Raw genomic sequence first — 288,358 nt, forward strand, 5'->3', positions numbered from 1 at the left:
CTAATGTCTGATGTATCCAGAGACTCAGTTGAGAAAATTGTTATAACACCACATTTCTTGCCTTTACTATGGTGACTATATTAATTTTCCCACAGGAGGGAATAGTGTTGACAAAAAGTCTCTTCATGGAGGGTCTCTTTCTACTTCTCTATGGCCCTGCTTCTGGCATACTGTGGACCTATTGAATAGAAGTATGGGTGTGTGTGTGTGTGTGTGTGTGTGTGTGTGTGTGTGTGTGAAGATTTAAAAGTATGAAGGTATTTGACATAGAATATTTTATGTTATAGGAGTGTATGTGATTCCATAATTATAAACCACCTAATATGAGACATGGCATTAGCTAAAATATTCTGAAATTGATATTTAAGTTTGTTTTTTCTTGGGTGGTGATAGTAGTGGGAAAATACTGTCCAGAGAGAATCACCTGTTATGGTAAGTAAAAGCCATGGTCAATACAGAGAGCAGAATACAGAAAATCTGAGGCAGTCCAGACTGACTCTCCAACCTATGTGGATGATCTTAAACCCCAAGTGTCCTACTAGAAATGTCCGCATCGTGGCTCTACCCAATAAGAGGTTCTGGGAAGCTGTTCCAACATGGTGCAACCCAGACACCTACCATCTGCCAACCACCAATACCCTGCCTTCCCCTCCAAATCTTCTCTCTTCAGCATTCCTCCCCTTCTCACCTTGTTTGAGGCAGTGGGAGTAGAAGGTAGGAAAAAGAGCAACAGAACCACTTATTAAAGAACCATGCCTGGGGCGCATGAGTGGGTCCTGGGACGGAGCCCCAGGTCAGACTCCTTGCTTGGCAGGGAAGTCTTCTCCCCTCCCCCTGCTCATGCTCTCTCTCTCTCTCACTCCCTCTCTTTCAAATAAATAAATAAAATCTTTTTAAGAAAATGAACCAAGGCACGAATCTTTGCCTCTGTTTGCCTTCTTGTTTTCTGATTCTGTGAAGGTAAAATCATCTGCTGTAAAAACAAATTTAGAGAAGCATTTACAAAGTCCCACCAAGAGTAAACAGAGAGAGCCACCTCCCCCCACCCCCGCCCCATCCTCCACTCACTAGGCTGTGACATAAGGTAAAATTTGTGCACAGCACCTCAACTCCCTCCACAGTATTTAGGTTCGTTTCCAATTGAGAAACAGTCATTTATCTTTTTCAATTTGCTTTGCCTTTACTGGTGAAGAGTTTGTCAGAAGCCAAACTCCAAAGGTTGTATTGTCGTGTTTCTTATTTTATACTTGGAGGGAAAGACCACCTGAGAAGAATCAAAGTTATTTTAAAACTTAAAATACCATTATACTATAGCCATCCGCTGATTTGCCAGATAAGCTATAGTCATATATTTAGGCTGTGTGCATTTTCTGAGTCTACCATAATGGCTTCTTCAAATTAAAGATCTAAGTTAGCCCTCATCAGAGAAACAACACCATTGCAAAGCTTCCCCAATTGGCCTTGTGAGGTGTTGGTAGTAGACTCTAGAGGGAACGGACAGTCCCTGAAGAATTAACAAAGTATTGAGTGGAGACTGGAAACCCAACCCAGTCAGCAGGTGCTCTGTGCTGATCTGACTTTAGCAAGAACAAGGACAAAAAGAACAACAGAAAGCATCCTGCTGGGTGCTTACTCTATTTTATATGTTTTATGGGTATTATCTCATTTTTTACTTCAAAATTTCATTTTGAGGGATACCCCTTAATACCTCTAGTGTGTACAGAGAAAAATTTCAAGTGTCAAATGAATAGCTCAGTTGGTAAGTGATAGAGCAGGGATTCAAACCCAGTCTTAATCCACGTCCTAATATTTTGTATTTGTTCCTCAGAACATCCAATATGGTGCTGGCTACCTAAGGAATAATTAAGAATATATTGAATGATTTTTGGATAAGTTAGCCATGTAGTACAGACAGAAAATAGAAAAATGACCCAAGGGGATCACCAGCCACCCTATCTCTGTTTTTCCCTTTAACCTGACCATTTTCCACATTATACCTTCATGCAACATTTACTGAGCATCTCGTATGTTCTGGGTACAGTGCTGGGTGGAGGAACCCAGAAGTAAATAAGACGCACATCCTGTAAGTGGTGCGTAGCTCAATAAGAGGCTTCCAAAGGCAAACAGATCATTTTTAAGCAATCAGACAACATGGCAAGTGGCGTGGGATTAGCAGACCACGGAGGAACTGGGCAGGACCCACTTCCAAGAAGAAGGGACTTCTGGGCAGAAAGGTGACAGATGAGCAGCAAGAGGAAGCCAGAGGACAGGGGAGACCTTATTAGATTGAAGGGATGATTTGAGCCCAGGTGGGATAAAGAGACGCTGGAGATTTCCGCAGTTCGTTATCTCTGAGTGAAACTTGTGATGTTGGCAGCACCTGTGCTGTTGGACAGGGAGGCAAGGGTGAAAGTGAAAGAGAAGCTCCAGAGGCAGAAGGCGGAGGGAGAGAGACGGAAGTCATAGTGCAGACGGGGTAGGGCAAAGAAGAGCCAGGAAGACTGTTCTATCACCGTTTGCCGACATAATCACAACTAAAAGTGCAGTTCATGTCTGTGAGTTCTCTTTGTTTCTCTCCGAATTTCTCCTGTTACCTGTTAAAACAAACGCAAACTAGCTGCTTAACAATTTTTGTATTTCATGACAGATGTTATGATACATCACAGCCAGCAGATGGCACTAAGTATATATAAAATGAATTTCTGCACACTTTTAGTGGGCTTATTAAAAAAAATTAATAATCCAGTTTTCATAATACAGTAAACCTTTTGATAAGTGTGGGGAACAAACAAGTCTGTATTTCAGATACTTTTGCTTTTCACAATATTGTAAAGAGAGTCTAACAAAGCCTAATTCATCATTTAAAATAACTGGACTAGGCTAGATTAATATCCTGACCAAATTTCAGCATTTAACTCTTCATCTGCACAGTGTGAATGTACTGTGCCTTAATGGCTTGAATGCCTGGCCTCTACCTTTCTCAAATGACTTTTCTCCATTTGGAGAACCCTGAGATCTGATGAGGGTCCGGAACTGTGAGAAAAGACAGGCATCGCATGGGCATAAGGTCCGGTCCCCTCTCTTGGCAATAGCTGCTGTGCAAAAAGGCTCCTAGGAATTACCCTGGGCACCCCAGTAGGGTTCTAAAAAGAGAGGCGTTTCCTCAGTGGCACCATCTCTGAATGGTCAGGAAAATTCATGGCCAAGTAGCATGAGCGAAAGTAGGCTTTCCGCAGTCAGTAAGGCTCTCTGTATTTGTAAACCCCACATACACAGGGAGGAACAGAATCTGTCAGACACCCCGCCAGACTGAAACAGAAGCCTGAACTTGCTCTGCCTAGGATGTGGGCTAGCAATCTGCCTAGATGAGCTCATGTCTGTAAGGGCCTATGTAGCCAGAACAATTCCATCTTGGATTAAACAGCCATTTTGTTGTTTATGCAGTAAAACTTAAACTGACCCTGCCTCCCCCCAGGGGACTCAGTTAAAAGCAAGTCCGGGAAACTAGTATAATATGGTCGACCAGTCCCAGGTAACAGAGCCCAAATACAAAGGTGGGTCAGGTCAGGTGGAGATAACAGAGCCCAGATGTAGGGATGAGTTGCAAGGAGTGTGAGCCCCACCTTTTGGGCACCAATTCTGACCAAGGTGATAGGCTAGTTCAAATAGCTACTATGGGGTGAATTGTAATTCAATTGGCCACCCGTGTGTGACCTAGCATGACTGTGCAGCTTTCTCTGTGTGTTATAATCTCATTGGCCACCTGTGTGCGGCCAGGCTCAACCACATGGCCTTTGCTCTGTAAAAGTTAGTCTGTGAGGCTTGGAGGGGTCTCCCTCTCTGTAAGAGGCACCCCCCTCCCACCGGTCAGTTTGATTCTCGATGCTTGGTGCAAAATAAAGCTTTGCTTGACCTTCACTTTGTATCAGTCTTGCTCCTTTGGTTAGGGAACTAACAATGTCCTCCAGGAAACAGAAGCTAAGATGGAGAAAGGAGGGCAAAGGGCTTGATGGCAGATATGGCCCTGAAAGGAAGTGAGTTGGGTGAGGAAGCCTGACAGCTTCGAGGCCCATCCCAGACCCTGGAGAGGAGGAGCAAGGGATACCTGAGCACATCTGGGCTGACATGAGGAGCTCCAAAGAAGAGGCTGCCTGTTTGGGGGAGTCCAGCCCCGGGCGGAAATGGCCAGACCCTCGCACCTGCCATGCTGTCACCCCTCAGGACTGCTCAGAAGAGTGGGACCTCTTTGAGGCCAGGTCAGAAGCTGCCGGGGCTCAGGTTGGGGACGGTCGGCGAACTCTACTCTGGCCTCTGGACAGTAAGTTCCTCCCTGGAGGACTGTCCCAATGGTAATGTGCCTTTGTGGCTGCCACACAACACTAATTTAAAAAGACTTATTCTTGTTAAGATCCCCTTTGTATCCGCTGGGCCTCTGCGATGACGCTGTGTGACCAAGCTTCCCCCCACCGCCTGCCTGCCCCCCCCCCCCCCCCCCCCCCCCCCCCCCCCCCCGCCCAGCAGAGGACCTATTTTTCCATAGACGCCAGTTCCTACATCCTTGGGGATACGATCAGTTCAGCGTCTTCCATGAAGGGCCTTTGCAACTTCATCTGAGTCATCTCAGTATCTATCCATGCATTAGCACAGCTGTTCCGAGGAATTTTAAAGATAAGGGCCACTGTCTATACGCCTTCAAAGGGTACAAATAAATTTTAATCTCAGCCAAGCCTAATAAGTGAGTTCTCTTTGTTTCTCTTTGTTTCTGTCTGAAAAAGCTCCTCTAACATGATTCAAAGCCGAATGAAAAGGATCTTGTGATTTGCCTTTTCGGATTACTAATACCTCTCAGAGCCGCCTCCTGTGCACGTCCAATTCAAAGTTGCCTCGACGTCTTCAGGAGTTAAGATGGACCGTAAGTATACTACTGGATGACCCACTCCCACATGGGGTTTCTTGCTGGATCCTCACGATTCGGGGAGGAAGGTATTTTAAAGTTTCCAGAGACATGGAGCCCTGGAGCTGCCAGACTGGAGAGTAAGGGCGTGGGCTCCGTCTTCCCACGGCGGAGGCAGATTTCCCTTAAACCCTGCCACTTGCATGAGCTGCATGTCTCTGTCCGGTTTACAGGAGGCACCTCAGCCTGCCCGTGCTTTCACGGAACGAAAGTGCACGTCCTGGACTGAGCCACGGGCCTCAGTGGTTTTGGGCTCTTGCACGGGCTGCTTCGCCTTCCTGGAAAGTGCCTTCCCGGAAAGTGCCTTCCCCTTCCCTCATCCCATTGAGTTACTTACTTCTTACCTTCCCTTTAAGATGCAGATCAAGCAGCATCCTTGGGAGGAAAGTCTTCTGTGAAGTGACAGGGTCTGCTCAAGTATCCCTTCAGTTGTGCCAGGGCGTCTGTCAGAGATGGTTATCACCAGTTAGCATCTACGCTCAAAACTGGATACTTGATTAGGCCTCATTTCAAAGAAAAACAATGTCTCCTGTTCAATATTACTGAAACCCAGGCTAGAAATTTTTTTCTTTTGGAAAAAAACATCTCTTTATGGATGTGTTATTAAGTAGGTTCATTTTGTATTTCTTTCTAATTTTGGTATTTAATCACCAGAAGAGGTAAAAAAAAAAGTAATTTAACATGATTCAAGAGAAACAGGGAGCCTAATTTGAAGTCCTAATCAATGTACTATCTTCAAGTTGGACAGTAAAAATCTTGACATTAAAAAAAAAATCCAATTTGTAATGTTTCTATATATTATACAGAACATGGATATCTAACAGACATAGGCTATCAAATCCACTGTGCTCCATTGCAAATACAGAGTTCTCATCCTATGGAGGCTATTTTAAGGCCACGACAAAGCCATTATATTGCTCATCTTGACAACAAAATGAATTATGAATTGTAATACAATTTCTATGAATGCTGTCTTTCTTCAAAGTCCAATGAGCCATGATGTGGTAATTTTTAAAAAGCTGTACTAGAAAATCATCTTTTTTCTTTTCACTACTATTCAGGATTTTTCCAACTTTTCCTTAGTGCACGTGAATTCCTTTCATAGAAAAAAATTTTTAAATAATAAAATTTCCATCAAAATTTCTATTACATTTTTGCTGTTCAATAAAGGCACTGTCACACCATCTGCTGTTTCAAGACACTAATAAAACACAGGAGTGGAAGCTCAATGAAATCTACAGTCTGACAATGCTCGGCCAGCTAGACCTCAGTCATCAGAACAACTCCTGATGCTTGTTTAAGCACACGAGGGCTACTGAAAGAGAATCTGATGTTTAAGAACCATTGATGTGATATCAGAGCCATACTTTGAAGGGTGTAAAATATATCAAACATTATAAAGCATATGTAGATCTTAAAGAACTATAAAATGAACACTTACCTACTTAACACCCAGTCAAGAACTTGAACAGGATGGTTGAAGCAGCCGAGGTCCCTCCTGGATTGCGTTCTCTGCCAGAAGTGATCACTAGCCTACGCTCTGCATTAATCGTGCCTGTGATTTTACTGTTTTGCCATCGATCTTTGCTTTTAGGCTATAGATAAGTGGCGTACATATTTACACACGTGTCCCATGCCTGATAACTTAGTTTTTTATTCTTAACACTGTATTTGAGACTCAGTCTTCCTGATACATGAGTAGATCATTTTCACTCCTGATGTGATATTCCATTTTATTTAGTCTATTAGTGGTCCTTTAGGCTGTTTTCAGCTTCTGTCCTCCCAAGATAAAAATAATGCTTCTATAAATATTCTTTTTAAAGATTTAAGAAGTTTACTTATTTATTTGTGAGAGCGGGAGAAGGAGAGAAGGAGCATGAACAGTTGGGGGGAGCAGAAGGAGAGGGACAAGCAGACTTTGTGCTGAGCGTGGAGCCCTAGGCAGAGCCTGATCCCATGACCCCAAGATCATGACTTGAGCCAAAATCAAGAGTTTGACACTTACCTGACTGAGCCACCCAGGCACCCAGTTTCCATAACTATTCCTGTAACTGTTTTCCCTTGCATATTTGCACAAGCATTTCTTTAGGGTAAAATTGTAGGTTGCAGGGACAGCATATTTTAAAAATTTGTTAGGTAATAACAAATTATTTTCCAAGAGAGCTGTATCAATTTGTCCTCCTACTACAGTTTCATGAGTTCCTGTTGCTCCCTGTTCTCACCAATTACTATCAGACTTGTATATTTTGTCATGTGGTTTTAAATTGCATTTCCCCATTTCCTTCTAAAAGTTAAGTTTTAGAAGTTCTAAGTTCTTGACCCATCTAAATTTTATTTTTATGCATTAAGTTATATAATCCCTATTCTTTTCAAATTTTCCTTTTGCTTCTCATGGTTAAAAAAGAATTTTCAAAAAGAGATTTTTCTTCCCCTTATCTCTAACCTTCCCTCTCTCGAGGAGACTCAATGGATTTATCAAAGAATATGAACAGAGCTACAGAGAATATACTTTCTAAAGATTAAGAATATAGGGAGTTTTTATTGGACATGAAACTCCACTAGTTCACATGAGGCCAAAACTGTTAAAAATTTGCTAATCCTGCTTTCTATGTGCTATAAAAAGCAACCCAGTTTAGAGCAATAATGGTTTCAGAAATTTCATACATAACTTACAAAGTTGTTGGCCGTGAATTATGGTCACTGAATCTATTTAAACAGGTGAGGTGGGACGCCTGGGTGGCTCAGTCATTAAGCGTCTGCCTTTGGCTCAGGTCATGATTCCAGGGTCCTGGGATCGAGCCCCCATCAGGCTCCCTGCTCAGCGGGAGGCCTGTTTCTCCCTCTCCCACTCCCCCTGCTGTGTTCCCTCTCTTGCAGTGTCTTTGTCAAATAAATAAATAAAATCTTAAAAAATAAATAAAATAAACGGGTAAGGCACTGAGACTTTGAGACTTGGTATTTAATATTAAATATGACATATTGAATATGGTACAAATTATAAACTACTTTAGACAGCTGAAGTATAATCTCCAGCCTACAGAGTAGTAAGAATGTCCTAACTTACATGGCAACTTCAACAACATTACTGAACAATGACAAGACAGACTCACTAAAAATCAGTGTCTGTAACACAGACAATCTCTGTGCTGGGCTAGACACATATAAATGCAGATGAATGCAAAGAGGCAATACACAAAAGGAAATGCAGCCATTTAACAGACATGAATAGGTACCCAACCTCAGAAGCCATGGAACAAATGTAAATTAATGAATAACTCTGAGTGTCACAAATTAGCAAGAAATAATTTTAATAAGCCTGACCAATGTTAATGAGGGTGTTGTGAAATGAGCATTGTCATACATGGACTTCAGGTGGTGTGTATAATCCTTTTGCAAAGGTAATTTGAGGTAAACTGCTTTAAGGGTATCCACATTTTTAAAATGAAATTTAACTTTATGGAAACAATCCTAAGGAAATAATCTGAAAATTTAAAAATCTTACTGCACTAAGATATCCATTGTAGTGCTGTTCTACATACACATACATGCAGTATGGGTATCACTCAGTAGGGTCCCCCCCGCCAGCACACACCTGATGGGATATTAGGTAGCCATTAAAATAGTCTCTGTAAAACTTTTTCACATCTGCTCTCTGTGTAAAGAACAAAACCTGAAGCGGTTTAAATCATGTTAAAAGAAAACAAGCAAAATATGCCTACTAGTTGGAAGAAAACAGAGAGTAATTGTGCTTGTTGAATATTTATCCTACTTTCAAATTGTTTTTGAAAACAAAAATTCCATGAGTTTGTATTTCTTGTATAATAGACACTTATCAAATAAAATATAGTTTTATTATTAAAATCGACATGAGAGGTGCCTGGGTGGCTCAGTCCATTAAATGTCTGCCTTCAGCTCAGGTCATGATCTCAGAGTCCTTGGATCAAGCCCCGTGTCAGGCTCTCTGCCTAGTCGGGAGTCTGCTTCTCCCTCTCCCTCCCCTCACTCCTGTTTGCTCTCTCTCTCTCTCTCTCAAATATAATTTTTTAAACAAAGTTAAAATTTACATGAAAAGTACTCAGTGTTTTTTGATGTGGTGTCTATTAGCAGCAAAAGAGTAGAAGACACATATTGTTCACTGAAGCTGTACCTCAGATTCTGACAAGCAGAAAATGGGGGGCAGTTGTTGTAGCTTGTGTGCAACTCACTTCTAGCCAGTTTCAAATAGGTGCACATAAATAGGAGCATAGGAAATGAAGGAAGACACTGCCCTGCACTGAGGAAAATCTACCATCACCCAACCCGCACAGTCTTCACATTTCAAAAAAATAAACAATATGTACAGGAAAGAAGCCAATTGCCTTATTCGTACAAAAGCAAGCTGTAGCCCAGTATTCCTATTTATTGACACAGAATAAAGGTAGAACTGTTTGAAATTCTGAGATGAAATAACCTAGTATATAACTTGATACTACTAAGCTGGTTATTTAGAATGCAGGGAGAATGATTGTATGGAACGAACATTTGTTGAGTGACTTAGCTACATGTGCCAAACACTTTAACACACTACCTTACTAATCCTCATCATGACACTGTCAAATAGGTAGTGTGAGTTCTAATTTCCAGGTGAAGAGACTGAAGCTCAGTCCTGTAACATGACCGAGCTGAATTAGCACAGTGCCTGGCATACAGTAAGTACTCAATAAATATTGTTCGAATGGATGGTAGGTAATACACCTGGTAAATAGAAGTGCCAGGATTTAAAATTAGACTCATCTAGTTACAAAGCTCACACTATTTCCATCACAGTACACTGCCTTCTGTGAGAGATGACGCAGAATTGTTTTTAAATGGCTAAGAAAGATCACTGCCTGTGTAAACACGGTTGATAAATTCAGGGACCTGTGATTTCTACCTTCATATCGGAATTATTTCAATGTCAAAATGTATGCTTGGTAAAGGATGAGAAAAGATAGAAAACACACAGGATCTTCAAGTGCTTTTTTAATTTTCAAATATACATAGTACATGAAAGTAACACAATCCATAGTAGTACATTTTATCTGTATGGAACATTTAACTAGTTAATACTATTCTTTCCTTTCTGTTGTTGAATTACAACTTTTAAAAAAAATAGTTTATGACAACACCATCAAAAATGTGTTAATTTATGAATATTAGGTTTTATATTTTTTTCCTTTGTTGCCCCACACACCAAAACAAATTATTTGAAAATGCTAAAATAAGTAAAATGTGGCATGCTTTCTTAGCTTGCTCTGCATCCTGTGTTTAAAATATTTTACGACTATAAAAGTTGAAAATAATTTTATTGGTTTTCCTATGTCAATCCACATAAGTATACTTTTGTATTTTATTAGCTAATACAGCTCTTCTTTTAAAAAAATTCTACCAACTTCTTTAAAATATTTCCTATGAAAATATCATCCAAAATGTATTTTATTTTTATGAATATTAGATGTTAAGTCTCCTTTCCTTCTTTGCCCTATACTTAGGCCCAAATAAGTTATTTGAAAATACTGATAAAATGGGGCATGCTTTCTTAGATGTTTTATATCCTGTATTAAAATATTTTACAATTACAAAAGTTGAAAAATAATTTTATCAGTTTTCTTAAATATAATCTCCTAACTCCCATACATGAACTAATCTATAGAACAAAGTAATTTTGTTAGTCCAAATGCAGAGGGCCAAGAACATAAGGGAATTACAAAAACTCCAAGGTGACTAATTTAAAGCAGATATGAAAATACTACAAATGTGGCATATTTACTGTCTCTCCAGCAGAGAACGAGTGTTTATCTTTGCATTCAGCAGTATCTTCCAGATAATTATTTCCCACTCTCAAAGCATTACTGTTGCACAGGTTTCATATTGGAGGAGGAGATATATAAAACATCAATTTCCTTATCCAAAACCAAAAATAAATGAGGATTTAGAAATATGTTATTACAAAGATGGTGATCAGAAAGACTATGTCCACTGAATTACAGGGCTGTGGAGATGAAAAATGCCTTTGCTTCATTCAGGATCTAGGACCTTAAAAATTATAAATTTAGCTGGATTTTCTTTTCTGCTTATGTTTTAACCCCCAAATTTGGTCTTGTACCATAGCAGTTTTTATTTTACTTGAATGTTAAAAGAAAATTCACTGGATTATAAAGACAGATTAATAACCTGTTGAACCTCAGCTGGGAACTAATCAATAGAAAATACTTATTTGGTTGGGTAAATACATTTCAAGACATTTAAAATGTTACTAAATAAGTTGTTTTTAAAAATAGTTAACTTGAAATAATAAAAAACTATTAAAAGCTAGTAAAAATCTTTCCCGAGGGTTAATAAAAGCAAAAACAACCTTAATAGACACGTGGTTACACACAAATTTCCTCACAGAGGTAAAGAAGTTGTGATTAGTATCAGGATTTTAAGGAAGTGTCATTTCAGGAACTGTATTAATCTATTGTAAGTGGTTTCAAGAGTCTGAGCTGGTGCACGCTGGTATTGGAGAAAATCTGAAGCATCTAGTTGGGTACGAAAGGACTGACATTTACCTTTAAATTATTAAATGTCATTGTTCTTTTTTTCTTTACAACTTCTAGGATGGACATTTGTTTATGCAGTATGAAATGATTTAATCATTTAAATAACAAGCTTAAAAAGGCTGACATTCAATGGAAACCAATGAAATAATTTACCTTTTGGTAATCAAAATAACCTGAGATCATTTTTAATATCTTCTTTTTAAGGACCCCTTATTAAAGCTTGTGATTTTAATTAATGCAAATAAGGCAAAGTCATTGTTTTCTACACACTTGTTTTCACCACAGTGTGATGGGTTTTGTTCTCAGTTAACCTTTAATACTCTGTACATACTATTCTGAAATACTGTGGTGAAGTAAGGCCTCCCATCCTTGAGCAAGACACTACATAAGGGTGGATTAGCTGTATTGGAAGGGTCTTCCACATCCCAAATTTCCAGCATACTGCAACCAGGCCTAAAAAAAAAAAGGCACATATATATCCATATTAAAAATGTAGTCATATGCAAGGAAAATATATAAATTATAAAGTAGCTCTAAGATTTTTGGAGATGCTTTTTTATTTATTTGAGAGAGAGACAGAGATATGGAGAGAGAGCATGAGTGGGGAGGAAAGGGAGAAGCTCAGGAGGGAGCTTGACACAGGGCTCCATCCCAGGACAGGGATCATGAACTGAGCCAAAGGCAGATGCTTAACTGACTGGGCCACCCAGGCGCCCTGAGACTAATTTATTTAATAAAGATTTTAAAGCATCATTTCAAAAAATGTAAGTTCAACTTTTAAGGATAAAAATGAAATTAAATATGTTGTATTTTCATGTTCCACTTAACCAAATAACAAGCATATTATTAAGCTTAACAGTAAAGGTCCAATATACATTCATATTTACATATTTAAAAATTTATTTTCAAAATGAAATATAAATAAATATATTTTCTAGGTCATATCACCATCCAAACATAAGGCTCATGAGTAGTAGGAGACAGATTAAAGGAAAGCTAATCTAATTCCTGATGAATTTCCCATTTTTGAGTTTCATCTGAGTTAGGTCAGCATGAAAACATATAGTCCAAGATAATGAAGGAAAGCTCTTGTTGCTCAGATTTGTTCTTCTCTACCCTTTCCTATTTTGGGTGGCTTTATATTGGACTGACTGGGATACTAGTTCTCACTAGGGAATAACCCTGCATGAGAAGCAGGCAGTAAAGGGAAGAAATCAGGCCAAACTGGCTATTATTTTTTAACAGCTATATTGAGGAAATATTTATGTACAATAAAATGCACCCATTTATGAGTAAAGTTTGATAAATAATGAAAACTGTGTATAGGTGTGTGAGCACTTCCATAATCATAATATAGAGAATTCCTAGCACTGAAACAATTTCCCTTGAACCCTTCTGCAGTGGGTCCCCTAGCTCCAGCTTAGCCAGGAAAACACTGATCTCCTTTCTGCAATATAGCTTTGCCTTCTCTAGAATATTCCAGATATTTATATTACTGCAGCTTTCATATGTTATTCACAAAACAATTCCATTCCTTTTCCTTGCATCGATACATGTATCTGTATTTAAAATGCATGTCTTCAAGGGGACACACAGTTGGGTTTTGCTTTTGTATTCAGTCTACTAAACTTTGTCTTTTAATTAGAGTGTTTTATCCCCATTCGTATTTGTGATTACTGATATTGTTTGATTTAGGCTTTTTTTCCTTGTTTTCTATTTGTTTCATCTTTTTTTTTTAATGTCTGTTTCTCTTTCTTTTATGTCAAGCAAAAAGTTTTACAATATCATCCATTTCATTCATTGGCTTATGCATTTTTTTGCCTCTGTGTGTGTGTGTGTGTGTGTGTGTGTGTGTGTGTGTGGTTGCTCTAGATATTGAAACAGGCATCTTCAATGTATCAGTTACTCAACATTAAACTTGGATTATTTCCAGAAAATCATACATTTTTGTTTACTCCCCTTGCTTGTGCTATTGCTGTCATATATAAATGACTTACATTATAAACTCAAAAATATAATGGTATTATCTTTGCTTTAACTAGTCATAAGGTTTTAAAAGATTTTCAAAGGATTATATATATATACATATAGTGATTAATATTTATCCACATTTTTAACATTTCCAGCACATTTTAGTATATCCTGTATTTCTGAATTTTGAATTATCATTTCAATGTCAGTTGACTTCTACTTATGACAAGAACCAGATGTTTATCGTATCATTCTTCTCTTGCTTCAAGATTTTCTCTTTTCTCCTTGTTTTTCACCAGTTTGACTATGATATTCCATGATGTAGATTTCCTTGGGTTCATCCTAGCTGCATTTGTTAACCTTAATTGCATCTTTAAGTTAATGGCTTTCAACAAACAAAAAATTTTTGGCCAAGATTTCTTCAGGTATTTCTTTTCCTCCCATTTTTCTTTTCTTTCATTCTTTCTGGTATTACCCACGTGTTGAACTATTTAATAACACACAGGTCTCTGTGGCTTTTGCTATTCTTCTTCAATCTTTTTGATTCCTGTTCTTTGGAGTGTACTTTTTCATTTTTTTTTTTTAAGATTTTATTTATTCATTTGACAGAGAAAGAGAGATCACAAGCAGGCAGAGAGAGAGAGGAGGAAACAGGCTCCCTGCTGAGCAGAGAGCCCGAATCGGGGCTCGATCCCAGGACCCTGAGATCATGACCTGAGCCAAAGGCAGAGGCTTAACCCACTGAGCCACCCAGGCGCCCCTGGATTGTACTTTTTCTTTACTTACCCTAAAGTCATTGATCTTTTTTCTGTTGTTACATCAAATCTCTTGAGAACTTTTAAAGAATTGTCATTCATTTATTATAATTTTCAATTCTAGAGTTTCCATTTTTCTGGGGAGGGTGTTCACTGTTGAAAATCATATCTTGTCCCTTACTGATATCATGTCTTCAATTCTTTGAACATGTTTTCCTTAATTCCTTGAATATAATCATAACAGCAGCTTTGCAGTGTTTTCCTGCTCAGTCCAACATCTCAACCTATTTGAATCAGATTCTACTAACTTTTTTCTGGAGTATTGAAAAATCTTTAAAAAAAAATGGATTTCCAAATATAAAAAAAAAATTTTTTTTTTCACAGGTCTGGTAATTTTGGGTTGGAAACTGAACACTAGAGAAAACAACTGGCAGTGAGTCTGGAATCTGTTTTGTTTTTCTGATGATGTTTTTGTTTCTGTTCTGGTAGGCAGTTAACTTGTCTGGATCTCCTATCTTGTGCAACAGCTATCTCCACTCAGTTTTTTTAGGTTCCCGCTACTTTTATTTATTTATTTTTTAATAAATTTCTTTTCAGCGTAACAGTATTCATTGTTTTTGCACCACACCCAGTGCTCCATACAATCCGTGCCCTCTCCAATACCCACCACCTGGTTCCCCCAACCTCCCACCCCCTGCCCCTTCAAAACACTCAGATTGTTTTTCAGAGTCCATAGTCTCTCATGGGTCACCTCCCCTTACAATTTCCCTCAACTCCCTTCTCCTCTCCATCTCCCCTTGTCCTCCATGCTATTTATTATGCTCCACAAATAAGTGAAACCATATGATAATTGACTCTCTCTGCTTGACTTATTTCACTCAGCATAATCTCTTCCAGTCCCGTCCATGCTGCTACAAAAGTTGGGTATTCATCCTTTCTGATGAAGGCATAATACTCCATAGTGTATATGGACCACATCTTCCTTATCCATTCATCCGTTGAAGGGCATCTTGGTTCTTTCCACAGTTTGGCGACCATGGCCATTGCTGCTATAAACATTGGGGTACAGATGGCCCTTCTTTTCACTACATCTGTATCTTTGGGGTAAACACCCAGTAGTGCCATTGCAGGGTCAATTAAAGCTCTATTTTTAATTTCTTGAGGAATCTCCACACTGTTCTCCAAAGTGGCTGCACCAACTTGCATTCCCACCAACAGTGTAAGAGGGTTCCCCTTTCTCCACATCCTCTCCAACACATGTTGTTTCCTGTCTTGCTAATTTTGGCCATTGTAACTGGTGTAAGGTGGTATCTCAATGTGGTTTTAATTTGAATCTCCCTGATGGCTAGTGATGATGAACATTTTTTCATGTGTCTGATAGCCATTTGTATGTCTTCATTGGAGAAGTGTCTGTTCATATCTTCTGCCCAATTTTTGATATGATTGTCTGTTTTGTGTGTGTTGAGTTTGAGGAGTTCTTTATAGATCCTGGATATCAACCTTTTGTCTGTACTGTCATTTGCAAATATCTTATTTAGTAGATTTCTAATTATTAATTTTTAATTTAATTCTCTATGATTTCAAATCTTTTAAACATACTGAAGCCATTTTTGTGGCCCAGCATATGTTTTCCCTTGGTGAAAACTCCATGTGCCCTTTAAAAGAATGTGTATTCTGCAGAATGTATTTTCCTATACTGTTCTATAAAAGTAATTAGGTCAGATTATTTGATACTGTTTGATGTTTCTATCTTTTAATCCTTACACTCTTTTTATCTAATTCTCTCAGTAATGAAAGGAAAGTTAACATTTCCAACTATCATTGAAAATTTGCTTATTTTTCTTTATATTCTATACATTTTAAATTTAATTTTAATTAAAATAGAGCTCTGAAGTTCTGTTTAGATATACACATTTTAGAAATTTTGATGAGTTAATCCTTTCTTCATTATAAAATGTCCATCTTTTTGTGGTAATATGCTTTGTTTTGAAGTCTATGTTGTCTTATTAAATTTTAAATTAATGTGATGTGCACATGCATCAACATTATGATGTTCCAGCTTCTTTTACACGATGTCATTTTTTCCTAGATATATTAGGTATTAAAATTAGCCACTAAAACTTATGAACTTCACTTTTCCAAAATGTTTTATAGTCTAATGCCCAATTATCCATATGAGAAATGAAAATTCTTAATGTTAGACTTAATACAACTAAGGACCTCGTAAGTCAAGGAATCTAAAAGAAAGGCCTCAAGATATCCGTTAACCATTTTAGAATTTTGTGATTTTTAGAAATTGAAAATTCAGAAGTTAAAAATTATACTTAGGAATGTTTTACTTACTATATCTTCTTGAGTTATCGAAAACTTTTCTTATAGGTCTTACAAATTCAATGTTATCCAGTTGTAGTAAAAGAATGCTAATGTCTCACACTACTGTAAACTCAAATATGTATTTCATAATTCTAATAAAAACTATCATAAAAATTTGAAAAACTATGAAGGAAAGCAACACTTAAGATGTTAAAATAAAAAAATCAGGAAGCTAAGATACTCTACAGTTTCTTGAAATTAGATTCTACTGAAATGATATTTATTTTCCTACATGAAGCAATTTTAAATAAAATACCAGGATAGTACTTTAATAGAATTAATTTAGAATAAAAATTCTTTTTTTCAGTATTTTTTAAATTAACATATAATGTATTATTTGTTTCAGGGGTACAGGTGTCTGTGAATCATCAGTCTTACACAATTCACAGCACTCAGCATGCATATAACCTCCCCATTGTTCATCAATCAGCCACCCCTCCAGCAACCCTCAGTTTGTTTCCTGAGATTAAGAGTCTTTTAGGTAAATTTGTCTCCCTCCCCATCCCATCTTAAAGAATCACAACTACTGTAATAAGGTAAAACGGTTGTTGCTTAAAGATATTCCATACCATACAATGTAGGGCTCATACTCACTTAGTTCTCACAACACACCATGCCTCTTCTAAAATGTAATAATTCACATGTAACTCCAACAATTTATCTCTCACTTCTTTTGCAGATTTTCGACTATATGTGGAATAAACTATTTTTGTCCGAGCCCTTTACATTCAAAACACAATTAAATATTTTTTAATAAGTTAGAATAGAATGGACTGAAACAATTTTGCTAGTAAATGAAAATCTCAACACTCACTGGGTGGAACACTCATATATATGACCTCAAGCAGCATGAACTGTTTGGGGAACAGCACAGATTATTTTTGGATAGCAGTTTCTACTTTCCTGCTTTTATTTTGCATATGCTAAAACTTACAGTGGTTTGAATTTTGTAGGTACTGCTTGTTAGTTTTTACCAGAACAAACATCAAGTGGCTTAGAGACTACAGAGTTCAGGATATAAATTTGCTTTGCATATGCATAAAGTAATTAATCTGCTCACAGAACACATTCGAATAGAGGTCAACAGAAAACAGATTTTGGTAGATAATTTCACCTACTGAAATTATCTGCAAAGCATATGAATTGAAGTTGAAATGTAGCAAATCATACATTTAGACAGAGGGCATCTAGTGTAGCAGTGAGGAAGCTTGACAAACAGGATCAGTCACCAAAATATGGTACAACAGATAATTTGTCCCCCAAATAGGAGTTTTTATGAAATCCTGAATAATTACCATTTATGCACTGGATATTTCTTTTTTAACTTACTGAAGTTCAATGAGTTAACATAGAGTGTATCATCAGTTTCAGATGTAGCTTTCAGTTATTCATCTGTTGCATATAACACCCAGTGCTCAGTACATCATGTGCCTTCCTTAATGTCCATCACCCAGTTACCAATCTGCCCACCCAGCATTGGACATTTCTCAAAATTTCAAGCATACAGGATGTACAATGTCCAAAACCAGACATCAAACTTTAAATGATTTAAAATGTTAACTCTAAAAATAGGCCAAAAATGCATTAACAGGAAAAGATTACGTTGACAATGACTAAAAGATTAAGATAATTGAGTTTCATAACTAGCTAACCAAAAACACCCTAAATTTTCATAAAAGCATGTAATATAGCAAATTTCATGTACTTTTCTATTAGAAAAGGTTAGTTGTAGGCCATTGGTAAAATAGAGAATGGTTTCTTAAATCAGGCAGAGGAGCTTGTGGGGTTCAGAGCAGGGGCTGGCAAACGATGGCCATGGGTTAGAACCATCCCATCTCCTAGTAGTAGTACTTAGCAGTTCTACTGGAACAAATAGAATAACATACAGGTTAGTCATAAATACATGATATTTTCATTTTGAGAAAAATTAGCATGTCTGGTTAAAACATTCAATCAGTTGCCAACCTCAAGTCTGCATCCTCGTAATGTGGGTGATTCACAATGGGGTGCAGGGTAGACAGCTTGACACTGGCCATTGTAGGCATGGCACCTGCAAAAACAGCATCTGAAAAACAAGGACATTTTCCCTAATGACATATTTTAAAGAACACCAAAGATCAGTACTTATCTATAATATTTGAACTCAAATTAAGAAAGATGAAATACATTTAAATAATAACTATTGGCATTATTCTTTTTCTTTGCTCAATATTGTCTGCTATTATAATAGCCGACTTTGTTATCTCTGTGCCAGGAACTGTGTTAAATAAGTTTACTAGGATTAAACAACTTAATTTGTAGAAATTTATGAAGTGGGTTCTATGTTATTCTTATTTTGTAAATTAGAAAACTGAGAACCAATGAAGATAGTTGACTTGTCAAGTCTATACACCTAGGTGGAACCAGAGCCCACACTCAGGCACTTTACTACAACTTCCTGCCATGTTTAAGCTCAATGTAAAAGACAATGCTACAAAAACACATAGGACCAGAAAGAATTACAAAACTTTATACTTGTTCCGATAATTTAAAATGCCAAGAACTGAGAGACTGTTACAAAAGGCAAGTCTCATGCTATATGTTTTAAGGTGAAACTGTGAACTGTAGTTTCGTGGAAGACAAAAATGTTTACTTACCTCCTGACAATTCTATATAATAAATTATTAAATAATTTTGAAGGTTAACATTTTTAATCAATATAATAAAATCACTAACAAGGCATGTTATTCAGATCTACTGTAAATAGCTGTTTACTTGCAAATCTAACTAAATATTCTAAATGTAACTTCGAGAGAGTATCTTTACGTATGACTTAAATTTGAAGATATATAAGTCAATCAATGTAGAAATGTATATTTATTATCACAAGAGTCAATAATTAATGATGGAAAGTTCTTAGGCTAGAGCAGTGGTTCTCAACCAGATGTGATTTTATTTTCTAGGGATATATATTTCTGGAGACATTTTTTTTTTTAAGATTTTTTATTTATTTGTCAGAGAGAGAGGGAGAGAGAGCGAGTGCAGGCAGACAGAATGGCAGGCAGAGGCAGAGGGAGAAGCAGGCTCCCTGCTGAGCAAGGAGCCCGATGCGAGACTCGATCCCAGGACCTGGGATCATGACCTGAGCCGAAGGCAGCTGCTTAACCAACTGAGCCACCCAGGCGTCCCTCTGGAGACATTTCTGATTGGCACACTGTGGGGAGAGAGGTATTGTGGGCAACTTGTGGGTTGAGGAAAGGTATGCTGCAAAATATTCTTCAATGCACAGGCCAGTCTCTAATGTCAATAGTGCCAAGGCTGAGAAAATGTGAGTTAGAGGATCCCAAAGCCCAGGGACACAGTTATCAGAAAAAAAGTAGGGGAGTCTGTCCAGCAACAGCTGAAATCACTGAAGAGAAACCACCTATGGCAGAGAGAGGGGCAGAAATACTCTGCAAAGTCTTAATTCTTGTTGGTGAGATAAATATGAAATAGTCTTGGACAAGATGATGGATTACTTATAGAAAATACTGTAGAATACACTTATTCTCTAGAAAGGTTTTTTAAAAATTGAAATATGTCTGCTTGAGGTGATATTGAGGTGATTTTTTCCTATAAAGATAGGAAAAAAAGTAAGCTAAAAATATTTTGGAGTCTTTTTGAAATTATTTAGTGAGGAAAATGGAGTATATGAGATTTTAACTCTTCTGTGCGCAAATGGTTTTACAGGGTTGGAAGAGAGAGTCAGCACTGACTGAAGTGATATAAAGGGCACTGTTGACCTCCCCACAGTCAAAAGTATCTTCTCCAATATCTGTTCACAGGGTGTGAAATTTTGTTATTGAAGATTTACTTGTCATTGTTAGGGTTAAAATATGATAATGATCTAAGCATTATAGTACATTTCTAAGAACAATCATTAATTCCTCATGTTAATTAAAATTCTTGGCAGTTATCTAGGAGGCATCTAAAGAGGGCACAAAATTGTTTTTCGAAAAGGTTTGACTGGTGGACACTACAATTTGCATGCTTAAAATCTGTGAGTGAATTAATGACTCTGTGTGTCTGTTTCTACATGTCTGTATACTAGCTTTACATAGAACTAAAGAGCTACATACCTGGTCTGGTATTATATTTGATCCATTGTATCAGTTCCTCCTGAGGCAAATTATTAAATTCTCCTATTATGCTCCATTGATTATGGAGGTTTGCACAACCTTGTATTGACATCACTGTTAGGATGCCAAAGATAACATTCTCAAAACGAACTCTGCAAAAAAGCCAGCCAAAGAGCTGAAATGAAAGAAACCATTTATTTTTAATTCTTATATGAAGTGTGCTATAGGGCCAATAATAAACTCTCACCTTGCTACTAAACCAAGGTGGGTTGTCGTTTGAGATTATCAATGCACTAATAATATACAGAACGACGGTCATCTATTGTTTAAAAATAGTATATATTTTGGAATTAGAGGGCCTAATAAATATGGAACTTTCTTTATCCTCAAAACAAGAAAGAAAGAAACACACCTCATCCTTCTAGTACTGATTTATTACCAAGGATTAAGATTAGGAAATCACAAAAATGTGAAACATCCTGGAACTAAATCTTGTAATACCTGGCTCTAACGGATATCTAAAATAACTATGGAAACCTCACCAGCAGTAACACATACAGTTACTATAGTGTAGTGGCACCAAAATGAGTATCTTACCCGTCGAGAACATATCAAGGAAGCCATAACACACATGTGAGGTGTTAAAAACAACTTCAGCCTCATGATTAAAATGGCAAGGACAGTGAAGGCTAACAGTTGCAATGTGTGAAAAATCAGCTGTAAAAACAAAACGAAATGATATTTCACTTTATATATTTTTAAATTAATACATATAATATATATTAAAACTATTATCATTCATTAGGACAAGGATCTTTGAATTTAATAGGAAGTCTGGTAATATTTATTCATTCATTCAACAAAGATTTAGCAAATGTGTACTAAATGCCACGTACTGTTCTGGAGGCTATGGATACAACCGTGAACAAAATAACAGTGAGCAAAGTCTGCCCTTGTGAGACTTACATTTTAGAACATTCACTAAGTAGAGATAGAAATAGTCATGGCAAGTAAATGAATCCATTATAGTCTCTTAGAAAGTGAAGAAAGTGGAACAGGAGAAGAAGGCTGGGAGTACACTGTGTGTGGTGTGAGGCCACGAGCTGGAGCAGTTGTAATTCCAAGGAGGACAATCAGGGAGGGCCTCACTAAAGAGGTGGCATTTGAACAGCACACATGCAAGGTGAGGAAGTGAGCCACAGAGACATACAAATATTGAATGCTTCACAAGTTTGCGTGTCACTCAGCCAGCAACAAAAATCAGAACAAAAGACAAGCTAGATCATTTTTAAAGTAATGGAATCATATATATACATATTTGTACTGATTAGGAGGACACTCATTTTATTAAGATGGGGTTCCACTGAGCAAAGATTTCAGACAAAATTCTTCTAACAGACATACTCATAAAATATCAGCCAGTTCTTCACTAGAAAAATAGACTATGCAACCCAGTCAAGTGTCAATAAATATTTATGTTCGAATTTGCTAATATTCAACAAATTAAACATTGAAGATAATAAGGTATTTTCACCTATAAAATGGACAACTATTAAATACTGAGTGTTAGAGAAGAGTCCTTGAAACATACACTGATGTAATTTGTACATTTAGCATTATATCAAGATGTTACAAAAGAGCCAACCCCTTTGGCTTAAATTTCCATTCTAACTTAAGGGAATAGTCAAGACCAAAAATACTGTACAAAGAGGATCACTTAAGTGAATTTTTAGTGGCAAAAATAGAAAAAAACCTATGTGACCATTATAGAGGAATAAGTAAATTACCACATTTCCCACATGTCTATAGCCATTAAAAGATTACGTGTTAGCAGATTATCTAATGGCATGGAAAATTTTCAATGTGTTTAATTATATACACAAAAGATTAATTTTGTGAAAATCATCTATCTGTATATATACATGCATGGCTGGGGTGGGAGGGATGGAGATGGCTACAAAAATATGTACCTAAAAATAGAGATTACTTCTGAATGGTGATTTTTCTGAATTTTACTTTTTAAACATGTTATTTTAGATTAGAAATATATAACTTATGTTTAAAACAAAATGCAAAGATGTGTTTTTTTCCTTTTTAAGTAAAGATGTTTAAAAATGGAATTTGTTAATTTTTTCATTATTTTTGAATCCAAAGTCAGAACGTGGAAGATTTATTTCAAAGTCAATCCTTCATTTTCCTCAAACTCCTCTTTGGACACAGTTGGGGCCATGTTGTGGAAGGAACAGAAGACATTAACACACTTCACACCCAAATAGGTCTTTTTGTTTAGGACCATTAAATCACAGATTGGTAGATTACATGGGTCATCTTCTTTAACCCTGTATCCGAAACAGAGATCTCTTCTGTCAATCTATGAACTGGCGCTTCACTAATTCTTGAAAAGGAATATGCATAGGAGAGCCTATTATAATTATGGATGGCTATAAATGTTAGAAAATATTTTCTGAAACTGAATCAATGTCTCCCTATAATTTCCACATCTCTGCAACTGCACAAAATTAGTCTAACCTATTTGCACATAGCAGTTCTCTATTATTCAAATACTGTACTCATGACTTTGCACTAATCCCACCTTTACCCTTAGAAAGCTTTCTATTTTTAAGTTAAATGTTCAGAAACTCGGAATCATTAGCTCTATGGTGTCATAATTCTGGTTGTCTTGCTCTGAACATGGTACAGATTGCCCATGTTCTGTTAAAATGTTAGACTACAATAGGTGTGGTCTAATTTATGCAAGTGTACATCTGACTTCTCCCAATATGCCTTCCTTTGGTTATTCTGAGTCACAGGATGAGACTGTCATTGTCTCTTCGAAATCCCATCACTTGTACTCTATTATTTTTCCCATCACTTCTACCTTAGCACCAACTTCTCATATGACCAGAATTAAATCTAAAGTAGTAACTCTTCTTGACTTTCCTTTATCACCTAAAAGCTGAAAGGACTCTGCATATGGAGACCTGAAAGATCTTCACCATCTCCTTATCTTCCCTGCACAATGTTTTTTTTGTGGGGGAATGACATAGAACAAGCACTCTAAATAGCACCACTCATATTTGTCTTCTATTGTTATCCACATGCTCTAAACTCTCTTCCACTCACAAGCTACAACTGACTTTCTAGGAGCTCTCTTGCCATAGTTAATTTATCTCCTATTCTATCACACAGTTTTCTTTTTAACCTACCAAGTAGAAGACAGAAGGCTACAGTTAAAAAGCACAGTCCAAAATTCTGTACTGTATGTAACCTACTGTCAATTTGTTAGTACCTCTCTCCACATAAAAATTACTAGGAAAATCCTCACAACATCTTTTAGAGGCCAGGAGCAAGGAAAGAAGAGCAGCTCAGGAAACTTTCCACTCCCCATCCCTGGAATAAGGGAGTGTGACTGGGTAGAGTGTGAGGTGGCAGCTCCCAAGCACAAAGAAAACAAAGTGTAGAAAGTCAGTCCAAATGGCAGACTGACCCTGTCAAACCTACCTCCCACAACAGTTGTGAAGATGCCTTGAGAACATGGTAGAAATACCCTTCACTGGCACAGTTAACAGAGGTCAGAGTATTAGTTGGAGCCCCTGAGGTCTCGGTCCAGAAAGCACACAAATTTAAAAGTGGGCCTTTACATAGGGCTTAACACTAGGCATCATTTTAAGTATCTTACATATAACTCTTTTAATCCTATAGCCACCATGTGGGATAAATATTGTTGTTACTGTTGTTGTTCTGGTTGTTCCCAAAAAGATGTAATGTAACTTGGCTATGATCACACAGCCAGTAAATGGAAGAAGAGGGATCTGGGGCCAGCCAACTCTCGAGTCTGGGTGTTTAACCATTACACTATGCTTCCTTTCCAGTAAACTATTCAACCACATAGTTCTATTAATCTGAGAACATGGAAGGGTATAGACCCCCAACATATATCACTCAATCTATTTTTCAAAAGAAGTAATTCTTCCCCCAAATTCTGATTACCTTTTAAAAAGCCATCCTTTTGACTGACAGCTGAACAAAAATATCTACAATTAGATCTGATTATACCATTTCTTATTTAACAACAAAGTCCAGGATAGAGTCTACCTTCTTTGCATATGAAGTCACCATAGTCTGAACACTTCTTTTCTATGCATCAGCAATCCGGATTTGCCTGTAATGCTTAACATACCATATTACCTTATGCCTCCTTTGTACATGTATATGCTCTGACCTTGGTAAACTCCTCTAACATCAATAATAAAAAAAGAAATCTGTCCCTCACTACCCCATCTTCTTCACACAGATGTAATCACTTTTTCTGCACTATTTTTCTACCTACTTCCTTTATCAAGGCACATGTCATTATCTGTTCACATTGCCTGTCTTCCTAAACTACACATTAAATTCTACAAAAGCAGGGACCTGGTGCCTAACAGACACATAAAAAAGATTAAACTGATTAGAACACAGAACAGAAGAAAAATTAAAATGGGCAAAATAAGGATAAATGGAGAAATAAAAGAAAATAAGAAAATAAAATTAATGTGAGAGAAGAGGGCAGAAAATTAAGGAACACTGTGTTTTTAAAAAGCAGTGGGTTTAAAAAAAATAAATAAAAGCAGTGGGTTTTGAATACCCACTGAATATAAAGTATGTATGTGCCCTGCTAAGTAAAACTGGGCAATGTGACACAACTGATTTGTGTAAACACAGTTCACGTTAGGCCGTAGCATGTGTTGAATGATTAACAGCACGGACTCTGTTGCTACATGCCCTAGGTTCAAAGGCCTTGGTGCCACAGAGCTAAGGTCCCTAGGTCCCTTCAGCTTTGCGACCCCAAGGTACTCAACTTCTCCATGCCATAGTTTTCTTTCACCTTTACAACACACAAAACAACTGTACTTACCTCAATGGGTTGTTGTGTGAATGAAATTATAACTATATGTAAATCCCTTCCACAAATGCCTTGCCTATAGGAGGCAGTAAGTATTGACTACTACTTTGAAGGCACTGGAAGTGGACTGCCAGTGTTGAAATGCAAGCTTTATTATGAATTAGAGGCAGACCTGAGGAAAACTATTTAATTTCTGTAGGTCTCTATTCTGTGGCCAGACTGCTTTGCTTTTCTTCTTAGACATGTAGCTAGTCTCCATTTCCCAGCTCCCTGCCGACAAGTGTGGCCATGTGCCTGAGGTCCATCTGAGGACAGGAAGTCCACATTTCCATTTCCAGGCCCAGACATCACAAAATTTCCAAAGCAGGATCTTCCCTGTTCTTTCTCCTTTGCTGCTTTCATGTAGACAACACATCAGCCCTCCAGGGCAGAGTCTTCCCTGTTCTTTCTCCTTTGCTGATGTGATGCAGACAAGCACACCGCAGATGGCCAAGCTATAACTGGAAGGCATCTGGGTTCCTCAATCACTGCTTGCTGGGGTGGGGGGTCACCCACTAACCAGGAACTCCTGGTTTCAACTTTATGTGAACAAAGAATCAAACTTCACTGAGTTAAGTCATTGAAATATTAGTGTTTGTCTCTGTTAACAGCTACTTTTGTCTAATTAAGAATTTTCTTATTTGCAGAATGGGAATTGGGAATAATATTATGAAAATTAAAACAGTACAGTACATGGCACATAGTAACTATTAAAAACATTTGTTATCATTATAGGCTGTTTTTATTAAGTCCAAATTCAGTTGTCCTGTCTTCTATATTTAGCCTTTCTTTTAAGACTCAAAGCGCTATTACTTAGGAAATCGTATTTCTATCCTTATGAGCTTTCTCTTCATATGCCACAAAATAATTTGGCATCATATAATGTGTTGTCTTATTTGTGTCATGTCTCTGTGGAAAAATTGTGCATATCTGAGGGCAGCAACACTCTATACCATCTTCTGTATCCCATAACACTCCAAGATTGTACTGCACATCAAGTCTGGGTGTGGCCAAAGGCCACCAGTCACAGGGCCACGGATGTCTGCCCTGATGGGCTGAAGCTGACTAGCTCAGTGGGTTAGGAGTTAATGCTTTTATTGTTGAATGAATAAAAGAGTGAATGAAAAAATAAAAGAAATTTAATTATGGTCCATGGTCATAAATAAGCCTTCCATTTTTCAGAAATCCTTACTACTATTCAAAAAAGCAAAAGAACACAGGGGAAGGATCAGCATTTATTACCAATGCTGAACCACTGCTGACAGTGCATTGGCAGCAAGGCGAAACCTTTGTGAGTTATGCTTGAACTAGAATTTAATACACAAATATAGCAAAGATTAAAATGAAAGCTTTACCTCACCATGTTCAAGGAGCTGTTTTCTGGAATAAAAAACATTCTCTATTTACTGAATGTCCATTATGATTACATAAATACAAACTTAATTTATTTGTTCTTAGGTTTAAGAAATTTGATTCTCTCTACTCAGTAAATAAAAATTAGACAATATAACTAAAAATAAAAATTTGAAAGGCATGATTTATAGTCATCCTATGTAAGGTATATAAAAAAAGTGATGCTTTGGTTAAGATAAAATAAATTTTACTGATTGCTGGAGACTATACCTCTAGAAAGATTTAAAGAAAAATAATTTCTATTAAATATTCAACCATGTACATAAAACTCTGAGCAACCTTGAGTGTTTCTTCAGAATAAACTTCCAGAAGAAAACTTACTGGGTAAAGCATATAAATATTTTTAGTTCTACAAAAATTTATTTCTAAAGAACCTATTGAGCTCTGGGCACTGTGAAGTGAACACAGTCTGAATGGTGTTGATGTTGTTCCCCTCTTAGCTTGTATGTTACACTCGTACCAGGGGTATGGACTGCCTGTTTAGTTGCTCCATTGAGAAAGTGGAAGACTCTGGTTTTACATGCAGAAGTTTTCTTCTATTATGGATTTTGGGGTTGGAGAGAAAAGTAATGCAGCTCAGGTAAGACACTAAGAGGTAAGGAAGTTCAAGGGCACACACAGATCCAGAGGGTGTTTGTTTGTTTGTTTTTAAAGGCTGGTCAGGGGGTGGCCTGTCAGGAGAGCTGTGCCATCACCAAATCACTCTGCCTCTGTTGCAGCTTGGCCCTGACTTGCCCGGTAGAGGGGGTGGGTAGGGGGCTTCCCACCTGTCCTGAAATCTACTGGTCACAACAGGATCCTGCAGTGAGCTGCAGTGTGCAAGGGAGGACAGGCCCTAACAATAATTGCTGATGCAAATAAATCTAGTAGCTAATCTAAAATATGAACGTACAATGAAATCTGCAAACATACAGATGATATAAATTGATAAAGAGCAATAATAGATGTTCGAAAAAGAGAGGCTAAAGCAAAAGATTAAAAGAGCTGACAATTCTCTGAGGTAAAGGACGTTGTGAATTTTCAGATTAAAATGTCCCATGAATAAACATGTAAAATATACACACTCATGTATACATATGTACATTCATATCTCAAACTCCATACATTTCCAGAGAGCAAAACTTTATATAAAATTTCTCATCGGTAATGCTCAATGCTAGAAAATAATTATCTATAGAATTTTAAAACATTTTATTTATTTATTAGAGAGAGAGAGAGATTGAGAGAATGAGTGGGAGGAGGGGTGGAGGGAGAAACAGATTCCCGCAGAGAAGGGAGCCAGACATGGGACTCGATCCCAGGACCCTGGGATAATGACCTGAGCTGAAGTCAGATGCTTAACTAACTGAACCACCCTGGCTCTCAATAATTATCTACAAAATGCTTTCAATAAAAAAATGAAACCAGAAATACTTATTCACCAAATCATCAACTTAATGTGAGGGCAAATTAAAGGTGTTTTTCAAATAAAAATGCACCCACCAACCCTCGGGTTGAGGACCCATGCAATCCTCATTGATGCTAAACTCAGTTGCACAGACACTACACTGCTGAGCCTTCCCCAGGAATGGAAACAGTACACCTTACCCAGCTGGCTCCTTACACCCACCTGCAAGTGAATGTCTTTCCTCTCCAAAACCAGTCCTTAAAGTCTGAAAGATGTGATTCCTCCATCAAATGTGAAGACATCAACGAAAGACTATAAGAAACATGAAAAAACAAGGAAGCCTGACACAACCAAAGGAACACAATCATTTTCCAGTAACTGACCCCACAGAAGTAGAGATCTGTGAATTGCCAAAAAATTTAAAATAATTGTTTTAAGAAAGATGAGTGAACTACAGAGAATGTAGACAACACAATAAAATCAGGAAAGCAACTCATGAACAAAACAAGTTTAACTGCAAACTAGAAGTTATAAAAAAAGAACTAAAAAAAATTCTAGGGACGCCTGGGTGGCTCAGTTGGTTAAGCGGCTGCCTTCGGCTCAGGTCATGATCCCAGCGTCCTGGGATCGAGTCCCACATCAGGCTCCTTGCTCAGCGGGGAGCCTGCTTCTCCCTCTCCCTCTGCCTCTGCCTACCACTCTGTCTGCCTGTGCTCATGCTCGCTCCCTCTCTCTCTCTTTCTAACAAATAAATAAAATCTTTAAAAAAAAATTCTAGAAGTAAAGAATGCAATGAATGAAAATGAAAAATGCAATTTACAACATCAACAGGAGACCTGATCAAGCAGAAGAATGAATCTGGGAACTTGAAGACTGATAATTTGAAATTATCCAGTGAGAAAAGGAAAAAAGAATGAAAAAGAGTGAAGAACGCTTATGTGAATTATGAAATGCCATCAGGAGAAACAATATTTACATTATGGCAGCCTAAGAGAGAAGAGAGTGAAAAAGGGCAGAAATCTTATTTAAAGATCAGTTGAAATTTTGCCAAATCTGGAGACAGATATGTATATCAAGTACATGAGGCTCATAGTCACCAATACAAATTTAATCTCCCAAATTCACTAGATACATTATAATGAAACTATAAAAACCAAAGACGATGAATTGTCAAAGCAGCAAATTATCTCATATAAGGGAACCCCCATAAGGCTGTTAGTGGATTTCTCAGCAGAATCCTTGCAGGTCAAGAGAGGATGGGATGATATATTCAAAACGCTGAAATTAAAGGATCTGCCAATTAAGAATACTTCAACCAGGAAAGCTGCCCCTCAAATGAAGTGAAAGAATAACTCTCAGACAAACAAAAGCTGAGGGACTTCATTACCACTAGACCTGCCTTACAAGAAATGCTAAAGGGAGTTATTCATGCTGAAATGAAAGAATGTTAAGAGTAACCTGAACACCTATGAAAGTATAAACTTTCACCATAAAGTTAATTATACAGTCAAATTATTAACACTGTAGTGCTGTAATAGTGCCATGTAAATCACTGAAATCTAGTATAAAAGTAAAAAAAAAGTATTTAAAAATAAATATAGCACAACAATTTGTTAATGTATATACCAATATAAACAGATATAAACTGTAACAGCAAAAGTATAAGTAAAAAGGCAGAATTTTTATATGTGATTGAAGTTAAGTTTTTGTCAGCTTGAAATAGACTGTTATAACTACAAGATGTATTATGTAAGCCTCATGATAACCACAAAGAAAAAAACTACAGTAGATTCACAGAAAATTAAGAGAAAGGAAACAAAGCGTTATTATTACAGAAAAAGAATACAGCATGAGAGGAAGATGGGAACTATGAAATGGAAAACAACCAGATGATAACAAGATAACAAGTCCTTATCTATCAATAACAATCTTAAATATAAATGGATTTAGGGGTGCCTGGGTGGCTCAGTGGGTTAAAGCCTCTGCCTTTGGCTCAGGTCAAGATCCCAGGGTCCTGGGATGGAGCACTGTGTCAGGCTCTCCACTCAGCAGGGAGCCTTCTTCCCCATCTCTCTCTCTCTGCCTGCCTCTCTGTCTACTTGTGATCTCTCTGTTGAATAAATAAATAAAATATTTAAAAAATATACATAAATGGATTTAATTCTCAAACCAAAAGACAGAAAGTGGCTAAATGAATTAAAAAACAAAAAAACAAGGGGCGCCTGGGTGGCTCCATGGGTTAAGCCTCTGCCTTAAGCTCGGGTCATGGTCTCAGGGTCCTGGGATGGAGCACTGCATCGGGCTCTCTGCTCAGCAGGGAGCCTGCTTCCCTCCCTCTATCTGCCTGCCTCTCTACCTACTTGTGCTCTCTCTCTTTAAAAAAAAAAAAAAGAAAGAAAGACAATTACATGCTGCCTACAAGAAGCTCATTTTAGCTTTATGGACACATTAAGATGAAAATGAAGGGATGAAAAAAGATACTCATTCAAATGGAAACAAAAAGAAAGCAGGGGTAACTCTACATATCATACACATACACACACACACCTATAGATGACACATATCTAAACCTAGATCTCAATCTATATTCTGGGTGAAATAGACTAAGTTGAAACTGTAACAAAAGACAAACAAAGTCACTGTATGATGATAAAGGTGCCAGTTCATCAAGAGGATATAGCAGTTGTAAATCTATATGTAACCCAACATTGGAACACCTAAATAAGTTAAGCAAATATTAATAGATCAGAGAGGAGAAATAGAAAACAGTGCTAAATAGAAGGGGACTTCAATATCCAATTCCAGCAATGGGTGGATCATCCAAACAGAAATCAATGAGAAAATACTGGACTTAAACTACAATTTAGACCAAATGGACCTAACAAATATGCACAGAACATTCCATCCAACAGCTGGAGAATACATATTCTCCTCAAATGCACACAGAACATTCTATGGATAGATCCTATATTAGGTCACAAAACAATCATTAACAAATTTAAGACTGAAATCATATCAAGTATCTTTTCTGACCACGACAGTATGACATTAGAAATCAATAAAGTAGGAAAGATAGAAAATTCACAAATACATGGAAATTGAACAATCTAATCCTGAACAATTGATGGGTCAAAGAAAAAATCAAAAGGAAATAAAAAATATCTTGAAACAAATAAAAATAACACAACATACCAAAACACACAGGATGCAGCAAAAGTTCTAAGAGAGGATTTTATGATAAGTGCTTACATTAAGAAAAGAAGATTTCAAATAAACAATTATACACTTCAAGGTACTAGAAAAAGAAAAACTAAGACCAAAGTTAGTAAAAGGAAAGAAGAAACAAAGAAACAAAGGTCGTAAGAGAAATAAATGAAACAGAGACAAGAAACAATAGAAAACATCAACAAAAATTAAGAGCTGATCTTTCGAAAAGATAAAATTTATAAGCCTTTAGTTAGACTAAGAAAAAAAGATTTAAATAAATAAAATTAAAAAATGAAAGAGGGAACATTAAAGTTGATACCACAAAAATACAAAGGGTCATAAGAGAATATTATGAACAATTATACACCAACAACTGGATACCCCGAAGAAAGAACATATTCCTAGAAATAACCTACCAGGACTGAATCATGAAGAAAAAGAAAATCTGAATAAAATTAAAACTAGTAAGGAGGGGCAGCAATGTGACTCAGGGGGTTAAGCGTCTGACTCTTGATTTCAACTCTGGTCATGATCTCAGGTCCCAGGAATTGAGCTCTACATCAGGTTCTGCACTCAGAGTGAAGTGTGCTTGTCCCTCTCCCTCTGCTCCTCCCCCCACACCTCCACTCTCTGTCTCTCAAAAATAAATACATAAAATCTTAAAAAAAAAAAAAACTAGTAAGGAGACTGAATCAGGAATCAAAAAAAATCTCTCTCAAAAAAAAAAAAAGAAGTGGAGGACCAGATGTCTTCACTAGAGAATTCTACCAAACATTTAAACAAGAATTAATGCAAATCTTTCTCGAATTTTTCCAACAGACTTAAGATAAAGGGACATGCTTAATCTCATTTTACAAGGCTAACATTACTCTCATACTGAAGTAAAATGAGGATAATAAAAGAAAAGAATTTTGTAGGCCAATATCCCTGATGAACATAGATGCAAAAAGCCTCAACAAATACTAGAAACCAAATTCAACATCATATTAAAAGGATCATGCAACATGAGCAGGTGGGATTTTATCTTTGGAATACAAGGATAGTTCAATACACACAAATCGATAAATGTGATATGCCACATTAAACGAATGAAGGATAAAAACCATATGATCATCTCATTAGACACAGAAAAAAGCATTTGACAAAATTCAAAACCCCTCCATAGTAAGAAGTCTTAACAAATTAGGTACAAAATGAACGTACCTCAACAGAATAATGGTGTATAATATATGACAAGCCCAAAGTTAACCTCATCCTCAATGTTGTAAAATCTCTAAGTTGTTCTTCTAAGATCAAGAACAAGATAAGGATGCCCACTCTATTTCTCTCCACCTTATACTAAAAGTCTTATACTAAAAGTCTAATCAATGCATTAGGCAAGAAAAAGAAATTTAAAAAAAAATAAAGGTAAAAGTAAAACTATCTATGTTTGCAGATGACATGATTTTATATACATAAAACCCTAAAGACTTCACAAAAAAAACTGTTAAAATTAATAAATAAATAAAGTTGTGGAATACAAAATCAACACACAAAAATCAGCTGCATTTCTACACAATCACAATGAACCATCTAAACAGAAAATTTAAAAAGCAATCTCATTTATAATAGCATCAAAAACAATAAAGCACTTAGGAATACATTTCACAAAGGAGAAGCTAGACCTCTATACTGAAAACTATGAGACACTGATAAAAGAAACTGAAGACAACACAAATAAATAGAAAGATATTCTATGCTTTTGGTTTGGAAGACATATGTTAAAATATCCATACTACCCAAAGCAATCTACAGATTTAATGCAATCCCTATCAAAATCCAATGACATTTTTCACAGATATAAAAAGAACAATTCTAAAATTTATATGGAACCAAAAAAGACCTTAAATTTCCAAGATAAACTTGGGAAAGCAGAACAAAGCTACAGGTATTACACTTCCTGATTTCAAACCATACCACAAAGTTATAGTAATCAAAACAGTACAGGTACAGGAATAAAAAGACACATAGATCAATGGAACAGAATAGAGAGCCCAACAATAAACCCATGCACATACGGTCAATTTATCTTTGATAAGGGCACAAACACACAATGGGGAAAAGATAGTGTTTTCAATAAATGATGGTTGGAAAACGATATTCACATGCAAAAACATGTAACTAAGCTCCTATCTTACACCACTCACAAAGATTAAGTTGACAGGAGTCTTAGCAATAAATTTTTGAATCTGGCAACCAAAATCACCAGCAACAAAAGGAAAAATAAACAAGTGTGACGACATCACCTAAAAAGTTTCTGCATAGCAAAGGAAAAAAATCAACAAAATGAAAAGGTAACCTATGGAATGGGAGAAAATATTTGCAAACTGTGTATCTGATATGGGGTGAATATCTGGAATACATAAGGAACTCATACAACTCAATGGCAAAAAAATATATGATAATAATCTGATTTTTAAATGGACAAATGACTTGAAAAGACATTTTGGAAAACAGTATGGCGGTTCCTCAAAAAATTAAAAATAGAACTGCCATATAATCCAGCCATCATACTCTTGGGAATATATCCAAAATAATCAAAATCCATACTTTGAAGTGATATCAGCACTTCCATGTTCATTGAAGAATTATTCATGATAGCCAAGATATAGAAATAATGTAAGTTGATGGACAAGCAGATAAAGAATATGTGGGGTGTGTGTGTGTGTGTGTGTGTATATATACACATACATACATACATGCAATGGAGTATTATTCAGTCATAAAAAAAGAAGGAAATCCTGCCAATTGTGATAACATGGATGCACCTGAAGGGCGTTATGCTATGTGAAATAGGCCAAAGGAAAAAAATACTTTATGGTATCATTTACATGTGGAATCTAAAAAAGAGAAAAAAGTCAAACTCAGAAACAGAATAGAATGGTGATTGCTGAGGCTGTGTAATGGGGGCTAACAGGGATGATGTTCATCAAAGGGTACAAACTTTTAGTTATAAGATGAAGAAGTTCTGAGAAACTGATATACAGCATAGTGACTGCAGTTAATAATACCATATTATATAAAGTTTGCTAAGAGTGTGGATCTTAAGCGTTCTCACACACAGAAAGGTAACTGTGAGGTGATGGATGTGTTAGATGTGTTATTAACTTAATTGTGGTAATCATTTCATAATGTACCTATAATCATATGTAAATACATCATATGTATTTGGCAAAAAATGAAAATTATGAAAGAAAATATTTGGAAATAATTTAATGATTTTGATGTGGGTATTTCTAAGTAATAAATTAACCCAGAAAATGTATAGGAGTGACTGTAAAGAAATTTTAAACGTCTATAAAGCAAAAACCATTAATAAATTATAAACTAATATCCTAGAAGAAATGTTATATACATGTAATAGGCAAAAGGTTACTGTCTATAATATAAAATATCCTATACATCAATTTTCAAGTGGTCAAGAAACATAAATATGCCACGCACATTTGAAAGATGTGAAACTTTACTAGGGAAGACTGGTAAAATTAGTTCCTTTTTTTTTAATCTGTCAGAAAGAAAGTCAAATGTTTGATAATACTGGTGTTTACGGAGCTGCAAGGAAATGGACACTTTCAGCATTAGTTTTCAGTATTTATCGAATTATAAATATTTATACATTATGATCTAGCAGTCTTATTTCAATATCCTAAATACTAAAATAAGTATGCAAAGAATACATACAGATATGTTCTTACTCTTAGCACTGGTTGTTATGACAAAAAGATAAATAGAATCTTAATGCCCACTGATGTGGGAGTGGTTAAGTACTTGGTAATCATTCATGATAACAAACAATAAAATGTGGAGACCACTAAAAAGTATGAAGAAGATATAGGCAGACACCCAAGATACACTATTAAGTAAAAATAAAAAGTTACATAATAATACTGATTCTATTTTTTTATAAAAACACTGTTTTTGGAAATGTTTTCTAGAATGATACATACAAAACCATTTACAATCAGCACCAGTGAGGAGTAGATCCAAGGGAGAGAAACACTCCCTCTTTCCTTGAAATATTTCATCTGTATGTCTTACTATATGCATGTATTATTTTGTAATTAAAAAACTCCTCTACATCCCTCCCCCACCACACACACAATCCTGTCACTTCCAGGAATGTAATCACCTTCTTATTTTGAGCTAAATATCTTCTCCCTTTGGTCCCCTTGAGTCTGTCTTCTTCTACACAGCACCCTCTCAAATATTTGAAGACAGCTGTCATGTAATTCTCAATCTTCTATTATTCAATTAAATATCCCAGATGCCATCATGCATTCCTTATGTGAATAGTTCTCAGAGCTCTAAAAACACTCTTTTTACAATGTTAAGGCATATTGCTCTGAGGTCCCTCAGACCAGAGCAAAGTAGAGTAGTCTATTAAACCCTTTGATTTGGATTTTGACAAATAAGATTAAACTATTTCAACCATAAAGTTCTATTAAGCCCTTCTGATAACCATATGAAACTGTTTACTGAAAATATAAGCATGGGGTACAGGACTGATAGAATCTCTCTGTATTATCTTCACAACTATTCCGTAAATCTGAAACTGTCCTAAAAAATAAATTTCATTAATACATCAAATTTAATCATATATCTGCAAGTATAAAATGTAATTTAAGATTTTCCTCATAAGGAGGTTTTCTTCACAATCTCACATGTCCTGTAGCAATGTGTGATTTGAGTTATATTTTTCTCACATAAATTTATGCCCACGAAGTTAGTGACTTCACTTAACCCACCAAAAAAAATGTGATACAGCAAATGGTTTTAATAATAAATGCAGAAAAACTACTTCATGAATATGCAGAGAAACAATTATGTTTTCTCTGAAAGTTAAAAAAACAAGGATTGCTAAAACAAAACTTTAGCTTACTTCTGTTTATGGACTTTATATACTAAAATTAAACTAAATTGATTAAAACTTTGAGTTAATTAAAATAGAAATATCTCCAAAACAAGTCCAAACACATAAAAGAGGTGTCTAAAAATAATATATATTTTTTAAAGAGAACATCTAAGATTAGTTCATGTCTCCTTTCTTAATCAAACTGCTGGTTTAATATACATTCATTTGATATTACAGTAGTTATTTAATAACTGAATACAGTATGATTTAAAAACAATTATGATATAATTACCTTAGATAAGTATTTGCAGATAAGACACACAAAACATCACGATAAGCCTGTGAATAGAATAAATTAAGCTTTTCTAAGGAATTATGTGACATTTAAAATGCTCTGATTTATAAACATAAACACCCTCACTAGAAAGAAGTGTTTTTATTGTTAAAGTGAGTCATCAGGAGCACTTTAATCCCACTTCTGCCTCAGGCAAATATTTTCGTGAAGTTCTAAATTCTTTTATAAAAGAAAAAAAAAGAAAGAAAGAAAAGGGCATTGGGGTAAATCTTTAAGGTCCATTTCAACTCTAAAATTCTAAGCTCTTACACATGGACAGCTCCTTATTAGAGTTTATATTTTACTGGGAGGGAAGTGGGCTGCAAGTGGGGAACTGGTTTCCACCAAGGAGGCACCTTCTTCCATGTACTTTGAGACTATTTTATCTTAACCTTCCAAGCAAAGCAGGACTCTCTCTCTCCTTCCCCCAACTCTCCCTTGCCCCACCCGCCCACCTCCTCCCACCCATGCAGTTTATATTCCTGCTTCAGTAAACTTCTGATTCTTATAAAATTAGCTGTGGCATATCTTCTTCCCTGAACTAGCTCCCCTGGAAATAACAACAGAAGGCCAAAGTGCGCTTACTACAATGTACCACTTGATTGTGAGGGAGGAAGGGAGGAGTGAAGGTGAATGTGTGGGCTTAACTGGGCCAAAGAGTTTTTAGCTGCATCCTAGGCAACTTAAAGGTATAGTAAAAAAAAATTATGGGGAACTTCAAGTTTTACACTGTGCATAATATGTGGATGAATGTTTCAAGTGACACAAGTGAGATTCTGGTCACTTAGGCAAGCAAAAAGCCTATTTAGGGGTTTAATAGAACATATGCACTCATAGGAGTTCAAAATTCAGTAGTTTCACAGAAAAATCATACGATATTTGCTTTCCTTCTTTCTTCCCAGAAGCGATTTCATACAACTGAAAAAGTAAATGAACATCAGAAGTATTCTTGAGGAAAAAAAAATAAGCCACAATAGGACAAATAAAAATGAACGGCTTATATGGAGACAGAAAAATGTTACACTTTAATGGGTACAGGGAAGGGGACATGTCTGTGCACACGTGTGTGTGCATATGCAGCAAATGCACAAAAATGCCTTTTAATGCATATGCATGGTTTGAGCTGTGGTGTGTTTGGGAGCTAGTACTATGTTTATGAGTCGTGGATCTTAATTTTATGAAGTTAGTAATAGTGGATCTAGCTGTCATCTTCTCCCATGTTAGCGATATCCCCACTGAGTAGTTAATTCCTGCATTAGCTCCTCTAAGTGGAGCCTTCAAAGAATAGCACCATTTGTCATGATGAAACAGAAACAGGCTAGTGGAGAGTTAGGTGGAGCCAAAGGGACACGGTGTGTAGTTACCCATTTCTTCTTACTACCCCAATCCTCTTTCCAAGTGGTCTCTAGGGAATTGGGTCAAGGGAGAAACCACAGAGATATAGAGGCAGATGCCTTTCTCACTCAAATTGTTCACATTTTATGTGAAAACACAGGAATGAGAAATGTGGGAGCTGGAACTATAGAGAGAGGAAAAGCAATTTGACTTTAAATAAAGAAAACCAGTTTTAACAGGACCACACCCGGTATAGTAGTAGAGAAATGATATTGCTATCTACTTGAAGGTATAAAATAAATACATACTGACTTAAGACAACCTCTAAACAATATAAAGATGGTTCAAAAATGCTAAAAACTAAGACCCAGTGTTTTTAGCTAGAATTTTAGATACACCACTCCCAGACCAAGAAAATCTGCCAGGGGTATTTTAGAACATTATTTCTTTTATCATAGTAATATTTCTTTTGTTGGTAAAATAAATAGAATACACAATGTTTTAAAGAATTTCTATACAAAATTCTCCTGTGCGTGTCTTAAAATGGATCAAGACTTGCTTGAATGTGCTTTATATTCAGAAGATACTGAACTGTTGTTTTCCTTCCACAGCTCCTTCAACAATTTTAATTCTTCAAACTGTGCGATTATTTGCTTGAAGCCCACCAAGACTGTAAGTTCCAAGACAGGAGAAGACCTGTTTTATTTGTCCCAGTGGACTAACACTGTGAATGTAGTTTATGGTACATAGTGGGTAACTGATTTCTTTTGAAAGAATAAGAATATCCTTTCTGATGAGGCTTTCTAAAAAACTCATATAATAATTTTTAAAAAACCATATAATACTAAATAAAGAGAAAGCTGAATAAGAAATTTTTTAAGGGAGGTATGGATTCCTCCTAAAAATAAAATGGAATTCCCAGTTATTAGCATTAATGCACTATAGTTCTTATCTTGAACCCAAAAGCAAGTGAAAAAATTTTTTAAAAATACCTTTTTAAAGATAAAATAAGTAATCGTCATAACAACTGGAAGCAATAATGTCTTTGTATATCTCAATGGAGTCTGAAATAAAGCAAATTATTCAAAATAGTCATTTATTAAATTTTACAGTAAATGAGTAAAAACCTGTCAAATTGAGTATCACAATGAAATTTTTTTTCTTTCTTTCTTTTTTTTAATATTTATTCATTTGACAGAGAGAGACACAGCATGAGGGGGAACCCAAGTCGGGGGAGTGAGAGAGGGAGAAGCAGGCTTCCCGCTGAACAGGGAGCCTGATGTGATGGGGGGCTTGATCCCAGGACCCTGGGATCATGACCTGAGCCGAAGGCAGCTGCTTAACCACTGAGCCACCCAGGTGCACCTCACAGTGAAATTCCTTAAAGGTAAAAATGTTTTTGTCATTAATGTTATATATATTTATCAACCTTCATCTTCTACTACAAGAATGAAAATTGTAAAAAATTATATAAATGTAGCAAAGATTTTAATAAAAAACATTAAACCAAAAATAAGCTATGTCTATTATTTTTTCCTTTCTTTTGGTTTTATCTTTCTTTTATTTACATAATATTAATTCTTAAATTTTATGCTTACTGATCCCCAGACCCTACATTATCATTTCCTGAGCTGCAAAGTTCCATTATTTTCATTGGTGAAACTAGAACAAACAAGGAAGAAAGCCAGTCTATGTAATAACTGTAAATATGCGTAAGCAATAAAATAACATCAGCAGCTAAATAATTCTCATGACCCATTATTGTGGTCTGAGAGATTTACCATGTCACTGAATTAAGTACTTCTTGAAGGCAGGAACCAAGACATTTTCCTCCTTGTAGTCAGCAAACTGCCCCACAGATAAATAAATAGTACTCATAATAGTTTTTGAGTGAATGTATGACTGGTTGGATAAAAAAGAGAATAATGTATGATTAGTAGTATACCTTTCATGGCAGCATCTTGTTAAAATTTTTTTATAATATTTGGAGTGTTAAGTGAAATAAAACTAAAGTTTCTAAAAATCAAAAGAGAATTTGGATTTGAGCAGGTGACCTAGATTATTAAAAGTAATTGAACTGTATGGGGCACCTGGATGGTTCAGTTAGTTAAACATCTGCCTTTGGCTCTAGTCACGATCCCAGGGTCCTGGGATCAAGCCCATCATGGGCTCTGTGCTCACTGGAAGTCTGGTTCTTCCTCTACCTCTGACCTGCCCCCTATTCAAGCTCTGGCTTTCTCTCGTCTCTCAAATAAATAAATTAAAAACAACCTTTTAAAAAAATACATGAAAAATATATTTATGTTAAATATATTTAAATATATTTATATTAAAGTATTCAAATATATTTAACATAAATATATTAAATAACATAAATATATATTTTATATATTATAGAACATGAAATATATAATATAGAATACAATGTATAGAATATAATATATAGTATAAATATAAATTATTTATATTGAAAATGTATTTAAAAAATGAAAGCAATTGAACTGTGGATCAGAGAGTATGTTCGGCACTCTTCCTGGATTATCTCATTTAATCATCATCAATAACTCTTTAAGATAGAAGTTACTATATGACTAATAAAAGTTATAATAAAAAAATAATAAAGTTGGATGTCTCTGGACAAAAATTGTGAGTTTCAGACTACAAGGAAAATTCAAGAGCAAAAAACTATCATACCTGTAGAAAAGGAAAAAAATTAAAAAAAAATTCATACCGCTTTTTCCATGAAGTCAAATTCAGGAGCACAGGTGTAAATTAAGGTATCAAAATCTGTATACCTTAGGATTCTGGCTGCTATAAGGTCACTCAAGCGAATCTGAGAAGAAAATAAAATAAAATAAAATAAAATAAAATTACCCTAGGAATTATGGTCAATAATAATTGATTTGTTTTATTAGTAAAGTCTACAAAGGAGATAATCCAAGGTCCACAGATGCCCCTCAAAGAAAATTTTTTAAAAAATCCATGAACTATACATTCCTATGCACTGAATTATGAAGAAAACTGAAAATAAAGGGAAATATCACAAGAAATGAAGAACAGAGGTCAGAAAAAATTAAACAGAGATGATAATATAAAGAGTGAGCTAAGACCAATACTCACTGGGCAGAAACCACCATGCAGTTAATCATGAGATTTTATAATCAGCAATTATTAAGAAGGAAACTATCTCACATAACCCTTTCACTACATATCGCAAATCATGATTAAATTTTCTATGTGTTGTATTTTCTCAAAGCCTCATACACTGGTTACAATTTTTGGTGCTTGTTGAATTTTCCAGACATACACTCAAGCCATTAAACATAAGAGCTATTCATCATAAGAACTTCAACTACAAACACTACTTTGATTTAGTTAGTTAATCTCCAAGGCCTTTGAAATAAACATCTCCAACCAAACTAAACGTAGAACTCCTATTTTCTACTGATTATTTATTACCTACTGTCAGTGAGACAATTATTTTTCTACTGCATTCTCAGAAGGCCAAAAAAAAAAAAAAGAAAAGAAAAGAAAGAAAATATCTGGAATGTAAACCTTAATTCAAATTATTCTGCAGGAACAAAAATTATTTTATATCAAATGTAACAATTGTCTGGGTTTTCATTTATTCATGCTTCCCTTAACTATCAGTAGCAAGGATAATTCAGACTTTTCCAATTTGAACTAGGCCTGATGATTGGTAATAATTTAACTAAACCACATTCATTTCAAGTCTCAAAACTGTCACGTACAGGAATTCACTTAAGAGTACCAAGAGTGTGGGTCAAGTGGGGAGGAGTCAAGATGGCGGAGGAGTAGCAGACTGAGATGACATCAGTTTGCAGGAGTTCAGCTAGATAGTTATCAAACCATTCCAAACACCTACAAACCCAACAGGAGATCGAAGAGAAGAAGAGCAGCAATTCTAGAAACAGAAAATTGACCACTTTCGGAAAGATAAAATGACAAGGTGGAAAAATTCACCACAAAAAAAAGAACAAGAGGCAGTACTGAAGGCTAGGGACCTAATCAATATGGACATTGGTAATGCATCAGATCTAGAGTTCAGAATGACGATTTCTCAAGGTGTTAGCTGGGGTCAAAAAAGGCATAGAAGGTATTAGAGAAATCCTGTCTGGAGAAGTAAAAGCCCTTTCTGGAGAAATAAAAGAACTAAAATCTAACCATGCTGAAATCAAAAAAGCTATTAATGAGATGCAATAAAAAATGGAGGCTCTTACTGCTAGGATAAATGAGGCAGAAGAGAGAATTAGTGATAGAGAAGACCAAATGACGGGCAATAAAGAAGCTCAGCAGAAGAGAAACAAACAACTACTGGACCATGAGGGAAGAATTCAAGAGATAAGTGATACCATTAAGATGGAACAATATTAGAATAATTGGGATTCCAGAAGAAGAAGAAAGAGAGAGGGGGGCAGAAGGTATATTGAAGCAAATAATTGTAGAGAATTTCCCTAATATGGCAAAGGGAACAAGCATCAAAATCCAGGACACACAGAGAACTCTCCCCAAAATCAATAAAAAATAGGTCCATACCCCATCATCTAATAGTAAAACTTATAAGTCTTAGTGACAAAGAGAAAATCCTGAAAGCAGTCTGGGACAAGAAGTCTGTAACATACAAGGTTAAAAATATTAGAGTGGCAGCAGACTTATCCACAGAGACCTGGCAGGCCAGAAAGAACTGGCATGATAAATTCAGAGTACTAAATGAGAAAAACATGCAGCCAAGAATACTATATCCAGCTAGGTTATCATTGGAAATAGAAGGAGAGATAAAAAGCTTCCAGGACAAACAAAAACTAAAAGAGTTTGTAAACCCCAAACCAGCTCTACAGGAAATATTGAAAGGGGTCCTCTAAGCAAAGAGAGAGCCTGAAAGTAGAAGACCAGAAAGGAACAGGGACAATATACAGTAACAGTCACCTTATAGGCAATACAATGGCACTAAATTCATATCTTTCAATAGTTACCCTGAATGTGAATGGGCTAAATGCCCCAATCAAAAGACACAGGGTATCAGAATGGATAAAAAAACAAAACCCATCAATATGCTGCCTACAAGAAACTCATTTTAGACCCAAAGACACCTCCAGATTTAAAGTGAGGGGGTGGAAAACAATTTACCATGCTAATGGCCATCCAAAGAAAGCTGGGGTGGCAATCCTTATATCAGCTAAATTAGATTTCTAAGCCAAAGACTATAATAAGAGATGAGGAAGGACACTATATCATACTCAAAGGATCCATCCAACAAGGAGATCTAATAATTTTAAATATCTATGCCCCTAACATGGGAGCAGCCAATTATATAAACCAATTAATAACAAAATCAAAGAAACACATTGAAAATAATACAATAATAGTAGGGGACTTTAACACCCCCCTCAACGAAATGGACAGATCATCCAAGCAAAAGATCAACAAGGAAATAAAGATCTTAAATGACACACTGGACCAGATGTACATCACAGATATATTCAGAACATTCCATCCCAAAGCAACAGAATACACATTCTTCTCTAGTGCACATGGAACGTTCTCCAGAATAGGTCACATCCTGGATCATAAATCAGGTCTCAACCAGTATCAAAAGATTGGGATCATTCCCTGCATATTGTCAGACCACAATGCTTTGAAGCTAGAACTCAGTAACAAGAGGAAACTTGGAATACATGGAGGCTAAAGAGCATCCTACTAAAGAATGAATGGGTCAACCAGGAAATTAAAGAACTGAAAAAATTCATGAAAGCAACTATTCAAAATCCATGTGACACAACAAAGGCAGTCCTGAGAGGAAAATATGTAACAATACAAGCCTTTCTCAAGAAACAAGAAAGGTCTCAAACACACAACCTAACCCAACACCTAACAGAGCTGGAGAGAGAACAGCAAAGAAAGACTAAACCCAGCAAGAGAAGAGAAATAATAAAGATCAGAGCAGAAATCAATGAAATGGAAACCAAAAACAAAACAAAACAAAACAGACAGTGGAACAAATCAATGAAACTAGGAGCTGGTTCTTTGAAAGAATTAATAAGATTGATAAGCCCCTGGCCAGATTTATTAAAAAGAAAAGAGAAAGGACCCAAATAAATAAAATCATGAATGAAAGAGGAGAGATCACAACCAACACCAAATAAAAACAATTATAAGAACATATTATGAGCTACGATATGCCAGCAAATTTGACAATCTGGAAGAAATGGATACAATCTTAGAGACTTATAAACTACCAAAACTGAACCAGGAAGAAATAGAAAACCTGAACAGACCCATAACCAGTAAGGAGATTGAAACAGTCATAAAATTCTCCAACAAACAAGAGCGCAGGGACAGATGGCTTCCCAGGGAATTCTACCAAACATTTAAAGAAGAATTAATACCTATTCTCTTGAAACTGTTCCAAAAAATAGAAATGAAAGGAAAACTTCCAAACTCATTTTATGAGGCCAGCATTACCTTGATCCCAAACCAAAGACCCCATCAAAAAAGAGAATTACAGACCAATATCCTTGATGAACAAAGATGTGAAAATTCTCACCAAAATACTAGCCAATAGGATCCAACAGTATATTAAAAGGATTATCCACCACGACCAACTGGGATTTATTCCTGGGCTGCAAGGTTGGTTCAACATCCACAAATCAATCAGTGTGATACAATACATTAATAAAAGAAAGGACAAGAACCATATGATACTCTCAATAGAAGCTGAAAAAGCATTTGACAAAGTACAGCACCCTTTCTTGATCAAAACTCTTCAAAGTATAAGGACAGAGGGTACTTTTCTCAATATCATCAAAGCCATCTATGAAAAACCCACAGCGAAAATCACTCTCAATGGAGAAAAACTGAGAGCTTTTCCACTCAGGTCAGGAACACAGCAGGGATGTCCACTATCACCACTGCTATTCAACATAGCGGTAGAAGTCCTAGCCTCCGCAATCAGACAAAAAGAAATTAAAGGCATCCAAATCGAGAAAGAAGTCAAACTATCACTCTTTGTAGATGATATAATACTTTATGTGGAAAACCCAAAAGACTCCACTCCAAATCTGTTAGAACTTGTACAGGAATTCAGTATAGTGTCAGGATATAAAATCAATGCACAGAAATCAGTTGCATTTCTATACACTGACAAGACAGAAGAAAGAGAAATTAAGGAGTCGATCCCATTTACAATTGCACCCAAAACTATAAGATACCTAGGAATAAACCTAACCAAAGAGGCAAAGAATCTGTACGAGAAAACTGTAAAGTACTCATGGAAGAAATTGAGAAAGACACAAAGAAATGGAAAAATGTTCCATGCTCCTGGATTGGAAGAACAAATATTGTGAAAATGTCTATGCTACCTAAAGCAATCTACACATTTAATGCAATCCCTATCAAAGTACCATCCACTTTTTTCAAAGAAATGGAACAAATAATCCTAAAATTTATATGGAACCAGAAAAGTCCTCGAATAGCCAGAGGAATGTTGAAAAAGAAAGCCAAAGTTGGTGGCAGCACAATTCCAGACTTCAAGTTCTATTACAAAGCTGTCGTCATCCAAACAGTATTGGACTGGCACAAAAACAGACACATAGATCAATGAAACAGAATAGAGAGCCCAGAAACAGACCCTCAACTTTATGGTTAACTAATCTTTGACAAAGCAGGAAAGAGTATATAGTGGAAAAAAGACAGTCTCTTCAACAAATGGTGTTGGGAAAATTGGACAGCCACATGCAGAAAAATGAAACTGGATCATTTCCTTACACCACACACAAAAATACACTCAAAATGGATGAAGGACCTCAATGTGAGAAGGGAATCCACCAAAATCCTTGAGGAGATCACAGGCAGCAACCTCTTTGACCTCAGCCACAGCAAATTCTTCCTAGAAACATTGCCAAAGGCAAAGGAAGCAAGGGGAAAAATGAACTATTGGGACTTCATCAAGATCAAAAGCTTTTGCACAGCAAAGGAGACAGTCAACAAAACCAAAAGACAACTGACAGAATGGGAGAAGATATTTGCAAATTATATACCAAATAAAGTGCTAGTATCCAAAATCTATAAAGAGCTTTTCAAACTCAACACCCAAAGAACAAATAATCCAATCAGAAATGGGCAGAGAGCATGAACAGACATCTCTGCAAAGAAGACATCCAGATGGCCAATAGACACATGAAAAAGTGATCTACATCACTTGGCATCAGGGAAATACAAATCAAAACCACAATGAGATACCACCTCACACCAGTCAGAATGGCTAAAATTAACAAGTCAGGCAGTGACAGATGCTGGAGAGGATACGGAGAAAGGGGAACCCTCCTACACTGTTGGTGGGAATGCAAGCTGGTACAACCACTCTGGAAAACAGCATGGAGGCTCCTCAAAAAGTTGAAAATAGAGTTACCCTATGACCCAGCAATTGCACTACTGGGTAGTTACCCTAAAGATACAAAAGTAGTGATCCGAAGGGGCACGTGCACCCGAATGTTTATAGCAGCACTGTCCACAATAGCCAAACTATGGAAATAACTTAGATGTCCATCAACAGATGAATGGATAAAGAAGATGTGGTATGTATGTATGTGTGTGTGTGTGTATATATATATATATATATACATATATATAATGGAATACTACACAGTCATCAAAAGAAATGAAATCTTGCCATTTGCAATGATGCGGATGGACCTATAGGGTATTATGCTGAGCAAAATAAGTCAGTCAGAGAAAGACAATTATCAGATGATCTCCTTGATATGAGGAATTTGAGAGGCAAAGTTGGGGGGGGTTGGCGGATAGGGAGGGAAAAATGAGACAAGATGGGATCGGGAGGGAGACAAACCATAAGAGACTCCTAATCTCACAAAACAAGCCGAGGGTTGCTGGTGGGGAGGGGAGTATGGAAAGGGTGGTTGGGTTATGGACACTGGGGAGGCTATGTGCTATGGTGAGTGTTGTGAAGTGTGTAAGCATGATGATTCATAGACCTGTACCCCTGGGGCTAATACATTATATGTTAATTTAAAAAAAAATCTATAGAAAAAAAAAAAGAGAAAGAGTACCAAGAATGTGTGTGTATGTGTGTGGGGGTGTGAGTGTGTGTGTAAGATTTGTAATCAGTTGGGTGACAATGTGGAGCAAGGCAGAAAAGAAAACCAGAGACCAAATCAACATAAATAAATAACTTAGGAGGCTTTAGTAAAGTTTACCATAAAATGTACAGCCCCTACAGTTTAAAAAGTTAGGAACAGAAAGGGAAAGAAAAAAGGAAAATGTGTCAGGCCTACCAGAGAACAGCAGCAACAAAAAAAAAAACCTAATGAATCATCATGCAGAGATAGCAATAAATGATGAATAAATCCTTACATTTTGAAATTTTATTTACCCCAACATGCAAGTAAGCTCAGTTCTCTTGGAGAGTGATAGCACTTTACCATTCAGTGAGTAAGTAACATAATCTCTGGTTAAAGGTGAAGAAACTTCAGCATTACACAGGTTCCTAACTGGATAGTACTGGATGAAGTGCATTCCAGAGTAGGTTACTGTATGATACACTCATGTACACTCATATCCAAACAGTAAGTGTCAAGAATAAAAAGTAAATTCCTGCACTGTTTTCTGTTCACCTGAACCAATTAGCTAAGTAGGGGCTTTGGTTTGACAAAGGCTATTCTGTAAGACACTGGCTTTAAAACACACACCACACATCAAGGATGAGTCCATATATTTTCCAGAAGCTGAAAAGATAAAGAATTTTTAACATTTCCCATTTTCCTTTTATATTACTAGAAAACTTTTAAAATATCAAGTCACATCTTAATTTTAGTCTGTAATTATACACCTATAAAACGACATTGAGATTATGAGAGTTTTATATTTCAAAGTGGAGTACAGACTTCTCATATGTTAACATTTCCAATAAATGTACAATTTATTATTTTAAACAAATGATTTTTTAAAAAAGATTTTAAAGTAATTTACACACCCAACATGGGCCTTGAACCCACCTTCCCAACAAGAGTTGTGCACTCTACTGAGTGAGCGAGCCAGATGCCCCATTTGTATTTTAACTGAAATACAAACACATAACTACTTAAGATATTATTAATATTTTTCCTGGATAGCTAAGTCAGCATTTACTGATAGTTTTTTCTTAGTGGGTTGAAAAGATCATTGAACTGCACGGTTTTATTACTGACTCAGCCAATAAATACCCCTAGGTCTTTGAGGAAGGCACTTAATCTCTATAAAATAAATAGGTAAAAATAGATGGTTTCAAAGTTTTCATCTATCTACATATTTGCAGGAATTTTTAAGCTTTAACTAGAAAGTACTTACATGATCTGAAACACCTAAGATTTTAGATGTCAGAAATTTCAAAATAATTGTTCCACACAACCAAGCACAACCTTGAATCAGCTAGAAAATAAAATTATAAAAAAAATTAAAAATGACCCAGTTAAAAAATTTAATTATATCAACAAATGTTACAGGAAAATTTTAATCATGTAAAGAATATTAATGATGAGGTCTAAAAAAAGATAGAAAATTCTGTTTACAAAGGCAAAGAACTAGAAGAGATGACACTGTTATAAAATATGTAACAACCCTAGGGTTCTACAAATTCTAAAGGAATATTTTTAAAGTTGTTTCTTTTCAATTTCTGTGAAAAAAGGAGCTATATGCATGTTTCCAAATATTATTTCCTAACTGAAAGTTCTTTTTTCAAAAAATAGGATTAAATTATAAAAAATTCTTCTATCAGTCTTTTAGAAATATATCCCTCTTCAAGAAAGGAAAATTTGAAAACTTAAGCTTTTATTTTAAAGAGAGAAATAGAAACAAACCTACGTGGGGTTCTGTTAATTTTTTATTTGTTTTTTTGGTTATCCTTGATTAGAAAAGAGCACAAGTATGGACTTCTAGATAACCTGAGGAAAATTATAGTGGCCTAAATCCTAATCTTTCCACACTTATCCAACAAGTAGAACAATGCAACCACAAATATTAAAAACAGGTAACAGTACAACTTCATATTACCTGTAAATAGAAAGAAACACCATATATAGCAAAGTTGAAACTCAAGTCCTGATCTAAGCCTTTGTAGAGAATGAGGGCTCTCAAAACCATATGTAAGAGGAAAGAGGGAAATGAGGGGGTCCCAAACTGAGCTGAAATAACTTTAGAAAAAAAAAGTCCACTTTATGTGTAAGAAGACTGGAGAATGGGCTATAGAGCAGGGACTTCAAGTGTTCAGTATAAAAATACTGATCCCAGAAAGGCATTACTTCTGGAGAGAGAGGAAGGGGAAAGAAAAAGAGAGAAACCCTCCAGGATAGTGTGTGGAAAAGGAAATAAGCAAGAAGGGAGAATTAATTATCCAGAAAAATAAATGAGGATCAAACAAAAGACAATCACTACTGTCACTAAAAGATGAATGAAGTTATTGTTAATTGATAAAAAACACATTTTGTTACATTAACAAAAAAGGCTGCACCTAGATTAGAAAACATCTGCTCTAACCACAAAATAATAAGGTGAAAGAGGTCTACAATAGCTATAATATAACTTCTATAAGAAGTTAAAAAAAAATGAGTCAAGCATATCAGTTTATGATCTTTGCTCCAATAAATTAAAATCTCACAAAGCAGAAAAAAATCTACAATGCAGAATTAAATGTTGAGTTACCTAAGCTCAAATAAGCATTCAGAGAGGTTTAAAAAAAAAAAAAAAAAAAAAACAAGAACAAAAAATTTGAAAACTAAGGACAGAAATGGACACCCCCCCCAAAATTGAGAATACTTAACTAAATATAGAAAATAAATGGAAGAAGAGGAGAAAACGGGGCACCTGTGTGGCTCAGTGGGTTAAAGCCTCTGCTTTCAGCTCAGGTCATGATCCCAGGGTCCGGGGATTGAGCCCCGCATGGGGCTCTCTGCTCAGCAGGGAGCCTGCTTCCTCCTCTCTCTCTGCCTGCCTCTCTGCCTAGTTGTGATCTCTGTCTGTCATATAAATAAATAAAATCTTTAAAAAATAAAAGAAGAGGAGAAAACCATGGAAAAATGAAGACAATCTCAAGGTAATAAAGGAGAAGAGATTCAAATAAAAATTCAAAAAGAGCACTGAGGACAGAAACCCCAGGGAATAAAAATGAGATTAAAGAAGGTAGTAAAAGAATCAGAGACAGTGGCAGAAACAGAGGACAGGCAATGTATTTACAATAAGAGTACCTGAAAAAGAAAAGCTACAATCCAAGAAAACTTCTTAGACATAAAAGACCTGAATTTACATTTAGAAAGGACCCACCATGTACTGACGAAATTGATCAGTATGGTAAACTACCTCAAGGTATTGCCTAGTAAAATTTAAAAATGAAAATTCCTTAACACTTCTAGTCACAAAGTCCACATAACTTAGAAGGGCAAGAGAATTTGGTCTGCATCATATATGATTAAAAAAACATAAAAGCACATCAACGGTGTAGAAGCGTTTTCAAGACACTCGAGAAAGTAGAAACCAGGAACTTTATATCTAACACAACAATCATTCACGTATAAAGATTATAGAAAACTAGTTTCAAGCATGCAATAACTGAGGAAATAACCTTCCTGATTATATAAAGAAAGTTAAAAATTAAAGAATACCATGGAATGAAATATGGAGAGAAATAGTAAATACAATAAAAATATACATAACATTTATGACATTAATAAAAATCTTTAAATTCTCACAAAGCAAGACCCTCCCTGTGCCTTACAAAGAGGTACAGAAACAGATTCAAAGAGGTGACAAAGACAAGAGCGACCAAAGCAAATAAGGAATCATAGTTTATAATCCTGTCATCACTAAATTCACACCAATAAGCATTAGATATAAAACATATCTTGACATTAAAAGACACTTCATGAAGAGAATGTGTACGAACATTTATCCACTGAAAAACAGTCTTTATAAAGCAGAAGTTACTAGACATACAAGGAGAAATAGAAACACACTAATACCTAAAGATTTAAATTTACTTTTTCAATACAAGATAGGTCATGGGCAAATAATACATAAAGCTGTAACAGAACAAATTTTCTTAGTTTTCTTTCATCTGAGAATGTCTTCTATTTCCCCTACACTCTTAAAAGACACTTTCACTGGATGTGTAATTTGTGGATCACAATTCTTTCAGCATTTGACAAACATTATGCCATCTCCTTCTGGCTCCATAGTTTCAGATGAGGTTACCGTAATCCAAATCTGTTTTGCCTGATAGGTAACACATTGTTTCTCTCTGCCTAAATTTAAGATTCGTCTTTAATTTTCATAAATTTAATTATGATGTGCCTTTGCGTGGATTTTGTTGGGTTTATCCTACTTGGGATTCAAGTTTCTTGACTCTGTAGATTTAGGTCTTTTATCAAATTTGGAATTCAAGTTTCTTGACTCTGTAGATTTAGGTCTTTTATCAAATTTGGAAAGTCTTCAGCCTTTACTTATTCAAGATCTTTTCAGTCCCACTCTCTTTTACCTCTCCTTGTGGAATTTCAATGATATGAATATTTAGATGTATGTGTGTATATGCATCTGTCTATCTATCAGCAAGGACAGAGCGGTAGCAATGAGGATACTCAGCACTCAGATCTTTGGTTTCTAAATACCATACAGAGTAAGATACACAGTATAATTTTTATTCCACAGGCATGAAAGAATTACTTGGGACTAACAAAGATTTGGGGGAGGAGGTTGCAAAAAAAAGTGTCAGTTCACAAAACTTCTTTGCTTTACCTTTCTGTCTTTTATGAAAAAAAAAAAGGCATAAAAATCCACAATATCCTTTGTATTGTCTAGATGACTGACGTGATTTGTTTCTTTTTTTTTAAGATTTTATTTATTTATTTGACAGAGAGAAGGATCACAAGTAGGCAGAGAGGCAGGCAGAGAGAGCGAGGGGGAAGCAGGCTCCCCTCTGAGCAGAGAGCCCCGATGCAGGGCTCGATCCCAGGACCCTCGGACCATGACCCAAGCCGAAGGCGGAGGCTTAACCCACTTAGCCACTTAGGTGCCCCTTGTTTCTTCCTTTTGCAAAAGACTGACAATATCAATTATGTTGACTTCAAAATATAAAGGTAAGCTGAACATTAATTATATCTCAACTTTTTTCTCCTTAGATTTGTTCCTATGAAATTCTTGAGTTGAAAGCATAAGTTTTTTACTCTTTCCAGTCTAAACTGTAAATACTTAAGACAATAAATTTTCTTCTTAGTACAGCTTTGACACAATTCCCTAAATGTCTTTGTACACTGTTCTATTTGTTGTCATTTTTCAATAGTTTGCAATGGAAATTTTTACTTTCTTTTGAGTTCAGTTATTAAATGAGATCTTTGAATGTTCCATTGATTTCCTGGTTTAATCTTTTAAAATCATTAATTTTTCTGAAGTAAAAATCATCTAATAATTCAACTGCACAAATATCCCCACATTTTCATCATTAGGGATGGGAGAAAGCCTCCAGCAGTAACTGGCAACTGTCCATTTTGTTCTTTTGCATTCTGATTAGGAATCTACCTGATCTTACCATAACTTCTCCAGTTTTACCTTATTAATATATCATATGTAATCACATAAATCTTTAATATAGGTTTTATTTTTTAATACATATACATCTACATTAAAGACCAAGAGTAAAAAAGGAATGTCATCTGTCCAATATTACAAGAATTAGTAATTGCAATGCCTACCTGATAATATACTTATTTTATTTGGGAACAAGACACACAAATATAGAGGTAACATGGGCCATCCATTTGCATATTTAGGAAGAAGTCAAAGAGATTAGGTAGTAGCTGAGTTGAGATAAGAAGGGGCTGGGAAACTGTAGGGAAAATAGTATAAGGACAAAAATAATAGTCTAAAGTATGAAGCAGAAGAATAGACAGATGACAGATGCAGAGGAAAAAGAAAAGGGAAAGTAGGTTCAGGACTACAGACTGAGTTATTTTGAAGAGAAGGTTAGTAAATCTAAAGAGAGAAACTCAAAATTTAGAAAGCAAGGCAGTAAGGGTATAGCAAGATGAAAGTAAAGAGAGGTGTGAGCATAGTGCTGAAATAAATGAACTCATTTCTTGATAATGACTTGTAGATGTTGCTATGAGCTATTTCTCTCCCTATGTGAGAAGGTATTGACCATAAGTCATTCAATTTTTAAGTTATATTGTCTATATTCAGTCTATAGAAATAGAGTTTGAAGAAATGGTTGAAACTATTGACTCTTACCCAAAAGTTGAGTTCAGACACTCCCAATCTTTGAATTTTATTTCTCTTTAGAATTATCACCTAAAATGCACATGATATAAAATGAAACAATTAAATAAAATTGACATTTTATATGAATGATACATTTCAAAAAGTATACAGTGACCCACTTCCATCTTGGCTATCACCACCCATTTACCTTCTTAATTGTTGATTTTTCAAAATTTGGACCTGGAAAATTTCCTTGTAGTGACAGCTAAATGCTTTGTGTGCCAAAAAGTTGCTTTTAGGGTCAAGTTAATTCCTCACTGAGTTACCTGAGATGTCTTGTGCAAGCCAATCCTCTCAGGGTATAGATGGTATGTGGGAGGTGTTTCCATGCAAAATTAGTGGTCTAAGTTAACATAAAAACCTTTCCTCTCTGAATTCCTAAATAAAATATTTTAAAATGCTTAAAATATGCCTAAGTGAACGTGTCAGAAAGAAAACGAATTTTCCAGGTGCCAGAGAAAAGCAGATGACTTTAAAAAACTGAAACAATTAGGAGAGAATATAGGGTAGTCTTAAAGGAGGACAGCAGAATAAAGTTTTCACTATGGACTTGCACCAAAAGTAGAAAAGGGCTTGGGACTATGGAAGGTAAGAATGTGGACTTAAGACAGGCATTAGCTGGGGCCCTCAAAAACTATACTCTCAGTCCATCTGAGGTGCTATCAACTAAATGTTTATGTTCTACACCAAACATATGTGTTGAAACTCTAATCCTCAATGTGACATATGGGAAGGGGAAACCTTTGGGAGGTAATTAGACCATGTGGGTGGAGCCCTCATGAAGGGGACTAGTGCTATTATAAGAAGAAATATGGGAGAGATGTCTCTCCACTATGTAAGGATATGGTGAAGGTATCTGTCTGCAAATCAAGAAAAGGGCCCTCACCAAGAACCAAATTGACTGGCACCCTGATCATGGACTTCCATGAAAAATATGAAAAATAAATTTCTGTGTAAGTTATCCAGTCTGTAATATTTTTACTACAGCAGCCCAAACTGACAGACACTCAATTAGTAGGAGTACTCCTCCTACCATTGCTACAAGGTGATACAGTAGTTGTTTATTCTCAAGTTTGGGAAGGAAAAAAAAAAAAAACTTCCTATAAGAAACTGAAATCTTAGGCCTGTGTATTATATAGATTTTGAGTGGAATTTTGCATCATCTAGTTAGTTCAAGGTGAGCCAGGATTCCTGAACTTCCAACAACAGGAAAATATAAATGTACCAGATTATACACTGTAACACTGTAAATACAAAATGTAGGCACAACCTATATGCCCAAACATCGAAGAGTAGTTGAATTATCTATGGAACATCCACAGTGCAGTACTATGAAACTATAAAAGGAATGAAGAAGAGCTCTGTGAAATTATATAGAATGATATCCAGGATAGATTGTTACATATCCACAACAGGCTGATAAACCAAAGTGCAGAATATAGTATGCTACTTTTCATGTAAATAAGAGGAGATATAATTTTTAAAATATGTAATATTTATTAGTGCAAAAAAAGAAAAAAAAACAACTAAATGGGCAAACCAGAAAACCAATGAGATATCTTACAAGAAAGGTACAACCAAGGTGAAAAGAGAGGTGGAGAAAATGGGGTAAGAAGAAATGGGAGGGAGTGACATTTTCTGAATATAGCTTTTTGTATATTTCTTATTCTTATAAATGTAATATTTTACCCTCAAAATAAATTATTAAAATCAATCAGGATGGAATTTCTGCTTCTGATCAAGTTGATATAACAAGAATTACACATACTCTCCCATCTGAAATAACTAAACCCAAACAAAATAGATTATAAAAGAGTACTAGATGCTAACAAATTGGATTACATAGAAGAGATACATTCCTAGAAGTATACAATCTACCAAGACAGAATCATAAAGAAACAGAAACTCTGAGCACCTATAACTAGTAAGGTGATTGAATAAAAACAAAAACAAAACAAAAAACTCCCAACAAAGAGAAGACCAAGACCAGACGGCTTCGCTTGTGAACTCTACCAGACATTTAAGGAAAATTAGTGTCAACCCTTCTTGAACTGTTCCAAAAAACTTAGTAGGAGAGAACATTTCCAAACATGTTTCATGAGGCCAGCATGACCCTGATACCAAAGCCAGACAAGGACACTACAAAAAAAATTAACCTACAGACTAATATCCCTGGTGAACATAAATCCAAAAATTCTTAACAAAATACAAGCAAACCAGATTTAACAGCACACATTAAAAGGATCATATACCATGATTAAGTGAGATTTATCTTGCAAGTAGGACGGTTCAACATATGCAAATCAATTAACCTAACATGCTACAATACCAGAATGAGGAATTTTTTTTTTAAAGATTTTGTATATTTATTTGACAGACAGAGATCACAAGTAGCCAGAGAGGCAGGCAGAGAGAGAGAGGAAGAGAAGCAGGCTCCCTGCTGAGCAGAGAGCCCGATGTGGGGCTCGATCCCAGGTCCCTGAGCCAAAGGCAGAGGCTTTAACCCACTGAGCCACCCAGGTGCCCCCAAAATGAGAGATTAAAATCACAAGATCATCTCAATAGATGCAGGAAAACATTTGATGAAATTCAACATCCTATCACGATAAAAACTCTCAACAAACTAGGAATAGAAGGAAATTACCTTAACATAACAAGAGTCATATTTGAAAATCCCACAGCTAACATCATACTACATGGTGAAAAACTATAAGCTTTTACTCTGAAGAAAAAGGCAAGGATGCCAACTTTAATGATTTTTATTCAGTATAGTACTGGAAGTCCTAGCTACAGCAATAAAGCAAGAAAAAGAAATAAAAGGCATTAAAAGTGTAAAGGAAGATGTAAAATTATCTCTCTCTGCAGATGATGTGATCTTCTATGAAGAAAACACTAAATATACACACACACTGTTAGAAATAACTTTTAAAAAGTAGCAGGATACAAAATCAACATACAAAAATATGTTGCATTTCTACACACTAACAACACTCTGAAAAGGAAATTAAAAAACACTCCCACTTACAATAGCTTGAAAAAGAATAAAATATTAAGAATAAACTTAGCTAAAGGTGTGAAAGACTTAATACACTAAACTACAAAACATCGCTGAAAGAAACTAAAGACACAAATGGAAAGACAGTATTTGTCTTTCTCTCTTATTTCATACAGCTTGGTGGCACGTTTGTCAAATAACAGTTGATTTATCAGTAGTTATTAGTAATAGTACTAAGTATACAAATCTTTTGTTTCATGTAGTTTCCTAGATGTGTGCTACATTTCAAAATAAAGTGTTTTCATAAAAAGAGGTAGATGATTCCAAGTTCTCTACTTTGTAAGGATAACAAAGCTTGATAAAATGTTGAAAATGTTTTTGAGGAAAAAGAAAAAGGAGGGATTACTTGGTATGAGGCCAAAGAAAAAAAAGGCTTGGGGAGCAAATTGTTAAAATATAGGGATGATCTCAAGAGTCAGTCAATGCACCATATTTGAAAAAGTGCCGTATTTTGGTATCACTGTGGTTCTTATAATTTCTGATCATTGTGGAAAGAGAATATGTCAGAAACATTCTAGTGGAGGAAAACACTCCATGTTCTGTTTCATGAATATTAGAAGTGTGACTATAAAGCAATGAAACAATTTTACTGAACCACCATTCCAAATACATATTCAAATGAGTGTTATCCCATGGAAGTAAGCCACATGAGTTACTTTATAAACTATATATAAAGTATTGTTAGACTATATATATATATATATATATATATATATATAATTCTAATCACGTTGCCATTGCTCAAAACAGTTTGAAACTCCTTTTTCCAAACTGCCTTCAGAGATAATTTAGTTATGGTCAAGAAAATCAGTCTAGTTACTGTCACACCATATTCTGATCAAGATCTAGATTACCCAAGATCTAATCACCTACCTTGTTCACAAGGTTTTGGTCATTTCCAAAATTAAATCCACCCTTGAAAGATGAAGATTTGCCGCCAATGAAGATATTCAAAAGGATGTGCCATAGTCTGTGAAAGCATTTCAGAGGAGTTCCAAAAATGTTTTGGGAAATGGTAAACGTCATTGCAGTAACTATATAGTGTACTGAAGTGATGTAGAAGGAAATAACTAATTTTTATTATAAATTATGGCATAGTTTTAAAGTAAGTCTTTTTACCTTAAGATTTAAAAAAAAATACTTACCTAGACATTACTTTAAAGAGATAAACTTAATATTGTATTCATTTTTCAAGAATGAGAGAGAGAAAAAGCATTATTTGGGAAAAAGTTTTTCATGTGAGTAAATAATAATCAAGGAAAGGTACTATTTATTCTCCTAAACTTACATTACATGAGTAAACCTACTATATGACGGTTAAAAAAAAAATCTTCATGAGCTTAGCAAACACTTACCAATGTCATTAACAAAGATGAAGAATAATAAGAAGATAAATACATTGGATTTCCAAACATCAATACAAAACAAAGGAGAACTGAAACCTGCCAATTGAAGAAAGGAAATATCTGTTTTATTGTTATCAGATATACATAATGCATACTTTGTCTACAGGCATAGTCATTTCTAATACAAACTTCATATGCATAAATAAGATTAACAAAGTCCAGCCAAATGATAATAGAATTTCAATACATGGGTAGGTTCTAAGTTTTTCAATACCATAAATTATATACAGAATTTAATCTTATTTCTCTGATACTTGATATAAAGAAAACAGAAAAAAAGCACTAGTGCTTCTATTGATTCAATAATGGAGTGATATAATAAGAAAGACTTAGTCATAAGTATTAATTTTCTGATATTATTTTTGTTGGACTACTTGAGGATTTCCATCACTAACAAAGCTTTGTTTTATTTTCTTATCTAAAATATATGTATGTGTTTAGAAACTGAGATTTTAAAAAGTGCAAAAACAAAATTTACAGTGTCATGTTAATGCAAAGTGCCAAAAGTCTCAGGTCTTGGGGAGAAAAAGCAATTTCTAATGTAGTGACAATAATAAATAAAACATTAACATTTTAAAAAGTTTCACCAGAACATAAAACATCTGAATGTTATAGATCTGAATATGATAGGTATAGATATATAATAATGTAATCTATCCTTCTGGATAATATCAATACCATGTATATTAATTAAATACTACTTGCAAAGAGGTACCCCATAAAATAGTAATGTTTCATAAATCCTGAAATCTTATTTTAATATTTGACATTTGAATATTAAAAATGTTACCATGTTCATATAAATGATCTTCTGAAATTTGTTTGGCTCAATGTATCCCACAACATACATGGGAAATAATGAAGCTATCTGAAATAAAAATATTAAAAAAGCAAACATGAAAAAAAGTAAAAAACAAACACTTCACTGTTCATAAGTAAATATAAGAGTTGCATTTATTTCCAATAATGATAGTCAAAATAATTTGAACCAACCTTATCATTAAGAACTAGAAAAGCTAGGGAAAAAAATATTCCAAAACCTGTATGAAATCCACAGATTACTAACAAAGCAAAAAAGAATTAGGAAGTTAAAACCAGAGAAGAGATGAAAATATACAGTGATGAGCATGATATTTTAAGTTGCTTTTATCCCAGAAGTATCTGCCAATTCCCACAGAAGCAGTCTAATAGAGGCAGTTGAGAGATTTCAATGGACTCAGTACTCAGGACACACCAAGAATGTGATCTCAGCTAAGTCCCAAGCTTTGGTTTGGGCTGTTGTATGAGCCAGGGAGAACGAGAAATTAAACAGCCTTCAGACAGACTAAAGCCCTCCTTTGAATTAGCTCATTCTCTCACTGCATGTGATGATTCAAGATTGCTAGTGCCTTTATTTGCCTACCAGAAGCAACTTTCAATTTTCTCTGGAAGAAATTAATATCAACATAGTCCCAAATTAACTCTGTAATTATTCATGTACAATATCCAATACCACATCAAAACTAACCAGATAGAGGAGATAAGACATCATCACTATGACAACAGAAACAGATCCATAAAGAATCTACTTCATGGGTCCGTAGATATTTTATGTAAAAAGTCAGATAGTAAATGTGTTATACTCTGTGGGCCATATACAGTCTCTGTTGTATATTCTTCTTCTATTTTTTTAAACAACACTTTAAAAATGCAAAAACAGCTCTTTTCTTGAAAACTACTCAGAAACATGTTTGGCATCATCAGACATAGACTATCCCTTTGATATGTGCAAAGAAAATAACAGATAATACTGAAAATTCCCGGAGAATATTGGAAGCCATAATAGAAAGTGAAATGTGTAACTAAATATTACAATAATCACTATTAAGAAGTCAGAGATGGATTTAAAAAACAAATTGAACAGAATCAAACAAAGAAGTGATAAATTGGAAGGTAGAAGAAAACATTTAGAAAAAAGTATAAAATGACAGAAATGAAAAATATATGAAAGAACATAATAGATACAGAACATATAGTGTAAAGATCTAATATATTTTACTGTATATCTCAGGATGGGATGAAGGAATGAAATAAAAGCTATATTTAAAGAGATTGTATCTGAGAAGTTCCCAACATTTGTAGAAGAAATCAAACACTAATTAATAAAATATTACAAATCCCCAAGAAGGGATAAATTAAAAAACAAACAAAAACTTGACCACACTTAGGCATATCATGGTAAAAACTGCTCAAAATCAAAGACAAAAAGAAAACTCTAAAAAAGCTGGATACTAGCTGACTTTAAGACTTCCCCAAAACTGCAGTAATCAAGACAACACAGTATTAGAAAAATAATAGACAAATTAAACAATGCACTAAAACAGAAAGCCCAGGAACAGATCCACACAATTACAGGCAACTAAATTTTTGACAAAGGAGCAAAGGGAATTAAATGGAGAAATGACAGTCTTTCCAAGAAATGGGCTGGAAGACTTGGACATCCATCCACAAAAGATGAACCTAGACCTAGACTTTACACCTTTCCAAAAAAAAATTAACTCAAAATGGATCTTAGACCTAAATTTAAAACACCAACTACAAAACTTCTAAAAGATAACATAAGGAGAAAACCTTATTTGATAATGAGTTTTTAGATATAAAATCAGAAGCATGACCCATGAAAAAAAATTAGTAAATTGGACATTCTTAAAATTAAAAACCTCAGTTCTGTAAAAGACGCTATTAAGAAAATTAAAGGACAAGGAAGAAACTGTGAGAAAATCTTTGCAAAGCTCATATCTGATAAAGGTCTGGTATGCAAAATATACCAAGAATCCTTAAAACTCAGAAATCAGAAAATAGCCCAATTTAAAAATGGGCAAAAGGGGGAGCCTGGGTGGTTCAGTGGGTTGAGGCCTCTGCTTTTGGCTCAGGTCGTTGTCCCAGGGTCCTGGGATCGAGCCCCATATCAGGCTCCCTGCTTGGCGGGGAGCCTGCTTCCCTTCCTCTCTCTCTGCCTGCCTCTCTGCCTACTTGTGGTCTCTGTCTGTCAAATAAATAAATAAATAAAAATCTTTTTAAAAAAATAAAATAGAAAAATTTTTAAAAATGGGCAAAAGATCTGAACAAATACCTTACCCAAAGAATATATACAGACAGCAAATAACCACATGTAAAGCTGGTAAATGTAATATTCCATTAGGCAACTGTATATTAAAGCAACAAGGACAATCTTCTACATACCTACTACAATGGTTGAAATCCAAAACCTGATAAAATTGGCAATTTTTTTTTTAAAGATTTTATTTATTTGTCAGAGAGAGAGGGAGAGAGAGCGAGCACAGGCAGACAGAATGGCAGGCAGAGGGAGAACCAGGCTCTCCACCGAGCAAGGGGCCCGATGTGGGACTCGATCGCGGGACGCTGGGATCATGACCTGAGCTGAAGGCAGCTGCTTAACCAAATGAGCCACCCAGGCGTCCCTAAAATTGGCAATTTTTTATAAAATTAAACGTAGCCTTACAATACAATCCATCAATCACACTCCTGGGTATTTACCCACTTGAGTTAAAATCTTACATGCATACAAAACCTGCAAACCGAATCACCGAAGACTAGAAGCAACCATGATGTCCTTCAAGAGGTGAATGGGTAAACAAACTGTGGTATTTCCGTACAATGAAATATTATTCAGCAGTATTAGTGCTCGCTTCGGCAGCACATATACTAAAATTGAAATATTATTCAGCAGTATTAAAAAATGAGCTATCCAAAGTCGTGAAAAGACATGCATATTGCTAAATGAAAGAAGCCAGGGTGGAAAGGCAATATGCTCTATGATTCCAAGTACCCAAGATTTTATTTGGGTTACATTTTATTAAATTGAAGGTTGCAAAGCTCTACTGCTAATTACAGTATTACCATTTCTTTTATTTTAGAAGACTGCATTCACAGTCATTATTATGACTGGGCCCAGGAATTCTTTTGTTTGGGCCTTTGGAGAGAAAAGTCCCATGCAATTTAACATTCAGTAGTAATGAAGTTAGGGGTTCACTGTACAGTTCAAAAAAATTTTTAAGGGGCGCCTGGGTGGCTCAGTGGGTTAAGCCGCTGCCTTCGGCTCAGGTCATGATCTCAGGGTACTGGGATCGAGTCCTGCATCGGGCTCTCTGCTCAGCAGGGAGCCTGCTTCCCTCTCTCTCTCTCTCCCTCTCTCTCTTTGCCTGCCTCTCTGTCTACTTGTGATCTCTCTCTGTCAAATAAATAAATAAAATCTTTAAAAAAAAATTTTTTTAAGTACAGAAACAATGAGTAATTCACCCAAGAATCCCAAGGAGATGTTTGTTTTAAACAGCTGAAGATGGTAATACTTTGAAGTAATAATCAATTTACCTGAATATAGTTTTCCAGGGCTTTGCTTATACCTTAGTTGCTTGGAGTTTAAAACAGTTTTTTTCTTAAAAACAATGCTATAAATTCAAATTTCTTCAATGGATACTAGAGTACCAATGGTATCTCCACCCTAAGGGAACTGACTTGCTCGTGGTAGGGAAAAATAGGCAAGGACAAACCGCTCAGCAAACCTCTCTTCAACACATTATCAAGTGCCTCATAAAACAAGCTCAGCACAGCAAGAAGCTACCATCAAATCTCAGAGTCAGAGGATGCATAAATTGTTACAAGATCAATAGATCAGCTACCCAGAATTTGGAAGTTTAGGGCTAAAATCTTACTCTCAAACCTTTTGTCATTTCTTGTTCTCTCAGCCTAAATATCCCACTACCCACTTCCTCTCCCCAAAATAGACAAGGTAGGTTTAAGTGGCTCCAGGTAATATTCTAGGTAATGGAACCCTTTTTATTATGAATTTATTATGAATAAATAATTATTTACTAGAATCTCTACCAAGGACTCTCCTATTACTCCCCCCCTGGATTTATTAAGATATAATTGACTTCTAACAACATATAAGTTGAAGGAGTACACATATTGATTGGATACACTTATCTATTACAATGTGATTACCACTGCAGTGTTAGCTGAAACCATTATGTCACAAAACTCTCATTTCATTTTAGCAATAAGAACATTTAAGATCTACTCTCCTAGCAACTTTCAAGTACATAAAAAAATAGTAAACTATAATCACTTCACTGTGCATTAGATCCCTAAAACTCATCTTCTTTTTTCTTTTCTTTCTTTTTTAAGCTCCACACCCAGCATGGAACCCAAAGCAGGGCTTGAACTCACAACCCTGAGATCAAGACCTGACCTGAGATAAAGACACTTAACCAAATGAGCAACACAGGTGCCCCCATTCATCTAATCGAAAAAGCATACTCTTTGGCCAGTAGCTTCCTATTTCCCAACCTCCACCCCCACACACTGGTAACCATCATTCAAGTCTGTTTCTGCTAGTTTGGCTTTTTTAGTTTCCACATATAAGTGATATGATACAGTATTTATCTTTTTCTGCCTGACTTATTTCACTTAGAACAAAGGCCTCAACGTCCATCTACATTGTCAAAGCTGGCAGGATTTCCTTCTCTCGTATAGCAGAATATTCCATTGTGTTTATGTGTATGTGAGATATATATGTCCCATTTTCTTTATGCATTTATTTGTTGACACTTACTTGTTTCCACACCTTGGCTAGTGTGAGCAATGCTGCAATAAACATGGAAGTGCAAATATCTCTTTGATATTCTGTTTTCATTTCTTTTGGATATATACACTTAAGAATGGAATTGCTAGATCATATGATAGTTCTATCTTTAATTTTATAAGGAACTTCCCATAGTCTTTTCCATAGTGGCTGGCCAATTTAAATTCACACCAACAAAGCAGAAGGGTTCACTCGCTTCCTATTACATCCTCTCCAACACTCATTATCTCTTATCTTCTTAATGATATTAATCCCTTATAAGATACACAGATAAATAAGATTGGATCCAATTTAAAAGCTTCTGGACAGCAAAGGACACAATCAACAGAGTAAAAATGCAATGTACAGAATGGGAGAAAATATTTGCAAAACATATATCTGATAAGAGCTTAATATCCAAAATATATCAAAGAACTCATAATACTCTAGGGAAAGACAACTTTATTAAAAAATGGGCAAAGGACTTGAACAGGTATTTATCCACCAAAGATATGCAAATAGCTAACAGATATTCTCAATGTCATTAATTATCAGTGAAATACAAATCAAAACCACAATGATAACAATGTTTATTCTTCCAACCCATGTGCATGGAATGTTTTTCCATCTTTTTGTGTCTTCTTCTATTTCTCTCATGAGTGTTCTGTAGTTCCTCTAGTATAGATCCTTTACCTCTTTGGTTAGGTTTATTCCAAGGTATCTTACGGTTTTTGGTGCTATAGTAAATAAAATCGATTCTCTAATTTCCCTTTCTATAGTTTCATTGTTAGTGTATAAGAAAGCAACTGATTTTTGTGCATTGATTTTGTATCCTGCCACATTACTGAATTGCTCTATGAGTTCTAGTAATTTGGAGGTGGAGTCTTTTGGGTTTTCTATATAAAGCATCATGTCATCTGCAAAGAGAGTTTGACTTCTTCTTTGCCAATTTGAATACCTTTATTTCTCTTTGTTGTCTGACTGCTGTGCTAGAAGTGCTAGGACTCCTAGTTGAACAATGGTGGCAAGAGTGGGCATCCTTGTCGTGTTCCTGATCTCAATGGGAAGACTCTCAGCTTTTCCCCATTAAGAATGATATTCACAGGGCGCCTGGGTGGCTCAGTGGATTAAAGCCTCTGCCTTCGGCTCAGGTCATGATCCCAGGGTCCTGCGATCTATCCTGCATCAGGCTCTCTGCTCAGCAGGGAGCCTGCTTCCCCCCCTCTCTCTCTGCCTGACTCTATGCTTACTTGTGATCTCTGCCAAATAAAATAAAAATCTTAAAAAAAAAAAGAATGATATTCACTGTGGGTTTTTCATAGATGGATTCTGTGAGGTTGAGGAACATTCCCTCTATCCCTATAATCTGAAGAGTTTTAATCAGGAAAGGATGCTGTATCTTGTCAAATACTTTTTCTGAAAGGATCATGTGGTTCTTCTCTCTTCTCTTATTGATTTGTTCTATCACATTGTTAAAATGTCTATACTGCCCAGAGCAATCTATACTTTCAATGCCATCCTGATCCAAATACCACAAGCATTTCTCAAAGAGCTGGAACAAATAATCCTAAAATTTGTATGGAACCAGAAAAGACCCTGAATCACTAAGGAAATGTTGAAAAAGAAAAACAAAGTTGGGGGCGTCACGTTGCCTGATTTCAAGCTTTATTACAAAGCTGTGATCACCAAGGCAGCATGGTACTGGCATAAAAATAGACACACAGACTAGTGGAACAGAGTAGAGAACCCAGATATGGACCCTCAAAACTCTATGGTCAAATAATCTTTGACAAAGCAGGAAAAAATACCAGTGGAAAAAAGACTGTCTCTTCAATAAAAGGTGCTGGGAAAATTGGACAACTATGTATAGAAGATAGAAACTCGACCATTCCTTTACACCATACACAAAAGATAAACTCAAAATGGATGAAAGACTTCAACGTGAGACAGGAATTCATCAAAATCCTAGAGGAGAACATAGGCAGCAACTTCTTCAACATCGGCCACAACAACTTCTTTCAAGACATGTCTCCAAAGGCAAAGGAAACAAATGCGAAAATGAACTTCTTGGACTTCATCAAGATAAAAAGTTTCTGCACAGCAAAGGAAACATTCAACAAAACAAAGAGGCAGCCCACGGAATGGGAGAAGATATTCGCAAATGACACTACAGACAAAGGGCTGATACCCAAGATCTGTAAAGAATTCCTCAAACTCAACACCCAAAAAAACAGATAATCATGTAAAAAAATGGGCAGAAGGCATGAACAGACACTTCTCCAATGAATACACACAAATGGCTAGCAGACACATGAAAAAATGTTCATCATTATTAGCCATCAGGGGAATTCAAATCAAAACCACATTGAGATACCACCTTACACCAGTTAGAATGGCCAAAATTAACATGACAGGAAGCAACAAATTTTGGAGGGGATGTGGAGAAAGATGAACCTTCTTACACTGTTGGTGGGAATGCAATTTGGTACAGTCACTCTGGAAAACAGTGTGGAGATTCCTCAAAAAATTAACAGTAGAGCTACCCTATGACCCTGCAATTGCACTACTGAGTATTTACCCCAAAGATACAGATGTAGTGAAAAGAAGGGCCATATGTACCCCAGTGTTCATAGCAGCAATAGCCACAATTGCCAACTGCAGAAAAAGCCAAGATGTCCTTCAAAAGACGAATGGATAAAGAAGACATGGTCCATATATACAATGGAATATTATGCCTCACCAGAAAGTATGAATACCCAACTTTTGTATCAACATGGATGGGACTGGAGGAGATTATCCTGAGTGAAGTAAGTCAAGCAAGGAAAGTCAATTATCATATGGTTTCACTTACTTGTGGAACATAAGGAATAACATGAAGGACATTAGAAGAAGGAATGGAAAAGTGAACTGGGGGAAATTGGAGGGAGAGATGAACCATGAGACACTGTGGACGTTGAGAAACAAACTGAGGGTTTTAGAGGGGAGGGAGTGGGGAGGACGGGTGAGCCTGGTGGTGGGTATTATGGGGGCACGTACTGCATGAAGCACTAGGTGTGATACATAAACAATGAATCTTGGAACACTGAAAAAATAAAACTAAAAAAAAAAAATACAACACAATGCTGTGTTATCTCATACTCATTAGGATGGCTATTATCACAAAAACAAGCAACAATTAATAATGAAGGTGTGGAAGAAAGGGAATTCTTTCACACAGCTGTTGCATATGCAAAACTGTGCAGCCACTATGGAAAACAGTATTAAGGTTCCTCAAAAAATTCAAAACAGGGCACCTGGGTGGTTCAGTTGGTTAAGCGTCTGCTTTGGCTCAGGTCATGATCCCAAGGTCCTGGGATCAAGTCCCACATCAAGATCCCTGTTCAGTGGGGAGTCTGCTTCTCCCTCTACCCTTCCCGCTCTGCTGTGATCTCTTTCTTTCTCTCTCACTCAAATAAATAAATAAATAATTTTTTAAAAAATTTCTGTAAGAAAAATTAAATAGAACTATCCTATAATCCAGGAATCTCATTTCCTAGGTATTTAATTCATTCCTACGTATTTAATTTTAAGAAATGAAAATAGAATCTTGAAGAGATTAGCATTCTTATGTTTACTGTAGCACTATTCGTGTATCCAAGGTGCGGAAATAACCTAAGTCACACTCAGTGAATAAATGGATTAAAAATGTGTCATACACATACAATGGCCTATCATTAGCCTTAAAAAAGAGCTAAATCCTGTAATATGGAACTATATGAATGAGGCATTATGTTAAGTGAAATAAACTAGTTATAGGACAAATACTGCATGATTCCACTTTATGAGGTATCTAGAATAACCAAACTCACAGAAGCACAGAATAGAATAGCGATAGCCAGGGCTGGGTGGAGAGGAAAAAATGGGAAGTTGCTGCTAATCAATGCATATACAATTTCAGTTATGCAGTATCAGTAAACTCTAGAGGTAAGTTGCACAACACTGTGCTTGTAGATAATAATACTGTACTCTACCAGCACTGACAAGTCTGTGAGGAGCAGATGTCTCAAGTTAAGTGTTCTTACTACACACACAAAGATGCACTTAAAAAATTTTAAGACACATTACATAAAAATAAAAAGAATGTTTAACAGTTGTGGACATCATAATATTGATCAAAATATTTAAAGTAATAATTTGCAGAACTAAAAGTAGACATCAACAGATCATTGGTAAAGTTGAAAATTTTAAGACACTCCTCCTCTAGTAGGTGAAATAAACAAAAATAGTAGATATATAAAAAATTTAATAGCAAAATTAACATATTTTGCCTAATTAACACATGTAGGACTATATACCTAAAAAGACAAAATACTCAATCTTTTAAAATGCAACAAAAATAGAAAATTGAATGTACTCTGTTTTCTAATTGCTTTCTATATATGGAAACAAATCTAATGAAACATCTGTAAGATTTCTAAAAATCTATGTAACATTATTGAAAGAAATTAAGCAAGAACTAAATAAATAGATATATATCATTTTAATGGCCAGAAGACACACAATTTTAAAGATCTAAAAAAAACTCAAAAAGATATTTTTTTCCTGAAATGATGCTTTTCTTCAAAAGGAAAAGGAAAAGAATATGTATAGAGCCTCCTGAGATTTCATCTAAATTTGGGGGGTGAAGGAGAAACAAGTCTAGAACACAGGTTTTAAGAGGCATCAGGAGAAAAAAAATGCAATTGCTTACTGCTTGTCTCCTATTGAATACAGCTCGTTCAATAGAATAGGTGCAGTTTGTTGAAAGGAAGTTCGTAAATTCACCTTGAGAAGAAAATTAATCTTGACGCTAATCATGAAAAATGTGTCATATAGGTACTTAGAAAGCAATTAGATAACACAGTGTACTCAGTTAATTATAGTTTTATAGTTTCACAAAAAAGTACAGAAATATTCTTCAAATGCATATTTATTTTATTAATGCTGCATGAAAGCTGAAGGCATTTTAGCAAGGAAGTAAGGTAATTTAGTCAAGTGTATAACTTTCAATAGAGAAGAGTTCAAAGGCCTTAGAGCTGCAACAAAAAATAAATTGGAAAATGCTGGAGCTTTGCAATTGGACAGAACTTGATTTTAATTTAATCTTTGAGTCTTTGTGTCTTTATCTGTAATATCCATCTGAATGGACTCCTTGAGGATTAAATGAAATAAACTCTAATACTGAAGTATAGCATATGTTAGTTTCCTTTTCTTTCCTCTCATAGACCAATATTGTTACGATATCTAAGTCTAGACCACTGCCCTTAAGAATCACAAATAAGGGGCGCCTGGGTGGCTCAGTGAGTTAAGCCGCTGCCTTCGGCTCAGGTCATGATCTCAGGGTCCTGGGATCGAGCCCCGCATCGGGCTCTCTGCTCAGCAGGGAGCCTGCTTCCTCCTCTCTCTCTTCCTGCCTCTCTGCCTGCTTGTGCTCTCTCTCTGTCAAATAAATAAATAAAAAAAAAAATCTTAAAAAAAAAAAAAAAAGAATCACAAATAAGCTCTGGTTAAGAGAAACATTCATGGGTGAAAATTCTGCTCAGTTGCTGAAATGTTACTTGAATTGCTGGTTGAAAAGAGAGCCCTCTCATTTAGATACAAGTAACAGAGTCAAATTCTGCTGTGAAACTGTAGAAAATGGACTTTTCTTCTTCCCTCCAGATGAAGGTTTCAACATGCTCTTGCAAATATTAGCCTCAAGGTGAGTAGGTCTGAGGGTGGGTGAATTTTTTTTCCCCAGAAAACAGAAAAGAGTTTTCAATCAGTTCAGGTCTTGGACCAATTTGGTTCCTGAAATCAGAGATGATGGCATTGTGCATTGAAAACATAAAATTGAAACTGAACATAAAACTCTTCTGTATGCTAATTTTTGTTTCCCTGTTACTTATACATAGAATTTAACAGAGATGGACCATGAAGACATTATGCTAAGTGAGGTAAGTCAGACAGAGAAAGACAAATACTATGGTATCACTTACATGTGGAATCTTAAAAAGCCTAACTTGTAGAAACGAAGAGTAGAATTGTGGCTATGAGGGGCTGAGGGGTGAGGGAATACAACAGACATTGGACAGAGGGTCCAATTTGCAACTAGAAGATGGATAAGTTCTAGATATCTAACACAGAGCACAGTGATTATATTCAATGCTGTATTATACACTTCAAAGTTATTTAGAGACTAATTTTAAATGCTCTCACCACAAAAAAGATATGAGTTATGTGGCCTAATAGATATATTTAACACTAAGGTGGTAATCATATTGAAATATAATAATGTATCAAATCAACATATTGCATACCTTAAACGTACAAAATATTGTTTGTCAATTACATCTCAATAATTAAAGAAAAAAAAAACAAAAAAGAAAACTAAAAGCCTAGCACATCTTTTGAATGGAGAGAAAATCATTAAAGCAAAATAAAAATTATCCAAACAGCTACTTAAACTGTCTCATTAGAACCAGTGGATTAATAAATGTGCTTGCAAGGAAGTGACGCACATTAGAAATCTATGTTGGCATGAGCAAATAATGGAAACCACAGACTTTCCGTGTTACAACCTGGAAGGGCCAACTATAAGGAAGTAAAGCAGAGAGAATACTTTAAACATGCACACCAATTAAGTTGAGTTCATAGTTTAATTTTTGTAACTAACCAGCAGCACAAGCCTTCCTGGCACAATTTCTCACTGCCAATAGAGAACATTATTATTATCAGTGTTGGTTAGTTAAGTGGAAAGGAGTTCTAACATAAAATTGGATATCATGAAATTTCATCAAAATTTTACTACTTTCCTAGCTCAGTTTCTTGCCATTAGCTACTTAGTTGTTTGGGGGAAACAGGATATGGCCTCAAATTCACCCAAGTAATGTCATGATTGAAGCTCTGAGAAATGGTGTCCATAAAGACCCTATTCTTCAGACAAAAGAACCAACAGTTAGCTAGATTAGAAGCAGATACCCTTTACCATGAAGAGCAGGCTTTGCCCTTACCATGTTGTGTAACTTGACATCCAAAATGATTCCTAAGATAAAAGGAAGATCTACAGGCAAATATATAGAGATCATCTCAAATACACACAAGAAAAACTTTGAATTAAAGTAACAGGAAAAAGTCTTTTGCAGGTTGATCATTAAGATCTGCCTAGATGGGGCGCCTGGGTGGCTCAGTGGGTTAAGCCGCTGCCTTCGGCTCAGGTCATAATCCCAGGTCCTGGGTTCAAGCCCCACATCGGGCTTTCTGCTCAGCAGGGAGCCTGCTTCCTCCTCTCTCTCTGCCTGCCTCTCTGCCTACTTGTGATTTCTCTCTGTCAAATAAATAAATAAAATCTTTAAAAAAAAAAAAAAAAGATCTGCCTAGATAAACCAATACATTAATAGAATGTAGACTTATATAATTTTTTAAAAAATCATACACATATACAAACTTTATAATTATTCCACATTTTGAAAATCTATTAGGGCAGAAACATAATAACATTATAAAACTTCTAAAAGAACAACTAAGTACATCTTTCATTCAACTTAAATTAGCTTAAAATCATCTTACCTGTGTAAAAAGTATAAACTGAGCAAACTGCCAGGGAAGCATAAAAGCAACATTGGAAAAACAGAGTGCAATAAAATGCCTTCTATTATTGTTCGAGGTCCTTAATAGAGAGAATTGATACCGGTAAGTTTTACCATAAAAGTAGTCTATCACTAAACAGAAAAACTAACTGGAAAATGATGAAATCTAATGACCACTTACCTTTGATGTAAGATAACAAAATACAGTTGAATCTAAAGCCCATTAAGAAGAACTGAATATAACTGGGTTACAAAAAACTTAGCATAAAACAATCTTACTTAGAGCTTTAAATATTGTAACTAGTTTATCAGTAAATAAGATACCTTAAACATTAAAGTTTCTTCTCCTTTCACTAATGCATGATATTACAAATTTAATACTCCAGCAATGTGGTCAGAAAACAGTGTGAACTGACCCTGCGTATCTCAAAATATGTAGCCTATACAAGCAGCAACAGTTTTACATACCACTGCTTTTAGATTTCAAAAAGCAATGAAGAAAATTCTAAGTGTTGGTGCCATATTAAGTTAACAACTATGAGAACGTTTTAAAGGAAAAAATTAAAATAATGACTGAAAAAGAATTCTAGAATGCAGTTACAAACTACTGCATATTGAAGTTTAAACTGTCCAGTCTGGGGTGCCTGGGTGGCTCAGTGGGTTAAAGCCTCTGCCTTTGGCTCAGGTCATGATCCCAGGGTCCTGGGATCGAGCCCCGCATCAGGCTCTCTGCTCAGCAAGAGAGCCTATTTCCTTCCTCTTCCTCTGCCTGCTTCTCTGCCTACTTGTGATCTCTGTCTGTCAAATAAACAAATAAAATCTAAAAAAAATAAAGAATAAAAAAATAAACTGTCCAGTCTGCAATGGAAAGATGTATCAATTAACCAACACCTTTTACCACAGATAGTTTTAGTGTCTTTTAGAATATGAAAAAAGAAATGTAAACATTTTGTGTAAATAATAAAACTGTAGCTGTTCTTTTTTATAAAAGGTGTATTTGATTTTTGATAAATCCTTATAATATGATATATAAATTTTCAAATGAAAAAACTTAAATGTTCATATTGTTTAGGGATATTATCACAAAATATATTAAGTTCTCAGTTATCTTTTATTTACCAAACAAAGTGACTTTTGGTTAATCTACAGAGTATATAGCTTATGTACTCAAGGCTACAATCCTAAATGTTGTAGTTAACACATTTCATTCCATGAAACCCAACTGGTCAGACTAAAATCACTTCCTAAAATTAGAAAATAAACCATCTTTCCAGGAATTTAGATCACCTAAAACGTGTAGTCTAGACTCAGTGGAAAGAAATTTTTTACATAGTAAATTTAGATTATTTTCTCAACTGGATACTCTATTTTAAAGTAACTAAAAGGGAAAACTAAATTTAATAATTATAACTTAATAGGTTGAAGTATATTTTAAGAAACTTAACTTATAATTTATTTAGATTTATTTTATAAATAAAATTACCTGAGAATCAAAGTTAAAATGCACATCTGAAGTACAAGAAATGGATATGAAAAACTTTCCCGGAGAGGTGGTGTCCACATTACGCGAGTAGCCTGAAATCAATAAAATATTTACTTCATTTTATGTTCCATTGCAATAAATATTAATCTAAAAGTCATTAGTAGGCTGTTCAAATAATTTTAAAACTAGGCTCATTAATTTCTGAATGCCTGGGATAGCTTCTCCGTTTCTGGAGCTCTCTTAATGGGCATATAGGCATTAGGTAGAGAGCCATTAACTAGCAAGACCAGATACAAGAACGCCAGACGTAAGAAAACCTAAAGGACAAAAAAAGGTGGTAGTTACAGGAGTGGTGAGGATTTTGGAAATGAAAAACCAGATGCACATTTCAGCTCTGCAGTGAGGACACTCGCATCCCAGGGCTTTGGCATGTATGTATGCCCAGAAAAAAATCTAACCAGGTATCACTTAGGGCATTCGAAAACACCAAGAGAGTTTATACATAACAAGTTTAATGAGTATAGACACACACTACAAGTAATTAAGATTGTCTCTGAATTTGTGAAATATGCCTTTAAAAGAGTTAACTGTAAATTTCTAAAAACAACTGAAAGTATTTTGAAATCACTAATGTGATACATAAATGAAAGTACTGACACTTTGTATAGACTTTATTTCTAAAATGTAAGTGAGAATACTATAAAAGTTTTGTATCAATAATTCTAAAATTCTAGAAAGAGTTAAAACTCTTATAAATTCTTATTACTCCTCTTCCAAGAAACCAAAACTAAATTTTAAGAGATGAATTATGGTATGTATAAGAAAGTTAATTCATCTGGCATACTCAAAGAAAAGATTTTGTCTTTACATGAACATATTGGTAAGTGACAATGCATTTGTTTAAGTTTATATATTTATGTATGTGTAATTTCTTTGATTCCTTTGCCTAACTGATTTTCTAAAATTCACCAATTATTTACCTTTCCTAGAAGTAATGGATAAAAACTTCAATCCTATGTAACCTGTTCCACAACATATTACATATTTTGTTTTCAAAAGCTAGTAGTCATACTCTCTCACTTTTCACTGCCACATCTCATCCCCGAACAGGATCTGGCACAGGTTACATATTCAGTATATTGCTGAATGAATCTAACATATTCTAGATAAGTTTCTATGTGTTCTTTGCAGGTGAACTATATCCCATTTGACTGGATTAGTAAATTTCTATTTTGAGTTCATCATGTTGTGTAATTGTAATTGAAAAGGCAGCATGATGTAATAGAAGGAAGCAAGGTTTTAGAGCCAGACAGATGGAGAACTAAAGCTCAGTTTCACTAGATTTTGAATTTGGAATCTTGTATGAGTAACATAACAACTATAAATTTCAATTTCATATCTTCTACTCGTAAGGATAATAACCACCTTCCATAAAAGTGTGGTAGGAGTAAATGAGATAATGTTTATATAAAGTGCCTGAATTCAACAGGTACAGTATTTCCTTTTCAGCAAAATACAGTATTTGGTTTTTCTACAAAATATAGGTACACTAAAAATCAGGCAAGATATTTCATATCATAAATTCTATTATGTAAAAATGTGGACAAACATGATTAAAATATGGCTATTAACATAAAATATTGCTAAGTCCTAAATAACATTCAATTATATATTGTATTGATGAATATACTTCCTTGTTCTTATACAGCCCCTTCTATCTTAAAAATTGTTTTCTAGAAAACAAACCTCTCCATGGTTGAAAAAGTAGCACAAAACTGTAATTAGACCTCCAAGTTGAGTCCCACTGTTAAAAAAAGAGTATACATTAATAATTAATAAAATATAGTGTTTTACAAAATTACCTTAGAATTTAAAGTCATATTTAAATGCTATAGTACTAAACCATGTAAAATAATGCCAAAATTTCAGAAGTACACATGTAATATTTTAATCTTGAATGTGTAAGTATACAAAGTATACATATAAAATAATCTGAATTTTATAATTTGTTGTATTTAAGGGGAACCCTCTTACACTGTTGGTGGGAATGCAAGTTGGTGCAGCCACTTTGGAAAACAGTGTGGAAATTCCTTAAGAAATTAAAAATAGAGCTACCCTATGACATTCCAACTGCACTACTGGGTATTTACCCCAAAAATACAGATGTAGTGAAAAGAAGGGCCATCTGTACCCCAATGTTCATAGCAGCAATGGCCACAGTCGCCAAATGGTGGAAAGAACCAAGATGCCCTTCCACGGACAAATGGATAAAGAAGATATGGTCCATATATACTATGGAGTATTATGTATCCATCAGAAATGATGAATACCCAACTTTTGTGTCAACACGCATGGGACTAGAGGAGATTAAGCAGAGGGAAATAAGTCAGGCAGAGAAAGTCAATTATCATATGGTTTCACTTACTTGTGGAGCATAAGGAGTAACATGGAGGACATGAGGAGAAGGAGAGGAGAAGTGAGTTAGAGGAAATTGGAGGGGGAGATGAACCATGAGAGACTGTGGACTCTGAGAAACAAACTGAGGGTTATGGAGGGGAGGGGGTGGGGGGATGGGTAAGCCTGGTGGTGGGTATTATGGGGGGCACGTATTGCATGGAGCACTGAGTGTGGTGTATAAACAATGAATCTTGGAACACTGAAAAAAGAAAAGAAATGAAAATGATTTCTTAAAGTTGCCTTTTCTTCAGATATTGTCATCACTGTATCCACAGCTTTACACTTGGAAGATAATAAATACCCCATGAATGATGGAAGAACAGAATGAATGAGCTCAAAACAAGCAAAGCTAATGGGAAGTGATTTACCATTAATAGATTTTCACTAAAGGAAATTCAAAGGATACCTTTGAAACGGAAGAAATTGCGAGGAGGAAGGTGTTAGAAGCAAAACAACTGACTGCAGCCTATGGAATGTAGGATCATGTGGATATAAATCTAAGCAAGATTTGACGATATAAACAGCAATAATAGTGCCTGCTGTGGAAGGGTAATAGAAGCACTTAACTATGATAATTTTAAGATGTGAGGGGCTATTTTGAAGCAAATTGTCCTAAAATTCTTTGTACTGATTAGAAAATCAGTACAAATCAATCAATTTTGGACTTGATCGATAAAGTCAGATATGCATGTTACCATTTTATCATTAACCACCAAAAGAATAGAAATGGGAAATTTTTATTCTTCTTTCCAGGTTAGCTCCAACAGGAGAGAGTGGCCAGGGTAAGAAATAAAAATTTACCCCCAATTCCTATTTCTTTTGTTTCTCATATGCCATCACTTTCAATCTCTTCACAGTTTTGGCAACACTTTTATAACCAACATTTGTTATATCTACATATCCTTCTCAAAGACTGGAGCTCAATAATGTATTGATATTACAGAACTGTGTAGCCAATTTAGAGAAGACCCATCACCTCCTGAGGAGCTCTCCCAATGAAAAATATTAGTTAAAAAAAAATTTAGTCTGTGTAACATTTTTGTATTTAAAAAAAGCATAATATGAAATAATTTCAAAAATAGAACATTTTATTTTTTTTTAAGATTTTATTTATTTATTTGTCAGAGAGAGAGAGAGAGCAAGCACAGGCAAACAGAATGGCAGGCAGAGGCAGAGGGAGAAGCAGGCTCCCTGATGAGCAAGGAGCCCGATGTGGGACTCGATCCCAGGACACTCGATCCCAGGACACTTCGGCACTGAGCCGAAGGCAGCTGCTTAACCAACTGAGCCACCCAGGCGTCCCTCAAAAATAGAACATTTTAAAACCTGCCAACATAATCTAAAAGTAATTCTTTTCCCTCAAAATGCTGATGAGTTTATATTTTCCTATAAGGCATACATAAGAAAGTACATAAAATTTTCTAGTTCCTAGAACAATTATGGGGTGAACATACTTGTAACTAAAAGCATAATTACCATTGGAATTGAAAATTGATCACATCCTGAGTCCCCATGTGACACCCCTTCAGAGAGCCACTATCCTGATTTTTGTGATTATTAACATAACCACATCTATACACATATAGATACTATGATTTAATCATTCTTAAACTTTATACAAATGGAAGACGCATCTTTTAAGTTTGTGCTTACCTTCATCATTCAACACTATATTGTTAAGATTTGTCCATGTTGATGTGTGTAGCTATAGCTCACTCATTCTCAATATTCTATAGTATTCCACTGTATTAACGAACTGTAATGTGTACATTTCTCTGTTGTTAGACATTTGAGTTGTTTCCAGTTTGCAGCTGTTACAAACTATGCTGTTATATTCTTGTACATACTTCCTGGTGTATATGTACAAAGTTTCTTAGGCATATGTATACTTACATATCTATATGTATTAGTATAATTGATACATTAGTTTCAGGTATGCATCATAACGATTCAACATCTCTATACTTATGCTGTGTTCCCAAGTGTAGGTACTACCTGTCACCACATAATGCTATTACAATGCTATGGAAGATATTCCCTATGCTGTACCTTTCCTCCCTGTGAATTATTCATTCCATAAGTGGACGCCTGTATCTCTCACTCCCCCTTCCCTATTTTGCTCATCCCCACTCCCTTCCCCAGTCGCAATCACCAAGTTTGTTTCCTTTATTTATAAGTCTATAAACTTTAAATAGGAATTGCAGAGTTAGAAGATATCTACACCTTCAACTCTACTAAATTATGCACAGTTTTCCCAAAATAATTGTACTAATTTATATGTCCATCTGCCATGGATAAAGGTTCTTTTTGCCAATCTAGTACATATAAAATAGTATGTTGTGGTTTAAATTTGTATTTTTCTGATAATTAGTGATGGTGGTCAACTTTACAAATGTTTATTGGCAATTTGGAATTCTTCTGGTATATATCTGATCACGAATATTTTGTCTACTTTTCCTTCGGGTTGTCTGTCTTCTTAGTCTTTGTCTACCCTCTAGAATATATATATTCCATGAGGACAGAGACTGTTTGTATTCCTGGCACCTAGTGTAGTGATTCTGGTCACAGTAAGCATTAAATAAATTAATTAAATCATTGAATTAATGACTGTAATGTCTGGATACCATGTTGGGTATATACTTTGCAATGTTTTCCCAGTCTGTGGCGTATCTTTTCATTGTATAGTATATCTTGAGGAACTTAAATTCTTCCTACCAAATTTATAAGTTTTTTCTTCATGGCAAAACTTTTCTTAAGTTCAAAAGAATCTTTTCTTACCTCAAGTTGCTGGTATTCTTCCATATAACATTCTAAGCATTTTATAATTTTGTCTTTGTATTTTTTAATCTAACTAGAATTTAATTTTCATATAGTTCTAACTTCTCTTTGTTTCTTATGATCTTCCAATTATTCCAGCAGCATTTATTGAGAAAATGGTCTTTACCTACTGATGTGCAATATTCACCCTATCATATACCAAGTGTTTTTAAATGGAACAAGTGTTTCTGAGATCTGCTTTATTCCACTGATCTACTTGTCTAATCCCTATGCCACAATCACATTGCCTTATTTACATCAGTTTTATAATACAGAAATGATTACTAAAGCTAGTCCTCCTATCTTGTTCAGAATGTCTCCATTATTTTAAGCCCTTTGCATTTCTGAACAATTTTAAAATCAGTATTTACCAAGGCAAACAAAATTGGCAATGTATTGAATCTACAAATTAATTCAAATAACTCTCAACTTTTTTTTTTTTTTTTTTTTAATTTTTTTATTTTTTCAGCATAACAGTATTCATTATTTTTGCACCACACCCAGTGCTCCATGCAATCTGTGCCCTCCACAATACCCACCACCTGGTGCCCCAACCTCCCACCCCCCACCCCTTCAAAATTCCCAGATCGTTTTTCAGAGTCCATAGTCTCTCATGGTTCACCTCCCCTTCCAATTTCCCTCAACTCCCCTCTCCATCTCCCCTTGTCCTCCATGCTATTTGTTATGCTCCACAAATAAGTGAAACCATATGATAATTGACTCTCTCTGCTTGACTTATTTCACTCAGCATAATCTCTTCCAGTCCCGTCCATGTTGCTACAAAACTTGGGTATTCATCCTTTCTTTCTTTCTTTCTTTCTTTCTTTCTTTCTTTTTTTTTTTTTTTTTTTTTTTTTTTTTTTTTTTACAGCTTTATAAACATATATTTTTATCCCCAGGGGTACAGGCATGCGAATCGCCAGGTTTACACACCCCACAACCACAGCACATACCCTCCCCAATATCCACAACCCCACGCCCTCTCCCAACCCCCTCCCCCCATCAACCCTCAGTTTGTTTTGTGAGATTAAGAGTCACTTATGGTTTGTCTCCCTCCCAATCCCATCTTGTTTCATTTACTCTTCTCCTACCCCCTCGACCCCCCATGTTGCATCTCCTCTCCCTCATATCAGGGAGATCATATGATAGTTGTCTTTCTCCGATTGACTTATTTCGCTAAGCATGATACCCTCTAGTTCCATCCACGTCGTCGCAAATGGCAAGATTTCATTTCTTTTGATGGCTGCATAGTATTCCATTGTGTATATATACCACATCTTCTTTATCCATTCGTCTGTAGATGGACATCTAGGTTCTTTCCATAGTTTGGCTATTGTAGACATTGCTGCTATAAACATTCGGGTGCATGTGCCCCTTCGGATCACTATGTTTGTATCTTTAGGGTAAATACCCAGCAGTGCAATTGCAGGGTCATAGGGTAGTTCTATTTTCAACATTTTGAGGAACCTCCATGCTGTTTTCCAGAGTGGTTGCACCAGCTTGCATTCCCACCAACAGTGTAGGAGGGTTCCCCTTTCTCCGCATCCTCGCCAGCATCTGTCATTTCCTGACTTGTTAATTTTAGCCATTCTGACTGGTGTGAGGTGATATCTCATAGTGGTTTTGATTTGTATTTCCCTGATGCCGAGTGATATGGAGCACTTTTTCATGTGTCTGTTGGCCATCTGGATGTCTTCTTTGCAGAAATGTCTGTTCATGTCCTCTGCCCATTTCTTGATTGGATTATTTGTTCTTTGGGTGTTGAGTTTGCTAAGTTCTTTATAGATTTTGGACACTAGCCCTTTATCTGATATGTCATTTGCAAATATCTTCTCCCATTCTGTCAGTTGTCTTTTGGTTTTGTTCACTGTTTCCTTTGCTGTGCAAAAGCTTTTGATCTTGATAAAATCCCAATAGTTCATTTTTGCCCTTGCTTCCCTTGCCTTTGGTGATGTTCCTAGGAAGATGTTGCTGCGGCTGACGTCGAAGAGGTTGCTGCCTGTGTTCTCCTCGAGGATTTTGATGGATTCCTTTCTCACATTGAGATCCTTCATCCATTTTGAGTCTATTTTCGTGTGTGGTGTAAGGAAATGATCCAATTTCATTTTTCTGCATGTGGCTGTCCAATTTTCCCAACACCATTTATTGAAGAGGCTGTCTTTGTTCCATTGGACATTCTTTCCAGCTTTGTCGAAGATGAGTTGACCATAGAGTTGAGGGTCCATTTCTGGGCTCTCTATTCTGTTCCATTGATCTATGTGTCTGTTTTTGTGCCAGTACCATGCTGTCTTGATGATGACAGCTTTGTAATAGAGCTTGAAGTCCGGAATTGTGATGCCACCAACTTTGGCTTTCTTTTTCAATATTCCTTTGGCTATTCGAGGTCTTTTCTGGTTCCATATAAATTTGAGGATTATTTGTTCCATTTCTTTGAAAAAAATGGATGGTACTTTGATAGGAATTGCATTAAATGTGTAGATTGCTTTAGGTAGCATAGACATTTTCACAATATTTATTCTTCCAATCCAGGAGCATGGAACATTTTTCCATTTCTTTGTGTCTTCCTCAATTTCTTTCATGAGTACTTTATAGTTTTCTGAGTATAGATTCTTAGTCTCTTTGGTTAGGTTTATTCCTAGGTATCTTATAGTTTTGGGTGCAATTGTAAATGGGATGGACTCCTTAATTTCTCTTTCTTCTGTCTTGTTGTTGGTGTAGAGAAATGCAACTGATTTCTGTGCATTGATTTTATATCCTGACACTTTACTGAATTCCTGAACAAGTTCTAGCAGTTTTGGAGTGGAGTCTTTTGGGTTTTCCACATAGAGTATCATATCATCTGCGAAGAGTGATAGTTTGACTTCTTCTTTGCCGATTTGGATGCCTTTAATTTCCTTTTGTTGTCTGATTGCTGAGGCTAGGACTTCTAGTACTATGTTGAATAGCAGTGGTGATAACGGACATCCCTGCCGTGTTCCTGACCTTAGCGGAAAAGCTTTCAGTTTTTCTCCATTGAGAATGATATTTGCGGTGGGTTTTTCATAGATGGCTTTGATAATATTGAGGTATGTGCCGTCTATCCCTACACTTTGAAGAGTTTTGATCAGGAAGGGATGCTGTACTTTGTCAAATGCTTTTTCAGCATCTATGGAGAGTATCATATGGTTCTTGTTCTTTCTTTTATTAATGTGTTGTATCACATTGATTGATTTGCGGATGTTGAACCAGCCTTGCAGCCCTGGAATAAATCCCACTTGGTCGTGGTGAATAATCCTTTTAATGTACTGTTGAATCCTATTGGCTAGTATTTTGGCGAGAATTTTTGCATCTGTGTTCATCAAGGATATTGGTCTGTAGTTCTCTTTTTTGTTGGGATCCTTGTCTGGTTTTGGGATCAAGGTGATGCTGGCCTCATAAAATGAGTTTGGAAGTTTTCCTTCTATTGCTATTTTTTGGAACAGTTTCAGGAGAATAGGAATTAGTTCTTCTTTAAATGTTTGGTAGAATTCCCCCGGGAAGCCGTCTGGCCCTGGGCTTTTGTTTGTTTGGAGATTTTTGATGACTGTTTCAATCTCCTTACTGCTTATGGGTCTGTTCAGGCTTTCTATTTCTTCCTGGTTCAGTTGTGGTAGTTTATATTTCTCTAGGAATGCATCCATTTCTTCCAGATTGTCAAATTTGTTGGCGTAGAGTTGCTCATAGTATGTTCTTATTATTGTCTGTATTTCTTTGGTGTTCGTTGTGATCTCTCCTCTTTCATTCATGATTTTATTTATTTGGGTCCTTTCTCTTTTCTTTTTGATAAGTCTGGCCAGGGGTTTATCAATCTTATTAATTCTTTCAAAGAACCAGCTCCTAGTTTCGTTGATTTGTTCTATTGTTTTTTTGGTTTCTATTTCATTGATTTCTGCTCTGATCTTTATGATTTCTCTTCTCCTGCTGGGTTTAGGGTTTCTTTCTTGTTCTTTCTCCAACTCCTTTAGGTGTAGGGTTAGGTTGTGTACCTGAGATCTTTCTTGTTTCTTGAGAAAGGCTTGTACCGCTATATATTTTCCTCTCAGGACTGCCTTTGTTGTGTCCCACAGATTTTGAACCGTTGTGTTTTCATTATCATTTGTTTCCATAAATTTTTTCAATTCTTCTTTAATTTCCTGGTTGACCCATTCATTCTTTAGGAGGATGCTGTTTAGTCTCCATGTATTTGGGTTCTTTCCAAATTTCCTCTTGTGATTGAGTTCTAGCTTTAGAGCATTGTGGTCTGAAAATATGCAGGGAATGATCCCAATCTTTTGATACCGGTTGAGACTTGATTTAGGACCAAGAATGTGATCTATTCTGGAGAATGTTCCATGTGCACTAGAGAAGAATGTGTATTCTGTTGCTTTGGGATGAAATGTTCTGAATATATCTGTGATGTCCATCTGGTCCAGTGTGTCATTTAAGGCCTTGATTTCCTTGTTGATCTTTTGCTTGGATGATCTGTCCATTTCAGTGAGGGGAGTGTTAAAATCCCCTACTATTATTGTATTCTTGTCGATGTGTTTCTTTGATTTTGTTATTAATTGGTTTATATAGTTGGCTGCTCCCACGTTAGGGGCATAGATATTTAAAATTGTTAGATCTTCTTGTTGGACAGTTCCTTTGAGTATGATATAGTGTCCTTCCTCATCTCTTATTATAGTCTTTGGCTTAAAATCTAATTGATCTGCTATAAGGATTGCCACTCCTGCTTTCTTCTGATGTCCATTAGCATGGTAAATTCTTTTCCACCCCCTCACTTTAAACCTGGAGGTGTCTTCGGGTTTAAGATGAGTTTCTTGTAGGCAACATATAGATGGTTTTTGTTTTTTTATCCATTCTGATACCCTGTGTCTTTTGATTGGGGCATTTAGCCCATTAACATTCAGGGTAAGTATTGAGAGATATGAATTTAGTGCCATTGTATTGCCTGTAAGGTGACTGTTATTGTATATTGTCTCTGTTTCTTTCTGATCTACTACTTTGAGGGTCTCTCTTTGCTTAGAGGACCCCTTTCAATATTTCCTGTAGAGCTGGTTTGGTATTTGCAAATTCTTTCAGTTTTTGTTTGTCCTGGAAGCTTTTAATCTCTCCTTCTATTTTCAATGATAGCCTAGCTGGATATAGTATTCTTGGCTGCATGTTTTTCTCATTTAGTACTCTGAATATATCATGCCAGCTCTTTCTGGCCTGCCAGGTCTCTGTAGATAAGTCTGCTGCCAATCTAATATTTTTACCATTGTACGTTACAGACTTCTTTTCCCGGGCTGCTTTCAGGATCTTTTCTTTGTCACTAAGACTTGTCAATTTTACTATTAGGTGACGGGGTGTGGACCTATTCGTATTGATTTTGAGGGGGGTTCTCTGAACCTCCTGAATTTTGATGCTTGTTCCCTTTGCCATATTGGGGAAATTCTCTCTAATAATTCTCTCCAATATACCTTCTGCTCCCCTCTCTGTTTCCTCTTCTTCTGGAATCCCAATTATTCTAATGTTGTTTCGTCTTATGGTGTCACTTATCTCTCGAATTCTCCCCTCGTGGTCCAGTAGCTGTTTGTCCCTCTTTTGCTCAGCTTCTTTATTCTCTGTCATTTGGTCTTCTATATCGCTAATTCTTTCTTCTGCCTCATTTATCCTAGCAGTGAGAGCCTCCATTTTTGATTGCACCTCATTAATAGCTTTTTTGATTTCAACTTGGTTAGATTTTAGTTCTTTTATTTCTCCAGAAAGGGCTTTTATCTCTCCCGAGAGGGTTGCTTTAATATCTTCCATGCCTTTTTCAAGCCCGGCTAGAACCTTGAGAATCGTCATTCTGAACTCTATATCTGACATATTACCAATGTCTGTATTGATTAGGTCCCTAGCCTTTGGTACTGCCTCTTGTTCTTTTTTTTGTTGTGAATTTTTCCGCCTTGTCATTTTGTCCAGATAAGAGTTTATGAAGGAGCAAGTAAAATACTAAAAGGGTGGCAACAACCCCAGGAAAATATGCTTTAGCGAAATCAGAAGAGATCCCGAATTGTGAGGGGGGAGAAAGGGGAAAAAAGGGGTTCAGAAAGAAAGAAAGAAAAAAAAAAAGAAACTATTAAAAAAAAGAAAGCCGATAAAGAAAAAATATAAAATAGGAAAAAAATATATATATTAGATAAATTATTTAAAAAACGTTAAAAAAAGAAAACGGTAAAAGTTAAAAAAAATTCAGCAGAAGAAGAGAAAAAGAAAAAAAAATTGAAAAAGAAAAAAAAATTAAATTAACTGCAAGGCTAAAAAATCATGGGGAGAAAGCCATGAGTTCCGTGCTTTGCTTTCTTCTCCTCTGGAATTCCGCCGCTCTCCTTGGTAGGTGAACTTGGTCCTGGCTGGGTTTCCCGTTGATCTTCTGGGGGAGGGGCCCGTTGTAGTGATTCTCAAGCGTCTTTGCCCCAGGCGGAGTTGCACCGCCCTTACCCGGGGCCGCGCTGAGTCATCCGCTCGGGTTCGCTTTCGGGAGCTTTTGTTCCGTGAGCGCTTTCCGTAGAGTCCGGAGGACGGGAATAAAGATGGCGGCCTCCCGGTCTCCGGCCCGGAGGAGCCGAGAGCCCGGGGCCCCACTCCTCAGTGCGCCCTCAGAGAACAGCGCCCAAAGACTCCCGCCACCCTGGCCTCCGGCCACGCTCCGAGCTGACCGAGCCTGAGACCGGTTCAAGGCAACCCCGAGCTGAGAGTCACTCCTCGGCTCTGTCTCTGCAGCCGGCTTCCCCGTTCTAATACCGGTAAGCTCTGCGACACTCAGACACCCCCGATCCTTCTGCGACCCTGCGGGACCTGAGGCCGCGCTGACCCTGCCTGGGCTTCCAGTTAAGCCTCTGGAGCGATGTCCCTCAGCGGAACAGACTTTTAAAAGTCCTGATTTTGCTCCGTTGCTCCGCCGCTCGCCGGGAGCCGGCCCCTCCCCCCGCGGTCTATCTTCCCGTCGCTTTGGATTCACTTCTCCGCCAGTCCTACCTTGCAGAAAGTGGTTGATTTTCTGTTTCTGGAATTGCTGTTCTTCTTCTCTTCAATTTCCCGTTGGATTTGTAGGTGTTTACAATCTTTAGATAAGCTATTTAGCTGATCTCCCGCTACCCGAAGTAGTCTCAGCCTGCTACTTCTCCGCCATCTTGACTCCTCCCCCTCAACTCTCAACTTTTAAATAATGTCTTCTAATCCATGAATTATTTATAGTTAGTTATATCTCCATTTATTTAGATCTTCCCAAAGTCTCTCAATAAAGTTCTACAATTTTCCCAAAGAGGAAAAAGAGGTCATATATATTTCTTGTCAGATATTTATCAAAAACTTTATGCTTTCAATACTTTTCTAAATGACATCCTTTTAAAATTTCACTTAAAAAACAAAGTATAGATTTATAATGTCTGCATACTAATTTTTGTATTCAGTAAAATTATAAATTCCTATTATTTTAATACTTTATAGTTTCTTTTGAATTTTCTACATAAAATCATGTGATCTGCTTTTAAGGAAAGACACTTGTTTTTTTCAAGTTTTCCAGTCTTTATACTTACTACTACTTTTTCTTGACTTACTGTGCTGGATAGGATACCTGGTACAATGTTGCAATGTCATAATTTTTTATTGGTACTACGCTAGTATTTTTATGCTGAAAACTTCCTAAAACAAGAAGTGTATATCTACATTAATGTCTATATAGACATAAAGCCTACAAAAACCCAATATGAAAACTCAATACTTACTGAAAGATTAGATCTAGATTTTTAACTTTAAATGTTGTGCAGTTCAAGAATAACATTATAAAGAAAGCTGATGACCAGTTAGGAATATATTCTGCTGCAAGAAACAAAACCTAACAAAAGTGGCTTAAATAACATGGATGTTTATTATATCATTCAACAAGAAAATGAAAGGTAAGTGTCTGTTGGCACTGGTTCAGCAGCACAAGGACATTAGGGCAGACTTATGTTATGTTTATGGCCTTTCCCTCATGGTCACAAGATGACTGCAGCAGCTCCAGGTATAACACACTTAAGTTCAAAAGCAGGAGACAGAGAAGGGGCAACGGAAATCTGTCCTTTTGTGAGACAGACAAATGCTTTCCTAGGTGTAAACAAGACCGATTTCACCATATTTTTCACTGGAAAAACTAGCTCATATGCCTATCTCAAGAAGCAATGGAGAGTGGGAAGCAAAATATGATTGTCATAATTAACTTCAGCCTATCATCTGAGACTGGACACATTGCTACCCCAAACCAAATTGTGGTACTATTAACAACAAAGACAGGCTATCAAATATAAGTGTCTGCTACAGTGATACACATTTTCCTCTACTGCTTTCTTAATTTCACATGTACAGACATTAAAATTAGAAATAACCTGCCACTAATGCCAACCAAAGATTCCCCTAACATTATAATAATTTTACATATTGTCTAGAAGTATTCTCATTAAAAACTTTGTTAAGGAATCTTAATTCGTTTAAAAAAAATCCCCACAAGGGTTAAGAGAGAGGCCTTTAAGATATTTTAGTGACAGCTCTAGTTTCTGATTGCATGACATTAGCTAAGTTTCTGAAAAAATAAATTTATAAAATTTCCTATTAATCAATTAATCTCATAATTATCATCATTTAATCAGAAAATGTCAGCCAGTCCTTATAAGCCCACTGAAATATCTCTTAATACAGTAATCTTACCTCAGGTATGCACCATATAAGAAGAACAATCCCATCATTATTCCATTTAAAATAAAAATCACAGCAACATAAAAGCAAGCAGGGTCTCCCAATCCTTTAAAAAGACACAGATTATTCAGTATTTAATGAATAAAAGACTATAAAGCAATCAGGCATAATTATCTCAGTGCTTTGTAATCAAGGGTTCATGAACTTGCTGAAAACATTTGCTGTTCAGAGTGCTGAGCAGCACTCTATTTAATAGTTACATTAGTACTTTCCCCTTACCTAAGGTATTATTATACTGTAATGATTAGTTGGTGCTTCACTTTGTTTAGGTGATGCTATTGTTCAGTGTCTAGAACTCTCTGTGGAGTCACTGCATGCATTACAGGAGAAAACCCACTGCATTATTTTTATCCTTTGCTAAGTTTTAGGATGAATTAAGATATGGCCCCTGACGTCAAGGAGCACATTAAGTCTACATGAGATGACCTAATTATTTGATCCATTACTATGTATGGACAAACCTTAATTCTTAATATATCCCATGTATAAACCTGTGTGTGTGTGTGTGTGTGTGTGTGTGTGTGTGTGTGTGTGTGTGTGTTAGTAAGAAAATACTCTTACTACTGACTGAGATAACAGAACACAGAAAACTTAAATAGCTTGCCAAAAATTATTCAGGTGTAACTGATGGAGCCAAGATCTGAAGGCTGGCTTTTGTGATTCCTTCTACTGTAATAACTTCATGACACACCACCCCTCTTCCCTGTTAGATCACCTTAAGTTCTGTCATAGGCCCTCTTCTTTTCTTGGTCTGCATATTCTCCTTAAAAAATTCTTTAAAAATATTTTTACTTATTTTATTTAAATTCAATCAGTTAACACATAGTGTATCATTATTTCAGTTGTAGAGTTCAGTAATTTATCAGTTGCATATTAACACCCAATGCTTATTACATCACGTGCCCTCATTAATGTCCATTACCCAGGTAACCCATCTCTTCCACCTACCGTCCAGCAACCCTCAGTTAGTTTCCTACAGTCAAGTCTCTTAAGAGGGTTTGTCTCCCTCTCTGATTTTGTCTTATTTTATTTTTCTCTCTCTTCCCCTTCTGATACTGTTTTGTTTCTAAAATTCTACAAATGAGTGAAATCATATGATAACAGTCTTCCTCTGATTGACTTATTTTGCTCAGCATAATATCCTCCAGTTCCATTCATGTTGATGGAAATGGTAAGATCATCCTTTTTGATAGCTGAGTAATATTTCATTGTGTGTGTGTATATATATATACACACTATATCTTCTTTATCCATTCATCTGTCAGCGGACATCTGGGCTCTTTCCATAGTTTGGCTATCGTGGACATTACTGCTATAAATATTGGGGTGCAGGTGCCCCTTTGGATCACAACATTTGTGCTTTTTGGGTAAATACCTAGTAGTGCAATTGCTGGGTCATAGGGTCATAGGTCATAGACTATTTTCAACGTCTTGAGGAACACCCATACTGTCTTTCAGAGTGGCTGCACCAGCTTGCATTCTTACCAGCAGCGTAACAAGGTTCCCCTTTCTCCACATCCTTGCCAACATTTGTTTCCTGACTTGTTAGTTTTAGCCACTCTCCACAATGCAGGAATAGAGGAAACATACCTCAATATCATAAAAGCCATATATGAAATGCTTTCCACAGAGAATATCATTCTCAGTGAGGAAAAACTGAGAGCTTTTCCCCTGAGGTCAGGAACACAATAGGGATGTCGACTCTCACCACTGCTGTTCAATATAGTACTAGAAGTCCTAGCCTCAGCAATCAGACAACAGAAGAAATAAAGGGCATCTGAATTGGCAAAGAAGTAAAACTCACTCTCTTCACAGATAACATACTTTACGTAGAAAACCCAAAAGACTCCATCCAAAAATTGCCAGGTCTCATACGAAAAATCTTAAGGAAATTCTTACACTTCCAAGGCTCCAATGATCATCTGTACACAGATGACTCCAGGTTTAGAGTCAGACCAGAACTTTCTTCTTTCTATATGTGTTCAGGCAGGTGGTCTCTTGACATCTCCACTTTGAGGTCTCCCAGGTACTTCAAACTACTGTAGCAATTCAAACCTGCTACTTTTTTTTTTTTTAAAGATTTTATTTATTTATTTGACAGAGAGAAATCACAAGTAAGCAGAGAGGCAGGCAGAGAGAGAGGAGGAAGCAGGCTCCCAGCTGAGCAGAAAGCCCGATGCGGGGCTCGAACCCAGGACCTGGGATCATGACCTGAGCCGAAGGCAGCGGCTTAAACCACTGAGCCACCCAGGCGCCCCAAACCTGCTACTTTTAAAATGTTTTTACCATTTGAAGAAACTCAATTACTTAAGCCAGAAACCAGTGTTACATGACTGCACCCTCCTTCCCCTCTCTCAACAATCAATTACCAAATCTTGTCAATTCTGCTTCTAAAATCTCCCAAATATCTGCATTTCCCAGTTATTTGTCCTGCAGTCAACTGCTGAGAGCATAACAGTCTCCCTTCTGTTATCACTGAACCCACTTTTGTCTTTTACTAATATCTTTTCCATATAACTGGCAAAATAATGTTTTTTAAATACTAGCTTATGAAAATCCCTCAATGAATGAGAAAACCCTTAGCCTATAAGTGGCCTTTCTTTTCTGACCCTCGCTTACATGCCCAGCATCGTTTCACAACATTTTTCCCTTTCTCTGCACCCAAAAGTTTAGCCTTTTTTCAGTTTTCTCTCATCTTGGGACTTCTGAATATTCTTGTTCCTATTCTTTAGACACTTCTCCCTTACTGCTAACCTTAACAACCTCATTTTCTTACTTGTAATATCCATCACAAGTATTACTACCAATCCTCTTCTTATGTGTAAACTCTATGAGGGTGAGGTCCGTGTCTACCTGGGTCAACCTGATTCCAACAGCAAATACTAACCTATCACTTTGTAACAACTTAATAAATATCATATATGTACATATATACAATTAATGACAAAAAAGCAACATTTTAGAAAGAAACATGCCTTCACAGCTTTGAACTTCATTTAAAGGTTCTACCCTGGTGACATTCCAGCAGGTCTTAGCTTCTAGCCCAAATAAATTCATTATTCCCACAAATATGCGATACCAGAAGGCTATAATCACCTACAAAGACAAAAACAAAAAGAGATGATAGAAGAAAAGATCCTATCTTCATAATAATTTTTCCAAAATACTATTTTATAATGTTTTCCTTTGACATTATAAATTTTGACAAATTTATTTAAATCATTTCACTTGGAAAACCATCATTTAAAAATTATATATATATATATATATATATATATATATATACATATACACACACACACACTAAACTAAAGTTGTATATTACTAATTAGTGAATTAGTGCACATCTACGAAAATTTGTTATGATCACCATCTCTGCAATATATTCTTGTCATCAATTCTATAACATAAATAACAGTAGCTATAAAATAGGTAAATAGCATATAATTAAAACATGATGGTGATTAACAGGAAAATACAATGATTTACAGGAATATTTCATAACATTTCATTTATTGAATTTATTTGCGACACGGACTAAAAAATATAAAACCAATTGCATATGGAATAATAGCTCCTGTGCCCATTAAAACTTTTTTTTTTTCAGCATAACAGTATTCATTGTTTTTGTACCACACCCAGTGCTCCATGCAGTCCCTGCCCTCTCTAATACCCACCACCTGGTTCCCCCAACCTCCCACCCCCCTACCTCTTCAAACCCTTCAGATTGTTTTTCAGAGTCCATAGTCTCTCATTGTTCACCTCCCCTTCCAATTTCCCCCAACTGCCTTCTCCTAACTCCCCATGTCCTCCATGCTATTTGTTATGCTCCACAAATAAGTGAAACCATATGATAATTGACTCCCTCTGCTTGACTTATTTCACTCAGCAAAATCTCTTCCAGTCCCATTAAAACTTTGACCAAACAGGTTTAATTAACCAATTCTTCCCATTCTGCAAACCACTTTGTGAAGTTTAAAGAAAAAGGGAAAAGAACAACCATAGAAAACTACAAACAAAATGCTCATGCCTAGGAGATTTGGGAAAAATTTATAGATTTGGGAAAAATAATGCAAGATCATTGGGAAAAGAATAAAAAATAAAATAAAAATAGAGTTCAAAGTGAAAGCAAATACCACCCAGCACTAACTATTTTTAATATGTTGGTCATCACCCCTCCATTCTTCCCCTTGGTATGTAAAAAACACATAGCTAGATCTAGTTTTCAATAATATTATATAAGATGTTAATGTAATACACAACACCAAACATCATAAACATCTATCCATGAACAAAAAGTATAAATTCATTATTTTATCACTTTTACAAACTTGACCTTATATAAAAAATTGTAATATATATTCTTACGTATTTATCACCCATGTATAAAAACTTACCATATTAAATGTATGTTCTAAATCTAGAATTATATTCCTTTCTGGAAATTAGTGTGATATAATAAGAAAGCACTGCTTTAAAGTCAGAATTGAGTCGAATTCTGACTCTGTTATCCTCTGACTCTTTTGATATCCTCAAGAAAATCCTTCAACCTTTGAACCTTGGCCACCTCATTTCTAAAATTATGTTAACAATAACCATCTTGCAGGAGTGCTGGGGGATTAGAGCTTACGTGCCAGCATGTAGTTAAGTCTTAAATGCTTTGCCTTTTCAAAATATATTATTCCAGGGCGCCTGGGTGGCTCAGTGGGTTAAGCCGCTGCCTTCGGCTCAGGTCATGATCTCAGGGTCCTGGGATCGAGGCCCGCATTGGGCTCTCTGCTCAGCGGGGAGCCTGCTTCCCTCTCTCTCTCTCTCTCTCTCTCTCTGCCTGCCTCTCCGTCTACTTGTGATCTCTCTCTGTCAAATAAATAAATAAAATCTTAAAAAAAAAAAAATATATATATATATATATATATAATTCCAAATTTAACTCTTTATCTTTGGGAAAAATTAATCTCCTTATGAACATAAAAAGTATGGACATTCATTTCAACATTGAAGTACCATATCAGGTTGCAAGCATAACTAGATCTTCTCCATACTGTATCTATGCAATGTGAAATAAGACTGAATGATTCCTTCTTGCCTCATCCTTTATGATACTATCTATTTATGATATCATGATTACTTTTCCATAACATCAAGGAGATTGAAAACTGCTAATTATTCAGTATCTTTGAATAAGTAAAAAGAAAAAAAATTAGCTCATGTCTTGGAGAACATACTGTTAGAAATTAATGGGACAAGAAATAAGCATTTTATTAAAGTTCTAAAAATAGCCCTAAAACTAGTGTAATAAGCTAAATCTTCATCTTACATACACAGAATAAGTCAACATTAACTAAAATTGAAGATTCGAGAAATAAGTTGTCTTTTAACTTTTGCACTTTTACACCAGGGTCCTACAGATAGTCATCACAGGAAACAAGAACAGAAGAGTGTCTCTGAAGTGTAAGCTGGGATATAAAGAAAGCTGGTGCAGAAAACAGCTTCCTTCATCTTAGATCTTAGGTGTATACTAGACAGTCGTTACTACTGAAAATTACCTTGAAAAATACTTACAGAATTAAAAAAGGGGAAGACACCTGGGTGGCTCAGTCCTTTAAGCATCTGACTCTTGATTTTAGCTCAGGTCAGGATCTCAGGGTCATGAGATCGAGTCCCACTGTCATGTTCCACACTGGGCACGGAGCCTGCTTAAGATTGTCTCTCTCCCTCTCCCTCTACCCCTCCCCTGTCTTTTTTCCCTTTCTAAAAAACAGAAATAAAAGAAATTTAAATAAAGAAATCTGGGAAACACCCAACTACTTGGAAATTAAGCAACATAATACCAAATATCCAATAGATCAAAGAGAAAAATCACGTGGGAAATTAGAAAATAACTTGAACAGAACAGAAATAAAAAGCAATATATAAATAGTTAAATAATATGAATTTCTGCTTTGGGGGAGATGGAGTAGATATACTTTTTGTTGTTTCTCCTGGAAATTACATAAATCAAATATAAGAAGACCCTGAAAGGTAGAGAGAAGGCAAACCACCTAGGGATCTTAGGACCCAAAGAACAACATGGTGATGTGTTTTCTGAATTTTACTTGTACTTCATTTTGAGATTTGGAGTTAAAGAGCCTGAAAACCAGAAATACCAGACCAACCAGACACAAAAAAAGACTGACAAAAGCCTATTCTCTCTACCTAAAGGACCAGGAAAGTGGCAGCCTGGGAATACATAAAAATGTTATAAACAATTTTCTCTCTCTTCACCCAAATAGCACAGAAAACAACAAAAACCTATAAGGTCCCACCCCCACCAACAAAGGTTAAATTGGGAACCTAGACTTCAACCTTCTCTAAGCTTTTAACAAGTCATCTTAATTCACCCACTAAGATGTTGCAACAGAAAGCCAAGAAGGAAGCTCTCTATCTCCATGGTGTCAGTATAGACTATGTGAGGAGCTTGGACTTCTACCCCAACCAGCAATAAGCCATTCTTTCCCCCTCCCAGTGTGGTAATGTCAGAGGAGGCCTAGTGGAGTCAGGGCTTTCATAACCACTCTGGGGTAACCAGGCTATCCACACAGTGGTATCTGTAGAGATCAGAGTTGGTCAGAGCTCTGATCTCACTCAAAGGTAATAAGGAATAAATACTTCTACCTTGGGATCAGCAGAGGCTGGGAGAGAAACCTGAACTTCGATACCCATCTGGCAATAACTGGATAGCAGACATCCTCATTTCTTTGCTGGAGTGATGCCAAAGAAAGCCACTTAAAACTAAGGTTTAAATAAAACCAGTTTCATAAAATAATGTACAAATATCCATCAGCTGATGGACATTGATGTCCAATATGATGAAACTCACTCATCATATCAAGAACTATAAAGATTTCAAACTGAATGAAAAAAAAAAGAGATTCCAACAATGAGATGACAAAAAATTAGAATAATTGCTCCAATTAGAAATTATGAATGTGCTGGAACAAAAACTCAAAAAGTCTCAGGAAAGAAATAGAAGATATGAAAGAAACAAACAAATATTTCAGAACTGAAAAATACAATAACCAAAACTAAAACACAGTGGATGGGCTTAACTGATGAATGAAAGGATAGAGGAAAATAATCCATTAACTCGCAGACAAAGCAATAGAATTTGCCCAATCTGGGAAACAGAGAAAAAACAGATTTGATAAATAAATAAATAAGGTTCCCTAGGAACCTCTGGGACTATAAGAAAAGATCTAACATTTGTTCTCACTAAAGTCTTGAAAAGAGAAAAGAAGAAACCAAAGCTGAGCAAAACAAAAATAGGATAAAAAACAAAGAAATCCACACCAAGACAAATCACGTTTTTTAAAATGTTTAAACATCACATTTGTGAACACTTCTGAAAACTAAAAAAATAAATAAATCAGTAGGTAGATATATAAAATAGCAACAAGGAAGAAAAAAAAATCTTACCTAAAGGAGAAAAACAATTCAACTGACAATAGATTTCACATCAGAAGCTGTGAAAGACCAGAGTGAAATAGCACATTTAACAAATGCTGAAAGAAAAAAACTGTCAACCTAGAATCCCATATTCAGCAAATAAATAAATAAATAAACAACCTTCAAGAACTAAAGGGAGTTTGACATAAAAGATGAAACAAAACTAGTAAAGTATGTTTCTAGCAGACTTAGCCTAAAAGAATGGCTAAAGAAAATTCTCTAAACAGAAATGAAATGATAAAAGACGGCATCTTAGAACATAAGGAAGAAATTTTAAAAATGGATAAGATAAACTTCTCGAGTTTTTTTTCCCAAAGATTGTATTTATTTGACAGAGAGAGAGAGATCACAAGTAGACATAGAGGCAGGCAGAGAGAGAGGGGGAAGCAAGCTCCCCATTGAGCAGAGAGCCCAATGTGGGGCTCAATCCCAGGACCCTGAGATCATGACCTGAGCCAAAGGTAGAGGCTTAACCCACTGAGCCACCCAGGTCTCCCAACTTCTTGAGTTTTTTAAAAATAAGTTTGAAGACTAAAAGAAATATCATAGTACTGTCTGATATGGTATTAAATGGATGTAGAGGAAATATTTAAGATGATTATATTATAAAAGGAGAAGGGTAAAGAGAGGTATACTTGATATTAGCCAAAAGGTGGAGAAGCAATGAGGGTAAAGTGATGTAAAGACAGGTAAGTTTTCTGTACCTTATTTGAGCTAGTAAAATGATAACAGCAGTAGACTGTAGTAGTTATGTAAAGTTATGTATAGGTAATATATCTAATACATAGCTATAACAACTAAAAATGCTACATAAAGAGACACATTCAAAAAGGATAGATAAAATAGAATTTTAAAATCTTCAAATAACCCACAGGAAAGCAGAGAAAAGAAGAAACAAATGAAAAATGAAAGACAAACAGAAAAAATAAAAGACTGAAGCTGAAACAGACTAATAATTACATTATGTGTAAGTCATAAAACACAACAAATAAAAATATAATATAGACAGATTAAAAAACATGACTCAACTATAAGAAACAGACTTCAAATATAAGGATAAAGGCAGGTTGAAAATAGAAGGATGAAAAAACATATCATGTACATATTAATCAAATGAAAAAAGTTTGTTACTATCAAAAAAATAGACTTCAAGGCAAACAAAATTATAAGCAAATGGGGTAGGGTTATTATATATTGATAAAAATCTAACAAGAGGATGTAGCAATACTAAATGCAATGTGTACTAAACACACTGTTATAAAATATATGAAGAATAACTGACAGACCTAAAAGGAGAAATAGATGGATCCAGAACTATAGTTGGAGACTTTAGTATCCCTCTCCCAACAATGGATGGATTATCTAGACAGAAAATCAAAAGGATTGAGAAAATATCACCACCACTATCATTGCACAGGATCTAGTCAACATTTATAAAATACTTTACTCAATAATGACATAAAATGGAGCTTTTTCAAGTGCTCACAGAATATGTCAAGATGAACCATATTCTGGGCCATAAAACCTCAATAAATTTAAAAGAATCAAAATGATACAAAGTATATTTTCTAAACACAATTTTTTAAAAATATTTTATTTATTTATTTATTTGAGAGACAGTGAGAGAGAGCATGAGAGGGGAGAATGTCAGAGGGAGAAGCAGAGTCCTTGCTGAGCAGGAAGCCCGAGGCAGGACTCAATCCCGGGACTCCGGGATTATGACCTGAGCCGAAGGCAGTTGCTTAACCAACTGAGCCACCTAGGCACCCTACACACAATGAATTTAAGCCACAAATTAGTAACACAAAAATAAACAGGAAATCTCCCAATACTTGGAAACTAAAAAAAACCCACTTTTAAAAATCCATGAAGCCAGGGGCACCTAGCTGGTTCAGTTGATAGAGCATGGGACTCTTGATCTTGGGGTTGTGAGTTCAAGCCCTGCACTGAGTGTAGAGATTACTTAAAATTTTTTAAAAAAAGTTTTTTTAAAAATCCATGAATCAAATAGAAAATCTCAAGGGAAATAAAAATATACACTAAATTGATTATTAGTGAAATACAAAGTTTTCAAGTCCAGCATCTTAGAAGCTTATTAGTTGCAACTCCATCCTAACAAGTAAAAAGCTGAACAAACTGAAAAATGAGCAACTCTTCTTAGATTCCTTCCTTTGACTTTATGTAAGCAGATTCTGGCATCTTTAAAATTTAAGAGGAATTTTTGATACTCTGCCCAACTATAAGGACACATACAATCAATAAGCCTTAAAGGTTCCCTCCTTTTTATAACATCACTGTTTTCACTATTTTTATGATAAAAAAGGATCATTCTACAAATATTTTTCCCCAAACAGTACTCACCTCTGGATAAAGATGGAAGCGTTTCACTGTATTAATTACAAGGGGATATTCAGTAAGCCTGTCATTCATTATCATCCAGAGTCCTTCCAAAAACGATGGTGCTTCAATAATGGTCTTGAAGTAGGAATAATAAAGTCCCTTAAAAATGCACAAATTGTTGATGTAATTAAATATGAAAATATTTGAACAATTTCTTCTGAATAAAAGGAAAAATCAATAATAAGACTTCCTATTTCTCCTTGCTACTGCATTGTTGGGCTCAAAAAAAGGCATGCCTTTTCAGGTTACCACTGTGCTATTCTTTCATATTTTCTGCATGTTTGAAAAAGAGTGGGAGGGATAGTTAAATGTTTTAAGGGGTTTTTCTGACCATGGCTTAAAACATAACTACAATATATTTTTAATTCCAGCACACCTGATTTTGCCCCATTATGAGATGTCTAGAGGTTGAGATCTGATGAATTCTGGCATAAACAGAGATGCTTTCATGTCCTTGTGCAACTCTGCATATAGATACTTTTTTTCTACCTCTTAAGAAATAGCATGCAATGATCATAAGCAAAAATGAGACAGAACTTAATGTTTGCAACTTACTTACTTCCTAGCTCCATCTAACAGCTCTGCACATGTCAAATGTTATATCAAAATAAATGTCAATTGACTACTGTTGTTCAAGACATAATGCAGTCCTGAGAAAGGGATTAACTTAGTATATTATTCCAGCACAGGAAATAATGACTTTATTAGGCCAGCCAAAGCGCTGTTCAGTTAAAACTCAGAGATTAACGAAAGCATGTTGTTTCATATTACTTTCTTCATCAATTTCTTGCTTTTCTTCCTAAAATCGAAAAGCAAATAAAGGGCCACACTGTTTGTAATACACGCTCCCAAAAACATTAAAATAATCTTTAACTCTACACTCATGCATGTCTATACAACTACTTCGTTATCAACAGATGAAGCAATGCCAGGCTACTAATTGAAGTTCTGTTTTAGCTGATGTCTGAAAGAGCATTCCTTGGAGTTTTGATTGGTAAAATATGAGTTCACATAAAAATTGTTCCTTTTGGCTTAGAAGGACAAGACAATACTACAACTAAAGGATATTTAATATGCATAAGCCACTATTTAGAGAAATAAGAAATACACAGATATGTTTTTATTAATAACATCTATTGTTTTTGTGCCAAGTACTGTGTTAATGTGCTTCATTCATTATCTCCCTTCATAGTCAATAAAATCCTGTAAAGCTGGCATTATTTCTAGACAACAGATGAGATTACTGAGGATCAGAGGTTAACTGCCTAGCCATCACATAAGGAAGCAGAGACCTGCTATCTGAATCCAATTATCTGTCATCAATGCCCAGACTCTGCCACAACTACACAATTTATTTAAGAATATCTTATATCCTCTTTTGGGAAATAATACCTACAAAACACTAAAAATTTAAATACCATGCAAATGCTCATGTATTCATTTTTTCAAAGAATTAAGTGGGAGGATATTAGGGTAAGATCTAAAAAGCCGTGGTTAAGGTACCTTCATTAGACAAATCTGCAGAGACAGAAAGCAGAACAGAGGTTACAGGGGGCTGGGGAGAGAGTTAGTTTTAATGGGTATAGTTTCTGTTTGGGGTCATAAAGTTCTGGAGATGAATGGTGGTGAGGACAAGCAATTTCTGATAACATTCAGTATCCCTATATCACTTCTTAAATGTTGTCTTTTCTCTCCTTCTTCCCCAGCTATTCTAATTGATCTTTTTTATATTAAAAGAGTCGCATTAGAAAAGTAGGGTAATGAGGTAAGTAAAAGAATCCCAAAACATTTTCTATTTACGTAATAAACCTAGGCTATAGTTTGAGAAACAGTGCAACAAAAATCCATTTCAGTTCCTATAAATGTCTACCTTATAATCTTACTATTGTTAAACTACAAATTAATTTATTATAAGAAACTAACCATTTCAGTTCGAAAAGTCATCTCCCGTTCTAAAGATGATAGGTGGGAAAAATGACGATCATTTTCAAAAAGTGTTACTAAATGTATCCTAGAAAAAAAATGAAGCACCATATTCTAAGAATAAGAACATTTCAAAACCAGTACTAAAATAGTTAACTAAGTATTAAAGTACAAAAACCACAAAAGGAAAAAGAATAAATTTTATAATAAATGAGATAATTTTATAATTTTCTTAGTAATTTGTGTATCTTTAGGCATTTATAATTTAGTGTAGCACATAGCTGAAATTCCTTACTTCTTGGTTCTTAATTATAATTGTTTATCTAAACTCCTGTGGTTTCTCTGTCCCCTTCCACTCTATGCCTCTAAGTCAGAACAGAGGCAAGTTTTTAAGTTTCACAAGTGATTCTATTTTAACAGTTTTGAGAAATGTCTCTGTCACTGATGAAAAACATTTGGAACACTGCTTTAAATAAAATTACTTTACATTAAAGCAGTTTAAAAATAAAGAGAATACCATGTAAGGGATCAACTTGCAAGTGCCAAAGGACAAAGAACTATACTTTAAGATATTTGATTAGTCCAACTCAAGAAAAAGCAGTAGGCAGTAAAAATGGGAGCATATGCGAAAGTAAAGTCAGTCAGCAATTATGCTACCCTAAATTTAAATAGTAGATCTTTCCAAATAAATAGAAAACAAAATTCCAAATATCAATCCTGTCTTCCACTCACCTTGATTGACATGTGAGATGTATGTCAGGGTATCAACAGCTTTAGGAAATATTTCTTCCCAGTACAGTCTTAGTTCTAAAATCAAAATCTCCCTGCAGACTAAATGGCCAGAACAGCACTGTCCCAGAAGGATATGAACACACACTTTCCAAAAGTAAAAATTCCTGAGCTCAGGTAGAAATGAAAATACATCAGAGGAAAAATATTATTTTACTTATAATTTTTACAAATAGATGACTTGTGTAAAGTAAGGTACATTATACACACACTGAAAGTCTCATTTAATCTGTATTACTACAGCCCAGTCTTTATTTTCATTTCTACTTGATTTCTAATTGACAGGTGTTACCTCTAAGCTTATGTCACAAGAACACATAATTACTGTAAAATAAGAGTTTAAGATGAAATAAACATGCAAAGTACACTAGGAAAAGCTAGAGGTTAAAGAAATGAAGTAGTGAATTCTTCAGTAACAGAAAAAATATTTTAATTCCTAAGTGCTATTCCTCTAACACATCCGTTTTGTAAATTTTGCTACACATACTTTTTCAAAAAAATTACGTGTAAACTGGTGCACAAACATATTCTACACACATAGCAAGTGGCTATTGTTTTATTGTACGCAAACAGCAATGTCAATTTTAATCCAAATGTTTTTATTTGTTTAAAACTGAAACAAATCTTACCAGTGCAAAACTCCCACAAAGGCAGCTGGAAAAACAAAAAAAGGCATTAAAAGCTGCTTTATTATAATATACCTTTAAAACAACTATTTCAAATGCATTCCATTATATTCCTGAAGAGCAGACACAGGAAGATGGCTAGCTAATTCTATCTATATAAAATAGGAAAAATTTACAAACTGACATAAAACAAATTATGAGTAGTGCCTTCCCTCTGCGGGGGGAGGAAGAGTTCAAGGAGCAAAGGGAAGTTTGGAAGACAATGTTGCATTTACATAACTTGCCAAAAAAGTGGTGAAATCATTAATGATTTTGACCTTTGGAGGGGATTTTCAGTTTATTCTCTCTTCTCCCTCTTATTCTCTCTTTATGTAAATTTTTTAAAACAAGCACATATATATACACGGTGCTCAGCTCAGTCCTTTCAGAAGTGACTCTAGCTTACAGGAGCCATTCTAAACCATCTTCCCCAGGGCTCTTCAGATATTGTTTTTTTTTTTTTTTTAAAGATTTTATTTATTTATTTGTCAGAGAGAGAGAGAGAGGGAGAGAGAGCAAGCACAGGCAGACAGAATGGCAGGCAGAGGCAGAGGGAGAAGCAGGCTCCCTGATGAGCAAGGAACCCGATGTGGGACTCGATCCCAGAACGCTGGGATCATGACCTGAGCCGAAGGCAGCTGCTTAACCAACTGAGCCACCCAGGCGACCCTCTTCAGATATTGTTAAATGCAGGGAATCACTTCCTCAGCAGCACACCTGAAAGTCCCTATTTATGGAGTTTTGATTGCTCCCAGCCTAGTGGTCTCAGAGATTCATCTAGAGTCGCCCAGCCTGCACCCTATGCATGAGGCTTTATCAGAGGGTGTGGAGATGGGTCAAACAGGATCACTATTTTGGGTATGGGTTTCTGAGGAGCTCCTAATACTGTCTGTCCCATTTGCTGGCTGGGATGCTGCTTGTTTTCAAGGATACCATAAAACTGGGAGGGGGCATAGGATAAGGCCAGATTAAAATGCCACTAAACCCTGCTGTTCTTATACAATTGCAGTAGTGTTTTTAAATACATGCTCTTTGAGTAAACCTTTGGTTAACTTATAAAGTTTTGAAAAGTTGATTTTGACAATTTTCCAAATATTTTGGTCACTATCGTGGAGGAATAAATTTACTCAGCTATTCCTAAAGTACTGCCTCCCCTCTAAGATTCTATAATAGTACTTCTTACAAATGTCCCAAATATACTTGGCAAGTCATTTTAACAAACCACCAACTTTAGCCTCTCAAAAATTCAAGAAATTATCTTGACTAACAAAATAAATGTGAATCGATAAAGAAATTAATAACAAACTATAACTTCAAAAAAAAATTCCCAATCATGCTTCTCCAGAGCTTATTCTCCATATTCCTAACCATCCTGGGCTCATTCCTACCACTGTTCAATACTTCTCAGAAGACCATGATCAGCAAACTACAGCCCATGGTCTGTTTCTGTACTGTCCACAAGCTAAAAATGCTTGTCACAATTTTAAAGGGTTGTACAAATATGGAAGAAGAAGAATAAGCAATGGAGACCATATGTGGCCTGTGAAGCCTAAACTATTTACTACCTGGATCTTTATAGAAAAAATACATACTCACTACTTATGTTAGCTCTTTCTAATATGTAATATACCTTGAACCACTTTGAAATTTGACCTATACCTTCTTTCTAAAATTAAACAGATGCCTTTTTGATAAGGCTTCATTAGCTTTAAGATACATATGCCATCCTATTTCAGCCATGTTTCTTTTCTCATTCTTACTCTCTAGACAATCACATGTATTGGCAAAAACTCTTAAAAATGATGTTAAAGGAAAGGGAAAAGATCAAATACCCTACTAAATCCATCTAGCCTTCCATATATCTTCAAAATTCTCTTGTGTCTTTCAATCCCTCCCAACTCCACATTCCACACCTGAAAAAATGATAAAGTGTAATGATTCCAATATTCTAAATGCACGAAGTTTTATATTGCCTCTTCCAAAGATGTGATAAAAAGCATGTCTCCTGATGCCTGTATCCTGTCAATCTCACCTCTGAAAGGGACCTAGCCTTATAGTTCATTGAAACAGAGATCATTTGATGTTAAGTTCTCCCAACTTCCCTTATATCCACTTTTAAAATTTCTCTACATACTAATCCTTGTTTTTCTATTCTCTACCATCTCAGCCAAGGAAGTATCTCTTCTCTTTTCTAGTTAGCTTCTCAAATTTGTGTCTCTAATTCCATCCTTCTCAAATATTCCAAGACTTGGCTCCATCAACTATTTCCTCTCTTGGAACCTAATCTCACCCTCTCCCCGAGATCTTTTTCTACAGCCTTCAATTCTCCTAAGCCTTAAAACATTTCCATTGATCTAAAAGCCCTTCAAACTATGACATATTCTGTCCCCCCCATTTGCTGATGAGATTCTTAGCCAGCTACTTTCTTCTAAGTTCCTATAACTTAAAAAAAAAAAAGACCAATGACATTTTAGTTAGCAACATCAATGGCCTCTTTAAAGTCTTATGTCTTTCAAACCTCTCTGTAGGATCTTGAATTTCTTCATCTTTTATTACACCAACTCTTCTAGTTCTTCCATGCTTCTGACCACTCTATTTTAAATGCTTTTCTGCCTCTTCCTTTTCCTCTCATCTCTTAAAACTAAGTATGAGGGGTTTTCCCAAATATCTCTGTTTTGCCCACTTTTCTTTCATTGGGAGTATCAATCTTCAAGTTTCAATCCACTTCTACATGGATAATTCCCAAATCTACAGTCCTCGCTGCTAAACTTTCTCTCTTTCCTTCCACCTCACCACCTACCCAGTCCTCACAAGATGCTTCCATTGCTCCCACCTCTGTCCTCTCTTCTCCATTCCTGTTGTTAACTATCTCATTAAAACCACTATTGCCTGGATTCCAGTATTCAATTATTTCTTTCTGCTTCTTTTTTCCATCCATCTCCAGTCTATTTTACAAACCACTGTTAGGTTAATGATGTTACTCTATTTAAAAATTATTCAATGTTAACATTATGAATATACTAAATGCCACAGAATTATTCAGTTTAAAATGGTTAATTCTATATGATGTGCATTTCATCTCCTTAAAAATTTTTTTCTTAAAAAATCAATCAGTGCCTTCTACAGAATTAATTTCAAATTCCTTAAATGAAGTTTTGAATTAGACTTTTCACAGCTGGTCCCCGCCAACCTTTTGAACTGCCTTTCCACTTCCTCCTCCTTTTGTATCTTTCCTTTTCACCTTACTTTATCTTCAGGTTTTCTGACTACTTTGACTTCAATTATGCCATTCTGCTGGCTTCTAATACTTGTTCTCTGCCTCACAGATCCAAATGTTAGCCTTAATGTCACAATTCTAATCCCACCTTTTCCTAAAAGTCTTCTCTGATCTCAATTCCCATCTCCCATCCTAAAGTATTAGTTTGCTCTTCTGAACTCTCTTAGCACTTAATATACTGGGTCATTATTTCACACAGCACTCACTGAGCACTGCCTTCGGTGTGCCAGACATGGGTGCTCAGGAGCTTGTGTTTGGGATGGCAAAACGGCCTGGTATCAAGAGCATTCTGGGGGCACCTGGGTAGCTCAGTGGGTTAAAGCCTCTGCCTTCGGCTCAGGTCACGATCTCGGGGGCCTGGGATCCAGCCCCACTTCCGGCTCTCTGCTCAGTGGGGAGCCTGCTTCCCCCTCTCTCTCTGCCTGCCTCTCTACTTGTGAGCTCTCTCTGTCAAATAAATAAATAAAATCTTGGGGCGCCTGGGTGGCTCAGTGGGTTAAAGCCTCTGCCTTCGGCTCAGGTCATGATTCCAGGGTCCTGGGATCGAGCCCCGCATCGGGCTCTCTGCTCAGCGGGGAGCCTGCTTCCTCCTCTCTCTCTGCCTGCCTCTCTGCCTACTTGTGATCTCTGTCTGTCAAATAAATAAATAAAATCTTTAAAAAAAAAATAAATTAAAAAAAAAAAAGAGCATTCTGATTCTGGATGTGGGATGTTATCTATTGCTTTAGTTAGACACCTGATAAAATGTAAGTGTGAATTCCCATCTATTATTCCTCTGGTACTTGTAACATCCCAAATGTGGAGACACCTCCTTCTTTAACATCAGCAGTCAACTTATGATGAAAAGAAATCACAACAACTTACATTAGTAGACATTTCTCTATGTTTCAATGTCTATCAGTAGCCAGTCTGATCAAGGACTAGGCTCAAATTTGATTCTAATGAAACAGCAACAACATTTAATTTAACTCAAAGCAACAGAAAAGGAAGAATGTAAATGAAGAAAATCTTTCAAGAGCTTAAACTAGAAGAAAAGTCCCCAAGTCTAGGCAGTGAGGTTCCACAGCAATATGAAAGTAAGTGAATACTGACATGAGACAATATATTGTCTGACATGAGAAAATATATTGTCTGATTTGACCTTATTTCCACTATTAAAGATTCTCAACTAATTAAGCAATGCTTTACTTAAGATACAAAGAGAGCATATGTGCCCACCATTCTTAAACCTGCGATAAATGGTTGCCCTGACTAAAATGACATTTTGTTGGTGACAAAGGGGTGATCACTACACCCCAAAACCCTGGAAAATGTTTTAAAACAAGAGCAAAAGGAGCTGGAACTCTTGTCCGAGATTTTCTCGAGCTTGGACATTGTCATTAGGACGGCTAAGCTTGTTTGTTAAACTGATCTTTAAGACTCACCCAAACCACCTGACACCCCAGGCTCAGAGGGCACCCTCCGGCCTTGCCACGGCCTCTCCCGGCCCGTTGTGCTCACCTATGCCCAGAGAGGTCCTGCTGTTGACCTGCCGTCTCCGCAACTGCTGCACCTTGTCGCGGAGCTGCTCCAGCAAACAGTTGAGGAACTGGAAGCGGCCGAGAAGGAGGGTCTTTGCGACCACCTCCATTTGCATGCAATTCTGCGCGTTCGGATTTCGGGTCCTCCGCGGCGAGTAGCCTCGGGCGCCCCCCGGCAGGATCCCCCCGCCTACCGGCAACGGAGGCTGCGGCTTTTCCACCTGCGCCTGCGGCTCCTCCATCTCCGGCTCCCCGGCTCCGGTGGCCAGGCGCCGCCGCCTGGACGGCATGGCGCGGGAGGAATGCGCCGGCTCTGAAGCCGCTTCTTTGAACTTACTCCTCGTCTGCCCGACCATTTTCTCATAGTCCCTGTTCGGATGGAGCTGGGTCTCTCTGGCGCGGGCCCCGCCCGGTTGGGCGAGGTCCCTAGGGCCCTAGTTCGGCTCACAGCTTCAACGACTTGCCCCGGCCGCCGTTGCGGGCCGCCCGGTCGTCATGACGACCGGGAAAGCTTAAGGGCGGGGCCTGAGATCCCGGCGGCCCTGCGCTGCTCGTGCGTCCTCCACGCGCCCCGCGCACTTCTCGGCGCGCAGGCCACGCGCACGGCCTTAGGGCTCTGCGTCACGTGCATCCCCCCAGGCGCACCGTCCGCCGCGCGGCGCCGACGCACTGGCCCACGCAAATCCCGCGCGCATCCTCGCGCGCCCAAAGCCTTGTGCCTGGCTGGGCTGCAGGGCCGACCCGCTGGTGGGGAGTCGGAGGAACTCTCTTCGATTTCTTTCTTTTTTTCCAGTACAGGCTTAGCCTTTTTATTTTTACCAAAAGGTCATTTCTACCGAAACGTCTGGAAGTAATTAAAAGGTAAGAGATCTTAGTTGAAAGAGCCATAGAAAGAGCGAGAGAAGAAAGGGGTGCGCCTCCCACTTTGGGAACAGATTTCTCCCTGCCCTGAACACCTTGCATTGGACATTGAGTTTCTCCTACATAGTGGGATTGGCCCAAGGCCATAGGCAACATGTGGCAGAACAGGTCGAGCCAGCTGAGTCTAACCTCAAGGCCCCGGGTTGGCCCAACAGCTGGCTGATACCGGCTTTCCCCTTGGAGGACGGCGTTTATAAATCCATTCTTGAAGTATGTGGGCCTTGAAATTGAAAGTGATTTTATCAGAAAAAAAAAAATGTGTTTATTAAGGAATAGCAGAGAAATGCAATTCAGGACATATGGGCAAAATGATAGGCAAGTACAACAAAGGAGAGAAACTTTGGAGAAGGAGCCAGTTGGGAGGGGTTATTTTGAACAAAAATCCACTGGACAACATTAAGAGTGCACGGTGAAGAGGACTTATCATTGGAGGAGTTGCCGGCTTAGCGAAGTTCTTGCGGGAGATAAAATTTACACCTTTTCCTGCTAGGGCTTTTAAGGGATGATTCTTTGTAGTTGTTGAGTCTTCCGTTCGGGGTCTGTAGTTCACCTCCACTGGCACAGTGAGGGAGCTCCCCCTTCTGACCTATAGACTCCATTTGAAATGAGGTTTCCTTTTATTAATTTTCACAAGTGAAATTATGTGTCCCAAGAATGTTGCCAAGACAGAACTCCTTGAGCATAGAATCATTGTGCTCAGTGCTCTCACCTTCCTAAACCAGACCCTACCAAGCCCCACAGTCACTACATAGCCATACATGATGCCATAGCAGCTGGCAAAGCTTTATGGACGGGGTTCATTGATATTTTCCATGTCCTCTGACACCACTGGAGTCCACACTGTTTTACTTTCCATTTGTTTTGAACTCCCTAATCCCCACCTCCCCCCATCTAATAATCTATGGCTCATTATGGTCAGATTAATTTTCCTGATACAACATCTCTCAGAAATGTTCATGGTTCTCATAGTCCACAAATGAAATGTAGTGCCTTCAATAATGTGCCCCAATCTGCCTTTTCAACTTTAATTTTCCACTAATGTGGACACAGATCTTCCATTAATTTTGAGTGAGTTTAGAAGGAGTTTGAGTTATGCTCTCTGGAGATCGTGAGACTTCATAACTATCCCTTTACTCATACCAGAAAACTACCATATGCATTTCTCCCTGTGCATCTGAGTTCTTTCACCTTCCAAGCCCCAGTTTACATTAATTCCCCCTTCTATAAAGGTCTAAAGCAACTATCAACAAGTATTCATCTTGTTACTTATTTAAACTCAGTAAGTTCTGTTACAGATTTGTTTTGTAAGCTTTATTCAGGGAGCATTTCTACATTCCTGGCATTATGGGTTTTTTCTTCTTCTTCTTTTTTTTTTTTTTTTTTTTTTTGGTGCTTAAAATATTGTCTCATTTAATTCACATAGTAACTTTGTACAAGTTAGAAAACTGAGGATCAGGGCTATAGTAATTTGCCCAAGTTTTAACAGTTAATAAATTGTCCAATAGTGAGTTTAAAATGAAAGGTATTTATAGGGTGGCTGATAAAAATATATTATTGAATAAATACACAAACTCAAAATACCTTATTTTTTTTAAAAGATTTTATTTATTTATTTGACAGACAGAGATCACAAGTAGGCAGAGAGGCAGGCAGAGAGAGAGAGGAGGAAGCAGGCTCCCTGCCAAGCAGAGAGCCCGATGCGGGGCTCGATCCCAGGACCCCGGGATCATTACCTGAGCCGAAGGCAGAGGCTTTAACCCACTGAGACACCCAGGTGCCCCCCCAAATACCTTATTTTTATGTTTTAATATTTTTGAGAACAGTAAGTGGAATGTTATATTATTTTTATTAGAGTTATATTAGATTCATAAAACGAACTGGGTAGATTTGGACCTTTTTGTATTAGAACATCTGGTTTGGGAACCTTTTTTATCCTTTAATCTTTCAGTTTCCTTCATGGTTATTGGTCCATCTACATTGTCTGCCTCTTCTGGGGACAATTTGAGAAATTTGTATTTTCCCTTAGACATTTCAAGTTGGCTGAATTCTGCATCCTACTCTACCTGAGGTTAATATGATTATATGTGTTTAAAAAAAAAAGTGATTGCCCGATAAATCTGTTTATCCATAAACTCTCTGTGATTTTAATAGATGTGTTTCTTTTAAGCTGTATGTTATTGAATATTTTTAAGATAATCTGAGGGTCCTTGTTTATATAGATTATTCATTTAAGTGATTTTATATACTTTGTTTTTTTCATGAGGGGTGGGCATTTTTGTGGGAAGGAAGGAGTGGCTGCTACTGGGAAGTTGACCAGATGTCATTTTCAGTGCCATTTTCCTATATAGTTCTGTACTGAACGTTCTGATTTTGGTTTCCTACCCTTCCGTTTATGTTCCATTTCTTATGTTACACTTTTTGGTCAATTTGTTTGCTTCCTGGAATTTCCAGTTGCCTCTTGGATCACTGATTGTATTAACAGAATAAAGCATATTCTTATATCCTTGGTTTAGCCCTTGAAAGTATTAATATGGTCACTTTTTCTATTTAAAAAATAATTTTTATAAGAATGTTCATTGTATTATTATTTCTACTGGTGAAAATTAGAAACAATCTCAACATCAAATAATGAATTATAGAACACTCATGCAGTGAAGTGTGCCCACATTGACATATTCATTCATTTGAATATTGAATAATATTGAAAATACTCATGATATAGTGTTTAAGGTGTAAGAAGCAGAATGTATATGATTTAGGCATATAGTAAATACATGATTAAGTATATAGCAAGTTCCATTTTAAATCTTTTACATAGTGGATTCAAACGTGGAAGATTCCTGTGGTGTGACCTTAAGCTAGTAACTTAGCCACCCTAATAGTAATCTTCTGAAAAATGCTGAAGCACCTAAAACAAATACATGCTTAATTTTTTAAAAAGTTCCTATATCTTGTCTAGATGATCATATTAAAATTATATAGGTCAGTATTACTTAATATTTTGTTAACCTGAATTCTTTTTCATTAAATTATATTTCTATGCAGTTCTATTACTAGACAGTAGTATGAGTTCTAGGTTCATTAGTTAACTTTAAAAAAACTGAGAGACCGTTGCGTAAATATGCGTTTTCTTACTAAGAAGAGGAATAGATTTGTGTATGTGAGGGAAAACATGGCTGAATAGAATCATGGCACATTTTCATCTTTCTATAACTTCCAACAGCAGTCACTTATTTTACTTAGTTATTTTGAACAGTTATTTGAGTTGTATATTAGCCACATTCTTATTAATGACAATATCTTAAACCAATATGCCTGATACTTATCTATGATGAACTGATAATTAAAATAAAACATTATAATTTGAGGGGCACCTGGGTGGCTCAGTGGGTTAAGCCATTGCCTTTGGCTCAGGTCATGATCTCAGAGTCCTGGGATCGAGCCCCACACCAGGCTCTCTGCTCAGAGGGGAGCCTTCTTCCCCCTCTCTCTCTCTGCCTGCCTCTCTGCCTACTTGTGATCTCTCTCTCTCTCTCTCTGTCAAATAAATAAAATCTTTTAAAAAAAATAATTTGGTATAACACAATATATTCTTGAATATTGTATCCTATTTAAAGTGAATATGCCTCATGATTTAGCAAGTCATTTCTCTTACCTAGAGATTTCTAATTCAGTCTGTTATATAAAACTCATTTGTTTTCTCTTTGTCTCTCTTAGTAAAGCCATTGGTAATTTTACCCAAAAAATGCAGTGAAACAAAATAACCAGCAGATGGCAATAATGACTTATAAATCAGAATTTTAAAAATTCTGGTAGTTTTAAAATTTGTTCTTAAAAAAAGAAAAAAATCACTATTCTTGTAATAAATTAGTTTACTAAATATGACATGTAGGGAAACTCCAAATTTAATCCCACATAAAAATAATTCTGTTGCATATTTTATATATCAAATGATTAAGATACTCATGACCAACATTTGGTTTTTGAAATAATAATGACTGCTTAAATTTATTCAATTAATTTTTTATCAAGTTTAAATGTTTGAACTTCACATAAATATAAATTGAAGTGGATAGCTAAGTTATATCTATATCTAGCTTGATTATATGGATCAGGAAAGAGAGGTAATTCAGTGAACATCATTTTGAAAAGGTTAAATTTTCCACTATAATTTAATAACTTACCAAACCAATTTCACTTTAATTAATACTCTTCTGCATAAAAGATGGGTTTTTATCTGTGTTGTTTCACACTTTCTTATACATTAAGGTACTTTTTTCCTCTTCAGCAATACAAGGAGTTGGAATTGGCGTCAAAGTGTGTACCTCTAGCCTGTCACCATTAGATACTTCCAAAGATGGTAGCAGAGTTTTTAGGATCTCATAATTATGTCAACTGTAATTGAACTGCATATCCAAGATTCTTTTAGAGCCATTTTATTTAGTCATTTCTTCCTTTCAGTTAAGAAGTTTTAAAAGGGTGAACCAAATGAAACTCTTCTATTTTTGTAGGACTTCCTATAAAATTGCAAAGACAAAGAAATTTTTAATTTAATCATGTATCTCTTTTTTTTTGTCTCCAAAAAATAGGATATCTATAGGTATGTGCTTCTTGGTGACTGTGGGTTTTCTAATTGGTCTGTCTCTATATGTTAAAAGATCTTTCAAATTCTTCTTCGGCAAGTTGCCTCCACTAAAAGAAATGTTTTTGCACATGTGTATTTTATAAAACAACTACTTCAGTCTAAAACCATTACACATCTTGGATTGATTCATTTTTTAAATAGTATGTTTGATGCTGTTGATTTACTTTATAGATCCTCCTTTAATTCTAGTTGGATGCAGATGCTGCTTCATAGGAGAAAATGGAAAGTCACCAGGTTGTGGCTAAGCATACAGCTTGAACGTAAACACGTCTGTATGTAGTGCTTTGCATGAGGCTGCCTTTTCATCCACATGAGAAAGGTACCAGTGATAAGCTGGAATTTCTAGGAGTTCTACTCTATTTTCTGTGTCCACGAGGGGCTTATTCTCTTTCTAAAACGAGCTCCTTCTGCCATCCATACTCTGCTCAGTTGTTACCAAGCCTATATTAGATGAAATGAGATCTCTTTGCCCTTGACAGCTTTATATAGGCAGAGTTCATTCAAAGTCTTTGATTCTGATTAGTATTTGTACAAATACCTAAGTAGCAAGAAAAATATGCGTCTTGAGTCATAGTGCCCTGTATCCAACTCTCTTCTTACCACTGCTTCCCTTCTCTCCTCATTTGTGTCCCCCTGCGTTCAGATTCCACCCCGAGGGTCTTCCTCTCTGCAGTCTACCCCACAGTTTATCCTCATCCTGTACTCCAGTTGTTCCACTTCACTGTCAGTCCAGATGAGCTAAGCCTATCTCCCTCTAACCTGTTCGGCCCAGCCCCAACCTGGCCTCCCCTCCATCCCTGGTCTCTGTTCTGGGTCCTCCCTGCTGTCCAGCCTTGTGGTATCATGGACTGCATTACTTCTATGCTATAGCAGAACTAAGTTGGAACCAGACTATAAGGGAGAAGGAAAAACATCCCTAAGTGAGTGATAAGTGTTTACATTAAAACCACCAGACTCTTGCTTTGGGCAGCAGAGTCCTGCTTTCACATAGATACTGACCCATCCCCAAAAGATATATTTCCTATTTTTTGCCATAACCTAAAACTCTTCTTGAGATGCTTACCAGTGACAGTACTATAATCTACCTAAGAGAGGATTTGTTGGGTTATGCAGGTTTTATGTTTCTTGATTAAGGTTGTTTATATGGGTTCAGTAAAGGTAATGTAGACTTTCAAAAAAATTTCTTTTTTTTAGTATATGTGTTGCCGAAGCGAGCACTCAAAAAAATTTCTTAACATTTAGAAATATTTGGGGCACCTGGGTGGCTAAGTGGGTTAAAGCCTCTGCCTTCGGCTCAGGTCATGGTCCCAGGGTCCTGGGATCGAGCCCCGCATTGGGCTCTCTGCTTAGCAGGGAGCCTGCTTCCACCTCTCTCTCTCTCTCTACCTGCCTCTCTGCCTAATTGTGATCTCTGTCTGTCAAATAAATAAATAAATCTTTTAAAAAAAATTTTAGAAATATTTGAGGGGGTAGCATGGTATCTCAGTTATGAGTACAGACAGGATTTGAATCCTGGCTATCTTGCCTATCTACATTCTGAGCACTAGTTTTCTCTACACCATAGCTTTTTCATACCTCAAATGGAAATAATACTAGCTCCTACCTCAGAGAACTGTTGCATAGATTAAATAATGTATATAAAGTGCATAGATATAGCAAATGTTCTATAAAAGATAGAAGTTAATGCCATATCAAGGCTCAGGGAAGAGAGGGAATTATTTATATCATATTTTTCCTGCCCTAGGGAGTCCAAAATTTAGTTACGATTCTTTCTAGGAAAAAAACCTGGAGGGGATAAAAAATAAATTAATATAAATGGAGGGTCTAAGGCCATACAGTGCTATCAAATAGGCAGTATTATCTTCCTTTTACAAGTTAAAAAAAAATGAGGTAGGGAGAGGATTCTAGAATGCCCACTCTTAACTCACAAGTATGTAAGATTTATTCCTCTTGAAGTCCTCAAAGTTGACAAGTTGGGCACTAAAAATGGAAATAAAATACTTGCTGCATAGCTTTTTCTATTATGTTTTAAAGTAACAGTGAGCTATAATTCACATACCATAGAAGACATTCTTTTAAAGTGTAGAATTCAGTGATTTGAGTATATTCACAAAGTTGTGCAACCATCACTACTAGTTCCATGTTTTCACTACCCCCAAAAAAGGCCCCCATGTCTGTTGGCAGTAATTCTCATTCCTCCTTCCTCCCAGCCCCGGGTAACTACTAATCTGCCTTCTATCTCTATGACTATACCTATACTAGGTATTTTGTATAAATGGAATCAAACAATATGTGGTTTTCTGTGTCTGGCTCCTTTTACAGGTTTTCAAGGTTCATCCACATTGTACTATTTATCAGTATTTCATTGCTTTCTATACCTAAATATTCCATTGTATAGGTATGCCAGATTTTACCCATTCACCAGTTGATGAACGTTTGGGCTTTTTCTACATTTGTCTATTATGAAAAATGCTGCTGTGATATTCATGTACAAGTTTTTATGTGGACATGTGTTTTCATTTCTCCTAGGTATTTCCCTAGGAGTGGAAGTCCTGGGCCGTATGCAACTCTGTTTAACCTGTTGATGAATTGCCAGGCTGTTTTCCAAAGCAGTGCACCATTTTCCCAAAACCGAGGTACAAGATTTATTTTCTTGAGCCTCTATTGTTTATCTATTTGTCTATTATTCACCAATACCATACTGTCTTTATTACTTTAATTTCATAGTAAGTTCTGAGGACAGGTGTGGCCAGCCTCCAACTTTGTTCTTCTTCAGTATTTTTTTGGCTCTTCTGGGTCTCTTGCCATTCCATATAGAGTGAGTTTGTTGGTAGCCACAAAAGTTGTTGGGATTTTGATTGGGATTATGTTCAATCTGTAGATCAAGGGGAAAAAAACTGACATTTTGAGAATATTGAGTCTTCTTATCCAGAAACATGGAATATCTCTCCATTTATTTAGATCTTTGATTTCTTTCATCAGAGTTTTATAAAGTTTTCCTCATATAGCTCTTGTACATGTTATATTTATATATATATATATAATATGTATATTATATATATATAAATACTTCAGTATTTTCTTTTGCCTTTTTGGGTGCTGATAATAAATAGTGTTATGTTTTTAATTTCAAATTTCAGTTGTCCATTGCTGATATACGAGAAAGCAATTTACTTATTTATGTTAATCTTGCATTCTACAACCTTGATGCAACTTCTTACAAGTTCTATGAGTTTTTCGTTGGAAGCATGTTAATGTTCTGTTTTTTAAAAAATCGATAAGAATGAAAAGGAAAAAAATCTTTAAAATTGTAAGCAACTGGCTGGCTTGGTTGGTAAAGCATGTGACTCTTGAACTTGGGGTCATGAATTCAAGCCCCATGTTGGGTATAGAGCTTACTTATTAAATAAATAAATAAATGTTTATTATTAAGAAAAAAACCTATTAGAAACTGGAAAGTGAACCCAGTTGTATTGTGAATGAGTGACATAACCATACAGGAGGATAAAAAAGAAACTGATCTAAGTAACTGCTAGATGTGTGACCTGACTGTATTCCCTTAGTTGGGGGTGGGGTGGCAGGGAGCAACTGCAAACAAAAATCTGAACTCTTCTTAGGTTTGTTTGTTGAAGTTTTATGAATGAAGCAGTATGAAATTATTTGGGGTATATGGTAGAATTGAGTAAGTATGTTGATGTTGGGAGCCAGAGAGTTCTCCCTGTGGAAGAAGACACATACAGATATAGAATAGGTCAAAATCAAGGGGAAAAGGCCCCTATGGGAGTGCACTGGAATTGGAAATAGCAGCATAACCCCATGATGTCTTACACACCCCATACACACACGTGTGTGTGTATACTTATATACATATATATCCCCAATTCTGTTGGCTGAGATGGCGTAGACACAAACATACCCTAGTGATCACATCTGGCATCCAGATTTTGGTTTCTTTCTTTTTTTTTTTTTTTAAACATTTTATTTATTTATTTGAGAGAAGAGAGAGACAGTGAGAGAGAGCATGAGCGAGGAGAAGGTCAGAGGGAGAAGCAGACTCCCCGTGGAGCTGGGAGCCTGATGTGGGACTCGATCCCGGGACTCCAGGATCATGACCTGAGCTGAAGGCAGTCGCTTAACCAATGAGCCACCCAGGCGCCCCAGATTTTGGTTTCTAATATAGTTCCTCAACTAAAAGGAATCTGATTCCTTGGAGAAATAGCTGGTTCCAGAAAGCGTACAAGATGAGCCTCGAACAATGTTATGCCAGAAACTGAAGTGCAAAAACACACACACTAAAGAACCAATTAGGGCATGTCAAAAGGACACAGGAGCCAACTTGAGGGGCTCCAGATGACCAAATCTGGGGTGATTTGAGCATTAAGATAATTAAGAATGGTGATCATAAAATATTGAAAAACAGGAGTTCTTTTGCCATGAAAGAGACAGGCCAAAGAACTGTACTAGCTTAAAGGACTGAAGAAGCATGTTAACTACAAGCAAGATGCACTCCTGCACTGGATCTGTGCTGAAGGAAGAAATATTCCACAAAGGACATCACTGGGTCATTTGACAAAATTCGAATACAGATGGTAGAACACGGCATTTTACCACTGTTAATTTTCCCAAATCGGTAACTCTCCTGTGGCTATTTAATGGAATCTTCTTGGTTTTAGAAAGTGCACTTTGAATTACTTAGGGATAGTGAAGCATGATATGTGAAGCTTACTCTCAAATGGAGGAAAACAATTTGTATATATTACATTTGGGGGGGGCTACATACACTACCTCAGTGTGAATGCAAATGACCAACCAAATAGGGGGAGGTTCACGATGGGTGAATCTGGGTAAAGAGTATTTCTTTATACTCTTTATACTATCCTTGCAGCTTTTCTGTCAGCTTGGATTTATTCCAAATAAAAGATTTTTTAAAGGTTGGTGTTTGGCCTGCACAAAAAATTAGGAATAATAGAGCAGGCTTCTGAAAGCAGAAGGTATGATAACGTCAGATATTCTGAAGCACTGCCATGTGGAAGGATTAAGACTTTGAATTTAGCTAATCTTATTTTATATCAGCCTGCTTTGTGTAATACCATTACAGCATATTCAAGGGTTCAGGGCTGGAATGAGAGGTAGTTCTTTAAGCTTTATGGAGTCTTCAGTATTATTCCGTACAGAGAGGCACAAAGTCCCATGATCCTAAGTGTTCATCAGGAGGAGTGAATGAGTGAAAGGGATTAGGTGTAGAACAGGAACCAGTGGGAACTTGTGAGCAGTGTCTTCTCTATAGGCTTCCAGATACAATTAAAGACAAAAAACAAACTCTGTATAGCAATCTTGTTGGCTGTGTCTGGCCTGGGAGTGGCCAGCTATGACCCCTAATCTTACCTAATCCATTTTTTTTTTCCAGGTGAGCAAACGGGTACCAAAAGTCATGAAGCAAGTGTATAAGATAAAGAAAGGTGTAAATGTGTGCATATATATCAAAACACACCATTTTTAATGAAAGAAATTAATATCCGCACATGTGTACTTCTGTACAATTTTGGGTAATATATAATTTTAAGCTGTTTACAAATAACATGTAATACTTCAAATATTACATAATGTTGATAATACATTTCTAGCAGAAATAAATATATTGCACTTAAAAAGAACTTCATTAGATGTTACTTCATAGTATTAGGCTTATAACTTCTTTTTTCATAAAACATTTCCCCTGCCCTTCCCCCCACCCCCAACACACACACTTCATTACAGTGACTGTTCTCACGCAATTCATTAAGCAAATGAACACAGCAAACGACAGAACTGTGATAGAGTCTACTAAAGAGGCTATATCCAATTTTATACTTCAGGAAATAAAAGACATTCTTTCATGTTTCTGAAAATAAGAAAAAAATGAATACACATTTTAATGTATCAGAAGTAAAATACAACAAATTGTATTTTTTGTCCAGATGTATTGTTTTACCAATGTTTTTATTTTCTTATTATCAGGGGAAGGGATTAGAATTGAGGGAGGGACAGAGAAAGAAGGGCCAGAAAATACTTAAGGACTATTTGCCTATTAAATACTTATAAATGAACCTTTGCGTATTTAAGCATGCTGAAGAAAGATAAGTATTAGAATATTTTATAACTGGCATGGAATATTAGGGAAGAAATTATTTTATGGTTTTCTTAAGTTTTAAGAATCCGTAACCTTCCCTTTGCTTGCATACAGGAAATCCTTGCATTCTGAAATAATATAAAAACATGTAAAATCCATTCTTCCACCCAAGCTGTCTAAAGGAGTCAGCTGAAAATCTTTTCTATGTCCACTGCTTTCTTTCTTTCTAGTCTAGACTAGGGTATAATAGCTTTGTTTTTAATGATTATCAATTCCATACATGTTTATTAATGTAAAGTTTCCTTACTTAGTGGAAGACTGAATAAAAATATTGTTTTTCTTCCAATATGTGACCCTGCACATTACATAACTGAGTTTTTGGAACTTTAGTTGCTGAGTCATGGCTAAGTTTGACTGCATATTTAATGGGGTGATAAAGTCATCCTGTCCATTTTATTTGAAGCTTATTTTTCTCAATAGAATTCAGCTTAAATATTAGTAAGACAGGCTGAAAAGCTAACATGAAATTTAGAAATGGGTTAAATACCCTAACCTCTCTCTGAAAAATCCATAGGCAGTATGGGAATAGGGATCCTTTTCTTCCAAAGCTATTTTTTCTTGGGCATTTTGGAGGGTGTCTTTTTTCTTTTTTTGCATGAGGGGCTGGAGATGTTGTGGCTGGAGAAGTGTAGTAACAGATGGGGATGAGAGTGGGGGAGGGGAGATCTTGGAATACCCCAGAAGTTCATGTAACTTCTATAGTATGACTCTACACAGGGTTTTTCTTAGTATCTTTTTAATACCTCCCATTCAGTGCCATCTACTAGGAATAACAACAAACCTTTGTTAGAAACTCAAAAGGACTCGCAGTGCAACCTAAATTCATTAATATAGAACTTGTAACCTAATAATTTATTATATATTAGACACCAGATGGATATATTTAACAACCTATATACTGCTAAGAGTGGACAGAGGAGGGGGAAGACTTGAAAAAGTAGTAAAAGAAATAACTGAACTTACTCAGCATTATTGATACATGTTTTAAAAATAAATCAGGTCTGCAGAACCTACTAAGATATGAATTAATCCCTTCAGGTTAGATAAAGCAGTTCTGGAAGGGCCTCATTTTAGCAGCACTGCACATTAGCCATGCATTTTGATACTGTAATAAACCTTGGGGGAAACCCTGGATTTATTCCAAATATACTATAACTCATGCTCTGAATTCTTCAATTGGCTTTCCCACTATCTAGTTCTTGCAATTACTTTTGGTAGGATAGATTTTAGACTTTAAAATCTTAAATACCCAAAGAGTTAAAGAATCACTAGAATAGCTCAGAAAGACCCCGGTTGGAATAAATTTCTACCCTTGCTTCTCATGGCTAGGATGACTTTGATCAGTTTAAGCTCCATTGTACCTTGTGCTTTTTATTCCTGGTTCAAATAATGCCAGATACTTCAAGAATACATCCAATTTAGAATTTCAGGTGTTATTTCCAAAGAGCATGCTTTGGTATCCTAGTTTTTGCTTTTCTCTAAGCGCTCTACTTATTTTTAGCCTTATATTGCTTAATTACAATATCAAGTTATGAAGTCAGGAAATACTGGCGTAAAACCATATTTAGCAAAAACATACAATCCTACTTTAAGATATGTCAATTGGGAAAAATGTCTCAGTGGTATTGAACTGATCCTGCCATTCTCATCAGAAGGATTCACTTTAGTAGACCAGTAATTTACCAGAGTATCGAGTAGCATCATGTTAAATAGCATCTAGTTTTGTTATTCCTGCCATAAGCAGCAGTACTGTGTATTGAAAGGAGCACTTGGCAATAGGCCAACTATTAAGTGTCAAATCCCTATCCTAATCTGTATGGTTATTTAAACATTACTCAGAGCTGCTTTTTTAAAGAAATGCATTATCTGTGTTGTGTCTGAAAACAAACTACCTGTGGATACTGTAGCATAAAATGCAAGAAGTTAGAAATTAGCCTATGATGTCTGCATAGGACCTGGAGATGCTTGGCTGGCACAGCCCACGCTTCTCCATAAGTAAACTGTGGGACATAGTAGAGAAAAATAATTGACAAGTCCAGCAACAATGGCATCACATAGACAGGCTATGCCATTATGCCTTGTCTCATAGACTATAAATGCCCCAGAAAAGCATTTGGTATGGAAAAGCATAACAGAACAACGAAATAAAATTCCATGCAGTCTGATGTGATAAGTATATTGCGTTTACTCCCGCCTCTACTCTCAGCAGTGTTATTTCCCATCTCTTTTAACAGGTTCAGTACTTTTACAGTCAGAACAAAGTAGATACAAAATTTAAATTAGGTTAAGATAGAGTTTTGGGGAATACTATAAAGAAGATAGGTTATATCTCATAGCTAGAATGTATTATATCTAAAGTTGAAGGACTATAAACTTCACTAAATTTCTGTTGTTAAGGAAATGGACTGTTAAAAAATTCCATATACACTTCCCTGACTGTAAATGCTTAGATACATGTTGCCACCCAATACAGAGATTATATATCGCTAAAATATCCTCAATTACTAAACACTAGAGGAAGGCTTAAGAAGACATTAAGAATGCAAAATAGAGGGTAAATGCTTTACATTGATTTACAAGCACTGCCAGTGTTTTAGTCAGGGGGTCACTGAGTTGACCTATGATTTCATATAATAGACTAGAAAAATGGTAGAGTCACTGAATGAACGGTAAGAAAGAAGGACAAACTAGATATAGGTGCACATAAGTCCTTGTAAGCATAGGTTAAATGGTGGCTATACGGGCATTCAGAATGGTCATTCACAAATCCTTGTCAATCAGTGGTAACAGCTAATCTAATAACAAAGCAGATTTACCAAAAATGAGAATTTGGCCCAGGACATTTTACCACGCAAAAGGTCTCCCAAAGCTAAACTAAAAATGAAGAGACCTTTGGTACCCATGGCAGAGAAATTCCCTTCAGAACAGGGCAACCGTCTTGTTATTGCAGACTGAAAGTCTCACGTGTCATCTCCTAGAGGCTTTAGAAATGTTCCTCAGTGAGTAAGTCAGTAGTGCACTTAGAATGCAGCCCAGAAAAATAAAACCTCAGTTTTACGATGTAACACATAGAGCCTCTTGCTTCAAAATTGTGTATAGGTTGGGGTGCCTCGGTGGCTCAGTGGGTTGAAGCCTCTGCCTTCGGCCCAGGTCATAATCCCAGGGTTCTGGGATTGAGCCCCACGTCGGGCTGTCTGCTCCGCAGGGAGCCTGCTTCATCTTCTCTCTCTCTCTCTCTGCCTGCCTCTCTGCCTACTTGTGATCTCTGTCTGTCAAATAAATAAATAAAATCTTTAAAAAAAAATTGTGTATAGGTTTTTCCTACACAAACGACAAGTAATTGCAAGAAAGAGAATTAGGAAGAAAGAAGACAAGATTGGGAAAAAGAGCTTATCAGGTACTGGCCCCTCAGTATTACAAAAAGAACTTTGTAAAGTCATTACTACCTATTCACCCACAAAATAGGATGCTTCAGCATTGTCTCAGCCCCTTCTCCAGCAAACTAATACAAAGGGAAACTAAACATGCTTAAGCTACAACACTACAAATGTTTCTCTATTGGCTCCCATTTTTCTACAGGGAGAAATGGACTTAAGTTAGTCACTATGCATTACAGTCAGTATGTTATATATATTGCCTCTTTGAAGATTCTTTTAACCTGTGGAACGCAGAAAGAAAACCATATCTACACATTGATTTTATACATTACTGCATTGACACAGCATTTTTAACTGCTAGGTATAATACACCTTAAGATTCATCTGCCTTGTGTTATTAAATTTCCTGGATAAGTTAGTATACTATTGGCTGCTGGACTTGGGCTGGCTAAGTCTACATTGATTCTCTCTCGAACCCAAGAGCTGTCCCCAAACTACACATGACTCCTGGTCTGTGGTGCACTCCCTCAGCAGTAGGTTTGTGAGTCCAGCTCTCCTCTTTAATAGGTCCCATGTCTCCTGGAGAGCTCCTGCTCTAACACCCGACATCCCACCCACCCAACCCTGCCCCGTATTTCCATACCCATTTGCACATTCTAGATCTGGATTCTCCTAGGTTTAGAAGAGTCATACAAATGGTGTCATCACAGCAGAGGAATGGCGCAGTCCTTGGATAGCAGCGTAGGGCCCCTGCTGAAAGTAGTGATGGTACCGGGGCATGTGGAATGAGGGGAATGTCGGGCCACTCCCCTGCATGGAGCTGGCAATAGCTGATGGTGTCAGAGGCATCCCAAGTCGGCCATAGGGTGGCAACGAGCCCTGTATAGGGTGAGGAATGGGGGTTGCTATGGATGCTGTGCTGGTGCCCAGTGCAGTCAGGGGCTGGGGGTGCTGAAACCCAGGGAAACTGGATGAAGAGGACACCCAGGAGCTGAGAGACAAGTTCTCGGATGTTGTAAAGGCTGACCCTGGAAGGAAAAGAACTCATTAGACTAGGAACTCTATTTTAGTGCGCAAATCAAGAATTACATTATCTATGAGGACTGATTTATTTTTTAAAATATATAATAGATCTGCAATTTAAAAAGACAAGCTTGTCAACCATGAGTCACAGCTACCTTTCCAGGTAAGATATCATTTATACCATATATGGAAGAGAAAATTTACTAAATAGAAAAAGACTTAACTCATTAGATGGTCTACATACTCCCAGAGAATGGCCAAAACACTAGAACCTTGCCTGGAAGTGATAACTGGATTCCCTTTAAAGGAGCCCAGATGGCTGCTATCTGTCCTGACCTCAACAACATGCTTGGAAGGTAGGCTGCACATACGAGCCTCAACAAACTCACTGGTTTCTAAAGGCATTGTGAAAACTCCCAAAAATGAAAAAAAAAAAAAAAAAAAAGGGCACCTGGGTGGCTCAGTGGGTTAAGCTGCTGCCTTCGGCTCGGGTCATGATCTCAGGGTCCTGGGATCGAGTCCCACATCGGGCTCTCTGCTCAGCGGGGAGCCTGCTTCCCTCTCTCTCTCTGCCTGCCTCTCTGTCTACTTGTGATCTCTGTCAAATAAATAAATAAAATCTTTAAAAAAAAAAAAAAAGAAAACTCCCAAAAATGGTTTTCTTTTTATAGCTTCCATAATTCTTTATTAAATATTTGACAAATTGAGGGGCACCTAGGTGGCTCAGTTAGTTAAGCCACTGCCTTCGGCTCAGGTCATGATCTCAGGGTCCTGGGATCAAGCCCCACATCAGGCTCTCTGCTCAAGCAGGGAGCCTGCTTCCCCCTCTTTCTCTGCCTGCCTCTCTGCCTAATTGTGATCTCTCTCTCTCTCTGTCAAATAAATATATAAAATCTTTAAAAAATATACTTGACAAGTTGCAAGAGTAAGATTTTCTTATATCACAGCATCCACAAGTTTAAACAAAAGTTGACACTGAATTTTCTAACTGTATAATTAATTACTAGTAGTCCATTTGGATTTAATTTCAAGAGATGTCCTGTATTTTGACAGATTACACTAATCCATATAAAGGACATAAAAATATGACAGAGGGCTCTGTCCCCACATGAACATCCCTGTGTTGAGGGTTAGGCACCTTCTGGACTCCCAGCTGCAAAGTGCTCCTCTGTGAGCCTTTGGGACAGAGAAACTTCTCAGTATTCCCCCACTGTCACCACTGGGGCCACTGCCTGTACATAATGCCCTTCACTAGGAAAATCTTCTTCTAAAAAGTGTTTTCTGGGGTACCTGGGTGGCTCAGTGAGTTAAGCATCTGCCTTTGGCTCAGGTCATGATCCCAGGGTCCTGGACTGAGCCCCACACTGGGCTCCCTGCTTAATTGGGAGTTTGCTTCTCCTTCTCCCTCTGTCCCTCCCCACCCCTGCTCATGCACGTGTGAGCTCTCAAATTAATAAGAACTTTTAAAAAGTAAAGCAAAATAAAATAACTAAAAGTGTTTTTCATTTTAGTCATCGATCCTAATAAGATAGTTCTGGAATATCTTGTAAGAGAAACAGATACAGTCCTTGATTTCAGATTATAAAATTGGGGTTCCGAAAGACTAAAGGACTGCTCCCAGAGTCCAACAGCTCTTTGGTAGTAGATCACAGACAAGTAACTCCTGAGCCCTGACTGAGAGGCTTGATGTCCTTTCACTAGAAAATCACAGGAAACCATCAGGTAGAAAAATTACTTAAGACTCTGAAGCAAAATAATGAATTGTATGAAAATCAGCCTCAGGAGCTGTCCTTCCTCAAGAGACTCCTGAAATACTTTTGGGGCAGAATGCTCCCTGAGAACTACAAGTTTCATCACCTACTTTTCTTTCTCATTCAGGGTGCTCTTGCTCCCAGCAGTTACTCTGCCTGGTAGCTGTCTTACCTCGATTCTGTGTTGTCTGAACCTCATCCCCCAGCACATCCTCTTCTCCTCCATAGGTACGGATGGGTGAGCGGGCATAGGAATGCTTCTGGATCAGGCTCTCCACACTTTCCCTAAGTTAGAGAAGGACACATCCTGAATAAACTACAAAGTCCTTGGAGATGAAGATGGGTCTGAAAGATTATTTACTAGTCAGTAAAACTGTCTTCTCAGCCAAAAGATGCCCACTTCAGGGAAAGGTGACATTCAAAATATGTACATTTATGCCACTATAGACTCCTCAGAAACATGACCTCAGACATGCAAATATAAGCAAAAGTAACTGGATAGGATAGGGACAATCCCCGGAAATCCTACAACATGGAAGACAAAGAGGTGAACAAGGAGCTGGAATGTAGAGTTTAGGAACATGCAAATGTAGAGTTTAATGATTTGAAAATTGAGGGAATGAAAATCCTGAGGAGCTGCTACGACTCTTCTAACTTCATCAGCTAATGAATATAAAACAAAGACTTGACTGATACGAACTGCACTTACTCAGCATCTGATGAAATGCTGGCCAGAAGTTCAGAATGTCATTAGTCATAAAAAGACAACCTTCACTGGTAAACCCAGTAAGCACACAAAGTATGTGACAATATGGGTAGTTGGGATAATGTACACTTTGAGATTCCTATTGCTTTAAGACTGAAAATAACAGAAAATCTCTAAAGGACACATAAAATGGCCATTAGGAAATTGAAACCCCCCAAATAAATTGGTCCATTGACTTTGAAAGTGGTCTTCCTGTTGAAACATGGTCTAACAAAGAATGCAGTTAACTTTAAAAATGAGAATTATATTGGTATTGGCCCATTTGACCAGCTGTTGTTTTGGGGGGGAAAAAAAGCCAGCAAGAGTTTAGCCAAAGAATTCTTTGCCAAAAATGCAAGTTGATAGCAGATTACAGGCTTACATAGTATACATCTCTAAAATAGCTGTGGCCTAAAGATCAACATACCAAAGGACAGAAAAAAGAATTAAACAATTGAAAAAATTGTGTGTTGAATTTCACATTGAGGGGACAAGGAAAGCAAGTAAAATGTCACAACAGCTTTTCAAAATGTAACATCTGTCAACATTTCATATAGATATATAAACTTTACTGGTGAAAAAATACTAACAGTGAATCTGGCCTTCTAGAAAACTTGTATACTCAGAAATGAAAGCATTTTGTAATATTATATAGCTTGCAAGTGAGAACATAAGGGTAAGCTTAAAAAAAAAGTTAATTGCAGCAACTATTCAAGTTACATCTCCATTCCCAAGGAGTTTTAAAATAAGCATACAGTACCAACATGCAGTCAAAATGATTGGGATCCATATCCAATAAATTAACATACAGCTAGCTTAAAAAGTAAAAATATTTCCATATTTATTGATATGGAAAGAACCCTAATATATAGTAAGTGAAAAAAATACAGAAGATATATAGGTATAAAGTATGTTACCATTTGTGAATTTAAAACAAGGAATATATATGTTTGTATATGCGTAATACTTCTGGAATGTTCCAGTTTCAGAACAGGAAACTACCTAGAATAGGTCATCTCCGTATGGTGGAACCAGGGATTTGAGGGACTGGAGCAATGTTTCCCAACCTTGTCTTGACTCTCAAATTTGTCCCAGTTCCACTTGAGTCCCCTGGGGCTCTTAACAAGGAAAAACTAAATTGAGGTGTAATTAATATACAACAAATGGTATATATTTAAAGTGTCCAATTTCACCAATTTGGGGCGTATGTGACCAGTGACACCACCACCATAAGTAAGATAACAAACACACCTAACACTGACAAAAGCTTCCTCATGCTTCCTGGTCCCCACCCCAACAAGTCTGACTGAGGAAACCACTAATAAGATTTCTGTTCCTACAGATTAGTTTGCATTTTCTAAAACTGTATGAAAATGGAATCCTATCTTATGTTTTCTTTTTTTTCATGTTTTCTTTATTAATCTGGCTTCTTTCCACTCAGCATAAATATTTTGAGATCCATCATGTTGGAGCGTATTATCAATAATTGAATCTTATTCTGAGTAGCGCTGTGGTCCAAGCTATAGTATGGACTATAGTTTACCTACTCACCTGTTGAGCAACATTTACCATTTCTGTTACACAGGAAGCTGTTACCCATACTCACGTAAACTTTTTTAAGTGGACATATGCTTTCACATCTTATTTTCTAAAAAGGTTTTTAGTTACCAAAAAGGTTTTTAATTACAAATTTCAAAACTATCAGTCTGAAACCATAAGAGACTCAATCTCACAAAACAAACTGAGGGTTGCTGGGGGGAGGGGAGTATGGAGAGGGTGGTGGGGTTATGGACATTGGGGAAGGTATGTGTTATGGTGAGTGCTGTGAAGTGTGTAAACCTCGTGATTCACAGACCTGTACCCTTGGGGCTAATAATAAATTATATGTTAATAAAAAAAACTATCAGTTTCTTCTTGAATTAATTTTAGTAGTTTGTGTCTTTAAGGAATTTGTCCATTTCATCTAAATTGTTGAAATTATAAGCTAAGTATTCATAATATTGCTTTATTATCCTTCCTTTCAGTATCTGCAGAATCTGTAGTGAAGTTACTCCTCTTTTTCCTGGCTATGGTAGCTTGTGTCTTCTCCCCAAAATCAGTTTGGGTAGAGTACTGCCAATCTTAATATATCTACTTTGGTTTTGGTCCCACTGATTTTCTCTATTGTTTTCCTATTTTTTTATTCCACTTATTTCCATACTGATGTTTATTATTTCCTTTCTTCCACTTACTTTGGGTTCTTGTTTGTTTGTTCTTCTTTCCTAGTTTCTTGACATGAAGCTGCAGTCATGGATTTGAGATTTCTGTTCACTTCTACAGCAGGAATGTAGGGGTGACTCAGTCAGATAAGCGTCTGACTCTTGGTTTCAGATAAGGTTATGATCTTGGTGTTGTGAGATCAAGTTTGCATTGGGTTCCACACTCAGTGCAGAGTCTGCTTAAGATTCTCTCTCCCTCTGCCCCTCCCCCTGCTTGCTCTAGTTCTCTCTCAAATAAATAAATCTTAAAAAAAAATAATAATAATGTGGGAATGTAGCCTATAAATTTCCTCTTTGTTTTAGCAGCATCCTCCAAGTTTTTATGGGCTATATTTTCATTTTCATTCAATTCAAGATATTTTCTAATTTCCTTGTTGATATCTCCCATGACCCTTGGGTTATTTAGACATATGTTATTTAGTTTCCAAATGTTTGGGAATTTTCCAGTTATCTTCCTGTTACTACTGCTTTCTAATATAATTCCATTGTGGTCAGAGAACATACTTTGTATGACTCGAATGCCTTTAAATTTATTGGGACCTGTTTTTTGGCACAGGGTATTGTCTATCTTAGTAAATGTTCTGTGTGCACTTGAAAAGAAAGCATATTCTGCTGATGTAGGACAGAGAATTTTATAAGTGTCAGTTGGGTGAAGTTGGTTAACAGAGTTGCTTAAATCTTCTATATTTTTACTCATGTTCTACTTGCTCTACAAGTTTTTGAGAGAGGAATAGTGAGGTCTCCAACTATAATTGTTTATTTTTCTATTTCTCCTTACAGTTCTGTCAGTTTTGCTTTATGTACTGTACTCTGAAGGTCTGTTAGGCGCATAAATATGTAGGACTGTATGGTCTCCTGATGAATTGAACCCTTTATAGGCATACCTCAGAGAGACTGTGGATTCAGTTCCAGACCACCCCAATAACATAAATATGGCAATAGAGCAAGTCAAATGAATTTTTTGGTTTCCTGGTACATATAAAAGTTATGTTTAACTACACTGGAGTCTATTAAGTGTACTATAATGTTATGTCTAATGAAAACAATGTATATACCTCAATTAAAAAATACTTCATTGTTAAAAAATGCTAACCCCATCTGAGCCTTCAGGAAGTAGTAATCTTTTTGCTGGTAGAGGGTCTTGCCTCATTGCTGATGGTGCTGACTGATCAGGGTGGCAGTGTTGAAGGCTGCGATGACTGTGACAATTTCTTCAAGTAAGACAATGAAGTTTGCCATATAGATTGACTCTTCCTTTCACAAATGATTCCTCTGTGGCATGTGATACCATTTGATAGCATTTTACCCACAGAAGAAATTATTTCAAAGTTGGAATCAATACTCTCAAACCATTACTGCTGCTTTATCCACCAAGTGTTATGTCATATTCTAAATCCTTTGTTGTCATTTCACCAATCTTCACAGCCTCCTCACCAGGAGTAGATTCCATCTCAAGAAACCACTTTCTTTGATCATCCCTAAGAAGCACCTCCTCACCCATTAAAGTTTTATCATGAGCTCATGGCAATTCAATCATATCTTCAGGCTCCAATTCTAACATTAGTTCTCTTGCAATTTCTGCCCCATCTGCAGTTACTTCCTCCACTGAAGTCTTGAATCTTCAATCTGTAAAAAATGCAGCCTCTACAATTCACAACAAAGCAATGTGCAATGTAATGCAGTATGCCTGCTTCAGTATGAAACAATCTACTATATCCATGGTAAGTGCTTTGCTCTGAAATCTATGATATCAGTAGAGTTATTCCAGTCTTTCTTTGGACTAGTGTAAACATGGTATATTTTTTCTATTGCTTTCTTTGAACTGGTTGCCTTTATATAAAAAGTGCATTTCTTAAAAGGCAGCATATATTGGGATTGTGCTTTTTAATCCAAACGGACAATCTCTCCCCTTTAATTGGGGTATTTAGTGCATATATATTTAATGTGATTATTAATATGGCTAGGTTGCAGTCTGTCATCGTTCTATTTGCTTCTTACCTTCTCATCTGCTATTTACCCTTTTCTTTTTTTGTCTTCTTTTAGGTTGCTTTATTCTTTCATTTCATCTCCTTTGTTCATTTATTAGCCATAACTTTTGTTATTTTACTAGTTGATTTAGTATCATAGTAAGTATTTTTAACTTACTACAATTTACTAGGCAAATGATATGATACCACTTCAAGTATACTCAAGACTTATAATAATATATTTCCATTTCTCCCTTCCATCCTTTGTGCTATTGTCAAACATTTTACTTTTACATGAATCCAGCATTACATTGTTGCTGTTTTGATTAAATAATTATTTTTTAAAAGATGTAAATAATATGAAATGTGATCTACTTATCCTTGTAGTTACCATTCCCACTGCTCTTCATTCCTTTGTGTAGATCCAGATTGACATCTAATCTTCTTTCTACCTGAAGGACTCCCTTTAACATATTTGTAGTATATTTTGCTGATGGTGAATTCTTTTAGCTTTCATATATCTGAAAAATGTCTTCATTTTACTTTTATTTTTTTGAAGATATTTTTGCTGAGTATAGGATTCTAGGTTGACAGACACATTTTCTTTCTGTACTTCAAAAATGGTGCTCTACTATCTCCTCACCTACTTTTTTTTTTCTATTTACTTTGTTTTTGTAAAGAAATCTGCTGCCATCCTTATTTTCGTTCCTTTTATGTGATATCTTTACTTCCCTCGTTGCTTTCAGTACTTTCGCTTCATCATACATTTGAGCAATGTTAGTATGATGGGCCCTGGTGTTATTTCTTCAAGCTTCTTGAGCCTCTTTGGATTATGTGTTTTAAGTTGTCATTATATTAGAAAAAAAATTTGGATATTACTACTTAAATATAATTCTTCTCCCACCAACCCCCAACTTCCCATCTATCTTTAAGGGTCTCCAATTACACATGTATTAGACTGCTTAAAGTTTTCTCATAATTTACCAATATGCTTCACCTTTAAAAATTTCTCTTTGTTCTCTGTGTTTCACTTTGGATAGTTTCCATTGTGTGTCTTCAGTAGAGTTTTGATTTGAATATTTTGGACATCTTCCATCTCTCTAATTTTTTGAAATAGATATGTTTTAATGTCCTTGTCCTGTAATTGTAATATTTGTGCCAATTTTATTTTTAGTTCATAAGTTTATCACAATATTGGTCATATTTTCTACCTCTTTATACTTCTGTTAATTTTTTATTAGATGCAAGACTGTGAATTTTATCTTCTTGGGTGCTGGATGTTTTTGTATTCCTATAAATATTCTTGAGCTTTGTTCTGGGATATAATTAAGTTATCCTGGAAATAATCTGATCCTTTTGGGTCTTACTTTCAAGATATCTGAGGGAAGATTGGAACACTGTTTTAGTATTTCCTCACCATTGAAGCAAAAACCTTCTGAGAATTCTATCAAATGCCCAGCAAATCAGAAGGTTTTCCAGTCCATCTGTTAGATGTCAGAACAGGCACTATTCCCACTCCTATATAAATACTAGACCCTGTTTCCTCTAAATTTTTCAGGGGTGTCCTCCCCCTCCCCCAGCCTGTGGTAGTTTCCTTGGATGCATGTGCTAATCAGATCTCTGCTGAACAGTCAAGAGGGATCCCCTAAAGATCTTTGGAGTTCTCTTATCCTAAAGTCTGTCCTGTGGATTCTGTTTTGGTCTCAGCAGACTCTTAGCTCTAACTGTTAAACTCAGGAAATTTGCCAAGCTCTGCCTGTATTCTCTGCCCTTGTGCTACAGCCTGGATATACTCTCAAACCATATGCTAGTGCCATCGTAGGGCTCACCTCATTTGATTCCCAACCCTTGGGGATTACTCTTTTTTTGCCTAATGTCCAATATAATTAAAAAAAAAAATGTTTTGTATATTCTTCATTATTTAAGGCAATAGAGTATATTTGGTCCTTGCTACTTTTTTTTTTTTTAAGATTTTATTTATTTATTTGACAGACAGAAATCACAAGTAGGCAGAGAGGCAGGCAGAGAGAGAGGGGGAAGCAGGCTCCCTGCTGAGCAGAGAGCCTGATGCGGGGCTCGATCCCAGGACCCTGAGATCATGACCTGAGCTGAAGGCAGAGGCTTTAACCCACTGAGCCACCCAGGTGCCCCGGTCCTTGCTACTTTACCTTTACTTGAAGCAACGTCCCTCTTGGAGATCTTCTAAAAATTTGAAAACCCAGGCCACACCAACAGAATAAGTAAACCACGATCTCTGGGGGTGAGACACAGGCTTTGGTAATTGTTAAAGTTCCCCAAGTGACTCCAATGTGAATGCAAATTTAAGAACAGAGGAAAGGTATGTGATGGATGTTTTTCACCAGATACTCCCCTGTACCCTCTCAACTTTGAACATATGTATTGTTTATTCAAAATTAATTTGAAATCATAAAAATGTCAGGAAAGTAATACCCTACCAATTAACAACAACAAAAAAAACCAAACTGAACTAAACACCAATACTTAGTAAATTTCTTATAATGAACTGATAAAACTTATTATCATCATGCTGATTTTTATATAATATTGAAGTATATATTTTATATAGTATAGCATTGAAGGTAGAGTGGTATATTGGAAATATCATGGGCTTTAAAGTCATTTATCAAATGGATGAATGTTTAGATGAGTAGGTGGGCCACCCAGAATCATTTTCACATGCTAGTTCTGTTACTACCTTAATCTCTCTTCATCTCTAAATTGAGGAACATAATACCAGCCTCACGTGGCCATTAATTCATCCAAAAATATTTACTAAATACTTATAATGAACAAAGGACTATTTTAAGAATTGTGGATATAGCAATAAACAAAACATAAAAATCCCTAACAGGACAGTAGTCTAGAGGGAAAAGAGAGAGGGAGACATTAAGAAAAATATGAAGCACATTAGGTGATGATAATAGTGCTATGGAAGGATAAAAATAAAACAGGGACTATTGATAAGAACTGTAACTGTGAGGATTAACTATGATAAGGCATTTGAATTGGCCAAAACAGTCTGGCACATACGAGTACTTAGTAACCCATAAAAGTATCTAAAGCAGGTAAAAATATTTTATTCTCTTAGATTATATTGGTCTCCAATTTATTCTACCCATCTAAATAATCCTAATTCAGAATAATGAGATCCAAACAGGAGGTTTTTTTCTTGGTGACAGAATACTAAAGTCAGCAGAGAACTTGACTACAGTGTTATCTGCAGTTCTACTATAAAATTGTATCTATCATGGAGATAAAATGTTAAACTTAAGCAAATCCGTATCACCTGTTTAAAAGTGAAACCTATTTTAAAAAATCTCTTGAACAGACTTGTTGAATCCTTTGACTTAGACATATTGAGATGAAAATAGTTCATCATTTACTAAGATGCATAATAAATACACTAAATGCAAAAATTAATGGAAAGGATAATCTGGCATGACATGGATGCTAATTAATCAATTTGCCAACCGCCCTATATTTTAACCTTTATATGCCCACACTCTGATTAATGTCGGACCCCCCACAGCCTTAACAGCAGATGTCACTTCCCCAAGGACTTAATTCACTACAATATTAGAGAGTGACTATCTTTGTGGGTAACTCAGGTCATTAAGAAAAAAGGCAAGTTAGCTTGGCAACCCTTACTAAAATGAAACTGTAACATACCAAGCTGATGTCCTTTTAGTCACACCAGCGTGTGTCATACTGTTAATATTTAAATTTAATATTTAACATTTAATTATTTAAAATGAACTTATGTGGTTATCTTCACATGAGAGAGGAACTTGCTTCAAATAGCCTAGGAAACATTTTCTCACTGTATAGTTACAAAGGAATGGCCATCGATGAGCCCATTTGGGGTGATCTATTTCTGAGGTATATTCCTCTTCCCATCCTATGCACATAAACTGCTCAATCCAAGCATTTAAATTCAAAACCAAAATGTAGTATTTGCTTCTCTAAAAGTACCCTTATATAAAATAACTTAAACATCTTTCACATACACACCCAGATAAATCGCTTCCCAAACATAATGAATCACTGCCTTCTGAAATATCTTGCTTTTCTTTAAGAAGTACATTATATTCATTTTGTCCTTGGTAGATCACTGGTATCATTACTTATTCTCATCTCTAAGAGGGAGGAAAAAAAGGATTTTATCAAAGTGATTTACTTGTGTCAGGCCTGGAAGTGAACTGAAAGCAATGGCAGTTCTTATATAAAGGATGGCATAATTGAATTATTGCCTTTTAAGTGATTAAAAACAGTGGTGCAATATCAGGGCCCATCTCTTTGAAGATGTCGCAAAGAGTAGACAGCCTGCTTTGTTTACTTTGGGTCTAATCCCTGTTTCTAGCAGGATGAAAATTGCAAAGAATCTGTTAGCCTAGAAACCCTATTGCAAGGACTTCTAAAATACTGTACCCTGAAAAATTCTCAAAAAATAAGGGATGACTCACCTAATGGGTTAAGTGACTTAGGTATCACAAGCTATGACAGTGTCTTATAATGCTCAAATCTCTAAAATCCCAAAGCAAGAGACCGTAGCTTTAGTAGGCTTCCTTTGGATTTAATAAATAAATAAAATAGGGTACCATTACTAAAGTACCATTATCGGCTGTTCTAAATATCTAACACTATATTATTTTTCTAGGCAGAAAAAGTACATTATTACCTTACATATCTTTAAAAGATCTCTTTTGACTACCATGTAACCATCAATTCCAAGAATACTATATGTGTGAGAGATGCTATCATAGTCAGAAGGTGGGCAAGATAAAGGGTAGCTACAATGATTATGTTGATCCTGCCAAAACCTTCAGACCTGTTTGAAGTCCCTGTTTGTTCAAACTAGATAAGCAAAACCAACACCCCCTATCAGTATTGGAACTGATCACCCATCCTTGTCTCTGAAACTGGACTGCAAATTTCTCAGCGTTCAAAAAGCAAAACCTTCCTTTTCTCCTCACTTCTTTCTTTGCACCATCACGATACCTAATAAATTCCTCTTCTACCGTACTTACTAGATTGATCACAGTCATGTGTTGGCATGACTGTCTGTACTACTGTGCTGTTGGCCTTCAAACAAGGAGAGAACAATACTTAATCTAAGCAGTAATTCTCAAACTTCAGTGTGTGCTGTGGACTAAATATCTGTGTCTCCCACAAAATTCCCATGTTGACATCTTAATTCGCAGTGTGATGGAAGTGGGAGGCAGGGCCTTTGGTAGACAATTGGGTCTTGAAAGTGGAGCCCTAATAAATGGGATTAGTGCCCTTGTAAAAGGAGAAAGTAAATCTTCCTTTGGTTTTCTCTTTTCTGCTTTTCAGCCATGTGAGGACACACTGAGAAGATGGCTATGAACCAGGAAGCAGGCCCTTATCAAACACTGAATCAGCCAGCTTCTAGAACCATGAGAAATAAAGATCTAGTGTTGAAGCCACTCAGCCTGTGGCATTATTGTTAGAGCAGTCCAAACTAAGACAGTGCATCAGAATTAACTGGCGGACTTGTCAAAACACAGGCTGTTGAGCCCCACCCTTGAGTTTCTGATTCTGTAGGTCTGAGGTATGGCCTGAGAACGTGATTTTCTGTGTGTTTCTAGGGGATGCTGATGCTGCTGACACAAAGACCACTCTTGGAGAACCACTGCCCGTAGTGTCAAGGTTAGTGTCAAGGTTACAAGTATGTTCACTGGCACTTTCTTAGCTTGAATCCTAGCTCTGCCACTTGTGAGTTGTGTGCCTGTGGGCAAATTGCTTCACTTCTCCATGCCTCAGTTTCTTCATCTGTAAAATGAGAATATTAATATGGTCTAACTCTTAAGGTTATTATTAAGATTCAATGAATTAACACACATAGAGAGCTGGGATATAATACCTGGGATATAATAAGCATTAATAAATGTTTATAGATAAAATTAAATTCTTGCTGTTATCATTGAGTAGCAAGATCAGGTGTTCCTAAAGCTGGTTACAGAATCATGACCATTTTAGATAACATTAGGACTTACAGATACTATAACTTGCCATGTTTCATTTAAGCCATCCTGTACTATACAGGTCAGGGAGAAAATTAAATAGAATTTCAATTTGCATTCTAACTTTCTCTCCTAAATACAGGCCTGGGAAAAAACTGTTTAGGGAGAAAATGTCAAATCCATTAAAATCAATTCTAAATGACAAGAAACAAAATATTTAAAGTTGTTCTTGCTCATCAATTTGTTCAAGTTTACATCGTCTTCCTGGGCCTCTGTAAATAACTCCTTGTCACAATATTTCCCCAAAGATATATGCAGATAATGTTATAAATTACTGGAAGACAATATATCAGTATGTGTAGCTTCCACAAAGTACTTAATAAATGAAAACTTTAGATAATATAATTTGAGATGCATTATAAATCATTAATTTTGAGAACTGAAATATATAATACAATTCATCTTAGAAAAGCAAAGTAACTCTAATTTTTTAAAAAGCTTTTAGACTTCACTTTATTATTTATTTCACTTAATCCTACTAGTTTTTCTTTCCAGTAGTAATATATATTTCTGGTTTTCTATTATCACTAGCAACTTAAATAAGTAAACTGAACCAATTGTGGGTAGAGGGGAGAAGCTATTATGTTTAGTTTCTAAGTCTTACAGCTGTGACAACTAGAAGAAAGCTCAAAGAAAGCAAAGTACAGATCACTCAGCCTCTAAATAAACTTTAGTAAATTGTGAGGTAGGGAACAAATGTCCTTCATACACAGACAGAAAGACACAAGCAAGAAAAAAAAAAGAGGACAACTTACAAGTATAAGCCAATTGTGAATAACTCTGCTACTCTAATTACCTGACTTACTGGTTTGTTTAACACTACTTTGTAAAATAAATGCTTCCTCTTATAAGCTCTGGATAAATGAATTAACATTTTCAGTGCAGAAACACAGCTTGCTAGTTAAAGGAATATTTCAGTGACTGTAAATTGAAAAAAAAAATTAATTCTGTTGAAAGCCATCCCTTCCTTGAGATTGTTGTCAACAGATTATTTTACCTTATTCAACTAATAGATTTTATTTAGTAGCAGACTTTAATCCAGTTACTAAACAAAACTGCTTTTCTTTTATGCATGTAGGCTCTTAGACTATCTCTCCTTTGGAAATGATTTAAAAAAATGTTTCTTTCCTAAGAAGGTGTGTGACTGGATTCCTTATTTGGATCTGGGTTTTGATTTCTTCTATAAAAAGAGGGCGTGATAGGCAGCTGGTGGGCTGGATTAGATGATCTCTAAGATTCATATGGTGCTAATGATTTATGAATCCTTAAATATATAAAAAGGAAATATTAAAAATAGCTATTCTGAAAAAGTCCAGTGCTAGCTGTAAAGAACCCTGGACTCTAAACCCCTCATCTACTAAGTGTACCCTGAGCAAATCCCTTGCAGTCTATGGGCCCTCATTGCTTCACTGGTATAATGATACATAAATTGTTGGATGGCTCCCCAAGTCTTTCCAGCCTCAAAATACATACTTCCTAAGAAGCTTGGCTTAGTGTTTTTTTGGAAGTTTAACCGCAAGCTATTAAGGCACACTTAAGTATGAACAATATAATTTAAAATATTTTTCTTATGTTGTAATCTGTACTTAAGAAAGAGAGAACAATATGCCAATAATTAAAAATAGAGTCATTTTCATTTATACAAGATTGGAGTATCAAATACTGCTCAATCATCTCAGAGATAAAATTCAGTTTTTAAATCTTTGATTTCTGTCTCTTCATTCCGAGCAACATCACATTTCTGGAGTATGTCCCTCCAAGCAGAGGTGACACAGAAGTCTTCTGTCCTCCCCTATTGCAGAAAGCCCTGGCCTGCTCTGTGGCTCCTGTTACAGCAAGTGGGTCCCAGGGGAAAACTGTGGATCACTGGGAGCAGGGGCAGATCCAAAGGGCAGGGTTTTAGCAGACTTTACTGAAATTATATTTCAGTTTTACATCATTACAGACACTGCCTAATCTACTTTGTAAGAATCTCCATAATGCTCAAGTATCATTGTATTTATGAAAGATTAAGGGAATTAGCAAGTTTTATGAGCATAACTCTTTCTCTATTCACTCAGTTGAAGCTTAATCTACATATTTTTTCAGCTAATTTTTTCAGCTAATCTACAAATTTTTTCAGTCCCCTCCTCCTAATATACATTACTTCTCTCCTTTGCCTAAATCTATTCTGCTGGTTTTTCTCCAAAGACAGGATGTAAAAGTGATATGAGAATTTATGTTGTTGGCTATCTGGGCAACAACTATGAGGCTGGACTAACCACTTCACAAAATGCATGACTTTGGGATTCCTGAATATCAGAATTCTCTTTTTTCAAAAGCTAGCCAAAATGCTTAGAAGAAAGTCCAATATCAGCAGATATCCTGAGAAGAGGTAAGTGCAAATGGAAAGGAAAGATGATCTAAGAGCACAAAGAAGTCTCACTCGACCAAATCTCAAGAAAAAGGTAACTGTTACGTCCAATGAGAGGTCCTTCAGCAGATGAATGGATAAAGCAGATGTGGTTCATATATTCTATGGACTATTACTCAGCCATCAGGAGGGATGAATATCTACCATTTGCATTGACATGGATGGAGCTGGGGGGGGGGGATTATGCTAAGTGAAATCAGTCAATCAGAGAAAGGCAATTATCATATTGTTTACTCATATGTGGAACACAGGAATAGCACAGAGGACCACAGGGGAAGGGAGGGAAAACTGAATGGGAGAAAATCAGAGAGGGAGACAAACCATGAGAGACTATGGACTCCAGGAAACAAACTGAGGGTTACAGAAGGGGGGGGTAGGGGGATGGAGAAACTGGGTGATGGGCAGTAAGGAGGGCATGTGTCATGATGAGCACTGGGTGTTATATGCAACTAATGAATCATTGAACACTACCTCAAAACCTAATGATGTACTAGATGTTGGCTAATTGAACATAATAATTAAAAAAAAGAGAGTTTTAAAGAAATAACTGTACTATCAGACAACTGGAGAGAGTATTGAGCATGCTATCCATTCCACTCTACCAAACAGTCCATCAAAATGGTGCAAGTGCCAGTGTCTGGAGGGGACCCATGTTGTAGAAAAGGGAAATCCAGATAATCCTCCCATTTCACTTCACCCATGAATTCCCACCTCTCTGCCTCTCAAGGTATCAGCAGAGCTTTTTTTTTTTTTTAACTTTTTTTTAAGATTTTATTTATTTATTTATTTATTTTTTTTTTAAAGATTTTATTTATTTATTTGACAGAAATCACAAGTAGGCAGAGAGGCAGGCAGAGAGAGAGGAGGAAGCAGGCTCCCTGCTGAGCAGAAAGCCCGATGTGGAGCTCGAACCCAGGACCCTGAGATCATGACCTTAGCCGAAGGCAGCGGCTTAACCCACTGAGCCACCCAGGTGCCCTCAGCAGAGCTTTTGACAATTCAAAAATTACTCCACTGGGAAGCTTATTAGAATACAGTGAAGGGAGAGTCTTAGATTATACTCCAGTGACTACTCATTATAAGGAAGCACAAGGTACAAAGGGAGTAAATGAGTAACATTTCAGAGGACGGATGGTACCTTCTTAACATCCCTTAATGACACCTATGAGTGAAGAAAACAGGGACACAGCAAGTCCAGGTAATCCTCTTCCGGGAACTAGGGATCCTCCTCTGTCTTTTGATCAAGGACAATAACAAGGAAAAACAAGGAATCTTTTGGTCATTCCAGAGAAGAGACTCTATCACTTAAATGGGAAAGAATATTAGATTGCCATCAGAGAGCGACAGCTACACTTTACATCAGGAGACAATAACACCATAGTTAAGATATGGTAGGAAAGAAAATGTGAGGCAAGGACTATCTATCAAGTCAAACTGACTTTTGCAAATAAAAATCACAAACTCATGTTCATGCAAAAGGCAAGGAGCACTGGCCCCATGAGCTTTTCTTGAGGCATCTAGCAGAAAAGGAGCTTCAGAAAACCAAAATGGGGAGACAATGACATAAGATGCACCTGTGGTCATTATATCTATATTTACTTGAAGAACTAAGATTAAACCATGGTGATAAGAAAGTACATGTGGGGGTGCCAGGGTGCCTCAGTTGGTTAATTGTCTGCCTTTGACTCAGCTCATGATCTTACGGTCCTGGGATCAAGCCCTGCATCAGGCTCCCTGCTCAGTGGGGAGTCTGCTTCTCCCCCTTCCCCTGCTCTCTCTTTCTCTCTCAAATAGGCAAATAAAATCTTTAAAACAAAGAAAGAAAGAGTACCTGTGTGATGAGTCTATACTCTGACAAGGTAAATCAAGTACAATTCTCAAGAATGGGAGGAGGATGGGGAGGGAAGATGGTAAGTAGAATAAGGTTGTCAGTCATCTGTATTTATTAACGGATTAAAGGGTAATGATTTCAAATGCTTAAAAACAGGGAAAGTGGGGGAAAGAGAAAAGTTACTAGTTAATTTCAATTCTGTTCATAGGAGGGGACCTACAGAAAATTAGAAACAGGGGACTAGGAGTTTTTAGAAGGCATTAGTGTAAAGGAAAACAGAGTAAGAGTACAAGCCTCACTAGATACCAAAAAACAATAGTACAAAAAAAGGTTCCTAATAAGACAGACCACATAGCAAGAGATTATTTACATAAGACTTGTTTATCTATTTAAATATAACAAAACAACTGAACTAAATTCAAACATATTAATATGTACATTACATATATACTTTATATATGTTTTATACTTATGTAGTGTGTATGTACAACCCATAATATTAATGTACATTGCCATGTGGAAAAAAAAAGGTAGAAAATGTATAGAGCATGTTAACATTTAAGAAAAAGAGGAAAAAATATATAAATGTATACCTGCTTATATTAAAAAACACGCTGAAAGGATAAATAGTCCGTTTTTTGTTTTTTTTTAAATGGTTACTTATAGGAGAAGGAAGAAATAGGGTGGAGGGGATTGGGAGAGAATCTTGAGATCTTTGAATAAGCCATATTCTATAGATCTGTCTTAAAGCCATGTAAATCATTTACTAAATAATCATGTAAGAAAATTACATTTTTAATTCAAAAAAACCCAGAGAATACAGTAAAACAAATGAACCTCAATGTATGTCACTGGGTAATAAGAAAAACTGCATAGGGAAATGCTCCCAAATGACTTTAGAACGCTCTAGTAGTGAAAGAAGAAAAAGAAACTAAACGAACCAAAAACACCCTGGCAGAATCTACACTAAGGATGAAAAGAACCACCACAAAAAGATTTTCAGCTATTTTTAGTTGCCACATTGTTGCAGGTATGTGATTCACGTATCCTGAGACTGCTGTGTATCTGCGCACTCCAAGATAAAGCAAATGAGTAATGATAAAATCATTCCCTGTATTAGCGAAAGCTGGATTCACAGCATGAGAGAAGAGATACAGACAGAAGGCGGAAGAGGTTGTGTAAAAGCCCAATCGCCCTGAATTTAAATGAAAAGTGTTAGTTTGAACTCATGTTGGATTTTATCTTTAAAGTTCATGGTCATGTGCCCACCCTCTTCAAACTGAAAGCTTAGGTGGAGAGGTGGTGGCTCACATTTTACTTATTTGAAGTTTTGAGTACCCGGTTCTTATACATTTCAAGGATGTTACTTTGCCATTTTAAAACGCAAATCTGAAAAATATTAGAAAAAGCATTCGCTAATTCCCTCACAATAAACCGGATGATGTTTTAGGAGTCTTTCTCACATCTGCTTTCCCAAAAGCCTTTCATACTGTTCTCTGAAGACCCTGAAAGATTTTAGTGTTCAGAGGGAAAAAAAAAAAGTTACAGCCTATTTTCCAATTATTCACCACAGTTCAGGTTCAAGATTAGAAAATGAATAAAAATAACATAGATAATTAAAATCTACAGTCCGGGTTGTATGCATGCCTGGGTTGTCACTTTGTTGCCCTACACTCGGTCACCTTTCTTTGGCTTGAACTATAGGCACTAAAATGACCCTGTGAGCATGCCTAACTACCACTGTATATCGGAAGGACAAGGCACTGGCAGAGATCACATCTCGCCAGCTCTGTCAACAGGCTCAAAATGAAATTCTGAGTTTCTTCATTTTAACCCAGAAAGAGGAAAAAATCATCCTATGGACATAAAATTGCTGGGTAGGAGTTTTCCTTGCTGTTAGTATTTCCATGGCCCCTTAAAGCTCGAAGCCAGGAATCAGCAAACTTTTTCTAAAAAGGCCAGACAGTAAATGTTTAAAGCCTCACATGTTTTATGGTCTCTGTGAGATCCACTCCACTCTGTCTCTGTAGCAGAAAAGCAGCCACATGCAATACGTGAACTGAAAAAAACGTGACTGTGGTCCAATAAAATTTAATTTATACACAATAAAATTTAATTTCATATTATTTTTGCATGTCACAAAGCATTCTTTTTTTTTTCAACCATTTAAAAATGCAAAGACCATTCTTACCATATGGACTCTACCAAACAGGCGGCCAGTAGTTTGCCAACCCCTGCTCTAAGCTACTTACCTGATTAGAGGTGAGCCCACTGACCCTGCACTGCTCCTCACGAATACCTTACTGCCTCAGAAGCTCCACAGGGAAGCTAAGAGCGCTGTCAGAACCAAACACTACTTCCTTTTAGCACACTAAGTCATTATGGAAGATCTAGAAATTACCCATAAACTGTGAACCTCTTCAGCAAAGTGGCCAAAACATTTGTTGTTCCATGGTTTGATGCAGGTAAAACTTCTATCCATTCCCAGAATATTAGATTTGCAACATTTCTGAAGTTTCCTTCCTCATCTAAATTAATAGAGTGGCTTTGAGCTCTGAGCAAAAAGACCTGATTCCTACTGGGCTTGTGTCCAAATTTCATGTGTTTGAAAGTCTTATTCAATGCCAGGGGATTTTAAACTTATTTTATTGAGACTTTCAGTACAAATCCTGAATGAATAAGGTGAGATAAGCCTATGTATTTAATTCTCTGTGCCAGCGACATGACTGAGAAAACAAAAGAAACTCAGGAAATCAGGTACAATGCCAACTACACACTTAGATATTTTAGCCACAAACAGGAGAGGGTGAGGGAAGCATCAAGCTGTGTGCCCAGTCATCACTGTACAAAGGAGAAGGCAAGCTGGGGAGGGAACAAATGAAAAGGCCTCTGCCAGAGCTTTACCTACACCCCACCTTGGAGCAGCAGAGATTAATAATACAGGCAGGTCTTTGAGCAGCTGACTGGGAGCAGATTCTCAATGCTGCTGGAGGCTAGGAGTAAGGAATCCCGCCACAGTACTCTCAGCTAGCACAGGGTGGTTACGGGATACTGGAGACGGTGGGTCTGTGACTATGGCTGGCTCTGGAGCAGGGCCGCGCGGCTGCTCTGCCGGGTGGGTGGGAAGTGTGGTGTAGATGATTTCTAGCTGCTGAGGCAGACTGAGAGAGGAGGATGGTCCCTGCACGGTGAGAACTCCCTTTCCAAGGCTATGTTCACCTACCTGCCATAACTCCCTACGTCAAACAGAGTAATTATACTTCCACAGTGGCAAATTATAATAAATTTAAATTATCATCCCATTCTTGGCTCTGCACCTAAAAGATTTAACAAAGATCCACGTGCTTTTATTCAAAATTAATCTCAACTTCAAACACTAAGCAAACAGACATCCTGTTCTATAGATGACCTAGGGCAAAGTAATTGGACATTTACAAAATATTCAGCAATTCCAGAGATGAAAATGAATTTTAAAAAGCAGAACAAGTGCTCTCTTTTGAAACTGACTTGTTTCAAGACAAGGAGAGATATTTTAATTCTCGAATTTATATTTTCAAATTTGCAGCAAGATTTAATACCCTCTCTTAACAAAGCAGGCACTAATGGGCATGAAAAGGAAACCATATGGATGGGAAAGTATACTCAGAAATGACAAAGTAATAATCACCACATCCTAAAAGAACTCAATGCCCAAAACACTGGATGCCACAGAAAACAAAATCAACAAGTTAGAAGTCTTATATAAGAAATTTTCCCAAAACCGGAGTAAAAAGTTAAGGAGATGAAAATTATTAAACAGAGAATAGAAACAGGGAATAGATTCAGGAGATCTAACATACATAATAATAGGAGTTTTAGAAGGTCTGACTAGAGCAGACCACTTAGAAGCAAAACAAGGAGGAGATAAAGAAGAATGAGAAGCTGAAACACCAAACTGAGTTTTGAATTTAAAGAATTTAATTATAGAGTAAATACTAATTTCTACAAATCTACAACTGAACCAATACTGATACGATTTCTCAATTTCAAAGAAAATATTCTAAAAGCATTTTTTCCAGAGAGAAAAAAGGTAAGCTTCCAACAAAGGGAAGACAGTGGCTTTTATTCCTCAGTATTTAAAAGCCGGATGGCAAAGGACAGCTGAAAGAGTTCTGAGGGAAAAAACTATGACCACAATGGCAGCAGATCCTCTCGGATAAGCAAAAACTCATAAAGAAAAAGGAGCCATATATCCTTCCCTGGCCAATTACTTAACACTTACCAACAACTGAGAGTAAAGTCAGGACACAATTCCAAACATTAGAGAGATTATAGAAATGAGCAATTAACAATGAAATGACTAGAATTCAATTTTTTTTTAAAGATTTTATTTATTTTTTTGACAGAGATCACAAGTAGGCAGAGAGAGAGGAGGAAGCAGGCTCCCTGCCGAGCAGAGAGCCCGATGCAGGGCTCGATCCCAGGACCCTGGGATCATGACCTGAGCCCAAGGCAGAGGCTTTAACCCACTGAGCCACCCAGGCGCCCCTAGAATTCAATTTAAATGATTGTAGTTGAGGTACTAAGAGCCTTACAAAAAAATTCTGAGAAAGAAAAAGATACACTAAATCTGGATTTGAAATCCCAGATTATTTAAACTGAAATTATGGGTTGAAGGAGGGGTAGTAGAAAGAAGAATCAAACACTAAGTATCTCCTATTTTACAAGAAAAGAAAGTGTATAGTTTCTGACAGTAACAGAGGTACCAACTTTATAATTATGTCTTTTAGAATTTGAAAGCATAATTATTTAAAAAATAAAATGAACATTAGAGAAAGGACTTTGGTTTCAGACAAACTAAAGTGAGTGTGAGGCTCAGCTCACACACAAATTGTGTGAATAAATAAACCAGTCCCTCTAAATTTTGCTATGTCATCTGCCAAATAGGAACAAAATGGTTCTTTATTATTGGATTATAGGATTATTTTGGATTATATAGGATTATTTTGACGAGTGACAAAAATCAAGTGTGTAAAGCATATAGTCCATTTCTGACAAAAACTTGATAAATATAACAAAAGGCAAGAAGAAAAAATAAAAATATAGGGACGCCTGGGTGGCTCAGTGGTTGGACGGCTGCCTTCAGCTCAGGTCATGATCCCAGAGTTTCCGGATCGAGTCCCGCATCGGGCTCCCAGCTCCACGGGGAGTCTGCTTCTCCCTCTGACCTTCTCCCCGCTCATGCTCTCTCTCATTGTCTCTTTCTCAAATAAATAAAATCTTTGAAAAATATATATAAAGTAAATAGCTGAATTAAACATAGAGCAGAAATATCAGACATATCAGTTATTACAATATTAGGAGATGGATTACATTTCTTTATTAAAACACAAAGACCATCAGACAAAATTTTTAAAATACAGATATTCTGTAGTTACAGAGTACCTTTAAATCTATAGATTCTCTGGGGGACCTGGGTGGCTCCGTTGGTTAAGCGACTGCCTTTGGCTTAGGTCATGATCCCAACGTCCTGGGACTGAGCCCACATGGGATTCCCTGCTCAGTGTGGAGCCTGCTTCTCCCTCTCCCCTTGCTCATACTGTCTCTCACTCTCTTCCAAATAAATAAATAAATAAAATCTTTAAAACTATAGATATTCTGTAGATATACATCATTATTTACTCGACAAGTATGTTGAGTGTGTACTATGTACCAGCCACTATTCTAGGATCTAGGGATATAGTAGGAAACAAAAGACAAAGTCTCAGGGCCCCTGGGTGGCTCAGTTGGTTAAGCGGCTGCCTTTGGCTCAGGTCATGGTCCCCCAGGGTCCTGGGATGGAGGCTCACATCTGCTTCCCTGTTCAGCGGGGAGTCCGTTTCTCCCTTTCCCTTTACCCCTCCTCAACTTGTATGCTTTCTCGCTCTCTCAAATAAAATCTTTAAAAAAAAAAAAAAAAAGAAAAGGGCACCTGGGTGGTTCAGTGGATTGAGCCTCTGCCTTTGGCACAGGTCATGATCTCAGGGTCCTGGGATCAAGTCCCACATCGGACTCTCTGCTCAGCAGGGAGCCTGCTTCCTCCTCTCTCTCTCTTTGCCAGCCCCTCTCTGCCTACTTGTGATCTCTCTCTCTCTTTGTCAAATAAATAAATAAAAAATCTTAAAAAAAAAAAAAAAAAAAGACAAAGCCTCAGACCTATTCAGATTTGAGGGCAGCATATTTCTTGCAGAGGATTAAAGTGAGTATAGAGCCCCTATGGCAAACCTTGTCCTGGGTATGCTAAGAAAAGTGAGCAAGAGAAAGAAAGGTACAAGAGTTCAGAGACAGACCTGAGAAGGCTGGGGTCAGATTCCACAGGGCCTTTCAAGCCATGTCTGAACTGGGATTTTACCATCACTGAGTAGGTGAGTCATTAGAGAGCTCTGAGCAAGAATGAGGCGGTCCAACTTGCTTTCTTCAATAAGATCCTTCTGACTGTTGTACTAGAAATGGATTTAAGGGCAGTAAGAGTAGAGGTAGAAAGACTAATGAGGAGATTAGTGTAACAATCTAGGGAAGAGATGACGGTATCACAGATAAAGGTGATAGCGGTGGAGATGATAAGTAGTAACTAGATTCCTCTGAACAATTTGAAGGATTAACTGACTGTCTGGATGTGGGAAATGAAAGAAAAAGAGGAGCCAAGGATGACCGTCAGCCTTCTGGCCAGAGCAATGTGCTGCATTGTGTCTGCAGCACAGATGGGAAGAGTAAGGAAAGAACAGGCGTGGAAGAGTATGACTGGGCACTCCTGTTGCAGATATGTGAAATTCGAGGTATCCTAGTGGGAGAAGGAAGAGTAAATGAAATAGCGAGTCAGATCTTTGACTCTGAGAGGCCAGAGGCAGAGATGTAAATTGGATAGTGATCAGCATATAATGGCACAAACCTGGGTCAGATTAACCAGGAAGTAGGTGCAGACTGAGTAAAACAGGTCCCAGGACCCAGGCCCAGAACACATCACTGTCTAAAGACAGAGGACAAGAGGAAGAACCAAGGTGGGTGGGGGGAGGAAAGAATGGCCAGTAGAGGAGAATAAAAACCAGAAGAGTGAGAGGTCTTAAAAGCCAGGAAGACAACAGGAGAGAATAAACAGCACTGTCAAACCCGAGGGACAGGCCAAAGCAGACGAGGACTGAGAGTGACCATTGGATTTAGCCATGCAGAGGTCACCGGTGACCCGGACAAGGGTGGGATGGTGGAGAAGAGGGGGAAAGTCTGAAAGGGTAGGAAAGACAAAGGGAAGAGAATACACATAACTCTTTAAGCAGCTTTACTATGAGATGGAGCAGAAAACTGAAGAGTCGGTAATTGAAGAGACAAGTGGAATCAAGAGAAGGTTTGTTCCTTCATGGAAGAAATGTCAGGATATTTGATGATGCAAGAGAGGGGGGTATCCTGCTGTAGTAACAAGAGATTTTTAAAAATTAAAAGGCAAATAAAGCAAAAATTTTAAAAGCATAATAATATAATACTAGGCAAAGTAGAATCCAAGACAAAGAGCATTAAATGGGATATATTTACTGATAAACTATGGAACTTAAGTAGTTTAATAAGTCTTCCCCATGAGTACTGCACCCAAGGGCACCCGGGTGTCTCAGTTGGTTAAGCATCTGCCTTCTGCTCAGGTCATGATGCCAGGGTCCTGGGATCAAGCCCCACATCTGCTCTTTCCTCACCTCCCATTCATGCTCTCTCGCTCTCTCTCTCTTAAAATAAATGGATAAAATCTTTACAGGAAAAGAAAAAAAAGTACTGCACCCAGATGAATTTATAGGCAAGACTGTAAAATCACTTCCTTGCTATTTAAACTGATCCAGACAACAAAGAGAAGGAACATATTTCAACTCATTTGAACAAACTAGCAGAAACCTGATATCAAAAACTGACAGAAAGGAAAGAAAAAAGTCAAATCTGTTTCAAAGATTGATTTAAAAAAAAAAAAAACTTAAGTACAATACAAGTAAATTAAATCCACCATGTATTATAAGAAAGCCAGATAAAATCAAGATAGGATTTATTCTAGGAATAAATGGAAAATTCAACATAGACACTATGAGTATAATTGATACTATTATTATTTTAAAGTAGAAAAATAAAACTGTCTAAAATGTTAAAAGAGCATTAAATGTAATTTCAACTAATATTCAGAATAACAAAAAATTCTTTAGGCATAGAAGGGTATTGCCTCAATATGATAAAGAATATCCTCCTGAAACCCATAGCCAATGAAAATCATATATAATGACCAAACATTAGAGGCATTGTTAAACAAGTCAAGAACAAGAGAAAAATGCCAACAATCATCATTACTTTTCAGTAGGGTCCTGGAAAATTTAAGTCAGTTCAATACAAGGAAAAGACATTTTTAAAAGCATAGCTATTAGAAAGAAATACATAAAATTATCATTTTTTACAAATTATATAGCAATCTAACTGGAAAATTCAAGAGACTAAAAGGAAAAATTATTAAAACTATTTTTTTGAAGTTCAGTAAAATGGCAGTATGCCAAAGACATAGGAATCAATAGCTTTTTACAGACTAAACTAGGTAGATTTCTGATTAAAAATTCTACTTCCAAAAGCAAGCTCTTTCCTCCCAAAAAACTCTACTACAGTACTATTCAATACAGAGGTAGTGTGAGCCATATATGCAATTTTAAATAGTCTAGATATCACATTTTTTAAAAATTTTTAAATTTTTTTAAAATTTTTAAAGGTGAAATTAATTTTAATATATTTTATTTAACCCAACATATGTCCAAAATATTATTTTAACACCTAACAATATTTTAAAACTGTTCTTGAGATATTTTCCTTTTTTGTTCAAGGAGCCTTCAAAATAATGGGGTTTGGTTTTTGTACTTACAGCACATCTCAATGTAGAAAAGCCACATTTCAAGCCCTCACTAGCCATCTGTGGGCAGTAGCTATTAATTAAATTGGACAGTGTAACTCTAGTAGACCTAGTTATAATCCTAAGAAAATACAGGCAGGACTTACAAACTTGAAAATATCAAAACTTCTGGGGCACCTGGGTGGCTCAGCAGGTTAAGCCTCTGCCTTTGGCTCAGGTCATGATCTCAGGGTCCTGGGGATCCAGCCCCACCATCAAGCCCCACCATGGAGCCCCTGCCTCTGGCTCTCTGCTCAGCAGGGAGCCTGCTTCACCCCCACCCCACTACCGCCCCCGTCTCCACCCTCCCCACCTCTCTGCCTACTTGTGATTTGTCTGTCAAATAAATAAAAAAAAAAGAAAAAAAAAAGAAAATATAAAAACTTCTAAAGAACTTAAGAAGACATTTCAGTAAAAGGACAAATATATGACATATTCCTAGAAGGAAGTTCCAAAACTGTAAAGATACCAATTTTCTCTCCCAAATCACTGCATAAATTGAACATAAGCCCAGTCAAAATTCCAAAGACTTTTTTGGGAAGACCTGACAAAATGGTTCCAAAGACTGGAAGTGTAAATATCAAAGAATATAAAGAAAATTTGAAAATAACAAGTAAAAAGGTTTGGAGTTTGCCATATCAGGTATCTAATATCATCAAATATTTATGCATTTTATCAATTTACAAAAATAAAACAATATTGGAAGATCAATAAAGAGACTACAAAAACTAGTACAGGCAAAAATTTAGTATATGATAGAGGGAATTATAAATAAGTAGGAAAGGAATATGTTAGTTAATACATGGTATTGGAACCACTTATAAAAAACAAACATGTCCCTGTATATTTTTAATAATATTTTCGTGATAAAATATTCTGTTTATCCCAAAAACATACATAGAAAGCTAATTTCAAACTGATAAAATGGTTCCAATATATAAGCAATAAAAATACTCATGTAAGTAGTTTACATAGATTAATAAAAGATAAACAATCCAAAAGAAAAAAAAAAAAGCTAATGACATAAACAGGCCAATTTACAAAAGAAAGCACAAATTTCCTATCAAATTGGCAAAGATGAAAAATTATGTTTGACAAGGGTACAAGAAATGGGCACTCTTGACAATGCCATGGATAATCATTCTTGAAGGAAACCTGGCATTTTGCATGAAAAGCCTTAAAAGCGTGTATTATCTTTCCCATTATATAAAGTATCTAAACTAGGCAAAATCATAAAGAAAGTATGGGGCGCCTGGGTGGCTCAGTGGGTTAAGCCGCTGCCTTCGGCTCAGGTCATGATCTCGGAGTCCTGGGATCGAGTCCCGCATCGGGCTCTCTGCTCAGCAGGGAGCCTGCTTCCTCCTGTCTCTCTGCCTGCCTCTCTGCCTGCTTGTGATCTCTCTCTGTCAAATAAATAAATAAAATCTTAAAAAAAAAAAAAAATCATAAAGAAAGTAGAACAGATACTACCAGGAGCTGGGGGAGGAGGAATGGAGAGTCACTCTTTAAAATAATGAGTACAGATTTTCTATTTAGGATGATGGAAACACTGTAAATGTAAATGTAAAATGTAATATGGGGATGGTTGCACAACATTTGAATATACTTAATGCCACTGAATTGTTTACTTAAAAATGATTAAAATGTGGGTGTCTGGGTGGCTCAGTGGGTTAAGCCTCTGCCTTCAGCTCAGGTCATGATCTCAGGGTCCTGGGGTGTAGCCCCCATTGGGCTCTCTGCTCAACAGGGAGCCTGCTTCCCCCCCACCCCGCCCCGCCTGCCTCTCTGCTTACTTGTGATCTCTGTCAAATAAATAAATAAAATCTTTTTTAAAAAATGATTAAAAGGGTAAACTTTATGTTGCATATGTTACCATGATTTTTTAAAATTCCACTGCTTGGCCGTACACATTTATTAAACCATTTTTCTATTAGTGAATATTTAGGTCTTTCTCAAAGTTTTAACAAATAAAAAGATTATGATTTAAAAAAGTATATCCCTGGGGTGCCTGGGTGGCTCAATGGGTTAAAGCCTCTGCCTTCGGCTCAGGTCATGATCTCAGGGTCCTAGGATTGAGCCCTGCATCATCAGGCTCTCTGCTCAGCAGGGAGCCTCCTGCTTCCTCCTCTCTCTCTCTGCCTGCCTCTCTGCCTACTTGTGATGTCTGTCAAGTAAATAAATAAATCTTTAAAAAAAAAAAGAAAGTATATCCCTTTCTGCCCATGGGTCCTGTCCTCATGCTCTAATAAAACCGTCATTTGGCACACACACAAAAAAATAAATAAAAATAAAAAATAAAAATAAAAAAAAGTATATACCTAGACCCAGCATTTTTATTTGTTAGTATTTATCCTATGGTAATAATAAAGAATATAGGAAAGGTATATATTTTCCTCCTAGCTCTGTCTGTAATAATGAAAAGTGGGAAACCTAAATAACTCAGATACAGGATTGGTCAAATAAATGATCATATACAGTAGAAAATTAGGCAGCCATTAAAAAGTATACTACAGACATATCTACTGATATTAAGCAGAAATGATTAAAAATAGTATGTATGCAGGGCGCCTGGTAGCTCAGTCAGTTAAAGCCTCTGCCTTCGCCTCTGGTCGTGATCCGAGGGTCCTGGGATGGAGCCCGCATCGGGCTCTCTGCTCAGCAGGGAGCCTGCTTCCCCGCCCCCATCTCTCTGCCTGCCTCTCTGCCTACTTGTGATCTCTCTCTCTGTCAAATAAATAAAATCTTAAAAAATAAAAATAGTATGTATGTAAACTTTAAAGGAAGTGAATATTCATACATGGCATAGGAAAAAGTACCTAGAAGAATATCTTTGCCGGTGGTTATCTCTGAGTGAATGGGATTTGTTACTTATTTAAGCTCTTCTTATTTGTTAGCATTTTTCTACAATGAGCATGAACTCTCTTTGGAGAAAAAAAAAAAAGACTAACAAAAGAAAATTTTGAAGAAATCACTGAAAAATGCTCCTAGTTATTTTTCCTCAAAAGTAACACCATGCTTTCCCTTACTATATAAAGCACTCCCCCCAAAAAAGAAAACACTAAGTGACAGTCTGTTTATTATTCTCTGACATACCAGCAGATAATTCTTTTCCTGAACAAAATAACTATAAATTCGGTTATATTAAGAAATGCCTTTGGGCTTTTGGTTTGCTTCTAAGCTGTCCATTATAGGTATATGTGCAAAGCATCTAATGAATGAAGGAGATGCTGTCACTGGAGAGTAAGGCTACACATGGAGCATTCGAGACATTCAAGTATCTGCACAGGACCTAGTAAAATGAGAGCAGGGAAACTGTAATGCCTTATACAGTATCCCAAACACTTGTGCAATTGTAGAGGAAATAATACAATGAGTTTGGAGGTATAAGGCAAACAGATCCAGTCCCAACAACATTTTTCTTTGGGTGTCCCACACATAAGTTGTAAATCTGGAACAGGAAACTTGAAATCATTAAGGTCACATATTTATAACATCATATTCAATTAGGTTAGAAAAGTGCAATTTCTGTCATCATGTCATAAAAAGATGTGTTTTTGTCTCAGATCTCTTATAGGAAAAGTCCCCTATATTGTTACAGATAGGGCTGTTTTCAATCAGTTACAAGGAGCAATTCAATTACTAGATGGTTTAGTGCAGTAACTGACTCCAGACTAATTTAATTTCTTTAGGTCTCTAAAGATCAATTGATCTGATTTGACCCATCCCCAAAGGCTGTTTAGGGAAAATTCAGACTTAAATACCTGGAAATGAAATCCAAAACCTTGGCCAATTTCACACTAGTTAGGTCATCCTGCAAACCTTCAGCTGGTCACAGAAGATGCCCTCTTCGCCCTCAGACCATTGAAAGCTACTCAGCTTCATAGACATGTGAGTGCTCCCCACAGCAGGATGTTTATTCGATCAGTGGAAAATGTGCCTGCATGCATTATCAAATCTACTGTTCTAAAGGGCAGTCTGGGGACTCGTATCTCATGAGCACACCTGCAAATAAGGGGCTATTTTTGCTCCGGGAGTAGTTTATTAAGACTATTAGACTTACACTTAAATGGGGCAAAAAATTATAATTATTTCACATTTTTAGATTTATAAAGTGTTTCATAAATGCCACCTTACTTGATTCTCATAATAAACTTTTGAATGAGCGGGGTTATTTTTCCCATCCTCTAGGTGAGGAGACAAAGGCTAGGAGACTTCTCCAGGATCACTCAGCCAGTAGAAGGCAGAGCTGGGACTCTAACCCATGAGTTTGTCTCCCAGTAGATCATGCTCACCCCTTGATCTGAGACAGAAGGTAAAAACACACCACTACTGTCGCACTGAGCCACTGTCTTCATTCTCACCTGCTACCTGACTGAAATGGAGAGGTTCATTGCTTCTGGTTCTCCAGAAATAAGAGATGAAAAAGGTCATGCCTGAATGACAGCAGCCTTTATCAATGGACTTATTTGTCACCCACAGTGCTAATGCCACATTCTCTGTGACTTGGGTCTCAAGGCCAATCCGCTTGCCTATGTCCCACCTCACTGGGGAGCTATCCATTTGGTGGCTCAGTGCAGTCTGCAATCGACTTTCAACCACAAGCACAAGTTTCCTTCCCCGATCTCAGCACCCTCAACCATTTGTCAAGTTCTCCAATGACTTAATTTCTCCCTTCTACTTAAATCCCACAGCACCTGCTCCACTCTCAGCCTCTCCTGCTGGCTTCTCTGCCTCCCTACTGAGCCTCTATATCTTTTCCTCCAAATCAAAACCACCCCGTGATACCTGCTACTTGGGAGGGCAGAGGGAAGGATCAGACAGCTATTGCTAAAATGTGCAATGACCCCTTCATTTGCATTTCTAGGACAAGTTGGAGAGAAGTGGCAAAATCAGGAGATGTGACCATGTGTCAGGTAACAAAGAGTGTGAAAGACATGTGTAGCAGCTGGTGGGGAGGAAATCACACAAAGATTTGGAGGTAAAATACACCAGAGGCCTGGTGGCTAGGGTATGCTACCTGTCAAATGTAGACTCCGGGCCACACAAAAGACGTAGAGAAGATGAATACGATCTAAAGATCTAATGTATAACATAGTGACTAGAGTTGGTAACACTGTATTGTATAATTGAAGGCTGCCAAGAGAGTAGAACTTAAATATTCTCACACAAAAAAGAAGTACAGAAAGTTCCATAGTACGGGTAAGGGATACAAATAATCAGTAAGGGATACAAATAATCAGTTAGGTTGAAAAATCTTCTCCCTAAAAAAAATGCATTATTTTTTGGCATTCCTATGGGCAAGCTGCGGATCTCAACATAGACATTACTCACCACATAGAGGATCTCACACTGCATAAACCATTTTAACTAAGTTAAAAGTTGAGTAAGTTACAGGCACATGATTCTCGTTTGTCTTCTTAAAGGTTCTGAGACCTGATGTCTCTCCTATTAAATATAAGCAGTCTATGCCACATTTAAAATATGGGCCTTGAATTAAATGACATCTCCTTGCTTCAAAGTTCCAAACAACTCATATTCTTCATGCTAGCAAATATGTCCACTTCAGAAAGCAAAGGCTATCAAGATTCCATGTCCTTGCAGATTACCACCTAAGAGAGGAAGCTTAGCATCATCAAAAGGACTGAGTCTTTGATAAGGAAGAAATCCTATTTTTTACAGTTGAGTCAATGTCCTGACCAAAGAAACCACCTCCTCACAAACACAGATGCAGGTGCGGCAGCTGTCCCAGTTTAAGCAACCACATGTCTACAGGGCTTCTAGGTGGAAGCGAAGGTGGGGTGTGGGATCGGAGACTATCTACAGTAAGGTTATGGCACTTTGGCGTTGAAAGGACTGTGTTCTTACAAACCCACTCTTCTCTTTATCTTATCTGGACAGAAAAGTAGATAGAAAATTCTCATTACCTCTCAATGTCAGTGAGCCTGGAGGAGTCCCGGAAGCCTTTGGCAAAAGGGTTGCTATCTATTTTCAGCTTGGTTATCTGCAAAGGAATGAATGGGTAACAGAACAATATCATTTCCGAGGTCAAGGAAGTGAAATCAGAAATAAAGAGTTTGTTCATTTCCCAGGCCACCCCAAGAATACTTGATGTTTCTTAGGATCTTGAGAAGGGTGGAAAGTGATAGAGAAATTCACGGGAGGGATGACTCACAGCCAGGTGGGACAACTGGTCAGGGAGGGCCTCAGAGATGAGGGATTTGAGGACTGGCTGGTCTCCTAGAAAATAGCCTGAAGGTCAATGGATAGAGAGAGTTAGGGAGGGGGCCTTTCCTGAATAGCCCAGTGAAGAATTTAAGAGAACCCTGAAAGGTTAGGGCTTGCCTGGGGAATGGGAGAGCCCTAGAAGGCCAGCATTGGTGGGTAATGGGAAACACAAACAAAAATGTTGCCTCCTGGGGCCCCTGGGTGGCTCAGTGGGTTAAAGCCTCTGCTTTCGGCTCAGGTCATGATCCCAGGGTCCTGGAATCAAGCCCCGCATTGGGCTCTCTGCTCAGCAGGGAGCCTGCTTTCCTTCCTCTCTCTCTCTGCCTGCCTCTCTGCCTAGCTGTGATCTCTGTCAAATAAATTTAAAAAAAAAAAAAAAAAATGGTGCCTCCTGCTGACTTGGCAGCATCATTTGTGAATCCTATGGGTACATATAGATAACATAATGGAGAAAAAGATCAAATGGCCAATAATAGTTTCATGTTCAATACTCTATTGAAATACATGACATAAATACATGATATAAACCTTTCAGAATATAAATTTATCCCTGTTCTCCTTTCCATCTGACTAAATTAGAATCAACTAGTCTTTTGTTTTCCTCCCATACAATGCTATTTATAGAGTCTGTGCTTGTATAAAAGAAAATATTCCCTAATAAGAATCATAGTCTGAAGTATTAAGTATCTAAGAGGAGCTAGTCATAATTCCCACAGCATTAATATTAATGTAAAAAGATCCACTAAATCATATGCACGGTGCCTCCAAAGAAACAGACATTAGGTTGTGAAGCAAAAAAAAAAAAAAAAGCACTGATTAAAAGATACTTGACTTATAAAATTCCTGATTAGACCCAAAAAGAACCCACGAGGACCAAGACACAGCTTGTCCCTATCTAAACTGGAACTTCAGACACTCTTAAAGACAGTCCTAGCTCACTGGCATCAGAACAAGAACCCACGCTAACCTTTAGAGAGAGATACACAAAATAATCTTAACCTGGAGAAAAGGTTATAGGTTGAGGCATGTCCTCCTCACAAACACTAAACACAATCAAAATAGATAGCTTGAAATACTCTCTCACCAAAACGCAACTTCTTCCCTGATCAGAGTGTATGAGCTATGCATTTTAAATCATTAACACCTAAAGAACTGCCTTTTTCATTACAAAAGAAAGGCATTATTTCCCTTTTCGAATTTTCTTTTTTTTTTTTTTAAGATTTTATTTATTTATTTGACAGAGAGAGATCACAAGTAGACGGAGAGGCAGGCAGAGAGAGAGAGAGAGGGAAGCAGGCCTCTCGCCGAGCAGAGAGCCCGATGTGGGACTCGATCCCAGGACCCTGAGATCATGACCTGAGCCGAAGGCAGTGGCTTAACCCACTGAGCCACCCAGGCGCCCCCTTTTCGAATTTTCTGAACATGAGCTAAACAATGCACATGCTGCAAAGAAGCTATTTACCTCACTTCTTTCTTTTTTTTTTTTTAAAGATTTTATTTATTTATTTGACAGAGATCACAAGCAGGCAGAGAGGCAGGCAGAGAGACAGGAGGAAGCAGGCTCCCTGCTGAGCAGAGAGCCCGATGCGGGACTCGATCCCAGGACTCCGAGATCATGACCTGAGCCGAAGGCAGCGGCTTAACCCACTGAGCCACCCAGGCGCCCCTATTTACCTCACTTAAAATAGAACTTCCCACACTCTCCTATCCAGAGACCCTCCTTTTTCTGTTATGAACATTGACCAGTTATAAGATTGATTATTTGATAGTATTAATTTTTAAGAGGGCTTGCCAGTATTTCACAAGTGCTCATTGTTCGCCTGTTCACTCTAGTGCAGCCAAAAAAAAAAAAAAAAAAAAAAATTACTGATTTCCTTTTCAGCTTAGTTAATGGACATGGTAAAGAAGGAAGGAAGGAGGAAAACTTCTTCGTGAATAACAACAGGTATTTTAAATTTGCATATAAAGAAAGACATTGGAACGTCTGAGGTTCTAACTCTAAGGTGTGGCCATGCAGAGTGGCTGCCACCACTGTCATAGCCATGGATTTTCTCAGGGCTGGAGTCTGTTTCAGTCATCCTTCAGACTATGATTTAGTTTTGCAGGTCCACTTTCAGGATGCAGGAGAAAATTTTATTTGTTTCAAATAAACTGGAAGCATCTTCAGAAAGCACAAGCAATTCGTATGCTCTTAAGATTATAAAACACCAACAAGATTTTTAAATCCTCAGGCGCTGCGTCTCTTTCTACCGAATAATTACAAGTTAAAAATGCCTTCTATTTCTCAAATGCTTTCTAGTTCATGAAAATGCTTTCAAAGTAATTCATCGACAAATATTTAATGCGGACGGATGACTTATCGTGCACTATGCTAAGTGTTGGACGGGCGGAGATAAAGAGCATGCGCGCCCTGCCCTAATGGTGCTTCAACGTGCCAGGCACAAGCGGAGGGATACATAGCTAATCAGAACTGAAGCCCATTCACCAGCCGCCACGGCCCGATTCACATCCGCCGCGGGGTTAGTGACTTAAGGGTCAACCAAACCCAGATGAAAATTTCCAGCTGCAACTGTGGGGAAGAACAATGAAGTCAAGCCTTCTTTCAAGCCCAATCCCTATAAGCTAATTAATAAAATTTAAAAGGGAATAGATAAAATTTCATGGAGACAGTGGCAGATATCTGATGGAAAAAGTCCTTGGACAGCCGTTCCTCTAAGATGCGGACCATATCTCGCTTTGAGTCTTTCCAAACTAAAAGAATAGTAAGTACGACCTATCTGTTGTGATGATTAAAAGGCTTTTGATCTGCTTGGTCCCTGTGAAGGATTTTGAAAATTGTATTTGCTTTTCTCCATTATTTCCAAAAGGGAAAGGCTGTTGGCTCGGAATGGGATGACTGTCATAGAGAATCAATACTCTCAGCATGAGTGTGTCGTTCAAGCAGGACATCACTTTATCTAGTATTACTGCCATAACCCTGAAGAAGTCAATTACATTCAACAGTTTTCAGATTTCCTTGGAATTTTCTTTCACTATTAGAATGTTCTATTTCCAATATCTTACTAGTCTCCCTTTCATAATGCCCAGGCAGATCACTGGTAACTTTTTTCTTTTTTCCCCCACATTTTGTTATAAGTTCAAACTATAGGAAAGTTTCGAGAACAGAATTAGCTACTCTCATACACCTAGATTCACCAATTAGTTACAGCAAAATGATGTGACTTAAGTGTGTTAATTAGAAATGGAGCTTAAAGGGTGCATGGGTGGCTCAGTGGGTTAAGCCTCTGCCTTCAGCTCAGGTCATAATCTCAGGGTCCTGGGATTGAGCCCCGCATCGGGCTTTCTGCTCAGTGGGGAGCCTTCTCTCTCTCTCTCTCTCTCTCTGATTTCTTGTAATCTCTGTCAAATAAATAAATAAATAAATCTTAAAAAAAAAAAAAAAAGAAATGGAACTTAAGCCTTTCTCTATAGACCATTTTATCTAATTCCAGGTTAAAGTATTGCTTTTGGAAGTTAAAGGAAAAAAAGCTGAATGGATGTCTAATTAATAAAATTGTAGGGGGGGCCCCAAGTAACACTACAATTTCAAACAGGTTTTATGGAGTACTGATCAGCAGTACAAAGACTGTGAGTTAAACTTCTTATTGTACTCACCGTGCTCACTGTGCTATCACTAGTCTCTGAGTTTACTGGGGTGTCAACAGTAAGCAGCCCAGAAATGTTTGTTGAAGTTTGCTCCAAGGACAAGCAATCAGAAATAGGATTTCACCTTTTTACCAGTTATGGACTAGCAAAACTCTTCTTGAGTTTACAGAAATAGCACTTCATTTTGTTTCTAATTTTTAAGTAAAATAATTTTTAAATAGGATTTCAACATTCTAGGTAATCATGCATTTTTAAGAGGTCAGGCATAGATTTTATTCTACAGATATGTCAATAAAAACAGCAGTATCATAGAAAGAAATTTATTTCTGAAGATACAGTTTTATATCCCTTTATGCCATTTGGGATAACTGAAAAGGTTATACATCTGCGAACTGATGAGAAGGCACCCAAGTTACATACAGTGATCTGAGCCGGACATCATTCCATCTGGTCCCCAATACAGAATCCCTGTCACTATGTGTGATGCTGCTGAACAACGTGATCCATGTCAATGGTGATACTGTGTAAGGATCCCTAAAAGGCCAACTAACCAAATATAATATGTTAAAAAAAAAAAAAACCCATATGAAACTACAGGTACAGTGTGTAACTCAAAAGCCAAATTTAAAAGCAGCATTGTTTTTCATTTGGTGAGGAAAAGCTGTTACAGGGCAGCTTTGCGTGCTTATGAAATCCTACAGTTCTGTGTGTGCTGCAGACAGGCAAATCACAGACTAATTCAGGCTAAAACACGCCGCTATTTTTTCATCTGTTATCTCAATAATATAGGACATAATGCATTTCTTTGCCAGAAAATTCACTCCCAACATCTCCTTTATCGATAGATAATAACCATATGCCAAACTAGAGAACAAATTTTTGACACTGCCAGCTGCAAGAGGAGAAGGGGACATTTCCCAGGGGTGATTATTCCATGCCATGTGGGATCACTGGGCTCTGAATCCAGCCACAAGGTGGAATTGGCCCTCAGAGACCATTTCTCCAATTATCAGGAAAAGATCTGTCCAAAGGCATTTAAAAATGAAACCTGACCTACACTTCAACTGCACAGCAATGGTCGGCCTACTCAAAAACAAGGTATGACCTTTAAATCTGAAATTATAAAATAGTTTGTTGAAAGTGTAATGTATTTAGGTTTTATCTAATAATGTAAAGAAATGCAATCATTTCCCCCCCCAAAAAAACCAGCAAAATATGCCCCATTTTCATTTCTTATAAATAAAACTACCAGCCACAATACATGAGAAGCTTTTTCACAAATTCTGTTGGAAACTGATTTTACTTTTAATAGATATAAAAATAACAGTCCTGTCCAAAGTTTAAGAGATATGAAGGTGACGGGGGCCTGGGTGGCTCAGTGGGTTAAAGCCCCTGCTTTCGGCTCAGGTCATGATCCCAGGGTCCTGGGATCGAGCCCCACATCAGGCTCTCTGCTTGGCAGGGAGCCTGCTTCCCCCCCCATCTCTCTGCCTGCCTCTCTGCCTACTTGTGATCTCTGTCAAATAAATAAATAAAATCTTAAAAAAAAAAAAAAAAGATATGAAGGTGATCCTAAAGGTGAATTTTTCAATCTTCCTCTCTTTTCTTTCTGTTCTTCATGCATGGAAAAATAATAATAATACTTAACACTAAGTACATGTTTATTTCCTATATATAGTTATTTTATTATATATCTGCTATGGGAAAATAGTACACAAGCATGGATATAGCCATGGAAAAGTGGTAGATGTGGGGAGGCTTGAAAAAGAATCAAGGATAAGTTTAGAAAATTGCTGAAGATTAATGAAAATACTAATCCCAAAACTGATTTATTTATCCCACATATGTTTATTGAACATGAATTTTGACTGGTCTTATAACTTTTTAAACCATTTGCAAAACTGGTTTATTAGTATACCAAATGAAATCTTTGACTATTACATGAATTTCGGATATACACATGGCATGGAAATTATGGGTTAGAGATGGATGTAAAGAAAGAAACCCAGACACAGCAGGATCTATTGAGAAAAATTAGTTCTGAATCTAATCACTTCTATTGTAGGTTATTTAGCAATGAAATGATACACTCACTGTATTAATCTTTATACTTAATGATGCAGTGAATGAGAGCTAGGAACTGGTAACTAGATTTTGAGCCCATTTATAATCTCAATTAGAAATAAACATTTGCAGGGGCACCTAGGTGGCTCAGTCGTTGAGCGACTGCCTTCAGCTCAGGTCATGATCCCAGGGTCCTGAGATCAAGCCCCACATCGGGCTCCCTGCCCTACGGGAAGCCTGCTTCTCCCTCCCCCACTCTCCCTGCTTGTGTTCTCTCTCTCACTGTGTGTCTCTCTGTCAAATAAATAACTAAATAAAATCTTAAGAAAAAAATAAACATTTGCAAGAAGAGCAACTGAGGTTAGGATGTGTGTTTATTAGTATATGACTCTTAATTTAGCAACATTTTCAAATTCACTTTCCAAACCTTGAAACTGTCAGTGGTCACTTCCTTTGACCTGCAGTCTAGTTAGCATGAGGCCACCAAAGGAGGCTTTAAGACCCAGAAGATAGGGCTTCTGTCACTTACCAGATTCGTTACCTTGGGTAAATGTGGTAACCACCCTGAACCTGCTTTTTCATCTACAAAATGGGGCTCCCGGGGCCTTCTTCAGGAGACTAGTATCAGAATTAAATGAGATATTGAGAAAAAAATGTAGAGAGGTTTTTTTCTAAATTAAAAGTCATAAACCTAGGCCATGAATGTTAGTTGGATCCTAGTTCAAAGGGGGTAAATGAAAGGTCATAAAAAACATTTGTTGGTCCTCCTGGAAATTTTAGTATGAATTGAATTTTAGAAGATATTAAGGAATAATTCTTATTAATTTTCTTAGCTGTGAAAAAGACATAGTGCTTATAAAAACAATATTCTTATTGTCAGTATATACTTGTAGAAGTACTGACAGGTAAAGTATCATGATGTATGCTATTTAGTTTCAAATGATTCAGGGAAGGAGAAAAGTACAGAGAAATAGGGCAGGCGAGGTCCAGCAAGGTGACCTTGGATGGGAAATTTAACCCCACGCCTCAATTTTCCCAGCTATAAATGCAACATACAAAGACTATTTGTTCCTATTTTATAAATCCTTGTGAAGATTAAAGACAATGTGCTTTAAATGGTCCCTAGCACCTAGTAAGTACCCAAATATTAGCTATGATTACAATTATGTAGATAAAACCTCTGATTCCAATGTACCATGAGCTGAGAGGTCCTGCCAACATTTATTCAGGATTGCTCCTTCACCTATTAAACTAAATCTAAGGTGTTATTATTAGAAACTTTTTTTCAATTTTCTTCAGTTGGTAATTTTCACTTAAAAAAAACAATTTATTCTTGCTTTGGTTTTCTTTACAGAGAATTCTTATAAAAGCAATGAAATTTTTACATGACAAGTTTCTGTTTTAGTCTCAAACATCAACAGACTTCTTGTAGAAGTACAAATCTACCGTCTTATAGTATAAAAGCTATAAAAGTCTTATAGCATAAAAGCTATAAATTCAAATTCGTGTAAAATGAATGTTTCAGGAATGTTCTCTGAATCTATATATGTGTTACATGTGTCCTCAGATAAAAACTGGGTTAATGTTTCAGATTCCCAGTGAAACAGTATTAGGGTTTTACACCCTGGTAGGCTTCAATCTACAGCCAGCTTTCTAGCTTGGGCATTCTCTGGAAGTTTCTACTCCTGCGTTGTTGCCTTAGAGATAACCGAAAAGTTTTAATACTTTGCTTTTACTTTAAGATGATTAGTATGATAACATTTGTACCTTCATCTACCTCATTAAAAAAATGTGCCACTAACAGTTTAAAATCAGAAAAAGTGACAGAGCCTCTTTGAACATACTAGAGACAATCCGATAGTTGCCATATGCCTTATTTTTAGGGTTCCTGACAGTTTCCAAAGGCATGTTTACACACAGCACCACATTTGATCCTCACAGGAATTCCCCAGATGTTCTAGGCAGTTCTTAGCTCCATTTAACAGGTAAGGAAAATGGCAGCCACAGTGGTGAACTAAAATCTACTCCAAGTCAGACAGAAATGATAGGTGCTTATGCTTTACAGATACACATCCACTCCTGCCTTTTGCTCATTTCCCTCCCCTGGGCTCCCATTTCCTCATTTGTGTAGGGTTACCTGGGCTCTTAGCTTCACCTTCTTACTTTTGTTGAGAGACACATCATATCTTCTCTGGCTGACCTATCCCACCCTGGCCTCTGAGCCATCTATCAGGCATCACCTTATAATTACTGGCTCAGAACCTAAAATATAACAATGTCGAAACAAGAGGAGAGCCACAGCCCTGGCTACCTTAAAACTAACCAAATAAAAGCAAGCTGCAAAGACCTAGAGAGGCCACAACCAACCAAGTTTGTCAAGTAAAGTGAATGAGTTCCTTTTACTGAAGTATATCAGAGGAATTCTATTTCTGGTCCTTCCTGGCCATGAAAAGTTACTATCCTCTCTTAGCTTCAGCTTCTTCACTACAGAATATTCCTGTTACCCCCGCCTTCATGGTTATGCTGACTGGGAAAGAAAATATATGGGGATCTCTCTACCAGCACCCAGCCCTCAGTAAGACTTTGACAGTTATTTATTCAGTTGGACGAAACCTTATGGATGAAGAAATGCATAAACTTGAAATGTGATATGTATCAAAGAGTACAAACTATAAAACTCAATATTATAAATTAGATATCTTGAAGTTAATTAAATATACACTGCTTACATGCTACAGTTTGTTATCTAAAGAGACACTTAAAATCCTTGCATTAGAATTACCTTAAATTACAGCTGAATAAGCTTCACAAAATTTCTGAAGTATCAGTAGTCTGGGTAGTTGCCTGGAATACGTGTGTTAATTTAGCAGAAAAACTGAACCTCTACATTTTGTGAAGCAATGAGTATATGGTTATATACATCATGGGCCTCTACCAGAACAAAAAAAAGGAAACAGGTGATTTTCCCAAGAAGAAAATTTGAGAAGTCAGATGGAGCAGGTCTGGGTGGGAGAATGGGCAACGAACAACTGACCGAGAGTATAAAGATTCTAGAAAAGACGCTATAATACAGACCTTAGTAACCTTGAGTCATGGTCACTCAGTGCGCTTAGAGGTTCTGGGGCTAATATCCAATAGCACTCACCAAAGTGAACTTCGATTTTGAGTACCGGGAGAGCCCTTCTCTCCAAGAAAATGAAAGAAGCTCCTAAATTTTTCCCTTACGTAGGAAATGAATGGTGAATGCTGAACTCACCAGCTGATTCTGGTAGGCAGTAACTGCTGTGAAAACGGTCTCTGGGAAGATGAATGTTCTGAATTCTTCAGACTTTAGATTGAGCAGCGAGGCTGTGTGGTCTTTCTTCTTAATGATGTGCACCCGTGGCTGGTACTTGTGCATTGAGTTCAAAATTATCTATGATGAAGAGATGGGAAGTACTGAATTTTAAGGTCAAAGGCCAAAGTGCAATGAGGCAAAGAAAGAAGCATAAGATCTCAGCTTCAAATTCAAGTTTTAAGATTAGGATATACCCTTTCCATTCACAAGGCAAACGCTTTCCATCGTTGCTGTGGAGTCACAGTGGTGAAATCACATTTTATCAAAAAAACTGTACACAATACAGGTTGTTTCAAGGGTCCTTTCTAAAATGATGAGGGGAAGGGCACCTGGGATGAGCGCCACATCTTCAGGTTCCCTGCTCAGCGGGAGAGTCCACTTCTCCCTCGCCCTCTGCCCCTCCCCCTGCTTGTGCATGCAGGGGCACATGCCCTTGCTCTCTTTCTGTCCCTGTCAAATTAAAAAACAAAAACACCTTTTTTTAAAAAAATGATGGGAAAAGTCATCTGAAAGATGTTGATTTTTTTTTTTAATCAAGTCTTTAAAATGTTTTTTGTTAGTCTGGTTAGACCAAAAGCTGTATGATCTAAATTTTCTAAAATAAGAACTTGTACATTCTAGGAGGACAGATGCTATTTATGATTGGTGGGGGATACGAAGAATTAAGAAAGGCTGTGTGGTATTAGACAGACCTCTGTTAGAGTGCTAAATCTGTTACTCTCTAGCTCCTTCATCTTCTTTTTTTTTTTTTTTTTTTTTTTTTTTTTTTTAAAGATTTTATTTATTTATTTGACAGAGAGAAATCACAAGTAGGCAGAGAGGCAGGCAGAGAGAGAGAGGAGGAAGCAGGCTTCCCGCTGAGCAGAAAGCCCGATGTGGGGCTCGAACCCAGGACCTGGGATCATGACCTGAGCCGAAGGCAGCGGCTTAACCCACTGAGCCACCCAGGCGCCCCTAGCTCCTTCATCTTGAGCCAGCTGATCTCACCTCTTCAACCTTGTTTTCTCCAATGCAAAAACATAACCTCACCGAGTTGTAGGATTAGATGATGTAGCCCTTATAAATTACATAGCAAATAGGAAGTGCTCACCAAACATGAACATTATTGTTATTCTTATTCTTATTTTTTTAATATTTTATTTATTTATTTGACAGAGAGAGAGAGATCACAAGTAGGCAGAGAGGCAGGCAGAGAGAGAGAGAGAGGAGGAAGCAGGCTCTCTGCCAAGCAGAGAGCCCGATGTGGGGCTCGATCCCAGGACCCTGAGATCATGACCTGAGCCAAAGGCAGAGGCTTAACCCACTGAGCCACCCAGGCGCCCCTTATTCTTATTTCTGACAGCTTCATTGATTCCTGGTTCCCAGTTATAAACCAAACAGGAATGACAGTGATGACTAGTGAAAGTTGCCCAATACTTAGAAATCATGATCCTACTTTTGTTAACAAGGCAGTATTTTCCTGTATCTTTTAAATAAAATACAATGATTTGCCATTATGAAATCTGAGCTATAAAATTCACTTTCAGATATAGAAGTTTTTCCCATATCTTCCCTCCTGCCACACAGACAGCTACCTACATCTGCAAAACTGGGTTCCATCTTCCTGGGATAATAGCGCTCACACTGTAGGCCCTTCACCCCCAAGGGCCTAGCAGAGAGCCTGGCTCTCAGGGGAGGCATGTGATACACACTGTGGCAGGAGCAGGGTCAATGGCATGCAGTGTTGTTAAAACTAATGGCTCCCATGTTTTCTTGGCTAACAAGGGTGTGGTAGATGAGCGTTTTTGCTAGCTGACTTTAACAAAGTTAAATACTAGTCACTGTGGGATGATTAATATAGAATCAGTCTCTCCCTGTGCTGAGATATAAGCCAACTTAAAGTTACAAAGCATTAACTGGCATTGAATTTTGCACATGCCATCCCAAACCTGACTAGGAATAACTAAAACAAATGAGAACTTCAAATGAGTTGAAAGAGACTTTAAAAAAAAAAAAAAAAAAGTCATCTCGTTATATAATGTGTTTATTTCAGGGAGTTCAAGATATTTATGCTTACTCATAAAACTGGAATAAACTTAAAGTGATATAAGTAAAGTTCTAACACTGATACAAGAAAAAACCTGGGTATTCATTATATGTTGTACTAATAAATTAGAAAGAATTTTCACACACACACAGAGTCTCAATGGAAAAAGCCCTAAGCTTTAAATAATATCCCCTCTCCCGTATTTACACCCTCCCAAGGTCAATTTCCTTTGGGAAAGAGTGCCAGAGAGACTCAAACCTCAGGCTGAATCTCAGCCCCCAAGGTTCCTTGACTCTCTGCTCAAGACCTCATGGGGCTAAGGAACACTAATAGAAACATCAACTTTGCTTCACTGAAGATATAAATTCCCTGAAGTAGAAAATTTTCCTGTTATGAAATGAAAAGTGCATCTATAAGAAGGGGTTCTTCAGAACTAATTTAAAGAACTTGGCTGAATGACACAGGATCTAAAAATCTTTTCTTGTACTTTTCAGAACACATTATTTATGGTGACAAAAGGTTATATTAAATAATAAAATTTTAAAGCTAATATGGACATTAACAACCATCTAAGACTAAATAATCTGTCAAGGTCTAATCTTGACATAATCAGATGAGAACTCAGGGGTCCTAAAATACAGCTTGGTGGTATTTCTACCCAGGAAGTTGATATTAAAAGGAAAACATATAAATTCTGATCTCAAAATTAATTCTCAAATCTTTCTGGAAAGACCCAAATAGTGCTTCTAAAAGCTTCACACAAGGGCACCTGGGTGGTTCAGTCCATTAAGCATCTGCCTTCGGCTCAGGTCATGATCTCAGGGTCCTGGGTTCGAGCCTCATGTCTGGTTCCCTGCCAGCGGGGAGCCTGCTTCTCCCTCTCCCTCTGCTGCTCCTCTGCTTATGCTCTTTGCTCTCTCTCTCGCAAAGAAATAAATAAAATCTTAAAAAAACAACCAAACAAAAAAACCCACAAAACTATTCCAGGACTTTCCCAATGTTTTAAAAAATAATAAAATTAAAAATAAATAAATAAAAGCTTCACATATGTAAAATATCACAACTGTAAAAAATTTCATTTCTCCCTGCAAAGATTTCAGTGGAGTCAAGAAATTTTAATATGAATGACATTAAGAATGATCTGGCCTGCAGAAAATGTCTCCCTGATACTTCATCATTTTTAACCTGAAAAAAAAATCCATCAATGAAAACGTCTCTTTAAAAAAGCAGAAAAAGACAATTATCCCAACATTCTTGAACATAAAAGTCAATTATCTTTTCCAATATATAAAATAACAAAAACCTATTAACCTATTTGCAACATTGCAACAGTGCCACCAGCAGAGTCATGAGTTAACCTGGTTACTCTGATTTGGTCACAAAAAACGAGGTCTCTTGTGGGCAAATTGGTGGTAGCAATGCCTAAATGGATTTATTTGGTTCCAATTTCAGTCAAACCATTTGAAACCATTGGCTAGAACTAATTTATATCTACTTATAACCATCCTTTCTGAGAAAAGTTCTGAAACTTCTAAATCGCAAAGATCCGATAAAAACAAAAACTTTAGGTAACAAGAGTCGTAATAAAGGGGTAGAGAGAGAATAATGATATGCAAAATATCTAAGCCAAGGGAAGCAACCAGTGAAATGCCAATGTGTTTTCTGGCAAATCAAGGCAAAAAAATAAAGAAAGAGTCCTCTCCTTATCAAAGAGAAGTGTGTAGGGGCAGCTGGGTGGCTCAGAGGGTTAAGCTTCTGCCTTTGGCTCAGGTCATGATCCCTGGGATCGAGCCCCACATCAGGCTCTCTGCTCAGCAGGGAGCCTGCTTCCTCTCCTCTCTCTCTCTCTCTCTGCCTGCTGCTCTGCCTACTTGTGATCTCTTCTGTCAAATAAATAAATAAAATCTTAAAAAAAAAAAAAAGTGTGTAGGGCGCCTGGGTGGCTCAGTGGGTTAAGCCTCTGCCTTCGCCTCCGGTCATGATCTCAGGGTCCTGGGATCGAGCCCTATTTCGGGCTCTCTGCTCAGCAGGGAGCCTGCTTCCTCCTCTCTCTCTCTCTGCCTGCCTCTCTGCCTACTTGTGATCTCTCTCTGTCAAATGAATAAATAAATAAAATCTTTAAAAAAAAAAGTGTGTAAGTCCACAGTTTTCTTAGCATAAAAATCAAACAATTTTTATGTAAATCTTTCTTTTATAACACAGGATAACATCATCATTCCTTACAAAGCAATAAACGTGTAAAGGCCTGTGTCAATGGCTATTTGTGCTATTAATTAATGAAATGGGCTCAGAATTCCAATTTCTCTTTTCCCTTGTTTTGATGAACATTTTTGACACAAAATGAAATTGTTTTGTTTTTAAGACTTCTCTATGCTTTAATATTCATAAAACTCTACAATAAGCGTAGATAGTGAGTCAATAGCACATCCCCAAATTTATCTGGACATGAAACCCTTTTGTTCTATTGTGTCTCACATGAACAGGCTCTACAAAACACACTCTGGGAAATCCCCAGAGGAGGTGTCAGCCCCATTTCCTTTATGCCATGTTATCTAACATACCACTGACAGAAATCAGATGTATAACCCAAGAACTATCATAGCCACCAGAATGCATATTCCCTTTGTGTAGCTGCTGCAGGTAGTGAAGTAGCTGCAGTCTTGGGAAAATCACAGTGCCGAACGTCCCAGACCTTCTTGCACAGCATCCCTGTAAGTGGCCTCTTAAGAAGAGTAGTCAGGATTCCCTGAACAGCACAGGAATGTTCTCACAGAATGACTGAGAGATGGAAGATGGGATGGGGAGAGGGAAGGGAAGAAGACAAGACAGAGAACTTCTCCATTCCATCCCAAGGAATCCACATAATCCAAGGCGTGGCACTTACATGGCCATGCTGGTCCAGTTCATTGTTGGTGAGTTTCACCTTTTCAAAAGACACCATCTGCTTGAGTAGCTGCTCACCAGTAAAAGGAGAGTCTGGGTGTACATAAAGCCTAAGAAAATTGTAAGAGAATATTATTGAGTCATCTTTTAAAAATCTGTTCTTTGTGGGTTATAAAACAGTTTGATTCTAAAGGAATACAAAAACCTCATATAAATGGTGAATTTGACTTGCCCCAGATAACCTCAAATTTAATAATCGAACAGTGTCAAAATAACTTTAAAACATCTAAATATGTTTCTTCATGTACTGGCCATCTAAAAGAGGTAAGACCTATTGTCGGCTCAGCAAGCCATTTTTAAAAAGGTGCATATTTTTCCATCTATCTAATCAACTATTGGTCTGCTTCAGTAAAATATGAAATTTTATTACCGTTGTAGGTATTTTCAAACAAAAGACTAGTTTATACTAATTGTATAATGGGTGCATAACATAAGTACTGCTAAAGAAATAAGTCAATACGAGAAAGACTACTATCACATGATCTCCCTAATATGAGGAAGTAGAGATGCAACATGGGGGCATGGGGGGCAGGAAAAGAATAAATGAAACAAGATGGGATCAGAAGGGAGACAAACCCCTAAGAGACTCTGAATGTCACAAAACAAACTGAGGGTGGCAGTGGGGAGGGAGAGGGTGGTGGGGTTATGGACACTGGGGAGAGTATGTGATATGGTGAGTGCTCTGAATTGTGTAAGCCTGATGATTCACAGACCCATAGCCCTGGGGCTAATAATACATTATATGTTTATAAAAAAATTTAAAAAAAATTTTTTTAAAGTACTGCTAAAAAGCAATGAAGGCATAAAGAACTAAAGAGGAAACAATTCTAGAGAATCCATTCATTTATACTTGAAGATGACTCAGTTTGAAGTTTATCAAAACATGACAAGTAATTTAAATACAGCAGCCTGGCTAACTTTTAATAGTCCACAGATCACGGTCCATTGCTCCTTTACTACCTTAAATACTACCACTTTCATCTAGTTAAGTGTTCACTAAACGACACTGAAAATAAGCTGGGTAAACCTCAAATTATTCAGTACATTTATTCATAAAGAGCTTATGCAGGGGACACTTTAATGGGAAAAAATGTATTTATCAAGTATTTATCATTTATTGATCAGCTACAAAATGCAAGGCAATCTTTTCCTCATTCACAGTTACATGCAGGCCATCTGTTCTACCAGCAAGGATAACACAAAGTACAACTCTTTGTAAATTCTAATCTTGGTATCCACTCGACATAAGCTTTTCTGAAGTCAGGGAAGATTACAGAATTTGTGAAAGAGAAAGGATAGGACAAATCCTTTTATCCATTTAACAGGTTATTTATATCTCAACTTTTATAGGATCCTTATAATTTTAATTAAACATAAATATTATGGTTTGGGGGAAAGTCAGGGGGAAAAGTCACAAAACTTTTCCCTGCAGTACTTATGGAAAAAAAAACAAGAAGGCTGTGCCATGCTTTGTCACACAGAGGACTAAGAATTAGGTGTCCATGCTGACACGCTAAAGCCATCAGAAGCAGAGCACCAAAAAGGCACTAGAAATTCCTACCAAACCCATGGAAGAACTTTAAAGGCTTTAGGAGTGGGTTTGTCTGCCTGTTTGTTTTGGAGGTCAAAAGTGTCTTTCAATTTAAGTATTCCTTGATGACACACTCATAATATCTTTTCAAGTACACCCCTCCAAGACTAGAACTTTACACATGCAATGGTTTTACCGACCAGCACATCCTACCTACTCCATCAAAAAAGTTTCAAAAATATTTAAACTCCTAGGAGCACATGAAATGTTCCCTCTTCATCAATTCCACATGTGTAATCACGTTAATAAAGTCTAACTCATTTAAATATCAGTTACTTTAAAGACAACGAAATGTTGTATATGAAAACACAACATTATTTTAGATAATGTTTTGCCTGTTGTTGAGATCAAAATGATATCGTCAAATATTATTTGTTTTGATTAGGAACAACTGACGGTAAACTTCTGTCTGAAATAAGCAAAAAGAACCACAAGGAATTTCCACCATCAATACAAAAATGATCAACTTCGCTATCCCAAACCTTTCCCTTATGGAGCTATGAAATACAGCATTATTTTTAAATAGTAATAAAAAACATTTGTTTAAATTATCTAGCATAACCTATAACACACTAAACATTTTTATCTAATATCAATATAAATAAACTTTAGTAGGATGAATGAAAAAACATACAGGAAGCCCCTCCTCTCTCAAGTCCCCCAGGACTTAAAATTCCAGCAATAGCTTAAACATGCTTCAGTTAAGATAGTGTATTGGTACGTGCTTTCCTTCTCCAACCAGAGCAGATTAGTAACATAAACAAGGCATGTCATATTTCCAAAGTCATGCTGGCCTGCACCAGTTCCCCAAACCTTCTGATAGGAAGAAAACATATGCTAAGTAAGAGTGATTAACTTCTTAAAGGAGAGACTTTGGGGGAGGAGGAGGAAGGATTTGCTTGTAAAAATAGTTAGGAATCTGCTGAAATACCCCTTCTCTCTCTCTTTCTCGTTTAAAAAGATTTTGGAGAGTTTGGAAGGAAGCCTGAGAGAAATGTGAATCAGCTACTAAATAATAAAGAGTAAAAAATACAAATTATAAACTGCTAGAAACTGGTGAATCTTGATCAATTTAAAAAAAGGGGGTATAACATTTTTTAAAAAGTTCTTAGTCTGCTTATTTGTTATTTAATATACTGATTTGGAAGGGGTTGGGAAGATGTCCTTCCTAGTCTCTTGTGGGAATGGAAAACTCTGAGAAGCTTCTTTTAACAAAATCTCTTCTCCAGTGTATTTAGCATACTGTAAGTTCAGTAAGATGATTAAATCAGACTAAGTAAGCTTAATATTGCATCTGAACTAGTATGTACAAATTGTCTGTGTTGGTTCTGTGCCTTGACTAAAACTCCAGATTAGATACACAGAACCAGCCATAACTTCAAAATTCTTAATCTGTATATGTAAATAAATTCTTTGTTCTGATATGAATTTCCAACCAATTACAAAAATTAGATAATCAGAAAACAACTTAAAAACAGTAAGGTTTGGTTTTAGAACCCTAAATGTAAAGTCTGCTAATATCCTCTGTTTGTATTAAAGTATGCAGTTAGGTTCCTATAACTTAAGCTACTACTTTTTGCATAAGCTCATACATGCTCTTTTTTTCCCCTAGAAGGCTAATTTGGGTAAAGCAGCAACAATAAAAAACAGCATGTGATTTTTTTAAACAGGGTTCTCCTTTCTGAAAAATATTATTACCAATGAATAGCACAAAAATAAACATATATGATCCCTAACATACCTAGTAATGTTTCACGTAAAAGAATAGTAACCTGACGTTGAATTACATGCATCTACTGAAGTTACTATGGAGAAGGGGAAAAAAAGGAGTTAGGTTTTCTTACTTAAAATGTCTGAGTCCTTTATTGGTCAAAAACAACTGCATTTCCCCAAAATGACCTTTATTGTGTGCAGATATAACCATATTACTTAAAAATATTTACTATAAGCAACCCAAATGCACTCTCCTAAAACAGACTTTTAGGGCAACCACTTCCTCATTAGGTGTATTGAGTCTGGTATTAAGTAGCCACCTAGAAATGATGGGTGCCAAAAGAAATGGGTCCGGATTTCTAATGAATACTCCAGCTGAAATTAGGAAAGCACGGAAAGGAATTATGAGAAAGATAAAATTAAAGACAACACTGTCTCTGCAAACTCTGCCTTTCTATTTTGATATTCTGTGAAGTCAGTCCTGGAGCATCCGTGCTAGGAATGTTTTCTACCAGAGCTCACCACAGCGAAACCAGTTCTGTTTGAAATGCAACCAACCAGAGACTGTCTGCTCTCAGAGTTAAAACGCATTTTGCTCTGCCCGAAAATCTGGAGGCACAAACCTGGCAGGCAGCGGTGGGTCTGCCTTGCCAGCCACCAGCCAGGAGGACCGGTGGTAGGCATAGCGGTACCTCTTGTTGTCCACAGGGACGATGTCCATCAGGACTATGTACTTGGCCTCAGGATCCACGCCCGAAAATGACACTCGGATGGTAGGAAACATCCTCCTGACACAGGGAAACAAAGAGAATCGGCCAGAGCTCACACTGCCCAAGGAGCCCACCAAATTAAAGAGGAGGTCATACTCCCCTCCCTGGCCCCCAAACCCTTTTTTTGTTTCCACAGAGAAGGGAATTCAGAGACCTTCTTTCTCCCAAGCATAGATAATTTTAGGTGTCACCTTTACAGGAGTCCTCATCACTAGGTGAAAAGTTTTGTTTTGTTTTCTAATACCCATAGGTCTGCATTAGGGGAAATGCTATGTTATATTATCAAGCCTGTTAGGCTCCCAGACCAAAATCTGGAACTGACTGAGTTGCCCAGTCCCCTAGGGCTACAGGGAGAAAACTTGCTCCAGCAGCAGAAATCTAGGGTGGGGTTTGGTTTCCGGAGACCCTGGGCTATTTCCCAGAATCCAGAGAGCTGGAGTGACCAGGGCTTGCAATGGGCCACGGACCTTTAGAGTCTTTGCCCCAGGCCTGGGAAGCCGCCTCTGCCGCGCGGCTTCTGCCCGCCTCCCACCACCCCCGGCCCAGCTACAGCATCCGGGGGCCCACCTCACCAGCACTCCATCCTACACAGAGTGTGGTCGTTTCAAATTTCATTCTTCTGCACAGGTTTTAATTTTAGTTTTTAATGGGAACTGGCGGCTTTTGCAAATTGAGGCCAATAAAATGGAAGCTACTGCCTCACTCCAAGCACCCAGCAGCCTGCCCTGCACTCCCAGTATGAGTTCCCTCTTCCACTCCAGATGCCATCCCCCGAAGCCCCAAGCCCTCTCAGACGGAAGCTCCCAAGATCCCCACGCCCCTCTCATCAAGGCCGAGGTGGGGTTTTCCATGGCCAGATCCCGAGAAAGCACGTGCTTGGACATCTGTCTCAGCAGTTCTTTCGAAAAGCAAGTCAGGGGAAAGAAGCCCTCATTAAGCGAAGCTTCCTCTAGGTGCTCTGGATTAGTGGGGTTTCACCCAGTTCCTGGGAACACCCTAGGCCACCCAGGGCACCATTCTCACCACCCCACTCCTCACACACCGAGCCCCCCCCACCCCCTCCCCCACCCTGCTACCTGCCAGACTTGGTGATGATCATCTCTGTTCCCAGCTCATGGAATTTGTCCCAGAGCTCCTTGGTCTCCAGGCTGCAGGCAATTTTGGCCATTTCCTCACTGGGGATGATGGGGGTGGTGGGGATCAGTGGCTCAGTACACAGAGAGGAGGAGGATGGGCTGCTGCTGCCCCCACCACCAAACTCCCCGTGAGCATCCAGGCTGGTCAGTTCACCCAGGGGTTGGGCACAGGATGACTTCTCAACAAATTGTTCTGCAGGAAAAGAGAATGGAGGACGACAGCTAACGTTATCAAGCAAAGATACAGGAAGGAGAACAACACAACCAAAATAGGTTCTGGACTTAACTTGGGAAAAGTTAAGTTCGGAAACTCCAGGAAGGCAGTGATAACTCATCTATAAATATGTATCTCTATATATATCTAGATATATATGTGTATATGTGCGTGTGTATGTGTGTGTGTGTGTGTATATATATATATCTCCCTAGAGTGACATACCCAGTGCTTGCTTACTGAACCAAATGAGTTCTAGAACTTATAGGTTATTACTACCATTATGAAAGCCACTTTGGGAACTAAAAATGTAAGGAGTAGATAAAGGGAAAGGAGGTGATCACGGAAGATGAAAAGCAAGTATTTCTGTTGTTATCCCTCCCACATTCTAGACTTTGCTTGTGGGATCTGGTGCCAGTCCTGCCTCTCTGACAACCAGGAGAGACTTTTCTCCAGGGAGACCAAGGGAATGAAGAGATCAGCACTTGGACATAAACTTTCCCTTCTGTCCTGAGCCTTCTCTCCATAAGAAAAAAAAAAAAAAAATGAAAAGGAGGAGGTGAAGTGGAGAAAAGTGGGGATGTGGTTAAAACAAAAACAAACAAACAAAAAAAATTAAGTAACTTCACATCTCTGCCTGGCTCTCCATTTTCTAGGCTTTGATATGAGTGCATTTTTACAATATCCCTCCCAGCGTGAGAGCTTATGAAAGACTCAAACATATCACAGAAGTGAGCTCCCCAGGCCATTTTGGGAACCACTGTGAAACAACTGCTTGAGCAAGTGTGTGTATTTTTCTCTCAAAAAGGTCCTGGAAGTAAGGAAAACAACCCCGACCCCAGGCTAGCAGAGTATTAAAGTAGGAAGAACACCATCCGCCATCAGGCTGGAATACCACGGCCTATGAACCAAACATTCTCCTCCACAGCTGATAAGGGCCTAGGACTACACCAGTCACTTTGATGGAATACAGGGGGACTTTTGTAATTGTCCCAATTATCTTGCATCCCTTAAAAAAGAAACTACTTGAATCTGCAATGTGAAACTGATCTCTAAACAACGCTGTTCTGGGTACCCTCAAGGAACTGAAACAAGTTCTAAACGTAGGTATACACATATACATGCCATATATCACAGAAAGCATTTTATTTCCCCTTGACTTGGGGCAGACAAGCAGGAAACAGGGAATTTTTTTTTTTTTTTACCTTTTCTTCTCTTACAATAATAATCCAACTCATTGTAACATTTTAAATTAAGGATAACTACATTAATTATTTTAGTCCTATATTCCCAAATTCAAAGAAAGAAAAGTATGCCAGGGCACAGTCTTACTTGCAATGAATATCTTCAAAAACACATTCACATAATGTCTTCATAGGGAATCAACAAGTAGCCTCAGAAATTTTCTTATTTTCTGACAACTGAAAAAGCCAAGTCCCTAAGCTCCAGACTAACGACTGTGGGGGTTGGAAAGTGGAGGAGGAAAATGATACAGAATTGCTTTAACACAATATGATGTGTCAGTTGTATTTCAATAAAAAAACATTTAAGAAATGTTGTAGTGGTCTAAAGCAGTTCTTCTAAATAGATTTAGTGTGTTTAAATGGGCAAACGTGGGACGCTTTCCAGTCCCCACCCCACAGCTGCTTCAACATCTCTGGTGTTCCAAAGCACGGCATTCTCTCTTAACAGAACCTCTAGGTGTTTCTCTCGCAGGAGTCCTCGGCTTGTTGTGCTCTGGAGAACTGGCCTGTGCAATGGACTAGAATGCCTGCTGGTCCTTTCAGATCCTGTCTCAAAAGCCCAGGGGAAGGATGGTCATTTTACAGACTATGTGTGTTTGTGGTGGGGGAGAGGTTATGGCTTTATAGCTTAGAGTTTAGATTAAAAGTGAGTATTCTCGGGGCGCCTGGGTGGCTCAGTGGGTTAAGCCGCTGCCTTCGGCTCAGGTCATGATCTCAGGGTCCTGGGATCGAGCCCCACATCGGGCTCTCTGCTCAGCGGGGAGCCTGCTTCCTCCTCTCTCTCTCTGCCTTCCTCTCCGTCTACTTGTGATCTCTCTCTGTCAAATAAATAAATAAAATCTTTAAAAAAAAAAAAGTGAGTATTCTCAGGAAAAGAAACAGAAAAAGAAAGCAATACAGAAATGAGCTGGAAATGGCAAGTTTCCCAGTCTGCTGTCTATAATTCTGACAGGAATTTTAACCCCAAGTGCTCTTTTCCTGCTAGCTACCAAACTGCAGTGAGGGTGTTTATAAATAATTCAAGAATTTATAAAGAATTCAAACTCCTTCTAAATAGGAGTGGATAATGTTGGGCAGTCTCAGGAATATAACTTTGAAACTGTTGGTTAATATTTCTGTAAACAGTTGGGGGTTTTGTTTCTTTGGTTGTTTCCATATTTTTTCCACAGGCTTGGATTTCGACAGGAGGGCATGTGGGAAGAACCAGGGGAAGGGAGTGAAAAACCTTGGAGGGCAGAATTTTTGACAATATATTTTCTGGAGCTCTTCCGGTTTCCTTTTCCTTGGTTCTAAGCTGCTCTGGGGATTTTAGCTCTTTCTTTTCTCTCAGCCGGACTCTCTTATTTTTCATCTCTAACACTCTATCTTTCATACTAGGATTGTTGTTTCAGATGTGAGATGTTAAAGTATTGGAAAGGACAGAGAAAAAGAAAGAAAACATTGGGGAGAGTTAAAAAAGAAATATTACCCTAAGTTTGCTATTTGATGTTTCTCATCATCTTAGGGCTATCAGATGATCAGGATATAGAATGATTATTTCCCGGGGACCCAAGAAGTGATGATAACACTCCTAAACGGACTCTGAAACATTCAAGCCCAGCAGTTTCTTTCCCACACAGTTCACTTGCGCTCAGGGAACATAATCCTTATTTTCCCTTTACTCTGATCCTAGTGTCTTCTATAAATGGTAAAGGTTGTTAAATAAACAGTATAGCTAAAAGTTGAGGAATTTGGAAAATGGTTACTGGCTAATGTTTTTGCCAACCTCCACTGAAAACGATGTCTCACTGATAAGTCTGGAGCTTCTGTGAAGAAAATTGCTCATGTGGGGAGAAATGGCTTATTCTACAGCACTTGACAATGGTTTTAAGGAGCTGGTTCTGTTTAATCGATTGAAATAAGAGGAAAAACAAAATTCCACTAGTTTCTCCCGAAGTCGCTAAGAGTCTCCTTGGTATCAAACTGCACACGCAGGTGTACACGCATGGTAAATCCTGTTGAATCTTCAAAAGGGTTAATTATTGTTTATCCCTGTTTGTCCCAACAAAGTTAAACACATTCTCATACAGACGACTTGACAAGGGGATTCTAGACGAATGGGTAGGGAATGGGGCTAGCGCAGAGACAAGACGCGAAACCGGCTGTCCGGGAAGACCCCAAAGAAAATTTGGGCGGAAAAGGAAAGACTCTCCCACCCCTAGCGTCGGGCCCCTGACCCGAGGATCAGAAGCTGCCTCGAGCACGGAAAGGCAGCCACCCTCGAGAGCCTCCCGCAGGCAGGGGACAGAGGGTCAGACGGATGCGCACGGCGCCCCTGCCCACAGCGGACATTCAGGCAGCCAGACTTACCCAGAGGTTTGATGGTGTTTTCGGTGCCCTCCTTCTCCTTGGAGCCGCCGCTCGACATGAGCGCGGCGATGGAGAAGGCGTTGGCCCGGGAGGAGAGCTGTGGCTTGGGCGACGCTGTGAACTCCATGGCCCCCAGCGTACGGTCCTCGCCACGGACCGGGCCTGCCGAACTGCCTTCCAGCCTCCCCCAGGGGAGACAAAACCCGACACACAGCGCAAAGTTTCCAAGTGCAATCTCAGCGGAGTTGGGAACTCCAGATGAGTCAGCCCCAACCTCCCAAGAGCTCCACACTGGCCTCTGTCCCTCACCGCAAAGCCCTCCAGCCCCAAAGACTTCGAACTAGCCGGAGAGGACACGGGAGGACCAGCAGCGGGCTCAACCGGGCGCGCGAACACTGGGGCGCTCCGCGAAACCACCGGCTGCGCCGCCGGAGGTGGAGACGAGCATCGGACGCGCAAAGCCCAGGGGTCTTGCCGCACCTCCACGGCGTCCTTCCTCCCTCCGCGCGCCGGAAACAGCCGGAGCGGCCCAACCTGCAAGAAGGTGGCGACCGGTAGAGCGCCGGTGCGAGGGGGCGAACGCCAACGAGCGCGAGCGAAGGCGTGCGCAGCACGGCGCGGCGGGGAGGACACTGCGCCCGGGCGCTCGCAGCCCGGCGCCTTAATTTGCTGGCGGTAGCTATCCCGGCGGCCCGCAGCCAGTCAGCTCCTTCTCACGTCACCGCTTCCTGATTCCGCCGCCGGGGGCGGGGCCGCGGGCCGGGCTGGGAGGGCGCGCCCCGGGCGCGGTGCCCGCACCGCCTCGCGCCGCTACCCGCCGCAAACCTGGCGCCCGTTCGGAAAAAAGTGTCACCGCCTAGCTACCGCGGATGCCGCTAGCCTCGTCTCCAAGTCCCAGGGCGGAAGGGACGAGCGCGCGGTCGGGAGCGGGTATTTCTGAAGCGGCTAGGACGCGGGATTCTGGGAGTGGCCCAGTGCGGGAACCTAGATCAGAGGTAGCCTGGGGGAGTTCCTGCTTCTTCCATTCTTTTTCTTCCCGTTGCTCAAAGTTCCAAAAGAAAGTGGGGAAGCTCTAAGTAGAGCCGGAACCGGTGCCACAGAGCCAGCACCTACTGACCAGATCCTATTCGCGAGTCAGCTCCCAGGGCTGGTCCCCCGCACTCGTTGGGCTCCAAAATAAATCTGTCTGCTTGACAGGGGGACTGGAGAGACACAGCCCAGTAAAGGACATGCTAAGGGAGGGCTTCGAGCGTTTGGCAAAGGATGCTGCTCTCAGAACCACGGCTTCTGCTACGCACCAGAGCGTCACTTACGCGGGGTTCCTGTTCCCGAAAGGGACTCGGGAAAGTGGGGCCTCCACGAAGGGAAGGCGCGGGGCGGGAGCGGTGCCGGGGGCGCAGCACCCTGCGGGACCACGCGACGCGAGGTGGGAGACTGCGAGATTTACAGCGCATTAGCTTGGTAGACAAGGGCTCTTCTGCCTTCGCAAACTGAGCTGCGACCAGGACTTCCCACGGCCTTATGGGGGTCGTCCTGTTGGCCCTGTTCAGCTTGAATAACTCAAATTCTCCGAATTCGCAGGGTAATCCGCTTCACTCGGAGCCGTGTAAACTCAGGCTGACACACACACTCAAGTTGTACATGTAAATATTTGCGCTCCTTACCAGCCAGTCGGTCTGGCGATTAGGAGCCTCTTGGTGGGTCTTAACATTTAAAAGAAAGAGAAAACAGCTTCCATTTCCCACCAGCACTTTTCTCCCTTCCCTGCACCCCCGAGGGCCCAGCCTCCTGGAATAAACTTCCGGGGAAAAGCTAAAAAGTCAGAAGCTGAGAACTTTTATGAAAGTGAAATGATGACATATGGGAAAGTCGTAATTTAAGCCACTCTTGCTGATGCGTATCAATAGTTTCTAACAAGGTGCTGCATACTGGTGACTAAAGGTATTCCGCTATCGGTCTCCAGGTACAAAGTGTGTACATGCAAATATTTGGGGGAAATTCGTAAAATCATAGGTTTTATTACTGGAAGGGGTTTACACTGTCCAGTAGCCTATCTCCATTTGCTTTTGAGAAGGAAACACCAGGGAGGGCTTGGCAGGGGCACATCTCCTCTCCAGTTCCCCCAGCCAGCTAGAGGCAAACCCCAGCGCCAGACTGGCACTCCAGGCCACCCTCTTGGTCACACGATGGCCCTGCAGTTGTGCCTGCGCTGTTCGCGAGAGATCAAGAGCAGAGCTAATGCCGGCTGAGAGCAGAGGCTCTCAGATTAAACGTTAGGAAGAGCAGAGACTAAGCCAACCGGGTGTACCTAACCACCAGCCTCCATTCTTGAGCCTTTGGTCTTTTTGCTGTTTTGGAACAACTCAGACCCTCCGCTGTTGTTGAAAATCACTTCACCCCTCCAGCGCAAACCCCATCTCAATGCAACAGTGACATTTCCCTCTTGAATGTAAGGTGCATACTGGTTCCTTTCCAGTCTCCCAGTCTCAGAAAGGGAGATTTCTGACAAAAGCGTTTTTTGTTTGTTTTTTAACTTTTTATCGGAGTGAGGGTGATGTCATGGTTGGTCCAGAGCTTGATATATGCTTCAAAAGGGGTGGCAAAAATCTTTTTGCTGGTTTTAGTTTTCAAGAACTACGGAATTATACCTCAATTTTTAAAACTTGCCATTACACTTCTATGCAGAGAAAACATCGTTTCTTTTCGTAATTATCCTAATGGTTTAGAATGGAATTTGAATAATTTCATGACATGGATATTTTGGGGAAAATTGGCCCGCCGAGGGGAAAGCTGACTTGCTCCCAATCAGCTTCCACTTCCTTTTCCAATTGCGACGGGCCATAGCCCAATTCTGAGTCTCTTGTGGGCAGAACTCCTACTATTCATCCTATTAAAAGGTAAAATAGAAAGCACAAAAAGCTAAATGAGCGCAGAAGCAGGAGGCAAACCAGAGGAATTGAAAAGGCCACTTTAAACAAATCCGGGCGCGAGAGGTGAGCCGTTTGGGGATCCCTAACAAGCTATGCATCTTGCTGGTGTTGAAACCGTGGCAGTAAAATGTGCACTACAACATAATTATCGGGGGGTGGGGGGCACCTCGTTCCTTAGATTTATTGCCTTTGCGAATCAATATGGTGCTATAAAAACGGGGAACCAGTGCTTGGTTGAGAGGTGCTGTCAAAGGGTGATTCGAAGCGGTCCCGAAGCGGAGAGCGCTGAGGTTCTGAGGTCCCTTCAAAACCTCAGTGTTAGCGCGGATTAACAGGTAAAGCCACCACAGGGGTTGGAAACAAAGCAATCACATTAACACTTCCCTCCAGGCCTTGCTCCGGCTGACGACAGGCCGGCGGGGGCGCTTTGGGATACGGGAACTCGCAATCCGACTTGGAGAAGGCTTTGAATCTTGACTTTAGAGCGCTTTAGCCCTAAGACTTTGTATAGGTTATCTAAACATCTCAAAGCCTCAGTTTCACTATCTACATTTAAATAGGGCCAATAATTTATTCCTACCTGGAAGAAGGCTCTGTGGATTCATGAGATAACTTGTCCAATACAAGCCCCTAAGCCATAGCAAACCTTAACACCGCTGTATGTAAAACATAAGCACAGAATTTTATTAAATTTCGAACTGCGGCTTCGCGATTGTAGACCTGTATCTCTCGCACACGCTTGTCGAGTTAACTGTAGGGACAGTTTTGGAAGGTGCTCCGAGGAGTGGAGTCACATGGTGATAAGGGGCCTTTCCTTAAACCCCTTTAAATTTTGGAGCCTAAGAATTAAACCTTTTGGTTATACGTCTGAGTTTGGGTATACCGAGTTTGGAGGACTGGAAGATGTCTCCCTATACATTACACACTTTCAAATTCTCGTTTGTAGTCTCCGTAACTCGAAAGTTAGTGGTCTCAGAGACCAGCCCAGGAAGTAATTGGTTTCCCGCTTTTGGCCAATGATTCCTCGCTTAACGAATGCTAACGCAGAACCCTCCGCCGACAGCGGCTGGGACCGGTCGCCGGCTGGTCTCGCTCACCCGCGGGCAACACCAGGAGCCAGAGCGCGCCAGGGCTGCGGGACGGGTTGCCAGACCCAGAGCGCCGCCGTGCCCCCGAGGGTGACAGCGGGAGAGAAGGTGAGAAGAGAGACCTGTTTCTGGGCACCCGGGCAGCTACTCGAGAACTTGGCCCGAGATCCCGTCCCCATCCTCCCTTTCTCTTTCTGGTAAATACTTTAAAAACGACAATAATGGTGCTTTGGGATTCCTAAATTCGGTTTACGGAATAGAAAAGTCCCGAAGCAGCGTGGGGAGGGCGGCCGCAGCCCCTCGGAGGCGGCCGCAGCACGTTCCCGGAGAGAGCAGCGCGCGTCCGCGCGCGGGGAAACGGAGCGCGCGGCGAGGCCTCGGATTTCGATCGCTTGACTGGAGGGCTGCGAGTCCCAGCCTTTCCTGGGAGAAGTGCGGGCCTTGGCTCAGACGTACACCCTGGCGGGGTTGCGTTTTCTTGAACTCAGATGGTCCCCTCAAGCGCCCAGCCAGCCCAGGCCCCAAGAACAGGCCTGCAGCATCCCGGCCTTCCGGCCCACCCCGGACGACCCTGGGCCTTGGCGCTCCCGGCGCCCTCGCCTAGTTCCGGCTTTAAGCGCAAGGCAAAGATCCTCTCCTCCAGGGGTGCGGCTGGAGCTTGTCATCTCTTTGGTCCCACATGGTGTGCATATGCGTGTGCGCGCTTTTGGTTCTGGACTTCAAACTCGCGCCCGTCGGTGGGACCCAGGAAAGAAATGTCTTGTGTCCCTAGGGAAGGACGCGTCCATCTCCAGGGCCCGTGTCCTCAGGTGGTGAAGGGAAAGGTCCTTTGTGGCCCGTGGTTCTGCGACGTTACCCCACCGGACCTGGCTAGCGAAGTCCTGCCACTGGGGTGCCCTTCTCTCTCACACACCCCAGACCTTCCCTAACCCCGGTTTTCACCAAGAGGCTCCCCCACCCCATCCCCAACCTGGGGCCAGAGATCAGTCATGGGGCCTCAGAGACTCCTCAAAGGATGCTCGCTCAGGGCCTCCACCCTACTCGTCCCGCAAGAGCTCCCAGCTTGAGGGATGGGCCCTCAGCGCCCCTCAGATCTCCCCTTGACCAGAGAAGAACCCATGCACTGGAGTGGCGTGCAAAACTCGCAGCGTGATCCTAAGACCAGCACAGAAGGATTTCTCCTGACACCGTGTGGGGCGCGGAATCCAGACCCATTCTCCCCCGCCCCCCACCCTCCTTTCTCCTCCTGGGTGAGTGGTCCCGCCTTCCTCCGCCAATGCTCCTCCTGGGAGGTCGCGGTCTTCCGAACCCAACAGCCCGGCTGCTGACAGACCCTGTCTTTATGTAAAGCTAAGATATTTTGCACATAATGAACTTTGCATGAATTTTGATTTCTTAAATTGCTGCGTTAAAATATGAATTATCGGTTACTGAGGTTTCTGTTGACCCTTGAATTTGGGGCTTTCACTCCCAGCCCTGTCAAGAAGGTGAAGAATCTGCTTCAAATTACACTGATTTAAGCGGTAGAAGGGGGATTCCAAGGCAAATCCCTAGCTTGGAAAGCATGGCTCCTGCCATTATGGTGCACTCTGGACTGATTTAGTGGGATCTCCCGCTAGGAGGAGGAAAGCAGGATAGAGGACAGCCCCTGCTTCAGAATGAAGGTCCTGTTGGCCCGGTGGCAGGTGTCCCAGTGAGCTTCCTGAGTTTCAGTTTCTTAGGTGTTTGAAGACGAACTCAAAACTAAATGAGACAAGTTTAGCAGAAGAGCGACCGCTGTTTGCCAGCGCCCTTCCTCTCACGAAGTAGCATCAGTTTTGAAGATGTCACCTAATTAAACTTAAAGCATTTGCCACATTTCAGATGATCCAGCCTTCCAACAAACAACTGCTCCTTGAACCCTCTGGTGATTCCCAGGACACGTCCTGCCTTCCCTCTACAGGAACCAGAACTTGCTGTTCGGTGACTATCTGTGTGTTTGTCAGGAGGTTTGGGAGACCAGCGTGAGGGAAGACATGGGCAGGAAATAGTCTTCCAAGGTCTCTGCCGCCAGCTCCCACAGCAAGTCACCCCAGAAACCATCGACTGAAACTTCTTATTCCTTGTGAAGGGCAAAATACACCCAGTAAGATCTGGGCTCCTATTTCCATGTGAACATGCACCAGAAGACTTGAAACATATATTTGCAAGCGAGCAAAGATGTATGCATCTAACACAAGATGAGGAATGCAGAATATTTGTTCAGTCATCCAATATTACCTGGTACTTTCTCTCAGCTGCGATGACCAGTAATCAGAACCCTAATATTCCTGACTCATGCAACTCACAGTCTGGTGGGAGACACCAATAATAAGCCTATTAAAACCACAATAGAAATAGAAATTGTGATAAAGACTGGAGGAAACAAGGAGCAAAGATAGCTAATCCAATCTGTTTGTGAGCATTCATTCTTTCTGGACCAGGCACTGGCTTGGTGGGGTGAGATTAGCATTGGACAATTTGCATACCATCCCTGCCCCTCCAGGCTTCAAAGCCCAGCTAGAGATGTATAAAAAAGCACCAACATGAAGAGTATATATTACATTCTCCTCAACATGGAACTCTTAGAATGAAGAGGCATAATGGCTTAACATTAATAAAATAAAGCAGAATAAACAACTTTAATAAAAATCCTGGCAGAAGAAAAGTGTTGAGGTCTGGCATCAGAAACACTGGTTTGGAGCAAGCTGTGCGGACTCCTTTTCCACCTCTGTGAAGTGTGGTTACTGATGGAAACATCTATATCCAGAGTTTGTTGTGAAGAATAAATGGTGTAACACTGGTGTGAGGGCAAGGGACTTCATAAGCATTACTACTGACCATCTCTGGAACTTGGAAAAAGCCTTCATTTCAATTTAGGGTTGATACAGATTAAATCTGATCAAGAAGTGTGTTCAAGAGCCCTGATTTCCACCCTGCACTCAAAAAAATGTAAGAAACAGCTTTATCTATGGGGGCTGTAGAGGTTCTGGGTCTCAGTTCTATGGTGGAAAAGCCAGGAGGAAAGCTTCCCTGCAGATGCTCAGACACACAGTCTCCGTGCTGTGAAAGTCTGTGCTAGAAAGCCTGGAGGCCCACAGTAGGCCTCTCCGTTGCATTTTTTCCCCATTAACTCACCTAGTTTGAAGGCATTTTGCATACATTTCAAGTCCTGGAAGCTAGTTTTTCAGTGCGTTATAAAGAGCTTCTATTGTGTACTTAGTACGTGCCAGGCACTGCGCTAGGCTTCCCAAGAAACACATAAGGTTGATAATAGCAGTCGGGTAGTATTATTTTGTGCATTTTGAAGTTGCAGAAAATGAGTCTGGGAAGACTAGTTCACTCGTTCAAGGACACACGGATAATTTCATGGTGGCACAGGAGGTGACCCCGGACTGTGTGACCCGATTGCTCCTCAAACTTCACCTCCACCCCATATCGAATTCTGTCACTAACTTGGTTGGTTTCCTGTTCTGGAACCTGAGGCAGTTCGGAGGGGAGGGCTCAATTTTCTTGGCCTGTTTGTAAATAGCAGCCGCAGGCCCCGGAAACACGTGCATGTCTTTGTTCACCGCCCTGCGACCGGCAACTTTGTGCCCCAAAATGCGGGCTGATGTGACTGGCATGCCCACCGTCCACCCTCAAAGTGCGTGAAACGGAAGGCAGGCCAAGTAAAGGTCTTTCGGTGTCGCACGTGGACGGCGGGACCAGGCGACCTTTGTAATTTTCTTTTTCTGGGGGTAATTACCGAGCAATCTGTAGGTTGTGCAGACTGCAGAGTTGGCGGCGAGGTGGCGGGGAGCGGGTGGCTGGGGTAGAGACGGAGGCGGGGCAGGCGGGGAGATCACGCACTGCTTGGCAGGAGTCTGTACAGGTTTACCGCCTGCATACTCCCAACTTTTGGAGGCAGACTGCCAAGTTTTGGAGGTTCGAAGCCAGTTTTGTCATTTGCCTGCGATGTGATCTGGGCTATCTGGATTGCTCTGAGACTTAGTTTCCCTATCTGCGAAGAAGGAGGTTCGCCCAGTGCCAGGCGCTGGCTGAGCGCACCGGGCGCAGCGATCCCAGGTAGGGTGATGCGATGGCAGGAAGCGGGTACTTTCCGCAACCGAGCAGCGCCGAGGCGCATCTAGCGAAGGGGCTAGCGAGGCTCACTCTGGCTTCTCGAGTGTGGGAGCTGCTGGTTTTCTTCCTCCAGCCCACCCCAGCCTTCGCTGCGGTCTCAGTCCCAGACCTCCCACCCAGGAGAGGCCAAGGCAGATCAAGGCAGACCAAGGCAGACCAGACGACTGGGGACAACGGCGCAGTGCGCCCCGTTCTGCTTAGTTTCACCGCTTGGGGACTCTAGACGTGGACTCTAGCTCCTCAAGACTCCTCCCCGGGCGACGCTGTCGGGTCCCTAAGAATAGGGGACCAGGTCCCGCTTCTCCGCTCCCGGCGCCCGGGCCATCCTCCCACACACGCGGTTCCTAGCCAGGACTTGAGGCCAGAGACGGCGCCCTCGGCTCCGGCCGCCGCCGTTCCCGGGGCTGGGACACAGACGGCCAAGTTAGAGCCCCCGCCGCTGCCGGTCCCCGCTTAGTCGGCGCGGTGACGGTGGCGCTGGCGGCGGCGGGGGCCTTCCCTTGGCTGCCCCGCCATTTAATCAGGGCTATTATCAGACTCGGCTTGCAGGATGGCGCCGGCGGAGCTTTACCCCCATTAGCGCAGGGCGGGGTGGGGGCTGGGCCCCCAGATCGCTGCCTGTCCGGCCAGCAGCTGCAGGGCTTCTGGGGCGCTTAGAGTAAGGCCGAGGCGCGGGGTCTGGCAGCGGCTTGGCCAGTCTCAACCCAGCCCTTGTCAGGCTGACAGTTTTTATTTCCCAGTTCCCAGCTGGACCCACCCGTGCTGGCTCTGTGACGTTGGCGCGAATCACCGCACTTCCCTCAACCTAGGTCTCTCACCTGTAAAATGAGTCCGGAAAGATACTTAACTCAAGGTTGTCGTGAAGATTAACTAATTGTCTCAAGATTAACTAAGATGATACATCTTAAGTGTTATGTGCATGACTACTTGTGCCTGCCTTTTTAAAAAGCTCCTCCCCCCCCCCCATTTGCTTGTTTCATTAAAAAGGAGGGGGGAAAATTTAAAAATTTAAAAAAAAAAAAAAAAGGAGGGGTAAAGAGAGACCAAGTTTGAATGTTCCAAAGAAGTCCAAAATTGCTTACAGACTTGCTGGTCTTATTCACGACTGGCTGGGTTCGTTTCACCTTTGTCACTGGCTAACCGATAGGCCTTTGGACGTTCGGTTTTATCTCTCCGTGCCTCATTTGCCTTAGCCGTAAAATGGAAGAAGTACTAGCACCTGCACTGCTGCAGTGTTGTGCACATAAATGAGATGATGCCTGTAGAATGCTGACCATGGAGTAGGCTCTTCAAGCACACGTTATTTGTTATTAGCAAAATTTTTTTTACAAACCATAGACTTCCTTCCGCCTTTCCTTCCTTCCTCTAAATCTTCCTACAAACAGGCAACGGTCTTCTGATCCTGAGGTGTATTTATGGGAGGGATGGTGGTGGGAGGTGGCAGACTCAGGTTCCAGAGCTGAATATCAGGCTGGAAACGCCAGGGAAAGGGACTGTGAATCACTGGACAGTGTCTTTCAGCCTCCAGAGTTTCCTCGTTGCATTCCCACCACAATGCCCTACTGACACTGTCCATTTAAGATAAAAAGAAAACAGCAAAATCAGTCACTATTATTTTTGGTTGGCTGCTAAAAAATTAGCACTTGCAGCAACCCTAGTGTTGTCAGTGGTAGTTTCTAATCAGTAAAATGTAATTAGCAAAGCAAGACTAATTATTAAAGTGACCTTCTAAGTAGTGAATGTTTGTAAATGGTTCTTAAGTGGGATGTGCTTGGGCACAGAGCCCAGTCCTTAAGGACTGTGCTTAGCTTCAGCCAGTGCTGGCCCAGCTCTCTTGCTTCCCCCAAAGATTCATCGGCTTTTGAATTGACTTTCTTCCTCTGGCATATAAATAAATGGCTCCTGATAGTGATTAACTTATTTCAAGTGCCTGTATGTGCCTGGCAATATCCTAAGTACCTTATCTGTAGTATCTCATTTGATCCTCCCCATTTTACAGATGAGGAATATTAAGGCACAGAGAAGTTCTGTAACTTACTATCAATCACACTACTTGCAGGCGGTGATAGGTTGGAATTCTTGTCCACCTTTTACCAAGGCTCCTATGTCCTTGTTTCCTAGCACTTTTAGTCTCTACTCTTCTACAAATACAAAAACCCTTCAAAGAGGATGAAAGCTCAGTGAGTCTAGAGGAAAACCAACCAACCAACCAACCTCAGGATGTCCTCTGCTTCTAGGGAAGTACCCAGCAGTAGAAGATACAATACCTAGTAGGGATCTGAAGGCCTTACTGGTCAGAATGACTTCTTGCCAGTCCCTCCTCCTTTGAGCCACCATTACTTTTTTATTAAATGATCCCATGCTTCTTACATTATGTAACAGTTACATTATATAACTAACATTTGGTGAGATCTAACAATGTATCAAAGCCTGTGGTAGAGGCTTTTAGGTACATCATTTCATTGTAAAATAAGTTTCATAATTTTTTTATAATAAATACTATTTCACAGGGCTTTTGTGATGATCCAACGAGCCAAATTATTTAAAAGTATTTCAAAATAAGAGCTTATTAGAACTATTGTTGATTTTAAACATTTTGAAAAAAATACATCCTTTCTAATATGTGGTTCAAAGTCTACCTGAATCCAAAGCACTTAATACTTTTGTGTATCTTGGCTCCACCCAGAGTGACGGGACTCAGGGCCCCTGAAGCCCATCAGGGTGAGGCGGAGGGGATGAAAATCCTTCTGAACCAAGCACCCCAAGAAGCTTCTGAACAACTAGTCCCCTTCATGGCACTCCAGTCTTCCTATTGGCCACATCCAGCTTTAGATTTGACCAGAGCAAAGGAGGAACAAGAACTTCTCACCTCCTCTGAGAAGTCATCTGTGAATAATCAAAAAAGTCCCACATTGAAACCTATAACTTTTGTAATAATTTCCCAACACACTCTTAAACAGAAAAGTGGCTTCTGGTTCTGATATGTCTGTTGTTTCTTTCAAAGGTGAATACTGGAATACTGGAATGACTGACTCTGTGCAACTTGGGAAAAGAAAAGCCACCAGCAAGTTCCATCCCTGCCACAGGCAAACACGTTACAGAGAGGGCAGAGTTGGAGGTGAGGTCTTTAGTTTGGATTACTACAGCAGGGACCAAGATGTTTCAGAATGTTTGAAAAGACAAGCAAGGTCACTAAAATCCCCCTCTTCCCTATTTGTGGTTGAGGAAATTGAAAACCGAAGCTTGAGTCAGGAAGTGACATGCCCAAAGTCATACCATTGGCCATATCTTTGAACCCAGGTTGCTGACTTTGAATGAATGCTGACTTGTTTGACAGGAGCTCTCCTTAGGAGTAGAAAGCCTTCTCATCATCTATCATTGGCTTCCTGACACCTGCAACTACACTCTCTGAGTCGTGGCCCACACATCTTGGGCTGCTGAGGGATGATCATGAAGACTACACAACTTGTCTAAGAGCTGAAACTGAATTCTACAGCATGACTTCATTTGGTGATGAGAAGGGAAGAAACCTTGGGAGTCTTGCCCTTGGCATCCAGGATTTGACTTCCAGAGGAGTTCCTTGTTATCTGGGTTACATAACAGTCGTCTTTGGATTTTAAGGTTGACTGACCTATAGGACTGATTTGCTCATTTTTGAGGGGTTGGGGGCGGAGTTACATATGACTAGATAGAATGCAAGCATTTGAAACAAAATTTTAAGGAGAGGGGTTTGAAATAATGTGTGCATCAATTAAGAGTCTATGTTTGCAACAATGGAAAATCCTTATCAATCTGGCTTAAACAATAAGAGGGAATTTTTACCCTACCCACTTAAATAGTTTAGGTATAATTACTGGTGAAGTGCCATTCAAGGCTCAAAGGAAATTTCTTCTCATCTGGGTCTGTTAGTGCTATTTTTAGGCAGGCTTTCTCCTGGGGTCACAAGATGGCTATCAGCAGGTCTCATGGCTACATTTTGACTTGTTTGCACCCATTAGGGGTTCTCTCCTTCAGTAGCACCTACAGAGAAATGAGTCCAGGCAATGTCTTTACACTTATTAGAACTGGTTTAGGATCACTGTCTTGAACTCAAAATCATGATCAAAGGATTGGCTCAACCAAGTCAGGGGTCCACCCCTGGAGTTTGGAGTGAGTGGAAGTCCTCTCAAGCCATGTAACTGAGACCAGCAAAGAGGTGACTTCATCAAGGAGAAATGGAATTCCCATTGCATACTGGAGCTTCTGAAACTTTGCTGGAGAAGGTTTTGTTCTTTGCAGGAAACCTGTATTGTGTTTCCCACATGAAGCTTTGCAGAACACAGGTGGTTTCAGATGTTGCCTGTTTTTGCACATTCCACGAACTGAGGATGGCTTTCACATTTTCGAATGGTTGGGAAGAGAAATCAAAAGAAGGACAGTATTTTTGGACACCTGAAAACTATATAAATTCAAATTTCAGTGTCCACAAATAAAGTTTTATTGCTGGAGGTGGCAAACATTTCTTCTGTAAAGGGCCAGATAGTAAACATTTAGGCTTGCTGGCCATATGGTCTCTGTCACAATTATTCAACTCTGTCATTGTAACATAATAGCAGCATAGGCAATATATAAACATACGAAAGTGGCTGTGTTCTGATTAAAATTTTATAGACACTGTATTTTGAATTTCGTGTAATTTTTACATGTCAAAAAATATTATTCTTCCTTTGATTTTTTTTTTTTTCCCCAACCACTTAAAAATGTAAAGACCATTCTTGGCTAGCAGGCTGTGCAAAAACAGGTAACTGGCTAGATTTGGCTCCTGGGCCGTCATTTGCAGCCCCCTGTTTTATTGGCTGCTTCTCCAGCGCAGTGGCAGACCTGAGTAGTTGTGACAGAGACCACATGGCCTACAAAGCCTAAAATATTTACTAGTTGGTCCTTTACAGGAAAAAAAAAAATCTGCTGACCCTTACTCTGGAGTGGTACTTCTCAAGCTTTAATTTGCATACAAAGCACCCAGGGATCTTAGGAAAATGCAGATTCTTTTTTTTTTTTTTTTAATTTCTTAACAGAATTCATTGTTTTTGCACCACACCCAGTGCTCCATGCAATATGTGCCCTCCTTAATACCCACCACCTGGCTTCCTCAACACCCCCTCCCCCCCGCCCCTTCAAAAGCCTCAGATTGTTTTTCAGAGTCAATAGTCTCTCATGAGAACAGAGTTGAGGGAAATTGGAAGGGGAGGGAAATTGGAAGGGGAGGAAATTGGAAGGGAGAGACTATGGGCTCTGAAAATGCAGATTCTGATCCTTTAAGTCTGGGTCAGTCCAGAGATTCTGCATTTCAACAAGTTCCCAGGTAGACTCTATTGGGAGGATTTTTCTGTCATTCTTCTATGAATATCCCTTATCAGAAACCCGAGAAGAGCTCCTCTCTCACCCACCCCCACCTGTTGAATTCGAAGCTTCTTTGCAGGGCGATGGGAATCTGCATATTATATAAGCAGACATAAATCTGTGATTCTTTTTGAGAACCATTGATGCAGATGATGTAACAGATTCAATTACAAATTCATTGAGGGCCTGGTATTAGCCAATTAAACTCAGAGCTCAGGTGGGATTTTGGTGGGTTTTTGTTCAACAAAGGATTAATACTATATTTTAAAAACATCATTAATTATCTAATTACTTTGGCATAAGGATTATTTGTTAGTTAATTTCCAGAGAGCAAATGCTGCTTAGCGCATCTCTTTTTTTTTTTTAAGATTTTATTTATTTATTTGATAGACAGAGATCACAAGCAGGCAGAGAGGCAGGCAGAGAAAGAGAGGGAAGCAGGCTCCCTGCTGAGCAGAGAGCCCGATGTGGGGCTCCATCCGAGGACCCTGGAATCATGACCTGAGCCAAAGGCAGAGGCTTTAACCCACTGAGCCACCCAGGTGCCCCCTGCTTAGCTCATCTTGATTTCACATGAAGGAAGTGATTTAGGCATATAGAGTGTTAGCACACACCTTCCATTTTCTCATTTCAGTTATGCATTTATGACCTGCCAGATCTCTTAATGTTCAGATAGGTTTAAAGAGCGAGGATTGGATTTTTCTCTATTCTTCATGTAGTAGTAACGCAAATTTTCTATAAAATCCTATTGAGCCCTTTCCTTAAACCTCTTCCCTTCTTCCCTCCATTCTTTCCTTTCCTCAGTGTCCATCCAACATGAATTTTTAGTTTTATTTCCAACTTTACTAACTTCTGAAGAGTTAAATTTCCCAAACCATGCCACTATTATATTAGAGTGAAAGAAGAAAAGAGGAATGGAGAACTTTACTAGTCATGGGATTTGGGGTTTATAGAATGTGACTCAAACTCTGGTCCTAGACAGCAAGGAGCAGCCAGACTGGAGGCCCTGAAGGATGGAGACTGAGCAGTTGTGGAAATAGAACACTCTGGCCCCAAACTGAGTGGGGAACCTGCGTTGTGATATGCAATGTGTCAAACACACTGTTCAAACAGCATTTGTGACACTGTGGGTCACATGAATGGAAAAGCACTACTTGTTTTCTTCTGTTTTATACTTGCTAATGACTCAAAGCCAGCTTTATAATTCAATCTGTGCATGTGGCCTGTCAGTACTGTCTGCTTCTTCCTGGGGGGAGAGATGGGACAATGGGAAATGAGGAGGTGGGTAGAAGCAAACCCAGCATTTAAAGGGTGCAGAGAAGCCCAGGGCATCTTGAGGACCTATTAACCTATTATTAATTTACATTTTGGTTGCTTCACATTGGATCCCGATGGGAGGTTTTATTTTTATTTAAATTAGCAGAATTTCCTAGGAAAAGAGAATATCAAGTACATGAAAGTTAATAATGATGATTTTCAGAATGGCTATCTTGAATGTTTTTAAATAGTTAAGTTCTTATTTAATAAGCCAAATAAGTATAATAACAATAACCCCCAAATCCATACAAGTAACCTGTCAGGGTTGGGGCCTGTGGGTACAGAGAGCCTTCCATTCTTGACTTGATGTTCACCGTAATGCAGAATGATTAGGCTTCTAGCTTAAAAGGCTACAGAGTAAAAGAAACCTGAAAATGAAAATCCCCTCAGACCTCTTAGAATAAATTATGTGGATTTGCTAAGTACACAGACTGACCCTTTTAAAAGGGAGATAACCACTTTAACTATTGCTTTGGAAAGAGAATCCATGAGGCCCGGTTATGAGTCTAATTTTACATTAGTGATTTTACATCAGTAAAAATAACCACCTTGGGTCCTTCACAAGGTGTTGTTTTAGAACAAAAACCAAATGAATTTGGAATCTGTTTACATTTCAAAGATAAAGCAGCAAAGAGTAATAAAGAGTCTGCCAGACTAGCAGTCAGAAAACTAAATTCTCCCGACTCCTTCTGAGTAACCTCAGCAGGCCTGTGAGACTCAGACTTTTTCATCTATGAAATGTAGAGAGAAATGTCATCCCCACATTCTTCATGGTGCTTTTCTTTCTTTTAGTTAATTGTGGTAAAGTTCATGGCACCTTTGTGAGCACAAATGGAACAAAGACTATAAAATTTCCCTTTGAAAATTATAAATATTAACAAAAGATATTTTGGAAGGTTGAGATAGGTTTGTTGACACTGTAACATTCCATTTTTCTTCTTTCCCTGCTAGTTTCAACTTTCTTGAAATAAAAATTAAAAATATCCGAAAGAGAAGGACGTGGAACTTTAAAAAAGTATATATTTTATTTATTTATTTACCAGTGAGAAAGAGAGGGTGTGTGTTCTAGAGAGGAAACACAAGCAGGGGAGTGGGTAAGGGAGACGGAGAAGCAGGCCTCCCACAAAGCTGCGCACCTGATACAGGGCTCAATCCCAGGACCCTGGGATCATGATCTGAGCCTAAGGCAGATATTTAACTGACTGAGCCATCCAGGTGCCCCAAGGATGCTGAACTTTCTTAATGACTGATCATATGTTCTGTGGTAGCCAGCCTCCAATATGGCCCTCAATGAACCCACCTTGTGATATCATATCCTTGTGATATATTAGACCAGGATTGGCCTCTGTGACCAATAGTATATATTACTTCTAAAATTAGGTAATGAAATAATGAAGCTTTCCTCTCTCATTCTCTCTTTCTCTGTCTGTCTTTTTCTCTCTCTGGGTTAGGTAAGCTGACATGTTATGAGTAGCCCCATACAGAAGCCCACCATAGATCTAGGACTTAAAGTCTCCCACCAACAACTAAACTTGGAAGCAGAAACTCCACCTCAAGTCAGGCTTCTAAATGATTTTATCTTATTTTTTCCCAACAGCTTGATTGCAACCCAACGAATGATCCTGAGTCAGAACCACCCAGGTAAGTGGTTGTCACATTCTCTATTTATGGGCACAGTGTGAAATAATAAATGTTCATTATTTTAAGATGCTAGGTTTTGGGGTAATTTGTTAAGCAGCAATAGACAATTTATACAGGTTTTAATAGGAAGAAGAAGAGGTAGAGATGCTGATGAGGAATTCATTTAACTTCAGAGAAGTTGACCAAGAAAGCCTATTGGACACACATTTCCTTACTCCTCAGTTCAGCTTTGATAAGGATGTGAAAGGCAAAATGACCATATATAGTAATTTAATCTAATGAAGGGTGGTTTAGTCTTCATGTTGCCCTTGACAAATCATAGCACACAGCTGAGGCAACTGGGCAGTGTGAGAAGAAGAGGAAATGCTGAGAAGAAACAGGGTTTAGTCAGGCTCTCTTCAGGAAAACAGCCCATGCTGGATAGCTCAGTAGAGGCAATTTAAGATGGGGATCCAGTCACAGAGACTGGGGGAGCTAAAAAACCAAACAGGAAATGCAAGGGGCAGGGGCAGGCAACTCAGATTAGCAATATTGAGAAGCTACTAGTGCCCCTGTGACTGGAGAAATCAGGGTCATGTGCCAGGTACTAGAAGAACAATGAAAGCAACATGGCTGAAGAAGCAGCAGCTATTTCCGGAGTTGCTACCTTCAGTGGAGAGAAACTGGGAGAAATGCTGTGGCTCTGCTCCCACCACTGGCCTTCATTGTCCACCAGTTGCACCATGAGCTAGCCTAACCAGAATCATTTTAGAAACAGAACCCTGGAAGTATAGTTTTCTAGAGTCATCCCTTGGGAATCAGACCAGGGGAAGGATGGGGAATGGATCTGAGAACAGTCAAGCAGCTGGCTCAGTCACCCTTTTTTGCTACTCAAAATCTATTCTCACATTCCTACCCATACTTATTTCCCAAACAATATCAACTTTATGTGTCTATTATACATACAGATAAAGACTCTCACCCTCCTATGACGAGGAGACACAAAGTTACAATAGTCATAGCAAAGTCCATATCTGCCCATTTCAAGGTCTGGAATTGCCAGGTGATACAGTTATCCTCTTTAGGATCAGATGTGGCTCCTTATAGTCTGGTAATTTATAAATAAAGCATCCCCAAATTCCCTACTCAAATAATAGAGGAATGCGGGGGAAGGAAAAGAAATCATGTGTGTGTGCATGTGTGTGTGTGTGTGTGTGTGTGTGTGTGTGTACAACTATATTATGGTGTATTATATTATAATGTTGTGAATATATAGAGTAACAAAATATGATTACTACAGTCCTCATTTCTGTAACTGGAAGCCATGTTAAAATTTATCACTTTCTTCTTCTACCACCATTTCAAGTTCTCTTTGTCCTTAGCTTGTATCTCAGCTAGTCAAAGATTTTTATTTGGTGGAAAGATCCAAAGTTTCACTCTTAAAGTTTCTTAAGTCTTCGTGCTATAGCTTTTATTGAATTTCTGTAGTCTTCCATTACACATATATAGAATAAATAAGAGGTGTCCCAGTGAATTTCAGTTCTAAAGAGTTCTCCATAACCCTATTATGTAGCAGCAACCCAACTTCACCTTGGTAATTAGGATCTGACTCTTCAACCAGCATCATACCTCCTTCTTTTCCTGTTGTTTCAATGCCACGAGGAGCACAGAATCACAAGCAGATTCTGTACAAACACTGTGTCTCCTAATGGAATCTTCATCCCCTGGGAACCCAAAGTCTCTAAATAATCATAGCCGAAGGTCTTGGGATTGGGAAGTGAATATTCTTCAAGGAGGTCATTAAGTGTAAAGGGACCACTCCTACTTCCATTTCTCTATATGTGGACCTTTGAGAAACAGCACTGTATATTGGTTGTGGCTCAGAGTATGTATTACATCCTGCACAATAGCATCTGTGGTAGGTAGAATAATGCCACCTCTCCACCCAAAGGAGAGGTCTTAATCTATAAATATGTTAGTCTACATAGCAAAGGAGAGTTAATATTACAGATGGAATTACAGTTCTAATAAGCTCCTCCTCAATTAGGAAGAGTATCCTGAATTATCCAGATGGGTCCACTGTAACCCAAAGAATCCTTAAAAGGAGAAGAGAGTGTGGAAGAGAATCAGAGGAGCAGATGCGATAATAAAGGCAAGGTCAGAGTAATGATATGTGAGAAGGACTCTTAATAGCTTTGAATAAGGAGGAAGGGAGCACTGAGCCAAGCAATGCAGGCAGCCTCTAAAACCTGCAAAAAGGCAAGGGGATAGATCTGACCCAGAGCCTGCAGAAAGAAAGGCCATCCTACCAAAGACGTAATACCAGTGAGACCTGTGTCAGACTTCTGACTTCTAGAACTCTGAGATGATCAGTTTGCATTGTTGAAACCATTATGTTTGTGGTGATCTTTTACAATGGCAACAACAAAAAACTAATACTTAAGTCTTGCAAGGTGTTTATCTCCCAGCTAGTGTTGTAGCTGAATCTGCAGTGAGCCATCTTACCATTTTATCAGGCCAGAAGTTTCTGAGTGCTGGTTATATGGTAAGATCAGTAAGTTCTGTGAGGATGATTCCTTTACTAGATTTTTCTGGCTATAAAGTGAGTTCATGGGTTAGAAATGTAATAGTGAACAAAGCATTTCCTAATTCCATAGCTGGTGGTTTTGGCAGAAGCATTGTGGGCAGAGAAGGGGAATCCATGGAGTATCCCTAATTTAATTCTAGTTAGTTAACATAGAGAGCAGTATTGGTTTCAGATTTCAGTGATTCATCACTTACATACAACACCCAGGGCTCAACCTCGCAAGTGTCCTCCTTAATACCCATGATCCATCTAGCCTGTCCTCCATCCAGCTCCCTCCATCAACCCTCAGTTCGGTCTCTGTGATTAAGAGTCTCTTATGGTTTGTTTCCCTCTCTCTCTCTCTTTTTTCCCTTTCCCATATGTTCATCTGTTTTGTTTCCTAAATTCCACATCTGAGTAAAATCATATGATATTTGTCTTTCTCTGACTGATTTATGTTGCTTAGTATAATATACTCGAGCTGCATCCATGTCATTGAAAATGGTAAGATTTCATTGTTTTTGATGGCTGAGTAATATTCTAATATATATATATATATACATACACACACACACACACACACATTTATCCATTCATCAGTTGATGGACACTTGGGCTGTTTTTTTTTTTTTTTAAGATTTTATTTATTTATTTGACAGACAGAGATCACAAGTAGGCAGAGAGGCAGGCAGAGAGAGAGAGAGAGAGAGGAGAGGAAGCAGGCTCCCCGCAGAGCAGAAAGCCCGATGTGGGGCTCGATCCCAGGACCTTGGGATCATGACCTGAGCCGAAGGCAGAGGCTTTAACCCACTGAGCCACCCAGGCGCCCCGATTTGGGCTGTTTTTATAGTTTGGCTATTATTGATAATGCTGTTATAAACATCAGGGCACACGTATATCTTCAAATCTCTATTTTATATCCTTTGGGTAAATACCTAGTAGTGCAAATTGCAATTGCATTACGGTATTTACCCAAAGGATACAAAAGAGAACTACATTGTCTTTCATTTTCACCAAATGGTTCCACTTGTCTTTAACTGAGCAGCAGGCTCATGAATTTTTAGGGGATTTATCTTCTACCTGCTAAAATGCACATGTCTTACCAAGGCATCTAAGATACCCGCTCTTGCTACTTACCAAGTCCAGTCAACATGATGTTATCAATGTGGTGTGTCACCATGATGTTCTCTGGAATGTCCAAATGATCAGGGACATGGTGGACAATACTTGACAAAGAGCAAGAGAGGTAACGTAACCCTGAGGCAAGGTGTACTGCTGTTCCTGCTAGCTACTGCTTCTGATTAAATTGGCTAATTGATGAAGAAGATAAAATAATTGGCTAATTGATAAAGAAGAAAAAGCATTTGTCAAATTGTTAGCTGCATAATAAGTGCTAGGACTCTGTTATATTTTTCCAGTAAATATATCCACATCTAAAACATCAATTGCAGTTAATACAGCACTTCATTAACTTAATAATAATTCCCGCCATTCTGTAAATGGAGTCATTCTCTACCTGACCAAAAAAAGGTAGGTTAAAATAGAAAAGATAGGAATCACCACCCCTGCATTATTCAAGTCTTAGATGCTAGCATTAGTCTTTGCAATTCCTGTAGATATGTGACATTACTTTTGGTTTACTATTTTGGTAGACAGTGATAGTTTCGAGGTCTTCAACATGGCCCTTCCTCCCATACAAGCCCTTACATTGAGTCAGGGAGCCAGTGAAGATACTTTCCTAGTTCTGTACTGTTAATGTCTTTCCAAGTATGCAACACCTGGGAAATAACCACACAGAAGGGGGAGCAGGCTCTCTAGGCCTATTCTGAGACTGACTAGGACCCAAGCTCTCTTTGCCACATTAGGCATACATCAACCTCCTATTGTGACCAGTGGACCACAGTGAAATGTAAACTCAAAGCCAGTGTCTAATAACTTCTGAAAAGTTTTGGTATTATTGGCTTTTTTCTCTTCTTGGTGTATTGCCACTTAATTAAATGGTCATAGGTCCCTTTTGGGTAAGTATGGAGAGGATTTACAGTACATACTTATGGCAATGGGACCTGCTTTTCCCTCAAATCAGAGGCTCTGGGTCTGTCAAGTGGCTTAGGTTTGTGAACTGGGTGAATGATCCTTCTTGATGTCTTGTGGCAATACAAGTTAGAATTATGCTCCTAAGCCTACAATTTTTCTGATACTATAAGTCAAGTACTATTTTGTTAGGCAGTCTATTTCATTCCTAGAGGCACCATGATCAGTTAACCCCCACCGTAGAGCCTTATGTGTCTAAACGCTCTGATTGCCGCTCAACCAACCCCGCTACCCATTATGGCAGTTGCATCCATCATGCTGTCACTTGGCTACTGTTTCTCTGAAATCCCACCATTTCCACTGAAACAGCACACCTATTTTAGCAGCAGTATCTTCAGCCTATAGAGGACAGCCACCACAAGCTTTCCAAGGATGCTTGCTCTGCCCTCTCCAATGCATTTTTAAATTCCATGATGGACTCTGTCCTGACACCTTCCAGGATACAGAGGGGTAGGTTGCCTGTAATAAATTCACTGTAATATTTTCATCTCCTTAAGCTTTTTGCTTCCTTCTTTCACATCATACCAGAGAAGTTCTGGCATCTTGATCTCATTGGATATAGATCATCAAACTACAGTTTCATCTATCTAAACGAGCAAAATATTAGATCCATTTTCAGCCAAGTAAGCTAGCATATTACATTCAGAAAGTTGGGTAACATTAAAATACTACTGTGGCTTATTTCACTTAACTATAGAACACAACTCTCTTTCCAAGTCATTAATTTTTTCCAACACCCCTTTTAATGGTTTTACAATATTCCATTTTAAGACTGTATTATTATTTTGATGACTGCATTTTATTGGATATACAAGTTATTTCCAATGTCTTAGAATTCTGTAATAAACACTTCTTGTTATGTGTTAAAAAAAAAGTTGGGTAAATATATCCTTAGCCTATGTGATATAAGCTCTAATAATTATTCATTCCCATACATGCTCCCCAGGTTCTTACCAGTATAAGTTACCAGTAATTTAAACATGTATTGGTATATAAGCTATAACTTTCCAGAATAGACTTTACAGTTCTCTTCCTGAGGTATGCTGGGATCTGACTTTAGATCTGGAGGCAATGAGGGAATTGGGGACAAAGAAGAGCCATCTCCTTGCAAAACAACCCCAACAGGGAAAATATGATTAACCTTAATATAAGAGATTTTCCGATACTGTATATTCAACTTTCAGTAACCCAGCACAGGTTCAAATCTGATCATTAGCTATGTCTGCCCTGTGGCTATAAGAAATTACATTTTTAAAGATTGCTATAGAATCTCTCTGATTATTGGAACATGCCTTCTGTTGGAAGTTAAAACACCATGTTTATAATTTTATTTTTGTTACTTCTGTAACAGAACAGAAGTATTTCTGTTACTTCTCCAGGGCTATTAGCCCTCTAGCCTGTTCCAGTCTTTGCGATATTTATTAATACCATATGGCTCAATGCAGTGGCCATTTGATCTCTTAAAGACTTGCCTTCAACTGGCAGTCATCGTAAGCAACCACACATAATAACTAAAGTAATCTGAATGTCATCACATGTCACATATGATCAGTATTCCATTTCCTAGTGGCTATGGGATCTTCCTGAACAATGCAAAAACTTCATAACTATCTCATTCTATTTGTCCCCTTCCAACGTTTTATGCCATTCTTTTCATATTTTACTTTACATATTTCATGGACTCCATAAGACATTATTGCTATTGTTTTAAACAATTGATATTTTAAAAATTTACATATATGTTTACATTTTCCAGTGCTTTTCATTATTCTCTGAAATTCTCTGCTTTCATCTGAGATTATTTTCCTTTAGTTTGAAGAACTTGCTTTGGCATTTTTTGTAGCTTGGGTCTACTGACAATAAATTTTCTTAGCTTTTAGCTGTATGAATTGTCTTTATTACTTCTTTATTTATTGCTCCTAACTTTATTTTCCGAACTGTTTTTAGTCTTACAGAAATATCACACGGATAGGATAGAGTTCCCCAATACATCCCACAAAGTTTCCCGTACTGTGAACATCTAATAGTAGTATAGTACATTTGTTACAAATAATTCATGAACATTGATACATCATCACCGTGATTATTCATACATTATGAACTGAAATCTTATCCAGATCTCCATAGTTTTTACTTGATGTCCTTTTTCTGTTCAGGACCCCATCCAGGATCCCACATTCCTTGTAGTCACGGTGCACCTTAGTCTCAGTGTGGCTCTGACAGTGTCGTTCAGGGATTTTTTTGAATGTTATTTTCACTAGTTTTTTCATTTTTCACTTTCAAGAGGTCATTTCCTTATCTTTTGGCATCTGTAGTTTTTGATGAAAAGTTAGGCAAAAGCCTCCCCTTGTTCTTGTGGTAATAGTCGTCTGTCTAGGAGTCCTTGGGTGGCAGAGGGGGGTATACTGACAAGAAATGATTCTGAAGTACTAGAAATGTTCTGTGTATTGAGTTGGGTAATAATTACATGGAAATACAATCATGTAGAGTTAGTTGAGTCATTAATATATATGATTTATGCACTATATGTAAAAGCATTAAAAATATCATTCCAAGACAAGTCTTGCTGGTATAGTGAGCTTACCAACTTAGTTCCAGACCTCTCTTTATAAGCAACAATAAGTATGAATAAATTGAAAAAAGATATAATTATTTAAATTTGTTATTTCTATATGATTTATAAACTATTATTTTTGTATGACCTAAGACAGATTCATAGGTTTTAGTTAATATCATAGTCATGGTAAATAAACAACATACTCATGGTCATGGTAAATAAATAAATCAACTCTTGTGGTCAAGAAATTATTCTGTAAAACAAGCTTGTGTTGAGTGCTAATGTGATTTGCTGCATGAATCAACCTTATTAATCAATAGGGCAATAAATGCTCCAGCTAGACTACTCTCACATTCAATATATTTTCATACTATATTGAAAAAATACAATCATTAGCAATGATAAACAACACATTCAAAAGGATATGATGTCAGACACAATGGAGTTTGGACCTGGTTCCATTTCTTGCTAGTTGTGAAACCTTTGTGACTAAGTTACTTAACTTCTCTGAACTTCAGTTGTCTTACCTATAGAATGAGAATAATAAAACACCTCTCGGGGTGCCTGGGTGGCTCAGTGGGTTAAGCCTCTGCCTTCAGCTCAGGTCATGATCTCAGGGTCCTGGGATTGAGCCCCACATCAGGCTCTTTGCTCAGCGGGGAGTCTGCTTCCCCACCCCCTCTCTCTCTACCTGCTTCTTGCCTACTTGTGATCCCTGTCAAATAAATAAATTAAAAAAAAAAATAAAACACCTCTCTTGGAGTTGTGGTGATGAATAAAATTATATAATACCTATAAAGCACCTGACATCCAATGGATGCCCAATGTGTGGTAACTATTAATAATGACAATTATAATATCTTTCATAAGATAATTTTGGATTATGCTATTTATTGCATGTATAATATTTCCCACTATCTAAAATAGTTTGTTACTGTCCATTTTGGTTTTATAGATACTCTCGATAGCATCTATCCTGAAGCAGCCTAGCTGTGCTTCAGAACGAATTTCTGACATCACAATTTTTCCCTTCCCTTTATTTAACATTCCCTAGGATAAAGCTCACTTAGCATAGTCAGTGTAATACCACAAATGCTACTAATTAGTGCTAAGGAAATTCTCTTGCAAATGCTTCTCTTGAGTTTGTGGTGACAGGTTGGCCACAGGACACCCATCACAATGAGATGGCTCCATCCCATCCCTCTGTCAGATGAATAGCAGTGACTTATAAATAAGAGAGGAAAATGATAGCAGCCTTAGTGTTTGGAAATTGTTACTCTTTAAGACATGCCCTCCAGATAATTCAGAATTGTGCAGTGCCAGTTTTTGAAGAATTATGTGAATATGAATATGAATCATATGAACCTGGAATAATATGAATTATATAAAACCAAATCTCAAGTCCCAGCATGTTTTCTGGGTAAATAATTGATAAATTATGAATGTATTGGGCACCTGAGGATGCAAAGAAGGGTAAGACTTGGCTCCTGCCCTTGGGTGATGTATGATTGAACGTCCAGCAGTATCAGAGTAGAATGTGATTAAATTGCAGAAGTTCAGAGGAGGAAGTTGGGAAGTCCTAAGTGGGATCCAGTCGGAAATGATGGATGAATAGGATTTATATGTGTGAAGATAAATTCCAAGGGAGAAGAATCACATAAGTACTACAAGGCTAAAGAGTCAAGTTGAGGACAAATTGAGGAGGGAGGGTCTTTTTTTTTTTTTAAAGATTTTATTTATTTATTTGACAGAGAGAGACACAGCAAGAGAAGGAACACAAGCAGGGGGAGTGGGAGAGGAAGAACCAGGCTCCCCGCCAAGCAGGGAGCCTGTTGCGGGGCTCAATCCCAGGACCCTGGGATCATGACCTGAGCCCAAGGCAGACGCCTAACGACTGAGCCACCCAGTCGCCCCAGGAGGGTCCTTTGTACAGAGATTTATTCTGTAGGAAAGGAGAGTTGAGAACCTTACAGGCTTTATGACAACCCAGTGGTGGTAAAAGGAGGGAGGGAGAAGCAGAGCAGACACAGTGCATGGGACACAGAGTAGTGTTTGGTGGTCTAGATGCAAGGTCCTAGGTCCACATAAAAGGCAGAGGAGAGAGAGGTTTGTAAAGAAGGGCCAACAGACCTTGATAACCATTGGTTACAAAGATGTCTTTGTGGAGAGTGGGTGAGATTTTGATGGAAGAGGGAAGGTAAAAAGGTAGAAGTCCCAGAAAATTCTCAGTGTTTGTATCTCCTTGGATAGAAGAATGACTTTACTATATAGAGAGACATGAAAGTCAGCATAGATGGTGAGTTTGGTTTCAGAGTTTGTGAGTGTGTGATGATCAGAGCATCTGCGTGCAGGTGACCCGCAGCCAGAGCTGGAATGGAGCAAACTGATGTAGATAGGAGTAGTGATAACAGTGGGTAGTGTTTTGGAGTAACCTCTAGGCATTTTCCCCTCCCCACAACCTTCTACATGCAAGTGAGACCTCAGACAGACTCATGAACATTTATATCAAACACGAATGCAACCTGTTCCTGCAAGCTTGGAGAAACTCTGCTCTGTCTGACTCTAGGCCTTCTGACAAGCACTCAGCCTGAAATAGTCTTCATGTGATGGATGTGAGGATATTTTGATGCCAGGAGCAAACAATCTTTTCATCATACCAGGAAACAGCCACCTGTTAAGTGGGGTGTGTGTGTGTGTGTGTGTGTGTGTGTGTGTGTCGAGGGAATGGACCCAGGGTGAGCCCTGCAGTAAACTGAGGGTAAGCCAGAGAGCTTCCTGTCCCTCTTTCCGTAAGGGCAGATCTCCTAAAATCTCCCTAGCCAACCACATATCATGCATGCCACCTTTTCACTGATTTAAAATGATTTTTAACAGCATTTGTGCAAAATAACACTCTCTCTATTGCAGATTTAAATAACAGTGTTAAAAGTGCTTGTCACAAGGCTCACAGAGGGGCGTGGATTACTGATTACGGTTCTTCACCTGCTAGCTAACCAGTGCCAACGTGTACAATAAGCTTGACTCACACACACACACACACACACACACATCATACACAAGAGGATTTTAGAGAAAGTGACTGCACAGAAGGCAGTCCCAGAGAGAGAAAAGCTGAAACCACAGAGCAGCTCCCCCTGAGGCAGGGGGCTATTGGAAGGACACATTCATGAGATGAGGATATTTTAAGACAATAAAGAAGGTCGGGTAGCAGCAAATGCCTTAAAGAAAAGAGTTACTGGATTTGCTGATCAGATTGGTGATTGCGACCTTTGGGAGAGTTGTTTGTGCAAGTTGCTGGGGCTGACGCCAAAACACAGGGGTGAGTATGAGGCTGGGTAGCCAGCAAACGGGACCAATAGGTATGAACAACCTCTTTGAGCCATTCCTTTCCAAGACGGAGCATTCTTCTGGGACCACTGAAACATCATGATTAGAATGTAGAAAGCCATGTCAATGCCTGGGACCTTCATTTTATTTTATTTTATTTTATTTATAAAGATTTTATTTATTTACTTGACAGAGATCACAAGTAGGCAGAGAAGCAGGCAGAGAGAAAGGAGGGGAAGCAGGCTCCCTGCTGAGCAGAGAGCCTGATGTGGGGCTCAATCCCAGGACTCTGAGATCATGACCTGAGCTGAAGGCAGAGGCTTAACCCACTGAGCCACCCAGGCGCCCCATGGGACCTCCATTTTCATGCTATTCTGAGGGGTCTCGGCAGCCAGGCTACTTTCTTAGGAGAGATTTTCAGACATGGGTAACTCACCTTCTTTGGGCAGGTCCATACAGCTCTCCTTTTACCAAGTATTGGGCAGTGTCATGGAAAAGCTTCAGGGTATTTGACTTCCATTCTGCTGAAGCAATAATTAAGCCTCATTTATGTGTAGCGGTTTCCCTCTCTTCCTTCTTTGGGCAAAGGTAGAGTGAAGCTCTGGGTGTCTGGGCTGAATAGCTGACTCAGCTGAGGTTCTATCTTCTAGGACACAGGTGAGTCAGGCAGGAAAGGGCATGGTCACGGCAAGGTCATCCGTAGCAGAGGCATGGGGTAAGTGTTGTGGGAGCGTTGCCTGGGAAGTCTTCCTTGAGAAGATCTTGAAGGGTGCCTAGGAGTTTACAACCCAGCTAAGTAACAAAGCCCACTAGAACTGATAAAACAAGAGTTTTGTTCTCAGATGGGAAAGGCAACAGAGTTCATGTTCCACCTCTCATTCTCCATACATTAGACTTTCCATGTGCATCTCTGTCTAAAGAGAAAATAAAACCATGCTTGTATGCCCATAGCTCCAGTAGAGAGAATAGTTTTTATACATATGGGCAAGATCTCCAAACAGAAAACAAGTGACTCAGATCACATCAACAGTCATGTGGTCGCAATGTGCTTGGGCCGGGAGCTGCATGCAGAGAAGAGAAGGGACTTGTCCCAAAAGCTAACACTTGAATAAAATGCAGACAGGCAGCAGAAAGCCAGGCCAACCCACTGTGCGAATGCAGGCAGTGACAAGATCTCATACCCTGGCAGACCTTGTCCCCCTCAAGGTCTGGGTCTGGCCAAACCCTCAAAAGGAGGAAAGTCGTTTCTGCAATGCCTGGATCAAGGTGCAACGCAGATGTCTTCTCTAATCTTTTCTGATGACAGGCCTGGTGACCTTCAGTGGCACACAAACTTTTTAAGGGGCAAGAAAGTATAAAGTACAGAAGTCTAAACAATGCAGTTCCCAGGATTAGCAGACCATGTCCAGCCTTCACCTTGAATTCTTCATCTTGCTCAGTTTCCCATTAACACGAGACGAGGTATTAAAAATGTCGGGGTTTTGAACCAGAGACCGTGTGCTTGGTTTTCTTTATAGGTCTATCTTCGAGGCATAATTAAAAGCCTCACTTCACAAATTAGTTTGCAGCTCACGAGGCCAAAAAGACATCTAAAAGTAATTTTCAGAAGAACGTTTTGTGGCCTGGGGAGGGGCACTCATGGTTCTCATGTGAAGCTACCTGTACCCGGTCCCCTTTCAATAGCATGTCAGGGAGCACAGCCTCCCTGATGAGATCTGACAAGCGTATGTTCTAGAGGAAGCGGAGGGGAAGCTCTCCGTTCATATGACTAATTAGACGGACTTCATGCTGGGTTGCTCTTTTTTGATGCAGGTCCTGGTCTTAATTGTCAGTTTGCTCCTCAGGAAAGTAAGGTTGAGTTCAAATGCTTACGTGCCCTGTTTTCTTTTAGCATTCCTGACCTAAAACTGATGCGGGGTGACAGGGAACAGACGGGAAAGGCCCCTTGTTGTACTCAGAGTAAATCTTTTCAAGATCCCCCCTAGGAAGACTGGACCACTAGAAGCAGCTTCCCGAGTTGTGTTTATAATTCACAGGGCTCCCTCTAGCTGGGAATTCTGCCCAGGACAGTGCCAGCCTCTGCAATGGGCAGCTAAGCCCAAGTGAGGAGACCAGGGATACTTACTGGCCAGGTCTGATCAGATAGTTCTCCAAAGGCCAAGGCAGTTATTGGCACAGACATGGCGGTGTGTTTGGGGATCGTGCTGGTAAATGGGGTTTGCAAGAATGGCTGCAATGTTTTAACCCCCATTTTGGCCGTGCCCTTAGAATGTTCCTTCTAACAAGAGGTGGCGGTGCTTTTGCTCCACCCTTCAGTCTGGACTGGCCTTTTGACTTGTGTTGACCAATTTAATGCAGTGGAAATAAGTCGATGTTAGTTCCATCCCTGGATCTTAAAAGGCCTGAGCACTTACACTCTTCTCTTGAGAAAATGCCATGTGCACAAGTGCAACGATGAGAGGTCACATGAAACAAGGCTAAAGCATCCCATCTGAGGCCATTCTAGATCATTCCATGCCCAGCTGACTCACCGCCTGACTGTGATGCATGAGCAAGCGCAGCTGAGGCCAACCTAGCATGACTCAGGCCAGAAATACCACCCAACCAACCTGTGAACTTATGAGCAAAAAGAAATGCTTATCGTTTTAAGTGATGAAACTTTGGGATATGTGTTAGTCCATGTACTCTGAGAAGCAGATGCCAAGTTAGATGTCCAGATTTACTGGATGAAATGCTATTGAGGGATAAAGAGGAGAGAGACAAGGAAAGGTAGGGAGATCCTTCAGAATTGAGCCACAGGTCTGGCCTCTGTATAAGAAAGAGGGAAGGAAGGAGTAAGTAGGTAGAGTCCCAGGCTGCAGCACAGGGCTAAGGAGGTTCTGGCCAGCCTGGTGGGGAGTCCTTGAGTCCACTATGAAAGGAGTGCTTCTGCATTAATGCCCCTACTGAGCTTCCCATTGGGAGTGTGGTCTCATTGCCTTTCAGGTGGATCCAGAAGGGCAACAGCTGGGGCTCTTACTACTCGGTTACACTCCCCAACAGCAGGAGGTCTGAGCAACATGGACAGTTTGTTATGCGGTGAAACTGAGACAACAGCTTACTCATTCATGGGGCAAACAGGTTTCCATGCCTCTGGAGATTTTTGTTAGGGCCTGAGCTTGACCTGTCTTTACTCAAAAATGTCTCTTTGACTCAAACTAGAGCAGACTCTTCCTTAAACAACATCAAAGTTTTAAAATGCTCTTGGCCAACTGTAGCACCTTGACCTAGAATGTCCTAGAGCACACCTGACATTCCACCCCCAGAGGGCATTTTTTTTGTTCATTACTTTGCCCAAGAAGACCTGCCAGAAAGAGACAGAGTCCTTGGCTGAAAGGTCTTAATTACCAAGATTTGAAATTGGCTTCGACCTGTGAGACAAAATTTATGGAATATTGTTGTCGATGGCAAATCCTTTATTTGTTTATACGGCCCAGATTGGCATGCTTCATTATTATTGTTTTTATAAAGCAATTTAATTACTAAGCATCAGCAATCACTGTTATTAATTAGTTTTTTATAGAGATCTGGGAAGAAGATACAACCTCAGATTCAATTAACATTTATGGGGCTCCTTCCATATGCTGGGCACTTTGCCAGGGACATATTTTATTGAATTTTCACCAAAACCATGGGAGGCTCTTATTATCACCATTTGTCTCAGCAGTTGTCCTGCTGGTAAGTGGTAGAGCACAAGCGTGGAGTCAGGTCCTCTGACTGTAATTCACGTACTCAACAACAAACATTCACTAAGCATCTAGAGTATGCCAGGAGCTGTAACATTTGACAGTTATACTAGCACAGTCCCTGTCTCAAATTGTCCACAGACGAGTAGGGGAGACACGTAGCATATTTGTCTATACTCAGTGAGATGCTGCTATGACTGAGAAGCACAGGGTACTATAGACCCTGAGAAATGGCACCTGTGATGGCTGAATTGTGTCCTCCCCAAGGTCATATGTTGAAGTCCTAACTCAGTACTCAGATGTGACTGCATTTGGAGATAGGGCCTTTAAAGAGGTAATTAAGGTAAAAGAAGGTCATAGAGTTGGGTCCTAATTCAATATGACTGGTGTCTGTAGGAAGAGATTGGCCACAGACATGTGCACTTATGTCAAGTGGCTTAGGTTTGTGAACTGGGTGAAAGCAGAAACAAGGAGAGAGGCCTCAGAAGAGACCAAACCTGTTGACACCTTGATCTCAGGCTTTCAGCCTCGGAACTGTGAGAAGACAAATCTCTGTTGTTTAAGTCACCCAGCCTGTGGTATTTTGTTATAGTACCCCTAGCAAACTAGTATAGCACTTAACCATATGGGGCAGGCTGTGGAGAGAAAGCAGTTACAGGAGCATCTCAGAGAGGCAGGACTTAGAGAAATGAGGGAGGAAACATGGTTTTTAGTCCCTGCCTGCCTATGGAGTCCCTGAATAAACTTCAACAAGTCGTTTCCTCTTCTGGGCATCAGATTTCTCATCTGTGAAATGAGGGGATCATCCTAGAAGACTGTTTCTCAAAATGTGTTTCATGAAACCCTGATCCCCTGAGATGTTTTTCAGGAAAAGGGCAAGGAGGGTCTCCATGGTCAGGTACTTTGGAGAACACCATATGTCAAATGCCTTTCGGATATTCATCACACAAAGCTGCACATGGTAGTTCTGGGGAGTCCTGTAGGGGAAAGTTTTCTATTTTATGTAGAATTCGCCTACCTTATTTAGCCACAATACTCCATTTCCACATCACACTCTTTAATGCTAGTACTCCAAAGGATCCACACTGGATGACTCAGGCCCAAGTACCTCATTGCTTTATTTCCCAACTCCAGTACTTAGTAACTTAAAAAAACAAAATGTTAAAACCCCTAGCATAAAATCTTCAGAGATGAGGGGTTAGACCTATGACTTAAATAAACCACTGATCCAGGAACACCAGAGACAAATGGAAAGGAGATAGCATTAACTGGGTTGATGTTCTCCTGCTTGATATTTTCTCTTCATTTCTTATATTTAAACTTCATTCTTTTTTTTTCTTGCCCTATCTCTTTAGCAAAAAGTTACTGTACAGTGTTGAATAATAGTTGTGATAGTGGGACTCCTTGGCTTGCTTTTGACTTAAATGCAAGCATTGTAGTGTTTCACCATTAACTTGATATTGGCTATTGATCCTTACTATGTCAAGGAAATATCTTCTTTTTATTTATAGTTTTTAAAGAATATTTAACAGAAAGTGCTATTGACTCTTAAGATCCTTTTTTACTTCTATGAGGATAATCATATGATCTTTTAGTCTTTGGTTATTAATAAATGCTATTCATTGGTAAAATTATCCCTACATTCTTAGGATAATGGTAACTTGGTCATGATTTAGTGTAATGCATTGACTGATTTAAGAATTTGAGCTGAATATAATTACTGACTTTTGGCTGACTATAATTAGATACATATATTACAAAAACACTTGAAACAAAATAGATTTGTGCTACTGAAAATTTTACCAAATTAAAAAGAAAAAAGAAAATTTTACCAAATTATACCAGGGTGCGTTAGTTCCCTTACATAACCAAATTGCCCAACTCTGGTTCAATGTGATATCAGACAGCTGTTAATCTATTAGACTATTCAGTAATGCATGCAAAGAATTTGATGAAACATGGCCAATCTGCAGGGAGGGTCTTCTAAAGGAAATTCCATTATGTAAATCTCACTTTATATGTATTAGGTGTAGCAAAAACAAATATTATAGAAAGAGTTGTTTATTTAAGGTCAAGTTATAAAATAAGACAATAAAAATAGTATTTTAAAAAGATAATTAGCAATTATTTTTGCAAGTTCTCCTTTAATAGCCCCACTTAATAAAATATTGATATATAAAATTCTTTCTCTTATACTCAGTTACAGTTCTAGCTATGAAAACACCACATCTGATCTCTATTAACAAATACTCTTACCTGTTTCTGGTCACAAGATCCTAGCTGAAAAATGTTCTATTTTGTCTAAACCTTTCCTCAAGTTGACTTTTAGAATATTTAAACAACAAAGCTGGACTACTTGTTATGTATGATAAAGTGGAAAACATCATCAGGACTGATATTCTCTATTTCATCTTGATAATGTAAAACTAAACAAAGAAAATAAAACCAAAGGAAACAACACCAGGCTGATTTATTTGGTAGTTAACCAGTTTGTTTCAAATTTATTATTGATTTAAATGCTTATTCAAATCTTGACAGCAATAGTCAGATATATATCAATGACAGATTATTCATTTATGCTCATGTCAGCAATGTTTCCCAACCATGGAGCAAATCAGACTTTGGAGATCTTCAGAAAAACACACATATATTAAGTCCACTAATATCATTAGCCTCTTAATCTCTCTTATGACCATAGTACTAACCATGGAGCTCAGCCTGTATAAAAGAACTGCTACTGAAGCCATATGATTGTTTTGGTCCCAGGGATTCTTAGACAACTTTTTTGCTAAATGAGGAGTACAACACAAGGGATTATGGAACCTTAGGGCTAGAAGGGCCCCTGATTTATGCACTCCCTTGCTCTTTTGGGACATTTTTAAAAGTGCTAAAGACAAATGTTGTGTCCATAAATGGAAAGAAAGTCTCAGATAATAGCAGAATGGTAAAACACCTTCTCCTATGTGCAGACCACATCTGTGAACCCAAACTAGAGATACTCTCCTATTTGAGAATCACAGAATGCAAGAACTGGGTATGAACTTAGAGATTCTATTGTTCTACTACCTCATTTTATGTATCATTCTAAAGTGAGTGCCAGAATATTTGAATGATGTGCTTCCTCACTAGGGCACACTGCCTAGGTGCTCATCTATCTCATTATTTACACTGCATTATCTAAACCTGTGGTTAGTAAGAGTTATGTTACTACCCATGAGACGTGGGCACAAGTGATGTGTGCTATTCTGAGCCAGGCACAGTCCTCTTCTTTCACTCATACATAAATGCAGAGTATTTTCTCTAGTGGGGACTCAGGAAATCCTAGAAAATGGAAGCACAACAAGATGAAAAGAACTGGCATCCCTAAACTATTACATCGAAGGCTGGACACCTGATTGGACCACGACATGGGTGAAACTGTAGCATTAGACTACTACTGTCTTAGGAGTTGTTTGTTATAGAAGCTAGTGAAGTTATCCTGACTAATATACTGCTGGTGTCATTTTGTGGCGACAAAGTTGAGCACAGAATTTCCACTGTGCTGTTTGGGCTCTCAGTTACATACCCTCCTTTAGGCAGAAATGATCTCCAGACCATGAGGAATGCTTTTCTTGTTGAATAAAAGAAGAGAAGTTTAACTTTTGCTAAGCTGAACTGACAGGTGTGGTTGTGGCCCCACTTAAGAGTTCTCAGTTTTGGGGCACCTGGGTGGCTCAGTGGGTTAAATCCTCTGCCTTTGGCTCAGGTCATGATCCTAGGGTCCTGGGATTGAGCCCCGCATTGGGCTCTCTGCTCCCTCTCTCTCTCTGCCTGCTTCTCTGCCTGCTTGTAATCTCTGTCTGTCAAATTAAAAAAAAAGTTCTCAGGTTCTCTCACAGTAGTATATATTTTTATTCTTTTAGATACAGATGATGGATGGCTGGACAATTGTCCGAAGTGCAATGAGCTATGTTTTTGGTTGTGGAGGAACTTAGCAATGTTTAGGCATCTCTGGAAACTTCTTAGGAGTCAAGGGATATGACTCAGTCTGCTTGGGGAAAATGGTCTCATCTGTTTTTAGTGATGCCTCTTATTCTTATCATTAGCTTAGAAAATGACTAAGAAGGCCATAGGTGGGGAATTTTCCACTTGATTCTCTGGCCTGTTGATTGAAAGTTGAAGTCCTATTAAGCTGTGGAGGATCTGTCTCTGTAAATTTACAAATGAGCCCCAGAATCATCTTATTTTCATGCTTATCAGGAGGTGGAGTGAATGTGGTGGTTCCTTCTAGCCACTGTGGTAGACTCATGGATATACCCTGCTGTGCCAGAAAGGGTGAATTCTGTTTTCTATTTCCTATTTGGGAATATTCAACTTATTTTTTCTTTTTTTAAAGATTTATTTACTTTGAAAGAGAGAGAAAGATAGAGAGAGAGAGAGGGAGTGCCCATGAGTAGGGAAGCAGAGAGAGAAGTTAAAGCAGACTCCTGGTGGAGCATGGAGCCTGACTCCAGGCTTGATCCCAGGACCCTGAGATCATGACCTGAGCTGAAACCAAGAGAATCAGGTGCTTAACCGACTGAACTACCCATGGAATCCACCCTGTAATATTCAACCATTTAGTGATATTTCCCGTGGGGTTTATTTCGTCCCTGTTATTTCTTTCTGATGGACTTAAAATTTTTTCAGACTATGATGAAGGTACTTTACTTTTAGTCTTTTCCTAGCACCTATTTTTAATTTTCTTAGAAAAATAGAAATTTTTGGAAAGAATAACATTCTTGATGAACACTTTTAACATGAGTTGACCAATTGACATGTTGTCTGGTTCTCAGACTGGCATCCTTTGGAGACTACAGTATAATTTTCATGGGGGACTGGAAACAATTTGACTTAAACATCTATTTGAACAACTCAGAAAAAGAACAGCAAAATAAACTCAAATAAAGTAGAAGGAAAAGAAATAAACTGGAGAACAGAAATAATAAAATAGAAAACACAGATTCAGTAGAGCAGATCAACAAAACCAAAAGTTTGGGGTTTTGTTGTTGTTGTTGTTGTTGTTTGAAAAGACCATTAAAATCAATCAAGGAATCAGGGACACCTGGCTGGCTTAATCAGTAGAGCATGTGACTCTTGATCTCTGGTTCATGACTTCAAGCCCTGTGTTGGGTGTAGAAATTACTTAAATAAACAATTTTTTTAAAAAAAAGAAATAATTTGGCAGAACTGATCAAGAAAAACAAAAAAGGCCTCTTGTTTTCTAATATAGTCATTTTAAGGCTATAATTTCCTCCTTAAAAACTCTTTTGGCTGTGGCCTATACTTTTTTAAATGTAGATTTTCTTTCTGTTGCTTTATATTCAAACTTAATGTCTCATTGCAGTATGAGTTCTTCTTGGACCCACGGATTACTGAGGGGTGCATTTTCTGATTTCCAAACATATAGGTATTTTCTAATTTTTAGGTTTATTTCATTGTGATCAGAGGTCATTCTCCACATGATTTCAGTCACTTGAAATCTGATAGGACTTTCTTTACGACCTAGTATGTTGTCTCCCCCGCTTCTTTTTACACTTCGCCTGTGCTCGAAAGATGTGCATTTGGCCGTGTTCTATATATGTCAGCTGGTGAGAGTACTTAATCATACTGTTCACGTCTTCTCTTCCACGTTCTTCCTGATCTTTGTCTGACACTAGGGACACAGAAGATTCTTGTAGATTTGTCTTTTTCTCCTTTTAGCTCTGTTAAAATTTCTCTTTAGATTTTTTGAGGTCCTATTTTTAGGTGTATACATGTTGGTGAACCAAACCTTTATCATTATACAGTATACATATATTTTTAATATATGGTGACTTTTTTTTTTAGATTTTATTTATTAATTTGTCAGACAGAGAGCACAAGTAGGCAGAGAGGCAGGCAGAGAGAGGGGGAAACGGGCTCCCCGATGAGCAGAGAGTCCGATGCAGGGCTCGATCCCAGGACCCTGGGATCATGACCTGAGCTGAAGGCAGAGGCTTTAACCCACTAAGCCACCCAGATGCCCCTATCGTGACTCTTCTGACCTGAAATCTACCTAGTTAATATTAATATAGCCAGCTTTCATGTGGTTGTTGTTTTCATAGACTATATAAAAATATAATTTATGTTATACATACATTTTTTACTTTCTACCTTTCTTGGCCCTTATATCTTAAGTGTTCATTTTACAAGCCATATATCATTGTTGTTGTTGTTTTCTTAAACTCAGTCTGGGTTTTTTTTCTTAAATCCAAATCTTTGTCTATTAATTGGAGTACTTCATCCATTTGTGTGGTGAGAGGTATTATAATAGAATAATATGGGTAAATTTGTTTTAAAAAATTTAGACCCAAGTTAGCAGCTTGGCTTTGGGGTTGTAGACAGTAAGATTTGTTTGTGGCCACTGGCTGGGAAACTCTTCTCTGTGTCTCTGGACGGTACCCAAACAAGTCATAAGAAACGGTCCTCTGAGGCATTCCTTTTTGTTTCTCAGAGTCCTGTTATCTAAGGGAGCACATGGGGTGGGAGGCAGGGGCAATGTGCCTGGCCTGCCAGCTCAGCCCCAGCCACCTTGGCTCTCACACACAACAAATGCCAGGGCTGATTGCCCTGATATCCAGGATGCCCTGAGGGGTGTTCCGTTCCTTCTCTGATCCCTGGTGACTGGGAGCAAAGTGGCCATGTGCAGGTTCTCAGCCTTCTGTGCACAGCTGGAGCTGTGACATGGGAGAGGAATATTTCTACTTTTGGTATTTATCTAAAGAGATTTTCCTTCTGAAGGATGACAACATTTTTCCCCCTGTATCCCAGATTGGAAAATCCGATGGTATGATTCCAGTGCTACCAAACTGTGAGTCTCTAGATCAGTTTTGTTTTGTTTTTTACCTATATAAGTCTTAGTTTCCTTAGTTGAAAATGTAAAGGATTAGAAGTTCTATAAGACCTCTTTCAGCTCTTATGTCCCCCAAATCTATAATTTCTATGTAAAAGAAATACGAATGGTTTCCCTGGATTCTAAAAAAGAGACTAAGTGTACCCCCAAATCACAGAAAAGAGCTAAGTCTGAAATGATTTTTCCCAAAGAAATGAAACATAGGCAGTGAATTGCAGGAATTATGGCTCATTTCTATTTGGGGCGGTGGGGAATAGGAAGGAGATTAAATAAAAAGAGAGAGTAAAAAGTTTCATGATTTCAAGTGAATTTGCTGAGAAATAATTTATAATGTCATTGCTTGCCTGTTTGTTTCATTTTTAACTTCCTCCCCTCTACCATCTTAGTTCTTCTCCAAGGGCCAGGCTTTTATCACTGGGATCATTTGATAAAAGTCCTACTTTGTTGTGTGACATTGCAAAAAGGATCTGTATACCCAGGAACATTCTCACCATTTCCAAAGTATCCAATTTTTGTCTCACTTGCTCTGTAGAAATGTTTCCCCCTGGGGTGTTCTTACTCACTTGAGTGCTTTAAGTCTACATTAATACACTTATTTAACTAGACCTTTAATCAATATTTCATGGGATGTTTTGAGAAGACCCACTTAATCTCTTTTAGTCTCTGCAGGTGTAGGAGTGAGAGAAAGCACTGGCCCAAGAAGACGGGTGTCATTTACACACAAATGATGATGTTCCTATCGATCATAGGCTTGTTGGGTAATACTTGTGATGAATCATTTATAGGAAGGGGACAAGGCATTTTATGTTTTACAGAATGGGACTTTTGGGTCTTTAAATATCTATCAGAGTCCCACCTCTGAAGAAGTCAAGGATAACCATGGGATTGACTTCTCAGCAAGGAAAAAAACTAATATAAAGAAAATGACTTGAATAAGGAGACCAGTTGGGTCCACAAAAGATTCCTTTTTATTATTATTATTATGTTATGTTAGTCACCATACAGTACATCGTTAGTTTTTGATGTAGTGTTCCATGATTCATTGCTTGTGTATAACACCCAGTGCTCCATGCAATCCATGCCACAAAAGATTCTAATATTTATAAATTGGGATACTCTGAAGAGATCTCAGAGTGTTGTCATCCATAGACAAGTAAGATTTGAGTGGGAAGTTTTGAGTGGCCTGTGGTAAGGTATTTCTTTTTGGTTATGTTTACAGTATGGTGGGTAAATCACCTGGGACTTGGAGTCAGTGGGACGTGGCTCAAATTCTTGCTCCAACACTTATTATCTGTATGGGTGTGGGCATTTTATTTTGCTTAAATGTCACTTCCTGAGATGTAAAATGTTTGAGTAATAATTCATTATGTTAAGTACTTACTATGTGCAAGATACTGCCCTAAATTCTTAACATTATCTTTTATCTCAAAATAACCTTTTGAGGTTTTGAGATTTTTCTCAAAATATTATCTCAAAATAACCTTAATAGGGAGATAATATTGGTTACTGTAGCTATGTAGTAAGCCTATAAAGTGGAATTTTTCCTACTTTTTTCTTCTTTTCAAGATAGTTTTAGTTGGGCACCTGGGTGGCTCAGTCAGTTAAGCGTCTACCTTCGGCTCTGGTCAGGTTCCTGATCAGCAGAGAGCTGTTTGTCCCTCTCCCTCTGCCTGCTACTCTGCCCACTTGTGCTCTCTATCTCTGTCAAATAAATACATAAAATCTTTAAAAAAAAAGATAGTTTTAGTTCCTTTGTGTTTTTATATAAATTTTAGAATGAGCTTGTATATACCTACAGGTATCTTGTTGGGATTTTTGGCAGGAATTGCATTAAACCTATGAATCAATTTGGGGAGAAATTACATCTTTATTGTATTAAGTCTTCCAGTACATGAAAATGGTATATCTATTTATTTATATATATATATATTTTTTAAACAGATTTTATTTATTTATTTGACAGAGAGATCACGAGTAGGCAGAGAGGCAGGCGGAGAGAGAGAGAGAGAGGAAGCATTCTCCCTGTGGAGCAGAGAGCCCGATGTGGGGCTCAATCCCAGGACCCTGAGATCATGACCTGAGCCGAAGGCAGAGGCTTAACCCACTGAGCCACCCAGGCGCCCTATTTATTTATATTTTTTTATTCCATTCATCAACTTTTTATAATTTTCAACATATATATCCGATACATTTTTAAAAAGATTTATATGTAAGTATTTCATTTTTGGAGTGATTGTATATGGCATTGTGCTTTTAACTTCAGTTTTCATACATTCATCTGCTATAGAAATATGATTGGTTTTTGTTTTTTGATCTTATATTCTGTAACCTTGCTAAAAATCAATTAGTTCTAGTATTTTTGTTTTGTTTTGTTTTTCAGAGAATCCCTGGGATTTTCTACATAAGCTAACATGTTATGAGATAGGAAAAGTTTAATTTCTTCTTCTCCAAACTGTATGCCATTTATTTCCTTTTCTTGCCTTATTAAGCTGGCTAAGCCTTCCAGTATTATGTTGAATAAGAGTAGGGAAAGCTGATATTCTGCTTTGTTTCATATTTTTGGGAAAAAACATTCAGGTTTTAGTTGTATGATTTTTGTAGACTATCAAGTTGAAGAAATTCTCTTTTGTTTCTAGTTTTTTAAATATGTTTATTCCATACAGATTTTACGTACTTAAACATTTATACTTGCTTGTTATATTTACTTCTGTAACTATTTCTCCATGGAGAATTGAGTTACTCTGTTGTTTTTTCCCTTCAGCTTGAAAGATTCCCCTAGTATTTTTTTAATTGTTAATGTCTTTATGTTTTATTATTATGTTCAGTTAGCCAACATATAGTACATCATTAGTTTTTGATGTCGTGCTCACCGATTCATTAGTTGCAACTTAACACCCAATACTCATCACAACACGTGCCCTCCTTAATACCTATGACCCAGTTACCCATCCCCCTAACTCCTCCCTTTTGTAACCCTCTGTTTCCTGGAGTCCAGAGTCTCTCATGGTTTGTCTCCCTCTCTGATTCTTTCCATTCAGTTTTCCCTCCCTTCCCCTGTGGTCCTCCATGCTATTCCTTATGTTCCACATATGGGTGAATAACTGTCTTTCTCTAATGACTTATTTCACTTAGCATAATCCCCTCCAGTTCCATCCATATCAATGCAAATGGTAGATATTCAGCCTTCCTGATGGCTGAATAATATTCCCTTGTACATACAGACCACATCTTTTTTATCCATTCATCTGTTGAAGGACATCTTGGCTCCTTCCACAGTTTGGCTATTGTGGACATTGTTGCTATGAACATCGGGGTGCATGTGCCCCTTCTTTTCATCCCTCCAATATTTTTGGTAGGGCTGGTGGCTGCAGGGGATTCTCTCAGGTTTTGTTGGTATGGGATCTTCTGTTTCTAGTTTGCTGAGAGTGTTTGTTATAAATGAATGTTGAATTTTCTCAAGTGCTTTTTTGGGCCTCTATCAATATGATTGTACGGTTTTTCTTATTTAATCCATAAATATAATGAATCACACTGAATGGTTTCCAATGTTGGTTTTCCCAGACTTGCTATTCCTGGGAAGAACCCAACTTGGTCATGGTGTATATCCTGTTTATATATTACTACATTTAATTTGCTCATGTTTCCTTAAAAATTTTTGCATTGTGTTCATGGGAGATGTTGATCATAATGTCTTTGTTTGATTCTGGTATTGAAATAACATTTTTTAATATTACATTTTTGAATTGATATATATAGAAAAGCTATTAATTTTTCCGCTTTGTTCTTATATCCAGCAACCTATTTAAATTTTTGTTTAATTCTTATAACTTTTTATTTGGTTCCTTGTATATTCTATGTAGACAACTGTAACTTTTGCTTATAAAACTGCATTGGTCTCTCCGTTGTTCCCAATGAATACGCTTTTTAGTTGTTCTTGTATCTGTACATTATTTGGTTTCAAACCCATCAAATATTTTAGTAATTTATATTTTTATAAATTCATATATGGTATCTATTAATAAATTTAACCACCTGCCTATTCATTCTTAAATTTTACATATTTTCTCCCTCTCTCTCTCTCCTTACTAGTTAGATATATCAGAATTTTAACTTTTTAAAATGTCTTAGCATCTTTAGTTTGGATTATCTTAGATTCCATGTATAAGTGAAATCATTTAGTATTTGTCTTTCTCTGAGAACTTTAACTTTCTAATGACCTTTAAAATAATAGCCTTTGATTTTATACTCATCTACTCTCTGTTTTATAATTTATTTATTTATGTTCTTATTTTTTTTCTAAAGATTTTATTTATTTATTTGTCAGAGAGAGAGAGGGAGAGAGAGCAAGCACAGGCAGACAGAATGGCAGGCAGAGGCAGAGGGAGAAGCAGGCTCCCCGATGAGCAAGGAGCCCGATGTGGGACTCGATTCCAGGACGCTGGGATCATGACCTGAGCCGAAGGCAGCTGCTCAACCAACTGAGCCACCCAGGCGTCCCTATGTTCTTATTTTTAATTAATCTCTTCCTTATTTAGTTTTTTAGCTTCATTCATTGGACACTTGGTTTATTTATTTTCAAGCTGTTAATTTTTCTCTGAGTACTATTTGGTCAAATTTTAAAGATATCAAACTGTAGTGTTTTCATTACCACATATTGCTAGTTTATAATTTCAGTTTTGTTTTCTTTTTCCTTCTGCTTTCTTGGCAAACACTGATCTTTTCTCTGTCTTCATAATTTTACTTTTCCCAGAATGTTATGTATTTGGAATCGTACAGTATGTAGACTTTTCAGATTGTCTTCTTTTATTTAGTATTGTACATTTAAACTTCCTCAATGTCTTTATGATTTAGTAGCTCATTTCTTTTAACACTGAATAATATTCCATTGTCTGGATGTACCACAGTTTAGTTATCCATTCACCTTCTGAAAGACATATTGGTTGCTTCTAAGTTTTGGCAATTATTATTTTAAAAAAAATTTTTTTTTAAGATTTTATTTATTTATTTGACAGACAGAGATTACAAGTAGGCAGAGAGGCAGGCGGAGAGAGAGGAGGAAGCAGGATCCCTGCTGAGCAGAGAGCCCGATGTGGGGCTCAATCCCAGCACTCTGAGATCATGACCTGAGCAGAAGGCAGAGGCTTTAACCCACTGAGCCACCCAGGCGCCACTAAGTTTTGGCAATTATGAATAAAGCTGCTATAAACATCCATGTGTGGGTTTTTTTTTATTTTAAGATTTTATTTATTTATTTGACAGATGGAGATCACAAGTAGGCAGAGAAGCAGGCAGAGAGAGAAGAGGAAGCAGGTGCCCCGCTGAGCAGAGAGCCTGATGCAGGGCTCAATCCCAGGACCCTGAGATCATGACCCGAGCCGAAGGCAGAGGCTTTAACCCACTGAGCCACCCAGGCGCCCCCACGTGTGGGTTTTTTGTGAACATGGTTTTCATCTCATTTGGGTAAATGCCAGGGAGCATGACTGCTGGATCATATAGTAGCAGTATTTAGTTTCGTATGAGACTGCCAAACTGTTTTCCAAAGTTGCTGTACTATTTTGCATTCCCATCAGCAGTGAATGAGAGTTCCTGATGTTCCATATCCTTGCCAACATTTGGTTCCATCAGTGTTTTGGATTTTGGCCATGTAGATAGGTGTGTGGTGGTATCTCATTATTGTTTTAGTTTGCTTTTACCTAATTGGTGTATGATATGGAACATCTTTTCATATGCTTATTTGCCATCTACACATCTTCCTTGGTGAGCATTATTTTATTACTGCAGTGACTGTTCTTAAATTTTTAGTGAACATCTTTAGATACGTATTTATTACTTTCTTAAATTATAAAAGGAATACAAATTTGCTATAAAAAATCCATTAGCATGAAGTGCAAACAGTAAAAGTGCAACTTTATTCATACCCCTGGAAAAGTTTAAAAAATATTACTCTTTTAGATATATTGATGAATAAATAAATACACACATGGTTTTCTATACAAATATGATTATTTTACTTTCTCTGTCACCATAAATTTCTGTTTAGTTGACATTATATCTAATTTTAGTTTGAAACTGATCAATTTTTTTCATATTTTGCCTCAATATTTTATTAACAATTGCATAAAGTTCATAACCATAATAAAATACTTTAGCCTCATAATTTAAATTATTTTTACTTATCACCTAACATTTTAGGTGGTTTAGCCTTCCTTTTTGCTTATTTTACTTTTTGTCTTGCTGAAGAATTTTCTTGCATAAATTTTTTGAAAATTGAAGATATATTTGTTTGTTTTTACCTTACACATTAGTGATAATATCATTGTCTTCTAGCATTCTGTATTGTAAAATAAAGTTGGACACTGCTCAAATGCTATTTTCTTTGTAAATAATTCCTTCCTTTCATTTTAGAATAAGTTAGCAGATTTTCTAGGCTGTCTAGATGAGCATCTTTATTACTTTATTACTTTTGCTCAGTGGTCAATAGTGAAGTCCCAAATCTTTGTTCATCTCAATAAAGTTATCCTTGGTTATTTCTTTTATTGTTTCTCATTTCTCCAGTCTGTTTTTCTTTCTTTTCTACTAAGTGGATGCTGGATCTTCTAAATATATACCCAAAGTCTTTTTTGTTATGTTTTTCATTTCTTTGTTTATTGTTCCATTTTATGGGACATTTCTTTGCTTTATTTTTTCCAGATCTCTAATTTGGCCTTTGGCTGGCCAATTTTAATTGCTTCAATTTTTAGCACTTCTTTTGAGCAATTGCTTCTTATTTTTTGACTTCTACTTTAGAAATAACACCTAGTTTTAGCTCTTGTTTCATGAATCCTCCTGAAAGTTTTAGAGTATGCTAATTCAAATTTTAAAACTTCTCTTCCATTTTTTGCATATTCCATTTTATTCACAGTCATTCTGCCTCTTTGTCTTTGATCTTTGTCACTCTCAGTTTTCTCAAATATTTGGTGATCTTTAGTTGCTCACTCACATTTATAAACGAAATATTGGATGATGTGTATTTGAAGTTAGTATAGATTTCCTCTTTTGTGTATATCCATTTCCATAATAGGTTTCTCCCCAACTAAAAGGGATAGTTGTAGACTGGCCCTGCTGATGGGCACATTTCTTTTTAGAATGGAAGACAGGCACAGTGGGGTCCCATAAGCTTGCCAAGGTGAGGAAGACTTTATACTACTACTAGAATACTTCAGTATTTTCATTTCTGGAAGAGCTGCTTCTTCCCTACCCACTTTTCCCTGCATGGCTGTTATGTAGGACTAGCATTTCTTGGAGCTCTGTTTTACTTTTCTCTTTTTTCAAACTCAAAAATGTCAGGACACCCTGTCCTCCCAGCCCCAAAAGGAAGATTTGCAACCAGAGAAAGTGTTCTTCAGGCTTTGTCCTGGAGGGAAACACTATGACCATCCTTCCAGTCCATATGGAGGTGTGGATGGGGACTACAGACCCAGAGGCTCAGCAGCCAGTCCCTTACTTAATTGTCCTGAGAATTGCCCCATAGCCAGGGTCTTCTCTAGTTCTGTATTCATAGTCTCTGAGTTTGAAGATTGAAGAGCGGTATTAGGGAAGAATGGCTTTCTTCTCTGCAGCAGGCTTTCCCCCTCTGTTTTTTGTTGTAGTTTATTCTACTCTGGTTTCTCTATCATTCTGATCTTATTAGTTTTTTAACTTCTAGAAATTTTCCAAAATATATGGTCTACTGGTGGTACCCTTTCCTGTTTTCCAGGTTGTTATAAATTTGTTTTTATATTATATACTTTGTGTCATTTAAAATCGATTTTGACAGAGAACAGAGACCCACATGTGTGCTTAGCTTGCTATATTAAAACAAAATCTTCATGTATTTTTTTATTCACAGTTAAGGTTTCTATAGGCTAATCAAATGGAAGCTGCCACCAGTATGTAGATTCTAGTTTAAATTATCTTTTAGTTTCTAAATGAAATGTCTAATCCACTCTCTAGGGGATTTCAGGAGAAAGAACTAGAATAAAGCCCTTTAAAATTTTTTTCATGGATTACTTAAAATAGCCGTGGATGAATAATGAAAGATAAACAAAATCTAAAACTGCACAGATCATTCAGGAAAATTTTACACAAGGTGACACAAGGTGACTTTTCCCTTGTATTAAAATATGACAAATTTTAACACAGAAAAGTTGAAAGAATTGTACAGTTAGTTTTGACAATTACATTTAACTCTATTTTTTTTATCTCATATCTACCCATTCCTCTATTCATCAATAAAGTTTTCTTTTCTTCTTGATATATCTCTAAACAAAGTACAGTCAGAAGTGTACCTTAGAATGTACTTTTAAAATGACAATACATTTTCTGATTTCGCTTCCTCTCCTCTTCTTTCTCTCTTTTTGTCATCATATTCACATGACACTAAGAAGTGAGCTTCCCTCTGGACATCGGGTCTTGGTCAGTTTGACTGGCTAACGGGTAGGTGTTTAGATGTGCAAACCAGACTGATTGCTTTAAGGACCAACAGAAAGCTCACCTCTTTGGTAAAGCCTTCCTTGATTGGGAAGGATTGGAAAGGATGGGTTGACAACCCTTTCTCGTGATCTGAGAGCACTTTGGGCAGATCTCCGCTAAGCTATTTAACACATTGGTATTGTGATTCATTCTTTATAGGAATTCTCTCCCCTTTTGACTATAGAATCCTATAGGTGTGTGTGTTGGGGGCGGGGGGTTGTGGGATACAGTAGGTTAGAGACTGTTTCTTATTTATCTCTGTGTCCAAGAGCTAAAATAGTTCCTAGAACATATTAAATCAACAAAGCTGTAGATGAACAAATGAATCAATGTTTGCCTGCTTTGACTAGACACATCAGTTCAGAAATGTTTTTATGATAATTGCTTTTTTATTAGCTTAGTTCGTTAAATTAGAATGGCTGCTTTGCTTAAGAGTGTTTGCAATCCACATAATTGGTATGGCTTTGGTGTATGTAGTTCTTAAAGAAGGTAAGAAGATTGCCCAAGTGAGCCTCCTTGCATGATCCCAGATTTAATATCTCAAAGTCAAGGATGGATATCACAGTGCAAAAATAGAATCTGTCAAATTGTAATCTCAGCTTCATTGACAAATGTAGTGCAATCTATATTCTGCTTTGCTAGTGTTCTCAGAAAATTTTCACATTCTTTTATTAAGAATAATAGGCACCATACCATTGTGAAGAAATTACTTCTGGTTTTTACTTCTTCTCAGTTTTAAAAATTTTCCCAAGGTTAATTTTAGTAACTGATCTAATAATACTGATATTAATAGCTGGAGTAAAACCTTACATGCTGGCACAGCTTTTCTATATGCCAGACCTTCCTTTGAACATAGATGATTTAAGAACCATCCACAGTGAAGAAATGTAGGGCAGGTGTTAAATGAGAACCAACATTTTTTGATGGACTGTGACATGTGTGGCACTATACTAGGCAACTTGTAGTGGGTGTTGTTGTTGTCGTTGTTGTTGTTGTTGTTGTTTGAAATGGCCTTTAATCGAGGGAAAATTGGATTCGCTGGCTGAAATCACTCAGTTGAACTATCTACATGGCTACTGGTTATTGGTTGCTTACTGGTTTGAGACTAAGAAATCCCTCCTCCCCTTTCATGTTTATCTTCATGATTTAACACCATATTCAAGAGTAGTGTCAGAGTGTTTAGCTCCCAAACAAGGCCCACAGAGGGTGTGGGCTCACATCAATATTCTGTTCAAAAATGAAAGGAGTTCAGAGAATTCCCTGCTGAACAAGACCTGGGGAAGACCTTTTGGTCCCAGTTTTTGCTTTTGTTCAAGTCACAGATTTCCTGATATTTAAGACAAAGGACACAGACACATTCCTTCTCTTTCTCCTCACTCTCTTCAAGCAGGCTCTAGCCCTCTTGCTTCTTGTTGGTAGCCTAGGAATTCATTTGACCAAATGTAATAAACATGGCATAGGAGGGGACTAAGTGTGATTTGCTGTGGGACAACTTCTCAGTCCAGAAACCTTCCTGAGCCCAATCCACCTACGGGAACTGCCCCAGAAGCCTGTCCCTGTCTTGTGGCTTGCAGGAACTTCCCATGCACCATTGAGGGGCTGGGTTCCCCGGGATGCTACTTTAGGGCAGTCTGTGCTTGTGAGAGCAGATAAGACATGAGCTTAGAGGGGCCTTTTATCAGCTGCTATGTTCACAGAGGCAGGATGATCTTCAAGGAGTTGCTTAGAGATTTAAAGCACTGATGTGACAAGGATGCTTTGATTCCAATGTTCCAGCCATCTCCCTGCAGCCAGTGTTTATGTAAACTTGAAAAAACCTGCCACTACTGTTCATCGCCCTCGTTTTTCAACCTTAATGATAATTACATTCCACGGACTAGGAGAGATTTAGCATCCTTCAAGTCTGGGTTGGATTCCTCCTCACATGGGGCGATGGAGTGTTATAGTTCAGCTTCTGGGGGCATGGGCAGAGCAGGCTGCAGGAGACAAGGGAGATTGCTCTCCACTGGAAAGCTTTTTGTCCCTGGAAAGCTTTAACTTGTTTATTGATTATTTGTATATGTAAAGTTCTGACTTAAAAGACTTGAAGTCTCTTTTTGTTTTAATGTATGAATCAACATTCAAGAACCACAATATGTGGCTTTGTCACTGCACTCCATGAAGACTGTGATCTCTTTCTCAGGCCTTCAGCCTCCTTAGTACCCTTACTACCCTTTCCTCTAAAATTCAGATCCTATCTTCTCTCTTTTATGACCCTTCTTTTAATAGCAAAGATGGGGCTCTGAGAAACAGAGAGAGACCTGTTTCATCAGTTCAGAGCCCCAAATCAAGACAATGGGAAGGGACATTAAGAATTGAGACTGCTCGGGGCGCCTGGGTGGCTCAGTGGGTTAAAACCTCTGCCTTCGGCTCAGGTTATGATCCCAGGGTCCTGGGATCAAGCCCCGCATCGGGCTCTCTGCTCAGCAAGGAGCCTGCTTCCTCCTCTCTCTCTGCCTGCCTCTCTGCCTACTTGTAATCTCTGCCTGTCCAATAAAATAAATAAAATCTTTAAAAAAAAAATTGAGACTGCTCCCCTCAAATCAAGGGCAAATGCTAGCCCTTTAGTTAACTTTAGGTATCTCTTTCCTGCCTTCCACTTCTAGAACTTAGATGTCCCTCCCATCATCATTTTTCTTCCTCAATCTATCTTTTTCCCTATATCTACTGTCCTATAAAAGCAAAGGAAAAACAAATGACTTTGCAAAGGGGGTAGAGTTACGGGTGCAAATATAAGTTTTCTTCACTTCCTTTCCCTAATCAAGGCTTAAAGGATGGAGTTGGTGGGTACCAGCAGACCCTATCATGGGTCTTAACCATCTCAGCCACTTCTAGGGCAGTTCCTGATCTCTGTTTGGCATTCTTGGTGCCACTAAGCCCTAGCCCCGGCATGGTGCCATACCGAGCCCTGCCTCCAGGCTGATCTTTGGAATGGTGCCGAGGACTGTGAACACAACCACCCAGATGAAAGATTTTCAGATCCTGTTCCTGGAATCCAGAGCAAGCATACTGATGGGGCCTTTTCTTCCCCTCCAAGGCCTAGCCACTGGCAGATTTCTTTTCCATCTGTCCAGGAAAGCCGGCTTTCAACAAATACAGTTTTCAGAGCTTTTATCCTGCTCTTGCATCCAAGAGTTGGCCCAGAGCACAGCTCTTGGCTTTTCTCAAAACCGATTCTGCTTGATGTGAACTCCATAGGATTTAGTATATGGATACTGGCATTTTTCAACTTGCCTATCTTAACTAGAAATCCATGGTCAGATGCAGGTTTTGTGAAGCTTAAAAACTGGTATAATTTTTAAGAACTCTCTTTAAGAAAAATTATATAATATTATTTTTTAAAAAATATGCCCCTGAAGCATATCTCCAAAATGACCATGACATCTCAAAACCATTAACCTGATGGGAGGTGTGATAAAGGAAAAGACGGAGTGGGGAGAGACAACAGCCTTGCAAACTGGGTTAAAATGTCTTACTTTAGCAACTTAAAAAACAATCAAGCAACGTATGACCAGATGAGCACATTACTGGTGATCGTCCAATGCCTGGGAGGGAGCCTGTGCAAGAGCGGAGCTCTGCGGGACACACTTCATTATCCTCATTGTAAATCTACCTCTCTGGGAATGGGAATCCTCTTAAAAACATGAAAACACATCTTTCTCTTTCCCCAAACCACATTATTTTACATTTCCAAGAACGTCTTTCAAGCAGTCTTTGCACAACTTGACAATGAATCAAGAGTCCAAAAGCATTCATTCCAGATTCATTCCCAAAGCACTCAGTCTGGTCTGAGGAAAAGTATCTAGATTGTGGAAGGGCTTTGTGCACAAAGACATCCGCAGCAGCATTATTTATGACAACCAAACATTGGATAAGCTTTAGTGACTAGCAATATGACAATGGCTAATGGAAATATAATATATTCATCTGCTGAGATATTATATTATTAATACCAAGGGTTTGTTTTTTTTTTTTTTCATATATGTGTCTTTGTTGGTGAGGAAAAGAGAGTTCTGAATCCTTTGGATCCTTGGAATTTCCAAAGTTGAGGACTAACACTGACCACACTAGAAGAAGATCTCATTTTAAAATACCTCTGATTTTATAAATTTTTTATAGATAATTCTTTTTTTTAAATATTTTATTTATTTATTTGACAGAGAGATCACAAGTAGGCAGAGAGGCAGACAGAGAGAGAGGGGGAAGCAGGCTCCCCACTGAGCAGAGAGCCCTATGCAGGGCTCAATCCCAGGACCCTGACACCCTGAGCTGAAGGCAGAGGCTTAACCCACTGAACCACCCCGGCACCCCTATAGATAATTCTTGATGTTGATGGGAATATGATGAAATCAGCATTTTTATTTATTGTTGATAGAAGAATAGTAAACGATACAACTTTTTTGGAGACCACCTTGGCAAAACTAATCAAAAGCCCTAAATGCATTTATATGCTTTGACGCAGTGATCTCAATTCTGAGCATTCTATTCCAAGGAAATTTCCAGAAATACAAAGGTGTCATGCACAAAGGTACCAATCGCAATGAAATATAGAGAAGCATTATTAACAACTTAAAGACCCAATAATAGAGAAATGATTTTAAAAAATCATTTCATGATGGCATATTATGAAATTTATTTCATAATTTCATAATGGCATATATGCAATTTCATATACATATCGTAATACATATTACATAATGGCATATATGCCATTTTCATAATGGCATATTAGCTATGAAATGGTGAGATTAGGTAACAAAGAACAAGGATGAAACAAAGAAAAGGACAAGGGACCTGGGTGGATCAGTCAGTTAAGAATTTGCCTTCAGGGGGCGCCTGGGTGGCTCAGTGGGTTAAGCCGCTGCCTTCGGCTCAGGTCATGATCCCAGGTCCTGGGTTCGAGCCCCGCATCGGGCTTTCTGCTCAGCAGGGAGCCTGCTTCCTCCTCTCTCTCTGCCTGCCTCTCTGCCTACTTGTGATTTCTCTCTGTCGAATAAATAAATAAAATCTTTAAAAAAAAAAAAAAAAAGAATTTGCCTTCAGCTCAGGTCATGCTCTTAGGGTCCTGGGATGGAGTCCCACATTGGGCTCCCTGTTCAACGGGGAGCCTGCTTCTCCCTCTGCCTCTGTCTCTGCCCCTCCTCTCCTTTGTGCATTCTCTCTCTCTCAAGTAAATAAAATCTTAAAAAAATACAATCTGTTTAAAAAAAAACAAACATAAGGACATACAGTGGAGCTATGAGTGAGGTTAATACAAAGATACATAGTGAAGAATTAATTTTGTTAACAAACTGTAGTATATACCAGTTGCTGTTCTTTATAATAACCCTATGAGGTTTGTTCTGTAGTCATTCCCATTCTTGGTTGATGGAAGAGCACAGAGAGGTTAGGTAGCTCACCCCAAATCATACAGCCAGTAAGTGGTGGAGCCCTAATTCTCATTCAGCAGTCTAGTTCCAGAAGTCTCTGCTTTTATTCTATATTCTGGGGGACCTCAAATTTAGACCTAAGCTTTCTGGTAACAGACATGAAAATGGAAACCAGATCAGTTAATTCAATATTAATAACAGAACAATAAAACAATTTAGTATAAGTTATTCCTGATACTAAAACCAGAAAAAAACTTCTTCTGAAATAGAGCGCAGTATTGCTTAATGAACATCATCCTTGAAGGAGAGACCATACTGCACTTGATGCCATTTTGCATACTCTCCCCTCATTATAGGCTGAACCTATGACTTGGCACAACAAAGGATGCTTCAGCAAGAGTGGTTGTATAGGGAGGGGTAAGTGGGAGCAAGGGAGCCATATAGTAATGCTCAAATGCTTTCTTTAGTGAGAGGACTCAATTCAAGGATAACTTAAAGAATATCCAGAAAAATAAATACAGTGCATGTTCTTCATGCAGTTGTCCATAAATACTCTCTCAGTCAGCCTTTTGACAGAGGTTAAGACACTGCTTTAGTATAGTAATCTCATTTATCTCCACAATTCTCTGTAGGTATGCAAAATAGGTATATCTCAGTAGCCCTTAGCTTTGTTCTGGGGGCCATCAGCCAAAATGGCCTCTGTTCTGTTCATTCAAGCATCCAACACTTATTATGGGTGTAGGATTACTTTTGTCTTGTTTTGGGGTAGTTCTTACTCCCCGTAAAATCTGATTGTTATAGTGTCCCATCTGTGAAGTATGAGTTACTCTCATTAACTGGGGCCTCATGTGTGTTAACTTGTTATGGACATTTTATTGGAGCCACTGAATAAATATATCCATAAGGAATTATGGCTAATTTGAGAGAACTAATCTGTCCTTCCAGTGTAGATTGCTGTGCCAACTACCACCTTACAGATTTTTGTATTAAGTGCAGCATGGAGCAGATTTCATTTCCTTAGGGAAAGGACCTCATTCCATGACTTTGGTCTTTTGGGACATTTCCCCACAAGCATAGCCCTTTGTATCTCTCTACACACATCAGTTCACTAGCTAGACACTCAGGTCTTTCTAATCCTGCCTAGGGCTTTTCAACATGACCGTTCACCCCTACTCCATCCCCATTTTTCCTAACAAGGGTCCAGGTCCCTGACCATACCTCCCAACTAACTGTCTCTTGTGACCCAAACCACTTTTGAAGTTCTACTTCCAACTTATTTATCTGAGAAACAAACACAGTGTTTAGCTGCTGGTGGATGATGGTTTAAGAATGTGCTTCTCAAGTTTTATTATATGCAAAGGTCACTTAGGATGTTTGTTTTTAAAAGGTAAATATCTAGGCTTCTGTCCACAGAGATTCTGATTCTGTAAATCAATTCCTCATTTTGTTTGTTGTTGACTTAAATCAAAATAATGGAATTATACAGTTTAAAAATCGAATAATATGGAGGTGTTCTACTTGCAATAATAGATTTAGAATGACCATATCACTGAGAATAGCTAGAAAAAAAAACTGGGCATATGTTTAAAAAAAAATAGTTTGAAGGTTTCAGTGGAGAATTACAGAGCCAGATACTGGAGGAGGGAAACTCAGAGAGATGACTGGTCCCTAGAAGTATTTTGCTGATCCAGAGAGATAGCTAAAAGTTGTCAAACTTAGGACTTTTGACAGGGCCATAGGACTAGGGGGACAAAATTGGGATATAGCACCTACCAAAAAGGCTTTAAGATGAGAGCCAGAGGGAGTATACACAGGAGCATGACAGAGAGCCGCCATGTTCAAACCACCTCAATCCTTGAGTGGATGAAAATGATTGCTTGACTGGTGTTGGGGGTGCGGGGGATTTCCCCAGCACAGCCAAGTACCAGAGGCAAACAAAATATCCTTTCTGGAGGAAGATAGCATCATTTTAGGCTAAATTGACTTTATAATTTTTAATTTACTATGTCCATCCTACAACAAGAAACAACCAGGCATATCTGAACAATACACATGAAAACTAAGAAAAATAATAATAGAAACAAAGCCACATGACATCCATATAATAAAATGATCAGATATAGAATTTATATCTAAGACACATAAGCTAACATGTTCAAGGAAGTCAAAGACAAACTTTTGAAGATAACCAAAATTGTCCTGAGAGGTTAGATGACTATTAAAGAAATTGAACCCCTAATTTAAAATATTCCAAAAGTAAAATGGAAAAATTTTATCACACATTTAAAATAATACCAATCAACCCAGACACTTTCAGTAAAGAGAATAAGAGGTAACGTTTTCCAAGTCATTTTATGAGGCCAGCATTACCTCAATACCAAAATCAGACAAAACAGTACCAAAAAAAATTTCACTCTAGAAAATAGATGCAAAATTTAAAAAGAAATGCTAACTAAATATTAGCAAATTGAATCCAATAATAAATAAAGGATAATACATTCCAATGAAATTGGATTTGTTCCAGGAATGCCAAAATTAGTTTTATCATTCCAAAATCAGTTAATATAATAAAAGAGGAAAGCCTTATGATTATTTCAACAAGTACAGGGGGGAAAAGCATTTAACAAGTTCACTACCCTTTCATGATCAATAGCAACAAAACACACATGTAAATCCTCTTAGCTACCCAATAATGAGGGAATCTTCTTTAATCTGATAAACAGTATCTAAAAATTGCAGCAAAATCATATTTAATGGGGAAGGTGTTAAAATTTTCTCCTTTGAGATTGGTAAGGAGATAAAAATGCTGCTATTCTCACTTCTATTCAACATTGGTCTAGAGGTTCAAGCCAGTGTAATAGCAAGAAAGGGAAATAAAAGGTGAAATTATTTAAAATTGCCATTTTTGAGGAGGAGATAAGATGGTGAAGTAGGGGAACCCTAAGCTTGCTTCATCCTTCAAACACATATAGATAAATATCAAATCATTTTGTACACCCAAGAAATCTATTTGGGGACTGAGATAACAAACTGCACATCTACAGGTAGAGAAACCACCACCTCATAGAAAGTAGAAGCTTTGGAGCGTTGATTTGGGGGAGAGAAGAGCTGCAGGTCCTGGGGATGGGAGGGAGTCCTGATCATGGAGAGAGAAGTGAGAAAGAAAAGAGAGAGAGAGAGAGAGAAAGAGTGAAAGCACTCACAGTGGATTGCATAAGAAAAACTCTTCCCTAAAACCACTGACTGGGAAAGAGACTGACTACTACAGTTTTTTTTTTTTTTTCAAAGATTTTATTTATTTATTTGTCAGAGAGAGAGGGAGAGAGAGCGAGCACAGGCAGACAGAATGGCAGGCAGAGGCAGAGGGAGAAGCAGGCTCCCTGAAGAGCAAGGAGCCCGATGTGGGACTCGATCCCAGGACACCGGGATCATGACCTGAGCCGAAGGCAGCTGCTTAACCAACTGAGCCACCCAGGCGTCCCTGACTACTACAGTTTTTATAAGGAGCAGAGCATAGGCTGAAATTTTGGAGATGTGAGCCATTGCCAGCATTGAGCCTGGCAGGCTTGGTTGTGCTTTGGTGGGGAAGAAGGGCAGAGACCTGGAATTGGGCAGCACAGTCTAAGGATCCTCTGGGTCTCATAGGGAGAAGCAGTTCTGCTTGGAGAGCCTTAGAGAATGGTGGCATGACTTCTCTGAGAACAAAAGAACTGGTGGCACCAATATGCTGCCCTATTCACTGGCATAGGAACAAAGAGACCTGCTGAAGGCAGCAAATCTTGGGGCCAGCTGTCTTCTACACCTTACCATAAATGCCATAACCACCATAACCACCATAACTCCATAACACCATAAACTCCAAACCACTGTGTGGTCACATAACCAAATTCTGGACAAACCAAGACTGCCCCCCTTCCCCCAGGGGGCCAGTGCAGGTCCATGCCACAGGGATCTCTAAAACTCAGGAGTACTGTGCCCCCTGGCAGGTAGACAGTTCAGACGTAGGCAGGATAAAGGCAGGGATCTGGGGGCAGCTGAGGACACAAGAGAGTTGATTGTTTCCTCTTCTGTGGGGGTTCTTGAAGACTGGTGGTCACAAACTCCCTTTTCCTGGGTCCAGAGAGCTGTGGGGCACAATTTCCCCCCACCCATCAGTGCTGACTCTCTTCCCTGAACAAAACAGCTCCATCTGGTGGAGACTGGAGCCACTTACACCAAGCCCCATGCCCCTGCATCCTGCAGGGCGTCTTCCTGAGAAGCAGGGCAGCAGGTCCAATCCCCAGAAGACCAGCACAAACTCCTCCCCCACCAAGTCTACTGATCGTAGAGTGCAGTAAAGCTTCAACTCTAGTGGAAATAGGATCTAAGTGTTGTTGTTGTTGTTGTTGTTGTTGTTGTTGTTGTTGTTGTTGTTATTGTTATTGTTTTTGTTGCTTGATCTAGCTTCTTTTAAAGATTTTTTTTTTTTATTTGACAGATTACAAGTAGGCAGAGAGGCAGGCAGAGAGAGACAGGAGGAGGAGGCAGACTCCCTGCTGAGCAGAGAGCCCGATGCGGGACTCGATTCCAGGACCCTGAGATCATGACCCGAGCCCAAGGCAGAGGCTTTAACCACTGAGCCACCCAGGCGCCCTAGCTTCTTTTAATAAGCAGATCTAGCTTCCCTTTTTTGGTGGTGGTGAGGCGGCAACCTTTTCTTAATATAGCCATTACTCTTAGGAGCAGCAGTACAACAGGCTTTCTTAACAATCACACACATACACACACAAAATAGTGACCCAGACAAAATGACAAGATGGAAGAATTCACCCCAAAAGAAAGAACAAGAGGAAGTCATGGCCAGAGAGTTAATCAATTTAATCAATTAATCAATTCATGCAAGTAAGATGTCTGAACCAGAATGTAAAAAAATAATAATCATAAGGATACTAACTGGGCTTGAGAATAGCATAGAAGACACTAGAGAATCCCTTATTGCAGAGATAAAAAACTAAAATCTGGTCAAGCCAAAATAAAAAATGCTATAACTGAAATAGAATACTAAATGGATGTAGTGACAATGAGGATGGACAAAGCAGAGAAATGAATCAGTTATATAGAAGATAAAATTATGGAAAATAATGAAGCTGAAGAAACAGGGAAAGAAAGGTATTGGATCATGAATGTAGACTTAGGGAATTCAGTGACTCCTTGAAGCATAATAATATTCATATCTTAGGAATCCCAGAACAAGAAGAGAAAGAAAAAGAAACTTCTGCTTATTTGAGCACATTATAGCTGGAAACTTCCCTAATCTGGGGAAGGAAACATACACTGAAATCCAAGAAGCCCAGAGAACTCTCATTAAATTTAAAAAAAGCTGGCTATCACTAAGATATATCATAGTTAAAATCACAAAATACACCGATAAGGAAAGAGTCCTGAAAGCAGTAAGGGAAAAAAGGTCCTTAACCTACAAGGAAAGACAGATCAGGTTTGCAGTAGATCTGTTCACAGAAGCTTAGTGGGCCAGAAGAAAGTGGCATGATATATTCAACATGCTGAATGGAAAAAATATGCAGCCAAGAATACTTTATCTAGCAAGGCTGTCATTCAGAATAGAAGGAGAGATAAAGAGCTTCCCAGACAACAAAAACTAAAAGACAGAGATCCTATCATGCATATTTTCAGACCAAAACACTATGAAACTTGAAGTCAACTATGAGAAAAAAATTGGAAAGATCACAAATACATGGAGATTCAAGAACATCCTACTAAAGAACTATGGGTTAAATACCAGGAAATTAAAGAAGAAATCAAAGAAATACAAAGAGGCAAATGAAAATGAAAACATGACAGTCCAAAACCTTTGGGATGCAGCAAAGGCAGTCCTAAGAGGGAAGTATGTTAGAGTAAAGGTCTACCCTAAGAAGCAAGAAAAGCCTCAATATACAACCTAACCTTATACCTTAAAGACCTAGAAAAGAAACAACAAATAAAGCCTAAAGCCAGCAGGAGAGGAAGGGAAATAAAGACTAGAGGAGAAACGAATGACATAGAAACAAACAAACAAATGAGCACCAGTAGAACAGATCAATGGAACCAAGAGCTGGTTCTTTAAAAGAATTAACAAAATTGATAAACCCCTCACCAGATTTATCAAAAAGAAAAGAGAAAGGACCCAAATAAGTAAACTAATGAATGAAAGAGGAGAGATCACAACCAACACCATAGAAATACAAACAATTTTAAGAGAATATTATGAAAAATTATATGCCAACAAATTGAGCAATCTGTAAGAAATGGACAAGTTCCTAGAAACATACAAACTACCAAAACTGAAACCAGAAGAAATAGAAACTTTGAACAGACCCATAACCAGCAAAGAAATTGAATAAAAAATAAAAAATCCACCCCCCCCCCAATCTCCCAACAAGCAAAGGTCCAGGGCCAGATGACTTCCCAGGCAAACTCTACCAGACATTTAAAGAAGAGTTAATAGTTATACTTCTCAAACTTTTCTAAAAAATTGAAGTGGAAGGAAAACTTCCAAATTAATTCTATGAGCCCAGTGTTACCTTGATTCCAAAACCAGACAAAATCCCCAAAAGAGGAGGATTACAGATCAATATCTCTGACGAATATACATGTAAAACTTCTCAACAAGATACTTACAAATTGATTCCAATAGTATATTAAAAGAATTATTCACCATGATCAAGTGGAATTTATTCCTGAGCTTCAGGGGTGGTTCAATGTTTACAAACCAATCAGTGTGATATACCACGTTGAAAAAGAAAGGGTAAGAGCCGTATGATCTTCAATAGCTGCAGAAAAAGCATTTGACAAAATATAGCATCCATTCTTCACAAAAACCTTCAACAAAGTAGGGATAGGTGGAACATACCTCAACATCATAAGAGCCATATACAAAAGACTTGCAGTTTTCTAGCTTAATGGGGGAAATTGAGAGTTTCTCCTTTATGTTCAGGAACAAAACAAGGATGTCTACTCTCACCAATCCTATTTAACATAGTACTGGGAGTCTTAGCCTCAGCAATCAGAAAACAAAAAGAGATAAAAGGCATCCAAATTGGCAAGAGAGAAGTTAAACTTTCACCATTTGCAGATGACATGATACTCTATGTAGTAAACTCAAAAGACTCCATCAAAAATTTGCCAGAACTAATATATGAGTTCAGCAAAGTCACAACATATAAAATTTATGTATAGAAATCTGTTGCATTTCTATATACCAATAATGAAGCAGCAGAAAAAGAAATCAATCCCATTTGCAATTGCACCAAAACCAATAAGATACTGAGGAATCAACCTGACCAAAGAGGTAGAAGATCTGTATTCTGAAAGCTATAGAATACTCATGAAAGAAACTGAAGATGACACAAAGAAATGGGGAAATAATTCAATGCTCATGGATTGGAAGAACGAACATTGTTAAAAATATCTATACTATCCAAAGCAATCTACATATTTAATGCAATCTCTCTCAAAATACCACCAGCATTTTTCACAGAGCTGGAACAAACCATCCTAAAAATTGTATGCAACCACAAAAGACCCCAAATAGCCAAAGCAATCCTGAAAAAACCTGGAAGCATCACAGATATGGACTTTAAGCTATACTACAAAGCTGTAGTCACCAAGACAGGATAGTAGTGGCACAAAAGCAGACACATAGATCCATGGAACAGAATAGAAAACCCAGAAAAATTGGGACGCCTGCATGGCTCAGTGGGTTAAGCCGCTGCCTTTGGCTCAGGTCATGATCTCAGGGTCCTGGGATCGAGTCCCACATAGGGCTCTCTGCTCAGCGGGGAGCCTGCTTCCCTCTCTCTCTCTCTGCCTGCCTCTCCATCTACTTGTGATCTCTCTATGTCAAATAAATAAATTAAAAAAAAAGAAAACCCAGAAATGGACCCACAACTATATGGTCAACTAATCTTTGATAGAGCAGGAAACAATATCCAGTGGAAAAAAGTCTCTTCAACAAATGGTATTGGGAAAACTGGAGAATGACAGGCAGAAGAATGAAACTGGACCACTTTCTTACATCATACACAAAAACAAAATCAAAATGGATGAAAGATTCAAATGTGACACAGGAATCCATCAAAATCCTAGAGGAGAACACAGTCAGCAACTTCTTTGACCTTGGCCACAACAACTTCTTACTAGACCTGTTGCCAGAAGCAAGGGAAACAAAAGCAAAAATGAACTCTTGGGACTTCATCAAGATAAAAACCTTCTGTATAACAAAATGTAACAATCAACAAAACTAAAACGCAGCCTATGGAATGGAAGAAGATATTTGCAAATGATATATCTGATAAAGGGTTAGTATCCAAAATCTACAAAGAACTTATCAAAATTAACACCCAAAAACCAAATAGCTCAGTTAAGAAATGGGCAGAACACATGAATAGACATTTTTCCAAAGAAGACATCCAGAGGGCTAACAGACACATTAAAAGATGCCCAACATCACCCATCAGCAGGGAAATACAAGTCAAACAAACTCAGGGTTGCTGATGGGGAGGTTCGTAGCGGAATGGGGTAATTGGATAATGAGCATTAAGGAGGGCACTTGATGTAATGAGCACTGGGTATTCTATGCAACTGACAAATCACTAAATTCTACCCCTGATGCTAGTAATTCACTATATGTTAACTAAATTGAATTTAAATAAAAAATTTAAAAAAAAACTTGATGAGGGGCACCTGGGTGGCTCTGTTGGTTAAGTATTCCACTTTCAGTTTCAGTTCAAATTGTGATCTCATGGATCATGAGATTGAGCCCTGCATTGGGTTCCACACTCAGTGGGGAGTCTGTTTGAGGATTCTGTTCCTCTGCTTCTCACCCCACAAAATAAATAAATAAATCTTGAAAAAAAACACAAAACCATGATGTGCTACCACCTCACATCTGAATGGTAAAAATTAACAACACAGGAAACAACAGATGTTGGTGAGGATGCAGAAAAAGAGGAACCCTTCTACACTGCTGGTGAGAATGCAAACTAGTGCACTCAGGAAAACAGTATGGAGGTTCCTCAAAAAGCTAAAAAAAAAAAAAAAGAACTACCCTATGACCCAGTAATTGCAGTACTAGGTATCTATCCAAAGGATACAAAATTACAGGGGTACATGTAACTGCTATATTTATAGCAGCATTATCAACAATACCAAACTATGGAAAGAACCCAACTGTCCATTGACTGATGAATGGATAAAGAAGATTTGGCATACATATACAATGAAATATTACTCAGCCATCAAGAAGAATGAAATCTTGCCATTTGCAATGACATGGATGGAGCTAGAGTGTATTATATTAAGCAAAATAAGTTACTCAGAGAAAGACTAATACCATATGATTTCACTCATATGTGGAATTTAGGAAATAAAAGAGATGAACGTATGGGAAAGGGAAAAAAAGAGGACAGCAAACCATAAGAGGCTCAATGATAGAGAACAAACTGAGGGTTGATGGAGGGATATGGGGGGGCAGGGGATGGGTTAAATGGGTGATGGGTATTAAGGAGGGCACTTGTTATGATGACCATTGTGTGTTATATGTGAGTGATGAATCACTAAACTCTACTCCTGAAACCAGTATTATACTATATGTTAATTAGAATTTAAATAAAAATGTTGAAGGAAGAAGAAAAAAGAGCTGCCATCATTATCAGATGTCGTAGTACAGTATATAGAAAATGCCAAAGAATCTACAGATTTGGATTAATCAGTAAGTTGATATATAACTTACAATTTAAGTATTACACAATATTACAAAAATCAATTGTACAGATTTTAGAAATATATCATTTACAATAGAATAAAAATAACATCATGTACCTAGAATTATGTCTAACATAAGATATACAGGACTGTTATCCAGAAAACTGTAAATTACTATACATAGAAACTAGAGAAGACCTAAATAAATGAAGTTGTACTATGTTCATGAATTGGAAAACTATTGTTAGAAGATATGAGTTCTTTCTTTACCTAGCTGATCTATAAATTCAGTGAAATCCCAAGCAAAATCCCAGCTTTTTTATTTTCTCTTTGTGAAAATTGAGGCTAATTCTAAGGTTTACAAAGAAATGCAAGGAACTAAAGATAGCCAAAACTTTCTTGAAGAACAAAGCTGGAGGACTTTAGTATATATCAAAATAACCAAAAGTAATTATTTGTAGGCATAATTAGTATTAATATAATATTATATTAAACCTCCACTTCTTCTCCCATCAACTTTGTTTTTATTTTTATTAAAAGCATGTGTAGCATATATTTTATATATTTTTTATTTCTTTTTTATTTCCTTTCAGCATAACAGAATTCATTGTATATTTTATATTTTAATTAAAGATATAGATGACTATAAATAATAAACTTTTATGTATATTAAATATATATGTATGTAATATATATTATATATATTTTAAAAGTTACATAGTCCTATCTTGCTTTATAAATAAAAATAATTATTTTTGATAATGATATGTCAGCGGTGGGGTATTTTTAATTCACTCCATTTTCTACTTTGTAGACTTTTTTTTTTTTAAAGATTTTATTTATTTATTTGACAGAGAGAAAGAGAGACCACAAGTAGGCAGAGAAGCAGGCAGAGGGGGAGGGGGAAGCAGGCTCCCCGCTGAGCAGAGAGCCCAATGTGGGGCTCGATCCCAGGACTCTGGGATCATGACCCGAGCCGAAGGCAGAGGCTTAACCCACTGAACCACCCAGGCGCCCCCTTTGTAGACTTTTTCAATTTGAAATTCTCATCTGTCTTTAGTTCTGTAAAGTTTCGTTTTTTGTTTTTTGGGGGTGTGTGTGTGTGTGTGTTTTCTTTTCATTGAGAATTGTTTCCTCTGCATTTATTTGTTGTCTTTTATTTTGTACTTATCTTAGTTGGCTTGATCCTCTTTGTCTCTTATTACTCAGATTTTTCATCTCTTTGTCACTCTACTTTTATGCTGACAGGTTTTCTAGACGTCTCCCTCAAAGTTTCTATTGAATTATTTCACCAATCATATTTTTAATTTCCCAAACTACTTAATTGTACCCTGATCATTCTTATGCCTAGTTTCCTATTTCTGACTTGTGAATTAAACAGTTCCTCAAATCTCACTGAGCCTGTTGATTGGAATTTTTAAAAAATTTAAAAAAAAGAATTTTTTAAAAAATCGATGAACTTGAATTATGTTCATGCTTGATTTCTCTTAGACTTTCTCTTTGACAGTGCTGTTTTTCCTAAAATGTTAAGCTCAAGTGTTTGTTGAGTTTTAAAAGTGTGGACTAGGAAGATGAATCAGGAATTCTCTGTACATGGGTGTGGGCTTTTTATTAGCAGGCATGTCTTTAACATGAACAGGTGGAGAGCTATTATTCTGAAGGCCCTCCAAAAGCCAGGATGAAGACTGCTTTACTTTGGGGGCAGTAACACCTTCAGTAGTTGCCTTACTTCACTTTAGGTATATTGTAACTTCCTTCTTGTTCTTCCCCCCTTTACTCCCTCCTTTGTTTCCCTCTCTTTCTTTCTTTCTCTTTTAGAAAAATGTCCTTGTTTTTTGGCTGGGAGTAAATGCCTGCCTGTTTGAGCTTTGTAGAAGAATGGAGATATTGACTATTTTGTTTATAGTATTTTCACTTTTTCCCTGGTTTTTAGCCCTACTTGTTTTTTTAAATAAAGATTTTATTTATTTGCTTATTTGAGAGAGAATGAGCGGGGGGAGGTGCAGAGGGAGAGAGAAAGAGAGAAGCAGACTCCCTGCTGAGCAGGGAGCCCATCACGGGGCTCCATCCCAGAACCCAGAGATCATGACCTGAGGTGAAGACAGGTGCTTAACCGACTGAACCATCCAGGTGCCCCATTCAGTTCCGTGTCTTATTTCCACTCCAACGTATGTTCACTCTGAGTCAAGAGGTTCTATGGCTTTACTGTTTTGGATCCCACAGCTTCCTCAAGACTGCTGTTTCCTGTTTTGCTTCAAGCTACTGATACTCCTGCATCTACTTTCTATCATCTTGAAATTTGTTAAGATCTCTTGTCTGTTGATGAGTAACCTTCTAGTCACTTTCTGTTATAGGTTTATGGCTTTTTGTTGTTTTACTGTCATTCTTCTGAGGGTTCAGAAGATGGAGAGTCTAACATGGGGATTTACTCTGTCATCTTGAAGCCAAATCCGTTAATGTTAGAGGACTTTCTTAAATTCCATGGAATATATTTGATTTAAGCCCCCCTTTGCAAAGTAAGTAGGATTTGTATAGAAACAGAGGATTGTAGCAGACCATATAGATGACATATTTGAGTGGCAGAGTGGAGATGGGTATAAGTACATTAGGTTTAAAGAATAATGAGTAACTCAGCCTAATGATCCCAGAGTTTCAGGGGGGGAGTCACAGGATAGAAGATGTGAGAAGTAATCTGGATTGAGAGCTTTCAGTTCTATATGGAAAAGTTTGGCTCTTTTGAAAGCAATGAAATCAATATTTTAGAAAGATTCATTTGGCAGGACATAAAATATGCTCTGGAGGGGAGATGATATATCAGAGGCAGAGGGCCAGTTAAGAAATAGCAGTAATCACCCATTTGTGAAATGAGGGATGATGGCAGCAGGAATGGAGAAGTAGGAAGAGATATAGGCAGATTAGGAATAAGAACCTGTAGTATTTAGTCACTGATTGAATACGGAGGGTCAGATTAAGTTTGGAATTGTTTGATATGGAAGATCAGTAAGTTTTCGGGACTAGCTAATTATGGAGAATTATCGGCATTGATGTAATTAAAAATTTATAGGTACCTATCACACTTTTACCTCCTTTCTCCACCAAGAGTAGGTTACTCACAGTGGAATCCTTGTTTTCCAGCCTAGGTTTTTACTGATGGTGACAGCAGTGGTGGTAGTGTAGTGATCATGATAGAGAGAGTGGTGGTGATGGTGATAGTGGTGGAGGCAAGTGGCACGAACCATAATGATGGTGGTTGTGGTGATGGTAATGTTGAAGGTGATGGTAGTGGTAGTAGTAATGGTGATAGTAATGATAAGTGTGGTCAGGGTGGGGTGAAATAGTGGAGGTGGTTGTAATGGTGATATTGGTCGTAGTGATAGAGGTAGTATTAGTGACAGTAGTCATGGTGGTAATGGAATAGTGGTGGTGGTAATTATGGAGGGAGCTGGTGGTGGTAGCAGTTGTGCAATGAAGACGGTGAAGTTACAGATGGTTTTAATGATGGAGGAAATGATAGTAGGGGATTGTAGTGGTGGTTCTGATGGTATTTGTGGCAAATGATTGTGGTAGAGACTGTGGTGGCAAGGGTGGTGCTGATAATGGTGGTGTTGGTGATGGTAGCAAATAGCTTTGGTGCTGATCATGGTGGTTGGTTGTAGTGTTGGAGAGAGTCATGGTGGTGGGCATAGCAGCAATGGTGGGATGGTGGTACTGGGGGTTGTGGTCAGGTGTGCTAGTGGGAGGCATATCCTACCTATGCAACTACGACTTTAAGTCTTGAACTTACTCTTGTTCACACATATCATGAATTTAGGAGACAACAGAAGGCTTGGTTGTCCACATAGCTATGCAACCCTGCTCTACCCTGTGACACAGCTGATTAGACTCAAAGTGGACATCAGCTTCAGGGTAACAATACATAGGCTCCATTGAACTAAGAAGACTTGCAACCTCTGGAATTTAACAGACTTGGAAATTGTAGCTATGAGATATGGACAGTTGAACTGAAAAGACTTGTGGAGTCAGAGCTGAGTCATCACCATGGCAATGAAGTGCTGCATACAGTTAAGGTTAAGAAAGAGTTCACAGGTTATAAGTAAGCAGAAAAAGAGCAATGTGCTGAGAGGGGCAGGAAATGAGAGACAGAGCAGCAGCCTCCTTCCTAGCTGATAAGGCCCAGGCCTTGTGGGTTCCCAAAGAGACCATCCAAGTCCATTATGATTTTAGACGGCCATGAAATTGCCAGTTGTATTCTTTCCATAAACTTTCCTTTTATTGGAATTACTTTGTGTGAGCTTCTGTTTCTTGCAACCAAATAGCAGGGATTAAGAGATTTGTGAAGTAAATTGCTTATTTTCTATGCTGTTTATAGACTTCAAGGTCACTGGGCCCTAGATAACACTATTACATGTTTTTGTGTTTGGGCCACTCAGCTCTTTTCCGGAAGCATACCAGGGACAGGTCCTAACCTAAGAATTACATTTTATATCAGGTCCATTTCACATAGGGGCCCAGGCATTAGTTAATATAATCTATTACTTAAGAGTGCCCCTTAGTATTTCAAAATTTGAGTTTCCTCACCCTGTGGGATATCACATCCTGCTTCTCCATTGGCAGGAATGTTTCTAGATTCTGTCTCCCACATATTTTCACTATGCTGTTGTTTCTCTGGCTTGCATTCTCTTAACTTTCACCCTGAGCCTCCTTCTCTGCCTTCCCCTTCACATCCTAAACCTGGACTCTCCATCTGACTTTGGTTTTGGCTCACTCATAAGATCCTAGCTCCAGTGCCCCTCTCCCAAGGATGAAAGCATCCAGCTGACTGACGTGCTATACTTGGGCGTGATTCGCACACTTCTGCCAGGTTTGTAAGAGAGGAGTGGAGGGAAAGAATCTTGATCTGCCAAGTACCCTGCATGTGTCCAGTATTCTGTAACCTGGAAGATGAGCATTACTGCCCTCATTTTATAGGTGATAAAATGAAGCCTGGAGTGTTGAAAGTGACTTCCCAAGTTTATATAGTGAATGAGTGGTAGATCTAGGGTATGAACGCTAGTGTGTTTGACTTCAAAACTTACTTTTTCCTTTTAAACTGTGACAAACTTTTGCCAAAGATGGACTCAAACCAAGACATGTTGAACACCATGGCAGTGACCTTTAGAGGCTACCCAACATCCATTCATTCTCCTTTTTCTCTAAGTTGCAAACCCTAGTTTTATTTGGTTTGAAAATGTGTGGATCCCTGCCCCCCCCGCCCCCCCCCCCCAAAGTCTCCATATTGCGGACTTCCTGAATCAAGTTATGGCATGTGAAAACTGTATGAGGAAGGAGAAAGGGTCATATGGGGCTTCTAAAAAGCCTGCTTAAAGTTGACTTCTCTGGGAGGTTCTGCTTTTTGCTCTTCTTTTCTTCTTGCTGCTCAGACACAAGCGAGCTCTGATAACTACCTTGGATGTGGGGAAGTCCTAAAGACAGAATCCATATCCTAGAGCAGTGGAGCCTGGGTCCCCGAAAGCTGCAGTATCAATTCTGGAATGCCTGCCTCAGACTTTGATGCAGAAGAGATATAAACATCTATTTTGTTTGAACTACCTTTATATGTAATAGAATTCAAGCATCTCCCATATGTGAACCACTATGCTGGCACTTGGATATTTCGTTGCTCCTATTTCACATGAAGCCCTAAGCTTCAGAAAGCTTACGTAATTAACTCAAGATCACACAGCTGCCTAAGTGGCACGTCTTGACTTTAGAGCTTATTGCTCTGCCAGAATAAAAATCTAAATTCCTTAGCATGGCGTACAAAACAACCTATTGCTTATCTAGCGAATCTTTTATTTTGTTTTATGCTTTAAAACCATTTATTCCTTCTGCCTGGAATTCTCTGCCCCTACTTTTCCTCTGGGAAATTCCTACTTATCCTTTGAGACCCCGTGGAAGTCCTTTCTCCTCTGAAGTTTTCCCAAACAGCTGTCTCATGAAGTAGGCCTGCCTTCCTTGTTCCTACCTCTCCAGGCTGTCCCTTAGGAAGATACCGTGTCACATGTAGAGTGGTAGTTGGTTTAAAAAAAATTTTTGGCACCTGGGTGGCTCAGCGGGTTAAGCCTCTGCCTTCAGCTCAGGTCATGGTCTCAGGGAGCTGGGATCAAGCCCCGCATCAGGCTCTCTGCTCAGCAGGGAGCCTGCTTCCCTTCCTCTCTGCCTGCCTCTCTGCCTGCCTCTCTGCCTACTTGTGATCTCTCTCTCTCTGTGTCAAATAAATAAATAAAATCTTTAAAAAAAATTTTTTTTTTAGTATAATTGACACCAAGTGTTACATTAGTTTCAGTAATACAACATAGTGTTTTAACTTCTCTATCCTATGCTCTGTTCACAAGAGTAGCCGGCATCTGTCACCATACAACACTCCTACAATTCCATTGACTATATTCCCTTTGCTGTGACTTTTAGTCCCATGACTGGGAGTCTGTTTTGCCCAACCCCAACCCCCAACCTCACTTCCCTCTGGCAACCCTCAGTTGGTTCCTTATATTTAAAGGCTTGATTCTGCTTTTTGTTTGTTCATTTGTTTTTGGTTATTTTTTAGAGTCCACATATGGTATTTGCAGAATATACGGTGTTTGTTTTTCTCAGTCTGACTTAATTCACTCAGCATAATAGGCTCTAGGTTTACTCATGTTGTCGCAAATGGCGCTATCTCATCATGTTTAACGACGGCATAATATTCGTGTGTGTGCGTGTGCGTGCATGTGCAGCACATCTTTTCTTATTTATTCGTCTATCAGTGAACACGTAGGTTGCTTCTCTATCTTGGCTATTATAAATAACGCTGCAATAAACATAGGGGTGCATTTTTAAGTTAGTATTTTTGTTTCCTTTGGGTAAATACCCAGGGGTGGAATCACTGGATCATAGGGTAGTTCTACTTGTAATTTTTTGAGGACTCTCCATACTGTTTTCCATAGTGACTGCACCCATTTTATATTCCCATCAACATGCATGAGGGTATTTCTCTACACCTCACCAACACTTGTGATTTTTTGTTTTTTTTAATTTTAGCTGTTCTGACAGATGTAAGATGACACCTCATTGTGGATTTCATTTGCATTTCCCTGAAGATCAGTGATGTTGAGCATCTTTTCATGCATTTATTGGCCGTCTGTACATTTTTTGTGAAAAAATGTCTATTTGGGTTCTCCACACATTCTTTAATCGGATTTTTTTTTTTAATTGAGTTGTATCAGTTCTTTATCTACTTTGGATCTTAATCCCTTGTCAGATAAACCATTGCACATATCTTCTCCTATTCAACAGGTTGTTTTGTTTTGTTGGTGATTTCCCTCACTGTGCCAAAAAAACAATTTTTCATTTTGATGTAGTCCCGATAGTTTATTTTCACTTTTGTTTCCCTTGCCTGAGGAGACATTTCTAGAAAAATGTTGCTATGGCCAATGTCAGAGAAATTACCACCTGTGTTCTCTTCTAGGATTTTTATAGTTTTAGGTCTCACACTTCGGTCTTTAGTCCATTTTGAGTTTATCTTTGTGTATGGTGTTTAGCATCATAATTGGTTATGTGCCTGACTCCCCTCTAGAATAAACTACTTGAGGGGCCAAGGTCTTCCATCTCTGTATTCTCAGCACTAGTTCACTGCCTGGTATAAGAAAAGGAAGTAATTATTGAATGACTGACTGCCTGAATGAGTAAAAGGCAGTCAAGTTGAATGGTATCTCTTAGTAAACTTCAGTGGCTAAACGTCACATAATGCAGCTTATCTCCTGGTATGTCACCCAAGCTACCTGGGAAGCCTATTGGAGCCAGTCACAGGAGCGCTAGTTACCTTACACAGAGACCCCTTAGAGGCAAGTTTCCATGGAGACCCTTCAATTCACTCTACTCCCAGTCCATAACTCTTGTTTCTAAGGAGGACTGGGGCATATTTCCAACTCAAAATATCATTTTGTGAGGGAATGTGACCGAAAAGATGATAAAGGTAGATCTGATTCTTGCTTTAATCCTTTAATCCTTAAATTGAATCAGTTCTGACACAGCATCCTTTTTCAAGATTTTGAAAACTCTGAATCCATTTTAAACTAGATTGTGATAGGCAAACCCACAGGAACATTAGGGAACAGTTAAATACTAATTAGCCAAGTCCCTGCTAATCTCTCAGCTGTCAAAGGCAGAGATAGAAACAAAAGCTCAAATTCAACCTGAGTGGGTCCCAGAGGAGGAAGAGGTCAGAGGGGAGTGTTCAGTCAACTGTGAGATCATGTGAAGGAAGTCCCAAGTAATAATCAGAAAAACATGCAAATGTCCCTTCACTCATTTAAAAAGACATTATATTGACATGAGAACTCCTTTTGTCATTTCATTCTCCCAGTTTACCCCATCATTTAAATGTTGCCCATTATTATTAGGATCAAGTTAAAGTTTCTCCCCTTTCTGTCCCCCAACTAAGATTTCCTTTGTATTTGTCACTTCCTCCTACTCCTGGGCTTTCCGCTCACATGCTAAATGTGCCTCTGGGAACAGAAAGCTTGGAAAGATAATTGGAAGGTTCCAGATGGGACAGATATTCTTGCGACTGTGAATGGTGGGGGAGGGGGATGGGTTGCTGGGAGGAAAAGGTAGAAAAGGCTGCCTCTTGAGGACCCAAATGGGTCTATACAAAAGACTTCTACCACTGTGGGCTCTCTTTACACTTCCTAATTGTCTATCAAAATTGGAACAAATGTAACCCAGTATTTTAGGTCAAGTCTCCTATTCTAGTGAAACCCCAATAAACCCATTTTTTAAAAATTTCATTGCTGTGAGATGCTTTTCTTACACTCCCTTGGTATGCAGGTGGAGTGGGTGGGGGAGTGCCCATAATTTCACATAATTCTCCCCCACAAAGATAAAGAAACAAGTTAGAGGAGATTAATATGAAAGATTAAAACAGAGTTTCTTAAATTATGGTCTGCAGCACATTTATGTTAGGATCAACTGGGGGACTGTTTTTGATATAGATCCTTGGATCACAACCCAGAACTCTTGAATTAAAAAATCTGGGCTGGGAACCCTAGAATCTGCATTTAAAAATCTTCCCTGAAGAAGTATGATAAAATTTGAGAACCACAGGCTTTAAAATGGATCTAGATCCATGTTTTGTGGTATTTTATAATTTGTGATTCTTTTCTAATTACCCATATTCCTGAGTTCTAAAAGTTTGATCCTTCGGTTTTCCTGAAAGACAATCATAACATTAGAACTAATGATAAATTTTCTTCTTCCTTTCAATTTTAGTAATTATTCTTTCTTTCTGTTTTCTCCTATTGCATTGGCTATGTTGTAGAATAGGGGTTGGTAAACTATGGCTCACAGTCCTAATCTGGCTACCACCAATGATCCACAAATTAGGAATGATTTTTACATTTCAAAATGGTTTTTGTATAAATACCTACATAATATCATCCATGTTCCTTTCAGCCAGCAAAGCCCAAAATATTTACTCCTTGGTCCTCTACTGAAAAAGTTTGATGATCCCTGTAGATTCTCAAATGCACCTTTCAGACTCCAGTGGAAGGAGGGACAACTCACCCACCACACAGAATGGACAACAAAGAGTCTCCATCCGGCAGCTCCTCCAAGGCTGGTCTTGGCTTCAGGGAACCAGTTTACAAGGGGCAAAAAACCCTTCTGGGACAGCTCATAATAGTCAACCAAGTGCCATGGGGTATAAAGGTCCATTTCAGCCCACAAGGAACACTCTGTGGGCACTACTTTCTTGGGAGCTACCTCCAGGCCAGTCTGACTCTGTTGGACTGCATGGCCTTGTACTTCTTCCTCTGGACATTCCTGTTTCCTCCCCCTCCCTTCACTGGCATGGACCCCTGGAAATATCTTACACCTGTGCTGTCTTAGCATCTGCTTCCAAAGGACTCAACTTTTGATGGCTTGTAATTTTGCATACAACATTAGTAATATTGGCAATAATGAGCACTACTGTGTGATTTCTAGCTCCAAGAGGCATGTCTCTTGTTTATTATATGAAATGTTTGGTATAGATTTCAGTAGTTCTTTATTGTTTTAAGGAAGTCTGTTACTAGTTTTCAGCATTATATTTTTTACAAATGTTATTAGGAATACATTTTAAATTTTACCATATATTTTGGACATTTTCCATCTTTTTGTATTAATATAATGGACTCCATTTAGAGATGTTTTCACACTGAAACATTCTTGCATTCTAGACTAAATGGGTAATAATATGTAATTTTATTTATTTGCATAGTATTTGCTGGTCTTCTAATTTTTAGCATTTACAAAACAATACCGTAAAATTAATTCTTTTTTTGGAGTACAGTCTTCTAAATTTTTTTTAAGATTTTATTTATTTATTTGACAGACAGAAGTCACAAGTAGGCAGAGAGGCAGGCAGAGAAAGGGGGAAGCAGGCTCCCCGCTGAGCAGAGAGCCCAATGTGGGGCTCAATCCCAAAACCCTAAGATCATGACCTGAGCCGAAGGCAAAGGCTTTAACCCACTGAGCCATCCAGGTGCCCCCAGTCTTCTAAATTTAAACATATATATAGATCTATGTAACCATCATCACTATCAGGATATAGGATATTTATATCATCTAAAAAAAGTTTCCTCGTGTTCCCCTTTGCCCTATCTATACCCCTAATACCTGGCAACCACTGACTTTTCTCCATTCCTATAGTTTTGCCTTTTCCAGCTGTTATATAAATGGAATCATTCAGTATGTAACCTTTGGAGACTGGTTTCTTTAACTCAGTGTCATCCCTTTGAGATTTTTCCAAGTCGTTGCATGCATCCATACCTCATTCTTTTTCATTGCAGAGTAGGGTTCAAATTTATGGGTGTACCCGTTTGTTTGTTCATTTATTCCTTGAGGATATTTGGATTGTTTCCAGTTTTATCTATTATGAATAAAGCTGTAATCAATGTTTATAATTGGGTTTTTGTGTGAACAGAGTTTTCGTTTCTCTTGGATAATTAAGATGCAATTATTGACTCATAGTTACTGTATTTTTAACTCTATTTGAAAAGCTGCTAATCTGTCTTCCAAAGAGGCTGTACTGCTTCTCATTCCCACCAGCAATGACTGAGTCTCAGTTACTTCATATCCCTGTCGGAATTTGCTATTGTCTGGTTTTGGTTTTATTTTAATTTAGCCATTCTGGGAAGTGTGTATAAGTATCTATTGTGGCCTTAATTTTCATTTTACTAATGGATAATGATGTTAATTAAGCATTTTTAAAAGATTTTATTTATTTATTTGACAGACAGAGATCAAAAGTAGGCAGAGAGGCAGGCAGAGAGAGAGAGGAAGGGAAGCAGGCTCCCTGCCGAGCAGAGAGCCCGATGCGGGGCTCGAGCCCAGGACTCTGGGATCATGACCTGAGCCGAAGGCAGAGGCTTTAATCCACTGAGCCACCCAGGCGCCCCTAATGAAGCATTTTAATATGTGTTTATTTGCCATCTGTGTGCCTTCTTTGGTGAAATGTCTTCAACTCTGATCATTTTTTAAAAATTGAATTATTTTCTTATTGTATAGTTTCGAGAGTTCTTTATATATTCTGGTTACATTCTCTTGTCAGAAATATAATTTGGAAATATGTTAATACTATTAAGAGTGTTTTGTTTTTTTCAGAGGAGAAGCTTTTTACTTTTAATGAAGTCCAACTAATCATTTTTTTCTATATCAGACACTTGGGTGGCTCAGTTGGTGAAGCGTCTGACCTTGGCTCAGATTAGGATCCCAGTGTCTGGGGATCGAGTCCTGCTTTGGGCTCCTTGCTCAGCAGGGAGCCTGCTTCTCCCCTGCCTGCCACTCGCTCGCTTGCGCTCTCTCCGCTTCTCTCTGACAAATAAATAAAATCTTTTTAAAAAATGCCTGTATCGTGTTGGTGTTATACCCAAGGACTCTTTGATTAACTCAAGTCACAAGGATTTTTTTTTCCTGTCTTTTCTTCTAAAAGTTTTATGGTTTTATGTTTTGCAATTAGACCTAATTATGATTAATTATGATTGACTGAATTAATGTTTGTGCAAGGTGTGAGGTAAAATTTGAGGTTCATTTTTTGCATATAGATATTCAATTGTTCCAACCACATTTGCTGGAAAGACTATTAGTTATCAAAAATAAATTGACTAGGGGCACCTGGGTGGCTCAGTGGGTTAAAGCCTCTGCCTTCGGCTCAGGTCATGATTCCAGGGTCCTGGGCTCGAGCCCCACATTGGGCTCTTTGCTCAGCAGGGAGCCTGCTTTTGCCTCTCTCTCTCTATCTGCCTGCCTCTCTGCCTACTTGTGATCTCTGCCTGTTAAATAAATAAATAAAATCTTAAAAAATAAATAAATTGACTATCTATGTGTGGATCCATTCCTGTGTGAGTCCTCTAACTTTATTCTTTCTTTTCAAAATTGTTTTGGCTATTCTTGTTTATTTACCTTTCCATGTAAATTTGAGAGTCAGTCTGAGCCTGCTAAATTTTCAAAAATTCTGCTAAGGTTTTGAGTGCTGTTGAGTTAAACCTGTAGATCAATTTAGGGAGGACTTACACCTTAACTCTGTTGAACATTCCAATTCATGAACACAGTAGATATCTTCATTCATTCAGGTCTTCCTTCGTATTTCATTAGAATTTTGTTCTCAAGGTGTGGATTATATACAGGTTTTGTTAGTTTTATACCTAAGTATTTTGTTTTTGAGCTATTTAAATGGTATTTAAAATTTTTTTTTCAGTTTCCGATTGTTGATTGCTAATATAAAGAAACACAGTTGATTTTTGTATGTTGACCTCATACCCTGTAATCTTGCTAATAAGCTCTAGTCCTAGGATCTTTGTTCTGTTGAATTTTGTTAAATGTTTTTTCTGTGGAAGTTAATATATAATCATGTAGTTTTTATTCTTTAGTCACTTAATGTGATAGATTACATTGGTTGATCTTTGAGTGTTGAACCAACCTTGTGTTTCTGCAATAGAACCCACTTCTTGTGATACGTAAGTCTTTTACAGATGGCTGGAATTGATTTGATAAAATTTTCTTTAGAATTTTTATGTCTGTCTCCATAAGGGATGTTCTTAGCTGTGTTTTTTGGGTTTTTTTCTTGTACTGTTTTTGTCTGGTTTGGTACCAGCTTAATGCTTGGGAAGGGACTTAAGAAGTGTTTTCTCCCTGTCTTCTGGAAGACCTATTATAAAATTTCTGCTTTTATTTCTTTAACTGTTGGCTAGATTTTACAGTGAAATGATGTGGGCCTGAAGCTTCCTTCTTGAGGAGGGATTAAACTAAATTTTTAATTTCTTTAAGAGATAAAAGACTAGTTAGATTATTTCCTTGTTGGGTGAGTTTTGGTAGTTAGTGGCTTTTAAGGAGTTGGTCCATTTCATCTAAGTTGTTGAATTTTTATTCATAGGCTTGTTATACTATTACCCTATTGTCTTTTTGATGTCTATGATTGATATCCCCTCTTTTATTTCTAATGTTGGTAACTAGTGTGTTCTCTATTTTTTTCCTTATCTGTCTGTAGGTTTGCCAATATAATTAGCGTTTCAGAGGATCAGCTTTTGGTTTTATTGATATTTTCTTTTTTCAATTTCATTTATTTCTGCTCTTGTCTTTGTTTTCTCTCCTCTAGTTGGGATCTCTATTTTAATTGTTATACCATCACATCTCAAAACGTAATCAGTTAAATTTGTTGCAATTCTTAAATGGTCTACTATGTCTTAAACCAATTATTTTCAAGAAAAATAATATGTGTCATATAATTTTTTGAACTTTTGCCTCCCTGAAAATTTCTCTCTGTTGGTCATATGTGAAAGCCAAATAAGCTAGGTATATAATTCTGAGGTTATAACATATTTTCCTTTAAAAATCAATACATGCAGCTTCATTGTTATCTAGAATTTATATAGAGAGATGTTTGAAGCTACCCTGGTTTGTATTCTATCATAGGAAACTGATTTTCCTGCCTGCTAATAAAAATTTTGTAATTTATTTTTGTGCTTCAAAGCTTCTGCCAAGAAATGTAGGCAAATTTTCAATAATTTTTCCCTGGAACTTAGCAGGTGCATTTAATCTGGTTTTCTTCATCTCATAAAAGTTATATTAGATAATATATTTTGTTATTGCTTTATGTAGTATTTCTAGTTTTCTAATAGTTTGGACATCTTTCTTATAAATACTATTATCCAAATGGTGATTTGCCATTTCCTATTCTATATATCAAGTGACTTTCAATGGTTTTCATTGTTTTTTTTTTTCCTTTTTCTCCTATATTCTATAATACCTTCTTATTTTGTTACTTTTTTAGTCTTATCTTATTGTCCTGATTTTAAGTTTTTTGCTCCTATTTATTGTGGTTATTTCCCCTTGCATTCCTCTGAATATATCAATTAGTTTTCTGAAATTTTGAGTCTTGTAGTAAATATTTCATAGGTTTATGCTTTTCTTCTGAGTCTTCATTACATTGTTCTTTTTACTTTGTTTTGCAGTACTTTAAAAAAATGTTGGTTTTCTTCCCTTTATGCAGTTACTGCCTAAAACAAGGCCTTGCATACAATAGAGAGTCAATGGACATTTGTTTCATGATCCAATCATAAGTACAGTGAAATTCTTCTAGACATCAGGTGTGTGAATTGCCCTTGGCCCTGCTTTTACCCTACTCATGAAATGGTCTAATTTCAGATCTACACTTGCAGGGTAATTGATGTACACAGTTTCCAATCTAACTCCCAGGCTTTCAACTAATGTGTCTCTCTTCAGTTAAGTTGATAACTCTTCCTGTGTCTGATGTCCACCTGTCTGGTACTCCATTGATGAAATGCATGAACCAGCATAATTCCCATGGCTATCAACTTTCTTCCTATGTCTGTGCATATCTATAATGTTATCCTATGGTAGTTACTTATCTCATGGACAATGGACAATGAAATGAAAGTTTCTTACCTATACTTTCTAGCCAACTGTCATCTAGCATTTGTTCTTTGAATGTAGGAAGATGTCACACAGAGCAGAGAGGTTTTAGGCAGATAGAAACAGTAGTCCAGCTCTGTTCAGTGATTAAAGGAAAGACTTATGCCCCATTTTCTGGGTGGTATAGAGACAGTCTCTGAATCACAGTGGTATAAAATGCAGTCTCGTTCTATAGTTCAGATCTTTTAAAATTTAAATTAAAAACATTTAAATACAAATTTAATTTGAATTTAAATCTTGATTTAAATTTTAATTTAAATAAAATTCCTGTTTAATTTTTTGAGAAGCTAGATGATACTAAACCCAGAGCTATTCGCTAACACCCTTTTGAACTAGAACTTCATTTCTCGTGAATTTTAAGGGTTAGAATTTATATTAAAAGCCAGCCAGAATCTAGGGCATTTATTTTGAATGAAGACACATTGCTGTTTTTTCTTATCATATATACCTCCTCCTACCCTTTCTTATACATAAATGTGCCCAAACTAAATACCCATACTCTAAATACTCTCACTCCAGACAGTTGACAAAGAATTTTTAAAACAATTTATAAATATTTATTAAAGTAAAATAATAGCTGTTTCCAAAAGTAGCATTCTAAGTATATTCACAACAGATGATCTGCAAAATCATTTTACGCTGACTCATATTTTCTTTTTATTCTAAAGCTGACATGTTCCTCTCTCCCAAATCACTTCAGAGTTATCAGCGCCTCTCCCTTATGAATTTCCAGTCCAATTAGCAAACCCTTATGTATCCTATTACACTATCTTTCACAGTGCATTACTTAATTTCAAGTCCAGCACAATCTATTTTCAGCCTGTGGTTCTTCCCACAGGAATTTTTTTGCAATTCTTTAATGTCAAAGTATTTATTTTCAAAATAAAAATGGATAAACAAGTTGTAGAAAAATGTGTCTTTTCTTCCCAAGAAAGATTACTGCAAAATGTCAGAAAAATGCATCGACTTCTGATTTACCATCTACAATGATCCTGATTTACACAATTGACCCCCACCATCCCTTCAGAAGTGAGAAAACACAGTTGGGGAAAGTCCATCAGCTATGGAACCAAAGGCAAGGAAATGCTAAATTAGAAAATTAGGAAGCCATAGACTATATGCATTGATTCATTTTTCATTTAAACTATTTTAGCAACCATCTTAGCCATTAATTCTCTCCCCCCCACCTTTTGACATTTTTTAAAGCAGCGAACATGGTCTCAACCATTGCATTTACTGTTTTTATATCTGATGTTTGTCTTTGTTTGAACAATGGCTGTAATCATGTTTTCTCAGGTCTCTCAGAAGTTACACTAATAAGAAGTAGCAGACAGGCCTCTCTACGCATTCTAAAAGCAGATTTCTCGTGCGGCAAGACAAAAAAGGGGGGAAAATCATGTAACATGAAATGAGGCCCTATATCTGAGACCCTGTGAGGTCATGTCTGTATAGCAGATTGGAGTCCTGCTTAAGTTTTTCTTAGGGAGGCAGGAGTGATTGGGTGATGACATAAAGGGGCCCTAATAGGGGACTGTCAACTTTTTCTTAGGTGACCAGACTAGTTCAGAAAAACAAAAAAATTATTCACTCAGCTCTTCCCCTGGCTTTCCCAGGGCAGAAGTGGAGTTGAGGCTTGTCCAAGTCTCTTCTGTCCTCCCCCTTTAAAAATAGGTGTTGATGTGAAAATTAGGACTCTCCGGTTCTTACCACCAGCACTGCCCTTATTCCGCTGACAAAAGTACAAAGTTGGCCAAATGAGTTTCTTGAAAGTTTATTTCCAAACTAAACCCAAGGTACTATTGTGCTTATAGTACCTTCCCTCGCCGCATCGATTAAGTATCAAGAAAACGTATAGGTGCCTGTGTGTGATTGGAAAGAAAGGGGAATTTCAAAATTGGGGGAATAATTTGTCAGGGGGAAACCTTTCTTTGTTTTGTGAAGTACATTGATGGGCCATTTTGTTGTATGAAGAGCCCACAGAGCATGGCTCAAGCATGGAGCGAGGCTGAGAGAAACGAGCTTCTTCCCGAAATTCACATGTCGCTGGCTTTCCTGTAGTGGGGCTGGCGGTCCTACAGTAGATCCCCGTTCACACTAATATTCCAAGATGATTTTTGCAGTGAATCAGTCAGGGCTCCATCGGGAAAGCAAACCCACTGAGTTATAGAAGAGATTTGTGACAGTCATTAGACCTTACACAATTGTGGAAAGAATTGAGGAAATGAAAATTTAAGAGGGACATTGAAGGATCAAAGAGAGAGTCACCAACCAGCCCGTCAGTCTCAGAGGCTGAGCATTTCCAGCCTCCAGAACACAAGGAGGCTTGTGGGAAGCCATGTCTCCACGTTAGCAAGCAGCTCTCAGCATCTCCTGCTAAGTGTCTGTAGGATCGTAGGGGGTGGGGGGTGCTTGTGGTGACCCTGCGTCACCTGGCACCACACCTCACCATGAAAACCTTCAGAGAATAATGGCTGCTGCTTTGCTTAGATTCCAAATACTGTCTGCATGCCTCTTTTGGTTAACTCTCACCCAGAACCTACAGGGAAGAGGATTCTGGAAAACATAGTTCCCACTTCATCAACTTGACACAGTATAAACCACCACATTCAGGAAATCTGGAGGAATCTATTGCGAAGTTATTTGAATTAATATCATAATTGAGTAGGTAACAGAGAAACAAGATAATAATTTTCTGATTTAACAGTGATAATGAGTTAGAAAATAGGTAGGAAAAAATCCCATTTGGCAACCCCAAAATCTAAAACACTCAGGAATAACGTCAGTGAGAACTGGGTGGTACTTATGTGTAATAAACTTCGTAACATTACTCAGGAACATAAAAGCAAATTTGGATAAGTGGAAATATAAGCCATATTCTTACATGGAAACTCAGTATTGCAGAGCTATTGATTATTTAATTTATAAATGTGATATAATTCCAGTAAAAAGTCCAATGCATTATTTTTTAGAACACAATGAAATTATTTAAAATTCATTTGGAGGAATAAAAACAAGGGAGAATAACAAAGAAAATTTAGAAAAGGAAAAATAATGAAAGAGGACTTGGCCTTACCAGATGTTAAGACACATTGTAAAGTTACAAGAAGCATAGCAATATAATACTGGCACCTAAAGAGACAGACATGCCAAGCACCAGAATGAATTACTGAGATTTGATAAAGATGGCATTTCAAATCACTAGATACAAAATATTCAGTAAATGACATTGGGGCAAATGGCTAACCAGTTGGAAAAAATTAAACTGGATCTTAAAAAAAAAAAACCTCTAACAAAAATAATTTTCAGATGACTTTGAGATGTAAAACACCAGAAAAATATAGATAAATACCATGCATACAAGTATATTTAATCTTGAGGCAGGTAAGGCCTTTAAAGCATGAATGCCATAGGCAGAGATCATAAAGGGAAGGTCAATGGATTTCGCTGTATAAAAATTTTAAAACACATAAGCAAACAAAACAAAACAAAAACCCACAAAGTGACAAACTGCAAATTGCATTTGTAATATTTTTGACAAATGGTTAATATTACTAACATGTATTATTTTTAAAAAAGAAATAAGATAGAACAATTAAAAGATATGTCAAGAAATCGCCTCCCCACAAAGTATAACTAAAAGCAAAAAAAAAAGATAAGTTCATAGTCATTAAAAAATCAAGGGCATGAAAATTATAATGGTATAACTTTTCCCCCATCAAGTGGGCAAAGATAAAGGGAAAGATAACATCCACTGTCAGACTGTCCTATTAGGAAAATGAGTCAGCATCTCCCACAGACAGAGGCATGAACTGTAAGGTGTTGAAGGGTATATGTCAGTAGGGTGTATCAAAAGCCAGTGGTATATATCAAAATTCTTAAAAATGTGTACCCCTTCTGATCCAGCACTCCTCCTTCTGGTATTTGTTTTCTAAGGAATTATCATGAATGTACCTCTTTAACTACAAGAATGTTCATCACGGCTCTGTTTAAAAGAAGGGCCAATCACATGAGGTTTGGTGAAGCATGATAACACATATTGGGAATATCATGCAATCATTTAAAAGATTGTTTTAATACATGGGACGTTGTCTACAATATAGAATGTAATAAATGAAAAATCAGTTTATGAATCAATGTCATCAGTCATTTATGGTCATTTAGTACTTTAATAAATATTTATTAAGTCTCAGTATGTGCCATGCACTAGGCAGTATAATCATATTAGTACTAGTATTAGAACTAAATAGGACATAAATAGTACTTTAACAGTGCCTGTCCTACTTTAATATACACACAGAAATACTATATACATAGAGACATATATTACACGACATACACATGCATATAAACACACAGAAAATACTGGAAGGATATCTACTTTGGTAGATACCTGTGATTTTCATTTTTCTACTTGGCTTTGTTTTGTTTTCTAAATTTTGGACAGTGAGCAAATTGCTTCCCTTTGTTTGATAACAAGTTGTTTTATTCTTCTTTTCCTTTTATGGTCTTTGACCTATTTTCCCCTGCTCTGTCCAGTGTGCAGCTTTGGTGGAGAATCAGAAGACAGGAAATCAGTTGCACCTGGAATAGCTGAGTGACCTAACACTGTGGCTAGGGAAGTACACAGGCAAAAAAATGTCAGTTGAGTAGAGAGACAACCCCCCCACCCCCGGCCTGCCATTTATCAGAAAGGAAGGAGAAGGGCGCATATTTGAATTATCAGAAACTGGACACACAGCAAACTCCTCCTCTGAGCAGCCACTTCCTTTCCAACCGCACTCCCATTCTCCATTTCCAGCTCCTCGGGGTTCTTCCAGCCTCCAGTCTCTTGTGTGCTTTGTGCTACAGGAGGCTGCCTCCGCCCGGCTCTCTGCCTCACACATCTTCAGCCGCTCTCCACACCTATGTGATGCGATCTGAGCGCCTCAGCCTGGCCTTCAAGGTCCCTTCATCTGGGCCCCACGCTCCCAGTGATCTGCATCACCCCTCCGGACTACTTCCTTCCCTGGTCTGTCCTGCGTTGTTGGCTCACACTGTTGCTCTCTCCTTCTCCGTCTGCCTGGTCAAAGCCATTCTGTCATCCAAATCTCCGGGTTCAGAGGATCCTTTCTCTACAAGACTTCATAAGCTTTCTGCCAGATTTCCCCATCCCCGAAAGTGTGCTCCTTTACTACCCCACATGCCTGCCTTACAGCTCTTTAAACAGGCTGTGTGTTCTCCTCCTTACCTTCCTCCGTGATTTCCTCATCAATGCATTCGCCCTACCGCCTTCAGCGTGCCAGACAGGAGTTAGCAATTTGCAAAGGATGAGAAGCTATAAGTACACTCGCCACTGGAGATAGTTCAAATAATACATTTTTAAATAATAATACTTTATTTATAGAGCGTTCTACCGTTTCTTTATAAATCTCTTTCAATTGATGAGAGCTAGTCTGAGCTATATTTGCGTCTTCCTGGGGAAACTGATTTATCTAACACTGTGTGGATAGATGGCAGAGTTGGATCTAAAATCTGATTTTTTTCCCCTTCCTAATGTTGGGCCTTTTGTTGAACTAAATGGTTCAAAGTGGAGGGAACCTCAAGATCTTACAGTGTGAGGGGGTCCTCATTTTAATATCCATTGCCTTGATACGGGGTTACAGAATTTAGCACTACGAGAGGTTTTGGGGTTGTTTAGGATCTGAATAGACTGGAGGTATTTGGGATCGATTCATCTAGCATCGTAGCATTGCCAGTGCATGGATGTCCCCGCTGCCCATCAGCTATTTGTCCGTGTACCTGTGAAGTGACCCCTAGGAGTTCTCCTTTCCCAGGCTGGGGAAGGGCCACCCGGCTTCACCGCTGACGCTGCGGGCCTGCCTGGCCTCCTTCCCGGAGGTCACTGGACCCTGTATTTTCTCCTACAAATGTCTCTGGCATTTGAGAGGCGAGTAAAGCCCCACAGCGCCTGCTTGTTCACAGAGGGCCTTATCAGTTGTTGATGAGACCCTGTCTAGGCTCACAGACAGGCAGTTTCCTCCAGCCCCAGAGCCCGAGCCCGCTGTGGAGCCAGAAGAAGGTGATAAGCCTCCGAGAAGATTTTTTAGGAGCCTTGCCTATCTTTCACACCAAGTCGCCAGGGTACATTTTCCATGGTCGCCATTTACAGATAGGGTGACTGCTCTCGGATAAGACTGGGGACGGCAGTGGGTGGAGGGACGTTAAAGGGGGCAAATGGTTTTTCCAATTAACTACCCTTGGGAATCCCTCAGGACTCCATAGGCTTTGTCTTTGACAACTGAGTTTTTTTTTTTTTTCCTTTTCAATTGTAAAAATCCCTCCCAGGCCAGCCAAGCAGACCCTTTGTGGCCGACTCCAAAGCAATCAAACTGGGTAGGCCCAGAGCCTCCTGGTGAAAGAGCAGAGTTTCACTGGGCCTTAACTATGGGGAATGTTCTGCCTGCAGCTGCCAGGCAGGAAGGCTGTGGCGATAGGGGTGGCGGGGCGGCCCCAGAAAAGCCCAGTGTGAAGCCCAGTGTCTCAGACTAGTCAGGTTTCAGGAAATATGTTTCTAGAATCGCCCCCAGGCCAACCCCTTGACAGAGTCTCCTTGCCAAGTGTTTGGACAAGGCCAGAAGAAAGCACAGAGAGACTGGCCGATGCTTGGCTGGGAAGCAAAAGACAGGTTCGTGTTCCCAGCACTGAGAAAACCTACCTTCTCTTTGGACACTTTTTAAGAGGGAGAGATGGGTGATAGAGTGTACGAATGATTTGCGGCATTCATGCAAAGTTAAATGAGAGTTTCGAATGGTGTTTAGAAAATGCATTACCTTCATTTCCTGTTTGGACCAGGAAATACATATTCTAGACCTTACAGAGAACTGAAGTACAATCCATTTTTGAAATGCAGTGTTTTGAGTTATTTGTAGAGTTATGTTGTCTTGTAGAATTATGTTGTCTTACTTACCCGTTATGTTGTCTTGTAGAATTGTTCTTATCCTCTCCCAATGCAGGGCTGAGATGCAGGGAGTGAAGCCAATGGCCAGTGTCACACAACTTGTAAGGACACAGAGTATGCTTTCAGTGAGTTATCCCTTTCCCCCATTTCATGCTGCTTTAGTTTTTTTCAACTGTTAGTTTTGTTTTGATCATTCCTGCAAAGAGAAGACCCAGACTGATTTGTAGCCTTGTAGGGTCAATTTTGGAGTAAGTGTGAGGTTTGGTAAGAATACGACAATGTGTGTGTTGGCCGGTGGGTGGGTGGGTGAGGTTAGCAGAAGGTGGCAATAACGTAAGTTTGGCTGATCTGGAATAGACTATTTTATGGTATGCCATCCAAAGATTGCTCCTTTCTTGATTCAAGTTTTCCATGTGATAACACCCAGACTATTAGCAATGCTTTTAAACACACTGTTATGTTTTCGTCCCACTGTTAACTCACATCATGATCTCGCCATCGTGTCTCAGATACCATGGTGCAGAGCAGGTGGCTTGGGTCTAGTCTCATGTTCTTTGGTGAGATGATGTCTGTACCACCCACAGTACAGTGACGGGCATGTAGAAATGGCTAATAAGTGTTAGCCAGAATGGTCATTGTTTCCAATGACAGCAATGGTGTAAGAACAGATGGGTCCTTTACTATAGAGAAATGCATAAGCAAAGTACAAATGACAGGACTTCATTTCAGGCTCCCAACCAGTCACAGAGCGAAGGTATTTATGGTCTGTGGGACCACTTTGTAGGCATTATGGCATTAAGGTAGCTGTCTCCTTCCTCTATGGCTAAAGCTTGCACACACTCCTTTCTGGTTTCTATTTGTCCTCAGAAACTTGAGCCTTGGGGAGACAGACATAGACAGAAATGCCTTTCTAGTTCCCCTTGGTGGAAGGATCCAATTAATGGTCTGTAGAGGAGACTTCCAAGCCTAACATTGATCTTACTGCCCAGCTTCCTTTATTTTGGAACTTGATAACTCAAGGCAACCACCAGCGAAGACCACCAACTACTCACCTTGTAGGTGAAATTCTACATGGGAACTTGGGTTTGGGGCTTCACTGCGAAGGAGCAAAGTGGGTAACAACAGCCATGGCTCGTGGTATTAGCACTGTTGGCCACTGGATGCTGCCTGCTCCCTGGCCCCTCTCTTCTAAAGGGACAGTTTGGGTCCAGCCCAATGGTTACAATGTTGCTTAGAGACGTCTCCATGTGACTCTCTACCCTTTGAGCTCTAGGGACAGACTCTGCCTCTAGAAGTGCCTGAACAATCACTTCATAACATAAATGGTTTTTCTTTTCAATTCAATGCTGGAAGAATTATTATGAGGAACTTTGGTGTGTGTGGACAGTGCCAAGACCTTGGCAAGCCTGGATTTATTTGGAATAATAACTAGGCCAGGACAGGGTGGGTGGTAGGCTATTTTATAGGTGAGGAAGTAGAAGAATGAAGCTAACACTGAGCTCGGGGATTCTAAATCTTGGAAGATGCTGGATCCTGGAGAGCATGCTGCGTGGTTTTGTCTGGTTGTGCATTTAACGCAGCAGGATAGACTCGCAGGAGGGGCCGTATTTCCCAGCTTTGTGCTCTAGTCCAGGCAGTGCGCCTCATGGGGACACTAAGGAGCTGGTTTTAGTATTCCCAGGGCCCGGCAGTCTGTGACTCAGTACCCTCTCTTGACCACTAACACTGACCACGTGAATGTCACACCTCCCTTGCTTATGGTGCAACATTACCCCAGGGTTCTTTCTCTCACCAAGATGGAATGTAGCAAATTGTCCCCTGGGGAATCCTCATTACTTGAGTTACTGCACATCCCAGCATTTATGAGTCTTCCTTTTCACATATTTTTTCCTGGTAAAATTGGAAAAATAGAAATCATCCAGGAAAAATAAATACAACATGTAATTTTATTTTTCTTGAAATGAAAGACATCTCTTTTACTCATCCCCTTACCCATCATCTAATCAGCTAGAAATTCGGTAACCCAAGAATTTCACAAAACACTGGTTGTCTTAATAAAGCAAGAAAAATAATAAAGTAAACATGCCTCCATTTGGATATTTTTTAAACAATTTTCAGAGAGAGCTATAGTAGGACCAGTATGCTTTCCCTGTAGGACCAGTATGATACCCAAATCAGGGTTAAAAGTATGTGCCCAGGGACAATCAGGTATCAGGACTCCACTTCCCTGAAATCTCAGAAACTCTGAAATTCTGAAAAAACCCTGCCCCTCTCACATCTGCAAACCTGTTACCAAAACCTTGTGGCATGACTCCTAATTCTCAAAGTTCCTTCCAAATCATTCATTCTCATTTGAATGGCAATTGTAGTTTTATTGCCCTTAGATGCTGAGAATTAATTAGCTCTTTGGAGCAAACGGATAACACAGCCAACTGTTAGCATTACTAGTAGGTTCCTGGAGCTCCCCTACTTTCTCTCATTCTGGAAAAGTTGGGGGATTTTTGCATGTATTAAAAAAAAGAAAGGCGATTTCTTCTTTCATTTACCAAATTTGCCGAGTTGCTTTCAGTGACTGTCAAAGATGGCCTTAATTTTGTTCATGACTCAGTTTTAGGCCATTCGGTTTTTTCCTTCTTCTTGCTGAAGTTATTTCAGAATTTAAAGCAAATATTAACTTAAAAAAAAAAATCTGTGTCCTGAGCAGCCTGAATGTACATCAATAGATGAATGGATAAATAAAATATGCTATTTGCGCACAACAGAATAATACTGGGCTTTTGAAGAAGGAGATTCTGACAGATGTTACAACATGAATGGATCCTGAGGACATTATGTTCGGTGAGATCACCTGGACAGAAAAAAGACAAACACTGCATGATTTCCCTTACCTCGAGGTCCCTAGAGTGGTGAGATGCATAGAGACAGAAAGTAGGCAGTGGTCCGGGCTGGAGGGAGGGGGTCGGACCTGCTGGTGGACATAGAGCTTTAGTTTCATGCGGTTGGTGGTGATGGCTACACAGCTCTCTGAACGTACTCATGCTGCGGAAATGGGCGCCTAAGAAAACGGCTACAATGGTATCTTTTATGTTCTGTATCTGCTCAACACTTTTAAATTTAAAAAATTTTTAAAAATTAACAGCCATCAGGGAAAAATACCCCAACGTTGCCCTCCCTTGACCGTGGTTTGTGATTTGGGGGATTCAGGGATTTGGAATGGAGAACGGAGATGGGCTCTCTCCACAGCACTGGGGGCAGCTCCCTAGCTCCGAGTTCTGTTAGGCCGATGTCAGAGTTCAGCCACCTGCAGTCAGGCTCCCTGGTGTCCGGGACACATAACCGAGGCCTTTTCCTGCATCCCTGTTCTTTCTTGGCAAAGTGATAATGCTGTTAATTAGCACAGAGTCCGGACTCCTACAGCCTGAGGCCCAGATGGGGAGGGAGGGGAGGAGGGCTGCCTGCGGGTCCAGGGAAGTGGCTGCGCAGTTGGAGGCAGAGGCTGGAAGGAAGAGGGAGGCCCTAGATAGAGAGGGCAAGAGGGGAATGTTTTGCTGACAGAAAAGAGATATATTTTAGACTGACTTCTAATGCAAGTAATGTTCAAATCTCATTCCCAGAGTATAGTGCTCTCAGGATAACCTGAATTAATTTAGTGTCCTCCCTGCTCTTCCTCCAGTGAGGACCCAGGAAGGCTACGGAAGACTGTCTTTCTCTCTCCTCTCTTTCTGCTTCTCTCTCATAATCAAAGCCCATGAGGACCCTTACTGAATGATTTAACCCAAACTGGGACCCTGACAGTGGAAGGTCATCTCCAAAAATGTGGTACCCAGCCCTCCCTCTCACCCTGTAATAGACCTTCAAGTCCTAGAGATCATCCCTCTCACTGACTCCCCAAAATGCAGTAGTGTGTTGAATGGTAGCCCTCCAAAATGTTTGTCCACCCAAAACCTGTGAATGCCGGGACGCCTGGGTGGCTCAGTTGGTTAAGCAGCTGCCTTCGGCTCAGGTCATGATCCCAGCATCCTGGGATCGAGTCCCACATCGGGCTCCTTGCTTGGCAGGGAGCCTGCTTCTCCCTCTGCCTCTGCCTGCCACTCTGTCTGCCTGTGCTCGCTCTCGCTTCTCTATGACAAATAAATAAATAAAATCTTAAAAAAAAAAAAAAAAACCTGTGAATGCCACTTTAGCTGGAAAAGAGGTCTTTCCAGATGTAATTAAGGATCTTGAGATAAGATCATCCTAGATTATCCAGGTGGGCCCTAAATCTAATGACAAGTGTCCACATTAGAGCAAGGCAGAGGGAGAATTGGGACACAGAGGGGTAGGCCTTGTGAAGGCAGAGACAGAGATTGGAGGGACACAGACACAAGGGACTGCAGAGCCTCCAGGAGCTGGGAGAGGCTAGAAAGACTCTAGAGAGAGAGTCTTTACAGGGAGCCCAGGCCTCCTGGCCCCTTGATTTTGGGCTTTGATCTCCAGAACTATGAGAGGAGAAATTCCTGTTGGTTTAAGCCATTCAATGTATAGTCATTTGTTACAGCAGCCCTACAAAACTAATACATACCAACACTTGAAACCAGCATGGCAGTCTCCTTCGCTGCTGAACTGTAGCTGGTGGAACTCAAGCTTCCTGTTCTTGAAAAGGAGCTGCACTGGCGACGCATAGGAGCCATGTTCTTGCCCCATCCTGTACACATGTGCCATCCGGGGGCCTCTTGCAGCTCAGTCTGTGAGACAGGTGCTAGGCTGGGGTCCAAGATTCTGCCTTTCTAAGATGCTTCCTATGGTACAGATGCTGCTGGTGGTGTAGTACACTTTGAACCCACAAAAACTAGTTTGGGACAGAGACTTTCCAACAAAAGCATAATAAACAAACATGTTAATTGTGTTCGGCTGGGAGCCACTGGCCAGCATTCAGTCCTTATCGAGGACTCCTCATGATCTCACCTACGTTTGTGATTTTTATCACGGTATTTGACCTAATCTGTTTGATGTTGTAGATAGAATGCCATTATCCATGATCTCTGCCCCATAAACTTAGAACCAATAATCTGTTTTGCATAAAGATCTCTGTGCTGTATCTTCCTCGCCTGCTAAGCAAGGGGCTTAGGCTAGGTTGCTCAAATTTCCTCCAGCTTGAACTTTCTTTGGTGTAGGATGCTTTCCCCACACCCAGATATAAGACTCTGGAGTTTTCATATCTGCTTTTGCCTTCAGCTTGAGGCCTTTCTCCTCATGTTAATGCCGTGAACCAAGGGCAGAAAAATGGCCTGAGTCTCTGCAACATAAAGGAAGGTAATGAATACTCCTTGCTTATTGCTGTTGTGGTTTTTCCACTGATCTGTCAAGGGTCAGTGAGCTGTGAGCGTCCTTCTGAAGATCTAATTCCTATGAACCAATTGTTAGTGAGCCTCTCTGATATCTCCTCCATTTTCAGAGGTGGGCGTTTGAGAGTGTGTGTGTGTGTGTGTGTGTGTGTGTGTGTGTGTGTGTAAACCTTGTGCTCTTCTTATATACAAAACCGAGTGTGAAGTCTGACTAACCAGAGCATGCATGTGTGCCCCTAGCACAATCTGGAAAATACCCATCCTTGGCAGTTGTTGCTCTGAGAGCAAAACAACCACTGCCCTTATCAGAATGTTACTCCCTTAATAAGTGGTATTTACAAAAAGCACTTTACTGCCAGGATTGACACTGTAGAATTTGGCAAACGTGCTAGATGACTGTCTATAATCCCAGCAGGATGGCCATTTTCAGGCCTCACATTTCAGTTCCTCTGAGTTCCCACTGCCCTACCACACTTCTACTAGAAAGCTCTTTAAAGATTGGGCTTAAAACTCACGCACACAACTGGTAATAAGGGAGCTGCTGTTCGATGGCACAGATTCTCCAGCTCATCAAAAATGCATTTACCTTCCTCACAGGTCTAGCCTGTAACCCCTCACTAAATTTCCCAGGCCAGTGGAATGGGAAGCTGTCACCAGAAATGGAGTGAGGTAACATTAACATGTCCCCAAACAACACTGTGTGGGAAATATTCCTACTAGAGAGTGAACCATGACTACTTACTTCACTTGGATTCGTTTTCTCATGCACTCACCCTCCCCTCTTCTTCTCACTTGTTTAGTGATGAAAACAGAGACCTTCACAGGCCACAGCTATGGGGTGGAGGTAGGCGAATGGATTCCTGAGCAGGCATCTGTTTGTGGAATCTGGAACAGATGCGTGTCTAGGGCTGGTGTCCCTTCCTCGTGCCTCTGGCTCTGTCTGAACAACTACTTCGTGCTGTGTCCTCTCCCAGCAGATTCCTCAGCTCAGGGCTTTAGCCACTCTCTCACTCAGGCTTACACATGACTCTCTTCAAACCCCTTGACCTTTTTCTTGCTCTGTGGTACTTCACCTCTGACTGCATATTTGTACATTTTTGCCATGTGCCCATTCAAAGTCTCAAGACAAAGAATCTGATCATAGGAGGATCTTACTTTTCATGGCCAGCCTTGGTGTGCCTGGGCCACGTGACCCTGGGTCATATGACTTGACTTGATCTAATCAGCTGTGGCTCAGGTATTAGGGACACAAACCACGGCCCAGGCAGCAAAGGGCTAGGTCGGGCAGATTCGGTGTGAAGAGGGTTTGGGCAGGGCTTGTAATGGAAGGACATATGCGTCCCTCATCTTACTTTGAAAAGGCTTTAGATAAAAAGCCAAGTGAAGACTCGAGGGGCTGGGGGGTCATAGCTGTACAGTAAGTACCAGCCCCCTCCTGTTTTCTATTCCCAAATGTTAGAAGGGGTGAAGCCAAAGTCACAGAGAATTGAAACTGATCTCCTTGAAAACACCAAATGAGTGTGTCTGGGAACAAAAAGTTTCCTAGTGCCGGCATAGAGGCAGCCTGACAGCGAAACATCGTCGGGGAGAGCAGGCTGTGGAATTGTGGGGAAGAGGTGGGAGTGATGGGGCAGGAAAAGCAAGCTCTCAGCTGTGAATGTGTTGTGTGCACTTGGATGCAAATCAGGCTGCAGCCCGCCGCACTGCACACCGAGGGTCATGGCACTGTGTGAATTCCATTTGCAGGTCCCCTTTTTAAAAGGCAGAGCTGGTCTCCCTGGCTCTAATGGAGGGGGATGGCCCCAAGCTCACAGCCAGAGAGTCAGAGGTGCCCCCAGCACTCTGGAGACTTTGTCTGGGTTGGGCATCCACTTTGCTTCTGCTGGCCTCAGCTCCCACTCCATTGCCACCTCCTTCCCATTTCCTGTACTCTTCACATTCACTAGTGATTTCTTAAGCTTTAACACCCAAGGTGGCATCAAAAATGACTTTACTTTTAAAATAATGCAAGAAAGCTTCTGAAAGAAAATAAAGAATATCTTCATGCCTTCATACCTGAGGACAGGTAAGTCATTTCTTAGACAAGATACAAAAAGCACTAACCATAGAAACATATCAATAAATTGGACTTCATCAAAATTAAAAATTTCTGCTCATCAAAAGACTATCAAGACTATCAAGAAAATAAAAAGCCAAGGACCAAGAGAAATATTCACAATGCGTATATCCAACTTACATCTAGAATAGATAAAGCACACCTACAAATCAGTAATGAAAAGATAACCCAATAAGAAACAGGCTAAAGCCTTGAACAGACACTTTCCAAATATAAAAACGGCCTATATGCATATGCAGAATACTCAATATCACTACTCACTAGGAAAATATAAATTAGAAACTAGAAGGTATTACCGCTTCACAGCCACTTGCTCGAATGGCTATAATTAAAATGACTGACAATACCAAAAGTATGTCAGCTGGAGAAGGAACAAAGGGATTCTCTTATATTGCTGGGAGAAGATCACATTATAGCCACACTGGGCAACTCCTTAGTGCTTATTCTTTCATTGTTAATTCTCCTACCCCATGACCTATCATTTCCTTTCTAAGTATTTATCTGAAAAATGAAAGCACGTGTCCACACACAGACTTGTTCAAGAATGTTCATAACAGTTTCATTCTTAGTAACAAGAAATTGGGAAAAAAAAAAAGTCTATCAATGGGTTCATGTATAAACAGGAGTTAGGGCAACCTCCTGCAAGAGAGAACTGGGCAAGGCAGTCCCCTGAGGGCAGTGCCCAGTAAGAAATGCAGATGCAGTTTATCCCAGCTGATGTTCCCAGCCTCTGGGGCATGTCAGTCCTAAAAAGGGCATCTGGGGGACACACTATAGTCTCTATTACATCATGTAACAAACACCCCACATAAGATAGGAAACATTCCTATTGCCCAGTTCCCAGTACCTTTTGTGGTCATGTAGTAGAATACTACTTAACAACAATAATTCTGAGGTATACAAAAATGTGATTGAATCTAAAAAACCATTGTGGATGCCAGACACTGCAAACTATCTTCTTTGTGATTCCATTTATGTGAACCGGTGAAACTCACAAAAATAATCTGTCTCAAGAGAAACAGCAATGCTTTTCTCTTGGTGGAGGTGGGAACAAGGTGAGGGGGTGGAGATTGACTGCAAGGTGAACCTACCAGTACTAGCTACTGGACACTTGAGAAAAATGAGGGCCACCACTAAATGAAGTAGAAATGTTAGAATTGCCATGACAGACAGGGAGGAAAGCATCAAAAGACTCTGAGCAATGGGCATGCTAGAGCAGATACTTCATAAGGCCAGAAATTCCATCAGCTGACCAGTTTTGCAGGACAGCCTAGAGAATGTGCTGGTCAGTGAGTGTGCACTAGAATTGTTAAATAGCTCAGTGGTGGTTGTCTTCATAGATCAGGGCTTCCAGCAAAAGATGCTACTACAGAACTGGACTTTTGAAAGCAATGGGGATAATAGGATCCCAAAATAATAGAATCAAGGTGGCACAATTATTACAATGAGCAGCAAGATCAGAGCAGAGACTTGACCAAGCAGGATGGACCAACAGAGAGACAGAGATGGTTGACAGAATACATTGTTCCTCGGGCAGAGATAGCTGGGCAACCAAAAGAAGCATTGTTAATATGTACAATTAAAAGAAATGCAGGATGAATGATCGGGGCCTGTGGACAGCAGTCCTAGAAAAATTCAAGATTCCTGGCTGTTCTCAGCCTGGAACCCACTGACTGAAGTATAGGTCAAGTCCCCAGGAGGAACAATTTTGCACGTCTACAGCATGTATACTCAGTAGTAATTTCCCCGGTCCTTCCCTGTGGCTATTTATTCATATAACCATGCACTGAGCAAAGGAGAATATGCATAAACTTTTCAGAAATTGTTGGACATCTAAGGAGTTGACATTGATGTCCATGAATCCAAAAGCAACTATAACCTGCCTGTTAGAATTGGAGCATATGGGGTCCAAATGATAACTGGAGCCCCGAACCTAGTTCAGCTAACTGTGGACTCAGTGGCCCATGGTACCACCCAGTATCATTTCTCTAGTCTCTGAATATAGAGTTGGAGTTATCATTGTTGGTAGCTGGCATAATCCCTATTCCTGGGCATTGCCATCCAAATTTCAATTTCCACACTTGGATCTTTGTTGCTCCATGAAGACCAGCTTGGACTCAAATCCATAGGCTCTTCCCAGTCTCAGCTGTGTTGAGTAACTTCTGTGGACATGAGACCCTATCCCTGACTCTAGCCCACCCAGCTGGACTCACCTGCCCCAGGAGGGACTGCACACTTTTCAGCCCAATAGTCCAACCTCCCCCATGCAAAGACAACCCAGACCTGGCCTGGACATCTTCTAGCTTTGCTCAAAGTGATAGCAGAATGTAAGAAATGATATTGCATCCTGAGATCAAGGCTGATAACGTAGAGGAAACAGTTCCTGGTTCCCATGCATGCAAGGGGAAACCAAATAAACACATTCTAGACAATATACCAATAAAAAGCAGGGATACACAGGTATTTGGAAATGGGCTGGGGAGCAGATCTGCTTATTATTACAACCAGCAATAAATAATACTAGCTACAATGCATTTAGCAAGTACCACATACCAAGAATGTTCACATCGGTTCTCTTATTTGATCCTAATGATGACCCTGTGGGGTGAACGGTACGCCCATTTTATGGGGAAGGAAACGGAGGCTCAGGGAGCTGTGATAAGTGGGCCAAAGTCCTAAATCTCCTAGGCAGCAGAGTGAGAATCCCAGTCTGGCTGGCTGATTGTGGCTCCAGCCCTGCAGCCATCACACCAAACTGTATCCCTGTTGCGGACGTTTGCGATTCAAGCACCTTGAATAAATCGCTTGGCTTCCAGAGAGTGGGCTTAAGAAAATATGCTTTTTCTTTCATGCTTTTGAAGACAGAATCAGTCATAAAGGGCATTCCTTTAAGACCTTCTGCTTTGAAGTGATAAAAGCTAGACTGAGGGAAGGCTCACAGGCCCCTGATCTGGGCTCACCCCTGCCCCTGGAGCCAGGAAATGAGATTTCTCCTGCCATCCCTTTCACTCACTGCTCTTGCTCTGCTTCTTGGGTCTCTGGTGATTTTTTTTTTTTTTCTTAAGAAAAGAAGATAGCTTGGGTTAATTTCGAGTTCTCCACGATTTATCTGTGCTGAGCTGGAAGAGTGTTGAGTGGGAAAGGGTTTCATTGTCCACGAGGGCCTCACGGCTCTTCAACACCCACCACTTCTGCCTCATGTCAAAGGAAAGCAAATAGGTTTATTAAATAGCTGTCAAGCCGAATGAGCGAGCACCGAGAACACACGGAGGGGAGATTGGATTAGAGAGAGAGGACATGCCACACTAAACAAGGGCACAGATTTATGGCCTTGGCCAGGTGGCCTTCGAAATGATGCCTGAGGTAGATATGTGTGAGGGGGGAGGCTGGGCCAAGGTGAGTCGTGAGGTCCTGACGGAAGGACTGAGGCACGAGAGGCTTCCAGAAGGGCCGGGCACTTCCTTCCCAGCACGTGGAGGGTTGAGAAGTGCGGTCTTTGACTTTTCAGCCTCTTTGATATTGGAAGGTCCAAGAAGAGGATCAGAAGGATGGAAGGAGCCAATATGCAGCGTCTGCTGCATTATTTGCTACGTTTAAGCCAGTTTTTCTTGGGTTTCCTGTTACTTGAAACTTGTGCATCAAGTAGTGAATGTTGATCATTTTTTGGAAACCTTAGAGAGCCTTCAGTATTGGACAAAGGAGTTCAGAGTTTAACAATGAGGAATTAGGACTCTCTTTGAGTAGAAGAGTGACCTTAATATCTTATGTTTGTTGTCTTTATATTTATCTTACAAAAACACCAATCTCATGAAAGCGACGATCTAGATGAATCCCAGCTCAGCGATTATTGCAAACATCTAAGTGTGGAGAGGTGATAGCCTGATAGCCCGAATGGGTAGCTGATTAAGATGGAAATAAACCCTCAGATTTGAGACATGTTACTTGATTGGAACTGGTAGGACACTGTAGTTGGAATTCTTTTAATACTTAGAATACTTTTAATTATATTAGAAATACCGAGGTATTGATTTAAGCAAAATGGGGACTTTAGTATGAGTGTAGTGGTGTCTGACAGAACCCAGGGCAGGGGAGCTTAGGGTCAGTACTCTTTCTCTCTCCACTTTCCTTCTTCCCCTCATTGTTCTTCATCCTCCTTTTATATCTACAGAAAGGCTTCCTCTGCATTCCCATATCTCAGAGACGAAAACAAGACCACTGAAGTCTTCTGTGTTTAGATGGCCCTCTCTTTCTCCTTCAAAATCCCCTTGGAAGGGACTCTGTTTGGCCCCCCTGAGCCAATCATTTATGGAGGAGGAGGGAAGTGTTGGAGGTCAGGATATCCCAGGTTCTCTTCTATGGTTCTGGGAAGGGGGATTTTGAGATGTATTAGCCTAGTGGGCTTCCATCCTCTCAGAACTTGGTATCTTTGAAGGCGCCCTGACCAGGGATGAGTTAGCAAGGGAGAAGGATGGTCAGTGACGACAGTGAGGCTCCTGGTGTGAGTGACCAAGAACATGAAGCAGCATTTCCTTAGATGGGAGGTTAGGGCTCCCACAACTGAATGAAATGTGAATGTTTTGAATATAGAGTGACACGGGCTGCAGGAGAAACAGCTGAGGACTGATAGTATTGGGCATGGCATCTATGACTTTACCCATGTTTGAAGTGAGCTGAAGAGAGACAAAGTCACTTTGGGAGCAATCAGGCACCTGATTTTCAGGAGAAAAACTTGAAGCTTAGGGGACACCAAGAATAAAGTGACCCTTTGGTTACAGAACATAGGCCTGAGCCCCAGACCAGACTCAAATGTGGCGAGGACAAGGCAGGGTCTGTGGCTACTCTGGCTTTTCACGTGGCTACCTGCTGGCTTTGTGGCTTGGAGAAAAGAGCCACTAACCATGGCGGGGCATGAGAAGGGAAGACACCGTCAATTTGTAAAGGCTATGTGTTTATAAGCAAGGTGGAAAGCTGGTCTTGGGGGGACATGAGTGGGTTACATGCACTGTTCCTTCAATATGCATAGCGGAAATTGTTCATTGATCAAGGAGCTATTTCCTGCAGAGCCCAGAGGGAGTCTTTCTCAGTGAAGGGCTCCAGGCATCTTCTGTTGATCAGTTGACACCTGTGATGAGCTGTGCTGGTCACCCTGCTCGAGGCAATGGCTGGCAGGGGAAGCAGGGGAGCCTGGGCTCAGTAGCCGATCCATACATTTTGTGAAGAACCAGAGAGGTCATGGCGACCACAAGTGGGACTCTAACACAAAGGCCTAGATTAAGACATGAAGGTATCTTCCCCTTCTGACAGTGCTGGTCTGTGATGGTGATTTTACACCGTGCTCTTGCACAGGGAATTTCGTTCTCCCAGTAACTCTGTGGAGCTACTAGAAGGTGGGTGCCTTGTATAGGTAAGAGATCGGAGACCTGAACAAGTGAAATGCCACCTCCAAGTACAACCAGCTGGGACCAGCTCTCCTGTTTCACCTAGAATTTGATATTCTGATTGTTGGTCAGTGTTTTCTATTGCTCCAAAGTATAGTTTGATTTGAGACCACATTCTTCCGCTGAGGTCCCTAGTAAAGCGAATGTTCTCCAAGATGAGTGTGATAGCCCCTTAGAGTCTTGGTGTAAAGTCAGTACCATCAGCATCCACTAGGAGCTTGTCACAAGAGCAGAATCCAGGCCCCTCCCAAGACCTCCTCTGTCCGAATATGCATTTTCACAAGCCCCCCTGTGGATTCACGTGCTCACTGAAGTTTGAGAAGCACTGTTCCATAAACCCCTAGTCCTTTCAAATGCTCCGCTATGGCAAAAAGAACTCTACAGGTAAATATGTTTGGGAAACACCAAATTCGATCCTATTTTTTTTTAAATGCATTAACATATCAAAGGCTTGGGAAAATCCTAAAGAAAAGAAAATCTACTTACCTGAATAACAGTGTTTTCTATATTTTTATATTCTTTGTATGAGTAAGAATTATTAATATCCCATAGATTTACCGTTGAGCAGAACAGTTTGAGACATGGTACCCCACAATAAAGCTAGAGAAAGCCAGAAATGCTTGTGTGTATTAAAAATAGCTTAAAGAGATGCACACAGATTGATCTAGCAAACAATTATTTATCAGTATCCTCTGGTGAAAGAGAGCACTGCTATTGTCAGGGCATTAATATTGGAAAATAGGAAAAAGAAAGCAATGAGGTAAAGGAAAACAAGCAATCAGTGGCAGTTTAATGCAGGCAGGTATGTTTGACCAAGAAGAAAATGGATGGAAAATGGAGAGAAAGCTGTCTCATTAAATGACTGCACTTTCCTACCTCACAGTCTTTCATTCAATGTGAAGCATCATGAAGTGGGATCGAGGTATGAAATGGGTCTAGTCTGTATTCTGTATGTGATCTCATTTAATTTCGGCAGCACACCTGGGAGATAGGTATTAGTAGTCCCATTTTACAGACAAAGAAACTGAGGCTCAGATCATTTGCTAAAGGTCACAGAGCAGATGAGCAGGAACACAAAACCACAGCTAATGACTCAGAAGGCAGGCTCTTTTTTTTTTTTTTTAAAGATTTTATTTATTTATTTGACAGAGATCACAAGTAGGCAGAGAGGCAGGCAGAGAGAGAGGAGGAAGCAGGCTCCCCACTGAGCAGAGAGCCCCATGCGGGGCTCGATCCCAGGACCCCGAGATCACGACCTGAGACGAAGGCAGAGGCTTTAACCCACTGAGCCACCCAGGCGCCCCTGGAAGGCAGGCTCTTTAACTCGAACATGGTTTTGTACCGAAAACACAGGGGGAGGCCTGGGGCTCTGGGGGCCTGTCTGATCTTACCCTGCAGTCCCGAGGAGAGGGTACACAGGCCAGGAGCATCTGGGACCTGTGGCTCCAGGTTGTCAATCCCCTTGTGATTGACACGCTCAGCACCAGCTTCCTGTGTCTGTCTCTGCTCCCAGGGTGACTGTGCTGGGGTCTGGGACCTTGCACATCTGACCCAGCAATTTAGATCTTGTGTTTTACCCTCCCCACCCTCCAGATTAACAGAGAGGAGCTGTAACAGAGAGGTACAGCCCACCACTCCCACCTGAACCAAGTAAAATAGATTATTGAACAAAGAAATGGATAGAGAATTGGGGGGCAGGGAAGGGACCCACCAGCCAAGTTGCCTGTTTATAAGCAGCAACTGCTATTGGGATAATTGATTGCAGGGAAGGCCAGACCCAGGTTGGCCTAGTTTGGGGATCATTAACTCAATTAGTCAATTTTCAAGGGAAACATTTCTGTGATAAGTAAAAAACAGAATAAACCACGAGACTAAAACGCCTCCTTTCAGTGAACTCGGGTAGCGGGCCTGATCTGCAAAGGGAAGGCAGCTGAGGAGAACCAGACCAGGTGCACATGGAGGGGAAAGCAAGAGTGGTGACAGTCACAACAGTTAGTCACAGACACTAGGTTACTGGTCAGGCTCCAGTGTTTTGTGTTTTTTGTTGTTTTTTTTTTTTTTAATTTTAAAATTTCTTTTCAGTGTACCAGAATTCATTGTTTATGCACCACACCCAGCGCTCCATGCAACAGATGCCCTCCATAACCTCCAGTGTGTGTTTTAACACATTTAATCTTCACAGAAGCCCAATGGAGACGAACACCATTATTATCCCCATTTTACAAATGATAAAACCAAAGCCCAGAAACTTCACATAATTTGTATTTAGAATCGCACAGCTAGCAAGTGTTAAACACCTAGCAGACAAATCTGAACCGACTGCCTGAATCCAAGCCCCGCCTTGCCAGTCATTTTCTCCCTAGGAAAAAGAGGTGGTGGTGGTGTTGTTAGATTTTTTTTTTTTTTTTTTTTTTTTTTGTGAAACCTCAGTCATTTTCTTAATACCTTTGAAATTTGGGGCCAGCTGTCATAAAACCAACACTATCACTCTCTTACGACTTTTGGTGAACCACTTTTCTTTTTGAAAATTTAAATAAGCATAGGAAATAGGAAACACATCAAAAGGTAGGTTGAAAACCAACATCTGTTATCTTAAATATAAGTTAATGATAAAAATAAACATTGTGAGGACAAAAATACTATTATGTGAGTCTGAGGCACAGATCTGTTTCCTCCTTCTTAAAAAGAGAAGTTAACAAATCCTCCAGAAACGCTAGAGACCTATTAGCCTCAGTCTATAATTTTCCTCCTGCTTAAAATCAGAAGTATCGAAAGAGAACAGAACAGGAAATACCTTACTCACAATTGTGCGTCAGGATACGCGTGTTGCCTACTTCTCAGTGCTTTCTCCTACACCACAAAGCTGAAATGAAACAGCAGGATGGAATGCTGGGCCTCAGAAGCTTAAAGAGTCCCAGAGCAGAGGGGCAGACCCCTGCTCAGGTGATCTACATGCTGATCTTGTAAAGGGAGATGGTGAGCGCGCCATCTTTATCCACTCAAGAGGGATTCCCCAGCAAAGTGGCACAAGCTCCAAAGCATCTAAGTAATACTGTGGTAGCAGTTTATGAGCACATATCCAGCCCACCTCTCCTTTCAGACTCATGGGATGATTATATCCTACCCCTCACACTTTGACATAAACCATGGCTATTTGACTTGCTTTGTCAAGTGAAATGTGAGAGGAAATGCTGTGTGCCACTTCTTGGTGGAAGCACTGACGAGCATGGTCCTGCTCTTTCCTCCCCTGCTACAGCGAATCCTAAGACCTCGTGTGGAGACCGCATGTGATAGGATGATAGAGTCCCCATCTGTCTGGGTTCCTGAGTGACCACTGTATAAAGCAAAGCCTTCCCCAACACCCCATCTCTCTACTGACCCACAAGAGCATTCACGTTATTTCAAACCACTATGACTTTGCTATCTCTTGAGATCAAAACAGAGACCAGCCTATTCTGACTAATGAAGAGACAAAGCTCTTACACTGGCCACCAAGGCTAAAAATCCAGGGACTGATTGTCTGGCAAGCTGCTTCTCCACACTGCATGTCCCTTGCGTTGGTCATCCTCACTGCCTCTTTACCACCAGGGGAGCTGGAAATCCACGGTTGTCTCTGGTGTCATTTATAGTCTCAGTTCTGGCCACTCTGCAGTTCATGCTCTTACTGAGCTCTGGGATCCTGAGCCCAAGGTGCCACTGTCTCTCAGTACTGATCCCCAACTTTCACCTCAATCAGCAAGACCAATACTTCCTGTCTCTGTGTTACCTTCTGTCAAGTGTGGCCCAACAGTGAAGGTTCTTGGGCACCAAAAGATCCCAGCATTTAGAGATGAACACATAGCTCCCTCTGGCTGGTCCCATCTTCCATGCCATTCTCAGATCCCCATGTCTTCAGCCTCCTTTAGGGCCATCTCCACTCGTCAGACATGTTTATATGTGACAAACCACAATGTGTCCACTGAAGAATTAGTGGACACGAATGGATACTTGGAGGGAAAGCCTGAGTGCCTTGTGTGCTTTGGCCCTGGGTATAGTTTCTAAGTATATGTCTACTTCTTCCTCATAGACTATAGCTTCCCCACAAAGAAGACATAGGTCTTGTTTGCATTTGCATCTCTCTTCTGGTGCATGACAGGCCACCTCAAGCTTAGTGGTGTAAACCCCAAAATCATCTTGTTATGCTTACAGATTCTGGAGATCATGAATTCATATAGGACACAGTAGGGCATCAAGAACTCTGAAGGCTCTGAGAGTTTTTACCCTCCTTGCAAGCTAACAAGCCAGCTTGGCACAGTTTCATAGATGCAGGTAGAAAAAGGAGACACCTGGGTCAGAGATGAAGAACTTTATTATTCACAGCTACAGCAGCAGTTTGACTATCATTACTTTTTGGTGTCAGTTCCCTGAGGCCCAATTCCCACAGTGCGAGAGGAAGAGGCAGGGGACACCAGCACACACAATAACCTATTGTGGGATTGTAGGGATTATTATTAATATTATTACTTTTGTAGGGATTCCCAAGGATATCCTTATCCTTGGGAGAAGAATACCAAGTATAGGGAAGCTGAATCTTTTATAATGGGAAGGAAGCATGCCTTCCATAAGGTATTATCTTTATTATATGGGACAATTTTCTGTTTTTCAAGGCTGTAAGCAAAACGGCCCTTTGTTCTGAGGGTGGTGCAATCTCATTTTTCTGTGGTAGTTTTGCCATATAAGCATCTTATAAAAGACAATCTGACTACATCAAAAACTAATGATGTATTGTATGGTGACTAACACAATTAAAAATAAATAAAGGATAAAAAAAAAAAAAGACAATCTAGACCAAAGACAGTCTGTCTTTCTGTTTACAAGACATGCAGAAATGCACCATAGTCTCCCAATATGGCAGTGACTCTTTTCTGTTCCAAAATGTATTGAGACTTAGCTGAGAAGACTCACACAGCTGGGGACTGGAATTATCTGGAGCTTCTTCATTTGCATGTCTGGCGGCTAGACAGACTTGAAAGCTGTGCTCACATGGGATTGTCAACTAGTCCCACACTTCCTGTGGGTTGGGATTCTCACATCATGGCAGCTGGATAGGGAGAGGAACATTCCAGGAGGGAGCATGTGGAGAACAGCAGAATGAAGAGAGCCCAAAGGACGTTGCATGGCCTTTCCTGACTAGTCTTGAGAGAGTCATGCCGCATTACTCTTCCACCCTCTATTGACTATAAGCAAGCCACTAGGGGCAGCCCAGACTCAAAGGGAGGGTCATCAAGTGCTTGATGTGGGAGAGTAGCAAGGATACATTAGAGAAGAGCATACGGGATGGGATATTGTTGCGGCCATCTCTGGAAAGCATGCCCATGGAGTGTAGTACCAACCCGTCTGGGCTCATGGCAGAAGTGAAAACACCTGGTGTGTACCAAAAATCAACTTACCTCGGCTGCTGTTCATGCTGCATAGTGTAGTGAGAAAGAACCCACCTAAATGTCTGCAGGGCTGTGTTCTAGTTTCTTCTGTAACCACTAAACGCCTGGCTGTGACCTCGGGCAAGTCACTATGTAACTGAGCCCCTGAGATCCCAGTGCCCTGGGAAAGCACCTGACACATAAAAGGAACCTGCCCCCCTCGCTCACAGGCTTGTTGCGAAAGTCACAAGAGAGTCCTGTGAGGGTCCTGCACTGTGCCAGGCAGACGGGTGAGGAGTTCTAAGGATTATCCAATGTGGGACTGTCCTGGAGGTCTAGAGTCTGCAGGCCATCCGCATCTGAGGATCTCCTGGACCCTTCCTGGGTGAGAGGCACACAGCTTCAAAATTAATAATGTAATCAAAGCCTTTTAATTCTTATAATTGAGTTATCCATGAAGAGCAAGGGGAGCACCTGGCTTTCTGCCCTTTAAGGGCTAGAAAACAATGAAAGGATTAAGTGTACCATGAAATTGCTGTGGGACGTTCCCACCCAGGGATGTCCTCCAGCTAGTGAAAAGAAAGAGAAACAGGAGAAAGGGAGACAGAAAATGAAAGAGACACACACAGAGAGGGAGAGAAACAGCAGATAAGATTGTGGAGGGAGGCTCGGAGAACAGAATGAATCATTGGCCCGAGTGACGGAGACCAGTATCTCACTGCTGGATACAGTTGCCGACTGTAGGGGACTCGGGTACACGTAGCTTCCTAGGCACTCAATGTCCAAACCTTGGGACTGGAAGATGAGGAAAAGAGGGGGAAATATTTTTTTAGTTTAGAACATCAGAGGGTCTTGAAATGTTGCAGAGTAAAGTTGTGGAGCATTTACTCTGAGGCAGGAATCTCACAGATCTGGGAGTTATTCTTAGTATAAAGGAAGAAACCAAGATGCAGAGAGGAGAAGCAAATTGCCCCATTTGCATGGCCTCGAAGGGATAAAAGTAAGAGTTGAACTGAAAGCTATTTGGCCCCAAAGCCCAGCCCTTTCCACTGTTTCCCTTATTTCTCTGCTTCTCGGTAGAGATGGGAGTAGGAAAGAGAAAGGGGAGGGGAGTGTGTTGGGGTAAAAACTGGAATAAGAGGAGGCCATCCTGGCTGAGCCTGCTGAGGGCTTGTTGCCATGAGTCTGCCACTTCCCCCGCCCTGAGCCAGAGAGATGCAGAGGAGGAGGCGAGAGACTGGCAAAGAGAAATCCGCCTCGACAAGTGGGGGAGGGGCCGCTGTATTTCGATAGCTTGAGGATGATGCGTTCTGTCTCTGAGAGCACCTGCAAAGCACACGCTTTCATCTCTAAGACAGATCTCTTCTTAGAGATGCAGAGTGCTCTCTCTGGAGAGTGGTCTCGGTTCACTCTTCCTGACGGATGTCCCACTGCTCTGCTTATAACTTCGATCAGAAAGTATTTGTTGAGTGTTTATTATGTGCCACGCACGTGCCTTCCTCTGAGGATGTGGTGATGAATATGATTTCCTTGCCCTGGAGGGGCATTCAGTTTAACGAGAGAAGTGATCATTTCTATTCCGATAGATGAACACCCTTACAGAGGAAGGAATAAGGAAAACAACAGTCAAGGAAGGCCTCCTGGAGGATTTCACTGCTGCGTCGCACCTTCAAGGACATTAGATAAAGAGCAAAGGGGAGCATGAAAGATGTCATGGTGGCATGGGAAAAAGTTCTGAGCCAACTGCTGCAGTACCGATGTACATGATATTTTTCCATTTCTTTCCTTCTATCAGTTAGATACCTTTAGTTTAAGTTGTATAAAACCCAGTTTGAGCAGGCTTAAACAGAAAATAGACAACTAAACAAATGTAGGAGGGAAAAGGGGGCCATAACTACAGACAGAGACTTTCAAAATCTTTAAAAATCTTGAGAAAGTTAAATGAAGTCATCAACTTTCTAGAAATGCAAATTAAGAAAATTGACAAAGAAATAGCAAATCTGAGTATACCCTGAACTCTTAAAGAAACTAAATAAATAGACAAAAATCTCCTTGGCCAAAAGGGCAACAGATAGTGTTACTAGAAAGTTTTATAAAACTTACAAGGAACAAATAACTCATATTTTATATAAACTGATAATCTTCTGATCAATGGGGGCAAACCATATAATTTCTTCCATTAGGACAGGAAAAAGATATGATAAAATCCAATAGCCACAGTATGAAACCCTTGGCAAACTATGAATTAAAAAGAAGTTCCTTAACCTGTCAAAAAACAAAGACAAATATTATATTTGATAGTGAAACATTAGACATAGTCATTGTAAAGTTGGGCACAAACGAGGAGGCCTGTTGTTACCTTTTCTAGGCCCCATGGTACTGAATGTTCCAGCCAATGCAATAGGACAAGGGGAAAAAGTTAAAGATCTAAGAAATGAATGAGACAAATTACTATTATTTGTACATTAAATAAAAAACAGAAGAGGATTACAAATAAACTATTAGAACTAAACTTTTAATAAAATTACTTGATGCAGGATCAATATACAACAATCAACAATATCTCTATGTACCTGAAACAAATTAGAAAATATACTAGAGAAAGGTATTGTACAAAAAAAAAAAAAAAAAAACCAAACCCTATAACTTGGCTAGAATTAAATGTAATAAAAGTTATGAAAATCTTCTATAAAGAAATATAAAACATTATTGGATGGCATGAAAGATAATTCCAATAAATGGAGAGGTATGTCATTTTTATGGACAAGAAAAATTGATATCATAGAAATGTAAATTCTCCCTCAGGTTAACCAATGAATGCAATGAAATTCCAAATAAACACCTGTGTGTGTATACATGTATATGTACATGTACATGTACATGTACATATACATGTACATGTACATGTACATATACATGTATACACACACACATACATATTTTCCCCTATAACGTGCCAGCTGACCCTAAAAGTGATAAAAACACAGGCCTAGAATATCTAGGCATTTTTGAAATAGAAGATAATGTGGGAATTTTCCTTAAAGAGATATCAAGGTTTATTACAAAGCCATCACAATTAGGACAGTGAAGAATTTGTATGGATTATACTAGAAAGCCATAAACAGACCACCACAAATTCCCAGAAACATTGTCTATTAAAGACGTAGCATTTATAAATCACTGGAGTAAAGATATTCTATTCAGTGAATATTGCTGGGCCAGTTGGTTATTCATACAAAAAGAAATTTGATCCTCACCGTAAATAATACACAAAAATAAATTCTGGGTGAATTAAAGAACCAAATCCAAAAAGTAAACCATTTAAAGATGTATTTATTTATATGCAAGAGAGAGAGAGAGAGAGAGTGCATACAAGCAGGGAGAGGGGCAGAGAGAAAGAGAGGATACAGATTCCCTGCTATGTGGGGCGCCTGACACAAGGCTTGATCTCAGGACCCTGAGATCGTGACCTGAGCTGTAACCAGGAGTTGGACACTTAACCAAATGAGCCCCCGCCAGGTGCCCTAAAAGTAAATCACTTAGAAAAAGAAAAAAAAGAAAAAATTTTGACATAGTTATAGAAAAGAATTTCTTAAATAAAAATAAAGCAGAAACGATTTTTTGAAGTCTGATAAATTTCACTGCCTTGAATGAAAATATTTTGTATGGAGAAATACAACATAAATATAATGAAAAGATATTATATTTATATATAGGGAAATGGGAATGAGAAATTATATTTATATATATACAACCTTCAAAGATATATTTTTTAAAAGATTTATTTATTTATTTATTTGACAGACAGAGATCACAAGCAGACGGAGAGGCAGGCAGAGAGAGAGAGAGAGGAGGAAGCAGGCTCCCCGCTGAGCAGAGAGCCTGATGTGGGGCTCGATGCCAGGACCCTGGGATCATGACCTGAGCCGAAGGCAGAGGCTTTAACCCACCGAGCCACCCAGGCGCCCCTCAAAGATAAGTTTTTAATGCAGACAAATCAAAAACAATTAAAAAACATTAGCATATTTTTATCTGAATAAACATTGGTGCACCCTAGAAATGGAAAACGATTCAATATTGATGTTTATTGATACCAATGCATTTTTCCCCTATTTTTAAAAAAGAAGCATATAGGGCAGAGATCAGTATTTTACCAGCTTGTATGTCTAAGGTAGGTACCTGTGTTTGTGTGTATGTAGGATTGGGTCTTCACTGAGGATGAGGAACTTCAGGGTGACAACAACTTTGCTCAGCACTGTGTAGGGAGCACCATGTCTCCCGGACAAGGAAGTCGGGGGCTGCCCCTCACTCAATTGCAGAGGGAGAATGACTTCCTTGTGTGACAGAGAGGTCTTTTTGCCTAGTAGATATTCCTGCATGGAGAAAGGGCTGGAGTTAACCAATTTAGTTTGAGTTAAGATGCTTGTTTTTGAAAGTTTTTTTTTAATATTTCATAGTTGAGAAAGCTTTAAAGGAGTTATAATGGAAAAGCTTCAATTTAAAATAACTTAAAACTTCAGAAACGAGTAATAAAGTTTCTAAGAAATGTGTAAGATTTCTGAGAAGAAAACCAAACACCTACCAAGGAGCTTAAGACAAGATGGTTAGGGAGTACCTGGGTGGCACAGTCAGAAAAGCATCAAGGCTTGGTTTTAGCTCAAGTTGTGATCTCAGGGTCATGAGTTCAAGCCCCCATTGAACTTGGTGCTCAGTGTGGAGTCTGCTTGGGATTCTCTCTCCCCTGCTCCCTCTACACCATTCCCACCCCTATCCCTGTCCCCTGCTCTCTTCTCTCTTTCTGTCTCTCTCAAATAAATAAATTTCAAATAAATACATAAATCTTTTAAAAAAGAAAAGATGGTTAAAACGAAGTCTTGGGCTGAGGCCCAATATATAATATATATACTAGTATTTGTTGCACAAACAGATCACAGAATCGATTTATCAGGCACACGTTTATGCCAGACACCCCACAAAGCATTTCATACACATCGGCTCATTAAATCCTCCAATAATTCACAAAGCAAGGACTACCCCAATTCCTGTTTTACATATTCTCATATGCAAAACCCCATGGAAAGTTGAGGTTCTCTGTTCATGATCTGGGATCCAGGAAGTCATGGAGTTAGGTTTGTAGCCCAGGAATTCCTGGCCCCAGAACCTAGGATCTTTGCTGCACTGTAAAAACCTCTCATTGAAGTGAAGTGAGGTCCTAGAGCCCTGTCTCTTTATACCTCTTTGCTCCCTAGGAGTGAGGAACTAGTTCTGCTAAGATGGAAATACTGTACTGTCCTATACAAACTTGGCTGATTCATTGTTTCTTATATACTACTCTGCTATCCTCTGTTTGTTCTCAGTTCCAGCCAGGGTCTTTGTTGCTAAGCAGCATGGGGGTGGCAAGAAGAAACGGGTGAGAGGGTCTCAAGGGGAAGATAAGACAGAGGCAAAGGGTGGGTCCAGGTTCCCTTTCTCCCCACCTCTCATGCAGGGGAAACTTCTGGAATTAATCCTCAAAGCCTTTGTGATCTGGTTTTATAAGAAAGGTGATTTCCTGTCCCAAAGGAGAAGGTAGGAAACTCTAGAATCCAACACACTGAATTTCAAGTCTCATCTCTTCCACACAGTAATGTATGAGCTCAGGAAATTTACTTAGCCTCTCTGGACCTCAGTTTCTTTAAGCCCCCCAAAATGTTGCCAAGGTTAAATGGCATAATGCAGAAATAGTGCATGACACAGAACTTAGCCTATGATAAGCCCAAATTGTGTCTCATCTATCAACACTATTGTCACTGTGGTCGTGTCACCATCATTTCTCAGAACCAAGAGGCCACCCCCAGAATCTCAACTCTCAAGCCTTCTTGTCGCTTTGGCCACAGTCTCAGCTTGGCCAAGTTCCCCTCAGCAGTGACTCATGATAGACCAGGGCCCTGGGAAATGCCCACTCCATCAGCCCCTTGCTCCCAAAGTGCAGGACAGATTTGTTTGTGGAAGCCTGAATGAGAGACTGATGACTCAAGATAAGATAGGCAATCAGCTTGGGCTCGCCACTGCAGACTTCTGGTCTACTTGTAAAATGAGTCTTGTCATTTATTTGACAGTCCCCAGGATTGCACAGAGCCGGAGGAACCAATAAAACTGAGTCCCCAGCAGAGTGTTCCCGATAACCTCGAGTGGAGACTTTGCTGTTCCTGGGTGCCCCCAGACCTAAACATGTCCTTCACCATCCTGGCTGTCTCCAGGCTCACCATTCATTTCAGCCAATGTTTGTTGAGTGACTACTAGGAATGAAGGGGTCCAGGTAGTCTTCCTCTTTAGAAGCCAACAAAATATTTTCACTTCAAATGAATTCAATCCAGATCCAAAATTGTAACTTAAAGCAGAAATGTCCAACCGCTGTGCCTCTAGCTGCCAGCTACCCTTTGCTTGTCTATTCACTAAATGGTCAGGAATGTGGTCTTGGCCAGCAAAGATCTGGGTTCGGAGGCTGACTCAGCAGTTTGTATGCTGTGTCAGCTCTCCGAGCCCCATTTTTCTCCTCTGTCTGCTACCAATGTCACAGGACTGTGATGGTTAAATGAGATGGTGTGCAGAGTCTCCAGGAATGCGTGCACCTCATTAAACTAATCCCAAGGAAAATCTCTGGTAAAGCAGAAGACCCTTCAGTCACTTTATCTACTTTATAGAGAGTGTTTTCATACTTCAGATCGCCTTAGAATTCAGACACCACAGCAGTGAGCAGAGGGGGCCCCAGTCCAGGGATGGCATATGGCAATCCTACCGCACTGGTGCAGGCTTGGGCCTCTGCGGCCTGCTGATCAGGGAAGGTCATCTCCACTCACCTTATGCTTCAGGTGTGGTTCACCTACCTCTATGTCCTCAGCACTGGGATCAGAACCTGCCACAAAGATGGCACCTCCATGGATATCTGTTGAATGAGTGATTCAAGGAATGAATAATAGAGAAACAATGGGAGGGAAAACCAGAACCCCATTGTTTGTTAGTTTCTTAAGATTTTATTTTTAAGTAATCTCTACACCCAATGTGGGGTTCAAATTCACAACCCAGAGATCAAGAATCACATGCTTTCTCAGCTGAGCCAGCCAGGCGACCCGAGAACCCCATTGTTTGACTGGACCTGTGACTTATTCTTTTAGAGCCGACCAACAACCTCTTCTCTCCTAGCTTTCCTGGCTTCCTCATCTCGTCCCAATCCTCCAACCAGGCCCTTCCTGACCCTTTCCTCTCCTTCTCTCCTACTTCTCCCTCTCCCATGATAGAATGGATTTGTCTCTTTTCTCATATAAAACTTACCAAGAGAGTTGCAGGGGATGACATACACGAGGCGTGGATAACACAGTAGGAGGGCACTGTTTGAATCCAACATTGAATTTTTTTCACCTGCCCACTGGTAAACTCTGATGCTTCTGAATATGTCCATCTGAGCACATACTTACCAGGTTACACCTGCTTTGTAGTTCACTTATAAAAGTATACACCTGATGTCCCTTTGCCTCCTATAAATCACAGCCCAGCCTGAACTGATGTAGGCATAAGGTAAGAGAGGCAGCACACTCCACCATGCAGAGTATCATGAGGACAGGGATTGCATCTCTGTCATTCATTCATTTATTGATCAGATACTTATAAGACCAGGCACTGTTTTGGCCTATGTTCACTTCCATTGTCATAACCCCCTAATATATGTGTTTTTCTTTGTATGAAGGATGTATGTATGTATGGATGGATGGATGGGTGGGTGGGTGGATGAGTGGATAAATGTTTCATCAGTTACCTCTCATGGGGTGATGCCCGATAGTCCTGAGCCAGGACACTCCTCTTCTGCCTCTTTCTTTGCCCCAAATAGGTCATTTGCTATTCTTTTTTCGTTTCTACTGAGCACACTCTACACACAGCCTCACTTGCAAGAGGTCCCCAAGAGCATCACTCTCTTCATCTCAAGGCACTTCTAGGTTGGTCTTCATCTGTCTTCTAGACACCTATCTTCTAGATTTCAATCCATTTGATCATTTTTGTGGATGGAACTCATTTTGATGGGGAATCTTATTATCATCAGTAAGGTTCTCTCATTTATTATCTATGAGAAATGCTATTAGTCCTTTTACATAGACCATCTTATTTCATCTCAAGTACAGTTGGGCAAGGCAGTGATTATGAGCCCATTTTATAGTGGAGAAAGTGAAGGCCCAGAAGGACCTTTTGATTTGCCCAGGCTTACAAAGATTACAGAGTAGATCACAAGCCCAGCCTGCCTGACCCACAAGTCTATACTCGCAGAGGAGGCTGTGGCTGGTTAGGGTCTATTCAAGTCATGGTGAACTGTGCAGGGGCACCAAGATGCCAGGGCTTTCTGCATTCGTGATGATCTGCTCACAGAAAGGGTATTTTCTCCAGGGCTAGTGAGGAGGCTAATCTCTCTTCTCTTCCCTCTGAGGCCAGGAAGGCACGGCTCCCTAGCCTTTGCTGTCCGCATTTGCCCAACACTGCCTTGGGTGTCTCTAAGTCTTCCAGAGAGGAAGGGCTGGGTCAGTCTGGAGTTGACAAGGTACCCCATCCCCTCCATAAAAGGATGGGGGATTCCTTTTAGGCTTCACCCAACTGAGGATTTCCTGAGGACAGAGAGAGAGAGAGAAAGAGCAAGTGTGTATGAGCACACTTGGGCCTCGTCCTTCCCATGCATCACTCTCCCCCCACCTCCCCAGCACCAGAGCCGGCAGCTGCAATGCTCCAGGCCCACCGCCCCTGGGGGCAAGTCTGGGAATGACCCAGGCATTGCTCATCACCTCATGGCCCTGGAACACCCCCCAGGCCTCGTCCAGTCGTGGCCACCCCTGCTAAAGCTGCTACACCAGGAAAGCCCCACTTTGTGTAATTGTTTAATTATCATGTCAATGTGGATTCATTAGCATGGCAGCTGTCATTGCAAATGGCGGACAGGGGGGCTCCCAGAGCCCCTAGGGTCAGCCTAATTGATGTAGTGAACAGAATACTATATTTACTCAGCAATGGTTTGGGTTTCTCTTCTGACCTGAGAAGGGCATCCATGCTTACCAGGAATCAATAGCAGCTGGATTTTCATCCACAGTGATGGGACTGCATCCACGGGCTTAACCCCTCCAGGCCTGCCCAGAGTAGGGGCAGGCATCTGTGGCAGCGGGACACTGGAGACTTGTCTTTCTCTCAGGGACAGAGATGACACGTGGGACCAGAATGGAGGCAAATATATCCCTCATACACTCCACAAGCGTGGGACCGGGTTCTAGCTGCTCCTAATTTCCACGAGGTCCTGACTGCTTGGGTCACAGTCACTCTGTGTCCATCCCAGCTAGAACACACTGCAGAATGACTTGGTGTTTAATACATGTTTGTGCAACTCACTTTGGTTGAATCCCGACTGTGCCAGGCACTGCCCTGAGTGTTTTACAGGTGTATAAGCTTATACTTTTCACAAGAACCTTCTGAGAGGCATTGTTCTGGTGATTGTTCTCTGTGTAACGATGTTAGTAGGTGAAAATGGCACTTTTTTGTTATTATAGTTCATGATTCCGTGGGTTAGGAATTGGTGCAAGGCACAGAGGCAATGGCTTATCTCTGAGGCCTCAGTCAGGGTGACTCAAAGGACTGGGAGTGATACAGCCAGAGAACGCCGGACCTCCATCTCCAACACTCTACTTAGTAATTGTGTGATCCTTGAAAACACTCCTAAGTGTTTTGAAACCACCTTTTCATCTGCTAAATAGGAGTCATAGGCCTTTCTTCATAGAATGAATGGTTACTTAAATAAGACAATATGGAAAAACCTGTCAACCCCGAGCCAGGCACACTCTAAGTGTTCGACAAAGGTTCATTGAATCTGAAGGCTGAGTGCCTCTGGGATGTACAGTAACAGACAGGGTGGACTTTAGTTACCGAAACAAGTCTTGTCAAAGGTAGTAAAACCCATATTTGAGTAGTCTGTGCCATTTTAGATCAACCGGAAGGCTATAGTTAATACCATAGGCATGATGGAATATGGAAAACATACAGTAAATGCACTTTCCTCATCTAAAAGATGGAAATGAAACCTACCGTAAGACGAGTAAAAGTGGTCATTAAATGAGGTAAAATGTATAAAACACCTCATGCAGAGCGAGGGCTTGATAGTAACAGGTATGGGAGAGCCTGTGGCTGGAAGTCTTACCTCACCCAACATTAAAGAGTGCAGGCTGGGGAAGAAAAACCCATGGATCTCGTCAACATAGGAAAAACCTTGGGTTCATCTTTTAGTCTTCACCCAAAATTGCACTTCTGGGTAAGCCCCACGAATGTAAATGTGAGGTGTCCTGTCACGTGTCAGGGAATGCTGGGCAGGAAACAGGACTCTGATGAGGTTGTGGCTTAATAGTTGGGGGATGACAAGTAGATTTTCAAGTGAACAGACATTCTTCATGGTGCCACCTCAACAATAATCATAACTTAAATTATAGTTTAATATCACACCGTGAGAACATACAGTGTGCCAGGCACTGGGCAGCTCATTTAGTCCTCACAGTAAGCCAAGGGGGGCAAGCCCCCATTTTCCAGGAGGGCACAGAGAGTTTTGGACATGCCCAAGGTCACATGACTAGCACATGGTGGAATGAGTCTGTCTGGCCCCTAGCCTGCGCTCCCAGCCTCACAGCCTCTGAGTAACAGACCTCACCACTGTGGCTTCTTCCAGGAAAGTGACACAGGGTAGGAAAACTAGCTCTGTGCTAAGCCAGGAAGGCCTCTGGAGTGGGGGGAGCCAGGCAATC

The 288,358-nt window shown here is 38.8% G+C and overlaps 2 protein-coding genes and 2 long non-coding RNA genes across 5 annotated transcripts; 1 reads left to right on the forward strand and 3 right to left on the reverse strand.

Moving 5' to 3' along the window:
• Window positions 1-10,762: 10,762 nt before the first annotated feature.
• DPY19L2 (dpy-19 like 2) lies at window positions 10,763-105,261 on the reverse strand. The gene is made up of 22 exons (XM_047695486.1): window positions 104,740-105,261; window positions 99,927-99,951; window positions 98,509-98,596; window positions 96,547-96,684; window positions 89,676-89,796; window positions 86,653-86,746; window positions 74,416-74,473; window positions 72,670-72,761; window positions 71,167-71,266; window positions 58,768-58,845; window positions 57,927-58,013; window positions 53,487-53,546; window positions 48,564-48,644; window positions 40,933-41,034; window positions 39,194-39,265; window positions 36,825-36,871; window positions 26,990-27,014; window positions 21,308-21,427; window positions 20,711-20,885; window positions 18,579-18,678; window positions 17,208-17,333; window positions 10,763-11,967 (listed from the first exon to the last, which is right to left on the reverse strand). The coding sequence occupies exons 1-22, from the start codon at window positions 105,113-105,115 to the stop codon at window positions 11,817-11,819; spliced, it is 2,316 nt and encodes a 771-aa protein (XP_047551442.1). The 5' UTR covers window positions 105,116-105,261; the 3' UTR covers window positions 10,763-11,816.
• Window positions 105,262-105,286: 25 nt separating this feature from the next.
• Window positions 105,287-115,766, forward strand: LOC125081066 (uncharacterized). Its single transcript, XR_007121576.1, has 3 exons — window positions 105,287-105,620; window positions 112,855-112,961; window positions 115,733-115,766. It is a non-coding gene; the product is annotated as an uncharacterized LOC125081066 (long non-coding RNA).
• A 29-nt stretch (window positions 115,767-115,795) lies between these two features.
• TBX20 (T-box transcription factor 20) lies at window positions 115,796-176,227 on the reverse strand. 2 transcript variants are annotated; one of them, XM_047695487.1, is made up of 9 exons: window positions 176,096-176,227; window positions 172,229-172,481; window positions 171,006-171,170; window positions 167,020-167,128; window positions 162,029-162,187; window positions 152,763-152,839; window positions 122,818-122,930; window positions 120,515-120,899; window positions 115,796-116,206 (listed from the first exon to the last, which is right to left on the reverse strand). In XM_047695487.1, exons 1-8 carry the CDS (start codon window positions 176,220-176,222, stop codon window positions 120,559-120,561), a joined length of 1,344 nt encoding a protein of 447 aa, XP_047551443.1. In that variant the 5' UTR covers window positions 176,223-176,227; the 3' UTR covers window positions 115,796-116,206; window positions 120,515-120,558. The 2 variants fall into 2 exon arrangements, with proteins under 2 accessions (XP_047551443.1, XP_047551444.1); XM_047695488.1 differs by lacking the exons at window positions 115,796-116,206; window positions 120,515-120,899; window positions 122,818-122,930 and adding an exon at window positions 150,924-151,138.
• Window positions 176,228-281,670: 105,443 nt separating this feature from the next.
• LOC125081202 (uncharacterized) lies at window positions 281,671-284,922 on the reverse strand. The gene is made up of 3 exons (XR_007121609.1): window positions 284,877-284,922; window positions 284,405-284,490; window positions 281,671-281,938 (listed from the first exon to the last, which is right to left on the reverse strand). It is a non-coding gene; the product is annotated as an uncharacterized LOC125081202 (long non-coding RNA).
• Between the last annotated feature and the right edge of the window lie 3,436 nt (window positions 284,923-288,358).

This window comes from Lutra lutra, chromosome 11 (genome assembly GCF_902655055.1).
Source record: "Lutra lutra chromosome 11, mLutLut1.2, whole genome shotgun sequence".
In the NCBI taxonomy this organism is placed as follows: domain Eukaryota; kingdom Metazoa; phylum Chordata; class Mammalia; order Carnivora; family Mustelidae; genus Lutra; species Lutra lutra.

Coding starts and splice junctions, on each gene's coding strand:
- DPY19L2 (XM_047695486.1), bottom strand. CDS start 105,115: ATGGTCGGGCAGACGAGGAGTAAGTTCAAAGAAGCGGCTTCAGAGCCG. Junction 53,547..57,926: donor CATCTTTGTTAATGACATTG/GTAAGTGTTTGC, acceptor TGTGCATTTTAG/GTGATAATTCTAAAGAGAAA. Junction 39,266..40,932: donor TTGACTTCATGGAAAAAGCG/GTATGAATTTTT, acceptor GCTTTATTTCAG/ACTCCATTGAGATATACAAA.
- TBX20 (XM_047695487.1), bottom strand. CDS start 176,222: ATGGAGTTCACAGCGTCGCCCAAGCCACAGCTCTCCTCCCGGGCCAAC. Junction 162,188..167,019: donor AACTGGACCAGCATGGCCAT/GTAAGTGCCACG, acceptor TCTTCATCATAG/ATAATTTTGAACTCAATGCA. Junction 120,900..122,817: donor TCAGACAACACAGAATCGAG/GTAAGACAGCTA, acceptor TTTTCCTTCCAG/GGTCAGCCTTTACAACATCC.